Here is a 248,722-nt window from a genome sequence, read left to right as displayed (position 1 = left end):
CTGAACATGCGCACTTAACTGCTGCGCCACTGGGCTGGCCCCCTGGGAAGTTTTTGATTACTAATTCAATTACTTTACTTGTTATAAGTCTACTCAGATTTTCTATTTCTTCTTGAAACAGTTTTGATAGTTTGACTTTCTAGGAATTTGTCCACTTCATCTAGGTTAGCAAATATATAATTATTCACAGTACTATCTTATAGTTCTTTTTATTTCTATGAGGTGAGTAGAATGTCCCCTCTTTATTCCTGATTTCAGTAATTTTTTTCTTGGTCATTCTAGCTTCAAGTTGGTCAATCTCTTCAAAGGAAAAACTTTGTTTTGTTGATTTTTCTCTATTGTTTTTTGAAACTCCACTTCATTTACTTCTACTCTAATCTCTATTATTTTCTTTTTTCTACTTGCTGCACTTCTTTTTTCTAGTTTCTTAAGGTGGAAGATTAGGTTATAGATTTGAGATCTTTCTTACGTTTTACTGTATTTACAGCTAAATTTCCATCGACGTACTGCTTTCACTGCATCCCATAAGTTTTGGAATGTTCTTTTGCTTTCATCCATCTCAAAATATTTTCTATTTTTTTTTTTAATCCATAGCTTATTTAGGAGTACAGCCACTGCAGCTGTCTCTTGGTTGCTGTTTGCATGGTATTTATTTTTTCATCCTCTTTCTTTCAACTTATTTGTGTCTTTGAACCTAAAGCACATCTCTTGTAGACAGCATATAATTGGAACATGCTTTATATTCATTCTGTTAATTCCTGCTTTACAGAGATAATACAGAGTAATTGTAGTTAATCTATTTATGTTTAATGTGATTACTGATAACATAGGATTTACATCTACAACTTTGTTATTTGTTTTCTATCTGTCTTATGTCTTTTTTGTTCCTCTAGTCCTCCATTACTGCCTTCTTTTGTGTTAGATATTTTCTAGTGTACCATTTAAATTTTGTCATTTTTTTTTATATTTTATAGTTATTTTCTTAGTGTTTGTCCTGGGGATTACAATTAACATTTTAATTTATGACAATCTAATTCAGATTAATAAAACTAAATTTCAATACTATATAAAACCTTTTGCCCATGTAGCTCCATTTTCCCTGTTCCTTTGTGTTGTTATTGTCACAAATTACATTGTTATACATTGTGTGCCCATCAACAAGGATTTATAATTAGTTTTATGCAGTTTTTTAAATCAGTTATGAGAAAAAAGTTACAAAAAAATACATTTATACCATCTTTTAAATATACTTGGCTGTTATCTTTACTGTTGTTATTTCTTCATGTGAATTTGAGTTATTGTCTAATGTTCTTTCATTTCATCCTGAAAGACTCCCTTTAGTATTTTTCATAGGGCACGTCTGCTAGTGACAAATTCTCTGTTTTTGTTTATCTGAGAATGTCTTAATTTGTCCTTCATTTTTGAAGGATAATTGTGCTGGATATAGAATTCTTGACTGACAGTATTTTTCTTTCAGCATCTTGAATATGTCATCCCACTGTCTGCTGGCCTCCATGGACTCTGATGAGAAAGTAGTTGACAATCTTATTATTGAGGATTCCTCGTACATGATGAGTTGCTTCTCTCTGCTTTCAAGATTCTTGTTTTGTCTTTTGACAGCTGGATTATAATGTGTAGGTTGGATCTCTTTGAGTTCATTCTACTTGGAGTTCTTTGAGCTTTTTGAATTTGCAGATTACCATTTTTCAAACTCAGTAGGTTTTTAGCCATTAATTCTTCAAATATTTTCTGCTCTCTTTTCTTTCTCTTCTCCTTCTGAGCCTTCCCTTATGTGTATGCTGGTATGTTTGATGGATCTCACAGGTGTCTCAGACTACAATCATTTTTCATTTCTTTCCCCTTGTTCTTCAGACTGGATAATCACAATTGACCTATCTTCAAGCTCACTCATTCTTTCTTCTGCCTAATTAGGGCTGAAGCCCTCTATTTCAGTTATTGTAGTTTTCAAATCCAGAATTTCCATTTGCTTTTTAAAATATAATTTCTACATATTTATCGATATTCTCTATTTGGTGAGGCATTTTTAAATACTATCTTTTAATTCTTTAGACATGATTTCCTTTAGCTCCTTGAACATATTTAAAATAACTGATTTAAAATCTTTGTCTAGTAAGCCCAATGTCTCAGCTTCTTCAAGGACAGTTTCTATTGTTTTTCCTTTGTATGGACCATACATTTTTTCTTTGCATATCTCATAATCTCTTGTTGAAAATTGGACATTTCAAATAATATAACATGGCAATCATGGAAATCAGATTCATTTCCCTCCCTAGGGTTTGTTGTTTGTGCCACTTGTTAATAGTCATTGTTTAGTGACCTTTCTGAATGAATTCTGTCAAGTCTGTATTCTTTGCCATGTGTGGCCAATGTTCTACTCAGTTACCTTAGCAGTCAGCCAATGATTGGAGATTTCTTTAAATGCCTGGAACCAAAAAAATCTCCTACTCTCTGTCAAAGAGCTGTGTGTGTGTGTGTGTGTGTGCGTGTGTGTGTGAGGACACACCTTCAAAACTCAGTCTGGCAGTTGAAAATTAGCTTTTACATCCTGTTTGTGCAGAGCCTCAAAATTAGCCACAGGTGAGAGCTTAGGGCAGCCTCAGATCTTCCATGAGCTCTATTTATGCACAGGGCATTCTAGATTCCTACAACTATGTCAGAGCTTTTCAAAGCTCCAACGGATATCTATTCCCCCAGCTTTTCTTTTAAGCTTTTTGGTTAGTCTATTGCTTGACTCAGCTCTTGTCCATCACCTAAGGTAAGTGCAACATTAAAGCTCTTGCCTATAACTGTTTTCAACAAACACCTCTCCTGGGAGAATACTTTTCACACTGGGTCAACTCTGGAGTTTGCTCAAGTACATACAGCCTTATATGTGGGGTCTTCCAAAGCAACAATCAGGCCAAATAATGACAGTTCTTTGGGAATGAGGCTTTGAAAGAGCTCTAGCTTTGTTTTGCTCCCTCTGGTGGCTGCTAGGTCACACCAGGAAGGTGGGCTGTTAGTTATCAAGGCTACTGCAAGCTGGAATGAGGAATGCAACTAGAGCAAGTTAAAATGCCACAAAGGTCATTGTTCTTACCAAGATTCAGAGGTCCTTGCTATGCCATTTCCATTGACATCACTTGGCAAAAGCTATTTGACCACTTAGGTCCTATTCCTATTAGTCACCTAACCAAAGGCAACCCATGGCCTTTCTCTTCCCATTCCCATACACATTTATTGGCACCTAGATGTGAGGAGAGACAAAGCTCTTCTCCAGAAGCCCTTTTGCTTTGAATTCTCTTCATTCACATTCTCTTTGATTTTGGCATTTCTTACCAAGAATATCAAAACAAATAACTTTTCTCTCATGCATGCTGGGTCCTGCCATCTCTGTGGCAGACATGAGGGCTCAAACCAGGATACAGAAGCAGCAGGATGTTCAGTGAAAGATTTACAGTCAACGTAAAAAATGCATTTTGGTTGTTTGCACTAGGTCTGAGGCAGTATTACAGTATCTGCTGTTATTCTGAGTACCAGAAATGAACCAACTTCCCATTTTTTTGGGTAGCCAAGTATTACATTAGCATAAAGCCCAAGTTTTAGAGCTTAGTGCTAACCTGTCCAACCCCAAGCATTGTGCCATCTTCATTTCTGGCTGAGGTGAAGCAAGTTATATGCCATGGACTGGGATGGCAAAACCAGCGGGCATCTAAGAAACACTTTCAATCAAAGTAGATCCCCTCTCTATTCAAATGATAAGTGATCCCTGGGTTAAGCTATGAGAAGCTTTTGGGTTAGATAACCTCAGCAGAATCCTCAGGTTTGCTTTTGTGCATTAGCTCACCCTCTCTCTCTATCCTTTCCTACTTTTATTAGTTTGTTACTTCAACATTCTTCCACTTACTCAGAAAACTCTTATGGTGGTGCACATCAGAAATTTTGTTTGCATAATCCCATAGTACATAAATAGGCAATGCATTCTTTTACCCTCAAGGACCTCCCCAAGCACCAATCTCAAATAGCTGTCCAGTTATTTCCACAAATCTTTCTCTGCAGAGTAATCACCATCTGATATCTTTGTTGTCTGTCTCCTCGACTAAAATGTAAGCTTCCTGAGGGCAGAACTTTATCAGGTTCATTGTTTTATCCCTGATCTAGCTCCAGTACTTAAAACAGTACCTGCCGCAGAGCATGTACTCAAGAAATGTTTCATGAAGGGCTAAATAGGCCTTAAATGTGAAAATGCAATTTTTCCTAAAGTTTAGAGAACAGTGAAGAAAGATTTTTAAATGTAATTACTGGCTTTTCAAATGAAGGAAATACAACTTCAGGCTGTATTTCAATCCTAATTAAGAGAGAAGACAGGTAATAATCATAATAGAGGCAAGAAGAGTAAAACCACCACAAGGAAATGAGAAATAACACGAGAGAAGAATGAAGCAGAGATGAAGACTTATACAAGTACTGGAGAGGGTGAGTCAGAGAAATGATCTAGCGTGGAGAGCTTTATACGCCAGCATTTTTTATCTTAAAAGTAGTTACTAGCCAAGTTTTACTTTCTATCTTCTGTTAGATTAGGCTCTGATTTGGAAGGGATGGTCACAGTAAGAAACAAGAGAGGGGACTGATGCTATACTTCTCTGGATTTGAGGTAGGCAAAAGGTTGGTTCTCCACTTTTGGAAGAGCAAATCCAACACCTAACCAATCAGTTCTACACTGCCAAGGAAGAACTTTCCAATTCAAGATACATTTTTGCTACCCAGTTTTACATATGAACCACCTTCAGCAGAAGGGGTACCACAAGAAGTGAAGGAGAAGGTAGAAAGCAAAGACTACCAAGCGTGACCATGGATAAAGTGAAAACAATGACCAAATGGTTGGATCATAATTTCAGGGCTAAGTGGATTGTGGAAACTGTACTCAAATTATTCTTCCCCAAGGGGCGGAGCCAAACTGTCCCATCCCATTGAGGTTGGGTTTGGCCATTTGATTCGCTTTGGCCAGTGGCGTATTAGCAGATATGAGGTACGCAGAGGCATAAACAATGTGTGGTCAAGCTTGCCTTCTTGTGCTTCTGTCATCACCACTGAGAACTTCTGGACAACTTCTGCATTCTAGCCCAAGTCCGAAGAGGAACACAGATGAAGCGGACTCAAGCCCAACGAGAGCTCCAGCTTGAAGCAGTCACCCAGCCGAGCCCGTCAGCCACCCTGCAAGAGCATGAGTGAGAACGATTAAGCTGATGAGATTTGGGGCAGCAACAGCAACTGAAACATAAGTAGATGCCATTCTCTTAGGCTCCAATATGAGGGCAAATTTTACCTCTTCCTTTATGCCCAGAGCCTAGCAGTTTCCTGGTATATAACAGGTGTTCAATAAACATCTGTTGTGGTCACATTTGTTTCTTCTAAAATTAGTGACCTAGAAGAATAAAACTGAAAGGAACTTACATAATTTAGTAGTCAAGCATGTGGTCCAACTTCAAAATCACCAGTTTCAACAAGGAGCAGAAAGCATGTTAGAGGTCATTAGGGGGTTGAGAAGACTGACTGTGGAAATGCCTGCCTGAATCTGAATCTAGGCTTCATGAATTACTGGCTAAGCAACCTTGGGCAAGTTACTTCACCTGTCTGCCTCATTCTTCATCTGTTAAATGGTGCTATTAATAGTACCTACCTCATTGGACAGTTGTGTGGATTAAGAGATGTATTTCAAGTACTTACAACCTTACTTGGTATATGATAAACACTGTATATGCATTTTCTATTACCACCAACATAAGACGATTTTAAGAAAGGTTATTAAAGTCTTCTTTGCTGCTCCTCCAATCACCTATTTATATCTACTTGTTCTCACTTTTGTTATCTAATCTCTGGACATATTTATAATTAGCTCTTTTGTAGGTTTTCATGATCTTTCTATGCTCAAGAATGCTAAGTGCTGATATTTATTCCATCCACCTCCCCTCCATCAACCATTTTAAGAATTACTCATTATGTGCTTTTCACCTAGGATATTGTTTGCCTCTTCTCCACCTGCTCAAATCACATTTGTTCCTCAATGTCTAGCCTAAATGCCCTCTTCCAGGAAGTCTGTTCTGATCTTCCTTCCCAAAGTGATTTTGTTCTCCGACCTTCCTGAGCAATTCATCTCTACTCAATTTCACTTTTATACTTTCTGCTTTCAGGTAGATATCTTTCCATGATGAATTTTAAGCTTCTAGAGGACAAGACAACAATTTCTAGGCTCACTTTCTGCCCATTCTCACCCTCAACTATAGTGCAGGCAAGCAATGAATATTTGTCAAATGAATATATTTCAAAAACTCACTTAGATAGGTTTATCCAAATTCTAAAATAGCTTTAATGAAAATTCATTAAGTTTTTAAAGAAAGGTAAGAATTAGTTATAAGTGAAAGCTAATTAGACATTTTAAGATAAGGGAAAATAATTTTGCATGTAAAAAGAAAGACACTTGATTTATTGCATTAAAAAACTTTATTTAAAAGATCCAATATAAGCCAAATTAAACCCCAAATTGACGCTACACTTAGTGATCTCCTGAACTAAATGGCACTGTTTGAGCTGAGTGTCTTGTTAAAGGGGGTCATTTGCTATTACCACCATTTCCCTCGGAGTAGTTCTAGAGCAGAAGCTGGTATTATAATAATACACATCAGAAATTTCAGATGTCACCTTTCATGCAGAAGTCAAAAAAGCAAACCGGCTTTTCTATTCTGTGTGAGGATAAAAAACACTACAGAGCAGGGCCTGAATGCTTCTGACATTCAAGGTGTAACTATAAAGGAACTCACTGCAGTGCTGTGTCCATTCATGTAAGTAGTCCATCTACTTACTCCAACAATACCAGTGTTGTTCAAATACGATTTGGGACGTACTTTGGGATGTTCCCTCATCAGGCGCAGACCAAAGGAAGCAGTTAATCAAGGAGGGGGATAGACTATCACAAAATGCAATCACAAAGCAATGAAACAGTTTTCCTAGTGGGCAAGCAATCGAAAGAACCACCTCACAAATATTTTCAGTAATAGCATCGTTTACAAAAAGTGATGCAAGATCTAAGTTCTGGTACGTGTGAGGATAAATTAAAAACAGTTTGCTACTTTACAGCTACACCTTGGATTTCATTAGATGTGGTAAATCTAACAGTGTGTCTAATGAGTCCTTTTGGAAATCACTTCAGTAGATGAGTCAAACAGCCTGTAAAAGAGAAGACATGGCAGAGGGCATGAGATTCATCCTTCCAATATTCTCAGTGTTCTCTTGGAGGACAGACCTGGGCCCAAAGACAGAAGTTACTGGGAGGGAGGCTTCACTCCATCTAAGGAAGACCTTTCTAACGGTCAGAGCTGCTCAACAACTGAGTGGACTGCTTGGTGAGGTAGAGTCACTGGAAGTGTTCAGGTGAAAAGCTCACCCTTGTAGAAGGGACTCCTGCATCTGTTAAGAGGTTAGACTGGATGAACCTCAGGTCTCTTTCAATTCTGAGATTCTAGAAAATTCCCTCAGGGAATTCAGAAGAGAATTCCTAAAAGGAAAGAGAAAGTACACATATGTATACTTTTAGAATCCTCTTGAGTTTTTTTCTTTTTCAAAAGGTACAATAGAAAATGTAGTCTGCTGTCTTTAAAATGCATATTCACCTTCCTACCACTAATAATTAGGAAGGAGCTATTATGATTTCTTTATATTATAAAGAAAAGATGGAGGATTACATTTATAATTTCTGTAAATATTTTAGAAAAAATGCTTAAAATCCAGTAGTCAATGCCCTAGAAATTTTATAGATTTTTTAGGTAATATGCACAGATACAAATACATTATTCATTAAATACAACTCACATCTGTGTTTTATTATACTCTAAAATATACAGGAATCTTGATGTACTGAAAGAGTGCAAGTAAATACAGTATTCAAGCAGTCACTATTTCTATGTACATGCGCATTAATTTTTCAAAAAACCCACAAAATTATCAAATAGATCAAAATACTGTTCTGTGTTTTCACACTTTATATTCAGAAAAACCAGCTGATAATTTACAATGTCATAAAGTTTCCAGTTTCACAATACAAAAAGGATAAAATGAAATTGGGTATCATTTTGTGAAAATTTATGGAACTTTCCCAGACCTGTAAGACCCTCTACATATGTGAAATCATTCTCCCTAGGAAAGTGACAATTACAGTAAAAGCAGAATCATATGAATTGTTATTTAAAAGCCTAAACGTCAGGCTTTTTTCCCTCTCTCCTTCTTTTTTATTATTTGGAAGGCAATCTTCCAAATGGCAGGCAATTGCTTCTTTCCCCAAATAGTTACATGTTACAAACATGCTACTTTAAATATGAATAGGACCTAAAGGCTTTAGTATTTGAAATCTTGCCCAATATAGAAATGCCTTCCAAGAGACCTGATGATGTCAACTTATGAATAACACAGAATTTTTTCTTTTTGATTCTTCACTAAACAATGACAACAAAAATCCCCCATCCATTGTGGAGGCACAACAGTAACATTAAATGATGAAGGCTTACCATCAAAAGTAGTGAGGTTGAAAACTCCATTCCCCAGGACCACTTAGCTGCAATAAGGGTGAAAATAATCTACTTTTTGATTTCATGAAATTTTCTTCTTCTAGGAAATTCTTTACATTTTCAAACAAAAATAGTTGAATTTTAAACCTAAACCATTCAACACCGGGCAACAGCCTGACCCCAATCTATCTCATGTCTACATCACAAGTATTTTCACCCTGACTGCACCCAGTCAGCTGGTTTTCAATTCTAATATTATAAAAGTTGGAATTTTAAATTTTTATGTAAAAGAAAAAAATGTAAAAATACATCTGCTTTCTGTCATGATTTAATACAGTATTAGAAGGCTTTCAGATGTTTTCTTTAAAAAAAAAATCAACATTTAAAACCAAATCTCAGCTTCCTTTTCAGAAATATTGAAGTTTGGTTTAGATAATGTCTCATTTTACCTACTCCAAGTTTCCTCAAAATGGCATTCTATTAAAAAACCTGTAAGTTATTTGGTCCTTTGGCAATTTGCTGTGCACATAATGCCTACTGTACCAAACTTTTATTGCCCTTAAATTTAATTGTAGTTTTATCGATAAAATTTAACTCTAGTGTCCTTATCTCTTCTTTTACAATAGTGTTGCTTGTGTAAGCAGATTAGGGTGCACAGTGTCCCAATTATTCCTGGCACTGCAAAACCAAATTAAACAATTCCACAAAGCAATTTGACATCAAAGTGTTTTCCTCTGGTCAGGTCTATTTCAAGATTCTAGAAGTTCCTTTTGCAAAACTTTCCTTTAAAACTCTTCTTCCTAGTGCCATCACATTTCTTATGTTCGCTCATTCTGTGATCTTTCCTCTTAGGTTGGACTTGTACGTAAATAAGAAAGTGCCTTTTTCCTGAAAAAGCACAGTCTGGAGCATTAGTGTCAGAACTCCCTCCTTGGACCTCTGGCTCAGCCTCTTAGTAGGTCTCAGAATCGGAGTCATTGAGCTCATCCACGTCGGTGTATAAGTACTCCTGTTCCCCGCCAACGTTGTTGAAGCTGCAATAGGAGCTGGGTTCATTCCTCATGATGGGCAAGGCTTCAAAGCTGACTGTTTTTGAGGTGTTGGTATATCGGTTAATGGCATTGAATGTCAGGGATGATAAAGGGCTACTTGATGAGACAGGCATCATGGTGGCCAAAATGAGAGCTAGGCAATCAGCCACGTCCTTATTGGGAGCACAAGCCAAAGCTGGGGTATAGCCTAGAGTTAAAGATAAAATTTAAAAATTAAACATCCTGAGATTAATTTCACTAAGATAAGGATATAAGCCTAAAGGTCTTCTACTTTAGACATATTTTAAATTACTTGGCTTATAATAAATTGGTTATTTAGAATGATTCAGAACTTCCTAAAAAGTAGAAAAAGAGAAAAGTCATAGAAATCTAGGGTAAGAGGAGACCTTATAGACTACAGTATAGAAGAGGAAACTAAGGCCCAGAGATGGATGATTTCTCCAAGATCTCACAGCTTATCTATTCTATCTGAATTCATAGAAGATATTGGGCTAGAATACAAAAAAAATCAGATTGATAAATCTTCCTTCAGAATGGTAGAAGAATCTTACCATTAATTTGTAGTTACGTAAGTCCTTACATGCTGGGAAATATAAATGCGTACAGATTCATGAATGAGGCACTGAGCAGGTGCTCAAAAGATACGTGCTGAAGGAATGACACTTGGCTGTCAATTCACTTTTCTTTTAGGGTCATAGTCCATTGAGGAAAAACAGTAGATAAACTAAAAAGGTGAACTTTTAAAACTCCTAACTCAAAACAAATGTTACCTTTGTAACTGTACCTTTAGCAGAAGACTGACCTTAGCCCTAAGGTACCACAATGTATCAATACAATGAACTGAGTAAGAAAACACTTGGTACCTTGGTTGGTACAAGACTCAGTCTTGAGGATGGAGTGGGAGAGAAGATGGTGAGAGCACACCGTGTGATGCCAAGTTTAGATTATACCATATGGAACTTTAAAATAGTTCACACTTACTACTTTAAGTCACTTGGAGCCAATAGGTATTTAGCAGCAAATGGTTTCAGTCTAAAGCTTCATTTGTTGTTACACATCTAGAGATTGTTTTCCCTATTAATATATTTATTCATGTTTTAGCATACATGTATATTGTTTCACACATATATAAGTATATTGTTTCTTAAATAGCTGAATAAGCACAAAACAAACATTCATGTAACCACCATCCAGATCAAGAAAGAGAACATTACCAGCATCCCAGAAGCCCCATCTCCCCTACCTAACACTACTCCTCTTCTCCTCCATAAAGGGAACCACTATCCATCCTGACTTGGGTAGTAAACATTTATGTTTTCCTTTCTACTTGTATTCAGAAACACAGTAGTTTAGTTTTGACCTTTTTTTTTAACCTAATATAAATGGACTCATACAGTAGCTATTATTTTATATCTGGCTTCTTTTACTTAACATTATGTCTGTGAGATTTATCCATGTTCTTGTATGTAGCTGTAAGTCAGTTCATTTTCATTCTTATATATTCCATTGTGTGATTATACCATGGTTGAGTTATCCATTCTAACTATTGGGCATTTGGCTGTTCCCAGTTCTTCTGTATATTTTTATCCATGTTATATTAGCCTTGAGAAAGAAACAATAATTTTTTTCCCTTCATCAATTTCCCCCTTTTCAAGGGTCAAAGGGAACAGCTGATGCCCTGGCAAGCTTGGCAGGAAGGATGGAACAGAATGCAGATTTTTAACTAAACCCTATTTGCTCGAAGTGACTGGGAGAATGCCTCAATGCTGGTATTTCTTTCAAGGGCTCTTCTGAAGATCTGAAGGTGCCTGCTGTGCTGCTGCTGCTGGTAGGCAGAGCAGCCCATTAGACAGGCCATGAGGCCTTGGAGGAGAGTGTGGGTGGGACAGAATGAGTGTCTCAGGAGTGTTTGCCAGTCAGAAAACGATTAAAAACAGGCTCTTCTCCTCTGTATGGAGTTAGTGTGGTCAGCTAAAGAGAAAGGTAAGAGATGCTTGAGGACAAGGGTCTAATCCATCCCATGCAAGTATATGTTTTGTTTTCTCCAGAAAATTCCTGGAAATATCACTTAACCCCATTCTTAGAGCGAATATAGGGATAGGATGTTCTGGGCCCTTCATGTCACCTCTACTTAGACTAGAGAGACTAATTAATAATCAACCCCTGTTGTTATTGGAACAATTTATAAGTGGATCGTTAATTTGAAGTTTAGAATTGATTATGAGATCGGTAGTTACTATGGCTTTTCAACTTTGGACCATGATTACTATTTCACATTGCAAAGTGTGTTCAAAGATATCCAGATCACAGGTGACCTTCATTATCATCTCTTATAGTATCCCTTCCATTTCTTTATAATGAAAAAAAAACCCCTAAAATCTTAAAAATGATCAACAAAAACTTGCATATCGACTATTGATTCAGAGCCTCACAATGTGGCCAAATATCTTACATAGGCTAGCGTTTTTAGGCTCCTCATTTTAATCTACATAGTAGCTGTATTTCCAGAAATGTAATTTACTGACAATGAAAGTTTCTTTTAAAGTTAGGTGAGTCTAAACTTGTCTTAGTGAGCGATCTCACTCACTTCTATGGGCTTCTTGACTACATATACTATTGATTCCCAAATCTTTATGTCCTACCTAGATCTTGCTTTTGGGCTCCAGATCCATATATCCAATTACCTACTTGGAGTTTCCACTGAACTTTTCCCATGTCCCTAAATGAACCCAGCTCTTCCTCCTCTATGCCCATCTTAAACAATGGCACTTCCATCCATAGCGCACTCGAACCTAGGTGACGTTTAACTTCTTCCCTCACCAAGTTTCAATGAGTCCCATCCTAAGATCTCTTAAAAACATCTACATCTTTTCATCTCCAATGCCTCTATCTTAATTCTGGCTACCATTTTCTCTCACCTGTAACTGTTAACTTGTTTTCTTATTTTAATCTTGTTCCCTCTTCAGACTAACTGCTATCTTCCTAATGCACAGATCCTTTGCCACTTGATCTAAGGGACTCTGACATAACTCTATATTTACAGTGCCCTGTTATATCTAAATATGTCTAAATATGCCACTCTCTCTGCTTAGAAAGTTCTCTTCCCAATTTTTACTTGTCCTTTGGATTTTGGCTTAGAAGTCATTTTTTGAGGATGCCTTCCCTGATCCTGCAAGAAAGAGTTCAAACACTCTTATGTGCTCTCAACAGCATTCTAGGTTTATATTTGTCTCCGTTCAAGGCAGTAAGTTGACTTATTTTACACTGTATCTTCAGAACCTAGCAGAGAGCTTGGCACAATCACTCACCCAACAAATATTTAGAGACCCCACCACAGACAGGCACTCTTCTAAGCACTTAGAATATATCAGTGAACACAACTGACAAAGATTCCCTGCCCACATGGAGCTTATATTCATTCTAATGAGGGAGACACAAAATCAACATAATCAAAAAGTAAATTATATACAATAAATTAAAAGATAAGCTCTATGGAAATAAGAAAAAGAAAGGAGTAGGGCAGGTTAACAAGGACTGAGACTGCTGTGGTAGGGGTATGCAGCAGGTCGTAGTGTAAATAGGGTAGTCAGGATAGACTTCACTGAGATGATGAAATCTGACCTAAGATTTGAAACAGGTAAAGGACTGAATCAAAGACTGCTTGAAGGCAGAATGTTCCAGGCAGAGGAAACAGCCAGAACAAAGATCACGAAGCATGTACTTCTTGGGGTAGAGGGGCTGGCACGGCAGAATGGAGTGAGAGAAGAAGAGTAGGAGATGAGGTCACAGAGGTAAAAGGGCAGTGGACCAATCAAAGGCCTTGTGGATCATTATAAGAATTTTAAGTGAACTGAGATTCAGATGGGTAAGATCTCCTCACATATTTTCAAAGGATCAAGGCCAGGGTGGTAGAAGTAGAGGAGAAAAAAGTGGGCATATTTTGGATATATTCTGCAGGTGGATCAAGATTATATGCTGATGGATTGTACACTGGGTATGAGAGAGAAGAGTCAAGGACAACTCTTAAGGTTTTTGTCCTGAGCAACTACAAGGATGGAAATTGTTACTGACTGAAGATCAGGATGGCTGTGCGGAGAAGAGCCTCAGTGGGATAGTGGGGAAGAGTTGAGGGGAGGAGAGAAAGGATCAGCAGTTCTGTTTTGAGCATGTTAGGTTTGAGCTGTTTATTAGACATGCATGTGGTACTGTAAGTTAGGCAGCTGGATCTATAAATATGGAGATCATGAGAGGTCTAGGCTGGAGATGTAAATTTAGGAATTCTCGGCATATAGGTAGTATTTAGACCAAGGGACTAAATGAGATCACCTAGAGAGTGAACATAGGTAGGGAATGTGAAAAGAACCAGGACTGAGTCCTAGAGCTCTCCGATATTAAGAAGTTGGGAAGAGGAGGGAGAAACTTCGCAAAAGAAATTGAGAAGGAATAACTAGGAACGTACAAGTAAAACCAAGAAAGTATGAGGTCCTGAGAGCCAAGTAAAGAAAGTTTATCAAGGAAAAAGGAATAAGCAGTTGGGTCAAATTCTGGTACATCAAGTAAAACGAGAACTAAGAATTTACACTTAACATCAGGGAGGTCATTGGGGATCTTGATGAGAACAGTTTTGCAACATGGTGGGGGCAAAGGTATGACTGGAGGAGATTTAAGAGAGAATGAGAGAGAAGAATTGGGGACAACAGGAGAGCCAACTCTACAGTAACTCTGTGTAAACAGGAAAAGAGAAATATGGCAGTAGCTGGTGGGAGTAGTGGGATTAATGATTTTTTAAGATGAGAGAAATAACATTTACATGCTGATGGGAATAATCTGGGAAGATTCCTACAAAAAATTGTTATTACAGGATGCAAAAGCGAAAAATTGCTCAAGTGATAGTCTCAAGTAGGCAAAAGGGGTCAGGATCTAGTGCATAAGTGGGAAGATGAGCTTTAGATAAGAACCTGGCACTTAAGGGCCTTGATAAATAGTTGACAGAACAAATTCTTTGAATACTAAGATAAATGTGGGAACACTGAACCAAAGTTAGTAAACACCAACTCTGGTTTAATAGATATGGGAAATTCAGAAGTTCATCTGTTGGATGGACTTTTCCTGTTTCTCTTGCTTTATTGCCTTTGCCACAAGTAAATATTATTCAATATGAATTTGACCTCTCCTCTTTGATAAAAAATATCCAAGTTTACTTTACTTCAAATATGGATCATCAAAAGATAAAAGCCTCTAGAAAGATTTAAGTTAAGGAAAGAAAATACAGAACCTACTCACCGTTTTCATCTACTGCAAGCACACTTGCTCCTTTCCCCAAAAGTTCCTGAACCACCATTGTTAGCCCATTTCGGGCAGCAACATGCAGAGGTCTGGGGGGGAAAAATATTACATATGTACACATATACATATATATGCGCATGCTCTCGTGCATATGTGCACACACAGACACACTCTCTTTTTCAATCCTGGTTGTCAAAGAGCATTTTTGCTAAGTTGTGAAGACCCAGAGAGACAAACTTGAGGCACTGAGTCCTAACAGCAATAAAGATGGGAGTAAGGAACAGCAGAACCAATGTGCCGTGCACTGTCAAACCTTGTCAATGTGCCTAGGCTCAGCTTTGGGCAGGTCCCATCAGCAAGTTCCTGCCTTCATCAAACCTTTTTGTTAGTTTCCTTCTAAGACTCAATGTTTAAAAAGATTTTACCAACTAAACTGAAATCTTAAGTTGCTGTTTTAAGAAATGAGGTTGGCAAATACATATAACAGAATATACAACAAGGGGCTGGCCCCTTGGCCGAGTGGTTAAGTTCACGCGCTCTGCTTCGGCAGCCCAGGTTTTCACCGGTTTGGATCCTGGGCGCAGACATGGCACCACTCATCAGGCCATGTTGAGGCAGCATCCCACATGCCACAACTAAAAATATACAACTATCTACTGGGGGTATTTGGGGAGAAAAAGCAAAAAAACAAAAAACAAACAAACAAAAAAAATGGCAAGCTTTAGCTCAGGTGCCAATCTTGGGGGAAAAAAAAAAGAATATACAACAAAAATAGTAAATTGCAATAGCACAAATTCCTATAGGGTGTGAAAACAGTTTACAGGTTCCATGATTGATTTTTTGACACTCAATTGAACTGAGTGATATGTGAACTGTAAGATAACCAGTATTGTAAGATTTTTTCTCTTTACCAAGTCTCAAAGTAGAAGAGCAAACAGAAATCGGGAGAGGACAATGGATGGGAGATGTTGATCTATGCAGTCACCTGAAGGCTGACTGGTCAAATTAAGAACTTGATTTTTTCTGAAATCTCTTTAGCTTACAGACACATATAGATTTTTACCTCATTTCAAATAATGTATTATTCCAGTTGATTTCCATAAAACACACACATTAGTGTTAATTTCCTTCATAAAATTATGAGTAAATGGATTGAGGAAAAACATTATTTCCATTAATAAAGTTTCAGTTCAAAAGCTTTTTTGGTAATATGCCTTTTAATTGTGATTATTTTTAGAAACTGATTTTGTCAATTATGAAAATCATTCTTTACTTTTCAACTGCTTCTGTGACTGAGATTGATTTCAGTGGTCCCATATTAGGGAAAAAATCCATTAATCATATTTTTTGTGGTGAGGAAGATTGGCTCTGAGCTAACATCTGTTGCCAATCTTCCTCTTTTTAAGACTGCTGCTGAGCTAACATCTATGGCAATCTTCCTCTATTTGTATGTGGGGGTGCCACCACAGCATGGCTTGATGAGCAGTGAACAGGTCTACGCCCAGGATCTGAACCTGTGAACCCTGGGCCACCGAAGCAGAACATGCAAACTTAACCACCTATGCCACCAGGCCAGCCCTGCCCCCATTAATAATTTTTACAATTAGAGGTCACAAGGTTGACACTGGACACTGAAAGTACTCACGTTTGCAAGGCTGCATTGGTTGCATTGATGAGGTTTCTATCTGTTATCTTTTCCAGTATTAACAAGGCACTAGTTTCATGACCCTAAAATTATGGGAAGTAACTCTTAAAAACTTGGGCACCATTAAAGACAAATTTATACACTCAGCACACCCCAACCCTGGTCCATACAATATATATATCACCATACATATGTCATGAATTTTCTCGGTTAATGCCTTAAATATCTGTCCAAACGTGTTGGCAGAGTGGGGTTAGTGGGAGAATACAAGAATATTTAAGATTAGAGAGATTAAAGAAAGACCATAATATGTTTAGGCTTCTGCTCCAAAATTTACTTGGCCTACTAGAGACTTTAACACACCATGGTGCCTAACAAGTTAGTATTTTTTTTCCAAGAAACCTGACACCAGTGATTATTAGAGAGGTGTGGTTCCTAGCTCTGTTCATTTTAGTGAAGCAAAAACTTTAAATGCCACTGTTGATATCAATAATGAAAACATATCCTTAAAATGTGTACATACCTTGCTGCAAGCCAAATGGAGTGCGGTGTTTTTACTGTTATCTTGTAAAGTCAGATCTGCACTAGCACTGCTAACCAGCATCTCTGGGAGGAAAAATTGCATCAAATTCTTATGTTTATGAACACATATCTTAGATAACTCACTGTAGAGACATGAAGATACAAAGCAAAAATATCCCTCTAGCAAAAACTTAAGTGCAAGAAAAATATCATAATATTATGTAAATTACAGACACTAACAACAGCAACTAACATTTATTTTCTGAGTGCTTACTAAATTTCAAATACTGCCTTAAGTGCTCTGGATTTATAGTAACTTATTTAATCCTCACAACGACCCTACAAAGTAGGTATTGTTATTTTTCTCATTTTATAAATGAAAAAACTGAGGTGTAAGGTCACTTTTAGTTGGCAGATCTAGGACTCACACTCAGTCAGATGACTCCAGAGCCAGCGCTCTTAACCACTATGCTACACTGCTTTACTAAAGCAGACTATTTAATCAGGAAGGGCAAATGAAAACACTGTGGCCCTAGATGACAATGTGGCTGGGAAGAAGGCAAAAGGTTTTAAATCTCAGGAGTGGTGAGATAACTCGTGAAAATTCAGTAAACTAGAGCCAGAAGGTTTGGGATCTAAGTTATCCATAAGCAATATACACACTTAGCATAATAAAAGCCTTAAGCAGTTTCTTTACCAACTGTATTAGTTTGTCCATTTTCTGCGGCCATCATGAGAGGTGTTTTCCCAGACAAGTCCACAGAATTGACTTGAGCGTTATGGCTGAGCAGCAGCTGTAAACACTCTACATGGTCTGTGAAGGCGGCTGCATGGAGAGGAGTTCTGAATACAGAAAAATAGAAAGACTTGATTAAATCTGTATGTGATGTACTCTAGAAAAATTATTCCTTAATTTATGACAAGCAATTTTCAAGGGTTTATATATTAGGCTAGAAAAGCACTGCCTGGATACAAATAGGCTTACTAGAGCTTCCTAATTTCTGCCACAGAAATTTGTATTTCTGATAATATAAAAGGTCACTAATTAAGCTGGTATAAATAAGGATAAATTATAAAATTGCTATAGAAAATTACATGATTAAAGGAAATTTTGAAAGAAATAAATCCTGACCCAAATACTGTCATTTATTACAACCGCTGGACTCTCTTCTGGCCTTTATTCCCATTTATAATACTATTAACTTCATTAACAGTGATCTTTGGGTAACAAAGATACCTCTTAAAAAAAAAAAAAAAGAAGAAAATCTTCACATTTTACAAGTTTTATAAAAAGAGGAAGACTGGCTAAAAATCATAATATAAAAAGCCTTTTATAATGAGGATATAATTAAGATTTTATAGCAATTTATACTTACAAATATAAAAATCAACTTTTAATTAATAATAGGTCTCTGTAAATTCTTCCACACTAGGCTAGTAAAATTTTTTTCCTATTGAAAGTAAAACTATTTCCTACATAGTTGAATTCCTACCTTCCTTTAGAATCTGTGGTGTTCACAATGCTGGCACCCAATGTATCAATTAACATCTCAGCAGCACCTTCATTGTCATTTATCCTGCGTAAGGTAACAAGGTGATCACTTGCAGCAAAGGTGTATGTCTTAAAACAGTCAAACCAAATCTCATTCCTTCCGCCTTTACTTACACAGCACAATGCAATGGACTGAAAGCATTTCCTTCCATTTTCTGGAAAACTTCTTGTTCTAAAAGAAGTTCTACACATGTCTCATGACCTAAATAAGTAAATGAGAATCAGATATTAAAATTCAGAACAGATACTCAAGTGTCCACATATGTCTACACAAATAAGAAAAGCTTTACGTGGATTAAAAATAATCACTTCAATGAACCCATTAAACACGTTTTTAGGAGCTTTGGAATCCAAGTATTACTTCAAGACCTGAAGTATAGTAGCTTCTTATGATAATTTTATAGGAGTTTATTATTGACACAACAAATAGTTTTTTTGTGGGAAGAAAAAAGTAGTCTCATTATTCTTTTCCATGGGGACCAGTTAGAGCTATTTGGTCACTATTTTTTAAAATGTCATATTTAAATAGCATAGTATAACTTTCAAAATAATATATACATTTATACAGCATAATTAACTTCAAAATTTAAATATCTTCTGATTACAGTAATGAGCTAATGGTAAAATCTCAAATACTATAGAAGAGTTTTGAGAACAAAGGTACACGTCCTTGTTCCTGCCCCCATCTCCCCGTTCTACTCCAGACTGTAACCACATTACCTTAAGAGTCCCAGAAAATTTCTAGGCATATACAACAGCATGCACACATACTTCCTTTTTAAATTTTTACACAAATAGGACGTTTAGTTCTGCAACTTGTTTTTTACTGAGTAAACTGCTTATGTTCTTCCATAACAGCATATATAGAAACCTTGAATATTTGGAAGAACTTCACAGTACTGAGGGTATTAAATGATTTAATCTCCAATTATGGATTTTTAGGTGATTACTAGTGGTTTGTTTCTCTTTGTTATATTATCAACAATGCTGTAATGAAACAGTCCAGTATTTTTAAATTTATTTATTTTTGCTGAAGATGATTAGCTGTGAGCTAACATCTGTTTTTTTTGTTTTCTGTTTTTGCTTTGAGGAAGATTCACCCTGAGCTAACATCTGTGCCAAACTTCCTCTATTTGTATGTGGATTGCCACCACAGCGTGGCTGCTGATGAGTGGTGTAGGTCTGTGCCCGGGAACTGAACCTGGGCCACTGAAATGGAGTGTGCTGAACATGGCCCACTAGGCCATGGGGCCGGTCCTCCAGTACTTTTTCTAAAAATCAAGAACTTTTGTAGAATAGCTTCCGAGAATGATATTGCTGGGTTAAAGGAAAGGTATATTGACTACTGATAGATATTAGGCCCACAGTTTTTAAAAGCAACTTTGAAAACGGAAAAACCCAAACACATCTTCTTAACCTAGTTTTCAAAGCTGGAGTTTTAGTAAAAATAGTCCAATTGCTGTGCTGAATATTGCAAACGAAATGTTGCTTCTTTTATTTCATTAGTCATTTGGGATCGGCTATAGGAATAAATCAGATTCTTACACAGCTTTTGTATTTATTTCCATGGCTTCATATCTGGCTAACAAGGTAATGCTATATTTCTTTTCTTTTTTAATTACTCTAACATTGTCAAACAACAGCTCAACTTAATTTTTATCCTATAATCGTTTTTACCAAGAAAAGAAAGTAAGTTCAAGGAAACATAATTGTGTTCCATCTTTTGTCAGTTCTTTTTTAAAATCCAGTGGCTCTCAACTGGAGCAATTTTACCCCTCAGGAGACATTTGGCCATGTCTGGAGACATTTTTGCTTATCACAGCTGGGGGTGGGGGAGGAGAGTGCTACTGGCATCTAGTGGGTAGAAACTAGGGATGCTGCTACACATCTTACCATGCACACAGCAGTCTCTCACAACAAAGAATTGTCTGGCCCAAAATATCAATGGTGCTAAGGTTGAGAGATTCGACTCTAATTCTCTTTCTCTCCAAATGTTAACTCGTTACCAAGAAGGAGCCATGGAAAGTTGTCCAGTATTGATTTAAGAGTCTCCTATTTTCCTGGTATTGCAGTTCTCAAGGTGTGGTCTAGAGAACTCTGGGGTGATATTGCAAACTAGTCTTTTCTTAAACTAGCTATTAAAAATTTGCCACTCTTCTCACTAAAAATTTATTTTTTGGAAAATAGTTATTTTTCATAAGAATGTTACAAGAACGGAGTAGATTATTTTAAAATAAATTAATAAATATCCTTAAACTCGACAGTTCTAATTTCTAATATAGTAACTCTTAACAGCTATAACCCACAGGTCCTGAGACTGAAAGGTTTGAGAATCACTGAGCAGATTGCAGACTGCAAAAAGGGAGTCCTGGGGCTTTTGATTACCTCCAGCAATCAACTACTGAGTCATATCAAGCTACAAACTCTTCACTGTGTCCTAGTTATGAAAGAATAATAAAACTAGTCTCTTCATGTTTCAGAGGGATATACTGAGGATGCTTAGAGCTTTGTAAAAGTTGATAAATTTTTAAAAGGAACATGTGAGATAACGTAAGTACTCACTCAAGTTCTGTGACAGAATGACTATATAGACTGAAAATTTGAATTTTAAAGTTTAGTATGTAAAACCAGTTCTTTTCCAAAATTTTGTCATTACTCCATTTTACTTTTGAAAGAAAGGTTCTTTTCTGTTCTGTTGGAGTGCTTTCAATTTTCTTTTCAGTCACACAATAATTACTAGTCAAAGTAAAACCATTTTACATATTTTACTCTCAGAATGCTAAATTATAAAACAGACTTTTGGCTATACACATGGTATTAATTTTAGACTGCCTGTATAGTCTCTTATTGCATACAGCCAACACACTTGTAATTCCTTCCAGTTCAATTCAGCATCATCACAAGTTTTCTACAGTCTGGAAATTAGACACATCTGTTATGATCTCTAAATGGCAACCAGGCATGTAGTTCGTGCAAAATTTTGTCTCTTGTACCAACCGTGCTTAAAGAGTCTAACTTCAGCAGTGATAGAGGAGGAACTCACTGCAGGCAAAAAGTGTTCTCCATAAAGACCTGATAAGGAATGTTACAGAAGACGGCAACTCTCCAAATGAAAGTTACAGCAGTATATTTACAACCAAATGCTCCACCTGAGGAAAAATGCCTTACTGTGTGATTTTCCCAATGTTTAATTCTCACTGATACAGTGAAAAAAAAAAAAAAAAACAAGGAATAAAGGTCTTCTTCAAAACAGTTTTATCTCACTGACTTCTTAAACAAACAAAATTCCCATCTGTGGATGTTTTCCAACTCTATATTACATGTTTTCAGTTTTTCTTCCACTTGTAAAATGTCAAGTTACGTTATAAAAACAGACCAAACTTCGGGGCTGGCCCTGTGGCCGAGTGGTTAAGTTCACGCACTCCGCTGCAGGCGGCCCAGTGTTTTGTTGGTTCGAATCCTGGGCGAGGACATGGCACTGCTCATCAAACCACGCTGAGGCAGCGTCCTACATGCCACAACTAGAAGGACCCACAATGAAGAATATACACTATGTACCGGGGGGCTTTGGGGAGAAAAAGGAAAAAAATAAAATCTTTAAAAAAAAAACCCAAGAAAACCCCACCAAATTTCAATGGCAAAATATAGTATCTTCTTTGACTTAGGACTAATCTTTGGCCACTTCACTATACTCATGAAATACCATATTAGTGAGTTGAAAAAGGAAAAAAAGTTGAAATCCAAAGGTCTTACAGTTCTCAAAACTGTTCTGGCTAAGAATCTGAGGTAGTAAAAATGAAACTGGCTAAACTAAGCTTTTTGACTTAGTAATATGTTTAAAACGATTCCAGGTTTTTATGGTACTATCAGTACTCAGAGCTGAAGGATGACTAATAGTAATCACAGGACAATCTTCAAGAAGAGACCAAAACTTTCTTAAAGCCAAAGAATATAACTCTCAATTCTGGCACAAGGATTAACATAAAAATTGAAATTTTGCATCTAGAAAATACTTATGAAAACATTTAATTAAAGTATAATTTTGCACGCTTCAGATTTCTCCTCTTTCACAGTAACTCAACATTATTTGGCAAAATGGCTTCCAGTGAAAAAACCATGAAGCAGCATATTATAGAAAGATAGAAACCTCAACTCTGTGGGAAGGCACTCAGATGAATTTTAAAACAGATACTATACTTATTTCTTTAAATAAGTGGATATTTATATAAAGAGGCAATTTATATTTTCTTTACATTTTGAGATGAAGTTGCTAGAACTGTGTTAGAACGAGTTTTGAAGATATGCTCTCACAGCTAATATTAATCTGAAAGCTGCATCAAAATTCATAACAAATTTTAAAAACCCCCTCATATTCCTGCTAAAGCCCTAAGCACAAACTTTGACAGGACTGATGTTTATACTGTCTATAACATACCTGAATGTTTTCTAAGATGATCAAATACATGGCCCTACACAAGGAAAAAATTAACATCTCTCAACATGCCTCATTACTTAAATTATTTTAATCAGTGACTTTCATAAGCTCAAATCCATTTTTAACATCTACAACCTTAAAAGTACCTTTATAATTCTCTGAGTGACCTCTAGTGAGCCCACCCATAACAGGACTGGGCCTAACTGTGACCGTGAGCCTCTAGGAAGCTGAGAGGCAGTCTGTTCTAATCATGCAGCAAAGTTAACTTACCCATAGAGTTTCTAACTTCCTGAAGTTTCTATTTCTATGATCTGCTAGGATTTTATTCCCTTAAAATGGTGAGCATACATGTTACTGTTGATACAAAGGATCTTACTTTGCAATGTGCTCAGAAAATATACACAGATTTCAGTTTAGAATGAGATGTATTTTCATTGTTTCTCCTACTTTTGCCATTTTTTCTTAATACAAGTGCATTTAGAAAGTAAAAGAACATAATCAAAATACAAGCATACATTATATAAAAGACACTGGAAACATTATAAAAGTACCTTAAAAACGCAAAATACTTGAAGCAAAGATCTGAGAAAACTTTCAAACTTAGTGATAGCTTACCTCAAAACATCTTTGACAACTAGTGTCTTGGCTTTAGCATGATAAGGGATAGGAGTAAGCTATAATAACATAGATTATTCCTAGGCTTCCTACTAATCTTAAACTTTGCCTTATAAATACATCATTCTCATGAATATCAGAATGTTTTATAGTTAGTTGTCTCTGCTTGGTAAATAACAGGCATTTAATGTACATTTGTATCTGTATACTTAACCATTGTAGCAAGCCCAGTGAAGTGCTGTATATCCATGATTGTCTGCTATGGCTGGATTTGCATCCACAGATGCTGCCGACTGCAGAAGGGCTCCAAGAACACCAATGTGACCACAAGCAGCTGACAAGTGTATAGGTGTCCGGCCCCTGCTATCCCGAAATAAGCACTTAGCACCATGTTGAAGTAATGCATCTACACATTCTTCATGGCCTGTAACTGCCTGAAAGAAAAATTATTTGCATGTAGTTGAATATATTATATTGGACACTATGTGCCAATTATAGCTAATTAAAAATGTTTAAAGTCCATATTCCCCATATCCTTCCAATCAAGGCACTCATCATTTTTGAGTAGTTCAGTATTTTTGTTGGAAATGGCTTAAAAATTTAGTTAAAGCAGTAACTTTGTCAAAATACAAGTAGTATGAAAAACAGGAATAGAGGAACCTAACAATTCAATAAAAATAATATTTTAAAAGTGAAAAAAGTTAAGACAAAAACGTGTAAGAAAATAGTTGTGATAACGGAAAAAAGTAAAACTGACATTAACTCTACTCAAGGTTTTTGGGTTTTAAAATTTTGTTTTAATATTATTGTTCTCTGGATTAAGTTGTGCTTTGTAACTGTTTAAAATTAGTGTTCATTGGGGCTGGCCCTGTGGCCGAGTGGTTAAGTTCGCACGCTCCACTGCAGGTGGCCCGGTGTTTCGTTGGTTCAAATCCTGGGCACGGACACAGCACAGCTCATCAAACCACGCTGAGGCAGCGTCCCACATGCCACAACTAGAAGGACCCACAACGAAGAATATACAACTATGTACTGGGGGGCTTTGGGGAGAAAAAGAAAAAAAATAAAATCTTTAAAAAAAAAAATTGCTTAGAAAAAAAAAATTAGTGTTCAAAAAGTAAGATAGTGAAAGAAACAGTAAAGATTATTTGCTAAAAATTTAATGAACAAAAATAAACCTAGCCTAGTTCTTAGGTAAAACGAGGTCATAAAAACTTTCTGAAAGGAAGTGGGAATATTTTGCTTACCCCTCTATGCAGCGCTGTCCTTCCCCATTTATCTTTGGCATCTACATTTGCTCCTTTGTTCAGCAGGGAGTAAACACAATCTGTGTGCCCGTTGAGAACAGACAGCATCAGAGGAGTCCTGAGCAACAATGGGAATAGGTTCAGTGTTACCACCTAAGACTACACTCGATGAAAAACAACTAAACAGTATGCTGGCCTGCTTTCTAAACAAGCCTTTCTGTGACACAACTTTAAAGTATACTTAAATTAAAAGCTGTATTTCATACCACTCAGTTATAAACTATGACAGACTTACTAAAATAGGGGCAAAAGTATGAAGATTAACAAATATCCTAAAAATAATATAAAAAATTTTCAACTTACTGTCCATTTCCATCTTGAATATCTACTGCATTCTGCGGTTCTGCATTTCCTATTAGTAGCCGTAAGCATTCTGAATGACCATTTGTTGCTGTAAAGTGGTATTTTAAAATTTCAGTAATACATTACAATAAAATAGAGAATGTCCGTCTTAGAGCACATTTCCTTAGATATAATTTTGGTATAGTTTCATTGAATTGAATAGGTAAGAAAAAAAAATATCCGTAGATACAAAGGTTCCTATTGCCTTTGTTGATAAAACTGAATGGATATAAATTTTTCATGGTAAGTTGTGGCCACAGCCATCCTTCATCATCTGCCCTGCTAACAAAATGCTCATTTTATTTAGCTCTCTGGTGGTGGCAGTGTGGTCAGGGAGGGTGGTCTGCCTCTAGCTAAGGGACAAAATCATGATTAGACCAAGTCAATCACAACAATTCCGTTCTCCTTTGCCAATGATTACTTTCAAGGTGAATATCGGTCCAGTTCTGACCACTGAGATGTTAAGAAGTCTGGAAGGCCTCTGGGAAATATTTTTATCTCTGATAATGAAAAGTACTCCTTCTTTCCTGATTTTAGATGTAATCCTATAAAGAAGCAGTAGCCATTCTATGACATGAGTGCAAGAGTGCAAAGGCAAGAGAATAACAGAGAATCTTTCAGAGCTGTGACACTGTTGCTGGATGAAGCACCGTGGAATCGACTCTGCCTCTGGACATTTTATGTGAGAGTCTAAACCCCTGTCATGTAAGCCATCTTTTAGTCAGGTCCTACGAAAGATTTCCAACTGACGCATATACAATAAAAGAAAAATGATTTATCTATAGAATGTATTTCTATGTCTATTTACATAAAATGAGCAATGGCCTAAGTAGAAGTGCCCTAAAGAAAATAGTAAAGCTTTTAAGGTAAGCTAAATCCTCCACAAAATTCAGGTCCTGCCCAGAAGTTTAAAGAAATATATAAGCCACATAATAATGCAGAAAGGATCATTATCACTATTCTTCCTAACTAAAAGATGATAAAACTAATGAAAGCAAGCTAGGTGCCTAATATTCTATAGCACCTTCTAATAGTTCCATTAAATTCTAATAGTTATTAATTAAGACTTGTGGCTCAGAATCACGCCCTCACCTCCAACCTGTTTATTGCACTCTGTCAGCAGCTCTCATAATAACCAATAACAATGTCACTGAAGCATCCCTCCTGGGGATGCTGCAAAGAATTCAGTTTGGCCCATCATTCTTTTTTAATGGATTCACTTACACTCAGCACACAGCAGCTACTGATGACTTTTTGTGTCATCTGACTTCAATATCCAAAACATCAAGCATAACATCACTGTGGGAAAAGACTGTTTCACTTCCAGAAAAAAAATCTCACTGTTTTTTTCACGATTCCTTAGCAAATCTCCAAATCTGAGAGGCATCTATAGAACCAAGGCTTGTATTTATTGAATAGGTAGGTGTTAGCAGCAGCCTGGAGCTCTTTCAGCAGATAGAATTTATAGACTACATGGCACTGGTTAGCCACTTCTGAGGGACTGGCTAGTGTCTTGGTTTAAAACTTATTAAGAGTGCAGACACTCCATGAAAGTTTTAAATGAGCTCTACAAATGATCTGTGCTTGCAATATGATTTTTCAAGTTGCAGAATTATATATAACTTCACACTTGTCCAGAATAAGATAATCGAAAATAATAGTATTTTGACTTATTTTTACCATGAGTTTATACATATATACGTTTATTAGGAGTTTTAATACATTATTAAAATTTTTGTCTTTGAGCCCTGCTTGAATATCTGACAGTTTATCAAATGATGCTCTGGAGCAACAGTGGGTGTTACCTATAGTCTTCTAAAATGCAAGTTTCCCAAAGGACTAGAAGCAAAGCCCAAGACCTGTATTCAAACGTGTCCTTAAGGATTACTCTATAAACACAGACCAAGTAAAATGAATCTAATCATATAAAGATGGCCTACTGGGAATGACAAAAATACTTGGCCAGGATTTCTTCAAGTTTACCAGTCTTGGTTATTTAAAATGAACACTGCCTTGTAGTAATTCCTGTAGAGAGTTGTGAATATGCATCTGCTAGTGATACACAGCTGGTACCAAGTCATCACAATGATATGGTTACATACTTTTGCATTTTCACACATCTACCATATCACAAAATTACCTCATGAAGTAGTTCTTGCATAAAGTAGGTGTTCTATAACGGCTGTCTAAAGAGATGTTTAACGTAGTACCCTGGTACAGTAAGTCAAAATGTTTATCAATTGTTAAATGAAAACACATACTAATCCAGAATAATTTCTATGAAAAACAAGTAAAAAATATTACATTGTTTTGTTGATACAGTACTTCAGAAGTTAGACTGTTACATATACCCAATTTCTAAGGCAGATGATAATTTTTTAAAGTGATTGTAATCTTGCTGTTGGCCTTTTCCCCCCTGAGAGTAGAATCATTCAACCTTTTAAAGTCAAAATTGTTAAAACAATTACCAAGAGTTAATATGTAAGAAATTGAAAGAGTATTATTGGAAAGTGGTAAATAAAGTTATGCATATTTGACATACCTGCTGCATGTATAGGCGTTCGCTTCAAAATATAATCTTTTACTAAGATTGAGGCTCCCTGATTAATGAGTACATCCACACATTCAACATGGCCCTTAAATGCTGCAAGATCTAAGGGTGTTCTTCCACTACTATTTCTCACATCAAGATCTAACAAAGACTGTACCAATACTTCCAGTGCTTGATGGTGACCATGATAGGCCTAGGAATAAATAAAAATATAAATTTAAAAAATACATATTTAAGCTGACTTCCAAAATTCCTTGGAAAACACAAAGAAGCAAACTTGTCTTCACATTATTATTATATTTGAGATAATCCAAACTTCTGTGTTGAGAATTTAGAAAGTTAACTATAATTTTTTTTAATAATCAAAATAGTAGGCTATAGTATTAGAGAATGGGTATTCTGCAAATAATGAAAGTTCAAATGACAGGTGATCTTTTCATGAGTGTACAATGTCTGGTTCACAGCAGATAGTCAATGGATATATGACATGGATTCAATGAAAGCTTTCATTCTAAGTCTGTGATTCCAAAGCCTGTGTTCTTAATTACAGGTCAGTGCTCCACTTAACTCTCCGATACAATTTTACTTTACTTAAATTGTAGAGACAGCCAGCAACTGAAGTTAAGCTAGTACTTGAGTCTTCAAATTAAAATGACTACCTCCACCCCATAATACGCTGTATCTCAAAAATAAGCATTTCTCTTAGCACGAAAATACTTAGACTGAGCCATGCCTGAATAACTGCCATATGCCAGGCACTGTCCTAGCTGTACAACAGAGCAAGAATGAAAGATCTGTCAGACTGAAGCCCCGTTCTTTACAGTCTCATAAAGGGGCTTTCTAAATAATTCATTTCAAAAACCAACATGTCAACAGAACACCTATTATTCTCATTGGACTAGATGCTGAGCAGGACATAAAGCAATAACAAAACATAGTTCTGGCATGAAAGGAATGTTTTCTCTAGTTTACTCATTCCAACACTTTGTAGCTAAGTGACTTTTACAAGTCATTTTCTAATACCATTCAGACCGACAGCCTAGCAGGCTGGTAAATTATCACATGTGAACTTTCATTGAGAATTGAAAAATGTAAAATTCTACCATACCTGAGCTAAATCTCACTTGCACCTAATCTGAAAAACGATACTTAGCTAGAAGAGGGCCCCTCACTGCATCAAAGGGTTGTAAAGCCATTTCTTGTGGAAAATGTCAGAAGGTACCAGCAAGAGGTAACGCTGGTCTAGGCCTTACTGCTTTCTTTGATGTTTCTGACTACCTACAAACTTGACTATTTCAAAGATTAACGTGACTGGAGATCACTGAACTCTACATCCCAGGATCACATCTAATCTTGTTCCTCAATACCAGGTCAATGAAATTATGCTACTAAAAGAGTGAACTTTGAGAAACACAGTATATGCAGAAGATCGTATACAAAGAAGAGAGAAAATAAGGATGACTAGGAGCCATGATGATTTGCTACAGGGGTCTTCCCCTCGTGATGTTCTTTTATAGGACGGAGACAAGGAACTTGCATGCATAGTATGTACGAAGACAGAAACCAAGATCAGTTCCCTTAAGAGTCAAGCTAGTCTGTTTCAACTGCATCAAGCTGTCCCAGATTGGCAGAGTTTGGAAGGAAAAAAGAATCACTTCAAGTAATTTCTGAAAACCTCCCAGAGATGTATACAAAATTCAAAAGTGGTGGTCTAATCACATTTCATTGAACCTAATTACTAAATTATAAAATTATTTCCATTTCAGCTTAAAAACACTATTTGGCACACCCATGTTCACAGCAGCACTGTTCACAATAACCATGGAGTAAAAAAACATAAAAAACTATAGTTTTTGAGATAAGACATTCGAAAACTTGGAAAAGCGCTGAGTCTGGCACCTAGTAAGTGCTCAAGAAATGACAGTGCTATTATTATAAGAATGATGATGACGACCAAGAATTGCCTAGTCATCTGCTCAGACTTCACTTCTTGCCACCAATAGTAAAATGGCTATTTTTCCCCATGCTGGCTTTGCCCTTTCAGATGACTTATCTACTATGCAAGTCTGGGAGAGTAGATAGTATTTCCAAAGACCCAAAGAGCAAGGAAGCAGGAAGTTTCAGCATGCTTTCTTAGCTATTTGGAACAAAGGAGGAAGTACTAGTGGGGAAAAAGGGGCAGAAGGACAAAGCAGAAAATTCAATGTATGTATGTCAGTGTTAGAAAATATGCAGGGAGAACATGAAGATAAAAAATAGTATGCATGAGAAGAAACAGTTAAATGGTTGGCTGAACTTGTAGTGATCCACGTTAAGTATAGACCCTTATAAGCATTTTACTGTACTTAACATCAGAGGGTTCACAAACAGCTAGTGATAGTACCCAGGTCTCCTGATTCTCAGTTTCCCCCTGCAACTGTAACATGCTTTGTTTCAAAAATAAATTCTTTTTTCAGCACAGAAAGAACTAGATTGGGCTCTGCCTGAATTTTCCTAAGATAATTCATTCCCATATCTGACTTAAAGAATTGGCACACTCTCTCTCTGCTAACCTTCTCCTCTTAGTGACTGACATTAAGAGGAAAAATTCAGAGGCATCTTAAGCTAGAAGGGACATTACAGATCAAGTAGCCAAATCCTATAGCATGAGCAATTGAAACCAACTAGCACACCTAGTTAGAACACCAAGATCACAAAGTAAGCAACAAGTTGTATAAATATCACAGAAATTATAGTTCTTACACCCTCTGCTTAGCAAGTGAGAAGTCATTCCACTAGGAATGTATTTTTAAATTCACATCACAGGTATATTCTCTCCCTTAGAGTAGGTCTGGGGGGAAGCCCAAAGACCATTGTTGTTGATGTTTTTAAAAACAAAACATAACAAAAGTACACTCAAGAACTCTCTGAATTAAAAAAGTTCGTAAAGTTCTGGGTACTTGTTTGAGTCGACACAAACAGATATGAGGTATTTTCAGTAAACCAGCCATCACGTTGGCTGTGAAGGCAGTACTCACAGCCAAGTGTAAAGGGCTTATTGTTGCTCTATTGTCTGAATCACTCAGCATGTCTGTTCCTGAGGTTTCCATTAACTGAGGAAGAAAAGCATTTTAAATGTCAGAAATGGTACTTTTAGGTATATTACAGTTGTTATTCCCACTCCCTGTCCCCTAAGTTCAAATCCATTTTAGAGTATAAACTGATACTTGAATATGAATTTAAAAATCCCAGACCATTATATTATGAAACCTAAACCCAGCAAGCTCATAGAACAGATCATCCTGAAAATGTGGTAAGGGAGTATAAACTGAGTGAGTATAAACTAAGAGCTTGAGGGAAATGCTATTTCATTACCACCAAGTAAGAACCGGCCCTCCCCTTGCATACATGATTTCTGTTACTACCTTTGTGCCCGGGAATGTGTAAACCAGGCTTCAGCTCTAGTGAGAGCAAATAAGTAATTATAATACTCTGAATAATAGGGGGAAAACTGACTAATACTTACAACATCTAAAGGAGTTTCACTTGCAATCTGAAATAAAATTTAAAATAAAAATAATTAGTTTAGGAAGTATTCATATGTATTGAAGACGTAACTGTTAGCTACAGTTCTCTATTTACATAGGGCTTTGTTAAATCTATTCTGAAACTGTGCTTCCTTTGCCTCCAAAAATTAAGTCTTTTAAATAAACAATTGTATAATAGCACAAATCTATATACACAAGTCTAAGACTTTAGTCTAAAGATACAATAATAACCTACGGAAATGTCTGTTATTTCTTTGGCAGAGTTCTAAATGCCACATTAAATATGTCAACCTCCTTTTTCTACATTTTTTTTTTTTTGAGGAAGATTAGCCCTGAGTTAACATCCATGCCCATCTTCCTCTGCTTTACGCGTGGGATGCCTACCACAGCATGGCTTTTGCCAAGCGGCGCCATGTCCACACCCGGGATCCGAACTGGTGAACCCGGGGCCACCAAAGTGGAACGTGAGAATGTAACCGCTGTGCCACCAGGCCACCCCCTTTTTCTATCTTTTATACCCACTCTCCTTAAATTTTTTTTCCTTCTTCTTCTCAACAAAGTCCCCTAGCACACAGACGTACATTCTAGTTGTAGATCCTTCTAGCTGTGGCATGTGGGATGCCGCCTCAGCATGGCCTGACGAGCAGTGCCATGTCTGCGCCCAGGATCCGAACTGGCAAAACCCAGGCGGCTGAAGCAGAGCACACGAACTTAACCACTAGGCCTTGGGCCCAGCACCTATCCGTGAATTTTATTTCCCCTTGAAGGGAAGCCACACTTAATAATAATTTATAAAGTATGTCTAAATGAAGAAACCCTAAACCTGAAACATCTGTTACACACTTGAGAATCTTTTAACTTGTCCCTTACTATTTGGCAAAGTGCAGTCAATGGTGTGTATATTCAAGAATGAGACCACAGTTGAAATCAAAAGTTCCTTTGCAGAAGTAGAGTCTCTCTTATCAGGAGAGACTGTTAAAAGAATGGGCATTTCAGAATTCCCTAAACATATGGGGATAACCTACCTTTCACAGGGACATTTATTTCTCATATAAGACCAGGTTACAGTTCTTTAGAAACTTGTGGAAAACATTTATTTAAAGGGGCAAAGAAGTAAACGCTACATAGACATGGGGTAATATAAGGGAAGGACATAAAGAGCCCCCTCTAGAGATCTAATTTTCTCCTTTCTCCTTTCTTTTTGAAAGGGAAAAGGGAATGAGAGAGCTCTTATAAGGCAAGTATGAATTTAAGAGGTACATGGAATCTAAAAATGTTAAAAAACAACAGAATTTGTTTCTTGATTCATTTATTCTCATTTTCATTACATTATTAGAATAGAAACTCACACTAGTCCTTCCACAAGAATTCAGGAATCTTACCAGCTGAAGACATAGACGGTGACCATAAGCAGCTGAATAATGAACTGCATTGTATCCCTGCTTGTCCCGGATCCCTGGATTTGCATCATTTCTTAGTAAGTATTCCAGGCACCTATATATAATAACAATATATTCAAAATTCTACATCCTACATTTTCACCAATGATAAAAACAGAGACTAAAACTAAAAACTGATGATTTTTCTTACACGTGAGTAATGTAAAAATCATAAATATATCTATACAATATATATTTGTAACAGAAATGACATTGACTGCAAGCATCCTAAAAATACAAACAAAATGTTCATAAGAGAATCCTTCGTTCAAAGTGGACACTACAAAGCCTGTCAGGGAGCTTAAAATACACAAAGGCTGTTTTTTACAGTCAATATCTATGGCACCCTGTACTCCACTCAAACAATGTCTGATAGAATTAAATTCCTAGTGGTGGAAGTGAGCATCCGGTGTTGGCAACATTATTGTTTACCTACCTGGAACACACAGTGAGTACAGCATCTCATTAGGAAGCTCAAAAAAGGAGGTGAAAAGAAATCTCAAAATATCGAGGTCAGAATTTAATGATCTTGAATTAGATGACTGAGAAGTGTGTAAACACTGTAAAAGTGGTATGCAGTTAACAAGAAAGACCTTCCCATGGGAGATGTATTCCTGTGCTATTAAAATATGAAGAAAATAATTTTAAAAGGCCCTGGGAGGTTCACAATTTGTTATAATGTCAATAAATATTATTATTGTAGCAAAAAAACCAGTACTGAATTAGAAATTAAAAGATTTGTCTCTAGAGCTAGTTTGATACCAGTGATCTTGGGCAAATCATTTCACCTTTATGGTGAAACTGCCTCTCTCTATTCATTTGATAGATGGGGGTAGCAATCTGACCGAATAAAGTAAAATCCATTTATGCTCATATTCCAAGTCCACAATTATTCAGTCATACTTTGTCTAACGTTGCAATATGTATAACTAAATATTAATTCTACTACTAGAGAGAAAAAAAATCTATAATCAAATACTCCTTGTTAAAAATTCAAGTTTCTAAAAACATACTGAAGTTATATAAAAACAAATGAAAGGGCTGGCCCTGTGGCCAAGTGGTTAAAGTTCCACGTGCTCCACTTTGGTGGCTTGGGGTTCATGGGTCTGGATCCCAGGTGTGGACCTACTCCACTCATCAGCCATGCTGTGGAGGCATCCCACATACAAAGTAGAGGAAGACGGGCACAGATGTTAGCTCAGGGCTAATCTTCCTCAAGCCAAAAAAAAGAGGGGGATTGGCATTGGATGTTAGCTCAGGGTGAATCTTCCTCACAAAAAACAAACAAAAACAAAAACACCAAATGAAAAGGAACTCTGAAGCAGTGTAACTGATCTTCTAGTAACTCTATCACGTATATATATGAGGGCGATTCTATTCAATGCCAACACATTTCTTTAATGGTGAATTGCTCAAAATCCTTTAGATCTCTTAGGAATTGCTTGCAAAATCTATACTTATTGTAATATCCTGAATGGTAATGGTAGCAAAAGTTCATCCTTTTAAGGTGGGACTTTGATATTTCTGAACAGCTAAAATTATCAAAGATTGTGAACTGGGTATAACTATGACCCAAAAGACCCAAATCGAGGCTGGCCCCATGGTCTAGTGGTTAAGTTCTGCATGTTCTGCTTCAGCAGCCCAAGTTCAGTTTCCAGGTGCAGACCTATACCACTGATTGGCAGCCATACTGTGGTGGTGACCCACATACAAAGTAGTGGAAGACTGGCTCACATGTTAGCTCAGGGCTAATCTTCCTGAAGCAAAAAGAGGAAGATTGGCAACAGAAGTTAGCTCAGGTTCAATCTTCCTCAGCAGAAAAGAAAAAAAAGGAGAAAGACCCAAATCTGATTTCAAGACTAGTGTTTTTTGGTGTTCATAAACTAGCTCTGAAGGCACTTCAAGAAGTGTTTCAGGAATGTGTAAACTCTTTGTATACAGTCTTCCTTGATGCCTAACCCAGAGGTCACTGGGATGGAGAAAAGACCTTCAGGGTTGGAAAACAGTCTCACTGCTTTACGGGCACAAACATTTCACTGAAAGGTATATTCTTTTTATTTTGAATCAAATTCTCTAAATGTGAGTGATAAAACAGAAATAGTTCTCCTTACTGAGACCTGAATACAAGACAGACGCTATCAGTGGAACAACCTATTTTAAGATAACTTGCTGATACATGAGTACTGAAAAACAGATTTATTTAAGGAAAGCAAAACAAGTAGGTAAGTTCATGTTCACTTTCTAAAGTAGGAGAACATGTCTCAAAGCATTATTTACAGTGCCTAGTTCTAAGCACACAGCATGAAATGATCTGAAATAATTTAACTGTTGTACATGTAGCAGTTCTTATCAAATCACATTATTTAATTTTTTTATATTCATATTACTCTGATGATTGGTCTCCTGTAACAAAACAAAGAATTGATTTATGGTGATAAAATTCCTTCAACTTAGAGTGATAAAATTCCTCCAGTCATGAGGAGGATTTCTTTCTTATATATAATCATAAAAAACAACCCCCAGTCTTCTCCTTCTCTCACACACACCACATGGGCAGGGGGGAGATTCATCTTGCTCAAAAGCCAGCTCTATTTCTCTTCAACTGGCAAAGAGAATTTTATTAATGTTTAATACATTTAATATGTTTCTTGTGATAGTAACTGTGTATTTGTTTGCTGAGTCATGACTGTCTATAGAGAATGTGGGCATCAGGATGATGGGGGTGACTAGCAGAATGCGTAGAATGAATCAAGAAAGATTTCATGTATTTTTCCAATATTTACTGGAAGTGAGAACAGAGACACATAAGGTAGAGAAGAATTATAATTATTTATGTCACTTCTGAATAGCAGAAAACCAATGTCACAAAAATTCCAAAATAAAAATAACTTTCCTTGGGAATGCTGACAGGAGATTAGTAAACAATCATTAAAAAATGAAACCAACAAATACATTATTGAATAATAGTAATATGAAGCTTTGGGGAATTTGTTAAATATTTCACTCTTGCTTTGGCAGAAGTATGAATTAATTATGCCAGGTTCTTTTATTATCCAACCAATTCCAGGGAATTAAATCTTTGGAATTTAGAAAAATAGATCAATGCTTTAATGCTACTATTTAAGCCTCCAAAACAATCACTAAGTGAAAGGATACCTCTGGTACCCTGAAATGGTCACTATGGCTTACAGCTTCCTGAAGGTTCCCGGGGTACGAATCACTGAGTCAATTAATGACGGCATTTAGACAGAATTTCTGGGATTCTGATACTTTAAAAATAAGAAACTGAGGCTCCAAGAAACAGTGCTAGATTCTTTTATACACGATCTCAGTTTCCCCCAGAATTCTAAGAAGTAGGTTTCATTCTAATTTTCACAGATGAAGAAGTTTTTGCTTAGCAATTACTTGCTCAGGCTCAAAGAGGTATAATATGGAGACCCCAAGATTTAACCTGGGTCCTTCAGATCTCAAAGCTCACATTCTTTCTAGTATATCAGGCTGCTTGGTGTAGATACTGAGAATTGAGTGTTTAAATAATAAATATCCCTAGCCTATTGCTCAAAACAGTTTAATTAGGTAAGAAATCTGATGATTTAATTCACTTTAGCAATACACACTTCTAGAGGAAAAATAGACTGGCTTAAATAAAACCAAAAATTTTCAAATGGTATGGGTTGAACATTGTTATTCTTTTGTTTCTGCATAAGAATTCAGGTTCAATGTAATTGTCTCAGGGCAGGAGGGCCACAAGGTAATCTCTATGCTTGTGTGTGTGTGTTTTTGTGTGTGTGACCTCTCAGTGAAATCTATGTAGACCACTCTGAGCGACACCCAATAACCAGTCTGTGGGAATAGTGGTAAAGGACTATCGATGGTGATACTAGTCATTTTAGGTGTAATTTTAAGAAAATCTATAAAAGCAAATCCTGAAATTACAAAGTCTATAAATCAGGGGGGGAAATAAACTTACCCAAGTTTACAAAACATTTTCTGATTTACAAAGTCTTTATCAGAGATTTTCTTTAAAGAGTTACTATCCAAAAACATACTTCAAATAATTTAACTTCTCCCAAAATCTATTTATATGTAATTATTCTGGTATATATGAAATTATATAAAGTGATATATTCCTCCAAACAGAAAATACATTTTACTAGAGCCTTCAAGATTAGAATTTCAGCCACAAATCCAACATAGAGTGTTACTTATAGAAATGGCTTTGAAATTAGTTACAGAATTTATAATAAATTAACATTTGTGAATACCATCAAATTATGCTTTTTATTTTGAGGGTAAAAAATAGTAAAAACCAAAGAAATACTTCTATGTTAGATGCAACTTCCTTGAAGTATACTTTATAAAATCTTTCCTCTGAAATGATTGTTTTTCTTAAGGATATTTTTAATCTTCACTGACCCAGACACATGGGGAATACCATAGATACTGAAGATCTCTTTTCTTATCTCCATGAGTTTATTTTCTTCCAAGAAGGCAATAGATATTAAGGTACTATAAACAGGTCTGATCAACTTTAGGTGACTATTAATTATAAAAGAATTTAAACATTTCTCATTCTTTTGTTCTTATTCTGTCATTCTTGGCCAACATTTACTTACTCCATTATCTAATTTACTTATTTAAGCAGTATTTAGTATGAACTATATGTCAGATTCTGCCAGTTCAATTCCTTCCTTTTTGGATACCAATTTACAAGGGTATCTCGCCAATATAAACTCTCTATCTCTGAAGGGTACTGGTATTCTAATGCCTGTCTAATCTGATGGCATTGTCCGCACAGCTCTTCTCTTTTCCTTTGCCTATGATATACTCAAGGCTACTGCCTCTGAGAAGTCAGATGGAAAAAACATGGAGGTGATATTAACATGTGCTTTGGGCAGGGAAGACAAAAAGAGATCTGTATCTTTCTCCCAGATCAATCATTAAGACAGGTTACTGAGTAGAAATAAGTAGCAATAATTATGATTTAGGAATAATTATGAAACCAATTTATTTCCCACACTAGAGACTCAGGGAAAGATAATCAACAACAAAAAGTACAAAAAAGAAATATAAATTTGCAATAAAAATAGCCAACCATATGGAAGATGCTAGTTTATAGTAACAATAATCCTTCAATCTCACCACATGATACTTACTTGCCATCTGTGTCTGACGTAGCTGCATAGTGCAGGGGTGTGCATCCTCTTTCATCAAGGTCATTCACACTTGCTCCTGATCCCACAAGAGCAAACAGGCACTGGTAATTGCAGTTGGCAGCAGCATAGTGCAGTGGAGATCTTTTGTGCCCAAGTTAATATAAGAAAAATAAAAGCCAGGGACATACGCAAGTAAACAAGAGTACAGTTTACTCTTACTCCACCCAGTTACAAATATTGTATTTATAGCGAGCTTGAGATTGATTTCTGCCATATACTAAGTCTGTTGGAGGGCTGGACAGAAAGCTAGGAGGAGAAAAGGAATGTGGCAGAGAATCCCTAAGAACAGGAAATAAGATAGAAACAGAGTTAAATTATTTTATGGTCTCCAGACAGTAACAATTCCAGTCTTCTGAGTGAATTACAGATACCTTTCACATTCTGCTCAGAAACTTGAAAACTTTCACTTAACAAAACTTCCCCTATGCTAATAAAAATGTTTCATAGTACAGAGGTAACAGCTTCTGTTCATGTCTCAGTAGAGGACAAAAGGGTAAGAGCAATATGGAAACATTACTTTACTGGATAATAGTACAGTAACAGTGTTCTAAAAAATGCAATTAACCCTGAATTACTTTCAAGCTTCTAAACTTAGAACATGCTTCAGAAGTCCTCTCTGCTATTTGTAGTACAGAATGCTTCAAGTGTCACAAATTAACTACTATAAGCAGGGTTAAAGTATAATTATAAAACCAAATCAGCTATAAAAATACTGCATTCCAAAGCTAGAGTGATTTTTGATTTTGCAGGCCCTTAGTTCTTTCATTAGCAGGCTTATGAGAGAAGTCTGTTCCTCAAAGTAATTATGGGGTCATATAGTTATGTTTTCTTTTCTTACATGCATTTCTGATTCCCTCCTATATCTAATTCTATTTACTTCTGCACTGGCCCCAGCACATGCTCTGAATACATTCACACATTTCATTTTGACATACATATCCTTTCTTGTCATACACTTTGATACAACTCTCAAACTTTGCTCATATTGCAACCTCTATTCAAACCAATTTAAATTGCCTTCAGTCCTTTCCTGTACGGTTTTAACACACTCTGGGTCAATTCCTACTCTAAGTGACTCGGTAGACAATGACAGCCTTAAGTACTGCTACCACAAATGCCAGTAATAACGAGGTCTGGGGCTGAACAATGAGAATGAGGATTGGCTGAGTGACTACAAAGGGATTCTGTCATTTCACAGGTGCTTTCCTTCAGGTCATACTCAGGGGTGTGTGTGGACGTGTTGGTATGTGTATATGCGTGTTTGTTGGGTTACAGAAGAGGAGAAAGAAAAATTACATATATATTTGTAGCCTATTTCCTCCCTCTTTCTGGTGCTCTGTAACCAAATATGGGCAGTAGAGTCTCTGAGAAAGGAATGACTTGGGGGGCAGGGTGAGGAGAACTGTACTACTCAGTTCTGGGTCTTGTGAGTTTCTTGAAGGAAGATAGGTACCATGGGGTTTTACATTTCCATAGCAATAATTATGAGAGGAGGAGCAATGATACCAAGAGGTATAAAGGAGCTTGTGAGGTAAAGCTGTGGCTGGTAGCCTGTGGCAGTGGCAGGGGCCCAGGTGGAAGAAGATTGTGGATGACAATGAATATTGAGAAGTTATCAATTTTGGGGGGCCTCTCAATGAATCATGACCACAAGGAAAAGATGCTGAATTATTCAGTTAATTCTCAGAAGCTAATGAGAAGGTCAAGCAAACCATTAAGTAAATAACATTAACTGGGCTCTGCACAGGAACTGTATCACATCCTACCTCCCAAATTTGTCCTTTTTGTTGAAGTCTGCACCAGTATTCAGCAGAAGGTTTAGGCACTCCAAATTCCTATCCAGGGAAAAATAAAGTTAGAAGACCTAACTGTCAGTAATTTTACAATGAAACTGGTAGGTTTAAATAAGTATAAAAGCATGTTTTCAAATAAGATAAAGTGAATAAAATTGCATGATTTATATTTTATGAGGAAAAAATATTAAAATTAATTTAATTAAAATTAAATTTAGTATTTAATAAAATATTAAAATTAATAGAATATAAAAAGTTATGTACATACATACTGGCATGTGGATAGGAAATGACAAGTGAATCGTCACTATTTAAAAGGAAGTTCACATTTGTAAAAGAGTTCCTGAACAGTTTTTAGGAACCTTTAAAACGAACTTCAAACAAAATGCTTATAATTGAATGACCTAAATTTAAGGGGTTTCTAATGCTAAATTAAACTAAAATGGGTTAAAAAAAAAAAAACAAACAAAACCAAACCTGAGAACACAGGTAATGTCCCAAGTCCACTTTCCCTTATCTTTACCTATACTATGATTGCTTACTTAGATGTATCCTTAGTAAAAACTATAGGAGAGTATAGTACATGCATGGGTATTTCTGTAATTTAATTTTTATAAACCTGAACATCAACTTACTACGTTACAATGAAAACTAACTGCCAAGTGATCAGACACTCATGCTGTCTGTTGTCCCTCTCTCTGTAGGCAAGTAACATGGAAGCTAGGTTTTAATTGGAAGGTTCTTAGGTGACCTTGGAAGAATAAGAGGACCTAGTCACTTGTTCACAACCCATCTCTAAAACTGAGACTGGCCTAGTGGTAGTCTTGGTTCAGCAGACTTGTCCTCTGAAACCACTGGGAATTTTAAAGGAATTATTAACGGGAATAAAATTCTTGCCAATGTCCTTTTGATAAGTCATCATGAATTAAACGGCTTATCATAGATGTAGAATCTAAATGATAACTAACATTAGATTATTAGCAGCATGCTTCAGAGACCAAGAGTTTTAGTTGAAGTTCATTGTTCATTCAAACTAACTGCCTAGTTTCCCCTGGTAGTAATATGTAAAACTTAGTCCAAAATCTTTCAATCTGAAAACTTCCGCTTCCTGTATATTAATACTGAGTAGAGGCAAGACAGAGACTATCAACAATTTTTTCCTGAAATTATGATTAAAAAATCCCAAACATCTTCTCTAAGAATACTAGTATTACTCAGAACATTCTCAGAACATTACTCAGAACATCAATGCTTTGAAGCACTCATTTGAGGACATATATTCTTCCATTTATTCAAAAATGATTTCCTCTTACAGGGAGCAATACTTCCTTTTCTAGGTTTGTTCTATCTCTCCCAGTCACAGTTTATGACCTACGTGGAGGAAGATTAAAAAAAGCAATTTCTACCACTCTAGTCTTTCTTCTCCCAAACCACTACTGTTATGTTTTGTTTTCTATTTTGTGGTAGCCCAGAACTAATAAAGAGAAACAGAGATAAGAAAAACTGCCCTGACCAGCTACCTTTTTCTTAAAAAAATAAAAATTTTGTTAACATACCCTCCAGCTGCAGCTGCATGTAGACAGGTCCTGCCAAAATCATCTGGGGTATCTATATCAAATCCTACAAGAATGAATACATCTTATATTATACTATAGATGATACTTTATATTAAAGTATTATGTCAAGAAACGTCGAGTCACCCCCCCATCTCAAACAAAACTATGAATTACAAAGAGGTACACAATTATTGAAAATAGATTAATAATGTGCAATATTACAAAAAAAACTGTCTCTAAGGGGTTGAGGGTTTTAGGACAAGTGCTAAAGTATTTGTTTAAAAGCCACAGGCTATAAGGGAATATTATTCAGCAATACAAAGAAATAAAGTACTGACACATGATACAACATGGATGACCTTTGAGAACATTTTGCTAAGTGAAAGAAACCAGTCACAAAAGACAACATCATAGGTGATCCCATTTCCATGAACTGTCCAGAACAGGCAAGTTTATAGACAGAAAATAGATTAGTGGTTGCTTAGTGCTGGAGGGAAGGAAATGGGGATGACTGCTAATGGGGTTTCTTGTGGGGGGATGAAAATGTTCTAAAATCGATTGTAGTGATGGTTATGATGGTTACACACCTCTGTGAATATACTAAAACACTGAACTATAAATTTTAAATGGGTGGATTTTATGGTATGTGAATTATACCTTAATAAAGCTGCTTTTTTAAAAAAAAGCCACAGGTACTTTGCTACCTGTAGATTATTACTAACACTGAGAAGAGATTTTAGAATTCTGTTTCACAGATAAACAAGTATGCGAATACTTGTGGACACACAAGTACTTTAAAAAACTCAAAAGAGAATTAACTCACTTAAAAAATATCATTAGGAAAAACTCAGAACTGTCTCAAAATATGTTCACTTTCACTGAAACTTTCCCATAATTCTTTCAATAATCACAAGTTTTAATATACAAAATCTGTTCAACTTTCTTAACATTCTGAGAAATAGAATATCACTTAAAATCAGTTAAGAATCTTTTATATTTAGTAATTCTATACATTCAATAAGGATCATAGTTTTGTAGTAATATTTATAGAAAGCTGTTGATCCTGTTTTGTTTAAAATTGACTGATTCTGGCTTTTTTTTTTTTGAGGAAGATTAGCCCTGAGCTAACATCTGCTGCCAATCCTCCTCTTTTTGCTGAGGAAGACTGGCCCTGAGCTAACATCCGTGCCCATCTTCCTCTACTTTATTTGTGAGATGCCTGCCACAGCATGGATTGCCAAGTGGTGCCATGTCCACACCCAGGATCCAAACCGGCGAACCCCAGGCCATGGAAGTGGAATGTGCGCACTTAACCACTGTGCCACTGGGCTGCCCCCATGATTCTAGAATTTTAAAATAGTAATTACATATGGCATAACTAATTTCACAAACCTAGAATATACTATAGAATGGCTACTGGGTCTGAAAAAGCAAGCATGCAAGTGGAGATATTTTGCTTCTAGACATAAAGGGATAATCCAAGACTACCATTCAATGAACAGAAGCTGCTCTAGAAAATATTCCACATCCTATTCCCCAACTAACAGTGAGGAAGAAATCACCGGAAAAATAAAACCCTTCCCAGAACTGAAGAGAACATCGAATCTTAAAATTACAGGACTTGATATCTTCTAAGAGGGGTTAATAAAAGATCCACACTTGGACATATCTATATGAAATTTTGGAAAAGCAGAATAAAGAGATTGTATTAAAATTAGGGAGGGTTTGGAGAGACAAAAAAAGGAGAATCAGTCTGTGAAGGTTCCACTTACCAGAAGAAAGAAGTTTCCTGCAGCAATCTGAAAAACCACTTAAGGCTGCCAAATGGAGGGGGAACATTCCATGTATGCCACGCCTAAAGCAAACACAAGAAAAATACAATCATTTACATAAATTACAAAGAAACTACTTAAAGTGAAAAGATAATCAGATGAGTCAAAATCTCTAACACTCTGGAGAGCAATTTGGCAAAAGGCTGAAGGTGGGGATAACTTATTATCTAGCAATTTCCCTCCAAGAGTAGAGTTTTTCAACCTCAGCACTACTGTCATTACGGACTTTGGTGTGTGTGTTGGGGGGTGCTATCCTGCACAGGCAGAATATTTAGCAGTATCCCTGGGCTCCATCCACACAAGATGCCAGTAAGACCCTCCTCCCCAAATTATGACAACCAAAAATTCTCCCCACCTCATCACTGAGAATCACTACCACAAGGCAAAATGTTCAATAATGTTCACTGGAGTAATTTTTGTAAAACAAAAAACTAGAAGCAATTATGTTTGTCAATGAGGAGAATGAATAAATTGTGAAATCTTTATACAATAATTAAATTTTATAAAATGAATGAACTAGAGTTGCTTGTAGAGATGTGAAAAAAGCCCAAATGTATACCTACATGGCTAAATCAACAACTTCATGTAAAAAAGGAAAAGTTGCAAAAAAGTGTATAGTAGCATACCATTTAGAGAAAGTTTAAAACATGTTAATGAATATATATAAATGTAATAAAAACATACATAGAAATGATAAACATCAATTTAAGCAGGGTGTTTACTTTTGAAGAGCATGCAAGAGAATCCATCTTTCAAACAAAATCTTACATGGAAACTTTAATATATAAAATAGATAAAACTGAGCTGTTCTGATCAAAGGAGGGGAGCAAGAGATCCTTTGCAGCAGCTACTAAGGAATCCCTGAGCTGCAGCACAAAGTCGGAAAACCACTATCTGTTATTTGGATGAAAAAGAAAAGTATTCAGTATATAAGATTTTTCAAGTCTTAATTAAAAATAATAACCACAAAAACGAAAAGCTCTGATCAAAATTCTGTTATTACTTATAATCCAGAAAGAACTGAGGTAAAAAATATAAAAGTACTCTGTGCTGGCTTACCAAATGAAATCATATTAAATAATCTATCCTATCACATCGTCAACACAAAAAGGAAAAAGCCCAAGCAATTAGTACAATATTGAGGACAAAATTCATATTTCCATTTCAAATATCTAGAAAACTGCAATTTACTTCCTCCTGTGTTTCCCTGCTGCAGTTATCAACCCCCTGGGAAGTACTTACTTTGCAGTGTCAGCACCACTTGTAATAAGAGTGTTGATCAGCAGCTCATGGCCGTACCTTGCCGCTATGTGCAAAGGGGTGTTTCCATTCTTATCCTCACAGTCGATTACAGCTCCTGCAATAAAGGATGCACTGTCAGACATTGGACTATATAAAGACGAAGTCAAATCTATTACATGGAAAGCAATATAAAATGCTATTCAAGCACAAACTAGTGGATATAGCAATTTAACTAGATTTCACTCATAGCACATTTATTGGGCCAGACACTGGGGTTACAGATTTTATAGTTAAAGTAATTTTGTGAATTGAGTATAAGATTTTTAACAGATTTAAAAATGACAAAAAGGTTCTGGGGTCCAATAAGTGTGGAAACCACTGTATTAAAACAAAATTAAACACATTTCTTTAGAGCAAGACATTTCAGAGTTTTCATGTGTACACGCTGTGTGTCATCAAGAAGACTACATGCAATGTTTCACGAATTATTTGATCATGAATCTACCCACTCCTACCTTCTCCTGCAAAACCATAACAGCTATTATCTTGAGGACCACTAAGAAACAGTTCCTTGAAACATAGCTTGGCAAACACTGCTTTAAAGTAATGCACCTAAAAGTTCTTTTTGTTTAAAAGTTTAGCTTGCCTAGTCCTAATTCAAATGTAAAAGAATACAAGTTCAAAACAATAAATGAAGATCTTAAAAATAGTTCAAAACATTCAAAAGTGGAAAAAAGATAAATGCAACAGAGTTTTGTTAACATATAATACAAAGTGCAGGGAAAAGGCAGTTTTCTATTTAGCAATGTTTAAAAAAAGCCAACATGAACTGCTAGAGAAATTTTATTTATAACTCAGGGGAAGCAAAAGAAAAATAAATGAAAAGCAAAATTACAAAAGATATATATACATGGCATTTTATATTCTTTTTTACTTGATTTTCATGAGATCTGAAATCAAATATTAAAAACACATAGATTTCTATGACAATTCCTCAATACCATTCATTCTGTGGATGTTTTTACTACATGTAAGAAAAAAAACAAACAGAAATACTTTTTACCACTCTGGATAATGGTTTGTGATCTGGAGAATCTACCGTGGAGGGCAGTCATGTGCAGTGGGGTTTTCCCATCTTTGCTCTGCAATAATCACACAAAAGAGATTTAAAACTATTGTTACATCCTAATAGGTAATCCTTAGTTCTATTTTGAATATCCTCTTGCATCTTTATTTTGTATAACTATTACTAAAGCGTGAAGTTTAACTGAAACTTATGGAGGTAAAACAGCTGATCAAAATTAAGAACTAATTTTTTTTAGCCTGTATATCATAAAGCACAAATATACAAAAAAACAATGGTTATAGTTTTTAAAAAATTCCGCATGGTAGGTACGATGTAATCTTAATCTCATTTCTATTTCATAGATGGGGAAACTGAAGCACAAAGATACTAAATGATTCAACCAAGGTCACATAATCAGGAGTGGTAGAGCCAGGATGTGCTTCTCACATTTCAAAAATTTCAGATTGCTACAATTCTTTCATTCTAAGAAATGCTGAATCCCTCCTTGACCAAGGAAAAGTGAATGTCAGAATTAACTTCAGCCACTACAGTTCACTTAAAATACTTTGTATATTAATTTGTTATAATTATTCGTAATAAATATTGTTAGCTGTTTTCTCAAATTACTTAAAATAATAAATGAGACTGGATGTGCATGTGTGTATTTAATGAAGAAAATTTGAAATTCTAAAGAAGTTTCAGATATGAAGAAAAACAATGTCCAATTTAGGTGACATCTTTTATTATGAGTTAGGTAAACTCTTTTCTTCCCTAAAATTTTTTTGTTAATCAAAATATACATGTGGGGCCAGCCCAGTGGTGCAGTGGTTAAGTTCGCACGTTCCACTTCAGCGGCCCAGGGTCCACCGGTTTGGCTCCTGGGTGTGCACATGGCACCACTAATCAAGCCATGCTGTGGTAGGCGTTCCACAAATAAAGCAGAGGAAGATGGGCATAGCTCAGTGCCAGTCTTCCTCAGCAAAAAGAGGAGGATTGGCAGCAGATGTTACTTCAGGGCTGATCTTCCTCAAAAAAAACAAAAGAACGTGACCATCACAAAGGAAACTGTTTTCCAATTCCTCATCCCTCAGCAAGATTCAGTATACCTTCTGTGTATAGATTCAAAATTCAACTGTGACAAGTGTCTTACGTTTACGATAAAACTGCATTAAGAAATCCTCACATCATTCTAATAATGGAGTATCAGACCAACTTCATATGGAATCAAATACCTAGATAGGTATTCCATAATATTAGTAATACTAATTCCTTCAAGCAAACAAGTCATCCAACTGGCAAGTTATCTTAAAGAATCTTCAATCTTTTGGAAGCAGTGCAAACAGAGAGGGGAAAAAAGAAACCCAAAACAAGCAAGCAAGCAAGCTCAGGCTCTGGAGTCAGAATAACTTGAGCAAGAATCCCAGCTCTGTCATTCACCACAGCAAGATTTTAGAGAAGATGCCTATATTCTTGAGCCTTCACTTCCTCAACTGAAAATTGATATAATACCACCTATACCTCATAGGTCTGCTGTACAGAATAAATATAATAATCTTCATAAAACACCCATATAACACACCAATATATGTTACACAATATGAACTATTATTTCTATTTGGAGTTTTTATTTATATACTAGTTGTTATTCTTTCAATCAGAAAAACAAAACGAAAAGCACAAAAGCATTTTAATAAAGAGATTCCAGTTTATAGTGAATATTCAAAATCTTCCTTATATGACATATCTTGATTTTTAATGTTGATGTTTTACCTATAGGCATTTTTTACAGGCAAAAAACAAAAACTAAACTGTAACAAAAATTTGAGTTCATAAAATGAGAAATTTGAAATATAATTATAGCGAACATATATATATATAGTAAGCACTATGTTCCAGGCAGTTTTAAACCACTTCATGTATATTTGTCACTTACTCCTCACAAACCTAAGAGATAGGTACCATTAACCCTATTTTATAGGCTCTGGGATTAAGTAACGTAAGGTGGTCCCATAGATAATAAGTGGTGGAGTCCTTTACTATAAGCCTATAGTTGGCATTTGATTAACATTTTTATTCTCTACATACTGATCATAAAAAGTACCCTAAATCTATAAAGGAAAAAGAGATTCAGATTACCAACTGAAAAGTCCACTTTAAGATATGTTAGGAGAGGGGAAAGCATATTTATTTCTCACCGAATTGGGGAGAAAATGGGTAGATTTTTTTAAGTCACCTTAAATCACTTTAGAATCAAATTAGGAGTTTTAAACAAAAAATAAAAAAAGACCCAACAAAATTTTAACAGTTGGTTTCACAGGTGACCAAAAACAGCAACAACAACAAAAAGCCACATGTATCACAATACTTGTTCGGTTTAAATTTGAAATAAAATATTTTTTTTATCTAACCAAAATTTATTCTCAAAGAAGAGGGTGGGGTAGGAAAAGGTGTTCATGTAAGTGAGACAATCAATGCAGCAAGGACCATGCTAAGCAAGGTTATAAAAATCAGATTCATATTGGTTTTTAAACTCCATTCATTTTACCTCTATGTATACTCTACGACAACCAATTTAAAAACTTATAAACTGAATTAATTACAAAGCTAAATTCACATTCTAACTCCTAGTCATCCACAACTTGATCAAGGCTAGAAATATCAAAACGGAGAATGGGGTAGGAGGAAAAGATGAAGCAAGGAAAAAGAAAGAGATGACTTGATAAGGAGAACACGAGGGTTAGCAAATATAATTTTTTGTAATACAAGGCAAGTGTCAAAGCCTTAGCTCCTTAGTCAAGTGACAATTTGATAAGGACTGATTTGACAAATACAGGAAACACAGGTGTCAGGAAAGAAGATAATTCTTGAATGAATATACATTCTTATTGGTTGAAAACTCACAGCTATCAACAATTTTCATATAATTTCGGAGCTAGAAGGTACCTTAAGAAGTCATTAACAACACAGTAAATGTGTTCCAATGGAACCTGGCAATAAGATAATCGGACAATTGCATACAAACGGGATGTCATACATCCTGATGCAAGATTAAGGCAACTTTTATGAAATCTATTTTTAAACCAACATCATAGCTTGTTGCCTTCAAATCTACTTAACTACCATATCTTAACTGCTTTGCTTAAAAATTTCCCTGTTATGTGTAAAATCCACCATTGAATTTTCTAAACCATTAAGGAGGTAACTTCAAATAGGACCATAGGTTTGAGCATTATACTATAAGTAAGCCTCTTGTAGCACTGATTCTCATTTCTACATTTCAAAAAAAAAAAAATAAATAAAGACTTAAAAATCACAGATACTGGAGTTAGGGATGTAAGCACTGACATATGAATCAAGTGATTCATCACCAAATTATATTATTCACGTCTAAATGGTACTGTATAAACATAAATAGACAGCCTAATTTTTACCCTTTAAAGACAGCAATATATAAGCTAAAAAATATGTAATAGCTAATGATAAGATGTAAGCCTCCTTTATGCCATAATACTTAATATTTAACATATAAAAATGATTTTAACCACAGTCACTTTATCATAAGGTCTCACAAAGACTAAAAATTTGGTTGTGATCTTTTCTTTTGAGAAATGTTAAGATGATTTCAAAAATTTTATTTTTGAAATAGTCTAATCTTTATTAAAAAATATTACTAGGCCTTTGAGGAAACAAGTAACAATTTTCTCCCCCCACAAGAGGTTAGATATTTTTCTTGGCCCTGATTATCCAAACAGAAGGAATTCTTCAAATCAAAATAAGCGGTTCAAACTTACTACCAATAAATTTTTAGTAATTATTTAAACTATTAAAAAAACTTTTGTAGGTGATTTGAGTGAGAACTGAAAGCTTTAAATGTTTATTCTTAACAGAGAGACATAACCTTAAGCATAATAGGAGTTCTTTATCACACCTCATGCCCTTTCCTTCCTTGGGTGTGATGTGTACCAATTTTGTGCTTTAGCTGGGAGAGGACAATTTAGAGCAATGACCTAATTATAGATGGACTTGCTGCTGGTACAGCTGTCAGAGTGGGTCAGTGGCATCATTAAAGGCTTCTCCAAAGTCAGAGAGGTAAGAAAATGGACTCTTCTCTCTACCAGTCTGAAAGACACTGGTTCATCATTCCTACAAAAGGAGCTGAAATATAATGTATTTAAAGCTCTGAAAAACATATTTTAAGCTTAAAGGTTTTTACTAACACTGAATGGTTCAATTTTATTTGTGGTTTTCTTTCTTGATACCACAAGATATGGTCTGGCAAGTGCTCAAAGAATGAATTGATGAATTAATACAAAGCAATCAGTGAAAGCATCTTGGAAAATCTAAAACGATGCTTACACATTATAGTGATGTTCAAAATCGTGGTTGCACATGCTCTTCCACAGAATACAGTGAAAGTGCATTTATTTTGGCTCCAGAATTTTCATATATTTCTAAAATTAAATAATCATTCCTGAAAGTGATTATGAACAAAAAACCAAATAGCAACTATTCCTTATTTGTAACACACTGATATTGGGCTTCTAATTTCTCTAACACTGTGAAAAATTTCAGAACAGAAAAGCTGAAAGACTATTACAGTGAACACCCACACACATACCAGCTAAATTCTACCACTAACCAATAACATTTTACTATAAGAGCATTATCACATAGCAATCTCTCCATCTATCCATTCACTCATCCATCCAACTATTTGATGCTGTTCAAAGTTAGCTGCAGTTATCACTACATATTACCTCTAAGTATTCTGGTATGCACCATCATTAACCAGGGTTCAACATCTGTTTGGTTTGTTATCTTCTAAAGGAAAATTTACATGTAATGAAGGGCACAAATCTTATATGTACCACTTCATGAGTTTTGACAAATGCTTATTCACAGAACAAAAAGCTTGTCAAAATACAGAACGTTACCATCACACTCCAGAAGGTTCCCTTATGCCTCTTTTTCATCAATCCCCCCGCCCAGAGGCAACAAATGTTCTGTTTTTCTTTTCACCTGTAGAATTTGGAACCCCATATAAATGGAATTGCGTCTGTTCTAGAACCTTATATAAATGGAAATAGTGTATATATTCTTGCGTAAGGTTTTTACTCAGCATAATAGTTTTAGGATTCATCTGTGTTCTTATGTGCATCAATAATTTGTTCCTTTTTATAGCTGAATGGTATTTGTTACTCATATTGCTTCAAACAGTGAACTCCTAAATTCCACAGTACAGATTCTGATTTTATTTCATACCTTCATATTGACATCAGCCCCATTGCCTACTAGAAGCTCTAAACACAATGCTCCATGTGTTGATGCAGCAGCAAAGTGCAAAGGAGTAAATCCTTTTTCATTCTTTTGATTAACATTAGCACCACAGTCTATAAGTTCATTCACTACAACATCTTGTCCATTATAGCAGGCTACATGAAGAGGTGTATTTCCATAGGCATTTGGTTCATTCATCTATTGGAAGAAAACAATGTCAATGTTAAAGTAGTCTTACTAATTATCAGTTGTGAGCTATTTTAGCAATGCTGTGGCTGCAATCAAATTATTAAAGTGAGAAACAGACAGGGATAAATACACAAATAAGGTTTATAACTCTAAAGTTCTTTTAAAATCATGAACATTATCAATAGCATTTTGGTGTCAAATGGATTTTGTTCATTCAGGAAATACAATTCATATATACAATGTCTACTTCATGACAAAACTGAATAATTCCAAGAAAGAGATCTTAGGAAAATGAAAACTAACATATTTTTAAAAGTCTTGTAGGTAAGCAATAATTATAGAATTAACTCTAAGAATCACGAAAATACTGAACAAATACTGAAAATTCTGAGATACAGTGAGTAGCATGCCTATTTCCAGACTTTTCATTTGTAGTGACAAAGGATTAAAGTTGGCAATGAAGATCAGGATTTTTAAAAACAGTGGCATTTTTTTCTATTTATTTCATTCATTTTTGCAACAAACTTAGGCTCTAGATATTTTCTAGTCTTATATGTTGACATTTTACCAAAATGAATGTGCTTAAAAGAATATGCTCAATATTATGAAATAATTCATACAACTCAAGTTTCTTATTCATTCTATTTCTTTTAAATAAAACATATGAATACTTTAAAATTTACAAGACTTTGTGCAGTAAACAATTTGACCTTTGCCCAAAATGATGTCTGGCCTCTGCCCTTGTCTTCTGGGAGGTAATCTATGGTATACCTGATAGGAGTGTCCTTGTTTAGGGTGGGAGCTGGATACACTAGATCTTAAGAGTAGGAGTGGCCACAGCCAATAGTCTTAGGGTAGGGGATGACCATGTCACATAAACCAACCATGTTGGTGAGGGTTTTGAGTCCTTCAGTATCCGTGGACTTGGAGACTAAAATCAATCATGTGGGCAGTTGATCAATCAATCCCGCCTATGTAATGGAGCCCCAATAAAAACTCTGAAACAAAGCTCAGGTGAACTTTCCTGGTCGGCAATACTATGTGCATATTGTCACGCTTGATGCTGGAAGAGTGAGGAGTCCTAACTCCATGGGGAGAGGACAATGGAAGCTTTGCGTTTAGAATACTCCTGGACTCTGCCCTATGTGTCTCTTCCTTTGGCTGATCTTAATTTGTATCTTTTCTGTGTAATAAACCATAACTGTGAGTATTAATAGTTTTCAGTGGGTTTTTCGAGTCCTTTTAGTGAATTATCAAACCTGAAGGTGGTTTTGGGAAACCTCCCAAACTTGCAGTTGGTGAGAAGTAAGGGTAGTCTTGGTGGTAACTGTGCCCTCTAACCATGTAGCTGGCCCCAACTTACCACAATTTCAACATTTTCTTTTCTGAGATCCCTAGCAACAGAAATTGGAGGAGGTGAAAAAGTAAGACAACTTTAGTCAAAGTACCAATATTTCATCAGCAAAAGCTGGGAGACATGGAACAGATTCCAGCTCAGAGCCTCCAGAACTTTGAAATTAAATTTGTTGTTTTTAAGTCACTTGCTTTATGGTAATTTGTTATGGAAGTCAAATGTCACTAAATGGCTCTAAGTCTGGTCACTTTTTTTCAAAGCATACTCTGTCACCAGAGTTTAAGAATGTTATTTTACTGTCAATAAAATAAATTTTAAAAATTGAACCAGAATGGACTTGAAACAATGATCTGAAACATGGGTGTCTCATTTACGTAGATCAGGGTCTTTTAAGGCATTATGTTACTTTGGTGAAAGAGAGCTACAGGAACCTTTGAGTTGAAATAAAACTTTTATCCGTTTGCACTCTACAAGATCCTACCTAACAACGTGTTTAGATTTTTGCAACTTCTTCTCACGATCCCCACAGTTTCAATAACTACTTGCTTGCTTTAGGCAGAGTGCTTCACGTAGTCCTTAAATTAAGAGTTTATTCAGCTCTACAGTTCTGCCATGTATTCTTTGTCCAACCAGACTACACCTACCTTTTTCTTGTTTGTTTTTTGCAGCTGCTCTAAACTGCCTCCCTCTAGCAGAGCCTTACCCTCTCTCCTTCTAATTTGCTGCTTTTAATCTGTGTTTTGAAGAACCAGATGAGTATGTCAGAACTGTACCTAAAATAAGAGTAAATATACTGAGAGAGGGCATATAGTACATGGACTTAAAGGATGGCCTGTGAAAGCCACAGGTATTCTTAGCTATCTCAATTTAGGAATCAAATACATTCAGATAAAGCAGCAACCCTTCCTAACCAAACATATTTATATAGTACACTCAGAGTTGATAGGCAAGAAACTTCTAGTTTACCTGCCTAGCTCTTGCTGATATCCTGTAATGTGAACTGCTAGTTGTTTAAAGGGAATATCAGATTAACTGGGTAAATAAGACAAACAATAACCTAGCCACTGAGAAAAAACAATCCAAGTGTGTCTATCTACTGGTTTCCACTGTTGAAATGGAGCTACAGGGTCTGGAGTGTGATGGAGAAGAAAAACTTCTGTCAATCAATCATTCACCTTTGGAATGTATTTTTTACCTCTTAATATACGCGTCTTGATCAGATATCAGTGCACTATATGTTACGTAAAGGACTATAAATATCTGGTTAAAACACAAAACCATTATTGTACAAAATCATCTTTAACATCTGAAATAACTTCTGTCAACAATGAAATCACATTTTTAAAATGCTCCATTCATTTATACTGCTAATCTATATACCTACATCAACTCCAAGATCTAGAAGGTACTTGACTACGCTGATCATTCCACTAGAGGCTGCTGCATGAAGAGGTGTATAAGACTTTTTATCCTTGCATGTCACTTCAGCTCCGTGTGCCACAAGTAATTTCACTACTTCAATGTGACCTGAAAATGTGTTTATGAAGAAAAAAATAAAACAGATGAGCATAGGGAAATATAATCCTCAGTATCTTGAAAGAAAGGTAAAATGCAAATTAATTCGATAATGCATGACAAGTCACGAGTAAATCACATTATAACCCGAGCGAGAAGGAAAAAAAAGAAGTCAGGATAATTTTGGTAAATGTTGACAGAGGTAACTAATAATGAAAATACTACATTTGATTATTTTATCCAGTGATAACTCTGCAATCTATAATCCTCCTTTTGCCTAGATCTTGTTGTTTTCAAGGCTCTTTTAATACATTCTCAAGTTCTGAAGTTAGCTTTTAATGTCTAATGTAACATATTAGTTTATATTTCTCTGCCTCAGTGGAATCTTCTACTCGAAAATCTGGGAGTGACTGGGGCTTGTTTCCTAAAAACGTTAGGTTTTTAGAACATGCAGCTAAAAACTTCTTTTTCCATATTATTTCCACCAAATGTTCTTAACCAACTTAGTCTGCTACTCATCCTTTTATCAATCAGGACAGGCTAGGTGATATGTGCTGTTGTTAACAATCAACTCCCAAATCTCAGTGGCTTAAACAATTAGCGTTTTACTTCTCATTAACACTAGTATAGCTTGGAAAGTGGGCTCTGCTCAGTCACTCAGGGACCCAGGCTCATGTAGCTAACACCATCTTGAATACGACTGGTCACTGTGCCAGAAGGAGGAACAGACTGCAGAGTCTCACACCAGCAATTAAATGCCCTGGCCCCACAGGTGATGCTGCTTTTAATTCAGTAGTCAGAACTAGTCTTCGGCCCCACCCAACCACACAAGAAGGCCAGGAAGGGGAACATGTATCTGGAAGGTTTTTTATCACATTAGATTTTACAGTGCTTTCTCTTCCCTCCATAACCTTATCACCTCTCTGCCTTCGTTCATGGGATTCCTTGCTGTATAGAATGTTCTACTTGGATGTCTCTTTCCAATCATTGCTGCTAATCCTTGAAGGCCCATGTCAGTCCCTATCTTCCCTGACCAATCCAGTCATCTCTTCCCTAGAAGCCTTATAAACCAAAAGCACCATATACCTATAAATACCATAGAATAAGCATATAATACCTTGTGAGGTTTCTTAAAATCGAATCATTAACACTTGAACTAGTTTTATCCATTAACTTCCCAAATATACATCTTCAAAGGCAAATATCATATGCTCTTAGGTTCTACTTCTTGGTATTCCATAGGGCCAAGACCAGCATTATACACAAAACAGGCATCCAATAAATATTTGTTACATTAGATAAATTGCTCATGATGCTCTTTTTAAATATCCCTTCATAGGGAGTATATAAAGTTAATAACTATAAAAATGAGGCTTTCAAACACAGGCCCCACTCTTGCGACAAAATTACGCCGAGATACTACAAGATGCACAAAGAATCAAATAGATTTAGTAGCTAACATATAAATTATAAATTAAAGTGGATACTTTCAGCTATTTTTCCCACATCTCAATATAAAGAAATATCTACTATTTTTTTTAGGGAAAAAACCCCCAAAGAATACCTATCAAATCATTAGGTGCTAAATTCAACGTGACTACCATATAAGAGCATTAACTGGTACAAAAGATCCCTCACTACACATTACTCTCTGATCTACGGTTCTAGAAAGACAGCTACTTGGGTTTATTGTAATGTAGTGGAAACCAGGACTTACATACATACAGATTATTTAACCGGGCAAATGCATACTATTCATCAAATGCCAAAAAGAAACTAAGTTCTTCTGATGTTTAAGACTAAAAACCCCATAATACAAACATACCACAAAAACTGTTCAAAACCAACACATCATTCTAAATGATTCAGGTCATATTAATTGTGCATATAAACTGGTAGATTCCAGGAAGTATGAACTTTTCCTAGCACCAATAAAGCCCTATTTTAAAAAGGGGCTATGCACAGGCAAATTTACAACCTTAAAACTGACAAATATTTAAAACATTTCAGAAATATGGATAAATTCATTTAACGGACCAATGAAAACACGAAGAAGGGGCCTTTCCATAGCCAGTTTGGGAGTGATATATTTAAAAGAAAAAAGGGAAATAAGTTCTAGAGTGAAATACATGATATTGTTAAAGCTAGGTGGGCCCAGGCCAGAACAAGTATGTCTCTTCCTTGACAATTCACAGAATAATGCTACCAATGAGACTAGATTTCATTTAATTCATCAAGGTGTATTTTTAGAAGATGGCATCCATTAGACATGCACGGTATACATAACTCTGTAATCAATAACAACACCCTTTTAAAACATGCATGCAGTGTGAACTTGATAAATGTAATCATCATCCTTCAGTCAGTAATTTGAAAAATTCTCTACATTCTTGTTTTGTTCATGAATGTATAAGAAAAGCAAAATGAGCTATGTTTAGAACTTGTAAGTTTTTATGAAACGGAAAGGAAGGAGAAAAAATACCATTTCACATCCACTCAAATTATGCACTGCTTTAAGAAGAAATAATGTAATGAGTTGCTAATCAAGGTAATTAATATTTATTTAGTACCTTCTATGTCAAAATCATCATGGTAAGCTAATCTGAGGGAGAACCTGGCTGGATATTGCTAAAAGTACTGAAAGCAACAGAAAAGATGAATGTATAAAAGGGATCTTAATGAAGTTCATGGTAGGAGCAAACACGGCATAGAGAGGGGGAAGCGATCAATTCATTTGGAGAAAGCTGTGGGGCTGGGGAACACTGACAGAAAATTCACTACGAACATAAGGATAAGAGGTAGAGTCTGACAGAAAAGTAAGGAGAGCCTCAACCAGCAGATAGAAAGCCAGGGCAGATAAGGAAGCCTGGGAGAAACAGACTATAAGAAGACTATGTAATCCTAACGTCTCTTACATGAATATTGACAGATTCTCTGAATATGACCTAGAGGTGATAATGACCTGGACTTCAGGCTTGTCTATTAGACCAGTCAATAACTCCCTACTTCACGTGGTTAGCTCCCTTTAATCTGAATGTCTAGAACAGCTGAACAGTTTTAGAAGCTGTGTGTCAATACTCCTCTTTCTCCACATTTAAAGGAAGGAAGAGACGGGAAAGGAGAATTATGAATCTCTGAATGTTTATGCTCAAAAATTAAACGGACAGTTAGGTCCAAAAAACAGAGTATCTTTTTCAATATACAACTGACCTGAAAAGAGACACTTTACGGATCAAGGAAAACAAAGCCACCCAAGGGCCCCTGAGATACACACTGAGCTATTCTGGGAGCTCACTTAGAGGCAACCCACAAAATCCCCTGGCCTTCAATTTTATGAAGACAGCTGTTGAGTCAACTCTAATTCTTTGGAGGTAAAAGCTCTGATGCACTCTGCTTAATGTGTAAACCCTTTAACACAAGGTGTATAGTTTTAAATCACACAGACTAGCTGTTCCTAAACTGTCTGGAAGAATAAGCTATACCAGAATATTCAGAACAGTCCCTAAGACTTAAAATATGAAAAATCTACAGGCTGGGAGGAGATGACTTTAGGACGCCACAGGAGATCTGCTTCTAAATGTTTTACCTTGAGTTAACAGAAGAACACTGCCCGTGAGATAACTAGAGGCACAAAACTTTGATGTGAGAGAAACACCAAAGCCCAAGATTTTCAGCTTTTGGCTTTCTAAAGAGACATCAGACAAGAATGTTACCCTTCAGGAACCTTCATTTTTTATCTTTCTTTACACCCAAGCTAAAAGTCACACTTTCGGTTCAAGATGGATGCTACTGCTTTCGGTTATTTCTATTATAGATAAAGGATTTTCCTGGACCTTGAGGAAAATATAACTTTTTTTTTTTGAGGAAGATTAGCCCTGAGCTAACTACTGCCAATCCTCCTCTTTTTGCTGAGGAAGACTGGCCCTGAGCTAACATCCATGCCCATCTTCCTCTACTTTATACGTGGGATGCCTACCACAGCATGGCTTTTTGCCAAGCGGTGCCATGTCTGCACCTGGGATCCGAACTGGTGAACCTCGGGCCGCTGCGAAGCAGAACGTGCGAACTTAACCGCTTCCCACTGGGCCGGCCCCAGGAAAATACAACTTGTTTGAGTTCATTTGTTTTCTTACATTTTCCTATTTTACAATTTTATATAGTTTTTAAAATTAATAATCTCCCATTGATCTTTAATCTTTTATTTTTAAGTGAGAGACAGGAAAAGACAAAAACCAAGAGCAGGGAGCAGTGAGGACAAACTATGCCTGTAAGAAGGGTGGCTAGCTAGATGTCTTTGTAATCAGGTAGTGTGAGTGGCAAATCAAGGAATGATACCAGTATTACACACAAGATACGTCAGTCCCTATGTGATTTTTCCTCAGCCAGAGGAGTCAGAATAGCAGAAGTAGAATTACAACCTTTCACAGGAATCAAAAAAAGCACTGAGCTCCATGGCTGCCAAGGGAGGAGTTCTTTCAGTTCTATTTTAAGAAACCTGAAAAATGAATGCCTACATCTATGGCTTCCTCCCAGAGTACAACCCTAGCCTTGTAGGACTTGCAATGTGTGTGGCAGGCTGTACTTCCTCCATGCTTGCAGATCTACTTCCACACACATGGTCTTAGCATCCACAAACCAGCATTTCTACTCCACTCCTTTTGTGCATTTAAAAATATCCTGAGGTGGGCTGACCTGCCTCCTCCCTGGCTGTCCAAGTTACTTCAAGAACCAATTAATGTTTTTGTTAGTGCTCTGATCACAAAGTTGCATAGGTTTTGGGTGGTCTATCCCAGGACTGTTTTCCCAGGAGCTCTGTTAGTTTCAGAGTGCAATTCTGTAGATCCTAAGATTTTTCAAGCACACATATATTATATTACAGCAGAAAAACATATATTCTAAGTCTCAGTTTCTTTCTATGAAATTACTACTGTAGAAATCAAACATGATGATGCCTATTAAACTCAGTGCTCGGCCCAAATTAATATGCTTCTTAAAGCATCTTCATAACCTATACCTAAATATTCTCATTTAAAAAAAGGATGGGTATGAGAATGAGCTTTCAGTAAACACCAATCTAAACTATGTATCCCAGGCTTGTGTCTAGGATGTCTCTCCCTTTAAAGGTAAACAAAATTAATTTCAAACAGCTTTTAGGAGGACTGGGCCCAATGCATTCCTGTTCTGGTGATCTATCCCCCTACCTCCACCCCACCGGAGACTGGTTCCACTTGGGCAGCAAACTCAGATATGGTGTAACTTCTCACTATTCTAAAAGACAGATGTTATACCAAATGCAAGAATTAAAATGTACAACTTTTCCTGAATATATAATGTCAAAAAATAAATTTAAAAATAAATTTAAATTTAAAATACATACCCATATATGCTGCCCAATGGATAGCACGTCTATCTTTCTTGTCAAAAGCATTAATATTGGCACCCCTGGACAAGAGCAGTTTGACCATCTGGAATAAAAATAAACACAGTTTCTTCAAAATTCAGAAGTAGAATTGTTCATGAATATCCCTGTGATGACTACTCATCTCTCTCTCTCTAGCACTGAACTTCTCTATTTGCAGAAAGGAAGGAGCTAGGCTAAATACTGAAGACCCTCTAACATAATCTAATAAATAACAGAACAAGATAGAAAAAAAATGGTTCATTGTGGGTATTACTGAAGTCAGGCATCAGTATCTCTGAAAGATGCCACTTTGTGTCCTGGTATTTTATGAACAACTAAACAGAAATCTGGAAAGTCTAAAGGCAGAATATTGAACAACAGGTTTTATTCCTTTTTATAGCCCAAAATGTTATTAAAATGTAAAATGCATTCTTGTCGCAGAAATACCTGAAATTTAATTCAGACACAAATGTAGTATCCATAACCTGATTAGACCTCAAAGTCTTTGCACAGTCTATTTACCTCATAATGTACCAAGAATAATACTTTTATTTTATCTAACCATATTTACAATAGTTTCCCCTTTGGAAAGGGCATTCCAGATTTTAAAAAAGGGACACATCCTGTGACCTTAACTGCAGTTAAGGCAAGGATTCTTTATGTTGTAAAAGCAGAGAACAGTGAAAACAACACTGCAGCCACTATCTCTCAGTCATGAAATCTTGGGAATGTCAATTTACCTCTTGGAGTTTCTGAGTCTGCAACAAAAATGAAGGACTGGACAAGTTGGTCTCAAAAGTTCTAACTCTATGTTTCATTCTTTCCTAAATTATCTATGTACACATAAACCCCACCCTTTGCTAACACAACACCTAACATTAGGCAATACTTATAGGATAACTAAATACTAATTTTATTAAATTGCTTTCTTTTGATGGTCTGACAGCAAAGAATTCTTGACTAAATGTTGATAATAAATTATAAGAAAATGTTTTCTACACTCTGCCTTCCTTTGTTATCTTTCTGGGAGCACAATGAAACTGCACTGTCCTCCTAGATTATCTTTTCTACAATGACAGAACATATTTTTCACATTGTATTATAGTTGGCAGTGCTGTCCCTTGTCTCCTCAGGTTGACTATGAAATTCAAGTGCATGGGCTGTAGCTGATAGTTAAATTTCTAAATTTGAGGAAGTTATATTATAAATTACGAAAAGAAGTGTGAGGGTTTGCTAAAGTCAAAAAACTAGACAAAAATTAGCAAGATAGATATTTTTGTTTGCTTTTATCATGGACTAACGAATGGCTAAAAAAGGCCTTTTCATTAATAATGGGGGGGGGGGGCAGTGGAAGAATGTAGGGAGAGAGAATCATCACCTAATTGAACACCACCTACCTCACCATGTCCACTGAAAGCTGCATGATGTAAGGCAGTTCTCCCTGCTCGATCAGACACATTTACATTACTGAGAAGAGGTACCAAAGCTTCAGCACACTTCACAGCTTTATTAGCAGCAGCTATGTGTAAAGGCGTCTGCCAATTTTTGTCTCGAGCATTAACATCTGCAGAATGCTTCAAAAGTACCTGAACTGCTTCCTAAAACACACGAAGAAAAAAGTTATAAAAGACAAGTGAGTTAACAGTCTTACAAATTTTATATATATGAAGAAAATAAAATTTCCTGATGAAATAAAAACAGGTCTGGTAGAACCTTCTATAAACAAGTAGGAATTTACCAAAGAAAACAAAATATTTTGAACTAAAGGCAGTACTCAGAACCATGTAAGATGCATTGAGATACAACATTTTTTTCTATCCTCTAATTAAAGGCATAAGAGTCTCTATCAAAATGTGCCAGGAAGAAATACTGATGATATACTTTAAAAATATTCAATATTTCTCTGGTTTTTCTAGATGGTGAGATACAATTAATTTATACTAACAGTTTTAAGGAGTAGATTTATTGCTTTGCTATTAAATATACAAAAATTTAAAATGTACTATTTCCCAAAGTATCATACATGCTACATTTTACAAAATGAAAAACCACTAGGATCTAGTTCATTAGAGAGAGACAGACAGATACAAAGTCTTTGCTGTGATGCTACCTGGTGGGAAAGGTATTAACAATTTAAGTCCATTTAAGAATTTACTCTCCAAAGGGATTTATCTCCCAGAAGCACCAGGAAAACTTCACAACATACCTATAACCTGGACTTATGGCAAGATCCTAAGGAACCCAGTATGCTATCAACATTAAGTAATATAATCAGAACTAAACTTAGCAAAAATTCTCTCTCTACAGTGATAATTCTACCTTTGGTAAATGAATGACAAACTACATATGAAACGAAAAGGATCAGAACCAGAACAGAAGCATCTCAGTCCTATTATTTACAAGCTGTAACTATTCAAGTCTAGTAAAACTGACCCTTGGTTTTCTTATCTGTGAAGAGGGGAAATTCCGCCTGTCTACCACTCTTCTTAAGTCTGCTATAAAGTAAAAAAACACTAAAGTACATAAAAAGTGTTTGAAAGTGTAAAGTAACTATAAATATGCAAAGAAGCAAGGAAGACTAAATAAAACACTATTATCCATGATTCACACATAGCTTTTTCAGCTTTTCAAATAAAAAGTAATCAGAACTGTTTGAAATATGGGACAAAGCACAAATATTTAAGAGGGCTGGCAAAAGATTGGAGAGATGCCCAGTAATCTATCAACCTGCTAAGAAGTCAGCCAGCTAATCAAAGATATATATGGAGCCCTACCCTATGACTCCACAATTCCACTCAAGTTATTTACCCAAGAGAAATTTAAAAAGACCCATCCAAGAATGTTCACAGCAGCTTTTTTCACAACAGCCAAAATCCAGAAATACAAATGTCCTTCAACAGGAAAATGGATAAACATACTATTGCACATCCATACAATGAAATACTACTCAGCAATAAAAAGGAATGAACCATTAATACATAGAATAATATGGACAAATCTCAAAAATGTTATGTTGAACAAAAGAAGTTAAAACACAAAAGTACATACTGTATGATTCCATTTTTATAAAGTTCTAGAACAGGCAAAATTACTCTATGGTTAAGAGAAATGAGAACAGTGGTTGCCTCTGGAGACAGGGAGGAGACTGAAAAGGGACTGAACTTACTGGAGTGACGGAAATCTTCGATATCTTGATTGGAAAAAAGTTACATGGGTGCATACATATGTCTAAACTCAAGACTACACACTTAAAATCTATACATTTTACTGTAAATTATACTTCGATTAAAAAAAGGACTATGGGTGAAAGGATATATAGAGGAATATGTGCTCAAAATTATAGAGAACAAGGTACAAACACTATCAGGATTCTCCATCCTCATCCTCAAGAAGGGTATATTGTGACTTGGGGGATAAAACTAACACTATACTAGGAAATGTCAGGAGGTATGTTAATGGATGTACTAGAAAATAATTAACAACAAAATGAAGAACTTATAATTGATAAATTGGGCAAACACAGCATACTGTGGATGCCAGGCTTACCTTATTCATTCCCACTCTTGAACTCACCATGCATACATTAAAGCTTTTATAAAGTCTGGAGAATATTTATGTTCCATTAGCAAGAATAGAAAAAACAAACTATTCTTCTGTTTCATCAAAAGGCAAGAATAAATCTAGTTTATGGTAGGTGAGGATAGGCAAGATGGCACTTAAGGAATGCTGTAAACACAGTGACTAAGACTTGAGAATCAAGACAGATCAAAGTTTGAACTCTGGGTCCACTGCTTTGGACTAAATTGTGTTCCCCTACAACTCATATGTTGAAGCCCTAACCCCCAATGTGGCTATATTTGGAGACAGGGTCTTTAGAAGGTAACTAAAGTTAAATGATATTGTAAGGGAGGGACCCTAATCTGATAGGACTGGTGGCCTTATAGGAAGAGGGAGAGAGAGAGATTCTTCCCTTTTTTCTCTACCATGTGAGGACACAGCAAGAAGGAGGAAGTCTGCAAGCCAGCAAGGGAGCCCTCATCAGAAACTGACCCAGCTGGACCTTAATCTGGGACTTCTAGCCCCCAGACTGTGAGAAAATAAATTAATGTTGTTTGAGCCACCCAGTATACGGTACTTTGTTAGCACAGCCCAAACTAATGCTTATATCCACCATTTACTACTCAGAATAATACATATCAGATCTTAGTAACAGTGATCTTTGAAAATTCACAGAAAACTAAAGATATCTCTGAAGAACAGAGATATCGAAAAACAAAACAAAACAAAACAAACAAACAAGCTTAACAAAACAAAACAAAACAGGTGAATTTCTGGAAATTACAAACCAATGCACTTGATGTCATATCCCAGTAAAACTCTAGATCATATTACCAGCACATTATAAGCATTTAGAAAATAATGTGGGGATAATCAAGGGTATACATGGTTTCACTAATGACAAATATTACAACTGTGACTGCAATCTCAATTTTTCCATTATTAGAGGGTATATGTGTGTAAGAAATGCTAAAGATGTGCCTTGACTTAAAAAAAAAACAAAACAGCTGAAGGAGAAAATGAAAAAAAAAAAGAGAAAACCCAGCTAAGTAAATATCCTATGACTTCAATTTAAAGAGGATTAGGAAATATGGGGTGATGACAAAAGGTTAAGTAAGTGTATCCAAAGAGTATTTATTCATAGCTTGGGTCATCTAGAAGAGTCTCTTATTATTGACTTGAAGTCAGGTACAGGAAAAAGGACTAACACATTTGCAAATAAACACAACGTTCAGATGGACTGCTAATATCTCACGTGATAATATAATTTAAACTCAGTTATCCTGATAAAACTAAAATTTAACTCCTGAAGTTAGGTTAAAAAAAATAAATGTATATCCTCCAGAGGATTCAGCAGCATGTGTGGCTTCTTAAAAGAACAAAATACAAAACACACAATAAGCCCGAATACTCAGAAATGGATTTATTCAGAAGAATACTCAGCACTCACAGAAAGTTGAATTGTATGCTACATTTGAAGAATGACAGTCACAAATCAGTGGTAGAGACAAGGTGAGGCAGCCAGCCAATAAGACCAGGTGTGTGGAAACCATGTCTCTGAAGGAGAATTGAGGAGTTTAGGGTATTTAACCTGAAGCAGTCTTTCTCAATCCAGGTTCAATGAGGGAATTAAGTCCTAACACATCCACTGTATGTGTCTAAAATAACTTCTCTACTATGCATCTATGATGGTGTTAGCTATGGATGTCCTCAGGAGAACTGAGAAAACAGTCACTCTAATCATCCTCTGTAGTCCTTACTTCTCTCATGATATCTCAAAAACATAAACCAAAAAGCTACCTAAAATTGTGCCTTTTACATACGCCTCTGTGGCTATGTTTCCTATTAAATGAAGTTAAGTATAGCTCTCCTTTGCTCTCAGGATGTTATGGGAATAATTAAAAGAACACCAGTGAAACTGACAATCTTGACTAGGTTTCTTAGGAGTTTTGCTAACTATGAGATTTTCTTTTTAAAAGAAAAATGATTCTCAGAGTTTAGAGAAGACGGTCTGATTTTATCGCTGTTTCCAATAATCCTGCAAAAGAGTAACACTACTACATAGCCCAGTAATTTTTAGGCTGAAAAGCAGACTTAAGAAACTTATTAGGATCACTGCTTTCTAACCTACAGATTGCCCCTAAGTTCAGGCTAAGTACACAGTTTTTTTGTTTTTTGTTTTTTTTTTAAAGATTGTATTTTTTTTCCTTTTTCTCCCCAAAGCCCCCCGGTACATAGTTGTATATTCTTCGTTGTGGGTCCTTCTAGTTGTGGTATGTGGGACGCTGCCTCAGCATGGTTTGATGAGCAGTGCCATGTCCGCGCCCAGGATTTGAACCAACGAAACACTGGGCCGCCTGCAGCGGAGCGCACAAACTTAACCACTCGGCCACGGGGCCAGCCCCTAAGTACACAGTTTTAAAAATCAGTAGTCAAGTCTCTGGGTGAAACTTGCAATCTTCCTCTAACATTAATTATTTCCTTAATGAATTTTGGGTCTGTTTTACAATCTCTGCAAATATACAAAGAGTTCTTTCTGATGATTTAATTTGGCAAAACACTAATTTTAATAGTCATATTCCCAAGAGTCACACCAAACAACAGACAGGTATAACTAACTTACTAATAGGCTCCAATGATGGTAATGTTTATCTTCCTTAAATGCCTTTATTTAAAGAAACTTCTTTACAAGGTGGCTAACCACAAAGGTAATAACATTACCATGGAATTTCAGACTTCCAAGTATCTTAGTTACTATGACTTGAAAATTTAATTTTCATGATAATCCCCAGACTTGCCCAAGATCACATAGCTAGAAAGTGCCAAGTGATGTCTGAAGCTAGTTTCTCCAAATCCAAATTCCATAGTTCACCACGAACCCAGATCTGAGTTAAGATGTGTGCAAAAGTGTATGCAATGGTCCCTCCCTCCTTCTCCCGACTAGGAGGATATAGCTAACACAGGAGGGTTTGCAATTCTTCCCAGTCACCTTTCCCCTCCACTTCTTTTCACTTGCCCAGCTCTTGTTCTGGGGTCAAGACATAGTTCACAATGAGGAATACAAAGAAGAATGAAGAGACAGTAGCTCCCCCAGTTTCTCTTGAAGAAACATTCTCCTGAGGCATTAGAGTTTCCTTTCTTTCTCCAGAACTATCTGGCCCCAAGATGAGGAGAAGGAGCTACACTTTTCTTTCTCTCGCAATTTGAATAACTGAAGAAATACTGGACTAACATTAATTTATACAATCAAACATTTTTATATTTTCAATTATTTTAAAATTTTTCAAAAGCACCAACTATTATAAGATAGGCAAAAGGGGTGCTTTGAGCACAGGCATTTTTAAAAAGCACCCACTGCATTTTAGAAAGGCAGTAAAATGACAGAAAAAAAGAGGGTCCAGGTTTTTGTCCTATCTACGCTACTCAACAGCTGAGTGGTTTCTGGAAAATCATTAACTACACAGTTTCCTTAAAATATTTATCCTATGAGGATGTCATGAGGACGATATGAAGATACGAAAAATATAAAAATAAACATTCTCCAAAAATGTCAGTTATCTTGAAGAGAAAACAATGTATAGGCTTATAAAAAGAAGGAACTATTCTTCCTCATAAGACATGTAACATATTTTAAGGTTATATATTTAGAACTGGTAAAATGTGAGATCAAGTAATGTTTCTGAAACTAATCTCATTGTTTAACTAAACAATTATTTCAATTAATCATTACACATTGCTGAGACTATTTCTTGATCACAATGAGCAGAACCTTTGCAACACATCTATTAGGCTATTGTGAACCAGTAGAGAAAAGCCCTGAGGAGGATTTTATAAGATAGAAAAGTAATTTCTCTCTTGTAGGAAGTAGAGAAGGAGGGTTTTATACTCTCTACTACTTCCGACTCTCCAAGAGGTCTTACTCAGTCACAAAAGGGAAATGGGAACAATTAACTTGGTTTGAACAAATTCTAAAGCAAAATGACCAGTCTAAGTATTTTCAGTTGCTTTTTCTTTCTTTTGAAAACACAGAATTTGAATACGGGCTCACAGGCAGGCCTATGTAGTTAATGTTTTCATATACAATAGATTTACTAAGAGAAATTTCATACCTCACTACAAGATGCAACTGCTCTGTGTAAAGGTGTCAACCATTTGCTGTCTTTGGCATTAACTCTAGCTCCTGTAACAAGAAGAAAAAAATAAATTGAAATATTTTGCATAAAAAATTTTAAATAAATCTCCTAAAGTAATAGCTATATATAGTCCAAATTGGATAAATAACAATTGAAAAAGTAGTACTTCCATTTTTTATACTTTCTGCTAATAAATTACAGAACAAAATTATCCAATAATGTATTAGCTCCTTTTATTAAAAATAAAAGAAACATTTTATATATAGGCTAGAAAAGCCACCTTTATACAGAGCATATTCAAAGTAAAAGTCAGACCCCACTCTAGAATGTGTGTTAAAAAACTCAAATACTCAAATAAATCAGTAAGAATACTCAGACGTAAAACATAGACCATTACAAAATCTTCATTACATTTCTTTACTAAGAAGTGTTTCATGTTATAAAGCAATATAATACTATCAAAATAGTTCTCTAGTGATGATTAAAAATGCATTAGTACTATAAAGTTATTGTATAAAATGGATACAATGGCCATAGACTTGGGAAAAACAACTGAGAAAGAAAGAAATGCACCAACCCACATGTGGTTTCTGGGTTACACCTAAAGGTTTAAGGAAGCAACAATTTTTTAAAAAAACAAATCAACTATGTATAGTTGTTCAAAAATCGTTAAGTCAATGGACAAAAATGATCCTTAATAGACTGGAAATACATTTAGTAGGACAAAATGTGTATTACATAATTTGAGGGGGAAAAAAAAATCTATCACTTACATAAAATCTACTAATTTTGTACCTAAGTTTCAACTAAATAGAAGTAGCACATTGCCAGAACACTCTATATCTAAGTAGAGAGAAACAGCCCTTGGCTCTTGGAAGGGTAGAGGAACTGGTGACAGGTCCTGCACCAGAAGCAATCCTAGATTTATGTCCAAAATCATAACTAGCTAGTGGGAAGGGACGTTAGATATCTAGTCTAATCTCCTTACTTTCTAGATGATGAAATGCAGGTACAGCAAATAGCTCAACCTCAGAGTCAACTATAGCAGAAACAAGGCTAGAATCCAGACATCCTAATGTTTACATTCTACGTTTTGAGTGTGAAGTTTCAGGGAATAATCAAGTGCAGTGACTCCAAGTTATGGCTCTAATAACTACTAGCTATGGGTCTCTATCTAGTTGTGTGATCCCTCTGAATCTAAGTTTCTTCATGTATAAAATGGTCCTCCTAATACCGTTAGAAAGATTAACATATAATAAATATACCTAGTACACATAGCACAGATATGTTAGAAGTAGATTTAAAAGTCTTGAATGTGAGAGAAAATGAAATGAAATGCAGATGTAGGAAACTGTCCACGAATGCAGCAGCTAAAATTCTGAGAGCAGGTGAACTCTCTGTGGACAGTGACAGGACAGTGAAAGAACCAAGAACCAATATGACAGCTTTCAAGATTGCTCAATTAGGCTTTGGGAGGAAAAAAAAAAAGGGAGTCAGCAAAATAAAGAACCAGCCAGAGAGAGTGGTATATTCATGTAATAAACATCTGAACAACTATCTGCCAGGCTCTATGGAGATCGAGATGATTAAAAACATAGACTGCCTGACCACAATAAGGTCAGTTTTGGGTAAGAGGTAGAATGCAGATAGCAGAAACATTTGAATTGTTTCCAGGTTAGAAGGTTGGAGCCCTAGAAACAGTAAAAGGGCAATATAGAAGGTAGACTCCTTCGTTCTCCCATTTATCTGTTGGATCTTCAATAATCCCTGTATCTCTCTATAATCTCTGTATCTCTTTCTACAATTTTGTATTTATGTACACAGAAGAAGGGCAAGTCCTGGGATAAAGGCCCAAAAGGCAGTGACAAAGACACTCAGAAGAGACAAGCACTGTGGACAAAGGTAGAGAATAGTGAGGCCTAATAATGGGCCTTCAGCAAATGGGAGGGGTCATAAGTCTGATTCGAGATATTAATTAACAAGGAAATAGAATGTGGCTGTTCAAAAATGAGGAGGATCTCTATGCACTGATAAAGATTTGAGACATAAAAAGTGAAAAAAGCAGTAAGCGAGAACTGTATGAATAGCATTCTTTACTTTTATGTAAAAGGAGGAAGAGATAAATATCTATATTCATATTTGTTTCATACGCATAAAGAAACCCTGGAGGAATGCTAAGACATTAATAACAGTGGTTGCCTGTGTGTTTGTGTTGGTGATGGAGTACAATGAGAATTGGGTAACGGGGGGCTGGAGTAGAAATGGAATTTCACTGTATTCTGTGTACCTTTAAAATATATACATATTTTAATTTTTAAATGAAACTGAAACACTACCTATTCGAAAAAATGAAATGTATCTAAGAGGGAATAAAAGGAGTGGTCACAAAAAACACTTCAAGAATTTGGCTTCAAGTGAGAAGAAAAAATTGTAAAGTAACTAGGAAGAGGGTAAGGATAGTTTTGTCTTTCTTTTGGATATGAGTTATCAGATACACAACTGAAGGAAGAAAACCTCATTTTCATGGCGTATTTGGCAGCGCAAAGTAAAAAACTCTGCAGGCTTCTCCTTCCATTTTCAGTTACAATAATTAATTAATTAGTCTTTCTTTCTCTTTGCTTTTAACAACAAAATCAAAGTTAATTTATCAAAAAACGAGTGACTACAACAAAGAATCCACTAATGGTTTACTGAGGATACATCACACTGCTACTGGCTACTAACGGACAATTTGATAAAAAAATTTGGCTTGTTCTTTTCAGAATTTAAAGATACTTATCTGCAGGAAGATCAGCACAATGGGATTTTAGACATCTGATCATAATCTTCTCAGGAGACACTCACCTTACCTTTTGTTAAATCGTGTGTTTCTTCTAACAGTACTAATCAAATGTTTTAATTCCTTGGAAATTACAGGTCAAGTATAGGAGAAACGGTTGGACTATCTCTAAGGGCACCAACAGAACAAATATCTTCCCTGCTACATCAGTTAATTAGTATGTGCTTTACATATTACAAACAAATATCGCAAAGCAATGTACATCACAAGAGCAACAGTTGGCTATAAAATAAAAAAATGGCATAAGAGCAACAAACACAGCAGCACACTTTAGATGTCCAGGCTCCCAGAGCTCATCTCATGTGAACTGTGAAAGTAACCAGACTTCTGTGCTACACAGAGAGCTCCAAAATTAGCTATATATTCATATACAGGAACTATAGCCATTCCAGTAACAGAAAAGATTTCCAGAGTGAAGTAACTAGTCCAACAGCTGAAAACAAGCCACAAAGGCTAACAGTGAAGATGGAGACAGGAAAAAAGGAAAGAAATCATACCCATTTAAAACACAAAACAGTCTTTGTAGAGAGAAATAAGACCAAATATAACAGCTCTGGTGACATCATCACATGCTCTACACATGGCAGGGTATATAATATTTGTGGTTTATAAGGATGACCTTAAGTCACTAAGAGAAGATTAATTTCTTTTCTACTTCCTAGTCATTAAAACTGCAAAGAATATAAAATAGCTGTCCCATCTGAATTGTTGGAGTTAGGTTACTGGGAGACCCTGTGGTAGGAGAAAGCACTACTGAGAAACTGAAGACAATAAAGATAGCAATTTAAGGATGTCACTGATGACTATTGCAAATCAACATTCACAGAAAACCTCCTAAATGGGAGGAGCACAACTCATTAAACTCAAGATGGTTATGCCCAATTGCATAATCAAATATTTTCTTTACTAGACTCCCCTTCTCTCACAAATCTATGTATATCAACTGAGCTTTCCCTTAGGATAAATAAACAGCCAGAAGGTACGCCACATCAAATATCTAAATTATATTCACCTTTCCAGAGTAGAGATGTGATTAGATTTCTGATATGTTAAAAGGAGAAAGAAAACCAAGAAAAATCAACTGCAGGGTCACCCAAAAAGGTTGTATCCACTTGATATCACAGATTATATAGAAAAATCCAGATAACCAGCTTCCTCTCACCCAATCTTTTCATTTAATAATTCAATAATTCAAAACACTGAAATGATAGTTTTTAAAAGAAAAAAGTTATTTAAGGTAAGATTTCCAGAATTAGATAAATGCCTAGTTCATTTTAAAAAATAAAAAATCTGATTTACTTACATCAGTCTCTTCTGGGCTCTAGACAGCAATGCAGCTGAAGAGAGGTCGGGAAGTGTGAGGAGGCAGTCAGGGGTTAGTGGAAGGAGCCCAGGAGCAGGACCTGTGATCTAATAATGGCTCTGCAACCAGCAGGCTGTGTGACCTGGGGCTGTACCCCATAGCCTGGACCTTTCATTTTGTTAATCATAATCCCTGCCTCCTATGTGTGTATGGGGGGTGGGGTGGGGGTGAGGGAGGACAGACCCTAGGTTGAAACAACATAGGTAGCTCCTGTTTCTGCAAAGTGAGTTCTACACGTTAGTCACTCAAATCAGGAGTATCCTATTTGATTCTAGGTCTCTTTTTGCAAGATAATCAATTCACCTGCTTTCTCCTTAATCTAATCAGTCACCAAGATCTGCCAATTCTTTAATTTCTGAACCTCAGTTATCAGTAAAATAAGGGTTGTGCTAAATGATCTCTATGATCCATTTCCAGTTATAACATTCTATCCTATTTTGAAATACTCAGAATGAGTTATTTCATACTTATTAAATACTTTATTAAACTTTTTAACACTAAATAGATGAGGTTCTATCTTTATAATCTATGCCAGGGTGTCTTCAAATTACAGGCGCCAGACACCTATTTTGTAAATACAGTTTTACTGCAACATAGCTACGCCTATTCACTTAAGTATTAAATATGTAGATTTCACGTTACTAGAGTTGAGTAGATGCGAGAGTATCTGTTTGGCCCTTTAAGACAAAGGCTGTCAATCTCTGATCTACGTTAAGTACTTGAGAGCAGATACAATTAAGTTATTTCTGTTTTCCTACGTGTTTGTAATAATTATAAGTAGTCCCACTAATTATTTTCTAAAACTTCTATTTGCCAAGAATAGTTCTCCTCTTTGCTCCTAAAGCCACTGAGGAGATAGTTCATACTCAGTGAGCTGGGCCAGGAGCCAAGTACTTTCCCCACTCTTCCCAAACTGGAAATAATGCTTTCCTTCAGCTGCCTACCAAAAGCAGTGGCAAAAGCTTCAGATTCTGTTTTCAGGTTGGGAGTGGAATGAACAAAAGGCAATTCCATTTCCACTTTTCCACCTGAAATGCTGAAGAAAAAAACCCACAAAGGTGCTACATTGTATCACTTGAGAGGGTGTTGGGCACCAAATACTGTGGGTTAAACTGTGTCCCTACCATCCCCCTATCCCTGCAATTCATATGTTGAAGTCCTAACCTGGGTACCTCAGACGGAGACAGGGTCTTTACAGAGGTAGTTAACTTAAAATGAGGTCATTAGGGTGGGCTCTAATCCAATATAACTGGTATCCTTATAAGCAGAAGAAATTTGGACACAGACACGTACAGATGGAAGATACAAGGAGCAGGTGATCACCTACAAGCTGAGAAAGGCCCAGAACAGATCCCTCCCTCACAGCCTTCAAAAGGAGCTGACCCTGCCAACATCTTGATCTCAGACTTCTAGATCCAGAACCGTGAGAAAATAAAGTGCTGTTATTTAAGTCACTCAATTTGTGGTACTTTGTTATGGCCACCCTAGCAGGGATAAAGAAACAACCTAAAACAAATGGAAAACACAAAATTACAATCAGAGAAAAACTGATAAAGACAGATGAAAGAGATCCAACTTAGTAGAAAAACACATGGTAGAAAAACTTACTGATAGAAAAACACATGGAAATAAAATATTCAAAGATTTAATAGAAGATATAAATGAAATAAAACCCTGAATTTCAGAATTAAGAGTGCACATTCACATTACGTCCCAGCAAAAATAAACAACAGATTTAGCCTAAGGAGTTAGTAGTGAATTTCAGGCACAAAGAATTGAATCCTACAGGCATCTAGGCAGAGGAGATGTGACCATGGTAGTGGAGGGTGGTATGTGGGGGTCGGGGGCGACAGAAATGGTAAGCAGAGAAGAGCTTGATCCAAGACTTTCACTCAATGCTGGAAGACACTAGAGTAAGATCTATAAAATTGAGAGGAAAAAGCAGGAATGAAAAATTTTATAACTAGCCAATCTACTCTTCAGTCAAATAAAAAAGGCAATAGTCTCAAATAAATAAGATACCAGGAAATATGACAGTCATGAGCTCTTGGTGAAGATATAAATAACAAGACAACTTGATGATTTCAACTAAGAGATACATCACAATAAAAAACTTGGGAATAGAGAAGCTATGGATGAAGACAGGGTGTGTGAGCGGGAAAACAGCAGGATGTCAGGAAACCACCAAAACCTGAAACACGAACGTGGGAGGACACGGCTCTATAGAATGATCTCGACTTTTTTATATTCTTCATTTGTCATTTTAGAGAAATACTTTAGGATACCAAAGTAGTTTTTACAATATAAAATTACAGTCATCTACCTCACTGTGTGTTTTTATTAAAGCATGTCATGACTTGTATAATTCAAGAACTAAATGGGGATTATTTCCCATTGCTTACTTTTTTAAAGGTTATACCAGTTAAGGTTAACCTAATCACTATTGTAACATGTCACTGGTAATTAACATGAAGGGCAGGAGCAATCTACCCTAAACTTTTCTACACTAACAGTTTTCACTACTAACTATGAAAAAATTAGCCTAATTTTGTTGTCCACTTCTCTCTCCATGTATTTAATTCTCTTCTTTATCTAGGGAATTGATCAGGTCAAACAACTAGTGTCAATTCTAATTTACAACTAAACTTATTAAAAATTCATTCAATATGATTATAAAGTTGTTTTGATTGATGCAGAATTTGAAATCAGGAGTATGAAAATCAGTTGGGTCTCAACAACCATGGCATTCAAACTAAATTAAGTAGAACCTCTGAAGCACCACTGCAGAACTTCAAGAGTCTACATATACTCTTTGAAGACTTGTTCTAATTGATATTCTTTTTTCCGCTCCAGTTTTATTGAGACATAATCGGCATTAACATTGTATTAATTTAATGTATACAATGTAATGATGTGCGATGTATATACAGACAGTCCCTGACAGACAATAGTTCAACATACAATTTTTTCACTTTACAATGGTGTGAAAATGATGTGCATTCAGTAGAAACTGCACTTTTTTGAACTCTCCTCAGACTAGTGATATGTGGAACTATACTCTCTCGTGACGCTGGGCAGGGGCAGTGAGCTGCAGCTCCCAGTTATGGGATCAGGAGGGTAAATAACTGATACACATACCACTATTCTGTTTTTCACTATCAGTACAGTACTCAATTACTTGAGCTATTCAACACAGTATTACAAAACAGATTTGTGTTAGATGATTTTCCCCAACTGTAGGCTAATGTAAGTGTTCTGAGCACGTTTAAGGTAGACTAGGCTAAGCTATGAGGTTTGGTAGGATAGGTGTAGTAAATGCATTTTCGACTTACGATATTTTCAACTTAGGATGCGTTTACCGGGACGTAACCCCATCGAAAGTCGAGGAAGATCTGTATTGCAAAATGATTACCACAGTAAGTTTAGTTAACATCCATTAGCTCACATAATTAAAAAATTTTTTCCTTGTGATGAGAACTTGTAAGATCTACTCTCTTAGTAATTTAAAAATATACAATACAGTATTGTTAACTATAGTCACTACACTGAACATTACATCCCTAGAATTTATCTTATAGCTAGAAGTTTGTACCTTTTGACTGTCTTTACCCATTTCCCCCATCGGCCACCTTTGGCAACCACCAATCTGTTCTGTTTCTATGAGTTCGGTTTTTTTAGATTCCACATACAGTCATGCACCACACAGCAATGTTTGGTCAATGACAGACCGCATATATGATGGTGGTCCCATAAGATTAGTACCATATAACCTAGGTGTGAAGTAGGCTATATACCATCTAGATTCTTGTAAGTACACTCTATGATGTTCGCACAATGATGACATCACTTAACAACCTATCTCTCAGAATGTATCCCGATTGTTAAGCGATGAATCACTATTTAAGTGAGATCATGAGTCATTTGTCTTTCTATGACTTATTTCATTTAGCATAATGCCCTCAAAGTCTATCCATGTTGGTGCAAATGGCAGGATTTCCTCCTTTTTTATGGCTGAATAATACTCCATTTTATGTATAAACTACATCTTCTTTATCTATCCATTGACAAGACACTTAGGTTGTTTCCATGTCTTGGCTGTTGTGATTAATGCTGCAATGAACATAGGAGTGCAGACAGCTCTTCGAGATAGTGATCTCACATTTTTAATATATATCCAGAAGTGGAATTGCTGGATCATATGGTAGTTCCATTTTTAACTTTTTGAGGAACCTCCATACTGTTTTCCATGGTGTCTATACCAATTTACATTCCCACCAACAGCGCACAAGGATTCCCTTTTCTCCACATTCTCACCAATACTTATCGCTTATCTTTTTTATGACAGCCATCCTAACAAGTGCAAGGTGATATCTCATTGAGATTTTGCTTTGCATTTCCCTAATGATTAGTGATGCTGAGCACCTTTTCATGTACCTGTTGGCCATCTGTGTAACTTATATGGAAAAATATCTCTTCAATTCCTCTGCCCAATTTTTTTCTCTTTTTTGGGGGGAAGATTAGCCCTGAGATAACATCTGCCACCACTCCTCCTCTTTTTGTTGAGGAAGATTGGCCCTGAGCTAACACTTGTGCTCATCTCCCTCCATTTTATGTGTGGGATGCCTGCTACACTGTGGCTTGACTAGTAGTGCCAGGTCTGCCCCCAGGATCTGAACTGGCGAACCCTGGGTCACCAAAGTGGAATGCGTGAACTTAACTACACCAGCACCAGGCCAGACACTTCCTCTGCCTAATTTTTCATTTTTTTATGGCTACTGAGTTGTATGAGTTCTTTATATATTTTAAATATCAACTCTTTATCAGATATATGATTTGCCAATATTTCTCCCATTTGGCAGGTTGCCTTTTCATTTTGTTGGTTTCCTTGCTGTGCAGAAGCTTTTAGTTTGATGTAATCTCGCTTGTTATTTCTGCTTTTGTTGCCTTTGCTTTTGGTGTCAAATCCAAAAAGATCACCACCAAGACTGATATCACGGAGCTTATCATCCCTTATGTTTTCTTCTAGGAGTTTTATGGGTTTCAGGTCTTATGTTCAAGTCTTTAAACCATTTTGAGTTGATTTTTTTGTACGGTGCAAGACAGTGGTCCAGTTTCATTGTTTTGCACGCGACTGCTCAGTTTCCCAACACCATTTATTGAAAGAGACTGTCCTTTCCCCATTGTATGTTCTTGGCTCCTTTGCCACAAATTAACTGTCCATATATGCATGGGTTTATTTCTTGGTTCTTTTTTGTTCCATTGATCTTTGTGTCTGTTATCACGCCAATACCATACTGTTTTGATTACTAAAGTTTATAACATAGTTTGAAATCAGGAAGCATGATTCCTCCAGGAGCTTTGTTGTTCTTTCTCAAGATTGCTTTGGCTATTCAGGGTCTTGGCCGATTCCCACAAATTTTAGGATTGTTTTTTCTACTTGTGAAAAATGCCATTGGAATTTTCATAGGGATTACAATGAATCTGTAGACTGCTTTGGGTAGTTTAGATATTTTAACAATATTCTTCCAATCTATGAGCATGGAATATCTTTCAATTTATCTGTGTCTTATTCAATTTCTTTCATCCAAGTCTTAGTTTTCAGTGCACAGATTTTTCACCTCCTTGGTTAAACTTATTCCTAGGTATTTTACTCTTTTTTGATGAAATTGTAAACGGAACTGTTTTTTTAATTTCTCTTTCTGATAGTTAATTACTAGAGTATGGAAACTTGAGCAGATTCTTGTATATTGATTTTGTATCCTGCAATTTTAGTGAACTTGTTTATTAGTTCTAACAGTGTTTTCATGGAGTCTTTACAGTTTTCTGTATATATCATGTCATCTGCAAAATGAGACAGTTTTGGGGCCGACCCTATGGCCAAGTGGTTGGGTTCGCGCATTTCGCTCCGGCGGCCCAGGGTTTGGCCAGCTCGAATCCTGGGCGCGGACATGGCACCGCTCATCAGGCCATGCTGAGGCAGCGTCCCAATGCCACAACTAGAAGGACCCACAACTAAAAACATGCACAACTATGTACCAGGGGTCTTTGGGAGAAAAAAGAAAAATCAAATCAAAAAAAAAAAAAGGAGACAGTTTTACTTCTGCCTTTCCAATTTGGATGCTTTTAAATTTCTTTTTATTGCCTAATTGCTCTGGCTAGGACTATCAGGTCTATGTTCAACAAAAATGATGAGAGTAGGTATCCTCGTCTTGTCCCCAATTTTAGAGGAAAAGCTTTCAACTTTTCACCTTTGAGTATGATGTTAGCTGTGGACTTGTCAAACAAGCCCTTTATTATGTTGAGGTACAGTCCCTCTATACTCACTTTGTGGAGAGTTTTTATCATGAATGGAGGTTGAATTTTGTCAAATGCTTTTTCTGCATCTATTGAGATGACCATATGATTTTTATCCTTCATTTTGTTAATGTGGTGTATTACATTTACTGATTTATGGATGTTTAACCATTCTGGCATTCCTGGAATAAATCTCCCTTGATCAGGGTGTATGATCCTTTTAACGTATTGTTGAATACAATTTGCTAATATTTTGTTGAGGATTTTTGCATCTATGTTCTTCAGGAATACTGGTCTACAATTTTCTTTTCTGGAAGTATCCTTGTCTGATTTTGTTATCAGGGTAATGCTGGCCTCAGAAAATAGAAGTCTGGAAATGTTCCTTCCTCTGCTATTTTTTGGAAGAGTTTGAGAAGAACTGGTATTAATTCTTTCAAATCTGAGAGAATTCACCAGGGAAACCATCTATCCTAGACTCTTCTTTGTTGGGAGGTTTTTGACTACAGATTTCAACCTCCTTACTAGTAACTGGTCTGCTCAGATTTCCTATTTCTTCACGATTCAGCCTTGGTAGGTTGTATGTTTCTGGGAATGTAACCATTTCTTCTGGTTTGTCCAATTTGTTGGCATATAAATTTTCAGAAGTGTCTCAGGATTCTTTGTATTTCTATATCAGTTGTAATGTCTCCTCTTTCATTTCTCATTTTATTTACTTGAGTTCTCTTCTTGGTAAGTCTAGCTAAAGGTTTGTTTATCTTTTTGAAAACTGAGCTCTTAGTTTCATTGACTCGATTGTCTATTTATTTCATTTATTTCCACTCTGATCTCTGTTACACTTCCTTCCTTCTACTAACTTTAGGCTTGGCTTGTCCTTCTTTTTCTAGTTATTTGAGACGAAAAGTCAGGTTGTTTGTTTGAGCTCTTTCTTTTTTCTTAATGTAGGCATTTAATACTATGAACTTCTCTCAGAATTGCGTTTGTTGCATTCCATAGGTTTTGCTATGTTGTATTTCCATTTTCATTTGTCTCAAGATATTTTTTGCTTTCTCTTTTGATTTCTTCTTTAACCCACTGGTTGTTCAGTAGCAGTTTAATCCACACATATTTGTGAATTTTTCAGTCTTATCTTCTAATTGATTTCTAGTTTCATATCATTGCGATTAGAAAAGATGCTTGATATGATTTCAATCTTATTTATGAGCACTTGTTTTGTGGCCTAACATGATCTATCCTGGAGAATGTTCACTGTGTGCCTGAGATTCTGCTGTGGTTGGATAGAATGTTCTGTAAATGTCTGTTAAGTCCATTGGCTCTAATGTGTAAATTTAAGTCCAATGTTTCCTTACTGATTTTCGGTCTGGATGATCTATCTATTGTTGAAAATTCTTAACTAAAATTTGAATATAATTAGTTTTTTACTAGTTTGTTATTCTGGAATTTCTAATACTTAGAATTCAACTGTTTATACTTGTTTATTTCTAAATTACCTACTATATCCTCTATAAAACTGTTCTAATCAACTTTCAAAGAGTTAATGGGAGTTTTAAATTGACATAACATGAATGAAGAAGTATTTTAAAAATTGTTATTTTTACAAAAAATCAGCATGAACCATTTCATATACACAAAATTACAGCAAATGGCAGAATCCATCAAACTAAAATTCCTTCTGATTCAGGTTTCAGTCTTCCTCAACTATGTATTATTTTTATGGAAGGCTATGGAAGTCTTCCTGTATAGCGGCAACTTTAAAAGTTAGGAACACATTCATGACGACTCCTTATCTTCTTATGTATTAGAGCTCTGTTACCCAAAAATTATATGAGCCTTCATTATTTGCTCAGCTACTGGGGGTCCTGTTCAGTTAAGATGCTTATATATAGCTTTAAAGGCTGTTTTTTGACTCTAGAATTTGTTGAATAAGAATACATTTGCTCCATCTAGAAAGAATAGAGAGTTCATTTTCTTTCAACTTTTGTCTTTCTAGATTGTGGAAACAAACTCATTTCCATTTTTCCCCCATAGTTAAGTCATTCCTTCCAGTATAACATTTCAGAATGTGACTGGATTTTGAAATGGGGAGGGAAAATTTTTAAGAAAGTCTATCTAAAAATCACAAAAAAGGTAATTCCTGACGTCAAAAACTTATTTGGTAGGACCAAATAAAGTTGAGGAAAAGAGAGAAGGGTTGCTTAAAAGAATAATAGCCCAAATTTTGAGTATCTATTATGTACTAGATACTTTTCTAAGTGTCTTAACTACATCTCATTTGCTTCTTAAAGCCTATAAAATTTATATTATTCCCACTTTCCAGAGGAGGATGTTGAGGCTGAGAGATTGAAGATCTTCCTAAAGATTATGGAGGTGGTTAAGAGGTGGGGCCAGGATTTGTACCTAAATCTGTTTGGCCACAGAGCCTGTGCTCCTTACACTATCTGCAGTGCCTATCATGGCAACATAAAGCCTGGTTTATTTATTTTTTCATTTGTAAGTAGAAAACTGATGTTCTAGTTTAGTAGTAACTTAGCATTGGATATCATTCCAGCTCATTTTATTCTAAATCCAAGTAATTATTTTTTTTTTGAGGAAGATTAGCCTTGAGCTAACATCTGCTGCCAATTCTCTGCTTTTTGCTGAGGAAGACTGGCCCTGAGTTAACATCTGTGCCCATCTTCCTCTAACTTTATATGTGGGACACCTACCACAGCATGGCCTGACAAGCAGTGCCATGTCCGCACCTGGGATTCGAACTGGCAAACCCTGGCCACTAAAATGGAACGTGCAAACTTAACCGCTGCGCCACCGGGCCAGCCCCAGAAATTAATTATTTTGGATCCAAGTTTCTATTTATCTTATTTTTCTTAAGTTAGAGCATAGTTGGCAGTCTGAAGAGAAAGTCTAAGGAAGAGTTTGAGTTGCATCCATAAGAAACAAATCACTGACCTTCTTTCCATTTACCCGATCCCATTCGATCCCACACTCTTGACCCCATTCCCACCGCTCCCATTCTTACTTCCACTAAAGACTTGGGAAACCAAGACCAAAATGTGAACAAATTTCTGTAAAGGAGACAGAGCCTAAACTTACATTGCTATAATCATATATTCATTCAGTCAGTACTCACTCAGCACCTAGTATGTATTCTACACTGTTCTAGGCACTGAGAATAAAAATGTTATGGAGCAAAGCAGACTAAATCCTTGTCTTCTTGGAGTCTACACTCTAGCAGAGAAAGAATTAAAGGAAATAAGTAAGTAAAAATTTAAAAGGATGTCAGATAACAATAAGTACTACGAAAAAAGATAACACAGAAGAGGGGGAAAAGGTAGTGGTGGCAGTGATTAGGGACAGCATCACTGATGAGGTGACATTTGACAAGGACATGAAAAAAGTGAGGGAGTAAGTCATGTAGTTTATCTGAGGAAAGAGGGTTTGAGACTAAGGAAAAAGCAGTTCAAAGACCCAGAGATGGACGGAGGACAGTGGCATTAGAGCAGTGTGCCAACAGGAGAGCAGTAGAAATTGAAGTCAGAAGAAATCTGGAGCAGGGAGGTAATGTTTGAGGTAATGACTGGAGCAGTTTGAGGTCAATGTAAAAACTTAACTTTTTATTCTGAGAACTGTGAATAACAATTAATTTGGAACTTTACTTTTCCTTTTAAAAATAGCTACATGAGCTATACGTCATGAAACACAATACAATAATAAAAGTATTTTTCAAAGACAAGTTGAAATAGCTTTTTATACATTTATGATGGTTAATTTTATACATGATTTTTATTTGAATTATTCAAAAGAAATTAAGCATTCTATCAAATGCTTATTTCAAAGTCAATATCTGACACTATCACACTCATAAGGCTGACCTGACTATACTGAGAAAGACCAGGAAGTCAACTTTCTATAACTAAGAATTCCTGATGCAAACATTTACTTTAAAAGGAAAGGATTAAGTCAAACTTTGAGCATTTGAACAATTTCTCCCAGGTATAAAAAAATTAAAAATGGGAAAAAAAACCCCATGCCCAGTCAAATAATCTTTATGCTAAAATGAAAGTAAATGAACAGAATTCTGCGATAAAATAAAAAATGCACAGAATTGCTACTCAAAGTCCTGGACATTAAACTAACTGAAATACATTGTTTCTAGCAAAACTATTTCTTAACATAAAAACATAAACTGTTTCTTGTACAATATTTGTAAAGGAAATTCCATATATAAACCTGTGTCCCATCAATTCATTTTATTAAAGAAGAAGTCTCAATTAAGAGGAAATACGGTTTTTCTCTTGAACCTCCTTAGTTCTTATCTGTAACAAAATTTCAGATGAAAACCAGTGAGCCAGCATCCATAGAGGAAGAGACATCTTCAAGGAAGGGCATCAGTTATTCATGAAGAAACTAATATAAGACTATTAGCTGGGTCCATATTTAACTATATTTAATTCTATATGATCATGAGAAACCAGATTTAAAAAATTTTATGGACTTATAATGGCAAAATTCTATGTAGGCTACTATTTAATGGGATCTTCATTAGAAATTTCTCTCAGCGCTTCTTCTCCCAAATATCAAAGGAATGATTCTATTTCTCCAATTACATTATGCATATATCTATGTAATCTGGCAACACAAGCACAACTCAAACATGTGCATCCTTTCCCAATAAATATCACTTATAATAATGTGGCTACAACAAAAATATCTCTAAGCTCTGTTTGACCGCCTGTTTTAGGACCGCAGGCAGTTTGACCACAATAGGAGCTATTCTACAAGCAAAAGTTCTACCATGACTTCATGTTGTAAAGTCTTAAGCAATTTGGAAGAAATTAAAAAATAAAGTACAACTTCTTAAAAGGTATTTTACAGGCCCTCAAATAAAATTAGATAAAACCTATTTAAAGACAGAAATCTTGTTGGCATCACTTTCAAAATATATCTACAATCATACCATTTCTTACCACCTCCACTGTGGCACTTGGTCTGAGCTACCAACACTCGGCCCATGAAGAAGTGTAATCATCTACTAATAACTCTGTGGTCAGTGGGGCCTACTATGAATACTCTATGTGATACCCTACCTTATACAATGCTCATCCCATCCCATTATTCTGATCTACTTTTTCGTTTCTCCACAGCACTTATCACCTTCTAACATACTGTAAAATTTACTTGTATTTGTAGCCTGTATTTCTTATTAGAGTATATGCTCCACAAGGGCAGTGATCTCTGTTCTGCTCTCTAATGTACTCCAGGCACCAGAACGGTACTTGGCACATGGTATGAGATCAGTATTTGTAGAATGAAAAAATAAGTTTCAGCTTATGAAACAAATATGAAGAAATAGTCAATTAAGTTTGCTAAGTGTTAATTATGACAAAATTATGCAAGATGTGCTCTTATCATATAGAGCTTACCATACCAGATAAAATAAGCAGTTCAATGATTTCTGCGTCTCCAAGATAGGCAGCAGCATGCAGTGGAGTTCTCTTTTCATTGTCCTGTGATAAGAAGGAAAGGTGGAACATACGTTTTAGTATAAAGTTAATTTTAATATACTTTAAATAAAGAAAAATCATTACTAACTACCAACTTACTACTTCCACAACTCTAGTTTAGTATGCAAGTCTCATTAACAGAGTATTTCCTTTCTGGGAGAAGAAAAACCTTAATAAAAATACTTTGGCCTTAAAAGAATGGTATGAAGTGCAGCGAAGAATAAAATAAAAATCCAAAGTGACAAAGAAAGAGCTTCTGAAACTTTCTATGAATAAAGATGTCTGTGTTGATATACACAGGCAAATTTTCTTTACTTCATACTACTTTTCTCCACCAATATATTTCCACAATTTTCCACAGTTTAGAATTATTGACCTAACTAAATAAAACAAACCTTAACAAACCAAAAAGTTTGCTTATCAAAATGTTCGCACAGGAGCACCCATAATGGCAAAAAAAGAAAATATCTTTGTGGATTTGAAATTATCCCTTAAAACGATCTTAAAGTTTTTCTTAAATTCCTGCCAATTTCATTTTTGGCTCTAAAATATATTCCTATCTTTGTAAATATATATAAAAAATACATATTCTTCCAAATTTTCCTCCAGGAAGAGAAGCTACACCTAATGCATGGCTTCGTGTACCTCTTCCCTTCAAACACCAATATTCTTCAGTTTGAGAAGCAAATCGTGGGGTTAACTCAAATACAGGGATTTTTTCTTTTTTTTTTTTAAAGATTTTATTTTTTCCTTTTTCTCCCCAAAGCCCCCCGGTACATAGTTGTGTATTCTTCGTTGTGGGTTCTTCTAGTTGTGGCATGTGGGACGCTGCCTCAGTGTGGTCTGATGAGCAGTGCCATGTCCGCGCCCAGGATTCGAACTAATGAATGCAGCAGAGCGCGCGAACTTAACCACTCGGCCACGGGGCCAGCCCCTCAAATACAGGGATTTTTAAATTCATATTTATACCTAATCTAAAGTTACAACAGAGTGTTGCTGACCTGGCTGCATCTGAGAAAGACATTCACTTACAAATACTTATTTGAAATTTACATCCAATTTTTTGGATACAGGTCTTTGTGACAGATTGTTAGTTGTTTTCCATTATCCATTTTTCCTTTTGCCCATAGGAATACAGTTTTAGCTAGTTATTTACCCACCCAGCGAGAGAATATATTTCCAGCCTGCCTTGAAGTTTTGCTACTTATTGTAATTCAATGGTCTGTGAGTGGAAGTAAAGGTACAACTTTCAGGTCATCTTCAACTTAAAAGATGACCACTTTAGAGTTGCACTAATATTTTCTTATTTCCTACGGGCTGGAAGGCTGATCTGAACTGAGCCAGCTTTGATCATACAGAGGTAGGCCAATATCCTAGAAGACTGTCAAGCAACAAGATCTGGAATGATCTTACTGAGCAGGGTTGCCCCCCTCAACCTGGACCACTAACTTCCAGACTATTAAGAGAAATAAACTTCATATTTAAATAGGTATGATATTTTAGGGTGTCTTACCGCATCAGAATAATATTACAGCTTTCAAGATTTAAAAAAAGAAAAAATTTATTTTACAATGTAATAATTTTCTAGTTTGGCAATACCCCAATTACTCTAAGAAAGTACAGTTAGACCACCGCGGATAAATTAGGAAAAAACTGCTAGTCAAAAGAGGAGTTAAATATATTCACAGGCAATGAATAAAGCTTAGCTATAGTATATAAAGGTATTATAAAGATGAGTGTAACACACAATTATCACAGGCTCTTCATACATTTCTTCATATAATTTTAATATATTTCTGATACTGTTTTTTTCCTTACAATAGTAACAGGTGCTCCAGTAAATGGAGGCTGGTATAGTGGCTATTAATGTTGTTTAGTAAGCTGAGAGTTCTTGTCTCTTTAACCACAATTAAGTTCCACCAGATCATGTTTTTTATTCCAATGTATATACCCCAGAAAACAGAATGTTTTGCATAGAAATTACTGAAGAAATAGTTGTTAACAAAGCTAACACAGAACCACTCAGTATCAGGCTTTATTCAAAGCTGAGTCCTAATTTAGTCATTTTAATGAAAAGACCTTTGGCTTAAGGCTTTTCAGTGTTAATCATTAACACAGTAAACTTCCCTAGTGTTTAAATACGATCAGACCTATTCAAATTGGGAAACATTATCTATTACACAGAATAAACCACACACACAGTACACACACACAAAGTGAGTCATTCATGTGTGAGATGTCTGGAATCCTATGACTCAATACTTTGAGTTCTATTAATGTATTTTATGACTCACGAATATAGTCTCTCCTCTATACAAATCAAATTGAAGAAGAAAAACGAAACAAACTGGTTAATGTTAAAAGAAAAAATTTTACCTACCATACTGTATTTACTACAGTTAAATATTAAAAATTAGGCAATAAAATATCTAAGAGTCCCTTCAGCAAAATTTACTAAAATGAAAAAACGACTATCCCCTTATATATACTAATTCTATTTCAAGGAACTTTTGTTTTGTTTTGTTTTGTTTTGGTGAGCAAGATTGGCCCTGAGCTAACATCTGTTGCCAATCTTCCTCTTTTTGCTTGTGGAAGATTGTCCCTGGGCTAACATCTGTGCCAATCTTTCTCCACTTTGTATGTGGGACACCACCACAGCATGGCTTGATGAGCAGTGTGTAGGTCTGAGCCCAGGAACCAAATCTGTGAACCTCAGGCAGCCAAAGCAGAGCACGCAAGCCCAACCACTATCACCAGGCAGGCCCCTCTAGGAATTTTTTTTAGAGGAGATATTCTTACATGTAAGCAAAAAAAATGATTAAGTATATTTATTGATCATCATAGAAAACAGAAAGCTAGAAACAATTTAAATGTCCACCAAGAGGGGAATGGTTATCTAAAATTATTAAACACAAGAAGCTCTTAACCAATCTTCATTTAAGTGACTCACATGATTAATCAATATTCTCGTGTTTCTTGAGTAAAACTAATGACTTTGGCACACCATGTATTTTGACTATTAGGCTACCACTAATAAGCCCATGCACTTTTGTTCCCACCAGTGGGTTACCCTTGATAACATGTGTTTGTTACCACAACTGTTTAGGCTAATTGTACCTGTAATCATAACTACGTGATTTATTTAAATATTAAATACTTAAATAATATCAGTTATTAAATATTAAATACATATTTAATAAAAATATTAAACTATCATTTAAATATTAACTGATGAAATAGGAATGAAAAAAGCAAACTATTTCTATGATCACTAGGTTGAATACTATATAGACTCAATAAAGGCAGCTACTCCAAAAACAAGTGCTGTTCAATTAGGCATGGCTGAGACAACTGAAACACTAAGGCAAACAGCAAACACAGGGAGAGGTTTTGCCCTAAGTTTGAGTCTTAAGTGTCTAAATTTTCATATCAGTTAAACCCAAAATGGGAGTTACAGATAATGCATTGGGGGTACAGTCTATGCAAGCAAGATAACACTGAACTCCTGTCAGTGGACTCCACATTGTCAATGAAAAAGCTTTGGCCCAATTCCAAAAAAACATGGCTGGTAAATACACACTGTTACCATGAAATGCTTAAAGATCACTTTTTATGATTCCCTTGGTCAGATTTCAATTAGCTTATCAACTACCAGTTATGCATGTTATCAGATGAGAGGTCTTCTAGTTGTACATCCATATGACATACCATGTTAAAGAGTTCTACATCCAGCTCCAAGTGTGGGTCTTTTCCCTACACATCCAAGCAATGTGCCAACACCAGATGGGTGTCCCTCAATTCAACTCAATTCTGACACTATCTACCAGGAGATAGCATCAGATCTCATAGGTTAAGCGTTCATAAGACTGTTGCCCCCACCCCTTCAGATGCCAATAGCAAGTCCAGGGTGTGTACCTGTATTTCTGACTGAATGACTATAAATCAGAGGTTCCCCTGACTCCTTCCTTGGGTTCGATTAATTTGCTAGAGAGGCTCACAGGACTACGGAAAAAAGTTTACTCACTAGATTATCAGTTTTTTACAAAGAACATTAGAGGATATGAATCAACAGCCAGATGAAGAGAAATACAGGGCCAGATCCCTAACAAAGGAGCTTCTGTCCTCAGGGATTTTGGGGACTGGCACGATGGCACTTGTAAGCGTTTCTGGTTCACTAACTGGGAAGCTCTCTGAACCTCCTCCTTTTAGGTTTTTATGGAGGTTTTGTTAAGTAGGCATGATTGATTAAATCACTGGCTATTGGCAACTGAACTCAATCTCCAGCCTCTCTTCCCTCCCTGGAGGTGGAGGAGCAGTGGGTGAAACAAAGTTCCAAACCTCTAATCACACGCTTGGCTCCACTGACAACCAGTCCCCATTCTTTGGGGCTTTCTAAAAGTCACCTCATTAACGTAAAAAAAAGACATCTTTACTGCTCTCCTCACAGGAGAGGGTTTTAGGACCTCTGTGCCAGAACCAGGAAGACCAAATATATATTTCTTATTCTAAATCACAATATCACACCATGCTTCCAATTTAAAGTAACAAGCAGACCTCAATGTTCCTTATCAATGGGACAATCTCGAAAGTACAGTGTTAAATGAAAAATGCAGGCTTGGAATGACTGTATGTCAAAGGGTCTACACAAACTTAGGCTTGAACATGCATAAAATACCTTAGGAAAGATGCTCAAATTAATAAAGTGATTGCCTCTGGGTGAAGAAAGCTGGCAGGCTAGGGTTTGAAGTGTGAGAAAGAGTTATTTTTCACTATTTGTGGTCTGTGGTACTGATTGGAATTATTACCGTGCACATGTTTCAAAAGGTAAAAGAAAAAAATTAAAAATAATATTTCAGTCAACTGAAAAGCATTTTAATGAAAATCCTAAAAATAATTACCCACATGAGGCATTTCACAAGTACCAAGTGTCCATTTAAAAAAAATAAAATGTTTCTTAGCTATTAAGTCAGTTTTTTTAGAAATCACTACATCTCAGGCTAGCCCCGGTGACCTAGTGGTTAAGTTTGGCAGGCTCTGCTTGGGTGGCCTGGGGTTGGTTCCTGGGCACCGACCTACACCACTCGTCTGTCAGTGCCCATGCTGTGGCAGCGGCTCACATACAAAAAGAGGAAGATTGGCAGTGGATGTTAGCTCAGGGCCAATCTCCCTCAGCAAAGAAAGAAAGAAAGAAATATTACATCTCAATGTAGCATTCCGAAATAATCCCAACTGGAATTATTAAATACAGACACGAGGTTCAGATAAAAAATTTTAACTCATTTGATCACATAGCTTTTGATCATATACTTTGAAGTAAATACATTTTTCTTACAGTTCTTATATAAGCACTGTGAAAAGATATTTTGTGCATATGATTAGGACTACAAAAAATTAATTACCCACCCTCTTCAAACAAAAACAAACAAAAAATAGCCTTAGCTCTTATGAACAATTATCCCAAAAGACTGAAGATGACACACATTATATGGGTAAAAAGAAGACCAGTGATTTCTAACCACTTTGGGGCTGGGCCACAGCCATATACTGGGCTGGTGCATTACAGAACAGCTACACAAGTGATGGGACACGAGGGAATTCCTTTGTGGTGAGGTAACAGTTCTGTATCTTGAACATGGTGGTGGTTATACAAACCTATACATGTGACTAAACGCCAAAGAATTATACACAAAGACATTACCACCACCACATTCCCTCCTCCCCCAAATGAGTGCATGCAAAAACTGGTGAAACCCAAGAAATGCCTGTAGCCTTATTAGTTGTATTGTGTCGATATCAATTTCCTGGTTTTGATAATGCACTATAAGATATTGCCATTGGAGAAATCTGGTTGATGGGAATACACAACCATCTCTCTGTACCATGTCTGTAATTTCCAGTTTATCTATAATTTCTTCAAAATAAAGTTTAAAAACAGATGTTCAGAAACATCCTGAATTACACTTTAGTTTATATGTTTTGTTACGACGAACTCCAGAAGCAATCTACAAAACACAGGGAAGCAAGGTTAGACAAACTAGGGAATGAGGCTGTGAGAAAGAAGGGAATCTATGGTGGACTCCAAGCACAGGCCAGGAAAGGATGAGATCTAAGGGAAGTGCCTTAAGTCAAATCATGGAACTAAAACTGCACTTGTACATTCTCAACATTCTCTGGGGAAGCTTTAACTCAAAGCAGATTTCAGGATCAGGTTGGATAAGAGGAAATATACAGGGTAGGAAAACAGGGAAGTGAAAAGTTAGAAATGATAAAGTGAAAAGAAGGTGAGACAGAATATATGTGCAAGGAGAAAGACTTAAGAGACTCTAAGAATTCATCCACTTACATGGATTCAACCACAAGCTTCATAGCAATGACTCAATTCTATAATTTTGCCCTTGTCCAGGTACTGAAACTGTTCATGTATATTAGCTGTAACTCCTTAGTATGAATAGTAATACTAGTAATCACAACAACTAACACTTATCTAGAGCTTACTTTATGCTAGGGCTGCTCCAAGCACTTTACCTCACAGGGTTAAGGAAGTGAACGTATGTCCTTATTGTAAAATAAGATAAGGAAATCAAGACACAGAAAGGTTTAAGGAACTTACTTAAGATCATATGGAAGTGGCAGAATTGGGATTCGAGCACAGGCAGTTGGGCTCGAGGGTATGTGTTGTTAACTTATTATTCAGCCTCTATTTACAATGCTCCACTATCTGTTGAATTATGGTCTGCTTAAAACTAATCATTTTCCCTCAAAACATTTTGTGGCCTGACTTCACAAATAGTGCACCCACTTTGGAAAACAGCATGAATATTTCTCAAAAAATTAAAAATAGAAATACCATACAACCCAGCTATCCCACTACTGGGTATTTATTGAAGAACTTGAAATCAACAATTCAGAGACTTATGCATTCCTATGTTCACTGCAGCATAATTCACAATGGCCAAGACGTGGAAGCAACCCAAGTGCCCACTGACTGATGAATGGATAAAGAAGTAGTGTGTGTGTGTGTGTGTGTGTGTGTGTGTGTGTGTATATATATACATATATATATACACACACAATGGAATACTACTCAGCCATAAAAAAGACAAAATCATCTCATTTACAACAACATGGATGGCCCTTGAGGGTATTATGTTAAGCGAAATAAGCCAAACAGAGAATGACAAACACTGTATGATTTCACTCATATGTGGAAGATTAACAAATAAATGAACAAACAGAGAACAGATTAGCGGTTACTAGAGGGGAAGAGGTTTGGAGGGTGGGCATAAGGGGTAAAGGGGCACATATATATGGTAACTGACAAATAATTATGTACAACTAAAATTTCACAATGTTATAAACTATTATGACCTCAATAAAAAAAAAACCAAAACCCAGTTTTAAGTTGTATGCTATGATTATTTTCTCTCAAGGACTACTTTGAAAATCTCTGTGGAACTTTAAAGTTTCAGATTATAATATGAAAAATCATCAGCATTTAGCAGAGCAATGTAACTTTAAGTAAAAAGTGTTTCAACTAAGTAGATTAAGTAGAGTCTATATTCTCTTATTGTCCTTAACAGCTACTATTTACTGAATACATGTATTAGATAGCATTACTGGGTGCAAGTGACAGAAACCTAAATTGGACCAGTTTAGGCAAAATGGATTTATTAGAAGCACACTGCAGTACCTCATGGAACTGAGCACCAAACAACCAAAATGTAGATAAGAAAGGAGTGTGGCTGGCCACAAGAACAACGGGAATCAAGCATTTGAAACATTCAGGACTCTTGTTTTTTGTTTCAGTTTTCCCATGCATCAGCTTCTTTTTTTCGTCTTCACCAACACCACTTTTCCTCATGGTAGGAAACAAAGCCATCAAAGATTCTGAGATTCACTTTAGAACCCCAGCACCCCAAAGAGACGTCTTCTTATTCCAAAAGCCCAGAACAGTATTCTGATTGATTCAACTGCGGTTAGATGCTCACTTCTGTACTGATCATGTGAAAATAGGTGAAGTCATACTGTGTCAACATAGCAGTTCTCACAGTAACTATGTGGAATGGGGAGAGTTTCTCAGAAAAGGAGGGCAATCGTACAGATCTTTATTTTGTTGTAGGCACTACACAAAGCACCTGGCACATCTGTTTTACTTTGCAAACTTACTGCATAGTTCAGCATGCATTATTTTTAAAGATGAGGAAACTGCCTCCAAACTCACACTCTCCACCAAAATGCTATATTGACAACTGACCAATTAAATGTAAGCAATCAGTTCAATCCCTATTTAGTTAAAGCTTGACCAACTGTGGCTTTCCTGGGGAATTCTGAAAGCAGCAAAACTGCTGAAAGTAAATTGCTCAGCAATTTAGGCTGGAGGCTAGGCTTCCCCACGCTTAAGGAAGCTGAAATCTAGTTTATTACTTCTACACATAGGAACGATCATTAGCCTATAAAGTATGCACTTCTACATTCTCTTTGTATATTGACACAGAAAGGAAAGACATTGGCTGAGAAATAATTAGGTAATAAGCACACTATCTTTTCTTCCATCCCTTTAGAAAAGCTGCACTAGCTAGAAAGCCAGGATTTTTCATATTTAAGTACCAGAGACACTGCAGAGGTATGCATGTCTAAACTCCTAAGCTTCTGAAAACACTTAGCAAAATAACATACCTTACAGACAGCAAAGGATGCTTTATAAATCCTAATCTCTGCACTACAACAAATGCAATCTAAACTTTTCCAAGAAGTTCAGAGCAATACAATGGATGCTAAATAAATATTTGCTGGCTTAAATTTATCAAACTCATAGGCAAAACACATATGACAGATAAAAATTAAAGCCAAATAGGGTAAGGATAAAACTGGTTGATTCAGCAGCTCAATTACATCATCTAGGTCTCTCTCAGAAATTCTACCTTCCATTTTGCCAAACACAACTATGTTATAACCATACTGTATAGGCTAATCTCAAGTTAGACCACCCCAAACAACATCCAGCAGCAGGAACAAAGCCATCTCTCCCTCTCTGTCTTTTTCTATATTCTTTTTTTTTTAAGACTAAGTTTTTTAGAGAAGTTTTAGATTCATACCAAAATTGATGAGAAAGTATTTTCACTGCCCTGAAAATCCTGTGTCATCACAACCCACCTCCCCATCAACCCCTCATTTTTATTCTGCCTCCACAGTTTTGACTTTTCCAGAATCTCATATAGTTGGAATCATACAGTATGTAGCTGCTTCAGATTGGCTTCTTTCACTTATTAATATGCATTTAAGGTTTGTCCATGTCATTTCATAGCTTGATAGCTCATTTCCTTTTAGTGCTGAATAAGATTCCATTGTCTAGATGCACCACAGTTTTATTTATCCATTCACCTACTGAATGACATCTCTGTTGCTTTCAAGTTTTGCAAATTATGAATAAGGCAGCTATAAACATCCATGTGCAGTTTTTTGTATGGACCTAAGTGTTCAACTCATTTGGGTAAATATGATGGCTGGATCACATGGTAAGAATATCTTTAGTTTTTTAAGAAACTGCCAAACTGGGGCTGGCCCCGTGGCCGAGTGGTTAAGTTCGCGCGCTCCGCTGCAGGCGGCCCGGTGTTTCGTTAGTTCGAATCCTGGGCGCGGACATGGCACTGCTCGTCAGACCACGCTGAGGCAGCGTCCCACATGCCACAACTAGAAGAACCCACAACGAAGAATACACAACTATGTACCGGGGGGCTTTGGGGAGAAAAATGAAAAAATAAAATCTTTAAAAAAAAAAAAAAAGAAACTGCCAAACTGTCTTCCAGAGTAACTGTACCATTTTGCATTCCTACCAGCGATGAATCAGAGCTCCTGTCGCTCCACATCCTCACCAAGATTTGGTTATTGTCAGTGTTCCTGACTTTGGCCATTCTAATAGATATGTGGGAGTATCTCATTCTTGTTTTAATTTGCAATTCCCTGATGAGAGATGATGTGGAACATTTTTTCATATGCTTATTTGCCATTTGAATCTCTTCTTTGCTGAAGTGTCTGTTAAGGTCTTTGGCCCATTTTTCAATTAGGTTGATTGTTCTCTTGTTGTTGAGTTTTAAGAGTTCTTTGAATATTTTGGTTAACAGTCCTTTATCAGATGTATGTTTTGAAAATATATTCTTCCATGCTGTGGCTTGTCTTCTCATTCTCTTAACATCATCCTTCCCAGAGCATAAGTTTTCTACATAAAGTCCAGCTTATCAATTCTTATATGCATCATGCCTTTGGTGTGTATCTAAAAAGACACTGCCATATACATCATCTAGGTTTTCTCCTATATTATGTTCTAGGAATTTTATAGTTTTGAATATTACTTTTAGGACTGTGATCCATTTTGAGCTAATTTTTGTGAAGGTGAATGGTCTGTGCCTAGATACATTTTCTTGCTTGTGGATGTCCACTATTTGTTGAAAAGATTATCTTTGCTGCATTGTATTGCCTTTGCTCTTTGGTCAAAGATCAATTGACTATATTTATGTAGGTCTATTTCTGGGCTCTCTATTCTCTTCTATTGATTTATTTACCTAGTCTTTCACCTATATCACATTGTCTGGATTACTGTAGCTTTATAGTAAGACTTGAAATTGGATAGTGTCAGTCCTCAAAATTTTGTTCTCCACTTTCAATACTGCATAGACTGAGTCTTGCTTCTCCATATAAACTTTAGAATCAGTTTGTAGATGTCCACAAAACAACTTGCTGGCATTTTGACTGGGGTGGCATTTGCTCTACAGATCCTAAAGTTGAGAAAAACTGACATCTTGACAATATTGAGTCTTCCTATCCGTGAACACAGAGTATCTCTCCATTTATTTAGTTCTTTGATTTAGCTCATCAGAGTTTTATAGTTTTCCTCATATAGATCTTGTACATATTTTGTTAGATGCTTACCTAAGTATTTCATTTTTTGGGTGCTAATGTAAACAGTACTGTGCTTTTAATTTTGAATTCCACTTGTTTATTGCTAGTATACAGGAAAGCAATTGACTTTTGTATATCAACCTTGTAATAATAGCTTATTACTTTTAGGAGTTTTTTTGTCAGTTCTTTTGGATTTTCTATCTAGATGATCATGACATCTGTGAACAAAGATAGTTTTATATCTTCCTTCTCAATCTGTATACCGTTTATTTCCTTGTGTTGCCTTTTTGCATTAGCTAGAACTTTCAGTACAATGTTGAAAAGGAGTTGTGGGAGGGGACATCCGTGTCTTATAGCCTGATTTTAACAGGACATCTTTGAGTTTCTCACCATTAAATATGATGGTACCTATAGGTTTGTGGTAGACATTCTTTATCAAGTTGAGGAAGATTCCCCTCTATTCCTAGATTATTGAGTTTTTATCATGAATGGGTATTGAATTTTGTCAAATGCTTTTTCTGCATCTATTGATATGATCAGGCGATTTTTCTTTTTTAGCCTGCCAATGTGATGGATTACATGAACTGATTTTCAAATGTTGATCTAGACTTGCATACCTGGGATAAATTCCAATTGGCTGTGGTGTATATTTCTTTTTATACATTGCTGAATATGATTTGCTAGTACTTTGTTGAGGAATTTTTGCATCTATGTCCATGAGAGATATTGGTTTGTAATTTTCTTTCTTGTAATATCTTTGTCCAGTTTTGGTATTAGGGTAATGCTGATATAACAAAAGGTGTTAAAACGTATTCCCTCTGTTTCTATCCTCTGAAAGAGATTTTAGGGAATTGGTTTAACTTCTTCCTTAAATGTTTGGTAGAATTCACCAGTGGATCCATCTGGCCTGGTGTTATCTGTTTTGGAAGGTTATTAATTGTTGATTCAATTTCTTTAACAGATACAGACCTATTTGAATTGCCTATTTCTTGTGTTGTTTTGGTAAACTGTGTTTTTCAAGAAACTGGTCTATTTCATCTAGCTTATCAAATTTGTGGGCACAGAGTTGTTCATACTATTCCTTTATTATCCTTTTAATGTCCATAGGATCTGTAGTGATGTCCCCTTTCACTTCTGATAGCAGTACTTTGTGCCTTGTTTATTTCTTAGCCGGGCTAGAGGCTTACCAATTTTATACTTAGAAAAGAATCACATAAAACAGGAGAATCTACCATAAATCATTTGAACACAAAAATACATTATTGACTACTAGACTATACATGTAACTGAAAGATTTATATATTTAAACCAATTATTAACAGTTTCAGTTTACGGCTAGTAAATAAGGAAGATACATCTAATAAATAACTTTACTAATCATACTTCTTCATGAAGCTTATTTTGGGGACTACACCAGTGCCTTGGACTGACAGAAGGAGAATAACTTCACTTATAAATCAAACACTTACACAAGACTACCCAAACATGCCCTCACTTAACTTTAAATATTAATCTTCAGCACAGGATAACATTTGATACAATAATAATGTAAGAAAAATCTAGAATATCACAAATATATACATATATACTACACATAGCCATGTATTTAACCATTAAATTAAGCATATATTCTCAATTAATAAAGATAATCTAAATATGTATCATTAACAAGATAATCTAAATATGTACCACTAACAAATTACACTTTTTATAACCTTACACCTTAATTTAGAGTAGAACCGAGGCCAGCCCAGTAGTGCAGTGGTTAAGTTCGCACATTCCGCTTCGGCAGCCCAGGATTCGCTGGTTCGGATCCTGGGTGCGGACATGGCACTGCCTGGCAAGCCATGCTGTGGTAGGTGTCCCACATAAAAGGCAGAGAAAGATGGGCACAGATGTTAGCTCAGGCCCAGTCTTCCTCAGCAAAAAATGAGGAGGATTGGCTGTAGTTAGCTCAGGGCTAATCTTCCTCACAACAAAAACAAAAACAACGACAAAAAAATTCAAACTTTACAAATAATGAGATATGACTACATACTAAATAGTATGACAACATAAAGAAGCACGACAAAAACCAAAAATAAGGGACAAGGATGTAGACCAACAAGAACTCTCATACAGTGCTCATGGGAGTGCAAATTGTTTAACAATATGGCATTCTCCAGTAAGTTGAATATATGCATAGCCTATATGCCTGAAATTCTATGCCTCGGTTTATACCCTATAGAAATGTATGCTCATGAGCAACAGAAGACATGTTTACAAATAGCTGCATTGTTCACAATAGACAATAACTGGAAATAACCCAACTATCCATAACAGTAGAATACGAATAAACTGTGGTGTATGCATTCAGTGGAATATTATGAATAATCTTTAGCTACACATAACAGAGGTAAATTTTTAAAATCGGATAGTGTCGTGCAAAAGAACTCAGACCCCAAAAAATACATGTTGTATGATTCATTTAATTAACAAATATGCAAAATTAAATTATATTGCTTATTGAGCAATAATTAGGTGGCAAAATTATAAAGGATGACTAAGAAAGAGAATATGAATTTCAAAACATACTACAAAGCTACAGTGATCAAAACAGCATGGTACTGGTACAAAAACAGGTCCACAGATCAATGGAACAGAATTGAAAGCCCAGAGATAAAACCACACATCTATGGACAGCTAATCTTCGACAAAGGAGCAGAGGGCCTACAATGGAGAAAAGAAAGTCTCTTCAACAAATGGTGCTGGGAAAACTGGACAGCCACATGCAAAAGATTGAAAATTGACCATTCTTTTTCACCACACACCAAAATAAACTCAAAATGGATCAAAGACCTAAAGATTAGGCCTGAGACAATAAGTCTTTTGGAAGAGAATATAGGCAGTACACTCTTTGACATCAGTTTCAAAAGAATCTTTTCGGACACTGTAACTCCTCAGTTGAGGGAAACAATAGAAAGAATAAACAAATGAGACTTCATCAGACTAAAGAGCTTCTTCAAGGCAAGGGAAAACAGAATTGAAACAAAAAAACAGCTCACTAATTGGGAAAAAATATTTACAAGCCACTTATCCGACAAAGGGTTAATCTCCATAATATACAAAGAACTCACACTGCTTAACAACAAAAAAACAAACAACCCGATCAAAAAATGGGCAGAGGACATGAACAGACATTTCTCAAAAGAAGATATGAATATGGCCAATAGACACATGAAAAGATGTTCATCATCGCTAATCATCAGGGAAATGCAAATCAAAACTACACTAAGATATCACCTTACCCCCGTTAGATTGGCAAAAACATCCAAAACCAAGAACGACAAATGTTGGAGAGGTTGTGGAGAAAGAGGAACCCTCATACACTGTTGGTGGGAATGCAAACTGGTACAGCCACTATGGAAAACAGTATGGAGATTTCTCAAAAAGTTAAAAATAGAAATACCCTATGACCCAGCCATCCCATTACTGGGTATCTATCCTAAGAACCTGATAACAGATATCTCAAGAGTCCATTGCACCCCTATGTTCATCGCAGCATTATTTACAATAGCCAAGACGTGGAACCAGCCTACATGCCCAGAAACTGATGATTGGATAAAGAAGATGTGGTATATATACACAATGGAATACTACTCAGCCATAAAAAAAGACGAAATTGGCCCATTCACAACAACGTGGATGGACCTCGAGGGCATTATGTTAAGCAAAATAAGTCAGTCAGAGAAAGACGAACTCTATATGACTCCACTCATAGGTGGAAATTAGTATATTGAGAAGGAGATCTGATCGGTGGTTACCAGGGAAAAGGGGGGGTGGGGGGAGGGTACGGAGGGGGAAGTGGTGTACCCACAACATGACTAACAAAAATGTACAACTGAAATCTCACAAGCTTGTAATCTATCATAACATTAATAAAAAATAAAAATAAAAAAAAAAAGAGAAAAAAAAAAAAAGAAAGAGAATATGATAAAAGTCAGATTACGGGTTACATTGTGGGGTGGGAGGAAACAGTTCTAACACAGAGAGGGCAAAAGGGCATTTCTGAGGTACTAGCAATGTTTTGTTTCTTGATCTTGGTAGTGGTTACATTTAAATAATTCATTATATTCTACATTTGTTTTACATACTTCAAATGTGTTGTATTTTACAATTTTAAAAAGATTAAAACAAAGGAGAAAAATGTTGGATACGAGTGCTTAATTATTCTTCCAAAATATGAATTAAACTACATCTGAACTAAGAGGAAAAGCGTATCAAAAAATTGGTGGAATACACATGCTCTGACATGATATTTCAGCTTAAGAACAGTAGCTGCCTTTGTTGTTTTGGCAAGTTTTGTTTTCCCGAACTAACGTTCAAAATGAAAATGAAAAAGTCACTTGAAAACTGAAAAAGAGAGCCACTCATCCTTGCACCCGTGCCCTTCCCCCAACCACCAATCTGCGTAAACAAAGGAATTAAGAATAGAAATAGAAATTTTGTTACCAGATATTTGAGCAAAGTAATCTTTAAAAACTCAAAAAAACAGTATTAATGTAATTCAGTTTCTATGTTAACAAAAAACAAAATCCCTCACTGTACCTATTTATCTTCCAAATTAATAATAAGAACTTGACATAAAGCATTTCCTATTTTTTTCTTATATACAAAGACAAATGTATCCTAAAATGATTATTATTTTTTGAGCTTATACAAGAAACATGCTTCAAAGTCACTTTGGTAAGTAATATTCAAATCATTGATTCTCTATAAAAACCACTGAAGAAAAAAATGGTAATTACTTTAAAATATTTACATAACTTACATGCTTTACTCAACAATTACAATAAGACATAAAAAAATACGTCTCAAGGTTTTGTCACTGTTAATTTTATGGAAAAACATATATTTAACTAATCTACTATTAACTAAATTATTCACATTCATAATAAATAATCTAAAATTATGTAATTCAAACAAAATCTAAAATATTTTCTTTGTGAATAGATAATTTGGGGTGGGATGGAACAAAAAGTTTCCTTTCTCAAATCTGACTGGCTATTACAGGTACTTTGGTTTACAGACAATTACCAACATATCAGCTATTTAGACTTGTTTATATGTGCCACTGTTCTGGCAGCATGATCTGAAAAGCAAACCTCATGTTATCAAAAACTATACATGTGGCTTATTGAGCAGTTCTTAACAATGAATGGCAGCTCCCAGCATCCCCTCTTCACTTGTGAGATTACTATTATTTTCTGTGTTGCTTTTGTGTTATGTGTTCAGCAATCCTGCAAAATTTACTTTTATTTACTGATAATGATTTAGACCTGTAAAACAATACTAAAGCTACTTTCTAGTTTGTCAGGGAAACTCTAATGCTAAGATCTTTATTAAATGTCTTCCCTTGAACCAAATTCTGGTTCCTGAGCATTGAGGGCATGATGGGATTCAGTCCCCTTGGCAGAGCCTAGGGTAGAAGAGGTCCATCTCCAGCTGTCCCTTTAAAGTCAATGCTCTGATAGACATCAATGAATGCTGCAAATGATGAAGTTATTATTTCATAAGAGAATACTGCCTTTGTCCACAGGCATTTCAAGTGCACATGCTTTTGCTTTCTCTCTCTCTCTTTTTTAAAGAACTCATCCTCCTTACATCAAAGTGTTTTGAATTGTCTAAGCAAGTGATGGGGATGCAAGGTAAAATGACTGTGGAAAGAGGCCAGTTTAGCCTGACTGCACTTGGACTACTGACAGTTCTCTGCTCCCAGCCAGCAAAACAAAAACACCCCACACACAAACAAAAACCAATATATCCACTCACAACAAAAGCAAATACCTTTATATTATAAACTTAGCTGAAGTCAGGGACTATGTCTTGTTTTTCATTTATTCATTTCTAATATTTCTTAAATGGCTATTACTTACCACACACTGGGTAGAAATAGACAGAATAATTCAAACAAGGTCCCTATCTCCAGAGAGTGAAAGTTACTGAACATGACGCTAGTCAATTAATATGAGTGTTACAAAAGGGAAGTTCAGAGTACTGTGGGCATCTATTAGGCTGACGTAATACTACCTGCAGGAGCAGGAAAGGTGATCCAGTAAAAGAGATATTTAAGCCTTGTACTAGTTTTCTATTGCTGAATAACAAATTACCAGTAGTTTAGCAGCTTAAAACAACAGTCATTTACTATTTCACGTTCTGTAGGGCAGAAGTCCTCTGCTCATGGGCAGTCTTTTTAGCTCTCATAAAGCTGAAATCAAGGTGTCACTGGGCTGTGTTCTCACCAGGAAGCCTGACCAAGGAAGAATCTACTAGGCTCATTCAGGCAAAATTCAGTTCCTTGTGGTTATGAGACTGAGGTTCCAGTTCTCCTTCCTGTCATCCAGAAGTTGCCCTCTCCTCCTAAAGACTGCCCACAGTTCTTGCCACATGGTGGCCTCTGTCTTCAAAGTCATCAGCAGAGAATCTGCTTCACATCAAATCCTTTCCTCCCTTTGTTTCTGACTTTAGATACAGATTTAAAGAGTTCATACAATGAGGTCAGGCCCACCCAGCTAACCTCACTTTCCTAAAGTCAACTGTGCCAGATGCCATAAACTAATCACAGGAGTGCTATCCTATCACATTCACAGTACAGGAGATTACAGAGGATATGTAGACCAGGGGCAGAATCTTGTGGGCCATCTTAGGGTTCTGCCTACCATAAGCTGCAACCTGAAGAACGAACAGAAATTGAAGATGAGACAAAGGAAGCTGTAGACAATGTGGGCACAACTGATATCCTGAGTCAGGAAAGAACATGGAAGAAAGTATGTATGGCTGGTCTCCCTAGTAGCCAGCATAGGAACTGGCACATATTTATCAAGGAAATGAACCAACTGGATACCAAATTACATCCAATTAAGCTAGCAAGTTTTTATTAAGGGATTATATACTTATAGTTATAGAGAAAAGCTAAGGAATTTCTTCTAATACTAAGCCACTAGGCAGAAGTGAGAGGTAACAAGCCAAGGGAGACAACATGGACAGAAAACTAAACTGGACATTAAGAAAACTGGAGCATTATGCTATCTCTGCTAAATGGAAGTAACCAAATCAAATAATCTCCAGGAGCCTTAGTTTTGCTTCATCAATAATAAAGACGATTTAACTACTCAATCTCTAACGTGCCTTTCCAGTACTATCTGAAAAAATGGAAGGTACAGTTCTTGACCCAGGTAAATTCTATTTGAAAGTTTAGAACCTAAGCATTAATTCCTGTTTTGGTCTAGGCATTGCTCTATCAGTAATAATATTAAAAAGACAAATCCACAGAACATGCTATTCTAAATATTGAATTTACTCTCTTCTACAAGTTTTCAGACAGTCCTAGGATAAAGCTTACTTGCTTTTCATAGAAGAAAATAAAACACCAAAATTACATATCAATACCAGGGCATTTAAGAATAAGAGGAAGTAGAGGAGATGCCATCCCTGATTGGGCAATTTTAATTATCAAATGGAATACAATTGTTTAAAATACTAATGTATAGAATTTCTATTTCAAAAATACTGCTGGACAATAATAGAAAACTGCCACTTCACAAAATACGTAAAATCTAAGTCTAGAAACATTCAATGGAATGTTAGTCAGTTGTTTTGATCAATAAAATGCTTCTCAATGGCTTTTACAGAGCCATGTGTATTTTTAACAGGCATTATTTCCCTGAGTTGAGAAGACAGAGCTGATGGTCTGGGGAGAATATAAGGGCTAGAATTCTCAAGACAGAGAAACAGAGAGGAGAAGGCGGTACCAGGAGAGAACCCAGAGAACTGCAGAACATTCCCTCGTGGACTCAGCTAAGGACTGAGCAGCACATGTACGTAAGAACACTACCTCAGACTGACAAAAAGAACCATTACAAATCATTAGTGTTTCTCAATCTTTTTTTCCTTATCACCCTGACCCAGGAGTCTTTTTAGACATGTTTGTTACCAATTGCCCCCATGAAATTTTATACCACTATGTACCTAATTTATACACTGTGGCCCTTAGGAGGGCCACAAATCATTTAGTATGGAAGATTTTTCACAACCCCCCTGCCCCAACATAAAAACAATTTTTGTCAAGTCGGAGGTGATACTACCCCCACTGAAAATGCATGGATTAGAGGGAACACTGCCTAGTTCACACACAGGGAACAGTCTTCTGTTCCCACCAGCTAGGGTGGAAAAGCTCATCATTCCTGGAGCACTGCTTAGAGTACTCAGGAAAAACCTACCTCAGTGGTGGGGAATAATTAGCCTATTTTGAAATAAAGTAATATTTACAGTAGGAACAAAATTTATAAAATGTAGATAAATCTGACAAAAGATGAAAAAGACCACACACGGTGAAATTACAAAACTTGCTGAGAGAAATTAAAAATTACCTAAATAAATGGAGAGATTTAACTTGTTCATGGGTCAGAAGACTCAATATTAAGATGCTAATATTTGCCCAGTTCATCTATAGGATCAATACAATCCCAATTTCTCTTTTTTCAAGAAACTGACAAGCTGATTCTAAAATTCATATGGAAATGCAAAAGATCTAGAATAGCCAAAACGATTTTGAAAAAGAAGAAAAAATTTGGTGATTTCAAGACTTATTATAAAGTTACAGTATCATAACAGTGTGGTATTGGCATTAAGCCAGACAAATACAGCAGTGCAACATAATTGAGTCAGTCCATAAATAAATCCAGACATATATGGACAAGTGACTTTTGATAAAGATGCAACAGCAATTCAGTGAAGAAAGTATAGTCTTTTGAACAAATATGTAACAATTAGATATATACATACATAAAAAAGTGAACTTTGACAAATACCTTGCACTATACACAAACATTAACTCAAAATAGATTGTAGATTTAAATGTGAAACTTAAAACTAAAAAACTTCTAGAAGATATGAGAAAATCTATGTGACACCGAGATAGATTTTTTTTAGATGCAACACCAAAACCAAGATCCACAAAAGAATAAATTAAGTTGGACACCATCAAAATTTAAAATTTCTTAAAACGCTTAAGAGAATGAAAACACAGCCACAGACTGACTTGTATCCAGAACATATAAAGAACTCTCAAAACTCAAAAGTAAGAAAACAATTCAATAAGAAAAAAACTAGTAAAAACATGTGAAAAGACATTTCACCTAAAGATATATAGATTGCCAAAAAGCACAAGATGCTCAACATCATTAGTTATCACAGAAATGCAAATTAAAACCACAATGAGATAAACTGTGAGATACACATCCATTAGAATGTTTAAGATTAGAAAGGCTGATCACACCAAATATTGGTGAGGATGTGGAAAAACTGGAATTCTCATCCTATTGGTAGGAATGTATAATGGCACAACCAGTTTGGAAATAGTTGGTAGTTCTTAAAAAGTTAAACATACACCTACCATATGGTCCAACCATTCCACCACCAGATATTTACTCAAGAGAAAGGAAAGCATGTGTACACACACAGACTTATACACAAAGGTTCACAGTAGCTTTATTTCTCATAGACGGAAAAAGGAAACAAAATGTCCTTCCAGAGGTGAGTGGATAAACAAATTGTGTATATCAGTACAATGGAATACTACTCAGCAAAAAAAGAAATGAACTATTAATACATGCCATAACTTGGATGAAGCTCAAAATAATTATGCTGAATGAAAAAAACCTAGAAAAAAGGAGGACATATTGTATAATTCCATTTATATAAAACTCTAGAAAATACAAACAATCTGCAGTAATACAAAGCAGATCAGGTTAGGTTAACGTAAAAGTAATCTTTTGGTAGTGATGGGAATGTTAACTATCTTGACTGTGGTGATGGCTTCACAGGTGTACACATATGTCAAAACTTAGGAAATTGTACTTTAAATTTATGCAATTTATTGTATGTCAATTACACTTCAATAAAAGTTTTAGAAAAACAGGCTGAGGTGCTAGCTACAACCATCAGATCAATTTGCAACTTCAGTTCAGTCTGAAAATTAGGACACAGTTTATGACACTTTTGCTCTACTATACAACTATCATTATTAATTCATATATAATTATAATATAGAAAATCAGCAGCAGCAGATGTCATTATCATAGCAGCGTGATCCATAACCCGACAAAGGCAACATTACACAACACACCAGGATTCCGGAGAGATCCACACATCAGTATATAAAAAGGTGGGTGGACTGAAGCACAGAGAGGAAGCTAAATGGGGGAACAGCAGAGGCAGCATCCAGGATCCCAGATTCCCAGCAATGGTAGCTAAGCCAACCAACCCCCACTCCCAGAGAACTCCAGCTAGCCAGCCACAGCATCAACTATGGCCACAAAGTAACAACCAACAGCCGAGAGAGCGCCCTGCAAACTAGGCTCCCTCCCATGCTCTCCCTCCCTCAACTATGGTTGTGGAGCTGCTGACTCAAGTGATCCTGGACATGGCTGAGGCATTAGCCATTCCTGTGTCCCTGGTGGCAAAGCCAGCTACAGCATCAACATCAAGACATCAGTGACCCTCAGAAGTGCAGGTGGTGGCAACGAGAGTACTACTGCCACTCCAAATAGAGGCGATGGAGGGTGAAAATATGGCCAGAGGTACCACAGGTAAGAGAAACCAAAAACTAGTGCTATAGAGCCCCTAACTAAAAAACAAACAAACAAAAGGCTTCTAATCTCCAAGCAGTTGAAAAGCTTTAACCAAAACAAAGTTATATCTAAATTAAAAATGTGTTCGCTACTACAAATGCACTGGCAGAGGATTAACTCAACAAGCACCATGAAAACCAGGGTACCATGTTATCACAAAAAGAAAACAATTCTGCAGAAACCAAACATAAAGTCATGGAAGACTGTGATCTAACTGATAAAGAATTTAATACAGCAGTCATGAACAAACTCAACAAGCTCCAGAAAACTCAGAAAAGCAGTTCAATAAGCTCAGGAATAAAACCAATGAATAGAAGAATACTTTACCAAAGAGACTGAAACTCTAAAAAAAGCACAAAGAAATTCTGAAGCTGAAGAACTCAATAATGAGATGAAAAATGAATTAAAAAGCACTGAATGGGGACAGCCTGGTGGCGTAGCGGTTAAGTTCACATGTTCTGCTTTGGCGGCCTGGGGTTTGCAGGTTCAGATCCTGGGCGCAGACCTAGCTCTACTCGTCAAGCCACACTGTGGCGGTGTCCCAAATAAAGTAGAGGAAATTGGCCCAGATGTTAGCTCAGTGACAATCTTCCTTAAGCAAAAAGAGGAAGACTGGCAACAGATGCTAGCTCAGGGCCAGTCTTCCTCACACACACAAACAAAATTAAATGAATAAAAAATAAAAAGCATTGAAAATAGAGGACATCATATGGAAAAGAGAATAAGTGAACCTGAAGATGAAAACCTAGAAATGATGCAGGTACAAAAGGAGATAGAACTAATACTTTAAAAAAAAATGTACAAACTCTACAACAATTATCCAAATCCATTAGAAAGGGCAACATAAGGGCAATGAGCAACCCAGAAGGAGAAGAAAGAGAGAAGGGAGCTGTGAGTTTATTTAAAAAAGTAGTAGCTGAGAACTTCTCAAACCTGGGGAAGGAGCTGGATATACAAATATATGAAGCTAACAGAACACTCAAGTATCTCAATGCAAAAAGATCTTCTCCAAGACACAAAACAAAACTGAAAAAAATCAACAAGAAAGAAAGAAAGGATACTTTTAAAAAGCTAGGGAGAAAAAGTCAATAACCCTCAAAGGGATCCCCATTAGACTATCAACAGATTTCTCAGCAGAAACCCTACAGGCCAGGAAAGAGTGGAAAGATATATTCAAATTATTGAAAAATAAAAACTGTTAGCGAAGAATACTCTATCCAGCAAAGTGATCTTTCAGATATGAAGGAGAAATAAAGGCTTTTCCAAACAAACAAGAGCTGAGGGATTTCACTGCCACAAGACTTCCTTTAAAAGAAATGCTGAAACGAGCTCTTCTACCTGGAACAAAAAGACAAAGATATACAAAGCTTTGACCAAGGCAGGCAGACAGAATCAGAAAATTGTAACTCTGCAGAATAAAATAGTATACGTGTAATTATAACATAAATGTTAAAGGGAAAGGAAGCATTATAAATAACTATAATCACTTCAATTTGGTAACAAATTCACAATACAAAAAGGGATAACTGGTGACAACAAAAACATACAAGGGGAAAAGAAAAAGGACAGAACCTGCATAGGCTAATGGAGATAAGATGTTATCAGCAGGGGCTGGCCCTGTGGCTGAGTGGTTAAGTTCAAGCATACTACTTTGGTGCCCTGGGGTTCACTGTTTTGGCCGTGCTGTGGCAGCATCCCACAAAGAATGACTAACATCTAGGATATAGAACTACGTACTGGGGCTTTGGGAGAAAAAAAAAGAGGACGATTGGCAAGAGATGTTAGTTCAGGGCCAATCTTCCTCACTAAAATAAGCATGGGATCTGGAGCCAAAAAGAAAAAAAGAAAAAGACACTGTCAGCAGAAAAAGGACCATCTCATCTATGAGATCTTTCATACAAACCTCATGATAACCACAAAACAAAAAAATCAGAGCAAAGTGAAAAAACATAAAAGAAGAAGCTGAGAAAGACATCACAGAAAACCACCACAATGAAATGGCAGAGAGAAACACAAGGAAAAGAAACAATGGAAATAAAGAGCAACCAGAAAACAAAGGATAAAATGGCAGTATTAAGTCCTCATATATCGATAATCACCCTCAATGTAAATGGGTTGAATTCACCAATCAAAAGACACAGACTGGCTGGATGGATTAAAAAACAAGACAACAATATGCTGCCTCTAGGAAATCCATCTTAGCTCTAAAGACAAATACAAGCTCAGAACGAAGGGACAGAAGATGATATTCAAAGCTAATGGAAACCAAAAGAAAGTGGGGTTAGCCATACTTGTCAGACAAAATATACATTAGTCAGACAAAAAAGACCTCAAGCCAAAAAAGATAACAACAAAGACGGACATTATATAATGATAAAGGGTACAATCCATCAAGAAGACTTAACATTTACTAATATACATGCACCTAACATAGGAGTACCAAAGTATATACGACAATTATTAACAGACCTAAAGGGGGGAACTGACATCAACATAATAATAGTAGGAAACTTTAACACCCCACTTACATGAATGGATAGATCATCCAGACAGAAAACCAACAAGGAAACATTGGCCTTAAATGAAACATTAGACCAGATGAACTTATTAGATATATATAGAACATTCCATCCAAAAGCAGCAGAACACACATTCTTCTAAAGTACACAGACCATATGTTGGGAAACAAGTCTCAACAAATTTAAGAAGAATGAAATCATATCAAGCATCTTTTCCAACCATACGTTTCTAGTATGACACTAGAAAGCAACTACAAAAAAGCTGGAACAGTCACAAATATGTGGAGACTAAACAACATGCTACTGAATAACTACTGGATCAATGAAGAAATCAAAAAATACCTGGAGACAAATGAAAATGAAAACACAACATACCAATATCTATGGGATGCAGCAAAAGCAGTGCTAAGAGGGAAGTTTACAGTACACATGCCTACCTCAAAAAACAAAAAAAATCTCAAATACACAATCTAATAGGAACTAGAAAACGAACACCTACAGGAACTAGAAAAAGAAGAACAAATGAAGCCCAAATCAGTAGAAGGAAGGAAGTAATAAAAATCAGAGTGGAAATAAACAAAACAATGACTAAAAAGACAACAGAAAGTAGCAATGAAACTAAGAACTGGTTCTTGGAAAAATAAACATAACTGACAAACCTTTAGCTAGACTAAGAAAAAAAGAGAGAAGGCTTAAATAAAATTAGAAACAAAAGAGGAAAAATTACAACAAATATACAGAAATATAAAGGATTACAAGAGAATGCTATGAAAAGCTATATGCTAACAAACTGGATAACCAAGAAGAAATGGATAAGTTTTTAGAATCATACAACCTTCCAAAATTGAATCAAGAAGAAACAGAGAATCTGAAGAGACTAATTAGTAGTGAGGAGATTGAAACAGTAATCAAAAGCCTCCCAAAAAAGAAAACTCCAGAAGCAGACAGCTTCTCTGGTGAATTCAAAGATATGATACTTATCCTTCTCAAATGCTTCCAAAAAGTTGAAGAGGAGACACTTCCTCACTCTTTTTTTGACGCCAGCACTATCCTTATACCAAACCCAGACAAGGACAACACAAAGAAAGAAAATTTTTACAGGCCAATATCACTGGTAAACATAGACGCAAAAATCCTCAACAAAATATTAGCAAATTGAATACAACGATACATTAAAAGGATCATACACCACAATCAAGTGGGATTTATTCTAGGCATGCAAGGATGGTTCAACATCCACAAATCAATCAATGTAGTACACCACGTTAACAAAATGAAGAATAAAACTCACATGATCATCTCAACAGATGCCGAAAAAGCACCTGACAATAATCAGCACCCATTTATGGTAAAAACTCTCAACAAAATGGGTATAAAAGGGGCCAGCCCCATGACGTAGTGCTCAAGTTTGCGTGCTCTGCTTTGGTGGCCTGGGGTTCATGAGATTGGATCCTGGGCATGGACCTACACACTGCTCATTGAGCCATGCTGTGGTAACATTCCAAGTACGAAGTGGAGGAGGACTGACACAGATGTTAGCTCAGGGCCACTCTTTCTCAAGCAAAAAGAGGAAAATTGGCAAGAGGTGTAAGCTCAGGGCCAATCTTCCTCACCAAATAAAAAGAAAAAGCAAGAAAAAAGGGCATAGAAGGAAAGTATCTCAACATAATAAAGGCCATATATGACACCCACAGCTAACACCATACTTGCTGAAAAACTTAAAGCTGCCCCCTAAGAGCAGGAACAAGACAAGGATACCCACTCTCACCACTCTTATTCAACATAGTACTGGAAGTCCCAGCCAGAGCAAACAGGCAAGAAAAAGACATAAAAGGTATGCAGATTGAAAAGGAAGAAGTAAAACTGTCACTATTTGCAGATGACATGATTCTATATATAGAAAACCCTAAAGAATACACAAAAAACTATAAGAAATAATAAAATAGAGTAAAGTTGCAGGGTACAAAATCGACATACAAAAATCAGTTGTGTTTCTACACACTAATAACAAACTAGCAGAACAAGAAATCCAAAATACAATCCCATTTACAGTTGCAATAAAAAGAATAAAATACCTAGGAATGAATTTAACCAAGGAGGTGAAAGATCTGTGCACTGAAAACTCTAAGACGTTGAAAAAAATCAAAGGTGTAAAGAAACGGAAAGATACTCCATGATCATGGATTAGAAAAATTAACATAGATCAGGAAAATTAACATAGTTAAAAATGTCCATATTACCTAAAGCAATCTACAGATTCAATGCAATTCCCATCAAAATCCCAACAATATTTTTCACAGAAATAGAACAAAGAATTCTAAAATTTATACAGAACAAAATACACAAAACCACCAAAGCAATCCTGAGAAAAAAAATGAAGCTGGTGGTATTACATTCCTTGATTTCAACATTCATTACAACACTATAGTAATCAAAACAGCACGATACCGGCAGAAAAACAGACACACAGATCAATGGAACAGAATTGAGAGCCCAGAAATAAACTCACACGTTTATGGACAGCTAATTTTCAACAAAGGAGCCAAGAACATACACAACGGAGAAAGGAAAGTCTCTTCAACAAATGGTGTTGGGAAAACTGGATGGTCACATGCCAAAAAATGAAAAGTAGACCACTATCTAACACTATACATAAAAACTAACTCAAAATAGATTAAAGACTTAAATGTAAGACCTGAAACCACAAAATGCCTAGAAGAAAACAGAGGCAGTACACTCTTTGACATCTCCTCAGGCAAGGGAAACAAAAGAAATAAATAAGACTGAAAAAGCTTCTGCACAGCAAAGGAAACCATCTACCAATTGGGAGAAGATATTTGCAAATCATCTATCTGTTAAAGGGTCAATATTAAAAATATATAAACTCATACAATTCAACAAAAAAAACCCAACCCAATTAAAAAATGAGCAGAGGATCTGAACAGACATTTTTCCAAAGAAGATACACAAATGGCCAACAGGCACATGAAAAGATGTTCAACATTACTAATTATTAGGGAAATGTAAATCAAAACCACAAAGAGACACTATACTTCATGTCTGTCAGAATGGTTATTATTAAAAAGAAAAGAAACAACAAGTGGATGTGGAGAAGAGAGAACCCTTGTATACTACTGGTGGGAATGCAAACTGGTGCAGCCACTACGGAAAACAGTATGGAGATTTCTCAAAAGTTAAAAACAGAAATACCAGCTATTCTACTTCTCGATATTTATCCAAAGAACATGAAAACACTGATATGAAAAACTATATGCACCACTATGTTCATTGCAGCATTATTCACAACAGCCAAGACTTGGAAACAAACTAAGTGCCCACTGATGGACGAATGGATAAAGATGTGGTATGCATATACAATGGAATACTATTCAGCCATTAGAAAGATGAAATCTTGCCATTTGCACCATGGATGAACCTTGATGCTGTATGATTTCACTCATGAGGAAGATAAATACAGAGAGAGAGACAGAACAGATTGGTGGTTAAAACACATAGATACAGAGAACAGATGGTGGGGGTGGGAAGACAGTGACAGGGGTAAAGGGGCACATGCGTATGGTGACAGATGGCAACTAGACTTTTGGTGGAGAACAGGATGCAGTTTACATAGAAGGCGAAATATAATGATTTACACCTGAAATATGTACAATATATAAATCAATATTACCTCTATAAAATAATAAAAATAAACAAAGACCAATCCCCAGGGGAAAAGGAAGTCATCAGCATTATTTCTGAGTAGAGATACTTGATCTCTATAAAAAATAACATTATTTTCTCACCACCAATGTATATATACATGTCCACTAAAATTGCTTTAAACAAAGAATTCAGAGGACATGCAGATTGTTTGAGAATTTCATAATGTATTTAATAATTCACAATAAATACAAACATTCTAAAATCTTTGCTTGTCCACTGAAGGAGAATTTTTGTTTACTCGGCTAAAATCTCTCATTTATTACCAATTAGCAAGATTAAAAATAACCCAAATACCCTCTTAGAGGGGAAGAAGTTAAATAAAGTTATAAACACAATATAAAACTACGTAGCTATAAAGAGAATGAGGAAGCTTTCCATATACTAACATGGAATGATTCCCAAAATACATTGGGGATAACAAAGGAAGATGTAGAACATGTATATGCTAAATAAAAAACAATATATAAATGGAATACAAAAATAAGTCAACAGTTTCTAGCTGCAAAATGACCTGTTCTCATTGGACGATACCTTCTTTGTTTCAGGACCACCATAATAGCTATTCAGTCACAATGACAGAGAACATACACTCATTTATGGATCTTGGAGGAAACCTGAACATTGGTGAAGAAAATTTAAAAATCTCAGGCTGGAATCTAGGCACTGGCAAGAATAGAGGAGAGGTGCCATTTCTAGGCATGGAGAAACTATAGGGGAATTCTCTCCTCAGTGGAAGCTGAGTTGGTTCTTCTCTATTTTCACTCCCTCTTTCTGCCCCATGTTCCATGGATCCAGCTGGAAGCTGGATGGGTACACGTGTGATCAGGCTGGAGGGTTGTGGGCTCTAATACAAATTACTGTGAGTAGCTACAGAAGACCATGTACAGACATACAGTTTTAGGACAGAGAGTACACATAACCTCAAATAACTGAGTGAAGAAGTTTTAAGAGCTTAGGAACATCAACAGCTTGGTGTACTGACAGCAGAAGCGACATGTGGCCACAAGAAAGATTTGTTAGATTAGAGCACTTCTTGCTCATTTCCAGAAAAGGTTAAGAGAACACTGTGAAGGATAGGGGTGGGTGAAAATCAGGCAACCTGTGTAAACTTAGGGTTTACTACTTTGTGTTAACTGCCAACAACAGTATTACAAAAAGAATGAAAACCAACAATCTGCTTGTGTGATATACACAAACACATGTATGTATATGTATATATTTGCTGAACACTTCATCTGACAAAGTAAAATCAACATCATTTCAATGATCCCAGAAAGTATTTTTGAAAGCTTAAAAGGTGTTAATAATTTGGAAGACTACTTTGGCAAAACCAATCCCAAAATATTTTGAATGACAAAGTCTATCTAAATTTAGAAGCCAACAAGTAAAATACACAAGGTAGCATTTTAAAAAATATTAAGTTATATGATAGAGACAAGGTCTAATGACTAGCTCTTACATCAACTCTTCGGAGTTTTCAAAAGGTCACTCATAATCTAAACCTTCCTCTGATTTAAACACTAAAAACTGCGTTGGCTGGATGATAATTACCCCTAGCTTGAGACTACTGTGAATAACATTTTTATCCAGCCAAAAAATATGACACTAAGGGAGGCTTGCGTATTCACTCATTTGCAATGTTAAAATTTAATAGCACTTGGCACCATGAAAATTAGGATCATATTTGTATTAGAGTTTAAAAGGTAGGAGGTCCATACAACATGGACATAACTTTTAGGGGAAAATATCCATTTTTGAACCATTATTGCTTTATGGCACTATTTGGAAAAAGAGAAAATATTTCTCTCTCTCCAATTTACTTTATTATTTCCCCAGTTACTGTCAAGTCTGACAGAGGTTCAAATTCCTGTTCTGCTATACTTACTGATCCTGGGGTGTTTAACCTTTCTGAGTTTTAGTTTTGTCATCTACTGGTGGAACGGAAATGATAACCTACCAACTTTACAATATTGTTGTGTGAGTTAAATCAAGTAACATAAAAAAGCTTAGGCATGTCACTGTCTGAAATAAAATTCTATAATTAAGAATTTTATTCTATTTATTTATTCTAAATTCTAAATTCCAGATTCTATTACTCTGGATAGAGAAAAACAATTTCTACTTGTAGAAAATAATTTTCTTATAAAGTCAGACCTTTCCTCTGAAATGTGTTACTAATACGTCAGATCAAATTATTTGGGCTCCACAACACGGTATTAAGTTCAGGTAAATCATAGGGAAAGACATTTAATTATTATTACTATTTTGGCCACATAAATCTAGAAATACAAATGAAATCTTCTGGGCAAAAGCAGGAGGTCATTCAAGGTCACTCAATTTTTAGAGTACCCTAAATTTGGGGTAGGAAAACACCCCAAAGGCAATTAATGTAATTCCACACATTTTACAACAAAAGAAAAGTGAGTCCTGGAGAAGTTAAATGGATTTGCTCAAGTAGTATAGCTAATTAGGCTAAGAAGATACGAGTCCTTATGTCTTTCAACTTATATTCCAATTGTTCTTTATATATACCACTCTGCCTTCAAAATTTTTTGACTATGTTTCATCTTTTTGGTTTACAGTCCTTCTCTCACATCCAAGGACTTTTATTTTTCCAAAAGTTTACTATTTCAACTGTTTGTAGGCAATCAAAAATTTTTTCCATTAGGTTACCTAACCAAACAACTGTTTTCCCTTTATTCCTTCCTATGAAAATTCTGATTTTCTCCAGATATGGAAGGGTAATATAATCAGTGATGATAAGTCTCTATTCTCACCCCAGGGGATGAACCAGGTGATGAACAATGATTGAGCTAAGCAAAAAGCTAATCCCATTCTACCTTCCCCTGGGGATTGATTTAGAGTGGGTTTATAACCAATGGAATCTCAAGGGGAGTTCTGTGGGGATTCTGGAAAAGATGTTTTTGTTAGATTAAAAAAAGAAAAAAAAGTATATGTATAGGGAGAGTCCCCCTTCCACCTTCTTTGGTTGTTTGTCATGGGTACATGATGTAGCAGTCATCTCTTTACCACCAGGAGAAAGCCAAGTCTCACAGAGAAACTCATGCAGAGCTCTGACATTATTGTTTTAAACAACCCCCAAATCACTGCTCTGGGATTAAAATATTATATAAGCAATAAACCTATATTTAGTCAATTTAGTCGCACAAAGCCTCCAAATAGGAAACTCTAGCATTTTCTAATGAAATCATCTTACCTAGCTTTTACAGTAGAACACTTTGTTCTCAGACCAAATAATATGAGGGCATAATATTTTAAATTAGAGTTTTGTTAAAAATCAATTAGGTGTGTTACTAAGAAAGATGCTATTTAGTGGTCCACAGTACTCAAAACTTTAGGATATGACTGAATAAACCAATCTAAAATAATCACAATGTTTATTTAACAGGAGAGAAACAAATCTGAACTCTCATACCTATTCTAAAAATTTATAAAAATAACTTCAAAAAATGTAAGTTTCAAAAAGTCAGATGTTATTCTCAAATACTTATTTAAACAAATTTATCTTAGAAAAACACCACTGTTACACTGACATAAAGCTTCAAAATATTTTATTACTGATCAAGAGACAGTGGATTTTATATGACAAAACAGTATAATTTTTATTACACACATATGCCTCTTGAAATCCTATGTGACTCCTTATCACAGAGGACAAAAATAGAAAAAGAAAAAAATTTACCATTTTGAATTAAAAGAATGGCCAAAGATTTAACAAATCTTATAATTAAATGCTCTCAACTACTAAGAATCACAAGAGAAAAGGCCTAAGAGCAACCATAAAAATATTTGCCAAAAACAACCAAACAGTCACCCTCAAGAAGGACCTACTGAGGGGCTGGCCCGGTGGCAAAGCAGTTTAGTGAGCATGTTTTGCTTCAGCGGCCCAGGGTTGGCCGGTTTGGATCCCAGGTGCAGACATGGCATGACTTGGCAGGCCATGTTGTGGCAGGTGTCCCACGTATAAAGTAGAGGAAGATTGGCACGTATGTTAGCTCAGGGCCAGTCTTCCTCAGCAAGAAGAGGAGGATTGGCAGCAGTTAGCTCAGGGCTGATCCTCCTCGGAAAAAAAAAGAAAAAAAAAAAAAAGATGGACCTACTGATTTGAAGTACTAACCTAGCTTTTAGTTCTGCCCTAAGTTTCCGAGCAAGGGAATAGGTTAGCAGATGTTAAGAATTGATAGTTGAAAGTAAGTAAAGAAAGGAAGCTGTAAGTAGAAAAATAGAGGCTGAAAATCATAAAAGAGAGTCACACACCAGGAGAATAAACTGGTGCTCAAAAATGATTCTGAATAAATTTTTTTCAATTTAGGATATTCTGATTAATATAGCAAAAAAGCAGTGTTGGCTATGAGACTTTGTAATGACAAAGAAACTAACCAGGGTAAGTAGGGTTACAGTCCAAACTTCTCACCAAGATAAGATTTACTAGTACTATTAAAAAAAACAAAGAAAAAGCCCCAAAAGAGTTAAAACAGAAGGTCATTTTCCTCCTTTTCATAAGTCTATACCTCTATAACTATTTTCCGTCCTAAGAGAAGTAGACTCTTCAGGACACCTCAATTAAGTAAAGTGAACAGGCACTCTATTTAAAATAAATAAATAAATCCTGAATTAGGTACATGTTTCCAATAAATATAAACAAAGGCAATTCACTTAGGAAGGTTTAAGAAAAATCTGTGCAATGATAGCATTTTGATCACTACCCAATGTTAGAATGAACCATTTTCTAATCAAAATCATAACCATTTTAAAGATTCAAATCTACTCAAATAATCCAATTTTAAAAAATAAGATAAATACTTTTTATATCTATTTAACGTTAAGTGGTCACAACAGTATTGTATGAAAGAACGGAGGAAAAAATGAGAGTTTGAGATGAGCTTGCAGGATATGCCTTTCTTAGAACTACCAATCATTTCTAGGTCATCTGTTTTGGTGTTGCTATAGTGACTTCATGAATCATGACCTCTCCTCCCCACCCTCCCTAATTCAGAGGACTGAATTATGTATGAAAAATGTACTGAAAACATTTATTTCCAGTAAAAATATATACATTAATGAAGTTCATCTTATTATAGTAAATTATATATTTTCAGCCTCAATTTACTGGCCACTGGAGAATTATATACAGAGAGGAAATTATCCATATACTCACTCTAAAATTGTACCTCATGTCAGCCCTGAATGTTAAATCCACTAAATCTTTAAGTTTGGAGACTTTTCAAACACTATGTCTTTCTTTACTGAGAGACTCAAACAGATGAGTCTGTGTATAACGCTTACCACGATTACTTACAGAAAGCAAATTTGACCTCATAATCAATTTAGATATGTTATAAACTTAATAGAAATATCCTTTATGTCGAGTTCACAAAAAAGAACTCTCATCTGAAATGCACACAAGTATTTAGCAGAGAAATGTCATGATATGTGCAACATACTTTCAAATGGAATTCAGCAAAAGAAAAAAATATATGCATATATATGTATATAATCTGTGTAAGTATGAGAGAGAAAGCAAATGTAGCAAAATGTTACCAACGCTGTATCTAAGTCAAGGGTACATGGGTATTTAGAGTATTTTTTCAACTCTTCTGTGAAAAATCTCAAAGTAAAAAGCTGGGAAACAAATGACCTTCATTGGCTCCTAGCTGTTTCGTGTTTTAGTTATTATCCTTGAATATATGTCCACTCTCTTCCCTTTTGCCTCAAGACCCTTCTGCCCTCATCAAAACCACTGTTACAGATTTGTGTTATGTCTTTTTAACAAAAATCATAACTCTAGGAAAGAGATTTTGAAAAGTAGGTTTAAAGACTGGTATAGTGAATTGATTGTTTTACCTGAAAGTTAACATCTTCTTTCTTAAATATTAGTGCTCGAACTTCATCAGGATCTCCATTAAATATAGCTTGCACCAGTGATGGCTAAAATACAAGAGAGTAATGAAAACATTAATCACACCACACGGATGATTCTAAAGATATTTCCAAATAACTTTTAAATCTAAAATTTTTCTTCCCTATATCAACAATAATCATTTGCTTTCTGACATTAACCAAAAGTTTCATGAGGTCAAATTGTATGAAAGTATAGGATTCTTCCTTGGAAAGAAAAAAGGCAGCCTAATTAAAAAAAGAAAATCAATTCAGCATGACAAACTTAGGTAGTATAATAAACACAATCAGATTTTATTTTTTATGAGTGGAAGACTTTTGTTTATATATATGGTAAAAAGAAAGTCTCTCCCAAATACAAGTGTGACATCTCAACGTTTACTAGCAGGACACAACTTGTCAACATTAGCAGTTCTCAGGCCACGATGAGGTCCATGAAAGAATGCTTCTTTGAAAAGTTCTGTTTAGGGCATTGAAACAACTTGAATGGGTTAGTATTGCACGTACAAAGGTATAAATCCAAAGAAAGAAAATCTGGCTATTGATGAAAATCACTACTACTCAAAGATCAGAAAGTACTGCATACCTGAATAACCTGAAGAGGCAAACACGGGCATGTCTAAATATAACAACTTCTTAATCAACGACACAGCCTCTGTGATAAGGTATCATATTATACGAGGCAAACAAGAAGCCAATTGACAACAGCATTAAAAATAAGGTGAAGGATGAAGTCTGATTCTTTTTCATATAAAAGTCTTGCATGTAAATACATAAAATTCATTACAGGAAAGGCTGTGCCTCGGTGTTGCTGGTAGTACTTTCCTAAAACATACAGAGTTCCTCATTCTTGTTACATCAGCTTTTAAAACCACAAAATGAAAACAGAAACGTGGTTGCCATAACTACTATTCTCAAATTATTTTAAAGAAAATCTTTTTAAGTGATTAAGAGGTAGTAAGTCTGAAATGTTAAACATCTGAAAATCAGAAATGTATATTTTATACACAAGTAATACTGCATCATATTTACACAGCTATATTGCTTTATTTTGGGTTTTTAATGAAACTAGTGAAAACTAACTTATGTTTATTCTTAAAAAAGAAAATTTACCCTACTAGTTCAGAGCACAGTAAACATATAAACTCTCATATCTTACCAATGCATTTCCAGAAGGTGTAGAGTATAGGGATTTATTTTCCTGTGGCAGTTTAGAAATGAATGCAGGAGATTCATCTTCTACCTCCTCCAAAACAACAATACACACTCGACTCATTCGCTCTTTTAAGTACTAAATTCTAAGCTATCTGATAAAAGTCACAGTCGGAAGAGCACAAGTAGTTTTTCCTCCTCTTCTGGACAACACTGAGAATCATCCTCTAAACAGCGCAGCTGTTTTTAAGTTAATAAGTACTATTGGAAAAACTGAAGTTTAAAATTATGACTACATAACTTTTAACTTCCTAAAAACAACAAAATCCAATTATTTTCTGTTGGGTTACTGCAATAACTTAAAAGAAACTTCACCTCGACATGTCAATAACTGAAACTGAGTCCAATACAAGCTCATTTAAAAATATTTTTCCCCTACCAAAATAGTCACATTGCTCTCTGTCTCACAGAAATTTACTTGCATAAAAAGATCACTGTTTTGGGTGACAACACCGAACGATACAGAATGAAATGAGAAACAACTGCTGTGACAGAAGACCATTACAGCTATACCCACTCTTGCCTACAAGGTCATATAGTTACCAGTAGCTGGCTTGCTAATAACTGAAGATAAAAAATAAAATCTCACTATTCTGTTTCCACTTCTAATTTATCTTCATTTCTTCAGCTTCACTGGTTTAATGCAGATACTATCCAGAAAAAAAAAATACATCTAGAGCTCAGCAAAAATGCTTAAAAATGAAGCTCAGAGGTTGACAATTCTTTCTGTGTTTGGGAAAGAAAAAGAAACAACACTCTGCATTAATAGCAAAGCTGCAGTACATTTACATGCGATGAGTCAGACCACAAGAGACAACAGGACTCTTGGTACTAGAATACAGCTTGATTAATCCAGATACCCCATATAATAGAAGAAACACAGATAGCTTTATTCCCATCGATAGCATAAGCAAGGCAGAACGTTCATTCCTTTTCCATCAGGCAGTTGTCTGTGGCTGCTCCAGCGAAAGGACACAGGCACCAGACAGAAATGGTGTTAGCGGAGAATCCTAATAGAACACGCAGGCTGCGAAGGAATTAGAAGGCATTTGAGCTCAAATTACAGCTTCAGGTTTTTCATTTTAAAAAGGAGAATGAGAAAAACCCCAGTAGTTTATCATTCCAGTGTTTCCTTTGATCTCCGCATGAATACAGCTTCCATTAAATAGTCTTCATTCAGAGGAAAAAACAGCAGACTGTGCATCTTCTTTGAGCCAACTACTTTATTCAATCATCTGCCTCTGTGCCAATATAGTTTCCTTCCATCGCGAAAACCGCTACAGTTATCCTTTTCAGCAGGTTTCAGATGCTTTCCTCTTCCTCAGATGATCTTGTAAAACTCCACCGATAAAACTCCACCGATACCACCAAATGAGAAGGTCCTTAGAAAATATCTATTGAACCTCAGGACCGGCCCCACAGAAGCATTCCAACTGAGCAACAGTCTGAATAGCAAAGACTGCAGAACCGCAGGATGAAATGCCTAGTAATGCTCACATGTTACACTTACCAGAGATCTGAGCTACTGCTCAGGATGTAACTTCCTCTAGCAGGAGAAAAAAATAGTGCATTTGGACAGCCTTCACAATTAGAAGGTTCATGCCAGTTCTGTGACTAATCCAGATCAAACCGAAAAATTCTATAACTGAAAAATGAGTGCGCTTTTAACATTTTCCACTAAAAGCCACAAGGAAATCTGGTGTACTGCCTCTGCTGACTAACACTGGTTTTAGCAAGTAAACAATTCCAAACAGTTTAACTGCTTTCGTATGTTACAATATAGCAAATGTTTAACCCTGTAATGACAGCTGCAATAAGAATGCCTGCAGTGAACCCATAAAAGAGAATTCTTTTAATGATGGAGAAATATTTTCTGAGAATACAGAAACCATGAACCTAAGATTTTATTCCTATTTTATATCAAGACCATTTTTAATCTACCAGATGTATGTTATTTTCAAGATGCAAAGTTTAAACAAAAGAAATTTAAGATTTACTAATAATTTCTAAGTCACTGAATTTAAGCATCATATTTTTAAAGGCAAAAAATAAAAATTTCATAATGTAGAAATCCTAACTAACATTCTATGAATCTTTGAATTTTCACCAAAGAAATTAAATAATTCTACCTTCCAATCTGGAAAAGGAATAAACTCTTAAAATCTGTTAAATAGCTACATAAAACTATCATTTTAAGTCTTTGGTACTAAATTATCTATACATCAAAAAGGCACAGGGTAATACAAAGAAAGCAAAGAATCTTCCTCTTCTATAAAGTTAATTTCCACAAAGGAATAAAGAAGTGCCAGAAACAACCAATTTATACTAGTTAGCCTTTCTCCTCTTTCTCTGTTTACTCAATGATTGTAATTTTTCTTTTGGGAAATATCCCTAAGAATATGCCATGGTTCCCCTTCAATCCTTTTCTTTGTTCTATCAATCAGTATTTTTATTAATAAACATAATAGTTATTTCTGAACATTTATGATGTGCTAGGTGGTGTAAATTTTCATTTAATACAATAACCTTGTATGGAGGAAAAAGTAGACTCAGAAATTAAGTATTTTATCCAAACTCATGTAAATTAATAAAATTGCACCTAATTCCAAACAGGTACTCTTTCTAATCTATTCTGCTTCCACTGAGTGTACACACACACAGTCTCAAGATCTTTGCAACCTATAATACTATACTGTAAAAGTGATTTTAAAAGACAGGTAACCTATCATAGTTGTGAAAAGTTTAGGTAACGAGGGAATATACTATTTATTGGGATAATATTCCCAAACAAGTTATTTTTAAATGAGTATTTCAGGGTTAGTGTTACCTCACTCGTTTACGCCAGTTTACTTATCAAAACAAAAACAAAAAAACCAAGCATGATATATATAATTTAAGAACAAAAACCATTAAATACCAAAAAAACCTGTAACCCTAACATAATTGTACCAAGATATTAAAATATGCTAACATTTCACATAGTTGTATTTTAAAACAGAAAAAATGGTTTTAAGCTAAACATATGCAAATATTTTGACATACAAAAATGATGTTAACTATCTCCACATGGCTAAATCAAAAATATCATCTTGATATTTGAAATATCTGAAAATGAAACCATTATAGTAACATTCTATATTCTATCTTCAGGGTTTCTTTCCTCCCTAAAACGAAATCTCTTTTTACATCGACAATTTTAACTTGTTTCAAAGTATCCAGTACATAAATTCACCTACTTAGACCTAAGCTGGTACATCCTGTTTAATGTTCTAGGCCAACTTCCATACTTAATTTAAGTTTTTCCCAACCAGAAAGCAAACTCCTTGAAGTCTGAAGGACCTGTGTTATACACATATTGTTTCCTTCTACTTTCTTCCACCTGTAAATAATCTCACTGAAATGAATTCTATGATGTCACAAGACTCTGGAATAGAGTGGCAACATTATAAAGAACAATGGGGGGATTAATACAAACACACACACACACACTTTAATCAGAAAATACAGGAGGCATTAAGGTGCAACAAAATGATTTTCACACCTCTAGCAGGTGAACAACTTAAACGCAGAAGTTGACAGGATATAAAACAATGATATAGGATGACAGCTAAAACTAAGGGCTTAGGAGTCAGCCTACCTGAAGTTCACATTCTGATTCCATTACTTATTAGCTGGGTCTTTGGGCAAGACTCCTTAAAGCCCGAGTCTACATTTCTTCACATTTATAAAATAAGAATGAATAATAATCTCCAGAGATTTTAATCTAGGAGATATACTGTAATAGCACAGCGACTGAAAATGGAGGCTTTGTAGCCAAACTGCTTGTATTCTAAATCCAGCCTCCCACTAACAAACATAACTGTGTGACCTTCAGCAAGTTACTAAACCTCTCATTTCAACATCTATTAAAGGACATTAACAGAATCTACTTGATAGTGTTATTCATAGTATAAAGTTTACAGTTTAAAATAAAGATAATCTCATGATTATGGATATTTAGGGTAGTTGAATGATATCCCTTGCGAAGCCAGTGAGCAAATAGCGAGGTACTGACAACCTCTCCCCACTACTGGTGAGGTGATTCAGATTGGTGTCTGGAGATCCCATTCAGTTGCTAAGTCTCTACCCTTTTCAGGTCTCTTGAGAGACTGCTAGAAGTTTGTCTTACACTCCAGTAACCAGACAAGAGTTTACTAAGTATTGTTGGGGGAGAGAGTAGTAAACTTAGGCGAGAAGTAGGACTATAGGTTTTTCCAGTCTTCTATATTCACTGTATTTTACAGTCTAGGGAAAGAGAAGGGTAAAAAGTACTGGCCCATGATATACTAGATAATCAAAGATACTGAGAGAGAAATACTTCAATATTTTTCATTATCTAAGTTAACAGCACCATATAGTACTGTTTTATATCGTCTACTGAGTAAGACAGACCCCTAACCTCAAGGAACTCACATCTTAAAGGAAAAGGAGAAAAGTAAATAAGTACTTAAGAAATTAGGAATGGAGAAAGTACATATGGTGAAAAATTACTGACAAAGAGTGTGCAAACTTAAGTTCAACATTTTTTTCTTTCAGCTAAACGATGGCAAGGGGATGCGGGTTTTCCTTGAGGCACTTACTTTTTAGGCCAAATTAGATTAATTTTTTAATAAGCCAATCATTTCAACCCTGACAACTTCATAATCCTCGCATTCTTTATGCTAAAATTTATCCTATCAAAAGGTTACTCCTACTCTTCACAGAACACATAATGGTAGAGCTGGTTTAAACCTTCATTTTACTGATAAAAAAGTTTAACATCCTGAAAGATTATTTTTAGGTTCCTAATTTTGTTACATCAGAATTCTTTTTTTGAAACAAATGATTTTTCCTTTCTGCATAGAGATTCAACCCAAAGCTCATCTTATCTCTTACAATCTGGGAACTCCACACTGATTATCACAGAACAAAATACTTTATGCAGGGTGCATTAAGGGGCTACTCTGTGCCAAGTTAGTCTCTGAGTATTAACAAATAAAAAGCTTGTGGTGAAAGACAGAAGTGAGTTCAAACCACGTTTCAGAAATATTTCTCATAGTTCAAGAATCCTGAACAATCTTCTTGAGTTATGCCTCATCTGTCCATAAGACTTCAGAAAAAGTCTTATGAACAGATTTAAAAGAAAATGGGGTGGAAGGAGAGGGGGTGGAAAAAACCAAACAAGAGATAGCTGCTCTCTAGGCTACTGGTCAGATTTCTTTGTGATAGTATAGCCACTGCAAAAACGTCACTATTTATTTAAAAGAATGATGAATTCAAAATCCTTACAACAGATCAGATTTAATTCTCTGCATGTAATGTATTTATGAACTAGGCCATTTTTTAAATGTTTACCCAATCATACTTCCAAAATTGCTGACAACCAACGTATCTGAAGATCTCAAGTGGTTTGACACCACTGACACTTTACAAATGTAATTAACAAATTGTTAACCCTTCCATTATTAGCATGATTATGGACTGCATATTAACACATATTAATATTACATATTAATCTCATGTGTTCTTTGCAAAGATCTTCTGTATCCATTCTTCGCATCTTCCATTCAACTAGAACATTAGGTTTTTGGGTAAGTACAGAGCCTCACAGAACAAAGACTAGTTTCTCAGCTTCCCTTGAAGCAAGGAGCCACATGACAAAGTTCTGACCAGCATTTTAAGTAGAAGTGGTGTGTGGGTTTCAGAAAACTTCATAAAAGGACAAATGGCATATCCATCCTGCTTCCTGGAACATGGATGACTAGCTACCATCTTAAACCAAACAAGGACCAGAGTCTAGCATAGTGGAACAGTAGACTAAATGGGATCTGGGTCTCTGAGGACTTTGAGGGACAGAACTGCCATAAAAGTCCCAGAATGCCTACTTCTCAACTTTTAGGTTAGAGAGAAACAAGAAGTTCTGCCTTGTTTAAGTCATTGTGATTCTGAGTTTCTTGTACTTGGAGCTGAACCTAAGTGATAATCTTACTCTTTCTTTAAAGAGTAATCAGTGGGCATATATCCTTCCAGCCTTGTTCTTCCACCATCCATACTCTAGTATGGTATAGCTACTTACATTTTCAATAAACAAAATGAATTACAAACACTGGCTGCAGCAAAATGTAATAGAAACAATAACTGACCAGAAAACAGCTCGAAGAACAATCCATTATATTACCCTTGGTAAGCAAAGGAAAATCAGTAGAGGAAGAAGGAGACAAACATTCATCAAAAATATTCTCACTGAATCCTCAATCACCACTGCTGGGTACTATTATCCAATTTATATATGAGAAACAAAGGCTCAGTAACATCCAGTCAGTCAATGACTCATCCATTCATCTGTATTCATCATCTACTATGTGCCAGGTTTTCTGCTAGGCTGAGGAAACAAAATTATATATAAACAGTCAATCTTTGTTCTAGTGGAGTTTACATGCAAATAAATATTATATGACTACAAACTGTGAAAAATAATACAAGGAAAAAAATGGGGGATGGGAAGGAACTAGAGGAAGGCCCACGTGGCTGGGGCAGGCAATCATGAGGGACAATGGCAGATGTAGTCGGATAAATAGGTAAACTCAGATTAGACAGAGTCTTGTAAACCAAGTTATAAAGTTTGTATTTTTTATTAAGTGACTGAAAAATCACCAAAGATTTTTAAGTAAGGCAGTCATCATGATTTTCTTTAGAAAGATTATGTAGCTTTGGTGCGGAGAACGGACTGAAGGAGTAGAAGATGGAAGCCAAAGGACTAGTTAGGAAACTATTGCAGTAATCCAAAAGAGTGGGTAATTTGAGCTAGGATACTGGGCATGTAAATGGAGACACCCAGATATATTTTAGAAATAGGATTTATTGGAAATAAATGCTAATAGACTGGACCTAGGGGTGAGGGAGAAGGTGGTAATCACAAACAACTCCCAGGTTTTTGACTTAAGCAACTAGTGCTTACTAGAGTTTAAGCAATCTGGGCCTTCTTTAGCGTCTAAATTTATAAATGAGGAATATAATTTATTATATATCATATCTAAGGTCCCTTTAAGCTCTAAATAGGTTTCAAATCTTAATCCCAGGCCTGTACCTTAGCATTTACCTTCATGATTTGAAAATGAAGTATTAACAATCCTGAAGTTGCCTAATTCTAGGTGGGTATAAAAACTTCCTACAGGATGGTAAGATTTGGCTCAGTCTTACTCAAAGTTCAGTACACTGAAATAATCTAAAAGCCTTTTGGCGAGAATACCTTATTTTTAAAATCTTCACCAAAATTACAATAGCAACTGATGGAACTAATATTTAATATTATTTCCACTCTACTGTATGAGATTACAAAATGTCATGTATCGTCTCCACCTTCAAAGACCTTATGCAACTAACAATTTTTTGGATATGACACCAAAAGTGCAGGCAACAAAAGCAAATATAAAAAAGTGGGACCACATCAAATTAAAAAGCTTCTGCCCAGCAAAGGAAACCATCAACAAAATGAAAAGGCAACCTATGGAATGGGAGAAAATATTTGCAAATCATATATCTGATAAGGGGTTAATATCCAAAATATATAAGGAACTCATACAACTTGAAGGCAAAAAAACAAATAACCTGATTTTAAAAATGGGCAAATGACCTAAACAGATATTTTTCTAAAGAAGACATACAAACGGCTAACGGGTACATGAAAAGGTGCTCAACATCACCTATCATTAGGGAAACACAAAGCAAAACCACAAGGAGATTTCACCTCATACTTGTTAGGACGGCTGGTATCAAAAAGATGACATAAGCGTTGACAAGGAAGTGGGAAAAAGGGAACCTTTCTAAGCTGCTGGTGGGAACGTAAATTGGTACAGCCACCACCGAAAATGGTATGGAGGATCCTCAAAAAATTAAATATAAAACTACCATAAGATCCTGCAATCTCACTTCCAGATATATCTCCAAAGGAAATGAAATCAGTATCTTGAAGAGATGTCTACACTCCTGTGTTCACTGCAACATTATTCACAAAGTTAAGATACGGAAACAACTTAAATGTCTATCGATAGATGAACAGATAAAGAAAATGCAGTGTATGTATATAGAACAGAATATTTTTCAGCCATAAAAATGAAGGAAATCAGGGGCTGGCCCCGTGGTCAAGTGGTTAAGTTCGCGCGCTCCGCTGCAGGCGGCCCGGTGTTTCGTTAGTTCGAATCCTGGGCGCGGACATGGCACTGCTCATCAGACCACGCTGAGGCAGCGTCCCACATGCCACAACTAGAAGAACCCACAACGAAGAATATACAACTATGTACCGGGGGGCTTTGGGGAGAAAAAGGAAAAAATAAAATCTTTAAAAAAAAAAAAAAAATGAAGGAAATCCTGCCATTTTCAACAATATGGATGAATCTGGAGGGCATTATGCTAAGTGAAATAAGCCAGACACAGAAAGACAAATACATAAGACAAACACTTGAATGTGGAATCTAAAAAAGTCAAATTCATAGAAGCAGAGAGTACAATGGGGATTACCAAGAGCTTAGGGGTGAGGGAAATGGGGAGACACTGGTGAAAAGCCACGGACTTTTAGTTTTAAGATGAGTAAGTTCTGGATCTAACACACAGCATGGTGACTGTGGTTAACAATATGGTACTGTGTACTTTAACTTTGCTGAGAGTAGATCTTCCGTTCTTATCACAAAAGAAAAAAATGGTAACTATGTGAAGTGGTAGATGTGTTAATTAACACACATTAGCTTGATTGTAGTAACCATTTCACAATGATTAGAAGATATTTGGTCCTGTCCAAAACATCCATAAGACATTTGGTCCACTCCAAAAGGTCCCTGACATCTGGTCCTGTCAAAAAGGTCCATCAGACATTTGGTCCATGCCAAAACGTCCTTGATATTTGGCCCTGTCAAAACCATCTGGCATGGTCCAAATATCCTCATGGACGTTTTGGATGGGACCAAACGTCCTGCAAGGTTTTGTAATGTATAGGTATCTCAAATCATCATGTTGTATACTATAAATATATACAATTTTTACTTGTCAATTATACCTCAATAAAGCTGGGGGAAAAAGACCTTATGTAGTCTAAATAAGGTACTATGTCATACACAAGAAAAACTAACCAGTACAAGGTAAGAACAGAAAAGATAGTAAAGGCAGAAGACCTAAAAACAGAGGTCAAGACTATACCTGCCATTAATTCAATCACTGGTAAAAGTGTAGCATATGAATTTATTAATTGTAATCGATATATAAAGATATCTTCTAATTGACCGTTCTCTAAAAAAACGATGGCTTTTTACAAAGATATCCATAAACTTCCTTATTGCTACTTTTTTCTCTTCTAATTTACTGGAAGGGTGCTTTCTCAAAGAAACTGATGGTCTACTAGGTAGAATATTTAATATCAAAACTTGCTCTTCATGAAACACTATATCTATTTAACACTAAAACTATTTATAATGAAAGAATAATAGTTTAGCTACCCAAAGCGTAGAGAAGGTCATCTAATAGAGATATAAACTGAGTCACATACGTAATTTTAAATTTTCTAGTAAACACATTTTAAAATCGTGAAATAGGTGAAATTAATTATAACAATATATATATATATATTTTTAAAGATTTTATTTTTCCTTTTTCTCCCCAAAGTCCCCCAGTACATAGTTGTATATTCTTCGTTGTGGGTCCTTCTAGTTGTGGCATGTGGGACGCTGCCTCAGCGTGGTTTGATGAGCAGTGCCATGTCCGCGCCCAGGATTCAAACCAACGAAACACTGGGCCGCCTGCAGCGGAGCGCGCGAACCCAACCACTCGGCCACGGGGCCAGCCCCAATTATAACAATATTTTATGTAATCAAATATAACCAAAATATTATTTCAGCTTATACTCAATATAAAAAGTTACCAGATATTTTACATTTTTAATTAAATCTTCAAAACTTGTGTATTTTATACTTAGAATATATCTCAATGCAAACATTAAATTTTCATTGGAAATAGATTTATATTTAGATTTCACAAAATTTACATTGAGGATATAAATACACGTGGCCAAGTTGTTCCAAATATACTTAAAAGTTTTCCAATAACTGTTTTTTAATTAAAACTAAACACAATTAAGAATTCAGTTTCTCAGTTACATTTGCCAGCCACATTCGGCAAGTGACTATCACATGGTGCAACACTGGCTTAGACCTATAAGGACTTTTTAACAATTTAACTGTTCTACACAGTAACCTAAAATATGCTACCTACATTACAGTCTAAAGGAACAGAACACAGTTTAGATTTTTATGGTGGCCCAGAGTCAGTAATGTGAATATACATTGCTAGTCTGGTTCTATAGTAAAATAACCACATTAGGAGCTAGACGCCTTAGTTGACTCTTCCTAAATATTTGTGTCACGACTTGAATGGTTCATTAGTTCTCTCTCTTTTCTCTGTCTCTTTCCTCAAAAGACATACACACTTCTCTAATTTTATCACAATTATTAACCCTGGCTTGAGGACAACATCATGTTGTCTCATGAAGCAAAGTATATGAACTTCATAGGTGCCATTTTCTTCATTATTCAGAGGCCTCTTCCTATACGTTCGGGTTCCATACAGATTTCCTAAGTTGAAGTTAACAAAAGTCAGCCAGCTATCTGTCAGCACATTACTTTATTTCTTTAGGTACCTTCATTTTACTGTTGAAGAAAATGAAACTGGTCAAATGATTTTGATAGTTGTTTTCAATTCTAACACTTTATGATTTTATGTCCCTTTTCTGCTAAGAGTAGGTTGATTCATGAAAGGGAAGTACCAAAAGTGGTGGTGCTGATCATAGATTAGGTTTTTTCAATAAGTCTGGCTGTGAGGAAGAATAAATTGGGCAATATTTAACCCAAAAAGTATTAAGAAAAAAAGGTAAAGAACAAGATAAACATGTTGAAGGCTAAAGAACTTAATTTTCAAAAAGGAAAGATACAGAGAGAGTGATCTCAGCTGGATGGTGGAATAAGAAGCCCATGGACAAAATGATCTATCAACAACACATGGACCAATTCCCTTTGTAAGAAATCCAGAAACTAGCTGAGAGGATTCTATACCCCTGGAGAATGCAAAACTAGCCACAATGAAGCCTACAGTAAAATTCAAGACACCCTCTCACTATAATCCCTACGCCAACACAGTGCCATAGTCAGCAAGAAGAAAACACCAACAGAAGAAACACACGAGAAAAAGAAATCAAAGCATATCAATACACAAAAATCAATGAAAGAAAAAGGAAGATAGCATGACAAGAAAAGAGAGACAAGAGAACTATTAGACAGAAAAGAAACAACAAAATGGCAATTAACTACTCCTTCCCTATCAATAATTACTTGAGATGTAAATGGATTAAACTAATCAATCAAAAGACACAGAGTGGCTGAATGGATTACAAAAACAAGATCCAACTATATGCTCTCTACAAGAAACTCATTTTAGATTTAAGGACACATGTAAGGCTGCAAGTGAAGGAACAGAAAAAGATATTCCATGCAGATAGTAATGAAAAGAAAGCAGGGGTGGCTAAACTTATAAACACACAAACTAGACTTTAAGTTAAAAGGGCCAATTCATCAGGAAGATTGTTTTATAAATATATATATATATATATATACACTCACATCAGAACACCCAAATATATAATGCAAACACTGACACAACTGAGGGAGAAATAGTCTGCAATACAATAATGGTAACTGACTTCAATATCCCACTTTCAACAATGGATAGAACATCCAGACAGAAAATCAACAAGAAAACAGTGGGCTTGAACAACACTATAGACTAAATGGACCTAACACACACAGACGGAACATTCCACCCAAGAGCAGCAGAATATACACTCTTCTCAAGCACACACAGAACATTCTCCAGGATTGATGACATCTTAGGTCATAAAACAAATTTTAACAATTTTAAGAAGATTGAAATCATACCAAATATCTCTTCTGATCACAATGGAATGAAATTAGTAATGCACAGTAGAAGAAATACAGAAAAATTAATAAATATGTGGAAATTAATATACTCTTGAACCACCAATGGGTCAGAAAATAAATCAAAAGGGAAATTAGAAAATATCTTGAGACAAATAAAACGAAAATATAACATACTAAAACTTATGGGATGTAGCAAAAGCAGTACTAAGAGGGAGGTTTATAGTGATAAACACCTACATTAAAAAAGAAAGATGTTAACCTAACTTGAAGTTTCTTGTACCTCAAGGGTACAAGAAAACAAGAAAAAGAACAAACTAAGCCCAAAGTTAGCAGAAAGAAGGAAATACTCCAGATTAGAGTAGAAATAAACAAAATAGAGAAGAAAAAAAAATAGAAAAAACCCAGCAAATCTAAGAGTTGGTTTTTTGAAAAGATAAAACTGACAAACCATTAGCTATACTAAGAAAAAAAAGAGAATTCAAATAAATTGAGAAATGAAAGACAAGATGTTACAACTGATGCCACAAGGGGAAAAAAGGACCATTAAGAGACTACCACAAACAGAGGCCGGCTTGGTGGCACAGCAGTTAAGTGCGCACGTTCTGCTTCTTGGCGGCCAGGGGTTCACCGGTTCAGATCCCAGGTGCGGACATGGCACCGCTTGGCAAAAGCCATGCTGTGGTAGATGTCTCACGTATAAAGTAGAGGAAGATGGACATGGATGTTAGCTCAGCGCCAGTCTTCCTCAGCAAAAAGAGGAGGATTGGCAGTAGTTAGCTCAGCGATAATCTTCCTCAAAAAAAAAAAAAAAGAAGAGGCTACCATAAACAATTATATGCCAACAAATTGTGCAACCTAGAATAAATGGATATATCCCTAGAAACATAAAACAAACTAAGATTGAATCATAAATAGAAAATCTGAGCAGACATATAACTAGTAAGGAGACTGAATCAGTAATCAAAAGCCTCCCAACAAAGAAAAGCCCAAGACCAGATGGCCTTACTGGTGAATTCTACCAAACATTTAAAGAATTAATGCCAATCTTTCTTAAACTCTTCCAAAAACTGAAGAGGAAGGAACACTTTCAAACTCATTTTATGAGGTCACCATTACCCTGATAGCAAAGCCAGATAAAGACATTACAAGTAAAGAAAATCACAGGTCAATATTCCTGATGAACATAGACGCAAAAATTCTCAACAAAATACTAGCAAACGAAATTCAACAGCACATTAAAAAGATCACACACTATGACCAAGTGGGACTTATCCCTAGCATGCTATCACGGTTCATCATACAAAAATCAATTCGTGTGACAGGACATTAACAGAATGAAGGATTAAAAAAAAAATCACATGATCACCTCAATAGATACAGAAAAAACATCTGACAAACTTCAACACCCTTTCATGACAAAAATTTGAAACAAACTAGGAATAGGAGAAAATTACCTTAACACAGGCCATATACGAAAAGCCCACAAATTCAACAGTGAAAGACTGAAAGCTCCTTCTGAGAAGATCAGGAACATGGCAAGGACGCTCACTCTCAATACTTCTATTTAACATAGTACTGTGATTCTTAGCCAGACCAAATAGGCAAGAAAAGAAAGAAGTGGCATCCAAATCAGAAAAGAAGTAAAACTACTTCTGTTTGTAGATGATATGATCTTATGTAGAAAATCCTTAAGACTCCACAAAAACGCTGTTAAAACTAATTAATGAATTCATTAAAGGTGCAGGAACCAAAATCAACAAAAATCAGTTGTGTTTCTACACACTAAGAATGAACTATATGAAAAGGAAATTAAAACAATTTCGTTTACAATAGCATCCTAAACAATAAAATACTTAGGAATAAACTTAGGAGATAAAAGACTTATAAATTGAAAATTACAAAACATGAAAGAAATTAAAAACGACCTAAATAAATGGGAAGATATCCTATGTTCATGGATTGCAAGACTTAATATTGTCAAAAAAAAGAAAAGAAAAGATATAGGAAAGGTGAATAACTAAAAAAACCACTTAATTGGTGAAGGAAGATCACAGGGATGTAGAAAGGGGGGTGGGATTCTAGAATGGAGGTGGAAAAATTAAGTTATGAAGAGAGGATCTGTGTCCTCTGAAACAAGAGGAAAGGGTTGATGTGGGTAAGTTAATAAGTCGGAGAAAAAGGATAATGTTGAAAAGGCATAGGAATGAATGTTTAGCAATTGAAAGTAATGGGTTGTGAGGGATACGTTGGATAGTAACAGAATTACAGAACCGAAGGCAGTTTCAGTAGAGGAGACAAGTTGGGGGGTTTTGGTCATTAGAATATGTGGTTAGAGCCAAGTGGAGAGGATCACTGGTGTGGAGGTTGTTAAATTGTGAAGTATGATGTTCAAGATGTCATCTACAAAGAAAGGAAATCAGCTAGATAACTGAGACAACTATGATCCAGATACAGAAATCGGGAGTGAGATTTGATAGACAGCAGTGACAAGAAATAGAAGGGTCATCTAGCCAGATGGCATGTGCCTCGAAAGAAGGAAGGTTTTTATAGGTAGGTAAACTAGTGCCATTTTAATAGCTATAGCAGGGGCTAGAAGAATGCTGACTCTGCTCCCCTCTCTCCTCCCAAACACACACACACACACACACACACACACACACACACTCCTAAGATATACTGGCTGTGAGCAAAGGAACAGTTAACACTTGAGAAGACCTCTGGAGAAGCATGTACTTATGAAAACATTTAGTTTCATTAAGATAGGAGATAGAATGGGCTTTCTGGGAAGAATATAGCTTCAAGAGTTATATATGAGAACTTAAGGCCTAAATCAGTATTTAAATGACTGTTTCCAGACTTGACTCTTGAGAGAAATAATTCCTTCCTTTGAAAAGCATGCAAGGAAAAAATTTTAACAAGCCAAATATATGTAAACTACTATACAAGTAGTTTTCTAGAATATACCCAATACGCCAAAACTAAGGGAGAAACGGAAAAAACTTACTCTGTTGTCAAGTACGTAGTACTGCATTTAAGCAATATTTTTAAAAGTTAGATTTTCTTCAAAATTTGATTATCTCAAGAAGTAGCCTGAAATTAAAAAATATTTATCACTCAGACTGGATTGAAAGCCAGACTGAATCAGTTTTTTTAAGCTGTGTTACTTTCAAATATCCTATTTGATCTGTCTGTTATTACTATAATTTTTGGCTGGGAATTATGTTAACTAGCAGCATCTCTGGCCTGTGACTTATGTCTTACCGGGCTCAGAATAAACACATTCTCTGAAATATAAGCACTTATTATTATTATTATTATTATTATTATTATTATTATTATTATTTTGAAGGAAGATCAGCTCTGAGATAACTACTGCCAATCCTCCTCTTTTTGCTGAGTAAGACTGGCCCTGAGCTAATATCCATGCCCATCTTCCTCTACTTTATATGTGAGACACCTACCACAGCATGGCTTTTGCCAAGCAGTGCCATGTCCGCACCCAGGATACGAACTGGCGAACCCCAAGCCGCCAAGAAGCGGAACATGCGAACTTAACCGCTGCACCACCAGGCCGGCCCCTATAAGCACATTATTACCTGCATAATTAGCAATCTTTCAGCAACTGTATCAAAGACCACTTAGGCTCAATATTACAAATTAGCAGAGAGTAAAATTTTTATTTTAAACAAGCTGAATTTCTGCCTTTCTTTAAAAAAGATTGCGGAAAGGTTATCTTCAATTCATGCTGGTTTCTGCAATGTGGTAACATTGGGGTAAATGTAGTACAAAGTTACTGCACTTTAAAAGCTGCAGGGAGAAAATGTTCAATTTAAAAATAAGTTGCTATGGTTACCCAATGTTTACCTTTATAAGCAATAATTTACATGCGACGTCCAAGGAATTCCCACAAGTGCAGTAAGAACAGTAGCTGAAGTATACACTAGTTATTTCACACACAAACTGGAACTGCATATGCCACTTCCATTTCAAAGTAACTATCATTTGGGAAATACTAAAGAAAAATGATTCACATCTTTCCAAACCGTAGAAGGGTGGAGACAAAAATACCAAATGTAACTATTTTAAAATTCAAGTGATGACTCAGATAGTTTAGAACATTTTCATATTCTTTCGTTCCCTTTATTAGAGTGCTATCTAAAATTTTATAAAGTAGTGTCTATTGTTGAAAGAAGGAAAGGGTGTTTCTAATGTGTTTCAGGCATGGAACTCCTTTTGCATAAGTAGATTTTCATGTCCTTGATAAACTTGTAAAAAGCCATGATTATACTTAACATTACTCCAGAGTAAAACAATGTTAATTCCTTTAGATGTAGCCAATTTTTAACTTCTTAAATGGAAAGAAGAGGCCTCTATCAGAATTGATAACTAGCTCATTCTTAACTAACTGGATGGTTAAACCTGCTAGCAGTTACTGTATTACAGAAATTTTTTTGTCTGTCTTGTTCAGTCAGAATATTCAGTATTGCGAGAATACCTACAAAACTTCTGACCTCAATATAATTCTAATGTGACCTTATAATTATGAGGCTCCTCATTACACCTTAATGGGCCTTCCAGCAAGTATCTACTTTTCTGCATAAGAGACGATCTTGATATTAGGGCTAGCCTAAGCTACAAAAAAATAGAATGTTATAATCAACTGGCTTAAACAATAAAGAGACCTATTGTCCTTAACAAGAAATGAAATAAGGTAGCTCTGAAATGACTGACTCAGTTATTCAATGCTATCACATAGAACACCTATGCTTCTCCCAGCTTTTCTCTGTGAGACTCAGCATGCACCTTAGGATAATTCCCTTCATAGTCACAAGATACCTGCCATACTTCAAGGCATCTTATCAGACACATTTTGTTGTCTAGGAGAAGGGAGAGTGAGTTTCCTTCTATGTCTCCTTATTTTAGGTGCAAGGAAGACTTTCCTAGGAGCTACCTAAGCTGACTTTCCAAGACATGTGACCAGACGTGGCTCACAAGTCCCTTGCCAAACAAATCACTACCAGGCACAGCAGTATTACTATGACTAGCTTACACTATTAGGGATTTCTCCAAGTCATGTAGGATAGAGGTGGGTACCCAAACAAAAACGGGGCCCTGCAGGGAAGGAAGCAAGTAATAGCCGGTGAGTAGACAACCAACAGTATGCTATGCACTACGCAGAAAAATTAAATCTTAGCATTTTATTTCAACAGTTTAATTTCCCCACCATTACGAATTAATCACAACACACTAGTACTCGACGATACTTTGAGGGCTCTAGAGATTTATTTTTAAAAGGGAAAAAAAATGTCATCAGTAATTTATCTTAAAACAGACTAAAGGCAATCAATCTATAAACGCTATTGACAAAAGAGAATAGTATGCTTTAGAACATGAAATAGTAAAATAAACTTTAATTTTGACCAGTTAAAATGAAAGTTTTATCTCAGAAATGTTTCTTATTAATCTCACTTTTCTCGCCCAGGAAAAGTAAGGCTAATTACTAGATAGGTCAAACCGCATCTAGAGTAATGAGACTGGAAGACATTCAAAGAGGGTGCCAGGATAACGGTGTCTAAAAACCATGTCCTAAGTATCAATGAAGCTAAAGGTGTTTTGTCTGAAAAGGGGTCAGGGAGAATATGATAGCTTTAAAATATCTGAAGTGCTGTCATTGTGAAGAGAGACCAAACTGCATAGTTCCAGAGAGAAGAACTAGGATCAATGAACAATAACAAGCAGGAAGATAAAATCTGGTTCAAAATAAATAGTACTTTTGATAGCATTATTATATCTGAATGTGGAACAAGGCTGGCTGCCCATATGGAGCAGGAATGAATATCCCAGGTAACTTGAAGACCTATGATGGTTCTAGGCACTTTATGTATACTCAGTTGTCATAACATGCCTGCAAAATAGTTTTTAATCCCGATTTCACAGATAAAATCTGGTCTAGACAAGTTAAACACTGGAAATTACACAGCCAAGAAGTGGAGAAAACTGGATTCTAACCCAGGCCCATCTGTCTCCAAAGCCTGGCTCTTCTCACATATCACACATGAAAGAGAAGTTAAATTAGCAGTTAAGGAAGTAAATGGGATTTCTGAATTGGTGAGAACCAAGTATCATCTGATTTGAAGTCCCTTTCAAAATTAACATGCCAGAAACAAAAAGCATTACTCCCTTCCATTTATATCAGTACGTCCTAGGTTAAGAATGCTTTCACATCTATTCTCACACTGGTTCCTCACAGCTACGCTTTAAGGTTAAGTAAGCTAAGGAGGCATTATCTTTCGTCATTCTACCTCAGAGAGTAAGAGGATGACAACAATGAATTCTTTCAACTTCCTTCTAATTTACATCCAAACATATTTGTATTTTCAATTTCTTCCTTCTGATCTTTCATTCATTCAGTAGTGATTTATTAGAAACTTCTTACATGCCAGGTACCAAACCTCAAGGACTTCGTAGTCTTATGGCAAAAGCTTACAGTCACAGAGGAAAAGTAAGTTTATACAAAAATATTTCCATCTTCTTATAGATCTTACTTTATCCATTCTGATTCCTTTTTAATGTCACTTTGATTTATTCCTCCTTGCTGTCTCTGTTCCTTCCTCTTGGCCTACAAAAAACTTCTCTGCCTCCCTAACGAGCTACCACTCCATTTCTTACTTATTTCACCCTACTGCAATCTGACTTCCATACTCATCACTCAACTGAACCGCTCTAAGGTCACAATGATAACCTACTGCAAAATCTTCATTTTTCCCCAACTACTCTACAATACTAGACATCAATCATCTTTATTAAACTTTCTCCTTGCTACTTCCATAAAATTTTCACATATTTTTCTAAACCTTCTTTTCTAGCCCCTTTCACTTGGCTTTTCTTCTACCAGTCACACTTAAATATTGGCTTTCCTTTCAGCCCACTTCTCTTTCTCCCAGTCTACAATCTCTTTCCGGACAATCTCATCTATTTCTATAATATCAGCCATCATCTATGCGATACTTTCAAGTCTTTATTTCGACTCCTAACCTCCAGACACAACTTCCGAATGCTCAATGGGCCATTTTACCTGCATATTCCAAATTATCTCAGACTCAGCTTATCAAACTTCAACTTATCATCTCTACTCTACTCCCCCAAAGTGCTCTTTTTCTGAAATTCCCAGGTTGGCTAACAGTAATGGCATCACCATATACACAGTAGCCCAGAATACAAAAAAGCTTATCTAGAAGCCTTCTTTTATTTCATCTCCCAGTTCTAGTTAGTCACCAAGTTCCAGGCATTTTATTTAAAATGTTCCTGGATTGTCTTCCCTCATAGTGACCTAATTCAGATCTACTTCAGTCCTCACCTAAGTTATCAAAACCATCTCCTAACTAATGTCTCAACTCTCGGCTTTCCTTTCTCCAAGCTCTATTCATCCTTGTAGTAGACTTAGGTTCTTTCACAAGAATCCCTTCCTTTACAGAGTGTATCTATCTGGTCCGGAGATATATAAGAGACCCAGGACTGGCCAGAGTACCATCTACTCCTTGCCACATGCATAGTTCAAACTTTTACTGAGGCATCATTGATAACAAAACATTAAAAACAACCTAAATGGTGAACAATGATTTAAAACACAGTCTATACCACACAATGAAACAATGATATTTAGAAACCAAATTTTTAAAGAATTTTTTAAAACGTGGGACAATACTCACAAAAACGTTAAGTGGAACATAACATTATGTATGATTCTAATTATGTAAATAATGAAGATCAGAAAGATTTTTTTTAAAAAAGCAATAACAGGAGACTAGTTAGATCAGTGGCAGGATTATGGGTAATTTGTTCTTTCCTTCATATGTTCACATATTTGTTTTCTTCTGAGTAACATTCCTCCTTAGTCATGACTTGCTAAAGTCAATCACTACTTTACAGGTAAGAAAAATAAATCCTAGAGGGGTTAAATGACACAAGTTCACACTCCAATGTGAAGTAATAAGAGTTAAGACCAAAACTTGAGCAATGCTTAAGTGCAGACTCACTGTTAAGAAACAAACCTGCAAAGCCAAAGCCATTTAGCCCACAGCTCCAGAGAACGTAGAATAGCTGGGCAGTGAATGTAGACCAAGACTGTCGAAACTTTAAACTTGCTGAGCTACAACAATCTCTAAGTTCATACCTTAAAAGCTATCAAATAGCGAGTGAAGAGCAGGCTACAAGAAGGGGTAATTTAAGATGCTTGCTTTTATAACTTTGTGTTTATATAAATAATCCTACAAAGAAGAAAAGGAAATAATGACACACTGGATTACAGAAAAAAGGCCTCAGACAAAGTTGTTTAGAGACACTGATATTCTAGAGCCTGTGCTTACTTTGCTTTTTTTTTTTCCTTTTTGAGGAAGACTAGCCCTGAGCTAACATCTGCTGCCAATCCTCTTCTTTTTGCTGAGGAAGACTGGCCCTGAGCTAACATCTGTGCCCATTTTCCTCTACTCTATATGGGGGACACCTGCCACAGCATGGCTTGATAAACAGTGGGTAGGTCTGTGCCCGGGATCTGAACTGGCAAATGCCAGACTGCAGAAGCAGAACATAGCAAATTTAACTGCTATGCTACCGGGCTGGCCCCTTATTTTGAAGTGAATGCTTTATTACATGAGATTATTATTTCCCTAAATTTGGATCTCCACAACATTGTTCGATCCCAGGTAAACTCTATAGATCTAAGTATTCAAATTCATTCAAGCAGGATAACTGTCAAAAAGTAATTTGGGGGCTTGGCCCCGTGGCCGAGTGGTTAAGTCTGTGCGCTCCGCTGCAGGTGGTCCACTGTTTCGTTGGTTCAAATCCTGGGTGCGGACATGGCACTGCTCATCAGACCACGCTGAGGCAGCGTCCCACATGCCACAACTAGAAGGACCCACAATGAAGAATATACAACTATGTACCGGGGGGCTTTGGGGAGAAAAAGGAAAAAAATAAAATCTTAAAAAAAAAAAAAGTAATTTTGTAACCAATAAAAGAATCTGGACATATAATATTTGTGGAATAAAAGGCTACAAGGAAAGGAGTTTGGACGGCTACTAGACAAGAGAAAAAGATGAAATGATCATCAAGGGTAATTTTAAAAGCCTGAGGTATCTGTGTTTTTTTTAACATTACAAATTAAGAAATTGTGTTTTATTTAGATGGCATTTAAATTATAGTACCATCTAAAATCAAAGCATCTAAAATGTTTCTAAGGTAGTGGACTGAAGATCAGAAAATATAGTCAGGTATAGCTCTTAACCATTTCATACAAAATAATTTATCTTTTTAAAAATAATTAGATTACATATCATATCATAAATGATAGTTATGGTTCACTAGTTTTAATATGCCTATCTTTATGACAAACTATTATCACTACCTTAATTTCATTGTTCTTTATGATGAATTTTAAAATAATTCCTTATGTAAATTTAGAAAGTTCGCAAAAACCAAGGCAAAAGCACCATCCAGTGGTAAAAGATTAAAATTACAACTTATACAATGATCACTTGGCACAAGTAGTTAAATTTGTGACTCTGCATGGTCTCTAAAACACATTACCAGGAAACAAAAAATAAATGGGCTATGTGATATTGACGATGTCTGCTATTGTTACGATTCTCTCAATCAAATTTTATCCTTATTATCTTCAGTTTGACATTTTTTTCTTTTTCTGACTTGCCCACCCATTACCCAAATGCTTGACTGAATTAGGACAGAAGTATTACAAGATTCAACTAAAGCCTTTATTGAGCCAGAAGTGAGAAAACAGTTTACAAAGAACATAAGGTGTGTGAGGGATGAATTTCCAACGGAATTCTAGTGGGCAAGAGCCATTCCAAGGAACACAAATGAGGGTCATCTCATGTACTTTTTTTCTAAGTGATAATTTGGTAGATAATCCTGAAAGCTCAGGTAAAGACTCACAATTGGTTAATTCGAACAGAATTCAGAATTCCCAAAGAGAATATGAATCCCAAAAGTGACTGAAATTATCACAATTTGAAGAACACAACCTAATAAATAATTAATAATAATGTTTTCCCAATAATCTGCTCCTCGCTACCAGAATATAGATGGATAAAAGCTTTCAGCTTCCAACAAAACAGCTTTCTAATCACCTCCTCTTCTTTAAAGGAAAATAAAAAGTTCAATCTAACTAAGAAAAAATTATAACAAATACCCACTAAGAGTGATTTTTTGTTTTAAAACACCTTTTCATCAAGTCTACTTAATATCAAATGATATTACTGTTTGGATCATAAAATATTTAACAGAAAGTACACCAAGCTGCAGCTCAGTCATGGTAAAGAAGCCAATTACTGGGCTATAGCTTCTTCCTTTCTACAGTATCTTTCAGTATGTTTGAATTTCACAAAAGATGACTAACAAACAATGCCAATGATATCAAACTAGCTTATATTGTCTTCACTAGTGCCTTCAGTCTAACACCTCTAGGTTTAATGAGATTTTTTAACTACTTTTACTAAAAACACAGGAGTCATTCACATAATTAAGGTTCCCCAGTGATTACTGAATGGCTGGTAATGTTTACTGTGTGCACCACAAACATGTAACATTTTAGAAAATGAGCTATGAGCAAGGTGATGCATACAGCTGGACAAGAGAAAGATGAAAACATCTAGTAATTTGTTAGTTTTTCAGGATAAAATAAAACTAACTGCAGTACTATTATTTTCAGCTATTTGATATTCTCTTCTCCAAACTATAACACAGAGATCTTAAATTAGATTTTTAAGCTCCTCCACTGAAAATCTATTTGAATTATTAAGTAAGTTGCTATACTAAGTTTTCCACCCACACAGGGCCCCACTACACTTATAAACAAGATGTCTACAACAAAAGATTTTGGCTGACACCAAGTATTTATTCATATACAGTTGTGTATAAAAGCTAAGTTTAAGTTATCAAGAGGCATAAACAGCAACAAACTAAGGAATTACAAGAGCTGCCTATACTAATGCAGAGAGACTACTGGAAAACAACCTACCATAATAGGAATTCCCATACTATTTTCCTCTGGTGGAAGCAGTAGTTGTATTGTTTCAATTCCAATCTCAGGCCTGTAGTAGAAAACAGATATCAAAAGCAAGAATATGCTGACCCTACAAATGAAGGGCTATGTTATAAAAATAACTAGTACCTTAATAAAACAGTGAATTATTAGATAATCTTCAAAATCTTACTTATTCAGAACTTAGTTTTACCTTTCTGTCAGGAAAGAAAACTATTAATCTGTGTAAAAAGACAGAGTTTTTTAAAGATTTTCTTTATATATGAACCAATCCTTATTGGATTCTCATAAACACAAAAAGTGTAGTTTGATTCTTAGAATCACTAACAAGAAGATATTCTCATTAATCAAAAAAAAAAAAGAAAAAGAAAAAGAACTATTCAAATATATTCACTATAACATAATGAAATAATTCCATGGTGATGTCTTAATCTAAGAAACTGTCTATAAAGTACAAAATCTTCAATCTATATAATTTCTGAATATTTAAAACATGTTGTTTTTATTTTTTTAAGTATGCTTTTTTGGTGAGGAAGATTGGCCCTGAACTAACATCTGTTGCCAATCTTCCTTTTTTTTTTTTCTTTTCTCCCCAAAGCCCCAGTACACAGTTGTATATTCTAATTATATGTCATTCTAGTTCTTCTATGTGGGATGCTGCCACAGCACGGCTTGATGAGTGGTGCGTAGGTCGGCGCCCAGGATCTGAACCAGCGAATGCCAGGCCGCCGAAGCAGAGAGCACAAACTTAATCACTTGGCCACAGGGCCAGCCCGTTCATTTCAGAAAAACATAAATTTAAGAAATCACAGTAATACCTCCCAAAGATAAACACTGATAATTATTTTCTATATACGTACTTTAAAAAGAATTATGATAAAATATGTACTGTTTAGTAACTTGCTTCTCCCCATATCCTTCCACTTAACAATGTGGACCTTTAACCCATGTCCTTAAATATTCCTCTATACACTTTCAGTGACTATATAACATTATATTCAAAAAGCAATATCTTATTGTACTTAATCAATTTCCTAACATTGAACATCTGAGTTGCTTGTTTTTTTACTCTTATATAATAATTTTTCCAGGATCATATTCCAACAGTTATTTGTAGTGAAATGGCTTGTCTTCAAATAAATAAAATTAAGCCTGAAATATTTTAGAGTCATAATTCTCAGGTGCAATTACCTAGAAAGAGCAAATGCCAGAATTAAATTTCGTGTATAAAAGTATGCTATCAAGCACATTTTTTATTAGTCTGAAAGAATCATCAGTTTTTATCATCTTTGTTATGATGATTACTGCTATGTTCTAATATGCCTTTCTACTATGTTAGAAGAAGACAGAAACCATCCTATCCACTCTGGTAGAAGGTTAGCTACAGTTCTAAGTGTACTAAAATTTATTATTTTTCCTCTTGTCAAAACTCTTTATGAACAAATTAACCTTGTCAAAAAAATATTAAAGCAGCATTACTTTTACTATGTCTTCTACCCTACCAATGTAACAGCCATAGTAATATTATTAATTTGCCATTTGGTGGCAGCAAATACAAAAGAAAGGAAATTTCCTCAGTACTTGTACCTACTGTATTACTACCAATACAAAAGTAGTCTTCCCTGAGTCATGTATTTTAAACAAGAGTTTCAAATGAAAGATAATGCTTTATAGGTTTTAATAGTAATATTTTAAACTTAATAGTCAAGCTCCAAACAATATCACGAGCAAATTCCTGACTGACTGAAAATAACAGCCTTCTGTTACTACAGCAATTACCAACACAATTTAATTGCCTCAAAAACTATGTGACACTTTTGATGCTTATCAAGCAACACGTTATTGCAATCACTTTCATTTGTACTAATATTTACATCTCATGTAAAAATTATTTGCTTACTCTAACCAAATCCAGCTGGCTTAGCCTCCCAACCCCAAGAACATCTACTCAATAATCATTTGTTAATAACTACTTATGTGCTAATAAGTACAAGGAATACAGCAATAAACAGAGAAATAACTTCTGGCCTCACAAAGCTTACACAAAATCTCTTATATATTCCTTTTCCCAAACTTGTAATACAGGGTAGTAAAGACCAGCTTGAGAGTCTAAATATTATACAAATATATATAATACAAAAATCGTACAGTTTCCCTGCACAAATAATTTACAACTTAAAAAACTACACAAAAACATCAGAGTAAGGAAATGCAACAGTTTTATTTTTTGTATTATGACTGCCTTAATGTCTTTCTCTTCTTTTGAAATATCAAGTTAATTCAAAAGGAAAAATGTTTAGTGCCCTTAATTTACTACTTTGTTTATCCAACCCACAAGATACTAAGAGACTGAAATAATCAAAAGTTATATCATGGGGCTGGCCCCGCGGCAGAGTGGTTAAGTTCACACACTCTGCTTCGGCGGTCCATGGTTTCACCGGTACGGATCCTGGACGCGGACATGGCACTGCTCACTAGGCCATGGGAGGCGGCGTCCCACATGCCACAACTAGAAGGACCCACAACTAAAATATACAACTATGTACTGAGGGAATTTGGGAAGAAGAAGAAGAAAGAAAAGAAGATAACTGGCAACAGTTGTTAGCTCAGGTGCCAATTTTTAAAAAAATAAAATAGTTATATCAAACTGAAAAATGAATGTAGAGTATCTTTTTCACATAAAATTATTACACAGCAAACTATGTCAAACTTCTCAGTAACTTATTTGTAGAAATCACTGCCAAAGTGTCTTATATACAGTCCAAGACATTGAGAAGTATGAGGCTAGGTTCATGAATGGATTCAAACTGAGACTAAACTTGTGCATACGCTGGCAGATTAACCACAGAGTAAACACATCTGAATACAGTAAAGACCCAGTCTCACCGGCAGATTAACCACAGAGTAAACACATCTGAATACAGTAAAGACCCAGTCTCTACAAGGTGAGCATCTCCTTCAAGGGCAGAGGCTATATCTCATTTACATCAGTATATCCAGTTCTATGGCTTTGCTTATTATTAGCAGCCAAGAGTGATGAACAATTTGTCATGCGTGAACATTTCTCACGGTGATGATTGGATCTTGTCAGCAGAATAGAGTTTTCACTTTATTTTCCTGTTTTTCTGTTTTGGTTCCAACTAGATACAAGATTTTACAAGTTAAAGATTAACATCGGCAAGTTCATATGTTCCAACCTAATACCAATTATTCACAACGTAAGTTCCCTGAGGATAGACAACATTTCTTATTCCCCTCAAAATGCTCATCTTCTAGAAAGGGAGAACGATAAGTAAAAACTAAACAGCAAAACAGTGCAATAGTGCTTTGATATTAGTTCGTGTGTGTGTTTTGTGTGTGTTTGTGAGAGGGGGCCAGAGACATACATACATATAGCACATTAATGCTATCAGGAAAACTGGAAGCCATCTGGAAAATAAAATTAAATAGGATTCCTTTGCTAATTGATCACTATGTACCGAGATGTATGTATTTAAAGAAAGATAAAAGTACTAGGAGACTACTGACTGATTTCTCCCTTAGATGGGAAACAAGGCAGGGATGTCTGTTGTCACCACCCCTATTCAGTATCACATTGGAAGTCTTAGTCACTGTAATAGGGTTTTAACAAGAAATAAAAGGCACACAATTTGGAAAGAAAGAAAACTGCCTGGAATAGCAGAAAACATGATCGTCTACATAGAAAATCCCATAGAATCACCAAAAATGTTCCCAGAACTAATAAGTTTAGCAAAGTCACAGAATACAATTATATTTCTATATACTACCAATGAACTAGAAATCAAAATTTTAAAAGCAGTACCATTTATATTAGAATCCTCAAAATTGAAACACTAAGGTATAAACTTAAGATACGTGCAGAATCTGTATGCTAAAAACTATGAAATACTGATAAAGGAAATCAGAGATATAAATAAATGAATAGAGATACCACATACATGACTTGGAAGACTCAATATTGTTAAAATATCAATTCTTCCTCATTTAATCTACAGCTTCAATGCAATCCCAACCAAAGTCTCAGTGGTATTTGTAGAAATGAATAAGCTGATTCAAAAATTTATACAAAAAGGCAAAGGAACTAGAAGAGCCAAAACAATTTTTAAAAAGACTGAGGCTGGAGGATTCACACTACTAGGAAGCTACAGTAATCAAGACATTACGATACTGGAAGGAGGACAGACATATGGATCTGATGGAATGGAACAGAAGAGACCAGAAATAGATCCAGACATACATGGTCAATTGACTGTTTTTTTTGATGAGGAAGACTGACCCTGATCTAACATGTCTTGCCAATCTTCCTCTTTTTGCTTGAGGAAAATTGTCCCTGAGCTAACATCTGTGCCACTTTTCCTCTATTTTGTTTGTGGGACGCTACCACAGCATGGCTTTATGAGCAGTGTGTAGGTCCATGCCTGGGATCCTAACCCGCAAATCCCAGGCCACTGAAGCAGAGCTTGGGAACTTAACCACTATGCCACCTGGCTAGCCCCAAGTCAACTGATTTTTGACACAGGTGCAGAGGCAATTCAACAAAGAAAACATAATCTTTCCAACAAATGATCTGGAACAACTGGATAATCCATTTGGAAAAAAAGAAAGAACTTAGACCTCTACCTAACATCACACATAATAATTAATTCAAAATGGATCACAGACCTAAATGTATAATCTCAAATTATAAAATTTCTAGAAGAAAATAGAGGAGGAAATCTTTGTGACCTTAGAGTAGACAAAAATTTCTTGGAGGCAATATCAAAAGTACAATCCATAGATAACAATTCTGATTTTTATTAAAATTTATCAAAATAATTTCCACTCTTTGAAAGAAATCATTAAGAGAATGAAAATATAAGCCATGGACTGAGAGAAAATACTTGCAAATCAGATATCTGACAAAGGATTTATATCCAGAATAAATAAAGAACTTGCGTAACTTATTAATAGGAAAGCCTAATTTTTCAAATGGGCAAAAGACATAAACAGTTTGACACTTCACCAAAGAATGCATACAAACATGAAAATATAGAGACGTTAATCATTACAACAATACAAATTAAAGCACAATGAGACACTATTACACACCTAGTAGAATGACTTTTTAAAAAAACTGACAGTACCAAAAGCTGGAGAGGATGCAGAGCAACTGGCATTCTCATACCCTGCTGGTCAGAATGTTTTGGAAAACAATTTGGCAGTTTCTTATAGTTACACATACAATTAATGTATATAACCCAACAACCCTAGTCCTAGGTATTAACCCAAGAAAATAAAAACATGCTCAAAAAAAATCTCCACAGGAATATTTATACTGGCTTTATTCATAACCTCCAAAACCTGAAAATAACCCAAACATCCCTCAACTAGAGAACAGATTCCATAAATGAACTGTGGTAAATCTATGTAACAGAATATGACTCAGTAATAGAGAAGGAACCAATCCATAAGTGAACAAACCAACAACATGGACAAATCTTAGATTATGATAACTGAAAGACTACACACTGAATGATTCTGTTTCTTATGACATTCTGCAAATGGCAAAACCTTAAGGAGAGAAAAGAGATAAGTAGTTGCTAAGAGCTGGGGACCTGGGGAGGGGATGAATAGACAGGGGCACAAAAGAATTTTTAAGGGTGATGGACGTGTTCTATATCTTGATTGTGCTGGTCATTACATGGCTGTACGCGTTGGTAAAAAATCCACAGAACTGTGCACTAAAAAGAGTAAATTTTACTATATCTAAATTAGACTTTAATAAAAATAGAGAAAAGTATAAAAGCACTAGAAGAAGCCACACAACAGTTTTAAAACAATAATATAGGGGAGACACAAAAATTTAGAAGACAAAAAATTAATAAATTTAATCATCTAAAATATTAAATTTCTACATTGAAAAAAAGTAACTACAAAATGAAACAAATGACATAATCCACTATAAAAATAGGAAAAGAATAAAAACAAGCAATTCATAGAAAAAGAAACACAAAGGTATCTTAAACATATAAAAAGATGCTCGACCTTGTAAGAGAAATTCAAATTAAAACTACATGGACAAACCACTGTTCATCTCTCAAACTGGCAAAGATCAAGTGGTCTGAAACTGTATAGGTCCTGGAGCGAATGAAGTATTAATACTATCTTTGTAGGAGAGAAATTTGCCAGTATCTAGCAAATTGTGAATGCATATTCTACTGATATAGAAATATATTTCCAGGATACATTTTTAAGTGAACAAAGCAAGTCACATTATATCTATACAGTATGCCACCTTTTGTGTGAGAAAGAGAGAAAAAGAAGGTATATTTGTACTTGTTTTTATTTGTATATAGAAACATTTAATGACACGGGAAACATACATTTTATTTGTTTGGCGTGGGCTGCACAAATTTTACTTACGGGATGCAGAGTCGGGGAAAGACTTCTCAAGTAAAGTTTTATCTGGTTTTGATTATTGAATCATGTGAAATTGGGAAAAAATGGGGAAGGAGGAAAGGAATTTACCCTACAGTTGATATATTTGCACATGAACTAAGTGATATATGTAGGTGTTATATAATAAAGAATTTGTGTGGTCTTTGTCCTGGGTACCTGAGAGCTTCTAAATCCTTGGAATTTCCTGAGTAACAGCAGTGTCTTTCTTATTCATGGCTAGCCCCTAAAATGGTATCAGGGTTTATGCTAATAATGTGACTCATGGTACCCCCCTAGATTGATCCAGACTGGGGCTGGCCGTGCTAGAGAGAACAACCCTGTGATAAGAGGGTTGGGCTGTGAGTCACGTGATATTAGCCTGACTGCCTGACCACCTGAACTCTGGGGAGGGGAGAAGGGCTAGAAAATGAGGTTAATCATGTGGCCAATGACTCAATCCATCAAACATACAAATTGAATCCCCAATAAATAATCCTGACACTGAAACTTAGTTGAGCATCACATTGAGGACATGGAAACTTCGAGTTTGGGACCCTCTCAGATCTCACCTTACGCGTCTCTCCCTTTCACTGGTTTGGATTTCTATCCTTTTGCTATTAAAAAACTATAATCATGAGCATTTTTCTGAGTTCTGGGAGTCGTTCTAGCAAATTATCAAACCTGAGGTGTTGGTAGGAAGCCCCAAACTTATACCCAGTTGGTCAGAAGTGTAGGTGGCCTGGGAACCCCAGAGCTGCAGCTGGTTTCTGAAGTGAGGAGATTCCTGTGGAGGACCATGCCCTTAACTTGTAAAGTCCGCAGAACTGCACTGCAGTCAGTGGTAATCCATTGCAGCATTGTTTGCATTAGCAAAAGAACAACCTAGATATCAATGGGGAACAGGGTATACAACAGTAAAATGCTAAACAGCCACAAGCAATGAAAAAATTCTTTAAGTATTGATGGGGAATGAACTCAAGATAATGAAGGTAGAGACGGCAAATAAGATGTGTCCACACAAATAATCCATAACCAATCTATAAACCAAAATTGGCGTGAGTTTATTACGAGTTAGATCTCAGAACTAGCCGAGGGCCTTTCTTCACCAAGGAAGGAAGAGCATAGAAGTGAGACGTTCAGAGTGGTTATATACCATCTTGGAACAAAGAGCATACATTAAACACACCCAGGATACATTTTCATCAAAATTTCAAAGAGGTATTCAGTTGCAAATTGGCAGGTCAACATGACTGTGATGTCAGGAAAGGGACTAATCCAGGCATTACCAATAGGGCATAGGAGGGGAAGTATGCATTTTTATCTTAAGAGAGTGCTTCTTTCTTTTAATGGTTGAGCAGATGTACAACGAATGTTTGACAGGCCATAAGTCAGGCTTTTTAGTTTAAGTTGAATCAGTTTGGAACTCAAATAGTTACCCCATATATCTCAGTATGTGAAAATCTCTTGCCAGATGCATAACAGTGTGTCTAATGCACTAACTACCTATTGCGTATAAGGTGGAGAGTAACAGAGATATTTGTTTATATAATCATAAAATCTCTACGGACAAATAAGAAAATAATATCGGTCAGCTATAGTAAGGGAAACCAGTTGACTTGGGTGTGATGTGGCCAGAGGTGGAAGAGAAAATTTTTATGCTATACCCTTTGTATTCCTTTTAAATTATGAACCATACAATTGCCTGTTAAAATTAAATTTGAAAAGCTATACAGACGAATCAGATGCATACCAATGATAAGAATTACTTAAAACAATGCTTTGCTCAAAAAATATGTGAAGTATATGAAGATAGATTTATTTTACTCTGCCAGCTTGTGTGCCTCCAACTCAAAGATTGACAAACCAATTAAACTACAAATGTCTGGAGCTAGAGCCTGGAGACCTATACTTTCTTTTTGGTTTTGGTGAATCTGTGCCAATCTTCCCCTAAGACTGAAGCTGAACTAACATCTCTGCCAATCTTCCTCTATTTTATACGTTGGATGCCGCCACAGCACGGCTTGATGAGCAACATGTAGGTCTGTGCCAGGGATCTGAACCCATGAACCCTAGGCCGCTGAAGCAGAGCACACACATTTAACCACTATGCCACTGGGCAGGCCCTGGAGATCTATACTTCTAGTGATTCTACTTCAGAGCCAAGGTGTTGAACTACCATAGGACATGATTACTACGTGCAAAGCATTGTGCTAGCCAAACCAAGGTGATACAATAAAAATATTCCCTGCATATCTACCCAAACAGTTTGAAATCAACAATCCAAAGTAACATATGACACCTATGTTCTTGCAGCACTATTCACAATAACCAAGACCTGGAAACAATCCAAGTGCCCATCGATTGATGACCAGATAAAGATGATGTGGTATACACACAGACACACAGACACACAGACACACACAATGGAATACTACTCAGCCATAAAAAAAGACGAATTCATCCCATTTGCAACAACATGGAAGGAACTGGAGGGAATTATGCTAAGCGAAATAAGCCAGACTGAGAAAGACAAACACCAGATGATTTCACTCATATGTGGAATATAAACAAACACATGGACAAAGAAAACAGTTGAGTGGTTACCAGCGGAAGGGGGCGGGTGGGGGGCACAGGAGGTGAAGGGGAGCACTTATGTGGTGACAGTCAAGAAATAATGTGCAGGGGGCCGGCCCAGTGGTGCAGCGGTTAAGTGTGCACGTTCTGCTTCTCGGCTGCCTGGGGTTTGCCAGTTCGGATCCCAGGTGCAGACACGGCATCACTTAGCAAAAGCCATGCTGTGGTAGGTGTCCCACGTATAAAGTAGAGTCAGATGGGCACGGATGTTAGCTCAGGGCCAGTTTTCCTCAGCAAAAAGAAGAGGATTGGCAGTAGTTAGCTCAGAGCTGATCTTCCTCCAAAATAATAATAATAATAACAATAATAATAATAATGTGCTTATATTTCAGAGAATGTGTTTATTCTGAGCCCGGTAAGACATAAGTCACAGGCCAGAGATGCTGCTAGTTAACATAATTCCCAGCCAAAAATTATAGTAATAACAGACAGATCAAATAGGATATTTGAAAGTAACACAGCTTAAAAAAACTGATTCAGTCTGGCTTTCAATCCAGTCTGAGTGATAAATATTTTTTAATTTCAAGCTACTTCTTGAGATAATCAAATTTTGAAGAAAATCTAACTTTTAAAAATATTGCTTAAATGCAGTACTACGTACTTGACAACAGAGTAAGTTTTTTCCGTTTCTCCCTTAGTTTTGGCGTATTGGGTATATTCTAGAAAACTACTTGTATAGTAGTTTACATATATTTGGCTTGTTAAAATTTTTTCCTTGCATGCTTTTCAAAGGAGGGAATTATTTCTCTCAAGAGCCAAGTCTGGAAACAGTCATTTAAATACTGATTTAGGCCTTAAGTTCTCATATATAACTCTTGAAGCTATATACTTCCCAGAAAGCCCATTCTATCTCCTATCTTAATGAAACTAAATGTTTTCATAAGTACATGCTTCTCCAGAGGTCTTCTCAAGTGTTAACTGTTCCTTTGCTCACAGCCAGTATATCTTAGGAGTGGTGTGTGTGTGTGTGTGTGTGTGTGTGTGTTTTGGGAGGAGAGAGGGGAGCAGAGTCAGCATTCTTCTAGCCCCTGCTATAGCTATTAAAATGGCACTAGTTTACCTACCTATAAAAACCTTCCTTCTTTCGAGGCACATGCCATCTGGCTAGATGACCCTTCTATTTCTTGTCACTGTGTCTATCAAATCTCACTCCCGATTTCTGTATCTGGATCATAGTTGTCTCAGTTATCTAGCTGATTTCCTTTCTTTGTAGATGACATCTTGAACATCATACTTCACAATTTAACAACCTCCACACCAGTGATCCTCTCCACTTGGCTCTAACCACATATTCTAATGACCAAAACCCCCCAACTTGTCTCCTCTACTGAAACTGCCTTCGGTTCTGTAATTCTGTTACTATCCAACGTATCCCTCACAACCCATTACTTTCAATTGCTAAACATTCATTGTTAGGTCTTGTTCTTTGATCTATCCTCCCACTCTGTGGCTTTTGATTGGAGAGTTCAAGCCATTTACATTTACAGTGATTACTGAAATGTGGGGGCCTACCGCTGCCATTATATGTCTTGTTTTCCGGTTCTCTTCAATTTCCTTTGTTTCTCGTCCCATGGTTTAGTCTGTTCTGATGGAGAGCTGCTACTCTCTGTTGTTGTCCTTCTACTTATCTCCTTTGCTCTCGGAATAAGATTGTTTTTTGGTCATTGTTTTTGCTTTTTTGACAAGGTTTTTTTTCTCCTTTGAGATTATAATGAACATGGTCACACCATAAGTAAAGTCAGAAGTAGGACAGAGGACACTCTGAAGGCTAGTTTGGTCATCCGAGATCATTAAAAATGGCTGACCTCTAACAATATGTACAAAAATATAAAACGTAAATAAAAAATACAAACAAATTTTCCTTTTTAAAGTACTTTTAAGAAAAAAAGCAGGGCCTTAGAAGTTTTGGTTCTTTTTTCCTCCCCTGTTGCAAATTCACGTTGTGGTTGTGGTTGGGTGGTGAAGAGCGTGTGTCATCTGCGGGTGGCACTGCCTGCGGTGGGCAGGCGGGTGGACTCTCTACTCGAAGGTGACCACGTTTAGATTCTGAGATCAGAAGTGGAGGGTGAATAGGTCACGGAGGCCTTTTTTTTAAGTTTAACTTTTCCTTTTTTGCTGTCTAGTCATCCTCGTCGGTCTTCTGCTTCTTGGTGTCAACATCGTCGTCCTCGTCATCTTCAGCTGCCCGTTTGCCCGTAGCTGCCTCAGCCTCCTCATCTTCATCTCCATCCTCTTCCTCACCATCGCCTTCCTCCTCCTCTTCCTCCCCACCTTCTTCCTCTTCTTCATCTACCTCATTGTCAGCCTCCTGCTCCCCATTTTCCTCATTAGCATTCCCATTAGCAGGTGCGTCTCTTCCATTCTCTGCCTCCTCCACAACTTCCTTCTTCTCCTTTAAGTCCTTGGTGGTGATCTCGGAGCTGGTGTCCACGGCTGCGTCTGACACGGTGGGGCACACCGGTGATCCGATGCAGCGGATTAAAAAGGCGAGAGTTAGAGGACTCTGGCGACAAAGCTGCCGGAGTCGGCGGCAGCTGAGGTGCACGGCAGAGGTGGCTGCGGCAAGCGGGTGCCGGGTACGGGAACAATGCAAAGACGGCTTTTCAGAGCAGCCAGTCAAAATGTTGGTAATTGTCAAAGCTGGGTAATCAATCATAGGGGTTCATTAATGTCTTCTCTGTGTGACAAAATTTAAGAACTAAATCACATTAAAAATTTAAAAGTTAAAGAAAATCAATTATATAGTGATATTTCAAAAAGAGAGAATAATGCAATATTAGATTGACACCTCCCTATGATTCTATTCACACATAACACTATCTCAGAAAGAGAAGTTACAAAAAGTTAAAGTGGCTGGGTCCAAATTTAGTCTCTGAACTTTACAGCAACATGTATGTCAGCCAATTTAGGGAATCTAGGAGATGTGATAGATCTAAATCAAGGTTTCTCAAAGTCAGTACTACCAATATTTTAAGCCAGACAATTATTTGTTGTGGAGTCCTGTCCTGTCCACTGTAGGATGTTTAACAGCATCTCTGGCCTCTCCCACTAGATGCCTGTAGCATATCCCCTCTCCAAGTTATGACACCAGAAACATGTCCATGTATTGCCAAATATCCCCTGATCTAAGCACTGATCGAAACTCATGATTTCTTAGAATGGTGAGCTTATTATAAAAAGAAAAAGGGACTTAGTAGTATATTCCTCAAAATCTGCCAAAACAACTTGAGTAAAGCAGCATTAGACCAGCCAGCATCAGACAAGATATTTTCTCCATCTTAATACACTCAAATATCTGAATAGAAATGTGATGTTTTTAAAAATGTAAATATGTACATTTCCTTACTTTTAAACACAACATGCTAAACAAAGTAGGCTTTTTGTTTTAGGAAGACTAGCCCTGAGCTAACTGCTGCCATTCCTCCTCTTTTTGCTGAGGAAGACTGGCCCTGAGCTAACATCCATGCCCATCTTCCTCTATTTTATATGTGGGACGCCTACCACAGCATGGCTTGCCAAGCAGTGCCATGTCTGCACCCGGGATCCAAACCAGCAAACCCCAGGCTGCTGAAGCAGAATGTGCGCACTTAACCGCTGTGCCATCAGGCCGGCCCCCAAATTCGGCTTTTTTGATGATTCAAGACAATGAACACGATATATATTTATATTCAGCTTATTCAAAAAAATAGGAGTGACATCACAAAATACAGTGGAGTAGAAACTTCCAAAACTCCATTCTTTCACAAAAGCAATGAATAATCTGGCAAAAACTGTCAGAATCAACACTTTCAGAAGTCTGGGATCTAATCAAAACCTTACAACAACCAAGAGAATACTTAATGAAGAAAGAAGCTGCTGAGCTTTTGTAAGAAAGTCCTACTGCATTTTAACTTACCTGCTCACCATCCTCAACTCACAGACACGGCCACAGACACAAAGATGGCAGTCCACAATGGTGCAGGGTGTTGGTACTAAAGGGACCAATATGGGAGACCTTATTCTCAAAGAATTGTGGTTGCGTGTTGTAAACTATCTGGTATCTCCCGGAAAGACTGGCTCAAGAGTATGCCTTTGTCCCACCAGCCTTGGAGATTCCCAGAGCTGAAGCAGCTTACTGGGCAGTGTCTGTCAAAGGCATTTAAAAACAAATGTTTAGCCATAGTTACCTCCAGTTAAGAGATAACAGAGGAAGCAAGAGACAGACCAAACAGCATAGGAAAGAAGCAGCTGGGGAAGAAGATACTTAGGAGAACAAAGGCTTTGAAAAGCTCCCACGTCTACTGGGAAATCTAGAAGATCACATGCATGCCTAGGGATGAATACATGCTCAGAAAAGACAGAGGGAGACCCTAAGATTTCACTTCTGGTTGACCTTTCAGCTCTGAGAATACAGGAAGTGAAGGGCAAGGCACAGCTGTAAGCAGTCTGGCTGAATCTTGAGTACTTTGCAATACAAAGGCAATTTGCAAAGACTAGGAGAATTGTTGTGTGGTTTCTTTTTCCATCCAGGAAATCTCTGCCAATCATAGCTGACCACTAAGATAACAGAACAGAGAATTTAGTGGGCATACACACAAAGAATATAGATTTTACAAAAATAGTTTAGAAGAGTCATTAAAGAAACAAATAATAACCCATAAAAAGAGCAACAAACTCTGGTGAAGGAAAAGAATCAGATTTCCAGTTACCACATTATAATATTCAAAATGTCCAGTTTTCAAAAAAAAAAGAAAATGTGAGCCATGCAAAGAAACATGAAAGTATGTCCTATTCATAGGAAAAAAAAGAAACAGAAACTGTCCCTGAGTAAGGCCACACACTGGACTTACTAGACAAAGACTTTAAATTAAATTTACATATGCTCAAAGAACTAAAGGAAACCATGGACAAAGACTGCAGTAATCATAAATGATGCCTCACCAAGTAAAGAATATCAATAAAAAGATGGACATTATAAAAAGGAACCAAACAGAAATTTTGGAGCTGAAAAATACAATAACCAAAACAAAAAAGAGCTAGTTCTTTGAAAAGAGCAACAAAATAGACAAATTGTTAGCTAGACTAATGTAGAAAAAAGAGAAGATCCAAATTACTAAGATCAAAAATGAAAGTGGGGGGCTGGCCCCGTGGCCGAGTGAGTGGTTAAGTTCGCACACTCCACTTCGGCAGCCCAGGGTTTTGCCGGTTTGAATACTGGGCACAGACATGGCACCATTCATCAAGCCATGCTGAGGTGGCATCCCTCATGCCACAACTAGAAGGACCCACAACTAAAAATACACAACTATGTACCGGGGGGCTTTGGGGAGAAAAAGGAAAAATAAAATCTTTAAAAAAAAAAAAAAGAAAGTGGACACATTTCTATCAACCTGGGGGGGCAGGGGGAAGGTGATCATGAAAAACTGCATGCCAACAAATTGCCTAATCTCCATGAAATGGACAAATTCCTAGAAACACACAAACTATCAAAACAAACTCAAAAAGAAATAGAAAAGCTGGACAGACCTCTAACAGAGATTGTAACAGTAGTCAAAAATCTCCCAACAAAGAAAAGCCCAGAACTAGAAGGTTTCACTGGTGAAACTTACCAAACATTTAAAGAAAAATTAACATCAACTCTTCTCAAAATAGAAGGAGAGGGAACATGCAATACTCTCTTCAACACAGTGCTGGGACAATGGATACCCACATTCTTTAAGGCCAGCACTGTCTTGATAGCAAAGATAGAAAAAGAAATCACAAGGGCAAAAACAAACTGTAGGCCAATATTCATTATGAATATAGATGCAAAAATCCTCAACAAAATACTAGCAAACCAAATCCAGCAGCATATTAAAAGGACTATAAACCATGACTAAGTGGGGTTTTTCTCAGAAATGCAAGACTGGTAAACATTAGAAAGAAAAACAAACAAACAATATAATGTGCCAAGTTAACAGAATGAAGGGAAAAAGCCCCATGATAATCTCAATGCAGCAGAGAAAAAGCATTTGATAAAATCCAACATTCTTTCATGATAAAAGTACTCAATAAACTAGAAGGGAGCTTCCTTGCCATGATAAAGGGCACTTACGAAAACCCATAGCTAACATCATAGGTAATGGTGAAAGACTCAATGCTTTCCTTGTAAGATCAGGAAAAAGACAAAGATGCCCACTTTGTCCACTTCTATTCAACACTGTACTGAAGTTCTAACCAGATTAACTACGCAAGAAAAAGTAATAAAAGGCATCCAAACTGGAAAAGTAGTAGTAAAACTATCTCTATTAGCAGATGATATGATCTTATATACAGAAAATTGTAAAGAATCTCAAAAAAAAACTGTCAAAACTAATGAACGAATTCAGCAAAGTTCAACTCACAAAATCAGCTGTCTTTCTAAACACTAGCAATGAACAATCTGAAATTAAGAACACAATTCCTTTTACATTAGCATCAAAAAGAATCAAAAACTTTGGAATAAATTTAACCAAGGAGATGCAAGATTTATAAACAAAAAACTACAAAATAGTGTTGAAAGAAATTAAATAAATTTCAAATAAAAGGGAAGACCTCATATGATCATGGATTGGAAGACTTAATATTGTTAAGACAGAAATACTTCCCAACGTGATCTACAGATTCAATGTAATTACCATCAAAATCACAATGGTTTTTTTTTTTTGCAGAAACAGAAAAGGTGATCATAATATTCATAATGGAAACGCAGGGATACAGAATAGTCTAAACATTCTTGAAAAACGAGAATATAGAAGACTCATACTTCCTGATTTCAAACCTTATTACAAAGCTACAGTAATCAAAACAATGTGGTACTAGCATAAGGACAGATATATAGATCAATGGAATATAACTGAGAGTTGAAAAATGAAACCATACATCTATGGTCAATCGACTTTGGACAAGGGGACTAAGACCACTCAATGGGAAAGAATAGGTTCTTTAAGAACTACTGCTGAGACAACTCAATATCCACGTGCAAAAGAATGAAACTGGAGCCTTACCTCATGACATATTTAAAATAGATCAAAGACCTAAGGGTAAGAGCTAAAACTGTAATACTCTTAGAAGAAACTATAGGGGCGAATCTTCATCACCTTGGATTTGACAATGGTTTCTTAGATATGGCAATGAAAGCATAATAAGCAATAAGAAAAACTGATAAATTGGACTTTATCAAAATCAAAAACTTTTGTGCACAGGACACTATTAAAAAAGTGAAAAGACAACCCACTGAATGAGAAAATATCTGCAAATTATACATCCAATAAGAGTCTAGTATCCAGAATATATAAAGTAGCACTACACAACTCAAGAGCAAAAAGACTAAACAATGGACAAAGGGCTTGAATGAACATTTCTCCAAAGATACTCATATGGCCAACAAGCACATGAAAAGATGCTTAACATCATTAGTCATTTGGGAAATGCAAATCAAAACTACAATGAGATGATATTTCATACCTACAAAATGGCTATAATAGAAAAAAAAAGGAAAATAAGTGTTGGTGAGGATGTGGAGAAACGGGAACCCTCAAGCACTGCTTATATAAAACAGGGTTAACTGTTGTGGAAAACAGTTTGGTGGTTCCTCAAAAGTTAAACAGAGAATTACCACATGAACTAGCAATTCCACTCCAAGATATATACCCAAAAGAATTAAAAACAGGTGTTCAAACAAAAAGGTAAAGGAACGTTCACAGTGGCACTATTTACAACAGTCAAAAGGAAGGAAGAAATAATCCAAAAGTTTATCAACTGATCAACAGATAAAATTTGGTATATCCATACAATGGAACATTACATAGCAATAAAGAATAAAGTACTGATATAGGCTAAAACATGGATGAACCTTGAAAATATTATGCTAAGTGAAAGAGGACAGACACAAAAAGCCACATATTCTATGATTCTGTTTTATGAAATATCCAGAATAGGCAAATCCATAGAGGCAGAAAGCAGACTAGTCGTTGCCAAGAGCTGAGAGGGGGAAATGGGGAGTAACTGCTTAATGGGGATGGAGTTTCCTTTTGGGTTGATGAAAATGCTCTGAACGAGATAGTAGTGATGGTTGCGCAACACTAATGTACTTAGTGCCAGTGAATTGTACATTTTATAACACTTAAAATAGTAAAGTTTATGTTATGTAAATTTTACCTCAATAAGAAGAAAAAAAAAAGGATGAAGTAGGTAGCTACTTATTATGGTGTTTTGCTAGTGCGGATCTGGAAATAATACAACAATCAACTAAAAAGATATTGACTGAAACACTGGAAATGTAATTTACCCCTTTGAAAAATAATTCAAATTACTTAAATATCTAAAGGGCAGAATGTACATCAACTTGATGGAATATGATGCAACCATTAAAAATTATAATTAAGAAGATTATGTAGCAACTAGGTGAAGTGTGACACTGGAATGAGATGAAGCTGGGTTTGAACTCACATTAAATATGGGAGCTCCATATTTAATAACATGTCCTTGACAAACATTTTTTATGAAATAACAATACATGAGGAGTCGTAAAGCATCTAGCACAATGTATTTTGCTAAATGAAAAGGTTATAAAACTGCATATACCTTTTGTTTAGATGTATATGCTACTCATTCCAACAGTTATTGAGTTGTTACTATGTGCTAGATACTGGCAACAAAAGATGGCACAACATTGTTGTAAAGGAGTTATAGTTTAGTAAAGGAGACAAGCACACACACAAAGTGTTTATGATAGGAAGACATACAATGATGACTAAGAAAGCCCAGGCCTAACAAGGCGCACAAAGAAAATGTTTATAAATAATTAATGAAACACATTATATAGTCATAGAGAAAGTGCAGCTAACCAATCTAGTGGAGTAGGCTGAACTGAGTGTGTGTGTTCACGTGTGTAGTCAGATATCACTTCTGCCAGGATGACTGTCTTTAAACAATAAGGAGTCGGCCAAATAAAGGTAAAAAGGCATTTGTAATAAAGACGGCAGGATGCAAAGTTGGCCAGGATGCTAAACAATGGAAAGTGGCAGACTACAACTGGAAATATAAATTGATACAGCCTCTGTGGAGGGGGATTGACACAGGTAGCAAAATTATGAATGTACATCCCACTGAAAAAGATGTCCAAAATATATCAATTTGGAGGGAAAAGTACACAACCACCAAGTAAGCCACCTTGTGTGCTAAAAGGCGGAGGAAAATAAGAACAGATTTGTATATGCTTGTCTATTGTAAAACCTGCATCACCAATACCCCCTTTCTTTAGTCTCCTCAGCATCACAGGGCAGAAGTCTGGAACTACATTTCCCAGAATCCCTTTTCCCAAGTGATTCAAGGATAGTGTCCATCAATGAGGGACACTCATGCAAAATTTAATGAAGAGAAGCAGCAGCCATCATTTCTCATGGCAACTGTGAGTAAATGCATGGGCAGACAATAGGCATAAAGTTTGAAGTAGATGCTATATGAGAATCATCTGCTTTTTCTAGACTTAATATTGTACAGTGTCAATTTTCCAAATTAAATCTGTAACTTCAATGGAAGACTAGTTAAGCTCAACAGTTTCCATAGCAATTTGGAATTTCAAAAAATGTATACAGAGGTGCTGGTCTGGCATCATAGAGGTTAAGTTTGCCTGGTCTGCTTCAGCAGCCTGGGGTTCATGGGTTCAGATCCTGGGTGAGGACCTACACACCACCACTCATCAAGCTATGCTGTGGTGGCATGCCACATACAAAATAGAGGAAGATTGGCACAGATGTTAGCTCAGCAACAATCTTCCTCAAGCAAAAAGAGGAAGATTAGCAACAGATGTTAGTTTAGGGCCAATCCTCTCCACCAAAAACAAAAAAAGAACGTATACAGAAAACCAAAGGGTAAAGAAAAGCCAATTTTGAAAAAAACAAAAAATTTGAACTTCACACCATATACAAAAATAAAATTCCAGGTGGGTTAAAATACTAAGTAAATGGGTAGAGAAACTGCAAAATTTTAGAAGAAACAGAATATTTTTAGACCTTTATGGGTTTCTTACACAAGAAAGGAAAAAAGAACATAAAAGATCAATAAGTATGATTACATTACAATCTAAAATTTCTGAACAAGTCTCCATAAACAAAGCGAAAAGACTAGCAACATACTGAGATGTATATATAACAAAACCAACAAAAAATTCATAGCATACACATATGTACACACACGCACACACAGACCCCTACAACTGCATTATAAGAAAGGAAACAAACACTTCATACAAAAAATTCCAATTTGTGAAAACATATGAAAATATAGTCAATACAAGTCGGAACCCGAGAAATACAAATTAAAACACAAGATAATACTGGGCAGCCCCTGGCCTAGTGGTTAAGATCAGCACGCTCCACTTCAGTGGCCTGGGTTCACGGGTTTGGATCCTGGGCACAGACCTACACCACTCATCAGCCATGCTGTGGCAGCAACCCACACACAAAATAGAGGAAGACTGGCACAGATGTTAGCTCAGTGCTAATCTTCCTTAAGCCAAAAAAAGGGGAAGACTGGCAAGGGATGTCAGCTCAGGGCTAATCTTCCTCAGCAAAAAAAACAAAACAAGATAGTACTTCATGCCCATCAGACTGTAAAAACTGAAATCAAACTAAAACAATTATCAATAAGTTTGAGAGTAAAGAGGCAATATAATTGGTACAACCACTTTGGAGAAAATAAAAATTACAAAGTAAAGGTGAACGTGTATGTATTCTATGATCCAGCAAGTCTACTTCATCAATCTCAGAGAAACTTTGATATGTACACAAGGAGACACCAGAACATCTACTGCAGCACTGTTTGTAATAGCACAGAACTGGCAACCATCTAACTGCATTGCTAGGAGAATAAACTGAGGTTTAGTTGTATAAGATATATAGCAATTATAACAAATGTATAAACATGGATAAATTTTAAAAACAATGCTGCAGGGGCTAGCCCCGGGGCTGAGTGGTTAAGTTCGTGCATTCCACTTGCTGGCCCAGGGTTTCGCCGGTTTGGATCCTGGGCGCAGACACAGCACCACTCATCAGGCCATGTTGAGGTGGTGTCCCATTTGCCCCAACTAGAAGAACCCACAACTAAAAAAATACACAACTACACACTGGGGGGATTTAGGGAGAAAAAGAAGAAAAAATAAAAGGAGATTGGCAACAGTTGTTCACTCAGGTGCCAATCTTTAAAAAAAGAAAGAAAGAAAGAAAAAAAACCCAATGCTGCAAAAGACACATATAGTATACTATTTAACAGTTTAGAAAATGGGGCCAGCCTATTGGCACAGTGGTTAAGTTTGGCGTGCTCCGCTTCGGCAGCCCAGGTTCCCAGGTTTGGATCCCAAGTGTGGACCTACACCACTCACCAAGCCATTCTCTGGCAGCGACCCATACACAAAATAGAGGGAGATGGGCAAAGATGTTACCTCAGGGTCAATCTTTCTCACCAAAAAAAAAAAAGTTTAGAATAATGATGGTACATATTATTTATGATATTCTTTATGGATATGTAAGTACAGCATAAGTGCAAAAAACTGAATGATGTAAGTCAACTTTCAAGATAGTTACCTAAGGAAGGATGGGAGTGGGGCTCTAGCTGTATATATAACTATTTTATTCTCTAAGAAACACAAAGCAAATATGGTGAAGTATTAACATCTGTTTATTCCTGGTGATAGGTATTTAAGTTTCTATTGAATTTTATTTTATCCTGCATGTCTGAAAGTTTCAATCTAACTAAAAACTATTTTTCAAGAAAGATCATTCTCCTTGGTTTCAGTGTAGAAGATGAACTGAAATGGGGGCAAGCCTGGAAAAGGGTAGACTGGTCAGAGAACTACATTAATCCAAGTAAGAAATGACAACAGCATGAACTAAGACCATGAAAGTGGGAAGGAGAGAGATCTATATTGCACATATATATGAATGAGGACTGGAGAGTTCTTCATACAGTTATGCAAGCCTAGTATGCCTGCGAGTCATTTTCTTTTCTTTAAGATCTCCTATATTGTTGAAATATTTGTGCATATACAACAACCCAAAGTAAAAAAACAAAAGTCCCCCAACGTCAGCTTGATTTTGGGGTTGTCTTATAAAATTCAAGTTGAATTACATCACCTCTAGGTAGTGAACTTAGGCTGCCTTTCTACCAAATTATTTATTAAAAATCAAACCCTCAGAAGCCTCTATCCAGAAACTCCACACTACTATTATTAAATCTGATTCACAGTATTATCATAATGTCTGTATTGTGAACACAAATGTACCAAAGACACATCCTTGTCAACCTGCACCAAAACGTGTCACTTTCACTATGTGTATCACATGAAAGCTGGTAGCTTATAAACAAAGTCTAAAATTCATCATCTCTAATCATAACCTGAAAATAATTCTAGAGACATGGGCCTCAATAGTCATTAACACTGGATCCCATACAGAATTACAGGCAAGAATGTCACAAATTCCAAAAGGATGTAAAAGAATACTGAGATAATGAGTCAACCATACTGAACAACAATGTCCCGATAAATATAATTTGAATCTGAGAGTATGCTTTCATCAAAACTAGTATTTCAGATGATTCCAACTTATATATGTGTACATGTATATGCATTCACACACATTCATGAGAATGCACAGATGACAGCCCAAAGAGACCAGCTCTGATTAAGGAGAGAATGTAGGTCCAGAGGCCCACCAGGTCACCCACTCTCCTTTCTACAACAAAGCACTGCACTAAGATCCTAGGACCCTGAGAAACACCATAGGAAATGTACTGCTTTTAGACAGTTACCAAAAACATGGTAAGCCCCGGCAGCCATTTGTATGTGTAATTTTTTCGTTTAAATATTGACGTAATATAACTTTTAGAACTAAACAGTAGTTTCTTATGTAATGTACTTACCTTTACCCTCTGCTCTACATTTTTCCTCTTTTCGTTCTGGCTCCTAACCTTTGCCCTGCCTTTGTCTTTTATTAGATGAAGTCAGATGCAACTAACTATGATCTTTGACTTACAAATATGAACTACTGCACAAGTAATCACACTAGTAGTTACAAGAAATGGTCATGTTTTAGAGTTAGAACAGATCTAGAATGAGCCCTGTGACCTCAGTAAAGTCATTTAATCTCTCTGAGCCTGAATCTCCTTACTGTAGTAAGAATAATGCCATTTACCTCAAATTCATATAAAGTGCTCAGTACACTTTAAGTACTTAATAAACATAAATCCCTTCCCCGTCTTTCTCCTTTCCTCCATCCACCCCCAGAGTAGCTGCTGTGTCTCTCGTCTTTAAGGACCAATTCAGAAGAGTAGAACTTAGGAAGTAAACAAAAAGAAATCTTTCTAGATCACACGAAGGTGCCTCAGGTAGTAACCAAGAAGGGGACAGAAAAGGGGTATGAAGCAGCAGCCAGGGCTCTAAACACTACTCAAGCAGAAGAGCTCTGCCTTTGTCATAAGATATTGGTATACAACACAGAATGCATCTGTTAAAATGGATCCGGTGGCTTTCAAAAAATGAATTCTGAAAAAATCATCAGTGTCAAGAATTTCACCTTTCCTCAATACAAACGTATATCCACAAAAACTGCACCTTCAAGAGCCACTGAGGTAACTGTCTTGTTCAACAGTTCATTTCTTCCCTGTCAGAGGGCAGAGGGAGGTCTGCCCAGCAAACAGCCGCCACAGCAACAACTCATCTGTCAAAAGCAACCAGTACCGTTCAAGACCCAATCCTTTGTATTTCTGCAAAAAGGGAAATTTTTGGAAAGCTATTGGAGATGTCTCACATAGGAGAAGGGTGGAATAACTAAATTATGGCAAGAAAAGGAATGCAGACAAGCGTGAGGAACCATTAGAACCAGGCATTCAAACAGCCAAGACACTTATCAGACAACGGGCATTGTTCTCTCTCAATGCAGACCAGCCTCCTTTAAAGAATGGCAAATATGAACAGGGACAGCTCTCAAGTGCTACACTTTACTACACCTGTCACCATAGAGAGATGATTCTCTTCCTTGGTTTCAGTTTAAAACTCCCAGGGAATTCCAATTGGCCCATGTGAAGGGAGGTAGGGGACTGATCATGTAGTGGTCTTTGGAAGTCCCTTAGAACCATGTGGTAAAGGACAGAGAGAAGGGAGAGACAGACCCAAAAGTAAAGGGGTACTGTTCCCAGAAGGCAGGAAAGGAAACCAATGTAATCATTATAGTGCGACAGTAGAAAAAGTTTTTGGAATCAAAGAGATCTTGGTTAAAATTCTTACTTGATTAGGTAGCCAACAATAAACCCTAGGGAAGTTATAATCTCTGAATTAGTTTCCTCATCTATAAAATGAAACTAAAGTAAGATTTAGAAAAAAAAATTCATAAAGTTCCTAGCATAGTTCCAGTACATAAGTATAAATATAGAAATATTTTATTAGATCACTAATGCATTAAATCTCACTTTTTTCACCAGTAAAGTTAGAAATAATTACTTAAATGTTTACACATTCATTGTATTAAGTGTTTATGAAACTTCCTGGCATACAACAGGCATTCTTCTGTCATTCACAATCACAAAATTTCAGAAAAATCAACCTGATACTTGATTATCTCCAATAAGTATTCAATGCCACCTCTACACTAGAAAAGCTCTCCCTTACACTGAGCTGAAATCACTTTCAGCACTTTTCATCCACTAGTTCTTAGTCTGACATATGATAAAGGTCCATTCCTGCTTCTCCATGCCAGGCCTCCAAATATTGGAGGCAGCCATGATGCCTGCCATTCACTTGCCCAGGTTAATTTTCCCAGCTACACACTCCTATTTGCTTTATTATTCCATATAACATGATTTCAAGTGTCTCTCTCCTCTGAACACACACCTATAGCCAGAAATGTGTTAATTCAGTTGTGGAATAGTCAGAATTGAGGCCTCCTTGCCATATCCCTTGCATCAACTATTACATTTCGTTTTGTCACATGTGGTGATGAGCCAGCAAGATATGCCCCTCACACCTTCCATCAACAATATGCTATTGGAATTAGTTTCTGGATGGAAAGACAGCTCTTACATTTCTCCCTATTCAATTTCACTTTGTCTGATTCAGCTGATCACATCAGCCTATCAAGATCAATCCTCAATTCTTTAATCTGCCATCCAAAGTCTTCATTATGTTAGACAGTCAATATTGATGTTCAGCAATATTTCTGGGTCTCTTCCTTCCAAGTTTATGATAGGATGCCACTTCCTTACCCACCCAACACCCAAGTTGAGTGTGGTCGTATAACTCGCTTTGATCAATTAAATGTGAGTTGAAGTGATATGACAGAATCAATGGCTCAAGTAGACAGAAAGAGTGAGAGAAAAATCACCAAAAAGATTGAGTCTGGCTCTGATAATAACTGTACAATCTTATACAAGTTAAAGATCCTCTCTAGGCCTCAGTTCTCTCATCTTTGATCTAGATGATTAAGGTTTATTTCCAGCATACCACCTATTTTTAATGACTTCACATTTTATTTATCTAGAATGTCAGTTATAGGCATCTCTTATACAAATATCTTTAATAGCAACAAAAACAAAAGCCCCAAAGAGTAATTAAATGCTAACAATTACTTTCGAAAGCAAGCAGAAAACACAAAAAGCACACACACGGTGTCAAGGGCTGGAAGAAAACTGTACCTGTGATCAGCTTTCTCTGGGATAGCAAAAAACCCACAAACTTTATAAATCTAGAAAGTGTGAGTTAAATTTCCTTTCAATATGGATTATCTTTATCACTTTGTAAATAAAAACCCCACAGCTTTCCATGGAATAACATGAAAAACTTTAAAGATATATTTTCCATAGTAAATCTTTGGATAAACAAATTTCTAAATCATCTAATAACATTTCCTATTTAATTTCTCCATCAGTTAAAACTAATAGACAAGAAAAGGCATCCAAACTGAAAATGAAGAAGTAAAATTATCTCTGTTCACAGACAACATGATCTCATATGTAGAAGACCCTAAAGATTCCACCAAAAAAAATAGTAGAACTAAAGAAATGAATTCAGCAAAGTTGCAGGATACAAAATCAATGCACAAAAATCAGTTGGGGTTTTTACACACTACCAACAACAATCTGAAAAGGAAATTAAGAAAACAATTCAATTTATAACAGCACCAAAAAGAATGAAACACTTGGTAACAAACCTACCAAGGAGGTGAAAGACTTGTACTATACACTGAAAACTATAAAACGTTGCTGAAAGAAATTAAAAAGATACAAATAAATGAAAACATGTCCTGTATTCATGGATTGGAAGACTTACTATTGTTAAAATGTCCATACTACACAGAGCAATATACAGATTCAACATAATCCCTATCAAAATCCCAACAATGCATTTTACAGATTAAAAAATCCATGCTAGGGGCCGGCCCAGTGGCCTACTGGTTAAGTTCGGCATGCTCTGCTTTGGCAGCCCAACTTCTGTTCCCCAGCGCAGACCTACACCACTTGACAGTGGTCATGCTGTGGCAGTGATCCACATACAAAATAGAGGAAGGCTGGCACACATGTGAGGTGAGGGCAAATCTTCGTCAGGAAAAAAAAAGAAACCATCCTAAAATTCATACGGAATCTCAAGGGACTCTGAACAGCCAAAACAATCTTGGAAAAAAAAAAAAACTTACAGGTTTCACACATCCTTATTTTAAAACTTACTACAAAGCTACAGTTATTCAAAACAGTGTGGAACTGGCATAAGGACAGACATATAGACCAACAGAACAGAACAGAGACCAGAAATGAACCCTGGCATATATACAATAAATGAATTGAATATATACATATTCAAATGATTTTGACAAGGGTGCCAAGACCATTCAATGGGGAAAAAGGACAGTCTTTTCAACAAATGATGTTGGGGAAAATTGGATATCCATATGCAAAAGAATGAAGTTGGACCTTTACCTTACACCAAATACATAAATGAACTCAAAAGGGATCAAGACCTAAATGCAAGAGCTAAAATTATAAAACTCTTAGAAGAAAACAGGGGAAAACCTTCATGATACTGAATTTGGCAATGATTTCTTGGATACGACAGCAAAAGTACAGGCAACAAAAGAAAAAAATAGATAAACTGAACTTAAAATCAAAAACTTTTGTGCATGAAAGGACACTATGAGTGGAGTAAAAAACCAACCTACAGAATGGGAGAAATATTTGTAAATCACGTATATGACAAGGGATTAATATCCAGAACATATAAAGAACTCCTACAACTCAAGAACAGTAATAAAAGAAAACAATTTGATTAAAAAGATGGCCAAAGGACTTGAATAGACATTTCTCCAAAGATATATAAACGGCAATAAGCACATGAAAAGATGCTCAACATCACTAATTATTAGGGAAATGCAAATCAAAACCACAAAATACCACTGCATATACATTAGAATGGCTGTTATAAAAACAAAACAGAAAATAAATATTGGTGAGGATGTATTCAGAAAAATTGAAACTCTTGTGCAGTGCTGGTGAGAATGTCAAATGGTACAGACATTAATGCACAGATTACGGTATGAAGTTTCCCCCCCAAATTAAAACAGATAATTACTATATGATTCAGCAATTCCACTTCTAGAGATATACCCAAAAGAAGTGAAAGTAGGGACTCAAACAGATATTTATATACCCATGTTCATAGCAGAATTATTCACAAGAGCTAAAAGGACACTTGGGAAGCAACCCAAGTGTCTATGAAAGGATTAATGGATAAACAAATGTGGTATATACACACACTGGAATATTACTCAGCCTTAAAAAGGAAGGATATTTTGACACATGCTTCAACATGGATGAATCTTGAAGACATTATGCTAAGCAAAAGAAGTCAATCACAAAAGGACAAATATTGTTGATTCCACTTATATGAAGCAGAATGGTGTTTGTCAGGGGTCTGAGGATGAAGGCAATGGGGAGTTAATGTTTAATGGGTATGGAGTTTCATTTTGGAAGATAAAAATAATTTCTGGAGATGGATGGTGGTGATGTTGCACAATGATGTGAATATATTTAATGTCACTGAAATATACACCTTAAAATAGTTAAACTGGTAAGTTTGACGTACATATCTTTTACCACAATAAAAAGTTAATAGAAAAACAACTTTTTGCTTTTACATAAACGAACAAGTTAGAATTTAGGATAATACATATTTTTATTTGATTAATTGTAGAATGAGAATTTTTTTTTAACACCTGAGGTATACAGTATTCTAATGGATTCTATCATACACAAAAAACCATTTATGAAGATCTCTGCTCCTAAATATTTCATGTCACTGTTCATATAGAATAGGAAAGTAAATATAAATCATTTGATCTAAAATAAGGGAAGCAGGGGCTGGCCCTGTAGCTGAGTGGGTAAGTTCGTGCACTCCACTTCGGCGGCCCAGGGTTTTGCCCGTTCAGATCCTGGACACCAACACAGCACCACTCATCAGGCCATACTGAGGTGGCACCCCACACGACACAACTAGAAGGACCCACAACTAAAAATATACAACTATGTACCAGGGAGCTTTGGGAAGAAAAAGGAAAAAATAAATTTTTTTAAAAAAAAAAAAAACAAAATAAAATAAGGAAAGCAGAGTGTAACAAGAAAAAAAATTAACACATTCACCCTGAGCTAACATCCACTGCCAATCTTCCTCAGCTTTTTTTGGTGTGTGAGCCAACACCACAGCATGGCCACTGACAGACTAGTGGTGTAGGTCTGTGCCCAGGAACAGAACCCAAGCAACCAAAGTGGAGTATGCCAAACTTAACCACTAGACCATGAGGGCTGACCCTCAAGGAAAACTTTTAAAGATAGAACTTCCTCAAACTTAACTAGTGAAAAACATCCTAAGTATACAAATATCAATGCTAAATATTACTGGTACTAGCACTCGAGAAAAAACAAATTATGGTCTTTTTCTAATATTCTGGTTTTTAATCCCTACTATGAAGTGACCCATGGGAAGAGCTATACACTTTACACATACAAAATTATATTTACAAAATCAGCTTAGTAAAAATATTAATATCTAGGGGGAAAAATCATTGCTTTTAAGTTTTTAATTCAACTCCTGACAAATTTTCCTCCCTGACTTCTTCTGGATCTTCCACAGCTTTGCACACCACACTGCACTTGTTCACTGACCTCGCAGATAATTCTCAAAGCCTTAGCTAAACTTACAAGCCAAACTTACCCTTTACAAAAGTTTAACCAAGACCAGGGTTCTAAATCAAGGTAATTCTGATTAATTTTATACAGATAAAAAACCAAAAACATTTGTGGAAAGTCTCTTTTCCTCTAAACTGGTATGGTTGTCCTAAATGTTGCCTGAAATGTGACTTCCATAGCAACCTACTAACAATTCACCCAAGCTTACAGAGCTTATTTTTGGCATTTATAAAAAAAGAAAATCTATTATTTCTTTCTGATTACATAAAGCTATAGTGTGTCAATATTTAAAGTGCTCCTATCATATACCCTTTTTAAGAGTGTGCAATCTTACATTTAAGGTGTTTGCTAAACCTCATTTTGTTTCTCTAAGACTCTCATAAGATAATGCTTTTTCATGATTATTTAACCAGTATAACCTCTAGAAAATAATTTATTTAGCATTTCCTGCAGTTCTTTTTGTCATTCTTCCAGACATAACTCTCCATTCATCTGATCTACAGGTAACACTTTTTTAGCCATAGGAAGTCAAAATTTAACCATCATAAATTCTGCTGTTTTATACATTAAAAATATACTCAGGTTGAAAAAAAAGCCATAACTTTCCATCAAAACCCAAGGAATTTAAATCTTTTTGTCTATGGTACCTAACCCAAAAGAGACACAAACTTAGGTTCAACAATATCTGAGGGACCAATAATAGGAAGCCATCTGTTCAAAAAAATTTTAGTCTCAGGACCCTTTCACACTTTTAAATTACTGAAGACCCAAAAGAGTTTTTCTTTATAGGAGTTATTTATGTGGAGGTCCACTGTATTCAAAATTAAAACTGAGAAATTGTTTAAATATTTATTTTTAATTCACTTAATATATCTTATCAACATAAATAACTATGGAAATAATTAGTTTTTGAAAATTAATGAAAAGAGTGCCACTGTTTTACATTTTTACAAATCTCTGTAATGTCTGGCTTAATAGAAGATAGCTGGAGTCTCCTAGCCACTTCTGCATTCAATCTAAGTTATCCTGGTTCAAGTATATAAAGAAAATCTCTATTCATAACTAGACAGAAAATGGCGGCACACTTTAAAAGCCTTTTCAGACAATTGTGGATACTCTTCTTTAACACTAAATCAAAACTTGACTAGTGGTATCTCTTAAAGGTTAGTCGCAATGTGAAATATGAAACTTGACAATGAACTTTTCATTCTTTTTCACACTAAAATCCATGTACTTTGATTGTATCTTTTACCCATGAGTGATTTCATAACATGATGAATCAGTCATTTGGGAAATGCTGGTTCACCAAGTTATTCAGGTATTCCAACTATTGACACATTTCATTATATACAATATCAGAAATGTCACATTTATTAACATCACTACCAATATTATCAGAAAAGTCTTTTAAGTACCGTGAAGCTGACAACACAGATTTTCTCAAAATCTGATCTTTTCTGGAAAGCTCAATTTTTATCACTAGTAACAAATATTGATAGTTACTTTCCTTGAAGTGTAAGTTCACTTTGTTCCTTTTCATAAAACATGTTCGCCAAATATCCAAGTAGAGATAACCATAGTTTGTTACTTGTTATTTCAAGTAAAAAGATATTCCACGGAAAAGATGCCTAGTTCAGATAGCAATTCCAGCACACAAATCCTTTTCCTGTGCAGCACATACCCATTTTATCATACCAGATGCTTGGGATCAAGATTAATAAAATTAATTTATACCTAAATATAGTCTTGGGCCAGCCCCTGTGAGCCTAATGGTTAAGTTCAACATGCTCTGTGCTTCAGTGGCCCAGGTTCAGTTCCCAGGCACAGACCTACACCACTCGTCTGTCAGTGGCCATGCTACAGTGGTGGTTCATATACAAAAAGCTGAAGATTGGCAATGGATGTCAGCTCAGGGCAAATCTATCTCAGTAGGAAAAAAAAGAAAAGAAAAAGAAAAGGGGAGGGGGAGGCCTGGTCCCATGACCTAGTGGTTAAGTTTGGCGCACTCCACTTCAGCGGCCTTGGTTCCATTCCCGGGTGTGGATCTACACCATTCGTCAGTGGCCATGCTGTGGTGGCAACCCACATACAAAATAGAGGAAGACTGGCACAGATGTTAGCTCAGGGCAAATCTTCCTCAGCAAAAAAACCCAAAAAACAAAAAAACAGTCTTAAGGGAAATGGGCCTTTTTTTTCCCCCCACTGTGAGTACATGGAGGTAAAGAATACAGACTACTAGACAGTTTGGTGCCGCTGTTGTGATTGCTAATAAGAATATCAGCAGTTTTACTCACCATTACTTTTGTACAATGAGTGCAAGGGTCAGCAAAGTAAAAAGCGCATGTAACATTTTATTGTTATTATGAGAACAGTGTTGACCTCAGGGACTCCCAGGGGTTCATGGAGCACATTTTGAGAACTACTGATTTATATGTACCAACAAGTCTCTAAGATACTATAAACTACTGATCCTAAATTCAGTTAACAGAACACCCTAAACTAGCCTCTAAGAATGACTCAGACAGCTAGTGTTTCCAAGGAAAGAAAAAAACAGCAGGCCCAAAGTGTGCAGTAAAGGATTAACCTTAGCAAAGAAAAGTCTGGCTTTTCCCCAGCTCCTGGGAAGTAACCTCTAAGCCCTTGGAATGTCCTGTTTGACAAAAGTGTCTTTGTTTACCTAGGGACCTTGGGCCACAAAGATACTCTAATAATGTGATTCATGGTGAGGGTTTTGGGCCATGCAGTATCAGCTTGACCTCTGGAGGGGATGGAGACTAAGATCAGCCACAGGGGTAGCCAGCCATATGTGACTGACACCCAATAAAAATCTTGGACACCAAGGCTCAGATGGGCTTCCCTGGTTGGTAATACTCCATGCAGGTTGTCATACATTTGCCAGGAGAAATAAGCACTGTCCACACAACTCCACTGGGAGAGGACAACTGGAAGTTCATAGCTGGAAGTCTCCTGGACCTTACTCTATGTCCCTTTTCCCACTGCTAGTTTTTACCTGTATCCTTAAACTGTCGTAAACCATTACCATTGCTGAATTCTGTGAGTCCTTCTAGCAAATTACTGAACCTGAGAGTGGTCCTGAGGACCTCCTGAGCTATGAAAAGTTAGCTACAATCCAACTTCTGAGTATACAAAAGCCAATTCCTCACCTACAAGTTTCTCTACACAAGACATTTAGTTTTGCCCAGGGCCAAAAACTGGTGTGTGTGTGTGTCTGTGTACACGCACGCAGGCTCCATAGATCCATAACTGCCAAACTGCAAATTAACTACCTTCAATCTGCTCGTTTAAAGCAGTTTCTCAACCCCTGCAATATTGACATTTTAGAGCAGATGATTCTTTGTTGGGGGGTGGATGTCCTGTTCCTTGTAGGATGTTTAGCAGCATCTCTGGCCTCTATACAATAGATGCCAGTACCGTCATGCATCACTTAATGACAGGGATATGCTCTGAGAAAATGTGTCATTAGGCAATTTCGTCATCGTGCAAACATCATAGAATGTACTTACAAACTCAGACAATATAGCCTACTATGCACCTCGGTTATATGGTACTAACCTTACAGAACCACCATAGGATATGTGGTCTGTCACTGACTGAAATGTCATTACGTGGTGCATGACTGTGTTATGCTTTCCCTTTCCCCAGTTATAGCAATCAAAAACGTCTCCAGTCATTGAAAAATACTCCCTGCCTCCTGCCACTGAGAATAACTGTTTTGGAGGAAAATCATCCTGGAAGCCTGATCTTACCTTTTTGTTGTTAATGTTCTTTAAAAAAAAAAAAAAGGAATAAATTCCATTTTAGCTCTATCTTCTCACCTTTCCTAAATTTAATTATTTGATAATGGTTCTGAGTCTTACCTACAAACGATACTTGGAAAACAGTACTGAACTAAACTCTTCCTTCTAGGGGACTCAGTCAGATCATAAATTTCAAGAGTGAAGGAAACCTCCAATAATGATCTTTCAGTAAAGACATATATATATCTTCTGTACCTCATGCACATTACTGCACACCAGAGAAGGAAGACAGGCCAGTGTTTCTGAACCTTGGAAGTGCACATCAAAATAACCTGAGATGCTTTTTTAAAAAATATAGGTACCAGAGTCCCATTTCAGATACACCTAATCAGAATTCATTATTCACCCATCAATTATTTGCATGTCCACTATACACAAAACATTATTTTAGGTGATGGGAATACAGTAGTAAATAACAGACATGGTCCTTGCTCTCTTTGAACTCATATTCCAGTAGAGGGAGACAGACCATAAACACATAGACAAACAAACAGAATTACTTCAGATAGTGCTCTAGGAAAATGAAACAGTATAATGGGATCAATTTCCTGCATTCTCACCAATATCAGTAGAGATATTATCAAAGTACTAAATGTGGTACATGAAAATGTTATTTTTGTATTCTAGTATTTAGAAAGCCTGTGACACAATTATATGCCTAAATTCCCTATATGTGTTTGGTGCTTGGCAAAACTGTGGCCCCTACTATTTGGGAAATTCTAAGCTCAAGACTAAATAGGTAAATTCCCTCACAGTTTTAATTCTAACCTCCATTAGTACAAGGAAAACATTAAACTCTTGAAAATGGTAGAGTTTGAAGATTTTTATGAATAAAGAAAAAAAGAGCTCCCACACTCCTAAAGGCAACTGTAGGCAATAAGTAAGAGTAGTCCAGAAACAACATCATCTCCTGCAGAAGTTACTCAAAGGAAAAAACATCCATTGACAAGCTGACAATCACAAGGATTGTTTACAACAGAATCTGGCAAGACTGGGGGAGGGGATTTTTTTTCCTTTCATTTTATACTTCTGTGAAGAACTGGCAACAAAAACCTGAAATACGTAAGTTTTTTGCTCTTCAATTCTTCCTGAGAAGCGAAAAACAAAACCTCTTATATAGCCTTTCCATGGTTAAAAAAAAGTTGAGTACCAAATAAGAAAAAGATCAAACACTTCTCTGTCATATCGAACTACTAAATGGTACAGCTTTAATACACCCAGCCTTTAAGAATTAGGGGGGAAAAAAGAGGTCAGATGCCAGAAGGTGTTTATCTAATGCTTCAACACACACCTTATTCCATATACACAAACAGTAAGCAACCTTGTTCTTCCTGTAATAGTAGTTCTCAAACTGTCGTTTCACAAACTTCACTGACAGCTCCCATGGTTCCTACTGTGCAAACTATATATGGATCTGTCACAAATCTGTAAATATTTTATGCCTGCAAGGAAGTAGCTACTTGGATATAAACAGTTTTTAACTGCCTAAAAGAACAAAGAAGGAATTCCAGAGAAAAAGGCAAATTCATACTCCTCTTAAAGCTCATGGTCTGTCATTGTCATCTCTACACAAGCATTCAGAACAGTCTTAGAAAGTCCTTTCCTTGAGGCTCAAATCTGATGACAAAACTATGTACAAAATCTTCCATAGTTGCTCCGCGCAGCTATAAAGTTCAAGTCCCATAGCTTAGAACACAAGACACTCCAGGAATTGGCCCCAACATACTTCCCCCCAGCCTCATCTCCTGCCATCCCTTCTCAGTCCTCACTCAACTTAATAGCACATGTAAGCTCCTAAGGCATATGATCCCCAATTGAGAAGATGGGAAGGGGCTCACTAACTCTAACATGTATTCTTCAGGAGCTAGAGATGAAAGTCAAATACTAAAGGAAGTTCTTCAAGGTGAAAGGAAGTGACACCAGGTAGTAACTGGAATCCTATGAAGAAATAAAGAATACTGGCAAAAGTAATTACAAATGAAGGAAAAACGACAATATAAAGTAAAAGGCAGTACAGACATATTCTTTACTCTTTTCTTCTCTCGGTTTAAAAGCTAACTGATTAAAATAATTATAAAATTGTATTGTTAGGCTTATAACATATAATGATGTAATACATATGACAATAATAGCACAAAAAAGAGAGAAGGGAATGAAGGTATAATGGAGTTATATCAGATGGCAACTTGAATCCACAAGAAAAAAACAGACTATCAGAAATGGTAAATATGTTGGTTAACATAAAAGACTATAAATGTTTTTCTCATTTTCTCTTTTTTAAAAGACATACACTGTTTAAAGCAAAAATTAAACACTCTCTTGTTGGGTTGATTACATAAATGAATATATATGACAATAATAGCACAAAAAAGAGAGGAGGAAATAGAACTATCTTGGAGCATTATTAGTATTAATCTAAAATAGAGTGTCATAAATTCAGATACATACTGTAATCCCTACATCAAACATTAAGAAAAATAGAACTTAAAGAAATGTAAATGGGAAAAAGAAAATAAATGGTGATGTCACCATGAACGAGTGACCTGTTCCCTTTATCTCTCCCCCTTCAAACAACAACCAAATAGATATGCATCGATCAACAGATGATAACCACACAGCACAACAGGATGCCTGAGAGACCTGCAGAGATAGACATCTGAAGGTGGATGGTCTACGCCCGGGGACGTGGTGGACATAGGTGACACTCTCTGGCTCTCCAGCAGCCCTATGCACACTTGTGACTGCTCTCCTGGCTGGAGCACCAATAGTACCGCTGCGGCCCCAAAGGTGGGAGTCCACCTCATTGCGACTGCAGGACCAGGTGACAGGAGCCCTGAGCCCCACATGATAGCTCTCCTGCCCAGTGAGAGAGCCACAGTGCCGCTGTGGTCCCAGTGAGGGCCCAGGTTCAGACCTGGTGGGGAGGCCCTGGTCACTAAGTACAATCGCTGGTGAAACCTAGGAAGAGGTGGTGGTGGTGGATCTGTGCACCCAGGCAGACGACTTCCTGGCTGCTAAGAACACCCATACTACTGCTGCAGCCAGAAAAGTGGGAGCATGCCTCCATGGAACTGTGGGAGTAGGCAGCAGCAGACCTGAGACCCTGCATGATCACTTTCCCATTTGGTGGGAGAGCCCACAGTGCCACTGTGGTCCCAAAGAGTGGCCGAGGCTCATACAGGCACAGCTGCCAGGGGTCAAGGTGGGCTCAGAATACACAGCTCCTGCCCCTCCCCTCAGTGGCAGCAACTGAATCCGCCACCAGATACTATCATGTGTGAAGGTATAAATCCACTCCATCAAATAGTATGAAGAGGTGTATTAAGGCTCCAGAGCAAAAGGAAAAAGACCAACACACAGAATGAATCCTGAATACACAGAAATTTACAATCTAAATGACCAAGAATTCAAAATAGCTATCATAAATAAACTCAACAAGTTACAGGAAAACTCAGAAAAACAGTTCAATGAAATCCAGAATAAAATTAATGAACAGAGGAAATTCTTCACAAAAGAGATTGAAACTATAAAGAAAAATCAATCAGAAATGTTAGATATGAAAAACACAATGAATGAGATAAAGAAAGATCTGGAGTCCATAAACAACAGAGCTGATATTATGGAGGACAGACTTACCAATTTAGAGGACAGAAATATAGAAATGCTTCAGATGGAGGAGCAGAGAGAACTAAGACTAAAAAGAAATGAAATTCTCTCAGAAATATCTGACTCAATTAGGAAATGCAGCATAAGGTTTATAGGTATTCCAGACGGACAAGAGAGGAAGAAAGGAGCAGAGAGCTTGTTCAAAGAAATAATAGCTGGGAACTTCCCAAACCTGGGGAGGGATATGGAATTACAAGTGAAAGAAACTAACAGAACTCCTAGTGACATCAATGTAAAAAGATCTTCTCCAAGGCACATATCAGTAAAACTGACTTAAAATGTTAAGGGCAGCAAAGCAGAAGAAAATAACCTACAAAAGAACTCCCATCAGGATTTCAGCGGATTTCTGAGCAGAAACCTTACAGGCTAGGAGACAGTAGAAAGATATATTCAAAATTCTAAAGGACAGAAACTTTCAGGCAAGAATACTCTACCCAGCAAAAATAACCTTCAAATATGATGAAGAAATAAAAACTTTCCCAGATAAGCGAAAGCTGAGTGAGTTCATCGCCACAAGACTCCCCATACGAGAAATGATCAAGAAGGCTCTCACACTTGCAAAAAAAAAAGAAAGGGTTTACAAAGCCTTGAGCAAGGAGATAAATATGCAGACAAAATAGGAAAATTGCAACTCGCTATCAGAACAGGTTAGCAAACACTTAATTATAAAATTAAAGATAAAGAGAAGGAAAACAAGAATATAATCCCATCATTTTAACCACAAACTCACAACACAAAATAGAATAAGTTGTGATAATAACTTAGACGGGGAAGAGGAAAGGGATGGAATCTGCTTAGACTAAGGAAATAAGAGGCTATCAGAAAATGGACTAGGTCACCTACAAGATCTATTATACAAATCTCATGGTAACCACTAAACAAATAATCAGAACAGAGAGACAAATGATAAATAGAGAGAAAACAGAGAAAACCTTCAGAGAGAGCCACCAAACTGAATTGGTAGTCTGAAACACACAGGACAAGAAATAAGGAAATAAAGAACAACCAGAAAACAAGTGATAAAATGGCAGCATTAAGCCCTCATATATCAATAATCACTCTAAATGTAAATGGATTGAATTCACTAGTAAAAAGATACAGAGTGGCTGGATGGATTAAAAAACAGCACCCAACAATATGCTGCCTCCTGGGAACACAACTCAGCTCTAAAGACAAACAGGCTCAGAGTGAAGGGATGGAAGAAGATACTACAAGCTAATGGCAAACAAAAGAAAGCAGGAGTTGCAATAATTATATCAAAGTAGACTTCAAGATAAAAAAGGCAAAGAGAGACAAAGAAGGCCAGTCTATAATGATAAAAGGGACATTCCACCAAGAGGACATAACACTTATAAATATACATGCACCTAACACAGGATCACCAAAGTACATAAAGTAACTATTAACTGACCTAAAAGGAGATATTAACAGCAACAGAGTAATAGTAGGGGACCTTAACATCCCACTTACATCAATGGATAGATCATCCAGACAGAAAGTCAACAAGGAAATAGGGCAACTAAACAAAAAACTAGATCAGTTGGACTTAATAGATATGTACAGAATACTCCATCCAAAAACAGCAAAATACACATTCTTCTCAAGTCCACATGGAACATTCTTAAGGACAGACTATATGCTAGGAAACAAGGCAAGCCTCAATAAACTTAAGACTGAAATCATATCAAGCATCTTTTCCGACCATAATGCTATGAAACTACAAATCAAATACAAGAAAAAAGCTGGGAAAGTGACAAAGATGTGGAGACTAAACAACACATTACTGAACAACCAATGGATCATTGAAGAAATTAAATGAGAAATCAGAAAATATCTGGAGACAAATGAAAATGAAAATACACCATACCAACTCATATGGGATGTAGCAAAAGCAGTTCTAAGAGGGAAATTCATAGCAATACAGACCCGCCTTAAACAAGAAAAATCTCAAATAAGCAATCTTAAACTGCACCTAATAGCACTAGAAAAAGAAGAACAAAGCTCAAAGTCAGCAGGAGGGAAATAATAAAAATTAGAGCAGAAATAAATGAAACATAAACCAAAAAAAACAGTAGAAAGGATCAATTAAACTAAGAGTTGTTTCTTTGAGAAGATAAACAAAATTGACAAACCCTTAGCCAGACTCACTAAGAAAAAAGAGAGAAGGCTCAAATAAACAAAATTAGAAATGAAAGAGGAGAACTTACAATGGATACCACAGAACTACACAGGATTATAAGAGAATACTATGAAAAACTATGCCAACAAATTGGACAATCTAGACGAAATGGATAAATTCTTAAGACTCTGACAACCTCCCAAAATTCAATCAGGAAGAAACAGAATCTGAATAGACCAGTCATAAGTAAAGAGATTGAAACAGTAATCAAAAACCTCCCAAAAAATAAAAGTCCAGGACCAGATTGCTTCTCTGGAGAATTCTACCAAACATTCAATGAAAACTTAATACCTATCCTTCTCAAAGTATTCCAAAAAATTGACGATGAAACACTTCCTAACACATTTTACGAGACCAATATCACCCTGATCCCAAAGCCAGACAAGGACAACACAGAGGCAAAACTACAGGTCAATACTGCTGATGAAGATAAATGCAAAAATCCTCAAGAAAATATTGGCAAACTGAATAGCAATACATTAAAAGGATCATACAACATGACCAAGTGGGATTTATACCAGGGACACAGAAATGGTTCAAAATCTACAAATCAACTAATGTGATATGCCACATTAATAAAATGAGGAATAATACCCACAAGATCATCTCAACAGATGCAGAGAAAGCATGTGACAAGATCCAACATCCATTTATGATAAAAACTCTCAATAAAATGGGTACAGAAGGAAAGTACATCAACAGAATAAAGACCGTATATGACAAACCAACAGCCAACCTTATACTCAACAGGAAAAAACTGAAAGCCATCCCTCTGAGAACAGGAACAAGACAAGGGTGCCTGCTCTGACCACTCTTATTCAACATAGTACTGGAGGTTTGGGCTAGAGCAATTAGGCAAGAAAAAGAAATAACAGGTATCCAAATTGGCAAGGAAGAAGTGAAACTCTCGCTCTTTGCAAATGACATGATTTTATATACAGAAAACCCTAAAGAATCCATTGGAAAACTATTAGAAATAACTACAGCAAAGTTGCAAGCTACAAAATCAACTTACAAAAATCAGCTGCATTTCTACTCTAATAAACTAACAGAAAGAGAACTCAAGAATACAATCACATCGACAATCACAACAAAAATAAAAAAATATCTAGGAATAATTTTAACCAAGGAAGTGAAAGACTTATACAATGAAAACTTTAAGACATCATTGAAAGAAATCAATGAAGACATAAAGAAATGGAAAGATATTCCATGCACATGGATTGGAACAACAAACATATAGTTAAAATGTCCATACTACCTAAAGCAATCTACAGATTCAATGCAATTCCATTCAGAATCCCAATGATATTCTTCATGGAAATAGAACAAAGAATCCTAAAATTCATATGGGGCAACAAAAGACCACGAAAAGCTAAAGGAATCCTGAGAAAAAAAAGAACAAAGCTGAAGGCATCACAATCCCTGGTGTCAAAATATACTACAAAGCTATAGTAATCAAAACACCATCGTACTGGTACAAACACAGACACACATCAATGGAATAGAACTGAAAGCCCAGAAATAAAACCACACATCTACAGACAGCTAATTTTTAACAAAGGAGCTAATAACATACAATGGAAAAGGGAAAGTCTCTTCAATAAATGGTGCTGGGAAAACTGGACAGCCACATGCAAAAGAATGAAAGTAGACCATTATCTTTCACCATATATGAAAAGTAACTCAAAATGGATCAAAGACTTGAAGGTAACACCTGAAACCACAAAACTCCTAGGAGAAAATATAGGCAGTACACTCTGACATTGGTCTTAGAAGCATCTTTCAAATACCATGTCTACTTGGGCAAGGGAAACAAAAAAAAAATTAAGAAGTGGGACTTCATCAGACTAAAGAGCTTCTGCAAGGCAAAGGAAACCAGGAACAAAACAAAAAGACAACCCACCAACTGGGAAAAAATATTTGTAAATCATATATCCAACAATGGGTTAATTTTCAAAATATATAAAGAACTCTTACAACTCAACAGCAACAAAATAAACAACCCAATCAAAAATTGGGCAGAGGATATGAACACACATTTTTCCAAGGAAGATATAGAGAAGGCCAATAGGCACATGAAACAATGTTCAACATCACTAATCATGACAGAAACACAAATCAAAACTACAATGAGCTATCACCTAACACCTGCTAGAATGCCTATAATTACCAAGACAAAAAACAACAAACGTTGGAGAGGATGTGGAGAAAAGGGAACCCTCAGACACTGCTGGTGGGAATGCAAACTGGTGCAGCCACTTTGGAAAACAGTATGGAGATTTCTCAAAAGTTAAAAATAGAAATACCATACTATCCAGCTATCCCACTACTGGGTATTTATCCAAAGAACTTGAATCAAAAATTCAAAGAAACTTATGCACCCCTATGTTCATTGCAGCATTATTCACAATAGCCAAGATGTGGAAGCAACCCAAGTGCCCAAAGACTGATGAATGGATAAAGAGGATGTGGTATGTGTGTGTGTGTGTGTATATATATGTGTGTGAATATTACTCAGCCATAAAAAAGACAAAATCATCTCATTTGCAAAAACATGGATGGACTTTGAGGGTATTATGTTAAGCAAAATAAGCCAAAGACAAACACCATGTAATTTCACTCATATGTGGAAGATAAACAAATACCTGGACAAAGAGAACAGATTAGTGGGTACCAGATGGGAAGGGGGGGAGGGTGGGCAGGCATAAGGAGTAAAGGGGCATATATATATGGTGGCTGACAAATAATAATGTACAACTGAAATTTCACAATGTTATAAACTATTACAACCTCAATAAAATAAAAAAAGAAAAAAGGTGATAAAAGAGGAAGAGAAGAACAAAAAAGACGAGATATACAGAAAACAAACTGCAAATGGGGATGCAAATCCAACCATTTCAAAAATAACATTAAATAAAAAAGGACTAAATACTCCATTAAAAAGACAGAGTGTTGGATGGATAAAAGAAGCAACAGCCAAATATGCTGTCTACAGAAGACACTTTAGATTCAAAGATAAAAATAGGATGAAAGGATGTAAAAAGATATAATACATAAACAATAACCATCAGAGAACTGAAGTCGCTATACAAATATCTGACAAAACAGACAAGTAAAAAAAAAAGTTACTCAAGACAAAGAGGGACATTTTATAACACTGAAAGTATCAATTCAACAGGAAGACACAATAAAAATACAAGCATACAGACCTAACAAAACAGCCCCAAAATAGTGGAAGCAAAAATAAAAGAAATGAAGGGAGAAATAGGCAATTAAACAATAATAGTTAGAGACTTCAATACTCACACTCAATATGGGTAGAAGAAGTAAACAGGAAATCAGCAAGAATACTGATTTTAAACAACACTATTAACCAGTTTGACCTAACTAACATGTATAGACGACTCCACCCAACGACAGCAGAATTCACATTCTTCTCCAGTACGCATGGAATATTCTCCAGGATAGACCATATGCCAGGCCATAAAACAAGTCTCAAACTCAAAAGAATTAAAACGATACAAAGAATTTTCCTCAATCACAATAAAATTAAAGCAGAAAACGACAAAAAGAAATTTGGGAAGTCCATAAATGTATGGATATTAAACAAGACACTTCTAAATAACCCAGGGCTCAAAGACAAAATCACATGGAAACTCAACATATTTTGAGCTGAATGAAAAAAATATACATATCAAAATGTATAGGATAGTTAACACAGTACTTAAAGGCAAATTTATAGCTGTACACATCAATGTTAGAGAAGAAAGACCTCAGGTAAATTTCCATCTTAAGATATTAGGGAAAAAAAGCAAAATAAACCCAAAGCAAGGAGAAGAAATTATAATTAGAGGGGAAATCAATACACTAGAAGGGAGGAAAAATAGAGAAAAATCAATAATACCAATGTTGGTTCTTTGAAAAGACCAACAAAATTGACAAACCTTTAGCTAGACTGACCAGGAAAGAAAGAATGAGGACAAATTACCAAAATCAGGAATAAAAAGGGGTATATCAGTAAGCACCTTAGAGAAAAAAGGATTACAGTCACGTGCCACTTAACCATGGGGATACATTCTGAGAAATGCATCATTAGGCGATTTCATCACTGTGCAAAACATTATAGAGTATATTTACACAAACCTAGATGCATACTTACACAGCTAGGCTATATGTTACTAATTTTATGGGACCACCATTGTATATGCAGTCCATCATTGACTGAAAGGTCATTATGCAGTGCATGACTGTAAAAGTGAATACTATCAACAACTTTATGCCAACTAGTTAGACAATTTAGAAAAAATAAACAAACTCCCTGAAAGACACAAATTACTGAAACTGACTCAAGAGGAAATAGAAAATCTGAACAGATCTATAATAAGCGAAGAAACTGAATTAGTAATTTTAAAGCTTACCACAAAGAAAAGTCATGGCCCACATAGCTTCACCGGTAAACTCTACCAAACATTTAAAGAAGAAATAATACTAATCCTTCACAAACTCTTCTAGAAAAGAGAGGAGGGAACACTTCCCAATTCATTTTATGAGGCCAACATTACTCTCATACCAAAGTCAGACAAAGATATCAAAAGAAAAGAGATATAAAAATCCTCAATAAAATAATATTAAGCCAAATCCAGCGACATACAACAGGCATTATAGTTTGGCTATTCTTCAAACATTAAATCTAAACTTACCAAATGACCCAGCAATTCCACTCCTATGAATCTTCCCAAGAGAAATTAAAATATGTCTACATAAAGATTTATATAAGAATATTCACAGCAGTATTATTTGTAATTGCCAAAAATGGGAAACAATTCAAATTTCTATCAACTGATGAATGGATAAACAAAAAATGTGGTATATCCATACAAGGGAATACTATTCAACAATGAAGAATTAATACATGCAACGTTATGAATGTACCTCAAAAACGTTTATGCTAAGATGCCAGACAAAAAGATCATATTACATGATTCCATTTCTATGCAATGTCCAGAAAAGGTAAATTTATAGAGACAGATCACTAATCAGTGGCTGCCTGGGTCTGACGGTGGGACCAGGAGTGACTGCAAAATGGGGGTGAGTTATTGTGATATTGTGATTTTTAATAAGAAATATATATTTGGTCTTCGTCCCTCTTCCTGGCACAAAGCTCCTAAAATCCTTGGAATTTCCTGGGTAGAGAGCAACAAAGGGGTCCCTTGTTGTGTTAATGAGCTAACTTTTGGAAAACATCTAAGGATGGGGGCTGCTTGCCTGGAGAACCAACCATGTGATGAGAGGGTTGGAACTTTCAGTCCCATGTCCCACACCACCCCAGCCCCAGGGAAGGGAGAAAGGTTGGAGATCAAGTTCAATCACCAATAGCCAATGATTTAATCTATCACGTCTATGTAATGAATCTTCTGTAAAAATCCAAAAGGATAAGGTTCAGAGGGCTTCCAGGTTGGTGAACATGTGGAGATTAGGGGAGAGTGGCACTCCCAGAGAACATGGATGCTCCATGCCCCTTCCCACATACCCTGCCCTACGCATCTCTTCCATCTGGCTGGTCCTGAATTATATCTTTCTATAACAAACCAGTAATCCAGTAAGTGAAACGTTTCTCTGAATTCTGTGAGCCACTCTAGCAAATTAACCGGGAACCTTCAATTTACAGCCAGTCAGCCAGAAGCTCAAGTGATAACCTGGACTTGCTATTAGCTTCTAAAGGAGGGATGGGGAAACAGTCTTGTAGGACTAATCCCTTAACCTGTGGGATCTGACACTATCTCCAGGTAGGCAGATTCAGAATTGAATTGAACTGTAGGATACCCATCTGGTGTCAGAAGTGTAGTGAGTGTGGCAGTAGCGTGAGAATAAAGGAGAAACACACAGGAGAACTGAGGTTTACCAAAGCTATCTTTCTGGGTGATGGAAATGTTCTAAAACTGGATTGTGCTCATTGGTGCATAACTCTTTAAATTTACTAAAATAACTGAACTGTACTCTTAAAACAGGTTTATTTTATGGTATGTAAATTACATCTCAATAAAGTTAAAATAAATCAAAAAAGGAGCCACTGGTTTAATCAATCACTAGAGCTGAATCCATCTTGAAAGGCTGATCAGCTGTACAGGATCTTTGTTGTAGCCAGCAGAACAAAAAAACGACTGAATTTTAGATGGAGAGAGCTGAAGTGGGTAAAAGGAGGATTTTCTTACAGGGTTGTTAGGCACATAGGAATGTGGAACCATTGCAAGCTATACAAATTCAGCACGTTTTAGAATCGATGTTGTTCAAAGAGAAGGTTATTGGAAGGGTGGGTCAGATTTGTTTCCAAGGATAATAAGAGGATACATGGAAAAAAATAGAAAAAAATTATATATACTTAGCCTTAACAAATGACAATGGAGAGGAATTTTCACTTTTTTTTTTTTTGGTGAGAAAGATTGCCATTGAGCTAACATCTGTGCCAATCTTCCACTATTTTATGTGGGATGTCGCCACACTGTGGCTTGATAAGCAGTGCCAGGTCCACACCTGGGATCTGAACACGTGAACCCCCAGCCACTGAAGCAGACCAATGCAAACTTAACCACTACACCACTGGGCTGGCATCCACGTTTTCACTATTTTAATCAAAGAAATGCAACTCAGAAGACCTTGATTTACTGCTTTACATTGATTTGAAGTAAGCAATATTTTAAAAGTAATATTGTAATATATGGCTTACCCAACTAGAAATAAGCCTTGTTAAGGCTGAATTCTGTAATGAGTGTTGCTCACTTGGTTTTGCCCAATCTGAGCATTAGGACCTTGATTAATAGATAGTGTCCACCCAGACACTAATACGTAACAACGTGTGGGAGCACGGAGAGAAGTGCAAAAAGAAGAAAAATAAGAAATAATACATCTAAATCTCAGATGAGGATATGATTCAGAGTATAGTAAAAGAATAGTCTAAGAAAGAAAAACACATTTATTCCTCTGGGTCAAAATAAGAAAAACAAAGAGAGGCAGAAAGCAAAGCGTAAACATAAATGATTTGCAAAAAGGAAGGGGATCAATAAGAAAGCTTACATGGACAGGTAGACTTCTCTTTTCTTAGCACATTAGGAGATACAACTATATGTTTAAATGGAGAAAGGCAGAAATTAAAGATTAATGGATACAGAAAAGATATGATGAGGATTGCTAAACAGCCAGAAAGGTGAAATCGAAGTTAGACATCAGAAAAGTGGAGTATATTCAGGTTGGTTTCATTACTTTCTTCACCAATTTTCAGTGGTCCCAGGCTGAAACAGAGAATACACATGGTAGAAGTAATCCACAGGCTGACTGAGAAAGTCAAGGGTAGACAGGAGTTTAAATTGTTTGGGTAAATGATCATTTACTGAGAAACTACTATATATTAGACGCTTTATCAAAATTCCCACAATCCAATGAAGACACTGCCATGCCCATTTTACAGATTAAAAATATTCAGAAAGTGGAAACAATCTGATATCCATCATGCGATGAATGGATAAACCAAACATGGTATATCCATGAAATGGAATATTTTCCAGGAATAAAATAAAGTTCTAATACATGCTACAATATGAGTGAACTCTGAAAACCTTATAAGTAAAAAAGCCAGTCACAAAAGACTACATATTACACAATGCCATTTATATGAAGTGTCCAGAATAGGCAAATGTATTAGAGACAGAAAGTAAATTAGTGGCTGCCTAGGGCTGAGGGAAAGGAGGGGAGGTTAGGAGGAATGCAAGTGACTGCTAGTGGGTACGGGGCTTCTTTTTGAGGTGATAAAAACGTTCCAAAATTAGATTGTGGTGATGGTTGCACATCCCTGTGAATTTACTTAAAAAACCCCATAAAACTGTACACTTTAAATGGGTAGATTTTGTGGTATGTGAATTATATATCTCAATGAAGACGCTAAAAAAACAAATTCAGGCTCAGATTTAGTTTCTTCGCCCAAGGACACAGTAAGAAAGTAGCAGAGCTGCACAAATTTCTCAAGTCAAAGTCCTTTTCAACACAATAGTAGCTACCATTTAACAAGCGCCAACTATGTGCCAGGGGTTTTACACACTCATTTAATTCAACAATTCTGGGAGATAGAATTTACTTCCCTTTTCTAGGTGAGGATACTCAAGTGAAATAACTTGCCCAAAGTCACAGAGGTGATAAATAAATGAGCCAGAATTAAAGCAAGTACTCTGTCATTTTAGAAATTCAATTAAGACTGTAATCATTGTTTGCCATATCCATGTATGACATCCACTATTATTTACTTAACATTTTTCTTTAAGTCGTTTGCTTCTCTTGCCTGACAAAGCCACAGGAAAGAATGGAGCTATAACCTGACAGGGTAATACTGGGACTAAGGACAGGAGTAGAAAAGGTAGAGGATAAGGATATAAGACTGACAACAGCACCAAGGGGAGGAAGTGCAGGTAAAGCTCCCACTGAGAAACAAGGCTTGGTGAGAAAAGGGTACAGCCTGATAAAGCGTGGGAAGGGAAAGAATGGACAAGTCGCAAGAGACAGAAGACTGAGATGAAGGGGAAGAGACTGAAGGTGTGTATAAATTAGGCGTTGAGGTTCAAGAGGCTGGGCCAAAAGGACTAAAAGAAAGGAGGGTGAGGTAGAAAAGCAGAAATGAAAGCGGAAGATGGGTAGGGATGGGGTGATATTTGGAGGAGGGATGGGTGTTGAAGAGGATAAAACGAAGAACAAACCTACAGAATGGTTAATATGAAAGGTTGCAATGGGGTGAGGTGGGAGACCCCCAAATAGGCCAGAGGAAAGTGAGATGAAGCAGGATACCAGGCTATTCTCGAGTCTGGGCTTAGAAGCAAGGAAGTGTCAGTTAAGATCTGGTAATCAAAGTAGACAGGTCACCCACATTAAATCTCAAGAAACACACTAGTAGTAAAAGCTGTCCCACACTTCAGAAAACACAACTCTAACCAATACTGCTCAAATCAGGAATTTAAGGCTTCTCAAGAGGTCAGTGTGTGGCCAAAGCGAACCTAGCAGACTAGGTGAACTACGTTCCAACACAGCAAACTCAGGTTACCCAGGGGTGAAGAAGTGGGAGAACCAACAATGAAAGACACTGCAGTCAGAGAAAAGAAATTCCAAGTTCAAACCTGTGGCTCCAAGATACTGAGGAAACTTGAAGGTGAGCAAGTAAGGAGTTCATTTGACTTTATAAAAGAATCTGGAAGCCTTAAAAGGTGCAACATCACTAGTAAGTTAAAGAAAATACAAACAGGTTGATTACTGACATTTCAAAAGCACTAATTCAATAGCCAAAACATAGGAGGGTCTAAAACCAATGATGCACGAGGGCATGCAAAATAATCCAGGTATTATTGGACTATCTGTAATAGTTAACCAGTCAGTACATCTAAATTTGAGTGAAGGTGATATACAGAAATTTAGCCTTATGATAAAAGATAAGCTGAAAAATAATGTTTTATTAAGAGACTGTATTTAAAACAAAAATATTTTAGAATAAGTTTCTTTAGAATAACAAGGTCACTCATTGTTAAATGAGTAGATTAATAATTATTTAACATATACACAATCTTCCAGTACATTTCTACGTACATCAGTATTATATCTCATTTACACCTCTTGACTAGTTTCTAAATTGGGAAATACGCCAACAGGCTTCCCTCTCATTGTCCCTGCTATAATATCAAATAAGAATGTCTGAAAGGTTACAGCCCTGTGTCCTCATGTATTGAAGTCTCTTGATTCCAGACTCTCTTATTTGAGCCATTCAAGCTCTCACAGATACACTAGTTTCTAACTACCTGCCTATACCTTGGATTAGGCTACTTACTGGATCTACCTGACTCATACTACACTTGCTGGTCTGATCTATTCTCCTGGTTTTCAACTCCACTGCTCACCCTTGATGCTGTAGTTTGCTTTTACATCCCTTAAAAGTCAGCTGTTGTTAATCCTCTAAATCCAACTAACTCCATTTTTCCAGAATGTGGTTGTCACTTGCCTAGCTGTTTACAGTTCTCCCAGGGACACTCTTCTCACTCTTGGCATGACTCTGTCTGACACTCTAGAACTACAAACTGCCTAGCATGTAAGCTTTCAAAAAGTGCAGGAAACCTCTCACCATTCAGAGAAGTTTCCAATATAGAAGCCTCTTGTTTACCCATCTACATATACACGCACACACAGATATATAAAATCTTTCAAAATCCTGTTTGAATTATCTGATTCTATCCTAATTAATTTACACTAATAAGAACATAATACTAAAGACAATAAGTAGGTCCTTTCTGACTTTCACTATTTCTAATTCGAAAGTTCCCTCAAAAGGAAAAGAGGGAAAAGGAAATGCAATCAATAAGATATTTCTTAAAAAAAAAAAACAAACACACTTTAGTTAACTGCAGGAAAAGTTTAACAATATAATCTGCACCAAGACTAAGATTTGCAAATCTCCTAAATAAAGTACTTGATTCTTTCTTAGTGGTAGACATTAAAAAAATATATACAAACAAAATACTCCCATGTAACACAAATCTACCAAAAATGTACTTGTAGTTTTTGCTCCTCTAAAACGATATTTTATACAGACTATGTATGGCTCTTGTCTACTAAAGATGAGAGAGAACATTACAGGAGAAACATGGGTAAATAAAATCCCATTAAAATAAACTTCAAGAAGGACCCCCAACTTTACCGTTGCGTTCAATTAGCCATTTCTCCCTTGATGCTCTCGAAGCATCGGTAAAATAATTGCCCTTAGCTAATTCCATCTTATCCCATACTAGAAGGCAGAGACCCTGTTTTACACATAAATGGATCCCCAGTATCAAGGACCAGCAGGTAGTAGGCATACAAATGGTTATTATCTAATAAAACAATCAGCATATTAATTATAACCATTTCCATGAAAATTATTACAAAGAAAACACACTATTTATATACTGTATAAGTTCTAGAAGTCAACAGTTGAAGATTAACCTACCATATGAATGAGTTTAAAAACACAAAATAGTACAAACTAAGGACAATGATACCCAAATTAGAATTCGGTTAATAATCTAAGTAGTTATATTGACTAAAGTAACAGTGGATGTTGTAACACATAAATCCCATAACTGGCATAACGTAATAGTTTATTTTTATTTCATTCTTACATTAAGTCCAAAACTCCATGTTAATGATCAGCTCGGAGCATGAAGAGGCTGGAGATGACCCAAGCTGACAGAAGTTCAGCCCTCTTGGATCCATCATTTCCAAAGCTGCTCTGGCAGACAATACCCAGCCAGCAGGTAGAGAAAAGAGAGGATCGTTCATAGGGAGGTCTCTATTTGCCAGGGCTGAAGAAACACTCAACACTTCTGCTTAATTTTCTATGGCCATATCTCTATCATATGGTCATTCCCAAACACAAGAGGGGGCCGGTAAATGTAAGTTAGTTGAGATCCAAGAGAAATGGAAACAAGCTTGGTGAAGAGCAAGCCAGTCTTTACCACAAGAGGTTTTAAAATACAGATTCTGGGGCATTATCCCAGATGATCCTCATTCAGAAAGTCTAACAGGACCCCAAAAATCTGTATTTAGGCTGGCCAAATTATTCTGATGTATGACCAAATTAAGAATTACTGGCTTAGGAAGTAAAGAGCTTGGGACAAATAGGAAAAACATTTCCATGAAAATGTTTAAAACAATGTGCTGGATTAAAAAAAAGCTAAAAGGTGATGAAAAAATTAAGCTTTTGTGTCTAAGGTGCAACTTGGGAAATTCTTCGCTCCTTTGGCCTGAGACAGCAGTCTCTCATGGCTCTCTTCCCAACTCTGGTAGCTGTTTCTCAGGCTTCCTTTCCTCCACTCATTCCATATTCTCCACAATACTCCTTGGCCGTGAGTTCTTCTCATTCCTTGAGTGACTTCATACACTTCAATTACCACTGAAAACACTTTTCTCTGAGCCCAGCCTCATATTTAACTGCCTACTATAACAACACTTCTCCATTTAAATGTCCCACTAGGACCTCAGTAGATACAGAACTGAATTCATCTTACCCTCAAACCAGTTCCTCTTCTTGCATGCCCTGTCCGCTTAGGACTTCTAGTCAAAACTCTAGGAGTCACTGATAAACAGAACTCCATAAATGAAAGCTTTTGTGCTTTAAAGAATACCGCCAAGAAAGCAGAAAGACAAACTACAGTATGGGAGAAATTTTTTGCAAATCATATATCTGATGAGATACTTGTATCTAAAATATATAAAGTACTCCTACAACACAATAATAAAAAGACAAAAAGGATCTGTTGAAAAGATGCTCATCATTAGCCATCAGGGAAATGCAAATCAAACCATAAGGAGATACCACTTCACACATACTAAGATGGCTAGAATAATAACAAAAGATAATAATAAGTGTTATTGAGGATGTGGCGAAATTGGAACTCTCATACACTGCTGGTGAAAATGCAAAACGGTGAAGCCACTCTGGAAAACGGACTGGCAGCTCCTTAAAAGCTAAATACAGAGCTACCATATGACCCAGCTGGTCTACTCCTAAGTATATATGCAAGACAAACGAAAACTTATGTCCATACAAAACTTGTACACAGATGTTCATAGCAACATTATTCACACTAGCCAAAAACAGAAATAACCCTAATGTCCATCACCTGTTAAGTGGATAAATAAAATGTGCTATATGATAAAATGGAGTATTATATCACTCAGCAATAAAAAAATATTGATACATGTTACAACATGGATGAGCCTTGAAAACGCTAAGTGAAATAGGCAAATATATAGAGACAGAAAATAAATACAGTAGTAGTTTAGGGCTGGGGAAGATGGGGGTTTGGGGAAGTGACAGGTTTGGGGTAAGAGATTTCTTTTTGGCATGATAAAATGTTCTAAATCAATCATGGTGATACTTATACAGCTCTGTGAATATACTAAAAATCATTGAGCTGTACAATTTAAATTGGTGTGTGAATTATATCAGTAAAGCTGTTTGGGCTGTGATCTCGTCAAGATGGCACTGTGAGCAGACGTTGAACTCGCCTCCTCCCACAAACACAACCAGGTTACAACAATTTTGGGAAGAATCACCCTGGATTAAAAACTGAAAACTGTATAAAAAGAACCCCAAGGACAAGGGACAGTCCTGACGAAAGCAGAAGAGGCAGTAACTCTGGTAGGAGAGGGAAAAAGCCACCTTTGGGAGCAGGGGAGCTTCTCAGCTGGCGAGGCAGGAGCCAACCAAAGGTACAAACCCTCCCTGAAGGAGTGAGGTCCAGAGCGGGGGCAATACTGCTATAAACATCCTTCGGACTCAGCCCAACTGACAGGGGGGTCTTACTGTCTGGCTTTGTTGGCTATTAACTGCAGCGAGGACACCCCAGAATAGCTATTGGCCGAAAGCCAAAATGATCCAGGTCTTAAACAGCCCATCCACAAACTCACTCATTGCAGCAACCTAAAATCACCAGAGAGAAGGCTGACTGTCCTTTGGTGAAACAAGACTCACCTGGTGGGCTCTGGGGGCATCTTGGTGAGAGGAGGATCCTCTCCGGAGACTGAGACATTGGTGGGGGCCGTTGTTCTGAGCTGGTCCAGGCGTGCTGATACGACACCGGTAGGGGCCACTGAGGTGCATCCCTTGGGCTGTTAGCCCAGGGGTCTGCCACACCCACTAGAGCACAGATTTAATCCAGTTCAGCCAGGGCAGGCAACCTGCCATAGGGACTGGCCCCACCTAGCAGCAAGCCCTCAGGCTACTTTTCAGCCTGCATTGACTGAGTGCCTTGATCCTCTACAGGCAGGCAAGGGTGTCTGCCTCTGTGGGGCAGGGCTTGCGTGAGGACCAGGTGAACTGTGGGGGGCATTGGGGCAGACGTGGGGGCCTCTGCAGTGTGGCACTAGGGTACATTCCAGGGGGTTGAGAAGTGTGCACGGAGCAGGACTGTGTTGACAGTGTATGTGGTCCAGTGGGGGGGTGAGGCTTATCAGTGGCAGAAGACTTGTGCTTCACAAATAGCCATAAAAAGGATCAGCCCCACCTTCCAAAGCCTGAAACAACTGAGTGCCTCCAGGCCAAGGGCTAGCCCCACTCAGCTGCACGCCTAAGAGAACTGACAACAGCCTTGTTGGCCTCAGGCCTATCACAACTGTACGCCCCTGAGCCTAGCAACCAGCTACACTGGGTACCAACCCAATTAAGAGGACAATCGCAATAAGAGTGTGCTAATAGACTTTGTAGCCAACAGTGCTGAGGCCCCTCCAAACCGGATTTACAAACAGCTGGCCAGGGAAGGAAAGATCAGATTCCCTGGGTACCTGCAGTGGGAGCAACCCTGCCATAGAAGAAGAACACAGGTTGCCCACAAAGGGGTCACTCCTGGTTCTTATGGTCTGATGATGAGAGGGAAGCACACTGCTGGGCTTCATAAGGCATCTCATACATAATAAGGCCACTTCTCCAAGATCAGGAGACACAGCCGACTCACCTAGTACAAAGAAAATAGCACAGAGAAAGAGGCATAATGAGGAGGCAAAGGAATACTTTCCAAGCAAGGGAACACTACAAAACACCAGAAAAAGAACTAAGTGAAACGGAATCTAGAGACTTCCTTGACAAAGAATTCAAACAAAATATAATGAGGATGCTCACCGATATGCAGAGAAGAATGGATGAACACAGTGAGCACATCAGCAAAGAACTGGAAGATATAAAAAAGAACCAATCAGAAATGAAGAATACAATACTCGAAATGAGAAATTCACTAGAGGGACTCAATAGCAGAGTAGAGGAAGCAGAAGAACAGATCAGCGAGCTAGATGAAAGATTAGAGGAAATCACCCAAACAGAACAGAAAAGAGAAAAAAGAATTAGACAGAATGAGAACAGTGTAAGGGAACTCTGGGACAATATCAAGTGTGCTAACATTCGGATTATAGGGGTCCCAGAGGGAGAAGGGAGAGACAAAGGGGCAGAAAATTTATTTGTCGAAATAACAGAGGAAAATTTTCCTCACCTGAGGAAGGAAACAGACATCCAAGTTCAGGAAGCACAGAGAGCTCCAAACAAGAGAAGCCCAAAGAGGCCCACACCAAGTCATATTATAATCAAAATGTCTAAAATTAAAGACAAAGAGAGAATCCTAAAAGCAGCAAGAGAAAGGCCACAAGTGACATATAAAGGGAAGCCGATCAGGCTGTCAGCGGACTTCTCAGTCAAGACCCTACAGGTGGAGAATAGAATGGCACGACAGATTTGAAGTGCTAAAAGGAAAAAACCTACAACCAAGAATACTCTATCCATCAAGGCTGTCATTCAGAATGGAAGGAGAGATAAAGAGCTTCCCAGACAAGCAAAAATTAAAGGAGTTTATCACCAAGAAACCAGTTCTACAAGAAATGCTGAAGGGACTTATTTAAATGGGAAAGCAATGACCACAAATAGAGATAAAAGAAAAAAATTATCAAAAAAAACTCAAAACATCGCAACAAAAAGAATAAAATACCTTGGGGTAAATTTAACTAAGGAAGTGAAGGACTTATATAATGAAAATTACAAGGCCTTTCTGAGAGAACTGGATGACGACATAAGGAGATGGAAAGACATTCCATGTACATGGATTGGAAGAATAAACATAGTTAAAATGTCTATTCTACCTAAAGCAATCTACAGATTCAACGCCATCCCAATCAGAATCCCAATGACATTCTTTACAGAATTAGAACAAAGAATCCTAAAATTCATATGGGGGAACAAAAGACCCCAAATTGCTAAAGCAATCCTGAGAAAAAAGAACAAAACGGGAGGCATCACAATCCCTGACTTCAAAACATACTACAAAGCTACAGTAATCAAAACAGCATGGTACTGGTACAAAAACAGGTGCACAGATCAATGGAACAAAATTGAAAGCCCAGAAATAAAACCACACATCTATGGACAGCTTATCTTTGACAAAGGAGCTGAGGGCATACAAGGGAGAAAAGAAAGTCTTTTCAACAAACGGTGCTGGGAAAACTGGAAAGCCACATGTAAAAGAATGAAAATTGACCATTCTTTTTCACCATTCACCAAAATAAACTCAAAATGGATCAAAGACCTAAAGGTGAGACCTGAAACCATAAGGCTTCTGGAAGAAAACGTAGGCAGTACACTCTTTGACATCAGTATTAAAAGGATCTTTTTGGACACCATGCCTTCTCAGAGAAGGGAAACAATAGAAAGAATAAACAAATGGGACTTCATCAGATTAAAGAGCTTCTTCAAGGCAAATGAAAACAGGATTGAAACAAAAAAACAACCCACTAACTGGGAAAAAATATTTGCAAGTCATATATCTGACAAAGGCTTAATATATAAAGAACTCTCACAACTCAATCACAAAACATCAAACAACCCAATCAAAAAATGAGCTGGAGACATGAAGAGACATTTCTCCAAAGAAGATATACTGATGGCCAATAGGCACATGAAAAGATGCTCATCATCACTGATCACCAGGGAAATGCAAATCAAAACTACACTAAGATATCACCTTACACCCGTTAGAATGACAAAAATATCTAAAACTAATAGCAACAAATGTTGGAGAGGTTGTGGAGAAAAAGGAACCCTCATACACTGCTGGTGGGAATGCAAACTGGTGCAGTCACTATGGAAAACAGTATGGAGATTCCTCAAAAAACTAAAAATAGAACTACCATACGATCCAGCCATCCCACTACTGGGTATCTATCCAAAGAGCCTGAAGTCAGCAATCCCAAAAGTCCTGTGCACCCCAATGTTTATTGCAGCACTGTTTACAATAGCCAAGATGTGGAAGCAACCTAAGTCCCCATCAACAGATGAATGGATAAAGAAGATGTGGTACATATATACAATGGAACACTACTCAGCTGCAGAATAGAACAAAATCATTCCATTTGCAATAACATGGATGGACCTTGAGAGAATTATGTTAAGTGAAATAAGCCAGCAAGAGAAAGATAATCTGTGTATGACTCCACTCATATGAGGAATTTAAAACTATGGACCAAGAACAGTTTAGTGGATACCAGGGGAAAGGTGGGGTGGGGGGTGGGCACAAAGGGTGAAGTGGTGCACCTACAACATGACTGACAAACATTAATGTACAACTGAAATTTCACAAGATTGTAACCTATCAATAACTCAATAAAAAAAAATGAAAAAAAACTCAAAACAACAACAAGAAAAAACAGGCAGTAAAATCACTTGTAAGGTAAAAATATGGTAAAGGCAGCAGATCAACTACCTGTGAAGATAATATGAAGGTTAAAAAACAAATGTACTAAAATTACCTATTTCAATGATAAGAGGGTAATGTATAGACACACGCTAAACAAAAGACTATATATGATGTGAAAAACATATAACGTGGGAGGAGGGGAGTGAAAAAGTAGACCTTTTAGAAAGAGGTCAAGCTAAAGAGTCTATCTACTCAATATAGACTGTTATATGCATAGTATATTAAATAGGATCCTCATGGTAACCACAAACCAGAAACCTATAATAAGCAGGAAAAAAAGTAAGACAAAAGAAATCAAACATATTACTAAAGATAGCCATCAAACCACAAGTGAAGAGAGCAAGAGAAAAAGAAAGGAACTGAGAAGAACTACTAAAACATCCCCAAAAAAGGTGACAAAATGCCAATAAATACATATTTATCAATAGCTACCTTAAATGTCAATGGACTAAATGCTCCAATCAAATGCCATAGGGTGGCCAACAGAATAAAAAAACAAGATCCATGTATATGCTGCATACAAGAGACACACTTCAGACCTACAGACACTCACAAACCAAAAGTGAAAGGATGGAAAAAGATATTCCATGCAAATGGCAAAGAAAAGAAAGCGGGGGTAGCAATACTTATATCAGAGAAAATAGACTTTAAATCAAAAACTGTAATAAGAGACAAAGACGGGCACTACATAATGATAAAGGGAACAATCCAACAAGAAAATATAACACTTGTAAATATCTATGCACCCAACATAGGAGCACCTAAATATATAAAGCAATTATTAACAGACACAAGAGGAGAAATAGACAGGAACACAATAATAGTAGGGGACTTTAACACTCCACTTACACCAATGGATAGATCATCCAAACAGAAGATCAATAAGGAAACACTTGCCTTAAAGGACATATTAGACCAGATGGACTTAGTAGATATATACAGAACATTCCATCCAAAAACCACAGAATACACATTCTTTTCAAATGCCCATGGAATATTCTCAAGGATTGATCACATATTAGGCCACAAAACAAGTCTCAATAAATTTAAGAAGATGGAAATAATACCATGCATCTTTTCTGACCACAAAGGTATGAAACTGGAAATCAACTACAGAAAGAAAACCAGAAAAGCCACAAAAATGTGGAGATTGAACAAAATGCTACTGAACAATGATTGGGTCAATGAAGAAATCAAAGAAGAAATAAAAAAATTCTTGGAGACAAATGAAAATGAAAACACGACATGCCAAAATCTGTAGGATACAGCCAAAGCGGCTCTACAAGGGAAGTTTATAGCAATTCAGGCCTACCTCAACAAGGAAGAAAAATCCCAAATAGACAATCTAAAAGTGCACCTAAAGGTACTGGAAAAAGAACAACAAACAAAGTCCAAAATCAACAGAAGGAAGGAAATAATAAAAATCAGAGCAGAAATAAACGAAATAGAGACTAAAAAAACAATAGAAGAAATTAATGAAACCAAGAGCTGGTTCGAAAAGATAAACAAAATTGACAAACCCTTAGGTAGACTCACCAAGAAAAAAAGAGAGAGGGCTCAAATAAATAAAATCAGAAATGAAAGAGGAGAGATTACAAAGGACACCTCAGAAATACAAAAGATAATAAGAGAATACTATGAAAAGCTATACGCCAACAAATTGGGTAATCTAGAAGAAACGGATCAATTCTTAGAAACATACAACCTTCCAAAACCGGACCAAGATGATGTAGACAATTTGAATATACTGATCACCAGTAAGGAGATCGAAACAGCAATTAAAAACCTCCCAAAAAATAAAAGTCCAGGACCAGACGGCTTCCTTGGTGAATTCCACTAAACACTCAAAGAAGACTTAATACCTACCCTTCTCAAACTCTTCCAAAAAACTGAAGAGGAGGGGAGGCTTTCCAACTCCTTCTACGAAGCAAACATTATCCTGATACCAAAACCAGACAAGCAAAACACAAAAAAAGAAAATTAAAGGCCAATATCACTGATGAACATGAATGCAAAAATCCTCAACAAAATACTAGCAAATCGAATACAACAATACACTAAAAAGACATACATCATGATCAAGTGGGTTTCATTCCGGGGATGCAGGGATGGTTCAACATCCGCAAATCTATCAAGGTGATACACCACATTAACAAAATGAAGAATAAAAATCACACGATCATCTCAATAGATGCAGAGAAAGCATTTGACAAGATACAGCATCCATTTATGATAAAAACTCTAAATAAAATGGGTATAGAAGGAAAATACCTCAACATAATAAAGGCCATATATGACAAACCCACAGCAAATATCATTCTCAATGGAGAAAAACTGAAAGCTATCTCTCTAAGAACAGGAACCAGACAAGGACGCCCACTGTCACCACTCTTATTTAACACAGTATTGGAAGTCCTAGCAAGAGCAATCAGGCAAGAAAAAGAAATAAAAGGGATCCAATTGGAAAAGAAGAAGTGAAACTGTCACTCTTTGCAGACGACATGATTTTATATCTAGAAAACCCTAAAGAGTCCACTAAAAAACTTTTAGAAATAATAAAGGAATACAGTCAAGTTGCGGGATACAAAACCAATGTACAAAAATCAGTTGCGTTTTTATACACTAACAACAAAGTAGCAGAAAGAGAAATTAAGAATACAATCCCATTTACAATTGCAACAAAAAGAATAAAATACCTAGGAATAAACTTAACAAAAGAGGTGAAAGATCTGTACGCTGAAAACTATAAAACATTGTTGAAAGAAATCGAAGAAGACACAAAGAAATGGAAAGATATTCCGTGCTCTTGGATTGGAAGAATTAACATTGTTAAAATGTCCATACTTCCTAAAGCAATCTATAGATTCAATGCAATCCCTATCAAAGTTCCAACAACATTTTTTACAGAAATAGAACAAAGAATCCTAAAATTTATATGGAACAACAAAAGACCCCGAATAGCCAAAGGATTCCTGAGAAAAAAGAACAAAGCTGGAGGTATCACACTCCCTGATTTCAAATTATACTACAAAGCCATAGTAACCAAAACAGCATGGTACTGGCACAAAAACAGACACACAGATCAATGGAACAAAATTGAGAGCCCAGAAGTAAACCCACACGTTTATGGACAGCTAGTATTTGACAAGGGAGCCAAGAGCATTCGATGGAGAAAGGAGAGTCTCTTCAATAAATGGTGTTGGGAAAACTGGACAGCCACATGCAAAAGAATAAAGCAGACCATTCCCTTACACCATGCACAAAAATCAACTCAAAATGGATTAAAGACTTGAATGTAAGACCCGAAACCATGAGACTTCTAGAAGAAAACATAGGCAGTATGCTCTATGACATTGGTCTGAGCAGCATATTTTCAAGTCCCATGTCTGACCAGGCAAGGGAAACAAAAGAAAAAATGAACAAATGGGACTACATCAAACTAAAAAGTTTCTGCACAGCAAAGGAAACCATCAACAAAACGAAAAGACAACCTAACAATTGGGAGAAGATATTTGCAAACCACATATCAGATAAGGGGTTAATATCCAAAATATACAAAGTTCTCATACAGCTCAACAACAAAAAAACCAACAATCCAATTAGAAAATGGGCAAAAGATCTGAACAGAGATTTCTCCAAAGAAGATATACGGATGGCCAACAGGCATATGAAAAGATGCTCAACATCATTAGCTATCAGGGAAATGCAAATCAAAACTACAATGAGGTATCACCTCACTCTGGTCAGAATGGCTATAATTAACAAAACAGGAAACAACAAGTGTTGGAGAGGGTTTGGAGAGAAGGGAACCCTTATTCACTGCTGGTGGCAGTGCAAACTGGTGCAGCCACTACGGAAAGCAGTTTGGAGTATCCTCAGAAAATTAAGGATAGATCTACTATATGATCCAGCTATTCCACTGCTGGGTATTTATCCAAAGAACTTGAAAACACAAAGGCATAAAGATACTTGCACCCCTATGTTCACTGCAGCATTATACACAATAGCCAAGACTTGGAAGCAACCTAGGTGCCCATCAAGGGACGAATGGATAAAGAAGATGTGGTATTTATACACAATGGACTACTACTCAGCCATAAGAAATGACGAAATCCAGCCGTTTGTGACAACATGGATGGACCTTGAGGGTATTATGCTGAGTGAAATAAGTCAGAGGGAGAAAGTCAAATACCATATGATCTCACTCATAAGTAGAAGATAAAAACGACAAAAAAACAAAACACACAGCATTGGAGATTGGACTGGTGGTTACCATTGGGGAAGAGGGGAGGGAGAGGGCAAAAGGGGTGATTAGGGTCACATGTGAGGGGATGCACTATAATTAGTGTTCCGGTGGTGAACATGATGTAATGTATACAGAATTCGAAATATGATGCACATCCGAAAAAAATAATTTAAAAAAAAAAAGCTGTTTACAAAAGAAAGAGCTATCAAACTTTTAATTCAGAAATGGAAGCAAGAGAAAACGTTACCTCTCCAGACTAATTTATATACTTCCTACTACAAGAAATAAAGTTTGTGGGGTCTTTTTGGTACCTTAGGTAATAGGAAATAAAGTTAAATGTATTGCTTAACTGTAATAACTCTCATTCTAGGCTTCTGGAACAAGTATCTGTTTCAGAAGCAACTGCTTCCTGATTTCCCTTTTTAAATATTTTAACAGTCCCATGCTGCATGTTTTAATACTAACTGTGGCCTTAAATCCTTAAGCGTAGAAAAGACATACTTTTAAATTTATAATAAATTTAATTAATTTATAATTAATTTAATTAATAAATCACTAATTAAGAATTTGGATTTAAATTTACCATGCAAAAGTGAACTTCTCACTAAAGTTGTGGGAGTAGTAATTTTACCCAGACTTTGCTCCGTATGCCAATCGGTATATACACAGAAGAATACTAATCAGTATCATAAAAGGAAGGTGGATGAATCACTAAATAGTATAACTAAGAACTGAGGTTGGGGAGTAGGTGTAGAAATTAACCCTAAAGAACTTGAGGACTTTAATTGTTTTGTACTATGTATCACAACACTTTAAAACATTACTGGTTTAAGTATCTGGAGATTTATTAGTTTTTGCTTTAAATTAGAAGTATTACTGTGTGATTGGTTTGATGTGAACTGTCCATAGGACACATTATCCAGAACAAAAAGACTTAATCCTTAACTATTTTTTCCAGGAACAGAACATTTTCCAGGGGCATCTCACTTCAGCCCAGGTACAGTGTATTCACTGAATATAAATTTTACATGAGACTAGAAAAATAAAAAGGAAATAAGATAATATGCTGAAAAACCTAACAAAACCCAAATCTAACTCTCTGGATTATCTGTTCTTTATTTTTACTACCATAATCAATGTTTAATTGCATTTTCATGTTTAATTTACCCTAGTGGTACTAGGCAACAAAAGTCATCAACTGTCATATGAATATAAGACATTCTCAACTGTACACATAAGTGAGCCATTTATAGAGCTATGAGGATCCTTTAAAAACATACTTAGTACCATTCAAACTCTTGCTTAGTACTTAATATACTCAGCTTGTACTAAAATGTTTTACATATGTTCTGAATTACAGCAGTAGCCACCTAACTGGTCTTGGGTGTCCCCACTTGTCTTTCGTAATCTACTCTTCTAAAACCTATAATGTAGTGTTTATTTAACTTTTGGGTATTTCATGATACCCCTCACAGGCTCTGAAAGTTACGAATCCTCTTGAGGAAAGTACAAATACGCACATTCCTCCTGAAACCCTTCACAGACTCTAGGTTAAGAAAGCCCAGCTATGACTTCCCATCACCTACCAATCAAGTCCAAACTTCTTAGCCTTGTATTCAAATACTTCATAATGCAGTGACTGTTAATTTAGCTAATCTATCTGCCAGCTTTCCAAGTACACACACCAATCAGGGCTGTCTCCTCACCACTCCAACATAGATATACCATCCGCTTTTTCTGGTTTGCCTTCATAGTTCCCTCCTGTTGCTTTCCTGCATAACTATTTGCTTCCAACAAATCCTTCCTGTGAACCTAAAATACCTCCCTTGCCATGAGGGTTACCCTCTGCCTACAATCAGATCATCTGATCCTTTTTGAATTCTGAAACATATTATCTGTATCTCTTATAGAGCTCTCCAAGTTCTACACTGTATTATACAAAGTATCCGAAGCAATCAGGAAACATAAGACACACTTATTTTTGAACTATATGTTAGTTACTTTTCCAAATAATATGCTCCATATACTTTTCTTCAACTTCTATAAACCTTTTCACGTTAAGTACCTCAGAGACAGTGCATTTATGCGTGTCTTTTCTTCTTTTCTAGCCAACAGGATTCTTAAGGGCAAAAATGGTAGCTACTGCACTCTTGTGTCCCCGACAGTCTCCAACCCAAAGCAAGGGGACACTCCATATAGAATACTTGAATATCTGGGTATCAGTTTTCAAGTATTTCATATATCCTGTATGCCCAATTATATGATTTTCTAAGGATCACCTATTTTTTTTTCCCTACTAAAAGGTCAAATAATCCTCTGCCCTTAGTGGATACTTGATCAACTGAGAACTTACTAACTACCCAAAACAGTGGTTAAGTTATTCTCCTCCATCCCATACCTACTCACTGATATACGCCAACTCTGTTTAAAAAAAAAAAAAAAAGCTTCAACATATCAAGCATCCTTACCTAACGACCATTATCCCAGAAGGGAGGAAAAAGATGGCTCCTACACAAAAATAATCCAAATGTAAAAGCTGTCATCCTTTAGTACTACTGCAAACAAAGTTTAACTCCAGTTATAAAACAAAGTCAGAAAACAGAAACAACATCTCAGATTATACATATGCACACTACAGAAGGCAGTAAAATGGCATGAAAGTATAGGGGCTTTTTTTTTTAGAAACTCTTAAAACATGATATAAAAGTTTAACCAACTGATTCATGCTCCAACATAGACGAACCTTAAAAATCTTATGCTAAGTGAAAGAAGTCAGACATAAAAGGCCACAGATTATATGATTCCATTTATACGAAATATCTAGAATACGCAAATTTATGAAGACAGAAAGTAGCTTAGTGGCTGCTAGAAGGAGGGGGAAATAGGGAGTGACTGCTAGTGGCTTTTGGAATGATGAAAATGTTCTGGACATAGTGGTAATGGTTGCACAACTTTGTGAATATACTAAAAACTACTGAATTGTACACTTTACAAGGGTGAATTTTATGGTATATAAATTATATCTCAATTTTTTTTAATTTTATGATCATTTTGGCTATTTTATCTCAAAGAAAACTGTTTTTGGGGGATCTTGTTTTGTACTGTTTTCTTAAGCTGATCTAAACTAGCAGTTACAAACTGGTCCCTTACTAGTCTCTCTTTAAAAGCCACAGCTTTCAATTTTTATCAATGGTAAATAGTGACTTACCAACATTTATAAAAAGAGATTTTCTCATAAGAATCTGGATTTCTGGATCCTTAAAAAAAACTAGAGTTCTAAAAGAACTAGGCACACCTGCACAGCAACAATGGCCCAGAGGTGAACAGCAACTAATACCTGCTATTTGCCATGATCTCCATCACTCCCTATTGTCTTCTAGATACTGAAGCCAAATGTCAGCTGTCATTTAGCCTCCCAGTTGTGAGTCAGTTACCCTTGATCTAAACAAAGACTGTCTACCTTTCTTACTAGGGTATAGTGTAAATCATTGCTGATAAATTAAAATGTAATCATGTAACAGATTTCTAGCCATAACATGAATAAGTTCTGGGAATCAAATGTACAGCATGGTGACTATAGTTATCAATATTGTGTTATATAGGTATACTTGAAAGTGTTAAGTAAGCAGATTTTAAATGCTATCTCCACACATACACACACACACACAAAGATAACTAATTATATGAAGGGATAGAGGTGTTAACTAACCTAATGGTGGTAATCATTTGGCAATATATACATGTATCAAATCATCATGTTGTACATCTTAAACTTACATGTTATACGTCATAATATCTCAATAAAGCTGGAAAATAAATAAAATTTAAAAATTATTAAATGCAATCAAGTATGATTACAGTTTACGAACTGCAAAGATAAAATCCTGACAGTGACACCTGTTGAATAAAACCCTGCAATTGTTACAGATATATGCTTTATAAACATTTTAATGTGAACAAAGTTGAGGGAAAAGTTCATATTTCTACTCCTACAAACTGAAAACAAATTATTTTCATTTCATTTACAACTAAAAATTATTTTCACCTACTAACAGAAAGTAGTACAGTTGTGTAACTTCTTACCCCCATATAAGGTGTTGGCACAAAATGAGGGAAAGCTGTCTTATTCAGATTATTGACTGGATATGAAAACAAATTGCTTTATCTACTCACTGATCTGAATTTTAAACCATCTAGAACCCCCCGGACACTTATGCCCACAAAGAAAAACAACCCCTATCCATTATAGTTTCTACATATTAGATTGCATCTGCAAAGCTAGAAGAAAACAAAATACAAGGTGAATATGGAAATAACATAGAAAAGTAGATTCTACTACTTCCTATCTCAAGTGTAAATGAGGTTTGAGCTAAATGCTATGTCAAGTAGCTTCCAGTTTTAAAATTCTGTGTACTTATCCAGATCTTCCCCTTCTTTCCTCCGAATAAAATAATTCATCTAGTGGAACTGCTTTTTCTGTAGATGGGAAAGGTTAAAATAGTATTTGCATTCCATTTCATTTTTACCATCATTTCTAACAGCTAATAAAATATCAACTTAAAAGATGACTTCTAAAGGCAGCTATTCCCTTTAAACTAGGCAAAAACAAACTCATTTCTCAGTCTTCCAAAAGAGGGACCAGATGAGCCAATCAGTAGTTTAGAGGTAAACCTCAATGTTCTTTCCCCACTCTGAGCTATCTCATCTCATTAACTTGTCCAACTAGCCTCAAGTTTACAGGTGACATTTTACATTATCATCACCACTGAGTATGAATAGATATTGTGTAAAACTGGAGTAGCATCACAATTCCTTCATAATTGCAACTCTTAAACACACAAATGCAAAGGTGCGGTTGGATTTTATGTCCAAATGAAAACACAATCCTGTTTTCTGTTTAAACCTGATGGTGAATAAAACGGGGTGCTCTCCTAAAAGTTCACCAAATTCCTAATGCACACAATGATCCGAATTGCAAAAATAACTTTTTCAAAAGTATAGTACTAGAAACAAAACAAAAATCAATGATTACCTCAACTATAACTTATGGAAGCACAAAGTGCCATTAGATTGGTAAAGATTAGTGCAGAACTTAGATCCTGAGTTTCACACCATTTAACACTGAGTTAACTGTACAGGAATTAGCAGTAATTGGTTTACACTCTGTTATTGTTTAACAGTGCCGTCCCATAGAACTTTCCAATATAAACGTTCCGTATCCATGCTGTCCATTACCAAAGTCAATAGCCACATGCCGCTCCTGAGCACTTGATAGGTGGCTAGGAAGAACTGAATTTATCTTATTTTATTTTAATTAATTTAGATTTAAGTTGCCACATGTGGCAAGGGGCTATCATGTTGGACAATGCAGTTCTATAACTTGAAATACAATGTATAAACTTGACTAAACCGTAGGGTTTTTCAAAGTATCATGTCCCGATGATGTTAATTCCAGCTAAAACATTCCCGATACCAAATGATAACACAAGAGTTCAGGCATCAGCCTAAACATACAACAAAATTCACTTATGAAATGAGAATTCATGACACTACTTAGATTCAGAATTTAAGGTACGAAATTCACTAAGAGACAATATCAAAAAATACATCTCAAGTTTTCCGCATTGCTTTTGCAAAAGGGCTGCTCACTTTTGGAATAGCTGCCCAACACATGCAAGATACCTTCCCTTCAAATCTGTTCAATACCCTCTGTTCAGAAAAACAAATGGCAAAGATAAACCCTCAGCACTAAGAAGTCTACAGAAACTAGGGAAATTTCACGTTAATTTCCGTTTTTCTTAAAAGAAAGATACAAATGTTGGAAGGGTCTGCATTGCCTGAAACCCTAGTTACTCATCTTCCTATGTTTTCCAGTGTACAAATCATTCTGATAATGGGTACGCTTTCGTTCCTAGACACAAAGTATTTTTTCGATCCGAGAGCGTCACGACGCTTTTCGGCACTTCAGGTATTCTTTGACCAGCTCTTCCTAAGTCAAGAAAAGTAACCAAGATGGTGCACAAACGTCAAAAGAAAAGAAGTCTGGGAACTTGCACGTTGACTAACGAGTCCCTGAGCAGAATCAACCGCCTTGAACCTGGAGAGCGTGTGCCTCGAACTACCCGGAGAAGCGAACAGGCGTGCAAGGTCGTGACCCGAGGCCACGGCCGCCAGCACCGCTCCCGCTCGGCCGCGGCGAGCCACCTGTTAGGCCCGAGCCTCACCTGGCAGGAAAGCGGACGCGCATTCCCGGCAGCGCGCCGGCCGCGGACGCCCGGGCGGCGAGCGCAGGACCCGCCCCTCTCGCCGCGGCGGCCGGAGGCGGCGGCGAGCCCCCCGGCGGCACGTGGGCTTCACCCGGCCGGGGCTCCGCTGACAGGCGGGTCGCCTGCAGTCCCCGGCCGCCCAGCGCCCGTCCCCGGGGAGGCACCGCGCCTCCCTCGCACCCACCCCGCCGAGCGGGCGTCCGGGCGGCCCACACCGCTGGCCCGCCCGCCCTTCCTCCCTCACTCCCTCTCTGGTCGGCGCGATCCCGCCCCGCCGCCCGTCACCTACCTGGTCACGGAGTTTGAGGAACGCCATGGCGGTCGCCTCCGCCGCCGCCCCAGCCCACCGCTCCCGCCCCTGTAGCCTCGGCCGCTGCCCGGGGCCAGCGGGTCGGCGGCCGGCTGCGCTGAGGAGTCTGCGGGCGGGGGGCGGCGCCGCCTCCCGGGCCGCCCGCCGCCGCTACCGAGAGGTGAGGAGCCCGGCCGGTCCCGCCTCCTCCGCTGAGGACTCCCCGCCCTCTTCCTTCCTTTCTTTCTCTCTCTCCCTCGGCTGCCTCCACGCGCGGCCGCCGCCGCCTCCTCACGCCCCCTTCCCGAAACACCCTGGCAGCCCCCGCGGCCGCGCCGTTCCAGTCCGCGGCAGCGGCGGCATCCAAACTCCACTCCACAATATTACCACCACCGCCCGCCGCGATTGGCGGCCGCGCGGGGGAGAGGCCAGAGTAAGCCGAGCGCCCATTGGCCACGCCGCCGCGCTCGCCGCGGCCCCCGCCTCCCGCAGAGGGAGGGGGCGGGGAGGAGGAAGCTGCGAGGGGTGGGCGCGGAGCCGCGGGCGCGCGGGGCGGAGGAGGCGGGAGGGGCGCGGGGCCGGGGGAGGGGCGCGGGGCCGGGGGAGGGGCGGCCAGGTGCTCCGGGGCGCGCGCCCTGGGCGCGGTGGGCGGAGCCCAGGGCTGGAGGTGGGGGGCTCCCGGAAGGGGGGGCCGCGATCCCCGCTCGCACGTGGAGGTAGAGTGCAGACGCTCCCCACAGCCAGGGGAGGATGAAGGACCAGGGTGAGGGGCCGGAAGGGACGTGAGAGGTGGGCACCTGGGGGCTGCTGCCTTCCTGGATGCGGTGAGGGGAGAGGGGCGAACCGGACTCGCTCGTGGAGGGAGAGTGAGAATGCGCCCCAGGGCTTGGGGAGGATGAAGGAGCCGAGGAATGGGGTGAGAGGTGGTCACCCGGAGGCTGCTGCCCTCCCGGGGATGGCGGGCAGGGCCAGAGGAAGGCGGAGAGGGGGAGCATGAACTGGCCGGCTCTTGCACGTCGTAGGAGAATGAGTGCCCCTCCCCGGCACACGCCCCTCCGGACTTGAGTAGGTTGGAGGAGGCACAGAAGGATGGGAGAGGTGAAGCTTGGGGGTTGCTGCCCTCCGGGGACTGCAACCGTGGGGGATGGGGCCGATGCTGGCACTCGGGGCGGAAAGGCGGCGTCTTTGCAGCCAAACAGGTTGAGGACGCCCGAGCTTTTCTCTGCCCGCAGTCTCAATCCGAAGCAAGGCTGTGGTTCTCTGCAAAATCCTCCTGCCAGGCTTGCATATTTTTTTTTCCTTTCTTCTTTCGCATCTGAAGGGTTTTGCCTCCCACTCGAGAGAAATCAATTAAAAAAAAAGATTTGCTGGATTTCCAATAAATAGCATCCTCGGATGGAAGAGAAGAGGAATGACTCCCTCACCCTGCTATACACGCCCCCACGCCACCCCACAGCTCTGAAACGGCTTTTCTTTCTTAGGCAGCCGCACACTGTTACCATTCCAGGCTTGTGTGGGAGAAGACTGTGGTGCGCCTGTGTCTATCCGCCCGGGCGGCTCCAGCCTCTGGTTAATAAAAGGTACAGATGGTTAGAACGCAAATGTGTGACGTCAGGCTCAATTTTTAAAAGTCTCCTTTTCTCTACATCAATTGTGTCTCTTGGGACAGACTTTATTTAGAGGATCGATTTGAGTCTAATGGCAGTCAGAAAAGGGACCTGTGCCAGGACTGTCCGTTTATTTTAATGCTGCACTTATAACAAAAGCTTATCTTTTATCCCCATAAAAAATGAAAATATCAGAGTGCAAAATGAAAACCACTGCCAATTAACCAATGGTATGATCCTTCCAATATTCTTTGACGTATCAATGCCTTGATCTTATAAAAACAATTTCTTATCTAAAATTGCATTCATCTTTGTAAATTATATTTTCTACTTAAAATGGAAGGATTCTCATTACTGCGAGGTAACAGTCATGCTGAGGCTAAAAAGGAAGGCAAACTACTCTTGCTTTGCATTTATCTTCAGTACCTCACTCCCCTTTACTTCATCAATTCCAGCAGATACTGTTTGTCGCCCAGCCTCTGCTTGTCGGTTCAGTGAGGGTGAATAAGTTAATGTGAGAGCATTTGAGTTCTCCAAAATAGAGGTGCTGTGATAATATTACTAGGGGGTCTTTGTGATTACAAGTTACCTTCATAAATAGTTACCCATGTGCTATGCCCTATATAGAGTTCTATCTTAGTCAAGGGGTATAAGAATTTACCCTCATTCATACGTGAGCGTGTTAAGCACTGAATGTCTAGCCAGGAATTAGTACATCCCCTTCTCCCCCACCCCACCCCCAATAATATTTTCTACAGGTTAAAATTCTAGAATTTAAAAGCACAACAAGAGCTTCATTAGGAATGTGGCAAAGGTTAAGTTTTGGGAAAACAAGTGCATCTGAGAGTGTGAATTTAAATTGTAGACCGAGTATGCGTTTTAATAGGTTTTATGACTGAGCTAATGACATTTTTCAAGGCTTTTCTGAAACTTTCTAATTAACAACGATTAATGAAAATATTTTGTAATGCACCATCTCTGACAACCTTGCAAATAGTAGGCTCCAAGCTCGCCTGATAGAAGATGCTTAACCCCTAGGAGGGTTCTCATCTTTCTCCATCCTGAACACCATTTAATTTGAATCTTAATTTTGTCATTTGTAAAAACTAAGCTTAACATTACCTGGTCTGCTCATCTCACACAGTCAAACAACATAATGATATGAAAGGCTGTAGGAACTCTGTAGGACCATTCAGATTTAATGCTATTATTACAACAACTACATTTCCATAGGTAAAGAGAAGGTAACAATTTTTCTGAAAAATAGGAATGAAAAGCTATATAGTTGAGCAATAAAATGAAATAAGATTCATGTTCAAACTCTGATAATATTTTTTAAGTCTTTATTATAAGGTTTTTCCTGCCTACTATAAAATATTCAAATATTAAAGGAATGTGTAGTATTGAAAAGTCCAATATCATCAAAGCCAGTGAGGCCAGGAACTTAAATGGTGTCAATAATCTCTTTCTCTCCTACCCCATCTCCCCCCCTTTTCTAAATGTCTCTTTCATTTTCTCTGACTACAGCTGGCAGCTCTACTCACATTGTAAGTACTCTGCAGTCGTAAAGGAAGCTCCAAAGTTTAAAAGTCTTGAGGAATGACTAATCCGTTGGGCTATACTCATGTGCACATTCTCAGCCAGTCACTAAAACCAGGGAAGCAAGGTCTTAGGATTGATCACAGATTCATTCAGAATTCATGTCTAAAATGATGGGAAGAAAGATGCCGTATAGAGGTGACCAGCAGGGAAATTGCTGTGGGCTAGGCAACCACACCAAGTTTTATTTACTGTGCTACTCTATTTTAGGTACTTGTCAGCACCTTGTATGTTTTACCTCATTTAAGTTGTGCAATAACCTCAATAACCTCTTTGTGTTGGGAAACTGGGGCCCGAATAAAGTACGTGCCCACAGTTACCCAACTAATCAATGGCAGGGCCTGAATGCATGAGGGCCTTGAAAGCCAGAAGAGTAGCTTATGTGGTAGGAGGTAGACAACTACTGATGATTTTTGAGCCAGATAATCCCTATATTATAAAATGATTTTTATGAAGAGCCTGAAATAGTGGAAAATGCGTATAATAAACTGCCAAAGCAGCAAAGACAAGTTCCAAGACCTAGGGGATAGAATTAGAAGACCCAATAGACATCTAAAAGAGTTTCTGGAGGAGAGAAAATAGATCATGAAGGAGAGGCAATATCCCTAGAGATAATGTGTGAGAATTTTTCAGACTTGAAGAAAAACATGAGTTCTCAGAAGATGCTAAGGCTCAAGCAGAATAAATTTCTAAAATTGAGACCTGTACATAGTAGCGAAATTACAGAATACCAAACACAATAAGAAAATGTTAAAAGTTGCCATTGAGAAAAGTCAAATTATCTTGAAAGGAATGACCATCCTATCAGCAGATTGATCAGCAACAAGTTATAGAAGACAATGGAAAATATCCTCAAAGTTTTGAGAGTCCCTAACTGAGAAACTAGAATTCTATACCTCACTAACCCATCTTTCAAGAGGAAGAACAAAATAGACACATTTTCAAAATTTAGGACTCACAGATGTTTATTGAAAAAATTCTAAAGAATTTACTCCAATAAGAAAGAAGCTGAACCCAAGAGGAATAAGTGAGATGGGAAAAGGAAGGATAAACAAATAAGTTAGCAAATATCTTGGTTAATCTAAATCAGTAGTAGTTTTTTTTAAGTGCCAGATTTTGGAAATTTAAAACTAGGTGAAATAAAAATATTAGCCCTTAATAATATGGTAGATGATGGCAGAAGGGAGTTCTGATTCAAAGACTAGACTCCTTTCATTCTGGAGTGAAATATTCCTCGACCTTAGACTTTGACAACTTATATTGGTTAAGGGTCTTTGTGGCAAAAAACAGAATCCAAGCAAGCATTTCTTAAATTGATATTCAACAGCTCCTAGAGTCGTTGCGAGAGCTAAAAAAGAGAGTGCCCTAGATCACACTAAGCAACTGGCATGATAACGATATTGCTGCTGTTTCCATCAAGCACCAAATGCCAGAAGCTCAGCTTTTCTTCATCTGCTCCTGCTGTCAGCATCAATCCTAATTCTGTGTCAGAAATTTGACCTTGAAACCACTGCCACCTCCACAAACTGAGAGCCTCTGCCTCTACCTGCACCAGGAAAATAGAAGCTATATACAGAGCTTGTATCCTCACATTCCTCAAATTTCCAGGGGTGCTTCTGGTTAGCAGAGCCTCTGTCATAGGCCTGCATCCTAACTGCAAGGGGGGCAGGAAATTTGAGTTCTGAATTTTATACTAGGGAGTTGGGATCTATAACCAGGGAATTCTCCCAAGTATAGAAAGGCTATTTAAAAGATTATGGCAGCCTTGCATATGACAGTCTGTTACTGATACACATATTAAACATTGAAGGATATTCACCGAAATAAGAGAAATAGAATTTGTAACTTCCAAACCTATAGAGGAAAAAAATTACCTAGAGAACACTTAGTTACTGGATTAGCAGGCAAGAAAGAAGAAAAAGAAAAGTAAATGGAAAGTATGGAAATAAGAAACTCAAGATTGTAGAGAGAAGTCCAAGTATATTATTAATTACAATAAATATAAATGGATTAGGCCTGTCTATTAAAAAACATCAACAATACAACAAACGCATTTTTAGACTGGATTTTTAAAAAAGAAACCCAGCTATAGGCTGTTTGAAAATAGATGGTTAGAGCATATTACCAGAACATTTGGGGAAAAGTTATTTAAAAATATACCAAGAAAATACTAACCTAAAAATTGTTCATCTAATAACATTAATATCAGACATAGAATTTAAGGCAAGAAGGATTGATAGAGATAAAGAGGTGACATGTGGTCATTGTAAAAGGAACTATCTGCCAGGAAGACATCCAGTCATCACGCACTCATGAACTTGTGTGCGCTTAACCACAAAGAGCAAAACTTAATGGAACTACATAGAGAAATTGGTAAATGCAGCATCAAAGACTAATAGACAAGCAAATAAAAGGTTAGAATACCATAAAACAAATAAGTTTGATATCATGTGAGATTATGTATATGCACACACATGCAAACATAATCAATAGTAAAAAACAGTCCACACCACTTTTCCAAGACACTAAAGTACAGCCGTTTTACAGGTGAGTTTTACCAAACATACTGAAGAAAGTGCCTTTCCTTTGTCCTGTTTCACAAACAAGGAAGCTAAAAATCATGTATGTAACCAAAACTCTTGCTGGCCAGGTGCTTCTCAGACACCCTGTCTTCCAAACCAACCCTCCAACATATACATTTTTTTTGACAAGGGCAGTTATTTCAATAACAGGGTCATTCAGAACCATTTCATTTAGTCAAAGGCTCTTCTGATAGAATCTCTGCTTAACTGCTTCAGGTATCCCTCTGCTCGTGACGGCTCTTTTGTGGTGGATATACATGGAAAATGCATGTTACAGACTGCTAAGATAAAAATATACAACAACTGTATACACAGTATGATATAAACAGAAAAAAAAAACAAGCAAGCAAAAATCTGAATAGAAAAAATTTTTAAAAGGCTGGAAGAAAATATACCACAATATTAAATGAAGTTATGTTTGAATGACACAAGTTTGAGTCATTTTTTTCTGTTTTTCTGTATTTTGCATATTTTATTTAGTGAGAAGTTGTTTACATAGTTTCCAAATATATTGGCACTTCGTGATTCCATTACTTCTTTGAAAGAAAAAAGACATGAGACATAGAGAAAACAACTGTCAAAATGGCAAAAGAAATTCTGTAACAGTACATTAAATGCAATTAGAGTAAACACTCTACTCAAAGGGCAGATATTATCAGACTGAATAAAGCAGCAAGACTCACTTGTTTGTCCCAGGCCTAAAAGTGATACACCTGAGATTCAAAGATATAAGTAGATTGAAAGTAAACGATGGGGGCCAGCCCCATGGCCTAGTGGTTAAGTTCAGCACACTCCACTTCAGCACCCCAGGTTCAGTTCCTGGGCACAGACCTACACCACTTGTCAGTGGCCATGCTGTGACAGCAACTCACATACAGAATAGACGAAGATTGGCACAGATGTTAGCTCAGGGTGAATCTTCCTCAAGCTAAAAGAGGAAGACTGGCAACAGGTGTTAGTTCAGGGCAAATCTTCCTCAGCAAAAAAAAAAAAGTAAAGAATGGCAAAGATGTAGTATGCGACCAGTAACCATTAGAGACCTAGAGTACCTACATTACTATCAGATAAAATAAACTTTAAGACAAGAAATATTACTGGAGACATTTTTGAAAAAAGGTCAATATATCTAGATAGTATGACAATTTTAAATATATATACATCTAAGAACCAACCCCCAAAATATATGAAGCAAAAACTGGCAGAAATGAAAGGAGGAATAGATAGTCAATAATAGAGATTTCAATGCTCCACTTTCAAGAATTGATAGAACACTTATAGAAGACTTTAACAACACTATCAACCAACTAATGTTTATAAAACACTCCACCCAATAACTGCAGAATACACGTTTCCTTTCAAATGCACATGGAACATTCTGCAGGATAGACCACATGCTGTAGCCCAAAACAATTCCTAATAAAATAAAGAAGATTGAGATTGTACAAAGTATGCCCTCTAAGCACAGTATTATTAAATTAGAGTCCATAACAGAAAGAAATCTGTGAAAACACCAAATATTTGGAAATTAAGCAACACACTTCTAAATAACCCATGAGTCAAAGAAGAAATCTCAAGGGAAATTATATAAGTTGGACTGAATAGAAACAAAAGTACAACATCAAATTTTATGGGATGCATCTAAAGCAGTGCTTAGAGAGAAATGTATAATTTTAGATGCCTATATCAGAAAAGAAGAAAGGTCTTAAATCAAAAACCTGAGCTTCCACCTTAAGAAACTAGAAAACAAAAAGCAAGCTAAGCCCAAAGCAAGCAGAAGGAATGAAAAAATAAATACTGTAGCAGAAAAACAATACAGAAAAAATTTTTTTAAAAGTTGGTCCTTTGAAAAGATTAACAAAATTGACCAATCCTTAACTAGATTGACCAAGAAAACAGGATGAAAGGCACCAATTACCAAAATCAGAAAAGAAAGAAGGATATTGATACCAACCCTACAGAAATTAAAAGGATTATAAGAGAATATTATCAACTGCTTAATACCAATAAATTAAACTACTTAGATGAAATGGACAAATTTCCAGAGGTACACAAATGGTCAAAACTGACTCAAGAAAAAACAAGATATCTGAATAAACCTATAACAAGTAAAAATACTGAATTAGTAATTTAGAATCATGCAAACAAAAGGCCCAGATGACTTCACTGGTGAATTCTGTCCAATGTCTAACGAAGAAGTATTACTTATGCTTCACAAATTCTTTCAGAAAACAAAGAAGAGAACACTTTCCAACTTATTTTATGAGGCCAGTATTATCCTGACACCAAAGCCAGGCAAAAATATCACAGGAAAAGAGAACTATGGATCAATATCCCTCATGAACAAATATGCAAAAATCCTTAACAAAATATTATCAAATCAAATTCAGCAACATAAAAAAAGAATTTTATACCATGACCAAGTTGGATTTATTTCAGGAATACAAGATTAGTTTAACATCTGAAAATCAATTAATATTCCATCTTAATGGAATAAGGGACGAAAACTATATAATCTTCTCAGTAGAGTAGGAAAAGCCAGCAAAGGAGATTGAGTGGGCTAGGAAAAACCAGAAACCAAGAGAAAATGAGTTTCAGGAAAGAGTAGTCAACTGGTTGAATGCTGCTAAGTCCAATAAAAAGAGAAACAAGAACTGACCATTAGATTAGACCATATGGAGGTTGCTGAACAACCTTAGGAAGGGTTTCAGGAAAACGGTATAATTAAAAATCTGATTGGAATGAGAAATAAATACAACTTTTTCAAGGAGTCTTGTTGTAAAGGGCAGTAGACAAAATGGGGCAGTAGATGGAGAGGGATGAGAAGCCCAAGGGAAGTTGTTTTTGTCTTTTAAGCTGGGAGATACTGCATATATACATCATATACATCACATATATAGGCTGAGCAGTGATAGAGTTGAAGGGGGAAAATTGATGCAAAAGAGGGAGTACATACCTACAGGAGCAAAGTCCTTGAGGAGGCAAGAGGAAATGAGATGCACTTCAGAAGTAGAGTGTCAAGAACTCTCAAATGTCTGAGATTTTTATCCTACTTGTATGCTAACAAGTTAGCCTGTCACAATTTCATGGATGCTGGCAGAATACATGAGACTCCTGGGTCAGAGACAGTGGATTTCATTTCTCATAGCATTAGCAGTAGCCAGAATATCAGAATTTCCTTGCATCAGTTTCCTGAACCTCAATTCCTACAGAGCAATGTGAAGAGGGCCAGGTGACACCTGCACATGCAGCGGGTTGCATTACAAGTGAAGAAATCTGAGCTTAGTGTACTTGAATCTTTGATATTGGGCAATAAACACACCTACCTGTCCTTTGCTCCAGAGGGAGATGTTATTTTAGTGGACAGTAAGCATCCTGATGTTTGTTCCATAGGGAGACGCTATCTTATCTTCCAAAGCTGTTCACCATACAAATACCCTTGATAAGTAGCCTAAAACAAAAGAAATGTGAGAGACACGTGGAGAATGGTCTCTCAACAGAGAGTTTAGCCATAATTAAGAGCATGGACACTTCCTCCATTTTAAAGCATGGAGATTGGAAGAGTGAGGAAGATAAGATTAGTGGAAAAGATGCTGGCAGTTCTCTTTTCCTTAATTTTATTTTTTTCCCAGTGTGTCGGTAGGTGGGAGTATCAGGTAAGAGTGAGGACCAGACATCAAGAGTATGGGTTTTAAAGAGAGAGAAAGTCTAGAAGAGTGAGACAGGGTTGACTAAGGGAATGAATGACTGGGCACTGCTGAGGGCCCTCCTATAATTTGTGATCATAAGTTTAAACAGTCAGCTCAGTTGTGACTGTTTTACCCAGGTCTGTTCCACTGCTTGTGGGTAGGGACAGGGTAGTCAGAGAGTTGGCTTTAACCAGGATTGGAGTTTTTCCAGGCGAGAAAGATGGAGAAAGGAAATGGCAAGGGAGTTGAGAATGTACACAAAGGAGTGATTACAGTAATGGACCAGAGAATCTAGGCTAGACGAAGAAGAGAGTGAGGAGAGGAAGGACAGTGAAAAACTGATGGGACCAAAGGCTCAGAGTTTCTGATGGGGCTGGAGAATGTGGAGTGGGGGTATTAGAATAGGTGAACTAGAAGACAGGAGGTGGTAGTCAAATAATGGAATGCTTAAAATCAAGATTTAGAGTTAGGGTGTATGAGCATGGATATGGGTAGCTGAGGTGGGGAGGAGAAAAAGATCATCGAAGGTGAGGAGTTCAGGAAACTGAGTGGCCAGAGTGTCAGATGGGTGATTTATGAGCTTGTTGAAGTCCCCAAGAATAACTGGAGTCACGTGGAGAGAAAGACAGTGAGCCAGGTGCTAAAATTTTTAACGAATGGGAGAAATAACTGGAAAGTTACAGATGATTGCAAGAGGGAGGGGCAGTGGGTGCTATGGAATGATGGTAGACTATTCCTTCATTTAATAAATATGTATTTATATATGACCAGCTGTGGGAGAGAAAAATTATTATCACCGTCCTCAAGAAGTATATGTGGTAACTTGAAGATAATGCATACACCCATGAAACACTAAACAACAGGGCCAACACTGCAGTACGGTGAAGCAGAAAGAACACTGACCTAAAGGTCGGAAGATCTGAGTTCTACTTCCAGCCCTGCCAGTAATTAGCTGTGAGCTTGAGTAAATCGCTTAACCTCACCAGGCCTCAGTTTCCACATTTGGATATGGATTGGATGATTCTCAACATACCTCAGGGCCCAACATTCTTTAATTCTATGATATAAAATAATACACATTTCACAAAGAAGTTAGGAAGAATAAGCACGATTATCCAGATGTTAAAGAAAGAGGAAATTGAACCATGAAGAACTACATAATTTGTCCAGCATTAGACTGTTAAGTCAAGTTCATTGTTGTCTGTATTAGAACATACACAGTACAGAATAGGTGCCCTAATCTTGTTTGTTTCCCTCCACTTGTACAAAGTTGTGTTTATTTTTTCATTATCTCTATTTACTTCCAGCTGGGTCATGATTGCTTATGTGAAAGAGCAAAGAAAATACCATCAGAACCCATAACTGGGACACCGACATTTAACAGCCCTGAAAGAATATATTTTGCCTAAAATATGTAGTTCTAGCCTACCGTATGTTGAAAATTGTGTTCAGAAATCTGAACTCTAAACACAGTAGACTTATCACATCCTGACTGTCAGAGATAATGTAAAATCAGATGAGAGGGAAGGAAGGGAAGTTGAGAGTCGTGGTGGTTGTCTGATCCAAGCCCCATAAAAGCCATTCGATAATGGAGGAAGCAAAGAGGTATGTTGCCCTCTAGGAATTGTATGTCACTCTGGAGTAATTAGGCTGACATGCATTTCCCTGGTGGCAAATGTAATGAGTGGGTCCAATAACCCTTGACATCAGCATAATGTCAGGGTGGGATTGGAAGTCAAGGTTTAGAAGGATATAATTGGGGTAAAGGGATGTAAACAGTTTTTCCTCTATAACAACTTCTTCCTTTATAACTGTAACGTTACTGCTATATTTTTTAATATATACAAGCAATTCGGTCGTATGGTTAACAAATGCTCGTTGAGATCCAACTATATACTAGGCACCATTGTGAAGGCTAGAAGTATTGTGGAGAGCAAGATAGCTAAGGGCCCTGTCCTATCTCCCTTTGCTAATGTATACTGAATGGGGGAGATAGACATAAATAAGAAAATGAATGTTAGATATTTTTCAGAGTATGATCAATGCTATGAAGAATATAAAACAGAGTAACAGTATGTCCCTTACCATGGTCTGCATTCCCTCCATTTAGAATGTCCATACCACAAGACCTAGGACTTTGTTATACCCATCACTGTGCCTTCTGTGCCTTGGCTGGTGAATTTTAACTGTGGGCTTCTTTAGATAGGGTTATCAGAAAAGGTCTCTCTAAGGCGGTGCCATCTGAACTGAGACCTAAAAAATTGGGAGTTTTCAGCCATACAAAGATGCAGGGGCAGGGGAGCAATGTAAAATTTCAAGGGAGCAACAAATTCAGTATGTTTAAGAAAGATAAAGAAGGCCATTGTGACTGGAGAGTTGGAAGGGTGGAAAAGTGTAACATAAGGTGAGGTTGAAGCAAGAGTCAGGGGCTAGGTTAATGTAGGGCCTTGTAAACCAAGGTTAGAAGTTTGAATTTTAATTTAATTGCTGTAATAAGCCATTGGAGGATTTTAATGAGGGATATTGTACAACCTTATTTTTAGTTTTAAAAGCTTACTCTGGCACTTGTGTAGGGAAGAGACTGAAGGGAGCATGAGAGGAAGCAAGAGCTCAGTTAGGAGGTGAGAGGTGATGGTAGCTTGATGCAGGGGAGTATGTGTTGAGAAGTTGTCGAATTTGAGGTCCATTCTGAAGGTAGAACAATAGGACAAGCTGATTGGCTGGATGTGGGGTGTTAGAAAAAGAGAGGAGTCAAGAAAGATTCCAGTTGGTGCTGGTGGTGTCACTAACTGAAAGGGAAACTGGAAGAGGAGCACAGTTTTTCCAGGGAAAATCAAGGATTTACTTTAGGCCATGTGAAGTTTATGGTACCTATTAGACTTCCAAGTGGATATGTACATTAAATGGTTGAGATATGAGTATGGCAAGATGTCACAGCTGGGTCTTTGGCATTTAGATGCTATGTAAAGCCACAAGACTGAGATCACCCAGGGAGAGCATGTAGATATAAGAGCCGAGGACTAAGCCTTGAACATCTGTCATAAGACTTTTGATTCTTGAATAATATGATTCTTTGAATAATATGATATTTTATGTAGAACTGCCTTACCTACCAGGTCAATCAGTCAGTTTTAAAACACCATTTTCTCTTTCTCCCTCTCTCAGCAAGTAGTACGAGGCCATCTTGGAGGGAAGCCATGTTAGTGAGAACCTTTAATCACACAGCAGCCTCTGGGACTTGCCAATAAGTCATCAGATATGTAGGGAAAGACTCTTGTCCCCATCACGCCTCTCTCCCATCATGCAATCTTCCCTGACTCCCCCAGGCCACAGTGGTCCCGCCTTTCCTCCATTTTCCTCTGAACTGCTCTATTCCTCATTACTGTCTGTACCTCTGCAGACATTCCTGTGGTGTTATAGCGCAGAGCAGGTGCTCTCATCTGTGTTTGTTTCCCTCCACTTATACAAAGTGTGTTTGTCTTTCCATTATCTCTGTTTGAGTCTAGCTAGGTCATGATTGCTTATCATCTCCACTTTCAACTACATTGTAACTTCTTCAAGGGCAGGATATTCTCTTATTTATCTTTCTATCCCTTATCATGTTTTGCATTTCCCCATTTAGAAGGTAGGTACCACAATGGCTAGGACCTTGTCTGTTATGCTCACCACTGTACTCTTTGAGCTTGGAGCAGTGTTCTTGAATAAACACAAATAGAATGAATGAATACAATAACTGTTGATAGATTTATGTTCTAGATAGGTAATCAAATGCCCTGCCTCAAAGCAAGACTTTCTCCCTTTTCCTTGTTAGATGTTGTCTCCACTTTGGATCCCCTTGAGCTTTACCACTACACACAGTTAACACAGCGGTATAAAGAGGTGTTTCACGTCTCACCATCTTTATGGACCGTTTTCACAGATCCTGTGAATACTGCAGTAGATAAGAACAGGGTATACACTTATGGTCTGTATAAGATGCATATATGCAGTTTGGGATCTGTGGTAGATTGTCTGCAAAGATGGCCACCAACAGTTTCTTTTATCTCTATATGTGGGTGTTGTTCCTCCCAACAGGACATGCAGTTTGTTTCCCTTCCCCTTGAGTCTGGATGGCCTTGAGACTTGCCTTGGCTAACAGAATGCAGTAAAGTGATGTCATTTGACTTTTGGGTCTGGGCCTTAAGAAGCCTTGCAACTTCCAGTTTTACTGTCTTGGAATCTGGACACCATTTTTAAGAAGCTTGGACTTCTGGATGATGTAAGACCATATGGAGAGAGAGAAGCCTAGCCAGCACCCAACCATTCCAGCCACTTCACCTGAGGTAAGAAACATGAGTAAAGCCATCTTGACTTCTCCAGCCCCAGCTAAGCTGTTCCAGCCAACCACATGGAGCAACTCTGAGGAGCCCCACCGTAATTGCCCAATCATGAGAAATGATAAATAGTTGTTGTTTTAAGCCACTGCTTTTAGGGGTGATTTGTTATATGGCAATAGATAACTAAAATAGAATCTGTTTCAGGGTCCATTTTATGACAAAACTTCTAGAAATACGTTGCATTTAAAAACAGAGCTTCTGCAATTTCTAGCAAAATTACAGATGCAATTATCCTTTGTCTCAGCAATTTTCCTTCTAGGAATCTATCTGAAAGATCCCCTGGCGATAATACAAAGAGGTGTATTGGCTGTGCATTGCAGCACTATTTGTAATAGCAACAAAATTCAAACAACTCAAATGTCTATCAGCAGGGGACTGGTGAAACAAGCTGTGTCACATCCACATGATGGAGTAATATGCAGCTATGAAAAAGGAATGGGGACTCTCTGTAAACTACCATGGAGTGATCACCAGGACATAAGGTTGAATGAAAAAAGCAAGGCAGAGAAAAGTGTGTATGATATGCTACTATTTAACTTTTTTAAATGAAAGGATAAAATACAAAATTTTCAAAAGAAATTGTTACCTATAAGTGGAGGGAGGGAATGGGGTAAATGATACCACAGGAATATAATCTACAAACTCCAGATTGTAGGAAACTTTATAGAACAACCAACCTGGTTTCTTTAACAAGAAAAGTTTGAAGAAAACAAAAAGAGATGGAATAGGAACCTAGTGATTGGAAAGAGGGACTTTGGGCATATCAACCAATTGCAATTTATGAACCTATTTGTATTCTGATTTGAATACATAAACTGAAAAAGTTTATAAAACAATGGGAAAATTTAAACACTGGGTGAATATTCGATGACATTAAGGAATTATTATTTAGGTGTGCTAATGATAGTGTGGTTTTATTCTTAAACGAATCTTCATATATTAGAGATACACACTGAAATTTTTTATAGATGAAATGATATGATGCTGGGAGTTGTTTCAAAAGAATTACATAGATTGGTGAAGTGGGTGAAGTTACAGATTAAACAAAATTGGCTATGAGTTGACAATTAGTGAATCTGGATGATTGGTTCATGAAGATTCATTATATTGTCGTCTTTATTTTTGTATATATTTGAAATTTTCCAAAATAAAAAAGAATGGCCTCTGTGACTCAGGTTTTTAAGGGCACTGAATCCATTTTCTTTGTAATACCACACTTTGGGTCCATCACTCTAATTAACAGCATCCATGTCAAATGGAAGTTGTACCTGTAAAACCATGATGAATATTTAGAACTGTGTGTGCTTGACAGCCTGTGATTTTAAAGTTATAATGAGCTCTCAGGAGGTCCAAATGTTTTTGTTGTTTTTGTTTAATAATTTCCTGTGTCATTGTTATCTCTTACACTTAGGAAAAATTTTAACTAACATGTGAATAGTCTCCTTCTTCTCTTCCAAACATCTATCATTCATTCGGTCAATGATTCAACACTCTTTGATCAAGTACTATTCGGAGAAGTTGTGGTGTTAGGGAGAGGCTGCTGCTAGCCGAAAGAGGTACCCAGCCCTGCTGCACATGACGGTCACCATGCACGCCCAGTTGCTTACACACCATAGAACAGTAGAGGGCTGTAACACAGGTCTATGGAAGGACAGAGGAGGGGCCTAGTTCCTCTGCCTCTAGCAGGAGTTTGAGGGAGAAATCCTGGAAAAGGAGGTTTTGCAGCATGCTAAGATGCTGGTTCTGGGCGAAGAATAACCACAGAATTGGGTCCAGCTTACTTTGGATGAAAGATGTAACATGATGCTTTTCACTTTCAAATACCCCAAGCCTCTCATCTTCTTCCTCACTGAAATGAATGACATGCATCAGTGGTTCTCAATGTCTGATCCCTGGACCAACAGCCTGGCCATCCCCTGGGAGCTTTTAGCAATGCAAATATTCCGGCCCCACCCCAGACCTGCTGAATCTGAAACTCTGGAGGTGGGCCGGTCACCTGTGTTTTAACACGCCCTCCAGGTCATGCTGATGCTCACTCAAGTTTGAGAACCGCTGGTTTAGAGAAAACCAGTAAGTGTTCCACAAATGCAGTTTAAAGAAGGAACAGGAAGCTTGTCCTTTGTCCAAATAAAAATAAATTCTGATTATGGGGGAAATTTTGAGAGAATCCAAGGCAGAAAAATAGTTTTGCTTGGCTGACGGCCTGACAGAGCAGTGGTTGTGGAGAGACCAGTGCTCCACAAAGAGAACCACAGACGCCAGGCTGGGCAGCTGCTGTCTGCCTCTAGAGCAGACTGGAGAGATCTAAGGTTTGGGGGAACCAGGCCCCAGTCTCCTGCTCTGAGATACTAATCCTTGGCCAGAGATACCTGGGGCCAATAGCTAAATATAACGATTATCCTCTGAGAGTGAGACTATGTAGGACAAGGTATAATAGATAATAAAACTGTATGATAAAATTTTTGTAAAATCCTCTCTTTTCACTTTTTTCTTTTTTTTTTAATAGCTCTGTCAGAGTTTTTTTTTCTAAGATTGGCACTGAGCTAACATCTGTTGCCAATCTTCTTTTTTGTCTCTTCTCCCCAAAGCACCCCCAGTACATAGTTGTATATTCTACTTGTGAGTGCCTCTGGTTGTGCTATGTGGGATGCCGCCCCAGCATGGCTTGATGAGCAGTGCCATGTCCCCACCTGGGATCCAAACTGTGAAACCCTGGGCCACTGAAGCAGAGTGCGCAAACTTCACAGCCACAGGGCCGGCCCCACTTTTTACTTTGTTTATATGGCCAGTAGAAAATTTAAAATATGTAGCTCACATATATGGCTTGCATTATATTTCCATCAGACAGCACTGGTCTATAAGGTGTATATAAAATGGAGGGTGGGTAGGAGACAACGTTCTACTAGTTTTTCCTCCAGTTCTGAGCAGGAGAGTGGGTGTCCAGAACCACAAATTGTCATTTCTAATTCATGAGTCATTTGTGTTTATATTGTGAAGATAGCTCAATGATACTAGCCATAAAGATCACACAGTAAACATCTTTTTTGTCCATATTCACAAAGCAATTTTTCAATTTTAGAAAATAGACTTTCCTATCAAGAGAAAATGCATTGGTTAGTGAAAACTAGAACGCATAACAATACATACCAATACTAGCCATTCCCGCTTCCCCTGCCTTGACTGTTTCAGACATAGTTAACTAATCAGGACTTTTTTCCTACTGATCCCAGACATGGCATCAATGTCCTTATCAACAGAGTACTGCAAGAAGCAGTGTAGCTAGTGAGAGATGCAGCCATGGAGCAAAACTAGGTCTGCCTGACTCCAAGGACCGATTTTCTTCATCACACCATGCAGATTCCCACTTAATAACAGGTGCACATTTATAGTTTGATTTCTAATTCAAGTCAATAAACTGTCCTTCTGATTTGTAAATCAGTGTCTTATGAATTTGATTGGCCTCATGCCCCTCTTTTCTTTTTCCAAGAAGAGTAGATAGGTTCTAATACGAATCCAGAAGGTGTGTGGTGCACAAGAGAGAGCTGGAGAAGAACAATGGCATTTTAGGAAGTCAATATTTAATACGATGGGAGAATTCGTATGACATGTTTTTCTACTTTTCCAGAGGCAGGCTCCGAGGTTTGAACAGTTCTCTTCAAATTCTACCACTATCTCTGATTTAGAACTCATCAGGAAGTTTTTGTATGGAATTTCCAACAATAATAGTAATAATAATTCCTGTATCAGGATTATTTTGGCTGCAAATAATATATATGTTTCTATATTGAGAATGTTGACACTGCTGCTATTCAAGAAACTTTATGCAGCCAGAAGGCAAATTTGTCAACATAAATGAGTGGGGTGACAAAAAGGATGGTGTCCCAGAGGAAATGACACTGGCAAAAATTTCACATTAAAGGAACTCTCAAGATATTTCACTGAAAATGGAAAGGATAAAATGTTGGAAGCTGATCTAAATTTAGAAAGGCTATGACAATTTACCAAGGCATTAGAAAAGATGCTCTGAAGGTAAGCACTGTTCAAACTACTTTTGATAAAATTTTTACAAAGAAAACATTTTATCAATGTGTCAAATGTTTTAAATAACAATCTACCAAATAAATATTCGTTTTACCATTTTTAAACTCTCTCTATACACTTATAAATGGAAGTCAGAGTTTTTAATATTTTGGCAAACATTTCTATGGAACGGTTGTAATTTTTCCTATTGGTTATTAAGATTGCTTTGCACAGTTTCAGCTTGCATGATCATTTTTATGCTCCTGCACTGCCATGCAAAGTGAGGGCTGCCTGTATATGAGTCAAATAAGAAATTCAAAATGATAGAATTATACTAATGCTTTGGCAATGTAAGTGTATTTTAAAGTATAATTAGAGAATGAAAAAAATAAAAGGTGCAATAATACTGTAGACACATCTGCCCATGCAAACAACAATTCACAAAGCTATTTCAAATTTGTGTGATATATTCAAGACAAATTATCTGGGTATTCATTTGCCTGGAGGGTGAGAGTATAAAAAGGAAAAGATGGAGAACAGGTGTGAATCACTGTATATAATGTCTTATCTTTGGAAAACATGGCTGCTACTGTCAAACTATCTTAACATTTGCTTCCTTAAGGAGTGAGTCTGCACCAATTAGAAGGCCATTGGCTGCAAGTACATCAGGACTCCAGCTCCTCTTGCTGGGCATTTCTCTTGGCTCTGCCTTCTACTTGCATATTGGCTCCATTTCAGGCTGGCAGCAAATCATGACAGCTGTACCAGGCATCACATCGAAATGCCACGTCTTCCAGAGGCAGATAGGGGCTGTCTCTTCCAGAGTCTCCTTCTCAGGAGTAAGGAGAAGCCCTCTAGCCTATTGGCTGGAACTTGGCCACGTAGCCACTCTATCAGTCAGGGTTCAAGATGGAAAACTAAAGCCGCTCTATGCCTTCTGGACATAAAAGGCTTAACACAGAATTTAGGGCATACACAACTTTTGGGAGAGCAGGGAGGGAGCAGAGTTTAGAAACTCTGTCCTTGAAGATCAGAGGAGTTGACCCTGAAAGATCGGCAGCCTGAAACACCTAAGTGTGTAATTCCTCAGGTCTGTGCCAGGAAGCTGGTGGGAATCTCTCATCTGCCCACCTGTACAGTTCCAACCATGTCTAGAGGAATAACACCATCCTCTGGTGTTGCCGTGAGTTCCTCTTGTGATCAATAATCTGGAACAGGACAGAGACAGTGCTCCTGGGAGGCATGGTTCCTAGACTTAGAAGGGAGTGGTGGTGGTACCATGCTGGCAGCAGACAATCCAGCACACCCACCCCTAAACCAGCCCCAGGAGAGAGGAATGGGCCACCAGGATTGGCGTAGGCCCATAGGATTTCCCTTTAATCCTGGGGGTGGGATAAAGTCACTCTCAACTGTGTCACACCGGGGAGGGCTGAAACCCATCCACCCAAATCAGTGCTTGACGAGCAAGGAAAATGAGAAAAAAACTGTTGGTTAGACAACCAGCCGTGTCTGCTACATACTGTATCACACCATAATCATAATTTTCTTTGCAAATAAACATATTTGTTACCAAAGTAGCTAGCTACGTATTTTAAAGAAATATGCTATGTAACATTCACCATGCATACCTGTGATTACCCACAAGGTACAATTCCCTGCAAGCAGTTCAAATTCTAGGCTAAATTGTAAAATTACAGTCAGCTGATTGGTAATTTATAGTGTTACTGCATTTAGTTAAAAGTTAAAGCTCCTTTTAGAAAATTCCTCCATTAGCTCTTCTCCTCCAGATAATCGGCCAGATTTATGTGTCTGCTGCTTCTTTATATTCCTTACCAGCACCCTGAGCACATCCTAGATTTTAACGAACTTATTTGTGTGGCTCAAATTTACAAGATCGGCCATCCCCCCTTCCTGCTGCTCATCTTCCTGATCTCCATTTGGCTGTTGTTTTACACCCCAGTTAATGCCATTCCAGCTTCCTCAGAGACTGTGGGACCAGATTTCCTCTGGGAAAAGGGAAGCTGAGGCCTGGAAATCCATTTGGGGGCCCGGGGAAAGAATGCAAATATCAAGGATGCTAATTTCTGATTTTATCACTGAGGCTGTTTACAGTAAATCTTTTTCATAAGAAAGCCCCGAAGACAAGCCTTTTTTGGGGATATCAAGAAAGTTATGTATGTGCAGGTGCCAGGGAGTGGCTTCTGTTCTAGAAGGGCCCCACAGCTCAGCGTTTCCTCCCACATGCCTCCTCGAATATGCAAGCTGCATATGTATTTATAACTCTGCGGTAAAAAAGTGAACTTTATTAGCAGAGATAACTGTCATAATTCAAGCAACTGCACTCTGTAGAGCAACCAGAGACCAGAGGCATCAGGATTATATATGTTCAGGCAAATCATGTGCAAGTGTAGGGGATTTATGAGTCACTAACTGGGCATAAACAAGGAAGGAGGAAGGGCTAGAGGGACTGTCTCTATGGGAGATGCTGGGGGGTCCAGAAAACACGTGCAAATGCTTCCTCCAGAGTGTTGTTATATGCTTGAGGTCAGTGACTTCATCATGCAATTTTGCATCCACCTATCCTAGTAGCAGCCCTCAGTAAATGTTTGTTGAGTGAATGAGTGAATGACTGTTGACCCTGGCAATGCACAATAGCTCCTGAATTGTTCTGTGTGTGCACATCTTCTCCCGTTCCTATTCAAATATTTATTCTAAATCACTGGAGCCGCAGCTGCCCGACTGAAGAGCCACACTCGAAATCTCTATTAGCCAAGTGAGGCTCTAAGCCAGTGCTTCTCAACCTTGGCTGCACTTTAGAATCACTTGGGGGATGTTTCAAACTCCCAATGCTCAGGCTCTACCTCAGACCAGTTACAGTCAGAATCTCTGGAGCCAAGGCCTAGGCATCAGAGCTCCAAGGTTGAGAACCGCTGCTCTAAGCCAGCATGGAAACTGCTCTGGCTCAGGAGTTAGGAGACCCAGAAGATACCCCTCACTACAAAAAAGTGCCAGTGTCACTTTCACTGAGGCCCAAAGTGCAGACAGAAAAGAGATAGTTCTGACGGCACTTAGGAATTTGTTTTTGTACTCCTCTGGAATTTGAGGAGAGGAGGGTGTGTCACGTGTCTTGGGAATACCTAACATTTCAAACGACAAAACGATGCCACACTGTGAAATGAGATGGGAAGCTATTGAGTATCCCGGCCCGGCTCTGGGTAGCAACCTCTCTCCAGCCTCCAGGCCACGGGCACACAGAAGCTCTGCGGCGGTCTGCCTGCTGTGCAGCAGCCTCCGTCCACAGGCCCCCCCGAGTTCTTTCTGGTGAGCTCATACCGTTCTTGGGAAGGTTGGGAGAGAGGTGGGTAACTGTTGTTTTGGTTTGTAGACATCTTGGGGGGTTCGGCTGAGCTGGTACTGGGGGCAGGGGAGCTGTGACTTGGGGGAAATGCTAAGTTGCTACAAGCTGCAGCAAACGTGTGTCAGTGGGAGGTGAGAAAGGCAAACAGAGGGCTGCAAACTGTGCCAGGAACCTGCCTCGCGGATAATCAAACTTGCCTATAAATAACTAATGGGCCGATGAACGTGTCAGTGACGTTATTTTCTAAAGCAGCGTATAGGCAATATGAGTGCTTCCCTTGAGCAAATCCTCAAGCTGTTCCAGAATGCCAAGTAAAAATACAAAACACCTGTCTGGTGGTGGTGCCTTTACATAAACAATTTTTCCAGGTAACTGAAAGCTACCCTCATAGATGCCAAAAACCCGACATTTTAATTATGTAAGAGAATATTTCTAAAATGGAATATATTCTTCCCAGAGGTAGTGAACAGAGGGCCTAGTCATTTACTGGCTTTTGGTGGTCCAGGAAGCAGAACCCAGATTTCCTCCTGAACCACCCTTCTCACACACCCTCAGTCCCGGCTCCGGGAGTGGAGCATAAGACCTAGGCTGAAGGCCATCAGTGTCTTGTTTCCCTGGCCATAGGCCATGGGCTCTAATGCATGGGCTTTGTGACAACTTTTCCCCTTCCTTTGAGCCCTTTCTGGCTCCCATGCACTCAGATATGTTTTGCATAGATACAATTACTGCTAGTCTGGCCTCTGTGTATGTAGAAAGTACTGAAACGAATTTATTATTATTTCTCTTAGTGCTCTTAAAATTCACTTTGGCTTTTGAATATTTTCAGAAGACATAAAACTGTTCCTATTCCATGACCTGAGAATACGCTATGGAGAAACAGCTCAGGAAAGTAATCTAAGATCATCCATACCTAGTTGCAGTCTCATTTCTCAAAATATTTTGTGCACAATCCTATCCTGCCTTGGTACCCTAGACATCACAGTATTGACATATCCAGAGTGGCACAAACTCCATAGCATTTATCCCACAATCAGCTTTTATGAGACATGCATCATTATAGACCTTTAAGAAAAAAACTGTGTATTGTGGAAAATTTTGTACAAAACTCTGTGTACCTGACTCAATTGTGAAACTCCCCCAAGCCTAATGGTTTAGAATTGTGGGTGAAATTAAGCCCACTGATGGATCAACTTCCTGTGGTTGGTTCGTTACCGAGCTTGTGAAGGGAGGTGGGATGCTGTCAGAAGCTACCACATCAAGATGTGACAAGGAGAGAGGAAGCAACCGAATCACCCCCAGCTTAGAGACATAAGTGTGGGGAAGACAGCCCTGTGAGTCTCCCTAGTCCCTGTTCCGAGGACCTCATTATTATAGCCCAGAGTGACAAGAGAGGTTCACAATTACAACTCTGTGTTATTAAGAAAAGTCTGCAATTATGGCCATGTAATTGGCCTTTTTCTACATCGGGGAAGTATGCAATGCATTTCAGAAAGCTTTCCATCAAGGACTGGTTAGGTATGGACATTTAAAATGGCAAATTTGAAATATCTGTGAAAATCATTTATGCAGATTCCTCAATGCCAATTAATAGGATGGAAAATTGAAAAGAGAGAGAGACCAAGCTTTTAGTTCCAGTTGCCTCATTAACTAGCTATGTGGTCTAGGAGCTCAGTTTCCTTATCTTTAAACTGGGAAGGCCTAGATTTATACTGTTTAATAGGGTAGCCACTTGCTATGTATTTAAATTTAAATTAATTAAAAATAACTAAGATTAAAAATTCAGTTCCTCATACACTTTCAAGTGCTCAATAGCTCACATGTGGTGAATGGCTGTCATGTTGGAGAGCGCAGATATAGAACATTTCCGTTATCAACAGAAGTTCTATTGCTTGGCACTGATCTAGATCCTGATGAGAAAATAGGTTTCATCTCTTGTGCTACTGCCTATTGATTGATCCTTGTAAAGGACAACATCTCTGGGTTGTCTGCGCAGGCTGTAAGCCATCCCTACCCTCTCCAAGCACTGCTCCTCATTCCACAGGAGTGGGCATTAGGTAGCCACTTCCTTTTTGATTATGACTGATTGGGCTAGGAGTCGTCACCTGACCCAAGCAGAGTCAGTCAGTCTCTCCCTTCGAAAGTTGATGCTGAGATTCAGATACAATTTCTGTAAGAGACTGTAACTAGAATAAATAAATATGCATGCTATGAATGGCCGCGTGACCTCAAGCAGCTTGGAGATGCAGAGAAAGCCTGACTACAGAGAGAAAAAGTGAAATAAACAGGCAGAAACATGCAGAGATAAGGGACAGTCCTGATGGCTTTCTGATTCCTGAGACCTAGCTGAATTCTTGTGTTTGACTTTTTTGGGATACCCTTGTATGTTTGTAGGAAATTCCTCCTTATTTGCTCAGGGTTGCTCAAGTTGGTTTCTATTACTTGTAACTGAAGAATCCTGTCCAAATCAGTAGTAGTTTCCAGGAGTTGAGAAGAACTCTAAAGCTCTGTTCAGACTCAGCAGAATATAGTGATTGATTGATGATGTCTGTCGTGGGCAAGGTTGGAGGAGTTGAGGCATCTGTGCTAAATATTTGCCATCCCTGCTTAGTCAGTCTCTGAAATGATCTTCAGCTCTCAAATTCTTTTTGTTTCTCTGGTGAATTCTTAGGGTTTTTTTTTCTTTCTGATAATGCTGAAGGAATAATATGTTATTGTTTCATTCCCTGATGTTTACTATTAACTGTTTCCAGTGGTGAAATAAAGTATAATGACACTTTAAGACCTTAGAAAGAGAGAGAATAGATTGGAGATATTAAGCATCAAAGTCTACAGTTTTACACAAAATGTGAGCTCTAAATCCAACAAGCTTTCAGAAAAATATGATTTTTAGTAATGCCAGCCAAATTTTGTAAAGCTAGTGTCCTATAGGTTTTGAAAAAAATTACCACAAGGTTAAAAAAAAATCTAAATGATGTCAAATTTATCAAGGCAATCAAGTATAATTAATCTAAAATAGCTTCTTTTAGCTAAAGAAATTTAACCAAAATTTGCTTGTTTAATAATTATAATGTATAACATTTGACCCAGTGAGCTTTAGCCTTTTCACTTATGACAGTTATGATCAAATATATGAAAACTGAGGTAGGAAATTAACTGGAAAAAGGTTATTCGTATGGGACCAGAGGCAATAGCTGTAAGAAGGCAGAGCTAGGGCAAGGCCACATAACCAGCCAGGGAGAGACCAAGACTGAATCTGTGGTCCATAGACAGGTGAGACTGGGTTGTCAAAATGCACGCAGATTTGACAGGTCGGAAAGCAAGCAATAAATCAAAATCATTCAGGGTAACCAGAGGAAAGACCTTGCTTGCTTGCTTAAGACCAGGTTGGTGTGAATGGAAGAATTAGGAGTGAAACAGTTCTTTCTCCTATACCACAGGAAGGCTTTTGCATCTTTTACCAAGAGGCCTCCTCTTAAACATCCTTCTTCCATAATCCTTGTGGTAGACACTAATATGGGCCCATTTTCATGCCTTGTATAATCTCCTCCCTTTGAATGTGGGTGGGACCAGGGACTTGCTCTGGAATATGGCAAGGGTGATGGGATGTTATTCTCATGATTATGTTATTGTAAGCTCTGTCTTGCTGGCATGCGCTAGAGAGACTCTTCATTACTGCCTTGAAGAGGTAAGCTGCCATGTCATGAGAGGGCCTATAGAGGCCGCCATATGGCAAGGAACTTTGGGCAGCCTTTATTTGCTGGGAGTAGCCCCCATTGACAGCCAGCAAGAAAACAGGCCCTCAGTTCTACAACTACAAGGAGATGAATTCTGCCAACAACCTGAAGGAGCTTGGAAGTCGATCTTTCCCTAGTCAAGCCTCTGATGAGACCACAGCCTCAGCCAACACCTGAATCACAGCCTTGTGAGACCCTGAGCAGAGGTACAGCTAAGCTGTGCCTGGACTTATGACCCACAGAAACTGTAAGATTAGAATGTGCATTGTTTTAAGCTTCTAAATTTTCGGTAATTTGTTATGCAGCAAAAGATAACTAATACACTCATTTTGATCATGGTCTATCCCAGTAGTTTTCAAGCCTTTCTTTTAGCTGTGGAGACCTATATTTAAGCAAAAGCTCATGTGGAAGCCCAATATGTAAAACAAATAAAGGTAGAACTGCTTCATTTGTAGCTGGGTAGAGGGCATATATCCCTTACTAGCTAGGTTCTCCTGAATTTATGGTGACCTAAGAAGAAACTCTGTAGAGAACAGTCTGCAAAACATAAGATAAACTGAAGAGAGAACCTAAGATTGCTGATCCAGATACACTCTTCAGGCTGCAGGGAAGAGATCTAACCAGGTGACCTTCCATAGTGAAGTATAATGAACACTGTTGATGCACTGCCCAGAATTCTCAAATTTCTTGACTGTTTCTGGTCACGCCTCCCCTGGCTTCACTGTGCTTTTTGTCTATACCTATAACTCTTCTTCTGAGCACTCTCTTTGGGCTATTAGAGCTACTTTACCTAGTATAGCAAGTAGGAGGTACCTAGGAGTGTATGTCCCCTGCTGAGCAGGCCTTTGACCAAGGACTGATTGGTGGGTGACTATGAAAACCAACCTCTCTTACCTTGAGTTGAGACAACCTCTGAAGTACAGCTTATACTCTAGAATTTTCCATTTGGATCAGGCCAAGGCTACCCTCTGCAGGATTGCTGAAATCACACCATGCTTGGCTTTCTGCTCTTCCCTGTGCTGCCCCCCCACTTCCCACCAGCTTCTCCTTGGAGCACTTCCTTAATAATTGCTTTGCACATTAATCTTCATTTCTGTGTCTGTTTCTGGGGAACCCCACTTGAGACACGGGGGTTTTCTGAGAGGATATATGAGCAACTAAGACATCTCAACATCTCTGGGGCTCAGTGTTTCCAAGTCCCTTATTGGTTACATTTCATTATGGGCCCCAGTGCCCTACCTGACCCTTGTGGTTCTCACATTGATTCTTATTACATATGGAATTGTTACATATTCTTATTATATATGTAATTTTAAGTTTTCTAGTAGCCATATTTTTATGGAAATTTTTCATGTAAATTAATTTTAATAACATTTTGTTTATTAAAATAAATAAAAATAGTATGTCAAAATGTGACCAATATTAAAAATATTAATGCTATCTTTTATGTTATTTTTAAATACTAGATCTTTGGAATCTAGTGTACATTTTTTTATACATACAGTGCATCTCAATTTGAACATTGTTTTCATCAGAAATCCTTGACCTGTATTTAGATTTTATAAAATTTAAAAATTGAAAAGGAGATAGATTTCCACACTCAAGTTGTTCCAAACATGCTTAATAGTTTTCCAATAACTTGAGTATTCATTTTTTTTTTTTTTTTTTTTTTAAGATTTTATTTTTTCCTTTTTCTCCCCAAAGCCCCCCGGTACATAGTTGTGTATTCTTTGTTGTGGGTTCTTCTAGTTGTGGCATGCGGGACGCTGCCTCAGCGTGGTCTGATGAGCAGTGCCATGTCCGCGCCCAGGATTCGAACTAATGAAACACTGGGCCGCCTGCAGCGGAGAGCGCGAACTTAACCACTCGGCCACGGGGCCAGCCCCTTGAGTATTCATTTTTTAAAATAAAATTAAAGCTAAGTGAAATCAACATTCATTTTTCAGTTGCACTAGCCACATTTGAAGTGCTCAGCAGCCACCTGGAGCTAGAGGCTACCATTTTAGACAGCGCAGCTCTAGACCTTTTCCCTCTCCCTTGGACTTGGCTCTAGGGCCCCTGTGGGCCGATGGCAGCCAGGAGGAGACTCCAGTGTACGTCATGTTGAGCTGGTGTCGAGATGGTGTTTGATGAGCACTGGGGATCTGGAACACAGGGACATTGTTCAGCTACTTGTCCACTAAATCCCAAGAGCACTGTCTTAGGTCAGGTTCGCTGGAAGCAGAGCCTGAGACAGGGTTTCAGGTGCACACAATTTATTGAGGGATGACCTGGAAAGAAACCTGTAAGGGAGTAAGGCAAGCAGGATAGGCAGGGGAACGAGCCTAGCAGGGATGTGTGCTCATGTCAGTTCTTGCCTTGGCCCGATCAATGGGGACTCTGGAATGTAAATTGCACTACAGAGTTGTCCTCTTTTGAGGCAAGGGGACCAGTCATTGACTGCTTGGGAGAGAGTGGAGGTGATACATCCCCAAATTTGCTAGGTGATAGAACTCATCCAATAGCAATTGTCCAAAGAAGGTCACAGGTGGAAGCTTTTAGCCGGAGCACCTGCAGCAGCTGGGAGATGGTGTACTGGCTAGTGAAGGAGATTTGGACAGGCCACTAACAGCCTGAAGCGACCTAAGTATAGAGGACCAGGCCAGGACCAGAACACTTTATTGCTTTCTGGTGGTTTGGCCTCAAGCCTCAGTGTGAAATCATAGTGAGTAGGGCTGGACCCTCTGGGGCTACAAGGGCTCCCTTGCATAGAGCCTCAAGGACTAGAATCCCAGCAGCTCGGGCATTTTCCTTGACCCTTTCTTCCTGGGGTGACATTAAATCTCTGCCTTCTACATCACACCTTTCAGATGGCAAAGAAAATTGAGAAAAAGGAAAAGCAAAGAGACTGAATCCCCAAAAGGAGGTATCCATCCTAATACAATGAAGTATGAAGCAAATCCTTGTTCTTCATTCATTCCCCTAAGGAATATCTAGCTGAGTGCCTATGCTGGGCCAGGTACCGTGTGAGGCTGTGAAGGCGAATTCCAAGGAGTGGTTCCAAGGCCATTTTGAGCAATGACAACATAACTAAAATAAGCACTGCTACAGGGCTTTTGGTGTTCACAAGAAGGGAGAGGCCAAGAGAGGTGGGGATTGGGGACAGTCTAGGTCAGCGAGGAGTGCTGAGAAGTATAATAACAGGCCGCAGTGAGCCTGCCAGGACTCCAAGGAAAGAGTGGAGGTCAATCTGGGGCACCAGCCAAGGTCTGAAAAAGCAAGTTAAGGTCAGTGTTCAGAAGCCCAGGCTGAAGCCCAGGCCAGGGAGAAGGACTTAGGCAGATGGAGACTGGGCACAGAGGCATGGCAGTGCCAGGTGCCGGGTGAAGGAAGATGATAACGTATTTAGCACCAACTACTTGCCAGGAAAGTATATATTTGAATATATTTAATCCTCACAATAACCTTGCAAGATAAGTATGAGGTTCAGAAAGATTAAAATAGTGCTTCTCAAACTTTAAAGAGCATATGAATCACCTGGGGATGGTGTTAAAATGCAGATTCTGATTCAGCAGGCCTGGGGTGGGGCCCAAAATTGCACATTTTTAATAAGCTCCTGGTGATGCTGATACTGCTGGTCCACAGGCCAAACTTTGAGTATTAAGAAGTTAAAACCTTCACTACAAAGTCAATGCTTTTATTACTATGAAGGAAAAGGTAGAGAATGAAGGGCAGGAAAACAAAAATGGTCTAGTCTTCCAAACACAGTCATGGCCATGGACCCCGGACTGTGGCTGTCTGCTCTCCTGGGTGTGGGCAGGTGTGGGCAGGTGTGGGCAGGGAGGTATGCTGCCTTGAAGAGAGGAGTGGCCCACTCTGGATCTTGGGAGGTGGGGAGTACCTTCTGACAGTTCTCCTGGGGTGACTTACTCATTTTAATGTATCTGATCCAATGCATTTTAGTCATTGTTCATACTTGACTTAATGATCGGTTAATTTGGGTAATTTATTGAGGTAGAAATTACTTTTCAGCAGCTGTTTTTAAATTGTTAGCCTCATAGTGAAACCTAATCCACTTCTTAAAAGTTCTCTTGACCTTTTTTAAAAAACTTTTTTTAAAAAAATTATTTTATTGAGATCATCATAGCTTATAATGTTGTATAAATTTCAGGTGTACATTATTATATACCAGTTTCTGTATCGACTGTATCGTTTTCACCACCAATAGTCTAGTTTGTATCCATCACCATACATATGTGCCCCTTTTAGTTTTTTATCTAAAACTTTCTTATGGGCCTTATTATTAAATTTCCTTCTCTATCTCATTATGGATATTGGTATAAAGACTTAGTGAAACATTCTTTAGGGGCCCTTGCTAGTTTCTTAATTGTGAAAATTATTATTATGTATTTTTCAAAAGACCTCACATTCATAAGATGCTTCACAGTTTCTAGAATACTTTCACTGACATTTTCTTCCTTTTGGTCTCCACACAACCCAGGAGGTCAGTGTTATTATTCCAGTTTGTAGAGGAGGAAATGGAGGCACAGAAAGGCGAAGTAAATTGCCCAAGGTCACATGTCTACATAAGGGGTGGAGATATTAACATTTTTAAGTATTTACTGGTGTCAGACACTGTGCTAAGAGCTGTATATGTAGTAGGTCATTTAGTCCTTTCCCCAGCCCCATTATTATCCCCATTTTACAGATGAGAATACTGAGGCCTAGAGAGATTACCTATCTATTCAAGATCACACAGCTAGTAAGGGGCAGAGCCAAGGTCAGAACTGAGGCATAGGTGCATCTAACTTCTACACTAGAAAGGGCGCGTTGCAATGTTTGGGCCATAGCAAAAACAAAAGCATTTGTGAGGATTTTTCCAGCCCTGTCCTAGACTAACGGTGTCCTGGCCAGCTACAGTGAAGACTGTAAGAGGTTTGGGATTGTAATACTCATATAGGAAGAGGGGTTTTGCCAGTCTACCAAAGTGGGTGGATGATAAACAAGACATCTTAAAATCATCTATTTGACCCAGCCAGCACCACGTCTGGAGGGTATCTAACACTTACACTTTGGTGCAGGGCCAGCTCCCAAGCAATCCTACCCCAGTCCGCCCCTTACTAGGTCTTCTGACTCACCCTGGCCCAGCCCATGTGCATCACTTTGGTGCCTGAATCAGAATCCCAACATGAAACCAAGTTCACCCATGATGGTACAAGTGAAGAGACTTTAATGAAGGAACTGCGTATAGAGGTGTCATATAGGTCAAGGGAACAAACGGGATGTTGAGGCACCCAGAGACCAGCAGCAGTGGGAAGTTGTTACTACCCTTTCAAGCTTGGAAGGAGCAAGGGGAAGAGAGTAGTACCAGAGCTTGTATATGCTGGAGCCACTGAGGATGGAGGGGTGCAGCCAAGGCCAGAGGTGTGCTGCAAAGAGGAAGAGAGAGGGGAAGAAATGTTCTGGATTCTCTCTCCTCCCACCTTCCAGTTTCCTGCCAGTGCCCCTCACTGCTGAGACTGATCAGAAGCCAGGCAGCAAGGGAGCCTCATTGATAGAATCCACTGGGATCAGCCTGCCTGAGCCCATAGCAGGGCAGAGAAAGGTGGAGAGTGCGTGGAGGAGGGCAGGGGTGAGCAGAGAACAGCCAGCACAGCATTGCGTTGGTTGTTTCCTTCTATGCCAAGCAACAGTAGGCAGCTCTTCTCTCCTCCCCACTTCAATTCTATGTGCCAGGCTGCAATTTCCAATCCTGCAGTATTCACTCCCTTGGCTCTGAGTTTTCTGACCCAAAGTTCTTTTTCCAAAGAGGCTTCCCTGCTATGAGGAAAATGGAAGACTGGCCAACAGGAGGGTCCTGGCATGTTTGAGAGTCAACTTTCTGGATGTGTAAGCTGGTTTTCAGGAATTTGCACTACTCTGGTGTGAAACTGAGTGTGAGCCATGTCTGGGTGATGGAGGACAAGAAGTTACCCACTGAGAGAGGCAGTGGTGAGCCCAACATTGCCCAATATTGCCTCCTGAAGAACAGTCTGTGATGTTCACACTTTGAGCATCTGAATGTCAAAGAAGGCCCTAAGCTTGTGAAGCCTTTGACATTGTGAGAATAGACTCTGGAGCCAGATTGCTTGGATTCAAATCTAGACACCACCACTCACTGGCTTGGTGACCTTGGGCAAGTTATTCCACTTCTCTGACCCTCCTTTTTCTCATCTCTAAAATGGGCATAGTAGTACCTACCTGAAAGAGTTGTTGTGAGGATTAATTGGGTTAGTCCACAAAGTGGATTTTAGAACCCCATACGCAGTAGTGACCATATAAAAACAAAATTTAAAAACTCTGCAGGGCTAGTATCCAATCAAATGAGGATTTTTACCAAAAATTGGTGAAAATGTATAAAGTAGAAGGAAGCGTAGGCAGGTAGTAGAAAATATAATGAATCAGGTTAAGGGGGAATATATCTATCTGCATATATTTTTGCATTTTGGTGTCACTATGAATCAAACTGCTGTGGTGAAACTTGATATCACAAAATTGGTGAATATTTATTAACAACTTGCTCTGGTTCTCCTAGGGAGAATCTCTATGATTTAATACCACACCCCATTCCCATCTAAAGCTTTTCCAAAAAAGAATCCAATTCACTTGGTGTTTAATGAAATATTTGAGAAGATGTTTTAAAAATCAGTTGAAGAAAATTTCCTAAAATCTTATTTTCTCCATTGAAAAAATTAGGAAACAATATTCCTGCATGACGAGATTGTTTTGAAGAATAAACATAAAGTTTCTGGCATGTGGTGGTCATTAAATATTACTTCTCATTGTTAAGTTTTATGATTTCATCTTTGAAAAATTTGATAGGGTTATATAAGAAAATATACTCTGTATTTTTACTACTTTGAGGAATTGGATTCTATTTTTGGATAATTAAACTGTAAGCCTGTTAATGAATATGGGATTCATTTATATAAGTGACCACTATAGATGGAGGTATACAGTACTAGTATGAAATCATCTTATCAACAACTTAAATCTTAATTTGTCTCTGGATCCAACTACCAAGATACAGAAAATACAGAGAACATAAGAACATGTTAAATGACACCATGGAGATGCAATCAACCAAATCCAGACTGTAGGTGTTATGGACTGAATTGTGATCCTTCCCCCCTCCAAATTCATTTACTGAATCCCTAACCCTAAATGTGACTGTATTTGGAGATAGGGCCTGAAAGGGGATAATTAACGTTAAATGAGATCATAAGGGAGGGGCCCTAATCCAACAGAATGGTGTCCTCATAAGAAGGCGAAGAGACACTGGAGATCTCTCTCTTTTTTTCTGTGTGCACACACAGAGGAAAGGCCGAGTGAGGACACAGAGAGAAAGCAACCCTGCTGGCATCTTGATCTTGGACTTGTAGCCTCCAAAAGGTGAGAAAATAAATTTCTGTTGTTTAAGTCATCTAGTTTAGGGTATTTTGTTATGGCAGCCCAAGCAGATTAATACAGTAGGAAACTCTACAGGACAACCAACCTGGTTTCTTCCACAAATAAACTGCAACAAGAAAAAGAAAAGAGAGAGAGGGAGACAGAGCTAGAGGAGGACTCTAAAGATTAAAGAGACTTAAAAGACACATCCACCAATCATATGCATGGGCCTTATTTGGATCCTGATTTAAACAAACTGGAGAGAAGAAAGAGAGAGAGAGACAGAGAGAGCTAACCACATTATTTGTGACATTTATGAGACAATTGGAGATTTGAACACTGGATATTTTATGATATTAGAGAACTTTTATTATTTCTTTTAGATGTGATCAAGTTATTGTGATTATGTTTTTTCCTTAACAAAGAGTATTTATTCAGATGCATACTGAAATATTTACAGATGAAATGATATGATGTCTGGGTTTTGCTTCAAAATAATATGGGGGGCACGGGGTGATAGGAAAAATGAAACAAGACTGACTATAGGTTGATAGTTGTTGAAGCTGGTGATGGCTTCACATGGGTTCATTATACTGTTCTCTTTATTTTTGTGTACATTTGAAATTGTCTATACTCAAAAGTTAAAAAAATTAATAATGGTTTTATAATAACTAGAAAAATCTTTTTCTCTTAGACTCAGTAGTATCTAGAAATACAGCCTACTGTATTTATTGTTTTTGACAGTAACAGGACCTTACAAGCAAGGGGGATCTTGGCAAGAAAGTTCCGGTGGATGTATGAAAGCTTCCATGCATGCATGTGCAAGAATGGTTCTTGGCTTTAATGTTCAATAAATGTTTATTATCCTATGAGTGAGGCATACTCCTGGGTGCTACCAACAAGATGGTACAGGCCCTGACCTCTTGGAGCTTACATTCTAGTGGGGCTGATTGACAAATAGCAAGTAAGCTGATTGATAGACTTTTAAAATGTCTTTTGAGCTACGATAAGTGCTATAACAATAATTAGGACTGAGATACTGAGAACCTTGTTTAGATGGGGACTCAGAAAAAACTTACATGAAAAAGGTGTCATAAGCTGAGAGAGATCAATAAGATGAGAAAAAAAGAACCAGCCCTGCGGACAGTGTAGAAGAGCATTCAGGTGCGGGAACAGTGTGGGCAAAGGCCCTGCAATGGAAGAGAGTGTGGTTTGTTGGAGGAACTGAAGAAAGCCATTGTGGATGGGCTGTCGTGAGCCGAGAAAACATGGAGTACCTGAGATGAGGTTACAGACCACGGTGGGGACTAAATCATGCAAAGCCTTTTAGGCCACTGTAAGGAGTTTGAATTTTATTCTGAGAGCTGTGGAACCCACTGGGGATTCTAAGCAGGGAGTTTGACTTGCCACAAGATTACAGAGGAAGTTTGGGGAGGGGTGGTGGGGCAAAGAGGGTTATGAGAAGCAGGCAAATAGGACTGTCTTCAGTCTGGGCCCCTGGAGCTGACTTGGGATTCATGGAACAGCAGTAGGATCTCCCAAGGTGTATCCTGTGTCAATAGCCTCAGGAGATAGTGTCTTCCTGCCTTTCCCAGTCCCCAGTGAGCTGGCTGTTAAGTAGGAGGATACTCTTGTTATCTGTTACTATGTAATGAACCATCCCCAAATTTAGTGGCTTAAAGCACAGAAATTTCTCAGGAATCTGTAATTTGGCCAGAGCTTGAGGGGTTGACTTGTCTCTGCTCTCTGTGTATCTGGGGCCTCAGCTGGACTGACTCAAATGGCTGGGGCTGGAACAGCCAAGGGCTGGCTTAGATATCACTATATAGTCTCAGGGCTTCTCTATAAGATTTCTCATGTGGTATCTCCAGCATGTGGCCTCAGGATAGTTGGACATCTTACATTGCAGTTCAAGGCTCCAGGAACAGGTGTTCCAAAAGAATAAAGTGGAAGTTTCAAGGCCATTTTGATCAAAGTCCAGAAGTTACACAGTCTACTACCACCAGATTATCCAGATTATATTTGTCGCATAGCCAGCTCTAATTCCTTTTGGGAGGGGACTACATAAGGGCATGATCATTGAGGGGGAGCAGCTTACAGGCTGGCCAATAAGAGCTCATAGATTTGTGTAGACTGAATGTGGGAGACAGATGCTCTGGTGCCCCCAATGGACTTGCTCAGGAGAGCCATAGGTAATTGTGGTTGGCTAACGGTTATGCTTCCATTTTGCAGAGTGAAGTATTGCATCTGAGAAGATCTGAAGTACTTGGGGCAGCAAACAAGGTTTTAGAGGCTGTTTGGGGAAGGCAAAAGCGAGAGGTGAGGGAGCCAGAAGAGGATTCTGAAGGGAACCAAAATATCCAGTGAGGAATTCAAGAAGTTTTTGCTTTGTGATGTGTGAAGTCAGTCCCCTCTCTCTTCCCTCCAACAAAATCTTCAGAAAGTTACTTCTTCTGTTATCGCACTGTGGATCTGTTTTGAGGGACACATCAAGTGCTGAGTTCTGTTTCAAGGAGGGCTGAGGGTAAGAGCAGATGCTGTCCAAGGGAGCCTGGCCACTCTAGGAATACTAAAGAACAAAGGAAAAACTAAGTAAACAAATGAATTAATTAATCAATTAATGAGTGGATCTTGGAACTCCTGCGATCCTCCAGTAGCTGCTCATCATCCCTGGCAAGGCCTGGAATCACTTCAGTTCAGTCTCCAGCCAAATTCTGGAACTGGCCAATTGGCCGGCTCCATTTCCTATCTCTTTTCTATCCAAACTTTCCTTCTGTTTTCTTTTCCTTCACATTGTGGGTTTGGGGATTGAAGTGATTTCTGTAGCATGAACTCTTTGTTTATTCATTCTTTAATTTTCTGACGTGTATTGAATGCTGTGTTGGGTGTGGGGCCATGTGTGATGGGGAATTCTGAGAAAAGATGGACTTCACAGTCAGCCAGCGAGATAAGACTGGACTATTGTAAGAGGCAGGAAGAAGTAGCTGCCACAGAAGAGACAAAAATAAAATGCTGTAACTGTTCAAAGATGGGGTCTTGGGGGCACAGTGCAGGATAGAAGGTTGAGAAAGTCTCATAGAAATGGTGACATCTAAGCCAAGCCTTAAATTAAGGGTGACATCTGAACATGAAGAGAGAAGGATTTGGGGGTTAGAGATTGGATGAGGGGGTAATTCCTGACCTACCCACGCTGCTTTCCACATTAACATGCTGCTGACCTGTGTCCAGGCCCTTCTGGATCCTTCCTCAGTGCTGTCCCGAGCCAGAGGGGAGATGCATTGACATGTTAATAAAAGAAAACCAGCCTCAGGCTTTTCCACCCACCGCTGAAGAAACCAAGGTTCTTTTTCAACTGTGACCTTTTGGGAACAGCTCCCCCTACCCTGGTCACCCAGTCAGAGAAGGGAAGAGCTAGAGTTGAAAAGAGCAATAGGATGGTACTACCAGAGGCCTGGGATGTGGGAAGGGAAACTGAGGCCCAGAGAAAGAACATTGACGCTGTATTCCCTTAGCAGCACTCAATGAATAAATGAATTAATGTAGATGTCTGTTTGTTGCCCCACTTTGACAGTGAGCTCCTCAAGGGCATGAGCTGAGTCTTACGCGTCTTGGTGTCCCCAGCACAGGACCTAGAACATTGTAGGTGTGCAGTATATGGTAGCTGAACTAGCATTCTACTGCCCTGGTAGTGATTCTCAATGCATGGTCTCTGGAGCTGTAGTATCAGCATAAGCTGGGGACTTGTTGGAAATACAAACTCTTGGGGCCTCACCCTAGACCTACTGAATCAGAAACTCTGGGAGCAGAGTCCACAAATCAGTGTTTTAGCAACTCCCCTGGGAGATTCTGATGCAGGTTATAGCTTGAGAACCATTGTTGTAGGATATTTGAGCCAAAAGACTTGCTCTGGCTTCCTTCAGCACATCAAGAACTTACGCTTTTTATATACAACAGACACATCTTTATACTCCCACCCCCTTTGCCAAAAAAAGAGAAAAGAACAGAAATGCCACAAATATATTACCAGTGACCAGAAAAATATAAATCAGTAGTGGCAAGTTGTTATCCTTCCTGAAAAAACATAAACTTTGCCTGTTAAAAATACATTCAGTGGGGCCCAGCCTGGTGGCCAAGTGGTTAAAGTTCTGTTTGCTCTGCTTCGGCAGCCCGGGTTAATGGGTTTGGATCCCAGGTGCAGACCTACTCTGCTCACCAGCCATGCTATGGAGGTGTCCTACATACAAAAAGATAGAGGAAGATTGGCACAGATGTTAGCTCAGAGCTAATCTTCCTCAAGCAGAAAAAGAGGAGGATTGACAATGGATGTTAGGTCAGGGCAACCTTCCTCAGCAAAAAATTTAAAAATATATGTATATATATTCAATGATTTCAAAACAGACTTTTTATAGAATAGGAAGAGGGCAAAGAAAAATGTCAAAAAAAATTGAGCTGTAGTTTAATGTGAAACTGCCACTCCTTTCAAACTGCTCATCCTCCTTGTCAATCTCATTGTCATCCCTGATAATTCCTAGGAGCTGCCACCAATTGATTCCTTCTGGAGTGGAAGATCCTGTAAAATTCATTATTTTCTTGATCACCGACATTGCTTCAGTACTTATGGGACAGGCAGAATTGACGGGATCTTCTCTCCCTTCTGTATTTTTGTACTTGGCAGATAAGAAGAGCAAGGGAGTTTTGCATATGTCCACACAAAATCAATCCCCAAGTATAATCTCGGTCCTCACTATGTGCTCAGTACTATGCTGGCTTTGTAGGGAATATAGTTGGATTTTATTCCTATCCTCAGGGAACCCCCAATCTGGTAGGATGAGTATATGCAGAATGAATGACTTAGCTTTTGGATTAGGGCTTTCCAGCTTACAAAGTGTTTTTGCAGAGACAGTTTCATTCGATCCTTACAACAGATCCTGGAAGCAGCACATAGTGGCTATATCAAGGTAAATCCAAATCTGGAGCTACAAAATGACCTGGTGATAAACTACAAGGAAGGCTCCCTGACTTACAAGCATTCCTTGGGCGGCTATATAGGTGAGTATAGTCTCAGGTAGGCAACAGAGGATTGTGACTGTATCTAAGAGAGCATAAATCCAACCAGTTATACAAGATGTGATCTGAGAAAAAATGTGTTCTTTTAACTGACGCCCACTTGATAGACTAGCCACGTTGGCTGATGTGCTGTTTTCTCTGTAAGACATCCCAATGAATGCCTACATCTCACTAAAAGCTTCTGGCTGGTAGTCCAGTCTCTTGTGTGCTTGTCAATTATCTCATAGGCATTCCTAGTTTCTCCCAAACCTGTTTATGCCAGTCGTGCTGATTTGCAATTATACAGTTAAGTAAAATATTATGTTAACCAATGAAATAATGAGTGTAAGAAAATAATGAGTTCTTGTTTTTATGAAAATTAAGTTGGGTGCTGTGAAAAAACTTGACAAAGATGTTTTTATTAAAGTAAAGTTGCTATTGAATGATATGTAAATGAGACAACTTTGTGATGAAAATTGTAAAATCTAGAAGGATTCTGCTCTCACATTGCTTCATAGGGGTCTTTATGTTCTTGCTCCACTTTACAGAAATCTAGACTGGAAATTGTAGATGATGCCTTGCGGGTGGGCTTTATGAAAGGGAAATGAGGTAGATTTTAAGGAAAAGGCCTTAGCCCTATATCAAAAGATTGGCACATAAAGATGTGTTTAAATGTTTCGGAATAAATTGTTAAATGCGTTCTTTTTTATGATTTCCTCATTTTTTCCAATGAACTCTTTTTCAATTTACTTTTTTGAAATATTCTACTAAGTGTTTCTCAGTTTTGTTAGATAAGAGGGCTTGCACTGATCTACATTGTCATGGGGCCTAAACAAACAAGTCAAGGGTACAGGAGAGTAAAATGTTGATGGTGTTCTCCAGGGCTGTCCATTGGAGAGAGGAGCAGACTCAAATTATTGCTCCTGGGAGCTCCTTCCTAGTGGAGAGTACGGGTGTTTAAGCTCATCATAGACTGATGTCATGACCATTGGGATTATTCAGCATTCCCCCTTGTTCTGATTTCCTCTTCACTGAGAAATCCTCTGTCTATAATCTGGCCATCCATGTACATTTCCTCTTAGAAGAGAATGGGCAGATGAGAGAAGACTTGAGTCTTGATTCCTGAAGTTGTTAACATTTTTCATTGTAAATAGTGAATTATTACAATAATGTTTAATTTGTAGGGGACAATACCTACTGCCTCTTCTGATGCTTCTAGTGAAACACACCTTAAAGAGGGTGGAAGTTACCCAACAGTATTAATATATCTGCCGATTTTTTTTTTTTTGAGGAAGATTAGCCCTGAGCTAACTACTGCCAGTCCTCCTCTTTTTGCTGAGTAAGCCTGGCCCTGAGCTAACATTGTGCCCATCTTCTTCTACTTTATATGTGGGGCGCCTGCCACAGCATGGCTTGCCAAGCAGTGCCATGTCCACACCCGGAATCCGAACCGGCGAACACCGGGCCCCTGAGAAGCGGAACGTGCAAACTTAACTGCTTCGCCACCGGGCTGGCCCCCCAGATTTTAATTTGGGATCACAATGGGTAATGAGGTGCCTACACTGTGAGTGTTCAATAAATGTTCATGAAATTAGTAGAAATTAGATATCCTGTGATAAGACCGACTATGGTATCATAGAAGATTCCAGTATAACATAAATTTTAAGAGTATGGGCTCTGGAGCTAAGCAGACTCCTCCACTTACTGGTTGTATAACTCTGAGCTTTAGTTTCTTCATCTGTAAAATGGAGATATTTGTTGATAAAGATGAAATGACATGATGTACTTAAAATGCTTTAAATGTTCCTGGTATACAATAATTGGTCTTCACCTTAATTGAAATTCAGGCTGGTCGCCCTTTCTGTACATACTGCTTTGTAGCACTTGGGAGTGAAATCCCCTCGTTTTCCCTTTTTCTATTTGCCATGGAGTCCAGAAGCATTTTACAAACTCCTGTCAATTCCAAGTCATTGCTCTTCCTCCTTCATTAAAATAAGCAAAATAAACAAATGAGAGCATGTCTCTTCTACTTTTGAGCACATCATTTGACTATAGAAACCTCTACCCTCCCTGGCCATTGTCAAGATCCAAACATCAAGTCATTTCCTCACATCATCACTGTCTTCTCCATCCCAGTTCCTCATTCTTGTGGAGGACTCATGTATTAATTATCCATTGCTGTGTGATAGATTAACTCAAAACTTAGTGTCATAAAACAACAAACATTTATTATCTTACAGATTCTGGGGGGTCGGAAATGTGGAAGCAGCTTAGATGAGTGGTTCTGGTTCAGGGTCTCTCATGAAGTTGCAGTCAAGATTTTGCTGGGGCTGAAGTCATCTGAAGGCTTGACTGGGGCTGGATGCTCTGCTGCCAGGATGGCTCCTTCGCATGGCTATCGGAGGGAGGATCAGTTCCTCACCATACGGACCTCTCCCTAAGGACACCTGAGTGTCCTCACAACACATCAGTTGGCTTCCTCCAGTGTGAATGACTCAAAAGAGAGCAAGAAGGAAGACGTAATACCTTGGATCCTAATCTTGGAAGCCACACAAATGTCATTTCCACCACACTCTATTAATTAGTAGGAGTAAGCCACTGTGTCTAGCCCACACTGAGGGGCAGGGGAATTAGGTTTTACCTTTTGAAGAAAGGAGTGTTAAAGGATTTTTGGACATATTTTAAAGCCACCACAAACCATAAAATGCCTTAAACTTAAATCTTGATGAAATTTTCAAATACTCTCAAATCTGGCTTGGGCTTGTCATTGGCAAAGGAGCCCTCTTCTCTTTTCATATCCTTCCTTATGATACACACACATATTTTTCCATGACTTAACTCCTCTTTTCCTTTATTTTAATTAGTTTTATTGGCATAAAGCAGGTAATTTATGCTACATGGCTTGGCCTCTCCTGAAGATGCTCAAATAATTTATTTTTTGAGGAGTCTATCTACTGTGATGTTAAAGAAAGTAAATTATGGACACTGTAAGGTACCATAAAATGATAATTACAGTTTGTGAGGGCTTGCTCTGTGCCAGGCATTTTACTAAGCACTTTATCTGTAATATCCTGTTTGATTACTTTACACCAAAGCTGTGAGGTACAGAGTTACCAGATATCCCCAAAAACCTTTAGCCAAGATAAGGGTAATGGCAGCACTTCCTACATTGACTGAGGCATGGTTGGAAAGAAGCTATAGGAAAGATGGATTTAAAAAAAATGAAACCAATGGAACAGAATAGATACCAGAAGTAGTCCCATGCATGGATAGAGACTTTATATAGAGCAGAACTGGCATTGCAGATTGGTGAGAAAAGTATGGACCATTCAACAGCTGGTGTAAGGGAAATTGGATGTACATATCGGAAAAAATGGCTTCCTACCTCACACTGTACGCAACAATGAATTCTAGGTAAATCAAAGAATTGAGTGCGAAAAGGTGGTTGAGTGTGGTCTGTGAACCTGCAACATTGGCGTCACCTGGGAGCTTCTTAGAAATACAGACTCTCAGGCCTACTCCAGGCCTATCTCAGAATCTCAGGGTGATTCTGAAGCATATTAAAGTTTGAGAAGCACTGGGATAGACCACTGCCACGAATCTCCCCCAAAACCTTATAGTTTGCACATTGACTCTTGTGTGGGTTCCTTTGCAGTGTATGCGATTATTTAAATTCCTCTTCAGCATCTGCTGCTCATGTTTCTGGCTTCAGTTCTCCAAGAAGTCACCTAGTTCAGTTTCCGGCAGCTTCTGAGACTGACTGAGCTGGGCTTTCTGACTCTGCAAATAATTTGAAGACTGCTTCTGAAAAACCAGATGGTCCCCTAGGGACCCTTGGTAAGTGGGAGCTGACAGCTCTCACTTCCCTCTCCCTCACCGTCAGAGTTGGGAAAGAGATCCATTTTCCTCCCAGAGTGTCAGTCGGGCCTGTAATTTTGAATCACTGGATGTTAAGACTGGCAAGACCCGCCTCTGTCACGGAGAGTTTTCCTCCTATCAGCCCTGTGAACATTGCGACCTTGTCATTAGGAGAGCTACAAATAATACAATTTCTTTCTTTCTTTAAGGAAAATAAAAGCCTATTCAAATAGAGGGTCAAAACCTACCGGCTCTAGCAAGAAGAAAATGGCTGTGATTGTATTTTTGAAATGTTTTTGCCTTTCCTTGTATTTTTGCTGTGTTGACAGTTGTGTCATCCAAGCTTGGCCTAGCCCTCCGCCCTCCCTCTTGGCTCTGCATTCACTTTTCAAGTGTGTGGGATTTCAGATCTGTAAACAAGGGGGCCTGGCGCCAAAATCATTTGGG

At 37.3% G+C, this 248,722-nt stretch overlaps 3 protein-coding genes across 20 annotated transcripts; 1 reads left to right on the top strand and 2 right to left on the bottom strand.

Annotated features, from left to right (window-relative positions):
• Window positions 1–6,482: 6,482 nt before the first annotated feature.
• ANKRD28 (ankyrin repeat domain 28) lies at window positions 6,483–207,141 on the bottom strand. Of its 12 annotated transcripts, none has more exons than XM_070575998.1 (29): window positions 207,003–207,138; window positions 140,925–140,997; window positions 116,631–116,714; window positions 82,882–82,960; window positions 66,940–67,010; window positions 60,670–60,870; window positions 59,249–59,336; window positions 53,741–53,883; window positions 50,799–51,011; window positions 45,534–45,612; window positions 44,471–44,585; window positions 43,169–43,251; window positions 41,397–41,460; window positions 39,814–39,882; window positions 37,988–38,128; window positions 32,775–32,886; window positions 31,371–31,397; window positions 30,883–30,957; window positions 27,857–28,058; window positions 25,276–25,363; window positions 24,913–25,030; window positions 23,880–24,099; window positions 18,730–18,817; window positions 18,557–18,640; window positions 17,761–17,906; window positions 17,065–17,147; window positions 16,542–16,624; window positions 14,894–14,985; window positions 7,852–9,797 (listed from the first exon to the last, which is right to left on the bottom strand). In XM_070575998.1, the coding sequence occupies exons 2-29, from the start codon at window positions 140,940–140,942 to the stop codon at window positions 9,511–9,513; spliced, it is 3,153 nt and encodes a 1,050-aa protein (XP_070432099.1). In that variant the 5' UTR covers window positions 140,943–140,997; window positions 207,003–207,138; the 3' UTR covers window positions 7,852–9,510. The 12 variants fall into 12 exon arrangements, with proteins under 12 accessions (XP_008534350.1, XP_070432099.1, XP_070432091.1 ...); XM_070575990.1 differs by lacking the exon at window positions 140,925–140,997 and adding an exon at window positions 193,588–193,636 and having other exon boundaries at window positions 207,003–207,131; XM_008536128.2 differs by lacking the exons at window positions 140,925–140,997; window positions 207,003–207,138 and adding an exon at window positions 117,844–121,260 and having other exon boundaries at window positions 6,483–9,797.
• On the bottom strand, window positions 151,688–165,130 carry LOC103561487 (prothymosin alpha-like). The gene has a single exon (XM_070577525.1). The coding sequence runs from the start codon at window positions 152,674–152,676 to the stop codon at window positions 152,140–152,142; it is 537 nt and encodes a 178-aa protein (XP_070433626.1). The 5' UTR covers window positions 152,677–165,130; the 3' UTR covers window positions 151,688–152,139.
• Window positions 206,424–245,118, top strand: LOC103547148 (WAS/WASL-interacting protein family member 3-like). 7 transcript variants are annotated; one of them, XM_070576009.1, is made up of 5 exons: window positions 206,424–207,183; window positions 208,484–208,582; window positions 220,551–220,798; window positions 239,299–239,374; window positions 241,604–245,118. In XM_070576009.1, the coding sequence occupies exon 1, from the start codon at window positions 206,460–206,462 to the stop codon at window positions 207,075–207,077; it is 618 nt and encodes a 205-aa protein (XP_070432110.1). In that variant the 5' UTR covers window positions 206,424–206,459; the 3' UTR covers window positions 207,078–207,183; window positions 208,484–208,582; window positions 220,551–220,798; window positions 239,299–239,374; window positions 241,604–245,118. The 7 variants fall into 7 exon arrangements, 2 of the variants coding, with proteins under 2 accessions (XP_070432110.1, XP_070432111.1); XR_011527148.1 differs by lacking the exon at window positions 206,424–207,183 and adding an exon at window positions 207,613–207,765; XR_011527146.1 differs by lacking the exon at window positions 206,424–207,183 and adding an exon at window positions 207,617–207,791.
• The last annotated feature ends 3,604 nt before the right edge of the window (window positions 245,119–248,722 follow it).

Source organism: Equus przewalskii, chromosome 15 (assembly GCF_037783145.1).
Source record: "Equus przewalskii isolate Varuska chromosome 15, EquPr2, whole genome shotgun sequence".
Taxonomy (NCBI): Eukaryota; Metazoa; Chordata; class Mammalia; order Perissodactyla; family Equidae; genus Equus; species Equus przewalskii.
The sequence above is the reverse complement of the archived record's forward strand: the minus strand, read 5'-3'. Positions and strand labels throughout refer to the sequence as shown.

Coding starts and splice junctions, on each gene's coding strand:
- LOC103547148 (XM_070576010.1), top strand. CDS start 206,460: ATGGTGCACAAACGTCAAAAGAAAAGAAGTCTGGGAACTTGCACGTTG.
- ANKRD28 (XM_008536128.2), bottom strand. CDS start 117,960: ATGAGTCGAGTGTGTATTGTTGTTTTGGAGGAGGTAGAAGATGAATCT. Junction 53,884..59,248: donor CCATTGGGCAGCATATATGG/GTATGTATTTTA, acceptor ACACATTTTCAG/GTCACATTGAAGTAGTGAAA. Junction 41,461..43,168: donor CAGGAAACTTCTTTCTTCTG/GTAAGTGGAACC, acceptor TCATTCTTGTAG/GATTTGATATAGATACCCCA.
- LOC103561487 (XM_070577525.1), bottom strand. CDS start 152,676: ATGATTGATTACCCAGCTTTGACAATTACCAACATTTTGACTGGCTGC.